At 43.2% G+C, this 288,358-nt stretch overlaps 1 protein-coding gene across 1 annotated transcript; it reads left to right on the top strand.

Annotated features, from left to right (window-relative positions):
• The first annotated feature begins 44,923 nt into the window (after nt 1-44,923).
• On the top strand, nt 44,924-261,507 carry LRRC8C (leucine rich repeat containing 8 VRAC subunit C). The gene is made up of 3 exons (XM_086953963.1): nt 44,924-45,160; nt 183,290-183,431; nt 258,002-261,507. The coding sequence occupies exons 2-3, from the start codon at nt 183,294-183,296 to the stop codon at nt 260,270-260,272; spliced, it is 2,409 nt and encodes an 802-aa protein (XP_086810089.1). The 5' UTR covers nt 44,924-45,160; nt 183,290-183,293; the 3' UTR covers nt 260,273-261,507.
• Nucleotides 261,508-288,358: the final 26,851 nt, after the last annotated feature.

The raw sequence follows: 288,358 nt of genomic DNA, 5'->3' as shown, positions 1-288,358 counted from the left end.
ACAGTATCGCCTGGAGTGGAGCAAACACAATCTTATTACAAGTATCGTAAATGTATGCCCACTCATGAGTGTCGACGTTTCGATCCCTATTGCTCAGTTAATTCAATGGGATCATCATAAGGACTTAGAATAATTGTGCCTGAAAGTAAAAGCCTGTTGGGAGAAACAAAGAAAATAAACGTTTTTTAAGAAAAGTACACCTCAGGATTAATTATCGCATGTCTGTCGTCTTTGTACCACATCCGGAATCGCAGTGTGTGATTTGTGCAAAGTGAGTGTGCCGAGTATCAATACAAAGAGAAATAAAATAATGCTTTTACCACATTCGGAATCGCAGTGCCATGCTTGGTTTCTTGCAGTATGGACTGTGTGACTTGGCTCATGGTAGAGCGTGAGGTTTAGCGGGGTTTAGAAAATAACCATGCCTGTGGTTCATGGTGACCGTAATGGTGAGTGATGTTTAGGTGACTAGTTCCTATTACTAGGTAGACCTGGATTGCTTAGGACATAATCGGTAAGTGATAAGGCTAGACTGCTTAGGACATACTCGGTGAGTGATAAGGCGGTACACAGTTACTCCTACCTCTAGTGGCTAGGTTTTATACGTGTAGGAAATCTCAGTGGTGCCCCTCAATGGAGAGGTTTGTTGCACGTCTTAATTAAGCAGCCCTTCAAGTATCCTATTCGGAACTCGCTTCCGGCGTGAAGATACGCTAGGATATAATCAGGCACAACATCAGTTAAGAGCCCGGTGGTATAAAATGCATTCTGGTGTGTGAAGAAACTGAAAAAGAAACAACATACCCAGGGGTAATAAACCAAAAGTGGTCCTCATAAGGTTCAGATAAACAATGAGGGGTTTAGTTTATTGAAAAAACCGATAACCCGTTGTTTCTGGTATCGCGCACTGAAAATAATTGACAAGAGAAACCATGGTAAACAAATTGCACAATTTGGTATGGTCCGCCGTGATAGTTACAGCGCAGGAAGGGACCTACCTTACTACCTCAATCGGGTAAAAAGTGCTCGGGACTGCTACAATAGGGCTTCAATGGCCGTGCATGCGACGCTCCATCGATGTGGGGTTGGGGCGCTGAAAATGGTTAATAAACACGGGTCAGTGTGCGGCTCAGGGTCAGGCCGTGCACATGCGGGGTTTCTAGAGTGAGCTTACCGAATCGGTGATACGGCTCGCGTCTGCAGGGGATCCTCGGTAAAGATGCCGGTTCCCTCTTGCGAGTTCGGGGGAAATGTTTGTAGACAAGTTTTTGGTCACGTGGTTTCCACTCCGGGCGCCATCTTTGAAAGGTGATACAAAGAGCTGGAGTTGATTCTGCGGCGATGGCCACCATCTTAGAGTGGATATTTATAATATTTCCAGCCTATCTATCCCTATGCTAGTGTGTCTATAGGGAAGGACGGGGATTCAGATGTGGGGGTGATGATGGCATGCTTAGACATGTGATAAGTGATTAGTGACACATTAAACATAAACATTATACATTATAATTAATTTGGCCCCATTTGTCGATTACAGCATCTTCTCATACAACTGTATCAGTCTGTTTAGATGTTATTCATTCATTCGGGGAAATCGTCTCTTGAGAGTCTATAAAAACATTGTTCACAAAGGTATCTCGCTCTCCTGGAAGCAGGGTTTCAGTTCTGTGATGATGTAGTTCATTCATAATAGCGTGGTCCAATCCTCACTCCGATTGAGACCTGTATGAATTGTATTGAATTGTATGATGGATTTCAGTTCTTCCCGGTTCAGGAGTTGCTGCAGATTACCACCTCTCTGCTGCAGTTTGAAGGATTTCAGAATAGTCCATTTCAGGTCATCTGCCGTGTGGTTCATACTGGCATAGTGTTCTACCAGGGGGGCATTTAGGGTCCCACATCTGATGCGGCTCCGATGCTGGCTTATTCTTGTCTTTATTTTTTGTGTTGTTTGGCCCACATACATCCGAGGACAGGGGCAAAGAACCGCATAAATTACATTGCAGCTATTGCAATTATTGAAATCTTTCATGTGGATTGTGACATTATTGTGGCTAAAAGTGCGCCCCTCAAGTTTCAGGTCACATACAATACATTGTCCACATTTAACATGCCCTCTCAATGGTGGTAGACCCCAACTGGACTCAATTGTGTTATTTGGAGGTGGTGCTGGAAGAGCAGCACGGACAAGGTGGTCCTTTAAGTTCTTACTTTTTTTGAATGCAAATAGGGGTTTTTCAAATGTTAGCTGTCCTGAACTTAAAGTTGGCCAATGTCGCAAAATTGTTTTGCGTATTTTATTGGAAATTGGGGAGAAAGTAGTAACACAGGCGATCCTCTCTGATCTCACCCTAGTTTTTGGTTCCAAGAGAGCCTCACAGGGACAATAACACGCTCTTTTTGAGGCGTTTCTGACTAGTCTACTCGGGTAGCCTCGAGCTTTAAGCTTTGAACTTAAAGTGCTTGCCTCTCTAAAATAGTCAGGTTTTGATGAGCAGTTCCGCCTGATGCGGAGGAACTGCGAGTAAGGGAGTGAATCCTTAAGAGCTTTGGGATGATTACTATCATATCTGAGTAAGGTGTTACTTTCTGTTGGTTTCCTATAGAGGTGAGTAAGTAATTCGCCTGCCTCATGGTAGATTGTTAGGTCCAAAAATGGTATTTCTGTTTTATGATTGGAAAGGGTAAATTGTAGATTGTCACAGTTATTATTCAACCAATGCAGGAAGGAATTTAAAATACTTTCATCTGCATTCCAGATCAGGAAAATGTCATCTATATAACGTCGCCAGTTACCAATACTGGCTCTAAAGGGGTTTGTATCTGCCAAAATAGTACCCGTCTTTAGTGCGTCCATATATACAAAATGGCCAGATGGGGAGCAAAAATAGCTCCCATCGATGTACCTTTGATCTGCTGAAAAAATATACCGTCAAAGACAAAAAAGTTTCTTGTAAGACATAGTTCAAGGAGTTGTAATATGAACAATGTCGGTACTCTGTGGGGCCGTGGCCTGGAGTCTAAGGTTTTCTCAATGACTCGTAGAGCCGCTCCCTGAGGTATATTGGTGTAGAGCGACTCTACATCAAGTGTACAGAGTGTTTGATGATTGGGGTAAAAAGGGTAATGTTCAACAAGATTGATCATTTCCATGCTGTCACGGACATAACAGCACGTAGAAGGCATGAAGTCCTTAATGAAAAAGTCCACATAGGAACCCAATGGTTCCAAAATTGATCCACAGGCCGATACTATTGGTCGGCCTGGCGGGTTTTCGATGTTCTTGTGAACTTTTGGAAGGGAATAGATGACTGGGAGTCGAGGGCATCTAACATTGAGGAAGTTATATTCCTTTTTGCTAAGAAAACCTTCGTTTATGGCGTCAGAGGTGATTTTTTTTGATCAATGTTTGGATCTCAGTTGTAGGATTGCGACCAAGTCTTAGATAATGTTCCCTGTTATTCAACTGGCGGTTGATTTCGTCTTTGTAAGAATCAATATTTTGCAGAACGATTCCTCCGCCCTTATCCGCACTTTTGATGATTACATCAGTATTGGATTTGAGTGAGCTTATTGCCTCTTTCTCATTTTTAGGAATATTGTAAGGGATGAATAATTTCTTCTTTTCTAGTATGTCGAGATCTTTGAGAATGAGTTTCTCAAAAGTGATAATTTCTGGCGGAATCATGCTCGCCGTTGGTAAGAAAGTAGACGGGGGCAGAAAGGTGTGATACGATTCGGCTCTGGCGAGGGATGCAGTTGGAAGAATGCTTTTAACCGAATGAGTCTAAAGAATCTAAGTAATTCTGTTTGTAAGTCCATGTAGTTTGGGCGCACCGTGGGGACAAAAGAAAGCCCTTTCTTTAGGAGTTCTAATTCAGAATGTTGTAGAAGGTGGTTGGATAAATTGAAGATTGGTAATATTTCAGTCATATTTTGTGTCGTGGGTGTTACCACTGGTAGAAATTGTTGCGGGTCTTCCGCTCTCCTGGAGCGTTGAACCCTCTCCGGGGTTTTTTGGCCCTCCCTCTCTGTGGGGTACCTGACTGGCCTCTGGATAAAAAATTACCCTGAGCTCCTCCACCCCCTCTTCTTGAATTACTGCCTCCCTCTCCTGGGTCAGAGTTATCAGACGAATCCTCTGAAGTATCAGAGAACCCTACTATGTTTTGTCGTTTATTAAAACGACCCCAGGGTCTGTTCTGGGGATTAAAATAGGGTCTGTTGGTATAAAAATCTTTATTGAGATAGGGGTAAGTGGTCTCGGCACTATAATTTTTGATATCCTTTTTGATCTTATTAGATTTTTTATTCTGTTCAATGCGATGAAAATCGGCCACTGTTTTGTCTACTTGTTCCAACAATTTTTTACACTCAGATGTGGGGTCGGAGTCGTTAATTTGCTTAAGGAGGTCAGCAATTTCTGTCTCAAGTGCTTTCAATGTCTCTGTCGCAATATCAATGCCTAGTGCTAGTGCTAACCATTGTCTTGAGCACGTAGTGCCAATATAACTAAAGTTTGTGATATACTTAGGGTTGTCTGTAAATATGCCAAGGATATTGCGCACCTGTAAGCCAAGCGGAATTACTCCTGATTTGAGATAATCCGTTAGCATCAGTATCATCAATTGAAGTCGAACTTGTTTCTTCTTTAATTTTTCCAGTTGTTCTGGTAGACTAGACACTGTAGTTGATGGGGTATCTGGGGTTTCAGATAGTAATGATGGTAAAGTGCATACGTGTTTGATGTGATCTACAGTGTACAAAGGGGCATGGTCTGACATCTCCTGGGGTATAAAGAATTAGGCTTTAAGAAAAAAGGTTTTTAGAAAGTGAGGCTTTAGAAAGTGAGGCTCTCTTGGAACCAAAAACTAGGGTGAGATCAGAGAGGATCGCCTGTGTTACTACTTTCTCCCCAATTTCCAATAAAATACGCAAAACAATTTTGCGACATTGGCCAACTTTAAGTTCAGGACAGCTAACATTTGAAAAACCCCTATTTGCATTCAAAAAATGTAAGAACTTAAAGGACCACCTTGTCCGTGCTGCTCTTCCAGCACCACCTCCAAATAACACAATTGAGTCCAGTTGGGGTCTACCACCATTGAGAGGGCATGTTAAATGTGGACAATGTATTGTATGTGACCTGACACTTGAGGGGCGCACTTTTAGCCACAATAATGTCACAATCCACATGAAAGATTTCACTAATTGCAATAGCTGCAATGTAATTTATGCGGTTCTTTGCCCCTGTCCTCGGATGTATGTGGGCCAAACAACACAAAAAATAAAGACAAGAATAAGCCAGCATCGGAGCCGCATCAGATGTGGGACCCTAAATGCCCCCCTGGTAGAACACTATGCCAGTATGAACCACACGGCAGATGACCTGAAATGGACTATTCTGAAATCCGTCAAACTGCCGCAGAGAGGTGGTAATCTGCAGCAACTCCTGAACCGGGAAGAACTGAAATCCATCATACAATTCAATACAATTCATACAGGTCTCAATCGGAGTGAGGATTGGACCACGCTATTATGAATGAACTACATCATCACAGAACTGAAACCCCGCTTCCAGGAGAGCGAGATACCTTTGTGAACAATGTTTTTATAGACTCTCAAGAGACGATTTCCCCGAATGAATGAATAACATCTAAACAGACTGATACAGTTGTATGAGAAGATGCTGTAATCGACAAATAAGGCCAAATTAATTATAATGTATAATGTTTATGTTTAATGTGTCACTAATCACTTATCACTTGTCTAAGCATGCCATCATCACCCCCACATCTGAATCACCGTCCTTCCCTATAGACACACTAGCATAGGGATAGATAGGCTGGAAATATTATAAATATCCACATCTAAGATGGCGGCCATCGCCGCGGAATCAACTCCAGCTCTTTGTATCACCTTTCAAAGATGGCGCCCGGAGTGGAAACCACGTGACCAAAAACTTGTCTACAAACATTTCCCCCGAACTCGCAAGAGGGAACCGGCTTCTTTACTGAGGATCCCCTGCAGACGCGAGCCGTATCACCGATTCGGTAAGCTCACTCTAGAAACCCCGCATGTGCACGGCCTGACCCTGAGCCGCACACTGACCCGTGTTTATTAACCATTTTCAGCGCCCCGACCCCACATCGATGGAGCGTCGCATGCACGGCCATTGAAGCCCTATTGTAGCAGTCCCGAGCACTTTTTACCCGATTGAGGTAGTAAGGTAGGTCCCTTCCTGCGCTGTAACTATCACGGTGGACCATACCAAATTGTGTAATTTGTTTACCATGGTTTCTCTTGTCAATTATTTTCAGTGCGCGATACCAGAAACAACGGGCTATCGGTTTTTTCAATAAACTAAACCCCTCATTGTTTATCTGAACCTTACGAGGACCACTTTTGGTTTATTACCCCAGGGTATGTTGTTACTTTTTCAGTTTCTTCACACACCAGAATGCATTTTATACCGCCGGGCTCTTAACTGATGTTGTGCCTGATTATATCCTAGCGTATCTTCACGCCGGAAACGAGTTCCGAATAGGATACTTGAAGGGCTGCTTAATTAAGACGTGCAACAAACCTCTCCATTGAGGGGCACCACTGAGATTTCCTACATGTATAAAACCTCACCACTAGAGGTAGGAGTAACTGTGTACCGCCTTATCACTCACCGAGTATGTCCTAAGCAGTCTAGCCTTATCACTTACCGATTATGTCCTAAGCAATCCAGGTCTACCTAGTAATAGGAACTAGTCACCTAAACATCACTCACCATTACGGTCACCATGAACCACAGGCATGGTTATTTTCTAAACCCCGCTAAACCTCACGCTCTACCATGAGCCAAGTCACACAGTCCATACCGCAAGAAACCAAGCATGGCACTGCGATTCCGAATGTGGTAAAAGCATTATTTTATTTCTCTTTGTATTGATACTCGGCACACTCACTTTGCACAAATCACACACTGCGATTCCGGATGTGGTACAAAGACGACAGACATGCGATAATTAATCCTGAGGTGTACTTTTCTTAAAAAATGTTTATTTTCTTTGTTTCTCCCAACAGGCTTTTACTTTCAGGCACAATTATTCTAAGTCCTGATGATGATCCCATTGAATTAACTGAGCAATAGGGATCGAAACGTCGACACTCATGAGTGGGCATACATTTACGATACTTGTAATAAGATTGTGTTTGCTCCACTCCAGGCGATACTGTTATTATTCTTAGAATTTCCTTACAGTGCCCTGTTCTGCTCCTTTCTTTTGCCTGAAAAAACACCCCTTTCACTCTACTCTTATTTCCTTTTTCCTCTCGGTACGGCACAGGCTTGTGTCATGCTATTCTTGTAATATAATGTGCATTTGACATTGTTTCTTTGGAATAAATTCCCTGCCCGGCTGGGCAAGGAGACCAGAACGTATAGTTTTCCATTGTGTTCTATACTGTATTGTGATGATTTTGAATGAGCTAGGAACCTTTGTTCCCTATAACATAGTTATACCCATGGTTCTTAGCTCTCCTTTGGGTTCCCCTTGTTTCTAAAAATTACTTTAGCGCAATCACCAGGATTGCAGGGTTGTAGTTAAACTCGAAATACCTCGCTGCTGAGGGTGACCTCCCTAGTGCGACTGTACGCACATTGCTATACTTTCTAAAAACCTTTTTTCTTAAAGCCTAATTCTTTATACCCCAGGAGATGTCAGACCATGCCCCTTTGTACACTGTAGATCACATCAAACACTTATGCACTTTACCATCATTACTATCTGAAACCCCAGATACCCCATCAACTACAGTGTCTAGTCTACCAGAACAACTGGAAAAATTAAAGAAGAAACAAGTTCGACTTCAATTGATGATATTGATGCTAACGGATTATCTCAAATCAGGAGTAATTCCGCTTGGCTTATAGGTGCGCAATATCCCTGGCATATTTACAGACAACCCTAAGTATATCACAAACTTTAGTTATATTGGCACTACGTGCTCAAGACAATGGTTAGCACTAGGCATTGATATTGCGACAGAGACATTGAAAGCACTTGAGACAGAAATTGCTGACCTCCTTAAGCAAATTAACGACTCCGACCCCACATCTGAGTGTAAAAAATTGTTGGAACAAGTAGACAAAACAGTGGCCGATTTTCATCGCATTGAACAGAATAAAAAATCTAATAAGATCAAAAAGGATATCAAAAATTATAGTGCCGAGACCACTTACCCCTATCTCAATAAAGATTTTTATACCAACAGACCCTATTTTAATCCCCAGAACAGACCCTGGGGTCGTTTTAATAAATGACAAAACATAGTAGGGTTCTTTGATACTTCAGAGGATTCATCTGATAACTCTGACCCAGGAGAGGGAGGCAGTAATTCAAGAAGAGGAGGTGGAGGAGCTCAGGGTAATTTGTTATCCAGAGGCCAGTCAGGTACCCCACAGAGAGGGAGGGCCAAAAAACCCCGGAGATGGTTCAACGCTCCAGGAGAGCGGAAGACCCGCAACAATTTCTACCAGTGGTAACACCCACGACACAAAATATGACTGAAATATTACCAATCTTCAATTTATCCAACCACCTTCTACAACATTCTGAATTAGAACTCCTAAAGAAAGGGCTTTCTTTTGTCCCCACAGTGCGCCCAAACTACATGGACTTACAAACAGAATTACTTAGATTCTTTAGACTCATTCGGTTAAAAGCATTCTTCCAACTGCATCCCTCGCCAGAGCCGAATCGTATCACACCTTTCTGCCCCCCGTCTACTTTCTTACCAACGGCGAGCATGATTCCGCCAGAAATTATCACTTTTGAGAAACTCATTCTCAAAGATCTCGACATACTAGAAAAGAAGAAATTATTCATCCCTTACAATATTCCTAAAAGTGAGAAAGAGGCAATAAGCTCACTCAAATCCAATACTGATGTAATCATCAAAAGTGCGTATAGGGGCGGAGGAATCGTTCTGCAAAATATTGATTCTTACAAAGACGAAATCAACCGCCAGTTGAATAACAGGGAACATTATCTAAGACTTGGTCGCAATCCTACAACTGAGATCCAAACATTGATCAAAAAAATCACCTCTGACGCCATAAACAAAGGTTTTCTTAGCAAAAAGGAATATAACTTCCTCAATGTTAGATGCCCTCGACTCCCAGTCATTTATACCCTTCCAAAAGTTCACAAGAACATCGAAAACCCGCCAGGCCGACCAATAGTATCGGCCTGTGGATCAATTTTGGAACCATTGAGTTCCTATGTGGACTTTTTCATTAAGGACTTCGTGCCTTCTACGTGCTGTTATGTCCGTGACAGCATGGAAATGATCAATCTTGTTGAACATTACCCTTTTGACCCCAATCATCAAACACTCTGTACACTTGATGTAGAGTCGCTCTACACCAATATACCTCAGGGAGCGGCTCTACGAGTCATTGAGAAAACCTTAGACTCCAGGCCACGACCCCACAGAGTACCGACATTGTGCATATTACAACTCCTTGAACTATGTCTTACAAGAAACTTTTTTGTCTTTGACGGTATATTTTTTCAGCAGATCAAAGGTACATCGATGGGAGCTATTTTTGCTCCCCATCTGGCCATTTTGTATATGGACGCACTAGAGACGGGTACTATTTTGGCAGATACAAACCCCTTTAGAGCCAGTATTGGTATCTGGCGACGTTATATAGATGACATTTTCCTGATCTGGAATGCAGATGAAAGTATTTTAAATTCCTTCCTGCATTGGTTGAATAATAACTGTCAAGAAAAATTGAAGGAGGCCCCCTTATCTGTCAACTTTGGGACAGGGGAGATAGCTTTAGAAATCAAAAAAACGTCCCACAGGTTTACCACAAGATGGGTAGGAAATGGAATAGTAATGTTTAGTACGTTTTGCAATGTTTAGCAATACCAATCACACACTTCTACAAATTACCAAGGGGTGAAATACAAATCATGAACCAAGTATTATACTCAGAAGACCACCAACAGTTGTAGATTTTATGCCAATAAAGCACACAATTCGTCAGATGTAAAAAACAAATCAGAAGATAGTTTTTTGGAAAAAATATATATTTTTGTCTATTTATTCAAAAGAAAAACACATTATCAACACAATTGAAACAAATCATTAAAAAACATACATGTGGTATGTCAAAACATTTCATAAAAAGCATTTAAAATCACATAACATAAGCATCAAGTTAAAAAGTTCAAAGGAACAAGGGTCGACGCGGCGTTTCGGTTACAGGTAAACAATAGACAACCTTCTTCAGGACCAAGTTCTAGAAGGAAACACATAATTACTTTTCTTTGCAAACCCGATTTTTCATACAGGGCAATTTTCCAAAACAACATTTTTACTAAGCTATGACATTTGACTATTGGTGCTGATATTACAATTAAAAAAAGGGGGGGAAGTGGTTGGTCATTTCGGTATTGCTAAAGTGCATCGTGCATTAATACTGATACCATTTAGTGGGTCACTATATTATCTATCATAGTGAAAAGGGAATCACTTATGTGGGTATGTTTACTCATTTTTCCCACTTTAAGGTTATCTCACATTATTGATATTACTAGGAGTGCATCAAGTCTTATTGCTAGCACCTCCTAGCAGGTCGCGGTTCGTATATTTGAGAGGGTTTCACTTATATGGGTATGTGGGTAGGTTTTATTACTATTATCTCCACTCTGAAATTACCTTAAAAGTTTTAGTGACCTCCACATAAATCCAGGAAGGCACAGGGCCGGTTCTATGATCCGGTAGTGAGCTGGAATAGATTCTCACTATTGTCACATATGTCGTAGTGGTATCTATAAATGACGATAAAGTTTTGCTTTAGTGATATTTGTGCTCTATGCATATTGAGCCGTAATGAAATGATGTGTCAAATCTCTGAATAGAAAATTAATACCTTGAGATTGTTAGAAATGGAACTCGTTATGGTAGTAGGAGCCACCGATATAAATCTTCTGTATTGCTGTAAATAAATGCCCCTATTAGTTTATTGCAAATAAGGAGTGATAGTCAACTGTCTACTAGTTTTTTAATTAGATGTTTATACTCACCTAGATTTGAATGACTGGCAGTTGTATATAATACACGTGCTTTTCAGTATGCTTGTGTATCAGCTTTTAGCGTTCATTTCGTGGTGGGGATTGTCCTGCCACTGAGTCTTTGGGGATTAAACAATAAAAAATATTTCGTTAGGGTCCCAGACTATCTTACTGGATGCTTAATCTTTATATCAAACAGCCCTGTCAAGTAGATCTTAATAATTGGGCTTGAGGTTTCTACTGCACTAATATAACGTGTTTAATCAGTGTTATCTCGCTTTTTTTATATAGCCCTCGCTTCACTCCCTATGTTTTGTGCACGTGAACAATACAATGCAGGCACCTGCAACAACAGTGTGCTTAAGCACTCAGTTGTAGACCTTGCCATGATGATAAACATTATGCGAGCGCCATCGAAGTCTCGCCATTGTTTCCCTTGCATTTGTCCTTATTGGCATATTTCTACTTATTTAAAAAACCATGCCGAGTGAAATTAAGGTAACGTTTTAGCTAGGGTGAAAATACACATTGTTTCCCTTGCATTTATCCTTATTAGCATATTTCTACTTATTTAAAAAACAGTGCCGAGTAAAATTAAGGTAACGTTTTAGCTAGGGTGAAAATACACCCAACGCAAGATTAGCAAGTCTAGTGAACCGGTAAATGGTTCAGGCGTTGTCTCCTTACCTGGGGCTTTCAATTCGGCCTCCCTGCTCCTACTACCGTCACAGTGCGTCCTCCGGTATCATCTGGGGGAAGGTATCGAAGCAGGCATAGGATTGTCTCTATTTGTAATACGCGGCCGCTGATTGGGCGGTAAGCATCTCGCTTCCCAATTGGTTGACCTGGTGTCACGTGATGTTGCTTAGTTGTTTATCTACATTAACGACTAGCGAGCAGAGTGCTGAGGTTCTACTGCATTTATTAAGTAATTCGAACCGAACTATTTACTTTAAATGTCCCAACCAGGGATATATGCAGCTAATCTTTAACTCGCTGGTATTGTTTCTAATAAATTGAAACGACGTTCAATACGTGGGAGCGTTGCCATGATTCATTGGCCTGATGTCACGTGATATTCTCTGTTTGTTTATGGTCATTCACGAATATCATGTATAGTATTGCCGAGACTTTGCTAAAGGGGTTGAGACTGAACTCAATTGTTATTGGTGTAACACGGATGCGTGTCACAAGAATAAAAAATAGAAAATAAAAAATAAAAATGAAAGCTTACTGATATTGTTTTATCCAGGAAAGGCGGAGATAATTACGCCATGCCGGCAGTCGATGTATCTGTTGAGCGGTAGGGTAATGCATTATAATGTGTACTAGTATACTATTTGAAGATATATGTCCTTAGTATTGTTTACCAAATACATCATATTTGAAATCGAAGGGGAGCTATGAAGAATAGAATTCAACCTCGTGGGGTAAGGTTTATTAACCCCATAAAACGTCTATCAATAGAAGCGAATTTGAGGTGGTACAACATTAGCTGTGTCTCCGAAGGTAGGTTAGTTATCTGAAAAATGGATCACATGGCATTACTTGTTGTTAAATTATTCTCTCCCAGTCTTCTCTGCTGTTCAGACCAGCGCGGACACTATTACATCTAGACATAAAGAATTGCTCTCGTCTTTTCCTCTTTTGTGTTAGGTTACCCCCTCTGGTACCAAGAGTGACATGTTCAAGGCAGCACCAGCGCAGGTCTTTGATATCATGTTTTGCTGTTTTCCAATGTTCGGTTAGAGGGGCACCGATCTTGTGTGTTCGGAGGGCGGATCTATGTTCGTTTAACCTAGTTCGGACTTCTCTTGAGGTTTCTCCTATATAGATTAAATTACAGGGGCAGCTTATTAAATAGATAACACTGCTCGTTCTGCAGTTCATGAAGCTCGTTGGTTTGAGTACAGTTTCTTTGATTGTGATAGTGTTTCCACAAATGATATTTTTACAGTTAATGCAGCCCGAACAGGGAAAGGTGCCTGTCGGCATCGGGGTATTATCAATGCAGGGTTGATTTGCTGTATTGGGTTCCCTATAGGTATGAACCAAGCTGTTTCTAATGGTTCTGTTCCTTCTATAGGAAAACATAGGTTTGGGCAACTTGTTATTCTGTTTATCCGTCACTAGGTGCCAATTCCTATTTATAATATTTTTAAGTTTATTGCTAATGGAGTTGTAATTTGTTACAAAAATAATAGGTTGGTTGGTTTGCTCATTCTTTTCTTTTGGTTGGAATAAATTCTCCCTGTTATAATACTTGGCACGTTTATATGAGTGTCTGATGAGACGCTTGGGGTAACCACGTTCCAGAAATTTTGTCTTAGGGATGCTAGCATGTTTCTCGAAATCTTGGGATGTTGTGCAGTTTCTCTTGAGTCTCAAGAATTGGCCAAACGGTATGTTGTTAACCTGGCTTGGTGGGTGATTACTTTTATGATGGAGCATTGTATTTTTGTCAGTGGGTTTGGTGAATAGTTCTACGTTTAGTGATCCATTGGTGTTCTTAATGATCAGATCGAGGAATTCGCAGCTATCGTTATCTATGTGAGAAGTGAACCTCAAGTTATTATCTCCTAGGTTAAGCCATGTGATGAACTCTCTGAGTGTCTCAATGGGCCCCGTCCAGATGAAAAAGACATCGTCTATGTAACGGGACCACATTGAGACATTTTCATAGAACGGTGATACTATATTGAAAATGTGTTGTTCCTCAAAGTTAGAAACATACAGACATGCCAGACTGGGGGCACATGTGGCCCCCATGCTGGTCCCCTTGGTCTGTCTGTACAGTTGTCTATTGAATAAAAAGAGGTTATTCTTTAATACTACGGAAATACAGTCGATGATGAACTGTTCATGGGTGGTAAGGTCCCTATCCTCTTGATTAAGCATAGCGGTAACAACTTCTATTGTGGCATTTTGAGGAATGTTCGTATATAATGATTCAATATCTAGTGTGACTAGAAATTGAGAATGGGGGTCAAAGGCGATACCTTCTATTTTTTGTATGATGTCTGTGGTGTCCTTTGTGTACGCTTTTTGAGATATGACTAGAGGTTGTAAAAAAACATCTGCGTACTTACTGAGGGGCTCAGTCAAGGACCCGATACTGGAGACGATCGGCCTCATTGGGGGATTCTGGATGTCCTTATGGACTTTCGGGAGTCCATAGAGGGCTGGGATGATAGGATCTTGGTTGAGGAGGAAGGAATATTCCTCTTCACAGATAACGTTGTCATCTCTTGCATGTTTGAGTAAGTTGGAAATGAATAGCTTTAGGGATGTCCATTCATCCATATGCGCTAATTTATAGTGCTCTCTGTTGGCTAGTAGGGTCAACATTTTGGTGTTATAATCGGGGGTGTCCATTACAACAATGCCACCCCCTTTGTCTGCCGGTTTGATGGTCAGATCAATGTTGTTCTGTAGTTCATGTAGTGCCAAATTCTCCTCCTTACTGAGATTATGACAGATCCAGTGTTTCTGTTTGAGTAAGTCATCAACACTCTTATCTATACTGCGCTCGAACGCTTCAATGTCTTTCGGCATCATGGTAATGTTCGGGGTCCATACTGATTTGTTTTTAAGACCTGATGTGTTGTTACTGGGGTGCTTCTCTTTGCCTTCGAAGTACATTGCTAGCCTTACTTTCCTAAAAAAGCTTTGCAGATCTCTCTCTAATGAATACCTATCTATGTTTGCTGAGAATGCGAAACCTAATCCCTTCTCTAGTAGGGTGATTTGGTGGGTGGTTAGTGTGTATTTGGAGAGATTTATTATAGGTGCTTTATTGGGGGTAGTTAGTCCCAATGTTTCTGACTCCGCGTGTTGGGACGTCGTTGGAACTGGGGTTTCGCACTGTAGTTCCCTCGCCCTCGGCCTCTTCCCTTCGGCGGACCGAAGTTCTGTTGGCGCTGTTCCAAAAAAGGAAGGCTACTAGAGCTAGCTGTATTAGGTGCTTCCCTCTCTTTGGTGTTGCCATTGTCATTTTGTTGTTCGCTTTCCGAGTCTGAGCTTGTATATGAAGTATCAAAAAACCTTACTTTCTTCTGGAAGTTGCGAGGTTGGTTCTGCCACGGTCTCCGTTGTGGCTGATTTTCCCTACTTCTCTCGTAAAAATCTTTCTGTAAATACGGGTAGACATGCTCTGGATTATAGTTAGAGATGTCTTTCCGAAGTTTATTACTCTTTTTATTAGATAGATAGTCACTATAACTGGACACGTCTTTTTCTATTTCGTCTAGTTTCTGTTTGGCTTCTTGTAGTGCTGTGGTGTTTAGTTTCGTTTCCATTTCCTCTATTTCTTTGCGTTCTACTATTAGCACTTCCTGGGCCGTCTCTATGATAAGGATGATCCAATCGCGACTGCAGCGATTTGCTATCAATGTCCAATTCTCTATGAACTTTCTGTTGTTAATAAAAATCCCAGGTTCGTTAACTACCTGTAGACCTTTGGGAATCACTCCTTTCTTGCAATACTCAACTAGGAATTCTGCGTGTAGTTCGGCCCTAACTACCTTCTTTTTTAAATTCCAAAGAGTACGCCACTGCTCTTCATCCGATTTGTCTAACCGGACTGTAGAGACATTTTTTATCGAAGGACCATTGAGAATTTTATTAAAGTGATCCTCTGTGTAACTAAGTACTTTAATGCCTTCCATCGGTGTCTGTGTTGCAGTGTAGAGGAAAGTGCAAATGTTACTAGACTGTATGTATAAGTGTGTGTGTCATGAGTAAGTACCTCCTCAGCTAACTAGCTGGGTAGAAATCAAGAAAAATTGAAGGAGGCCCCCTTATCTGTCAAAAATACAATGCTCCATCATAAAAGTAATCACCCACCAAGCCAGGTTAACAACATACCGTTTGGCCAATTCTTGAGACTCAAGAGAAACTGCACAACATCCCAAGATTTCGAGAAACATGCTAGCATCCTTAAGACAAAATTTCTGGAACGTGGTTACCCCAAGCGTCTCATCAGACACTCATATAAACGTGCCAAGTATTATAACAGGGAGAATTTATTCCAACCAAAAGAAAAGAATGAGCAAACCAACCAACCTATTATTTTTGTAACAAATTACAACTCCATTAGCAATAAACTTAAAAATATTATAAATAGGAATTGGCACCTAGTGACGGATAAACAGAATAACAAGTTGCCCAAACCTATGTTTTCCTATAGAAGGAACAGAACCATTAGAAACAGCTTGGTTCATACCTATAGGGAACCCAATACAGCAAATCAACCCTGCATTGATAATGCCCCGATGCCGACAGGCACCTTTCCCTGTTCGGGCTGCATTAACTGTAAAAATATCATTCGTGGAAACACTATCACAATCAAAGAAACTGTACTCAAACCAACGAGCTTCATGAACTGCAGAACGAGCAGTGTTATCTATTTAATAAGCTGCCCCTGTAATTTAATCTATATAGGAGAAACCTCAAGAGAAGTCCGAACTAGGTTAAACGAACATAGTTCCGCCCTCCGAACACACAAGATCGGTGCCCCTCTAACCGAACATTGGAAAACAGCGAAACATGATATCAAAGACCTGCGCTGGTGCTGCCTTGAACATGTCACTCTTGGTACCAGAGGGGGTAACCTAACACAAAAGAGGAAAAGACGAGAGCAATTCTTTATGTCTAGATGTAATAGTGTCCGCGCTGGTCTGAACAGCAGAGAAGACTGGGAGAGAATAATTTAACAACAAGTAATGCCATGTGATCCATTTTTCAGATAACTAACCTACCTTCGGAGACACAGCTAATGTTGTACCACCTCAAATTTGCTTCTATTGATAGACGTTTTATGGGGTTAATAAACCTTACCCCACGAGGTTGAATTCTATTCTTCATAGCTCCCCTTCGATTTCAAATATGATGTATTTGGTAAACAATACTAAGGACATATATCTTCAAATAGTATACTAGTACACATTATAATGCATTACCCTACCGCTCAACAGATACATCGACTGCCGGCATGGCGTAATTATCTCCGCCTTTCCTGGATAAAACAATATCAGTAAGCTTTCATTTTTATTTTTTATTTTCTATTTTTTATTCTTGTGACACGCATCCGTGTTGCACCAATAACAATTGAGTTCAGTCTCAACCCCTTTAGCAAAGTCTCGGCAATACTATACATGATATTCGTGAATGACCATAAACAAACAGAGAATATCACGTGACATCAGGCCAATGAATCATGGCAACGCTCCCACGTATTGAACGTCGTTTCAATTTATTAGAAACAATACCAGCGAGTTAAAGATTAGCTGCATATATCCCTGGTTGGGACATTTAAAGTAAATAGTTTGGTTCGAATTACTTAATAAATGCAGTAGAACCTCAGCACTCTGCTCGCTAGTCGTTAATGTAGATAAACAACTAAGCAACATCACGTGACACCAGGTCAACCAATTGGGAAGCGAGATGCTTACCGCCCAATCAGCGGCCGCGTATTACAAATAGAGACAATCCTATGCCTGCTTCGATACCTTCCCCCAGATGATACCGGAGGACACACTGTGACGGTAGTAGGAGCAGGGAGGCCGAATTGAAAGCCCCAGGTAAGGAGACAACGCCTGAACCATTTACCGGTTCACTAGACTTGCTAATCTTGCGTTGGGTGTATTTTCACCCTAGCTAAAACGTTACCTTAATTTTACTCGGCACTGTTTTTTAAATAAGTAGAAATATGCTAATAAGGATAAATGCAAGGGAAACAATGTGTATTTTCACCCTAGCTAAAACGTTACCTTAATTTCACTCGGCATGGTTTTTTAAATAAGTAGAAATATGCCAATAAGGACAAATGCAAGGGAAACAATGGCGAGACTTCGATGGCGCTCGCATAATGTTTATCATCATGGCAAGGTCTACAACTGAGTGCTTAAGCACACTGTTGTTGCAGGTGCCTGCATTGTATTGTTCACGTGCACAAAACATAGGGAGTGAAGCGAGGGCTATATAAAAAAAGCGAGATAACACTGATTAAACACGTTATATTAGTGCAGTAGAAACCTCAAGCCCAATTATTAAGATCTACTTGACAGGGCTGTTTGATATAAAGATTAAGCATCCAGTAAGATAGTCTGGGACCCTAACGAAATATTTTTTATTGTTTAATCCCCAAAGACTCAGTGGCAGGACAATCCCCACCACGAAATGAACGCTAAAAGCTGATACACAAGCATACTGAAAAGCACGTGTATTATATACAACTGCCAGCCATTCAAATCTAGGTGAGTATAAACATCTAATTAAAAAACTAGTAGACAGTTGACTATCACTCCTTATTTGCAATAAACTAATAGGGGCATTTATTTACAGCAATACAGAAGATTTATATCGGTGGCTCCTACTACCATAACGAGTTCCATTTCTAACAATCTCAAGGTATTAATTTTCTATTCAGAGATTTGACACATCATTTCATTACGGCTCAATATGCATAGAGCACAAATATCACTAAAGCAAAACTTTATCGTCATTTATAGATACCACTACGACATATGTGACAATAGTGAGAATCTATTCCAGCTCACTACCGGATCATAGAACCGGCCCTGTGCCTTCCTGGATTTATGTGGAGGTCACTAAAACTTTTAAGGTAATTTCAGAGTGGAGATAATAGTAATAAAACCTACCCACATACCCATATAAGTGAAACCCTCCCAAATATACGAACCGCGACCTGCTAGGAGGTGCTAGCAATAAGACTTGATGCACTCCTAGTAATATCAATAATGTGAGATAACCTTAAAGTGGGAAAAATGAGTAAACATACCCACATAAGTGATTCCCTTTTCACTATGATAGATAATATAGTGACCCACTAAATGGTATCAGTATTAATGCACGATGCACTTTAGCAATACCGAAATGACCAACCACTTCCCCCCCTTTTTTTAATTGTAATATCAGCACCAATTGTCAAATGTCATAGCTTAGTAAAAATGTTGTTTTGGAAAATTGCCCTGTATGAAAAATCGGGTTTGCAAAGAAAAGTAATTATGTGTTTCCTTCTAGAACTTGGTCCTGAAGAAGGTTGTCTATTGTTTACCTGTAACCGAAACACCGTGTCGACCCTTATTCCTTTGAACTTTTTAACTTGATGCTTATGTGATGTGATTTTGAATGCTTTTTATGAAATGTTTTGACATACCACATGTATGTTTTTTAATGATTTGTTTCAATTGTGTTGATAATGTGTTTTTCTTTGGAATAAATAGACAAAAATATATATTTTTTCCAAAAAACTATCTTCTGATTTGTTTTTTACATCTGACGAATTGTGTGCTTTATTGGCATAAAATCTACAACTGTTGGTGGTCTTCTGAGTATAATACTTGGTTCATGATTTGTATTTCACCCCTTGGTAATTTGTAGAAGTGTGTGATTGGTATTGCTAAACATTGCAAAACGTACTAAACATTACTATTCCATTTCCTACCCATCTTGTGGTAAACCTGTGGGACGTTTTTTGGATTTCTGAATAATAACTGTGACAATCTACAATTTACCCTTTCCAATCATAAAACAGAAATACCATTTTTGGACCTAACAATCTACCATGAGGCAGGCGAATTACTTACTCGCCTCTATAGGAAACCAACAGAACGTAACACCTTACTCAGATATGATAGTAATCATCCCAAAGCTCTTAAGGATTCACTCCCTTACTCGCAGTTCCTCCGCATCAGGCGGAACTGCTCATCAAAACCTGACTTGTTTAGGGAGGCAAGCACTTTAAGTTCAAAGCTTAAAGCTCGAGGCTACCCGAGTAGACTAGTCAGAAACGCCTCAAAAAGAGCGTGGTATTGTCCCCGTGAGGCTCTCTTGGAATCAAAAACTAGGGTGAGATCAGAGAGGATCGCCTGTGTTACTACTTTCTCCCCAATTTCCAATAAAATACGCAAAACAATTTTGCGACATTGGCCAACTTTAAGTTCAGGACAGCTAACATTTGAAAAACCCCTATTTGCATTCAAAAAAAGTAAGAACTTAAAGGACCACCTTGTCCGTGCTGCTCTTCCAGCACCACCTCCAAATAACACAATTGAGTCCAGTTGGGGTCTACCACCATTGAGAGGGCATGTTAAATGTGGACAATGTATTGTATGTGACCTGACACTTGAGGGGCGCACTTTTAGCCACAATAATGTCACAATCCACATGAAAGATTTCACTAATTGCAATAGCTGCAATGTAATTCATGCGGTTATTTGCCCCTGTCCTCGGATGTATGTGGGCCAAACAACACAAAAAATAAAGACAAGAATAAGCCAGCATCGGAGCCGCATCAGATGTGGGACCCTAAATGCCCCCCTGGTAGAACACTATGCCAGTATGAACCACACGGCAGATGACCTGAAATGGACTATTCTGAAATCCGTCAAACTGCCGCAGAGAGGTGGTAATCTGCAGCAACTCCTGAACCGGGAAAAACTGAAATCCATCATACAATTCAATACAATTCATACAGGTCTCAATGGGAGTGAGGATTGGACCACGCTATTATGAATGAACTACATCATCACAGAACTGAAACCCCGCTTCCAGGAGAGCGAGATACCTTTGTGAACAATGTTTTTATAGACTCTCAAGAGACGATTTCCCCGAATGAATGAATAACATCTAAACAGACTGATACAGTTGTATGAGAAGATGCTGTAAGCGACAAATGGGGCCAAATTAATTATAATGTATAATGTTTATGTTTAATGTGTCACTAATCACTTATCACTTGTCTAAGCATGCCATCATCACCCCCACATCTGAATCACCCTCCTTCCCTATAGACACACTAGCATAGGGATAGATAGGCTGGAAATATTATAAATATCCACTCTAAGATGGCGGCCATCGTCGCGGAATCAACTCCAGCTCTTTGTATCACCTTTCAAAGATGGCGCCCGGAGTGAAAACCACGTGACCAAAAACTTGTCTACAAACATTTCCCCCAAACTCGCAAGAGGGAACCGGCGTCTTTACCGAGGATCCCCTGCAGACGCGAGCCGTATCACCGATTCGGTAAGCTCACTCTAGAAACCCCGCATGTGCACGGCCTGACCCTGAGCCGCACACTGACCCGTGTTTATTAACCATTTTCAGCGCCCCGACCCCACATCGATGGAGCGTCGCATGCACAGCCATTGAAGCCCTATTGTAGCAGTCCCGAGCACTTTTTACCCGATTGAGGTAGTAAGGTAGGTCCCTTCCTGCGCTGTAACTATCACGGCGGACCATACCAAATTGTGCAATTTGTTTACCATGGTTTCTCTTGTCAATTATTTTCAGTGCGCGATACCAGAAACAACGGGTTATCGTTTTTTTCAATAAACTAAACCCCTCATTGTTTATCTGAACCTTACGAGGACCACTTTTGGTTTATTACCCCTGGGTATGTTGTTACTTTTTCAGTTTCTTCACACACCAGAATGCATTTTATACCACCGGGCTCTTAACTGATGTTGTGCCTGATTATATCCTAGCGTACCTTCACGCCGGAAACGAGTTCCGAATAGGATACTTGAAGGGCTGCTTAATTAAGACGTGCAACAAACCTCTCCATTGAGGGGCACCACTGAGATTTCCTACACGTATAAAACCTCGCCACTAGAGGTAGGAGTAACTGTGTACCGCCTTATCACTCACCGAGTATGTCGTTATCAGTCTAGCCTTATCACTTACCGATTATGTCCTAAGCAATCCAGGTCTACCTAGTAATAGGAACTAGTCACCTAAACATCACTCACCATTACGGTCACCATGAACCACAGGCATGGTTATTTTCTAAACCCCGCTAAACCTCACGCTCTACAATGAGCCAAGTCACACAGTCCATACCGCAAGAAACCAAGCATGGCACTGCGATTCCGAATGTGGTAAAAGCATAATTTTATTTCTCTTTGTATTGATACTCGGCACACTCACTTTGCACAAATCACACACTGCGATTCCGGATGTGGTACAAAGACGACAGACATGCGATAATTAATCCTGAGGTGTACTTTTCTTAAAAAACGTTTATTTTCTTTGTTTCTCCCAACAGGCTTTTACTTTCAGGCACAATTATTCTAAGTCCTGATGATGATCCCATTGAATTAACTGAGCAATAGGGATCGAAACGTCGACACTCATGAGTGGGCATACATTTACGATACTTGTAATAAGATTGTGTTTGCTCCACTCCAGGCGATACTGTTATTATTCTTAGAATTTCCTTACAGTGCCCTGTTCTGCTCCTTTCTTTTGCCTGAAAAAACACCCCTTTCTCTCTACTCTTATTTTCTTTTTCCTCTCGGTACGGCACAGGCTTGTGTCATGCTATTCTTGTAATATAATGTGCATTTGACATTGTTTCTTTGGAATAAATTCCCTGCCCGGCTGGGCAAGGAGACCAGAACGTATAGTTTTCCATTGTGTTCTATACTGTATTGTGATGATTTTGAATGAGCTAGGAACCTTTGTTCCCTATAACATAGTTATACCCATGGTTCTTAACTATCCTTTGGGTTCCCCTTGTTTCTAAAAATTACTTTAGCGCAATCACCAGGATTGCAGGGTTGTAGTTAAACTCGAAATACCTCGCTGCTGAGGGTGACCTCCCTAGTGCGACTGTACGCACACTGCTATACTTTCTAAAAACCTTTTTTCTTAAAGCCTAATTCTTTATACCCCAGGAGATGTCAGACCATGCCCCTTTGTACACTGTAGATCACATCAAACACTTATGCACTTTACCATCATTACTATCTGAAACCCCAGATACCCCATCAACTACAGTGTCTAGTCTACCAGAACAACTGGAAAAATTAAAGAAGAAACAAGTTCGACTTCAATTGATGATACTGATGCTAACGGATTATCTCAAATCAGGAGTAATTCCGCTTGGCTTACAGGTGCGCAATATCCCTGGCATATTTACAGACAACCCTAAGTATATCACAAACTTTAGTTATATTGGCACTATGTGCTCAAGACAATGGTTAGCACTAGGCATTGATATTGCGACAGAGACATTGAAAGCACTTGAGACAGAAATTGCTGACCTCCTTAAGCAAATTAACGACTCCGACCCCACATCTGAGTGTAAAAAATTGTTGGAACAAGTAGACAAAACAGTGGCCGATTTTCATCGCATTGAACAGAATAAAAAATCTAATAAGATCAAAAAGGATATCAAAAATTATAGTGCCGAGACCACTTACCCCTATCTCAATAAAGATTTTTATACCAACAGACCCTATTTTAATCCCCAGAACAGACCCTGGGGTCGTTTTAATAAACGACAAAACATAGTAGGGTTCTCTGATACTTCAGAGGATTCATCTGATAACTCTGACCCAGGAGAGGGAGGCAGTAATTCAAGAAGAGGAGGTGGAGGAGCTCAGGGTAATTTTTTATCCAGAGGCCAGTCAGGTACCCCACAGAGAGGGAGGGCCAAAAAACCCCGGAGATGGTTCAACGCTCCAGGAGAGCGGAAGACCCGCAACAATTTCTACCAGTGGTAACACCCACGACACAAAATATGACTGAAATATTACCAATCTTCAATTTATCCAACCACCTTCTACAACATTCTGAATTAGAACTCCTAAAGAAAGGGCTTTCTTTTGTCCCCACGGTGCGCCCAAACTACATGGACTTACAAACAGAATTACTTAGATTCTTTAGACTCATTCGGTTAAAAGCATTCTTCCAACTGCATCCCTCGCCAGAGCCGAATCGTATCACACCTTTCTGCCCCCCGTCTACTTTCTTACCAACGGCGAGCATGATTCCGCCAGAAATTATCACTTTTGAGAAACTCATTCTCAAAGATCTCGACATACTAGAAAAGAAGAAATTATTCATCCCTTACAATATTCCTAAAAGTGAGAAAGAGGCAATAAGCTCACTCAAATCCAATACTGATGTAATCATCAAAAGTGCGGATAGGGGCGGAGGAATCGTTCTGCAAAATATTGATTCTTACAAAGACGAAATCAACCGCCAGTTGAATAACAGGGAACATTATCTAAGACTTGGTCGCAATCCTACAACTGAGATCCAAACATTGATCAAAAAAATCACCTCTGACGCCATAAACAAAGGTTTTCTTAGCAAAAAGGAATATAACTTCCTCAATGTTAGATGCCCTCGACTCCCAGTCATCTATACCCTTCCAAAAGTTCACAAGAACATCGAAAACCCGCCAGGCCGACCAATAGTATCGGCCTGTGGATCAATTTTGGAACCATTGAGTTCCTATGTGGACTTTTTCATTAAGGACTTCGTGCCTTCTACGTGCTGTTATGTCCGTGACAGCATGGAAATGATCAATCTTGTTGAACATTACCCTTTTGACCCCAATCATCAAACACTCTGTACACTTGATGTAGAGTCGCTCTACACCAATATACCTCAGGGAGCGGCTCTACGAGTCATTGAGAAAACCTTAGACTCCAGGCCACGGCCCCACAGAGTACCGACATTGTTCATATTACAACTCCTTGAACTATGTCTTACAAGAAACTTTTTTGTCTTTGACGGTATATTTTTTCAGCAGATCAAAGGTACATCGATGGGAGCTATTTTTGCTCCCCATCTGGCCATTTTGTATATGGACGCACTAGAGACGGGTACTAATTTGGCAGATACAAACCCCTTTAGAGCCAGTATTGGTATCTGGCGACGTTATATAGATGACATTTTCCTGATCTGGAATGCAGATGAAAGTATTTTAAATTCCTTCCTGCATTGGTTGAATAATAACTGTGACAATCTACAATTTACCCTTTCCAATCATAAAACAGAAATACCATTTTTGGACCTAACAATCTACCATGAGGCAGGCGAATTACTTACTCGCCTCTATAGGAAACCAACAGAACGTAACACCTTACTCAGATATGATAGTAATCATCCCAAAGCTCTTAAGGATTCACTCCCTTACTCGCAGTTCCTCCGCATCAGGCGGAACTGCTCATCAAAACCTGACTTGTTTAGGGAGGCAAGCACTTTAAGTTCAAATCTTAAAGCTCGAGGCTACCCGAGTAGACTAGTCAGAAACGCCTCAAAAAGAGCGTGGTATTGTTCCCGTGAGGCTCTCTTGGAACCAAAAACTAGGGTGAGATCAGAAAGGATCGCCTGTGTTACTACTTTCTCCCCAATTTCCAATAAAATACGCAAAACAATTTGGCGACATTGGCCAACTTTAAGTTCAGGACAGCTAACATTTGAAAAACCCCTATTTGCATTAAAAAAAAGTAAGAACTTAAAGGACCACCTTGTCCGTGCTGCTCTTCCAGCACCACCTCCAAATAACACAATTGAGTCCAGTTGGGGTCTACCACCATTGAGAGGGCATGTTAAATGTTGACAATGTATTGTATGTGACCTGACACTTGAGGGGCGCACTTTTAGCCACAATAATGTCACAATCCACATGAAAGATTTCACTAATTGCAATAGCTGCAATGTAATTTATGCAGTTCTTTGCCCCTGTCCTCGGATGTATGTGGGCCAAACAACACAAAAAATAAAGACAAGAATAAGCCAGCATCGGAGCCGCATCAGATGTGGGACCCTAAATGCCCCCCTGGTAGAACACTATGCCAGTATGAACCACACGGCAGATGACCTGAAATGGACTATTCTGAAATCCGTCAAACTGCCTCAGAGAGGTGGTAATCTGCAGCAACTCCTGAACCGGGAAGAACTGAAATCCATCATACAATTCAATACAATTCATACAGGTCTCAATCGGAGTGAGGATTGGACCACGCTATTATGAATGAACTACATCATCACAGAACTGAAACCCCGCTTCCAGGAGAGCGAGATACCTTTGTTAACAATGTTTTTATAGACTCTCAAGAGACGATTTCCCCGAATGAATGAATAACATCTAAACAGACTGATACAGTTGTATGAGAAGATGCTGTAATCGACAAATGGGGCCAAATTAATTATAATGTATAATGTTTATGTTTAATGTGTCACTAATCACTTATCACTTGTCTAAGCATGCCATCATCACCCCCACATCTGAATCACCGTCATTCCCTATAGACACAATAGCATAGGGATAGATAGGCTGGAAATATTATAAATATCCACTCTAAGATGGCGGCCATCGCCGCGGAATCAACTCCAGCTCTTTGTATCACCTTTCAAAGATGGCGCCCGGAGTGGAAACCACGTGACCAAAAACTTGTCTACAAACATTTCCCCCAAACTCGCAAGAGGGAACCGGCATCTTTACCGAGGATCCCCTGCAGACGCGAGCCGTATCACCGATTCGGTAAGCTCACTCTAGAAACGCCGCATGTGCACGGCCTGACCCTGAGCCGCACACTGACCCGTGTTTATTAACCATTTTCAGCGCCCCGACCCCACATCGATGGAGCGTCGCATGCACGGCCATTGAAGCCCAATTGTAGCAGTCCCGAGCACTTTTTACCCGATTGAGGTAGTAAGGTAGGTCCCTTCCTGCGCTGTAACTATCACGGCGGACCATACCAAATTGTGCAATTTGTTTACCATGGTTTCTCTTGTCAATTATTTTCAGTGCGCGATACCAGAAACAACGGGTTATCGGTTTTTTCAATAAACTAAACCCCTCATTGTTTATCTGAACCTTACGAGGACCACTTTTGGTTTATTACCCCTGGGTATGTTGTTACTTTTTCAGTTTCTTCACACACCAGAATGCATTTTATACCACCGGGCTCTTAACTGATGTTGTGCCTGATTATATCCTAGCGTATCTTCACGCCGAAAACGAGTTCCGAATAGGATACTTGAAGGGCTGCTTAATTAAGACGTGCAACAAACCTCTCCATTGAGGGGCACCACTGAGATTTCCTACACGTATAAAACCTCGCCACTAGAGGTAGGAGTAACTGTGTACCGCCTTATCACTCACCGAGTATGTCCTTAGCAGTCTAGCCTTATCACTTACCGATTATGTCCTAAGCAATCCAGGTCTACCTAGTAATAGGAACTAGTCACCTAAACATCACTCACCATTACGGTCACCATGAACCACAGGCATGGTTATTTTCTAAACCCCGCTAAACCTCACGCTCTACCATGAGCCAAGTCACACAGTCCATACCGCAAGAAACCAAGCATGGCACTGCGATTCCGAATGTGGTAAAAGCATTATTTTATTTCTCTTTGTATTGATGCTCGGCACACTCACTTTGCACAAATCACACACTGCGATTCCGGATTTGGTACAAAGATGACAGACATGCGATAATTAATCCTGAGGTGTACTTTTCTTAAAAAACGTTTATTTTCTTTGTTTCTCCCAACAGGCTTTTACTTTCAGGCACAATTATTCTAAGTCCTGATGATGATCCCATTGAATTAACTGAGCAATAGGGATCGAAACGTCGACACTCATGAGTGGGCATACATTTACGATACTTGTAATAAGATTGTGTTTGCTCCACTCCAGGCGATACTGTTATTATTCTTAGAATTTCCTTACAGTGCCCTGTTCTGCTCCTTTCTTTTGCCTGAAAAAACACCCCTTTCACTCTACTCTTATTTCCTTTTTCCTCACGGTACGGCACAGGCTTGTGTCATGCTATTCTTGTAATATAATGTGCATTTGACATTGTTTCTTTGGAATAAATTCCCTGCCCGGCTGGGCAAGGAGACCAGAACGTATAGTTTTCCATTGTGTTCTATACTGTATAGTGATGATTTTGAATGAGCTAGGAACCTTTGTTCCCTATAACATAGTTATACCCATGGTTCTTAGCTATCCTTTGGGTTCCCCTTGTTTCTAAAAATTACTTTAGCGCAATCACCAGGATTGCAGGGTTGTAGTTAAACTCGAAATACCTCGCTGCTGAGGGTGACCTCCCTAGTGCGACTGTACGCACACTGCTATACTTTCTAAAAACCTTTTTTCTTAAAGCCTAATTCTTTATACCCCAGGAGATGTCAGACCATGCCCCTTTGTACACTGTAGATCACATCAAACACTTATGCACTTTACCATCATTACTATCTGAAACCCCAGATACCCCATCAACTACAGTGTCTAGTCTACCAGAACAACTGGAAAAATTAAAGAAGAAACAAGTTCGACTTCAATTGATGATACTGATGCTAAGGGATTATCTCAAATCAGGAGTAATTCCGCTTGGCTTACAGGTGCGCAATATCCCTGGCATATTTACAGACAACCCTAAGTATATCACAAACTTTAGTTATATTGGCACTACGTGCTCAAGACAATGGTTAGCACTAGGCATTGATATTGCGACAGAGACATTGAAAGCACTTGAGACAGAAATTGCTGACCTCCTTAAGCAAATTAACGACTCCGACCCCACATCTGAGTGTAAAAAATTGTTGGAACAAGTAGACAAAATAGTGGCCGATTTTCATCGCATTGAACATAATAAAAAATCTAATAAGATCAAAAAGGATATCAAAAATTATAGTGCCGAGACCACTTACCCCTATCTCAATAAAGATTTTTATACCAACAGACCCTATTTTAATCCCCAGAACAGACCCTGGGGTCGTTTTAATAAACGACAAAACATAGTAGGGTTCTCTGATACTTCAGAGGATTCATCTGATAACTCTGACCCAGGAGAGGGAGGCAGTAATTCAAGAAGAGGAGGTGGAGGAGCTCAGGGTAATTTTTTATCCAGAGGCCAGTCAGGTACCCCACAGAGAGGGAGGGCCAAAAAACCCCGGAGATGGTTCAATGCTCCAGGAGAGCGGAAGACCCACAACAATTTCTACCAGTGGTAACACCCACGACACAAAATATGACTGAAATATTACCAATCTTCAATTTATCCAACCACCTTCTACAACATTCTGAATTAGAACTCCTAAAGAAAGGGCTTTCTTTTGTCCCCACGGTGCGCCCAAACTACATGGACTTACAAACAGAATTACTTAGATTCTTTAGACTCATTCGGTTAAAAGCATTCTTCCAACTGCATCCCTCGCCAGAGCCGAATCGTATCACACCTTTCTGCCCCCCGTCTACTTTCTTACCAACGGCGAGCATGATTCCGCCAGAAATTATCACTTTTGAGAAACTCATTCTCAAAGATCTCGACATACTAAAAAAGAAGAAATTATTCATCCCTTACAATATTTCTAAAAGTGAGAAAGAGGCAATAAGCTTGCTCAAATCCAATACTGATGTAATCATCAAAAGTGCGGATAGGGGCGGAGGAATCGTTCTGCAAAATATTGATTCTTACAAAGACGAAATCAACCACCAGTTGAATAACAGGGAACATTATCTAAGACTTGGTCGCAATCCTACAACTGAGATCCAAACATTGATCAAAAAAATCACCTCTGACGCCATAAACAAAGGTTTTCTTAGCAAAAAGGAATATAACTTCCTCAATGTTAGATGCCCTCGACTCCCAGTCATCTATACCCTTCCAAAAGTTCACAAGAACATCGAAAACCCGCCAGGCCGACCAATAGTATCGGCCTGTGGATCAATTTTGGAACCATTGAGTTCCTATGTGGACTTTTTCATTAAGGACTTCGTGCCTTCTACGTGCTGTTATGTCCGTGACAGCATGGAAATGATCAATCTTGTTGAACATTACCCTTTTGACCCCAATCATCAAACACTCTGTACACTTGATGTAGAGTCGCTCTACACCAATATACCTCAGGGAGCGGCTCTACGAGTCATTGAGAAAACCTTAGACTCCAGGCCACGGCCCCACAGAGTACCGACATTGTTCATATTACAACTCCTTGAACTATGTCTTACAAGAAACTTTTTTGTCTTTGACGGTATATTTTTTCAGCAGATCAAAGGTACATCGATGGGAGCTATTTTTGCTCCCCATCTGGCCATTTTGTATATGGACGCACTAGAGACGGGTACTAATTTGGCAGATACAAACCCCTTTAGAGCCAGTATTGGTATCTGGCGACGTTATATAGATGACATTTTCCTGATCTGGAATGCAGATGAAAGTATTTTAAATTCCTTCCTGCATTGGTTGAATAATAACTGTGACAATCTACAATTTACCCTTTCCAATCATAAAACAGAAATACCATTTTTGGACCTAACAATCTACCATGAGGCAGGCGAATTACTTACTCGCCTCTATAGGAAACCAACAGAACGTAACACCTTACTCAGATATGATAGTAATCATCCCAAAGCTCTTAAGGATTCACTCCCTTACTCGCAGTTCCTCCGCATCAGGCGGAACTGCTCATCAAAACCTGACTTGTTTAGGGAGGCAAGCACTTTAAGTTCAAATCTTAAAGCTCGAGGCTACCCGAGTAGACTAGTCAGAAACGCCTCAAAAAGAGCGTGGTATTGTTCCCGTGAGGCTCTCTTGGAACCAAAAACTAGGGTGAGATCAGAAAGGATCGCCTGTGTTACTACTTTCTCCCCAATTTCCAATAAAATACGCAAAACAATTTGGCGACATTGGCCAACTTTAAGTTCAGGACAGCTAACATTTGAAAAACCCCTATTTGCATTAAAAAAAAGTAAGAACTTAAAGGACCACCTTGTCCGTGCTGCTCTTCCAGCACCACCTCCAAATAACACAATTGAGTCCAGTTGGGGTCTACCACCATTGAGAGGGCATGTTAAATGTTGACAATGTATTGTATGTGACCTGACACTTGAGGGGCGCACTTTTAGCCACAATAATGTCACAATCCACATGAAAGATTTCACTAATTGCAATAGCTGCAATGTAATTTATGCAGTTCTTTGCCCCTGTCCTCGGATGTATGTGGGCCAAACAACACAAAAAATAAAGACAAGAATAAGCCAGCATCGGAGCCGCATCAGATGTGGGACCCTAAATGCCCCCCTGGTAGAACACTATGCCAGTATGAACCACACGGCAGATGACCTGAAATGGACTATTCTGAAATCCGTCAAACTGCCTCAGAGAGGTGGTAATCTGCAGCAACTCCTGAACCGGGAAGAACTGAAATCCATCATACAATTCAATACAATTCATACAGGTCTCAATCGGAGTGAGGATTGGACCACGCTATTATGAATGAACTACATCATCACAGAACTGAAACCCCGCTTCCAGGAGAGCGAGATACCTTTGTTAACAATGTTTTTATAGACTCTCAAGAGACGATTTCCCCGAATGAATGAATAACATCTAAACAGACTGATACAGTTGTATGAGAAGATGCTGTAATCGACAAATGGGGCCAAATTAATTATAATGTATAATGTTTATGTTTAATGTGTCACTAATCACTTATCACTTGTCTAAGCATGCCATCATCACCCCCACATCTGAATCACCGTCATTCCCTATAGACACAATAGCATAGGGATAGATAGGCTGGAAATATTATAAATATCCACTCTAAGATGGCGGCCATCGCCGCGGAATCAACTCCAGCTCTTTGTATCACCTTTCAAAGATGGCGCCCGGAGTGGAAACCACGTGACCAAAAACTTGTCTACAAACATTTCCCCCAAACTCGCAAGAGGGAACCGGCATCTTTACCGAGGATCCCCTGCAGACGCGAGCCGTATCACCGATTCGGTAAGCTCACTCTAGAAACGCCGCATGTGCACGGCCTGACCCTGAGCCGCACACTGACCCGTGTTTATTAACCATTTTCAGCGCCCCGACCCCACATCGATGGAGCGTCGCATGCACGGCCATTGAAGCCCAATTGTAGCAGTCCCGAGCACTTTTTACCCGATTGAGGTAGTAAGGTAGGTCCCTTCCTGCGCTGTAACTATCACGGCGGACCATACCAAATTGTGCAATTTGTTTACCATGGTTTCTCTTGTCAATTATTTTCAGTGCGCGATACCAGAAACAACGGGTTATCGGTTTTTTCAATAAACTAAACCCCTCATTGTTTATCTGAACCTTACGAGGACCACTTTTGGTTTATTACCCCTGGGTATGTTGTTACTTTTTCAGTTTCTTCACACACCAGAATGCATTTTATACCACCGGGCTCTTAACTGATGTTGTGCCTGATTATATCCTAGCGTATCTTCACGCCGAAAACGAGTTCCGAATAGGATACTTGAAGGGCTGCTTAATTAAGACGTGCAACAAACCTCTCCATTGAGGGGCACCACTGAGATTTCCTACACGTATAAAACCTCGCCACTAGAGGTAGGAGTAACTGTGTACCGCCTTATCACTCACCGAGTATGTCCTTAGCAGTCTAGCCTTATCACTTACCGATTATGTCCTAAGCAATCCAGGTCTACCTAGTAATAGGAACTAGTCACCTAAACATCACTCACCATTACGGTCACCATGAACCACAGGCATGGTTATTTTCTAAACCCCGCTAAACCTCACGCTCTACCATGAGCCAAGTCACACAGTCCATACCGCAAGAAACCAAGCATGGCACTGCGATTCCGAATGTGGTAAAAGCATTATTTTATTTCTCTTTGTATTGATGCTCGGCACACTCACTTTGCACAAATCACACACTGCGATTCCGGATTTGGTACAAAGATGACAGACATGCGATAATTAATCCTGAGGTGTACTTTTCTTAAAAAACGTTTATTTTCTTTGTTTCTCCCAACAGGCTTTTACTTTCAGGCACAATTATTCTAAGTCCTGATGATGATCCCATTGAATTAACTGAGCAATAGGGATCGAAACGTCGACACTCATGAGTGGGCATACATTTACGATACTTGTAATAAGATTGTGTTTGCTCCACTCCAGGCGATACTGTTATTATTCTTAGAATTTCCTTACAGTGCCCTGTTCTGCTCCTTTCTTTTGCCTGAAAAAACACCCCTTTCACTCTACTCTTATTTCCTTTTTCCTCACGGTACGGCACAGGCTTGTGTCATGCTATTCTTGTAATATAATGTGCATTTGACATTGTTTCTTTGGAATAAATTCCCTGCCCGGCTGGGCAAGGAGACCAGAACGTATAGTTTTCCATTGTGTTCTATACTGTATAGTGATGATTTTGAATGAGCTAGGAACCTTTGTTCCCTATAACATAGTTATACCCATGGTTCTTAGCTATCCTTTGGGTTCCCCTTGTTTCTAAAAATTACTTTAGCGCAATCACCAGGATTGCAGGGTTGTAGTTAAACTCGAAATACCTCGCTGCTGAGGGTGACCTCCCTAGTGCGACTGTACGCACACTGCTATACTTTCTAAAAACCTTTTTTCTTAAAGCCTAATTCTTTATACCCCAGGAGATGTCAGACCATGCCCCTTTGTACACTGTAGATCACATCAAACACTTATGCACTTTACCATCATTACTATCTGAAACCCCAGATACCCCATCAACTACAGTGTCTAGTCTACCAGAACAACTGGAAAAATTAAAGAAGAAACAAGTTCGACTTCAATTGATGATACTGATGCTAAGGGATTATCTCAAATCAGGAGTAATTCCGCTTGGCTTACAGGTGCGCAATATCCCTGGCATATTTACAGACAACCCTAAGTATATCACAAACTTTAGTTATATTGGCACTACGTGCTCAAGACAATGGTTAGCACTAGGCATTGATATTGCGACAGAGACATTGAAAGCACTTGAGACAGAAATTGCTGACCTCCTTAAGCAAATTAACGACTCCGACCCCACATCTGAGTGTAAAAAATTGTTGGAACAAGTAGACAAAATAGTGGCCGATTTTCATCGCATTGAACATAATAAAAAATCTAATAAGATCAAAAAGGATATCAAAAATTATAGTGCCGAGACCACTTACCCCTATCTCAATAAAGATTTTTATACCAACAGACCCTATTTTAATCCCCAGAACAGACCCTGGGGTCGTTTTAATAAACGACAAAACATAGTAGGGTTCTCTGATACTTCAGAGGATTCATCTGATAACTCTGACCCAGGAGAGGGAGGCAGTAATTCAAGAAGAGGAGGTGGAGGAGCTCAGGGTAATTTTTTATCCAGAGGCCAGTCAGGTACCCCACAGAGAGGGAGGGCCAAAAAACCCCGGAGATGGTTCAATGCTCCAGGAGAGCGGAAGACCCACAACAATTTCTACCAGTGGTAACACCCACGACACAAAATATGACTGAAATATTACCAATCTTCAATTTATCCAACCACCTTCTACAACATTCTGAATTAGAACTCCTAAAGAAAGGGCTTTCTTTTGTCCCCACGGTGCGCCCAAACTACATGGACTTACAAACAGAATTACTTAGATTCTTTAGACTCATTCGGTTAAAAGCATTCTTCCAACTGCATCCCTCGCCAGAGCCGAATCGTATCACACCTTTCTGCCCCCCGTCTACTTTCTTACCAACGGCGAGCATGATTCCGCCAGAAATTATCACTTTTGAGAAACTCATTCTCAAAGATCTCGACATACTAAAAAAGAAGAAATTATTCATCCCTTACAATATTTCTAAAAGTGAGAAAGAGGCAATAAGCTTGCTCAAATCCAATACTGATGTAATCATCAAAAGTGCGGATAGGGGCGGAGGAATCGTTCTGCAAAATATTGATTCTTACAAAGACGAAATCAACCACCAGTTGAATAACAGGGAACATTATCTAAGACTTGGTCGCAATCCTACAACTGAGATCCAAACATTGATCAAAAAAATCACCTCTGACGCCATAAACGAAGGTTTTCTTAGCAAAAAGGAATATAACTTCCTCAATGTTAGATGCCCTCGACTCCCAGTCATCTATACCCTTCCAAAAGTTCACAAGAACATCGAAAACCCGCCAGGCCGACCAATAGTATCGGCCTGTGGATCAATTTTGGAACCATTGGGTTCCTATGTGGACTTTTTCATTAAGGACTTCGTGCCTTCTACGTGCTGTAATGTCCGTGACAGCATGGAAATGATCAATCTTGTTGAACATTACCCTTTTAACCCCAATCATCAAACACTCTGTACACTTGATGTAGAGTCGCTCTACACCAATATACCTCAGGGAGCGGCTCTACGAGTCATTGAGAAAACCTTAGACTCCAGGCCACGGCCCCACAGAGTACCGACATTGTTCATATTACAACTCCTTGAACTATGTCTTACAAGAAACTTTTTTGTCTTTGACGGTATATTTTTTCAGCAGATCAAAGGTACATCGATGGGAGCTATTTTTGCTCCCCATCTGGCCATTTTGTATATGGACGCACTAGAGACGGGTACTATTTTGGCAGATACAAACCCCTTTAGAGCCAGTATTGGTATCTGGCGACGTTATATAGATGACATTTTCCTGATCTGGAATGCAGATGAAAGTATTTTAAATTCCTTCCTGCATTGGTTGAATAATAACTGTGACAATCTACAATTTACCCTTTCCAATCATAAAACAGAAATACCATTTTTGGACCTAACAATCTACCATGAGGCAGGCGAATTACTTACTCGCCTCTATAGGAAACCAACAGAAAGTAACACCTTACTCAGATATGATAGTAATCATCCCAAAGCTCTTAAGGATTCACTCCCTTACTCGCAGTTCCTCCGCATCAGGCGGAACTGCTCATCAAAACCTGACTATTTTAGGGAGGCAAGCACTTTAAGTTCAAAGCTTAAAGCTCGAGGCTACCCGAGTAGACTAGTCAGAAACGCCTCAAAAAGAGCGTGGTATTGTCCCCGTGAGGCTCTCTTGGAACCAAAAACTAGGGTGAGATCAGAGAGGATCGCCTGTGTTACTACTTTCTCCCCAATTTCCAATAAAATACGCAAAACAATTTTGCGACATTGGCCAACTTTAAGTTCAGGACAGCTAACATTTGAAAAACCCCTATTTGCATTCAAAAAAAGTAAGAACTTAAAGGACCACCTTGTCCGTGCTGCTCTTCCAGCACCACCTCCAAATAACACAATTGAGTCCAGTTGGGGTCTACCACCATTGAGAGGGCATGTTAAATGTGGACAATGTATTGTATGTGACCTGACACTTGAGGGGCGCACTTTTAGCCACAATAATGTCACAATCCACATGAAAGATTTCACTAATTGCAATAGCTGCAATGTAATTCATGCGGTTCTTTGCCCCTGTCCTCGGATGTATGTGGGCCAAACAACACAAAAAATAAAGACAAGAATAAGCCAGCATCGGAGCCGCATCAGATGTGGGACCCTAAATGCCCCCCTGGTAGAACACTATGCCAGTATGAACCACACGGCAGATGACCTGAAATGGACTATTCTGAAATCCGTCAAACTGCCGCAGAGAGGTGGTAATCTGCAGCAACTCCTGAACCGGGAAGAACTGAAATCCATCATACAATTCAATACAATTCATACAGGTCTCAATCGGAGTGAGGATTGGACCACGCTATTATGAATGAACTACATCATCACAGAACTGAAACCCCGCTTCCAGGAGAGCGAGATACCTTTGTGAACAATGTTTTTATAGACTCTCAAGAGACGATTTCCCCGAATGAATGAATAACATCTAAACAGACTGATACAGTTGTATGAGAAGATGCTGTAATCGACAAATGGGGCCAAATTAATTATAAGGTATAATGTTTATGTTTAATGTGTCACTAATCACTTATCACTTGTCTAAGCATGCCATCATCACCCCCACATCTGAATCACCGTCCTTCCCTATAGACACACTAGCATAGGGATAGATAGGCTGGAAATATTATAAATATCCACTCTAAGATGGCGGCCATCGCCGCGGAATCAACTCCAGCTCTTTGTATCACCTTTCAAAGATGGCGCCCGGAGTGGAAACCACGTGACCAAAAACTTGTCTACAAACATTTCCCCCGAACTCGCAAGAGGGAACCGGCATCTTTACCGAGGATCCCCTGCAGACGCGAGCCGTATCACCGATTCGGTAAGCTCACTCTAGAAACCCCGCATGTGCACGGCCTGACCCTGAGCCGCACACTGACCCGTGTTTATTAACCATTTTCAGCGCCCCGACCCCACATCGATGGAGCGTCGCATGCACGGCCATTGAAGCCCTATTGTAGCAGTCCCGAGCACTTTTTACCCGATTGAGGTAGTAAGGTAGGTCCCTTCCTGCGCTGTAACTATCACGGCGGACCATACCAAATTGTGCAATTTGTTTACCATGGTTTCTCTTGTCAATTATTTTCAGTGCGCGATACCAGAAACAACGGGTTATCGGTTTTTTCAATAAACTAAACCCCTCATTGTTTATCTGAACCTTACGAGGACCACTTTTGGTTTATTACCCCTGGGTATGTTGTTACTTTTTCAGTTTCTTCACACACCAGAATGCATTTTATACCACCGGGCTCTTAACTGATGTTGTGCCTGATTATATCCTAGCGTATCTTCACCCCGGAAACGAGTTCCGAATAGGATACTTGAAGGGCTGCTTAATTAAGACGTGCAACAAACCTCTCCATTGAGGGGCACCACTGAGATTTCCTACACGTATAAAACTTCGCCACTAGAGGTAGGAGTAACTGTGTACCGCCTTATCACTCACCGAGTATGTCCTAAGCAGTCTAGCCTTATCACTTACCGATTATGTCCTAAGCAATCCAGGTCTACCTAGTAATAGGAACTAGTCACCTAAACATCACTCACCATTACGGTCACCATGAACCACAGGCATGGTTATTTTCTAAACCCCGCTAAACCTCACGCTCTACCATGAGCCAAGTCACACAGTCCATACCGCAAGAAACCAAGCATGGCACTGCGATTCCGAATGTGGTAAAAGCATTATTTTATTTCTCTTTGTATTGATACTCGGCACACTCACTTTGCACAAATCACACACTGCGATTCCGGATGTGGTACAAAGACGACAGACATGCGATAATTAATCCTGAGGTGTACTTTTCTTAAAAAACGTTTATTTTCTTTGTTTCTCCCAACAGGCTTTTACTTTCAGGCACAATTATTCTAAGTCCTGATGATGATCCCATTGAATTAACTGAGCAATAGGGATCGAAACGTCGACACTCATGAGTGGGCATACATTTACGATACTTGTAATAAGATTGTGTTTGCTCCACTCCAGGCGATACTGTTATTATTCTTAGAATTTCCTTACAGTGCCCTGTTCTGCTCCTTTCTTTTGCCTGAAAAAACACCCCTTTCACTCTACTCTTATTTCCTTTTTCCTCTCGGTACGGCACAGGCTTGTGTCATGCTATTCTTGTAATATAATGTGCATTTGACATTGTTTCTTTGGAATAAATTCCCTGCCCGGCTGGGCAAGGAGACCAGAACGTATAGTTTTCCATTGTGTTCTATACTGTATTGTGATGATTTTGAATGAGCTAGAAACCTTTGTTCCCTATAACATAGTTATACCCATGGTTCTTAGCTATCCTTTGGGTTCCCCTTGTTTCTAAAAATTGTTACTTCTGCTGCACTGTCCAACATTGTCTGAGCCCATTCTCCATTCTTGAGTTGTGTCCTCAAGATCCTCAGCATGTCTGATTTTTAGACCTGCTACCTTCTTTTTGGTGAATTGACATTTTTCGGAATGTGTTGAATCGTCTTTGGACTTCACGTGTTCTTCCTAATTTTCTGACCGTCCTCTTCTTTCTGATTTCTGTGACGAAGTCTGAAAAGTACGAGAGGAATATGTATCAGTATCTTGATATCTATAAGGTTTTCTAAAATGATCCTTATTCCTGAGGTTCTACCTCTTTTCAGAGGGCTCCTGTTGAGGAGACCTACCTCGGGAATGAGAACACTTCTCTTTTGAAGTTTGTTTGCTATTTTCCCACTTCTTTTTAGAAGAGGTAGGAGTGTTTTTAGAATAGATCTTTTCAGGACTTTCGCACAGTTGTCGTTTTACTGGGTTCCTACCTAAACTGTCTCTGCCTAATTCTTCATAGGATTTTTTAATTATTCTGGCTAGTTCTTGTGGTTGCTCAGTTACATCAAATTCCCTCAACTTCTGGCAGATCGCCACTGATGCTGCTTCTTCTTTAATATTTGATAATATTATTGTAGAGACCTGTTTGAAATATTTCAGTAGTTTGATACCTAAATTTAGAGCAGGCTCTGACCCGTATTAGTTTTGAATCTGTTTCAGGACGTCAGGTATTACCGCCATAGATAGAACACCGTGTGTTTTAATGTAGATTGCAGTGAAGACTTTACCCAAAGTGGTGCAGTCCTCCAGATGTTGTGTGATCCCCATTTGTAAACAGATTGTTAGAATTCTGTGTTTTTCATGAGGGCTAGTATTAGGAAAGACTGCTTCGATCTGAGTAATTTTTTGAGCTATCCAGAATGGAATTTGTTCACGTTTTGTGGGTAATTTACCCATGACTGCTTATAAAGTCTGTGGTGTAATTTTTAGGGTATTCCCCTGGTGAGAGGTTTGTTTTGGAATAACTATTGTTGGTAGGACTGTAAGAGTCCACATGACATATTGGACCAATTGTCTGTAGATTTTGATTAACTCCTTGAGTTGAGCTAGTAACTCTACGTCTGACATATCATTAATGTCAGGATGTGGTGTATAGCCGGCTAAAACTGGCCATTTTGCTCCTGGTCTACCTAGTGGACCGAGCCTGGTAATGTGATTTAAATGTTTTAGGGCGCTGTTAAACCAGAGCTCATGCTCCTGGTATGTGAGTTGAATTTCAATATCCTCGAAAGGGATATTTTCCTCTGGTGGATCCTCTTCTTTGTAGAAGTGAAACATACGTCTTACTGGATTTACTTCAGGGAAGACTATCAACTAATAGAATACCTCTGTCTGGTGATATTCATGTGCCTCTATCACAAAAACTGCCCTACCACCTCTTGATGTTAGGCCATGTTTTATTAGTTTTATAGTGATGGCATTCCTTAAATTTTGAGGAATGACTATAGCATTCGTATCGGTTTCTTGGAAACCTGTAAAGTTAAGAGCTGTTTCGGCGTTGTCGCCTGTGGCTCCACCCTTTGCGGTGGTGTCTTCGTCTGCCATTTTTAAATGAAAAATGCAGAGCAAGTTTCAAGGGAACAAAGATGAGGTGCACAATATTTTGGAACACTGTATCCTTCAACGTTGAACAAACCAAAAAGCTAATACATAGGATTTTTCGTCCTACTCAGCTATTATCCCTTACCCACTCCATATGTCTATTGGAGTATTATGAGTAAGGGGTCTCTGAGAAAAGCACAACTGAGTTACTTCAGTATCTATTGTTAAATTAGTGCCTTGCCAAACGTTGGGCCCCATGTAGTGTAGTTCCTATATTCCTAATAGGCGCTGCGCATTGTAATAATATACACTAAATATTTGACATAGGACTGAGGTCAGTAAACTCAGAGGTCGCTAGAAACTTTCTCGAATGAACAAGAAGGGATTAGTCTCTGACAACCGCATAAACATGACAACTTTGTTTACCTTTGAGTCGGAACAATATCTTCAGAGTCGTGGAAACAATACATAACTATTTCACTCAGTCAATCGTGCATGCTTCGTTTCTACAGAGTTGCACAGAAATAGAGAGACGGAGGTTTAAATAATAAGGATTTATTGAACAGTCTTCTTTCTCATGCAAGAGATATGAACTGCTACAATCGTAAGACAGAATGCGAAGTATAATGCGTACAGCGTAAACAGTAATATAAAATAATACTGTAAAAGCATGGTCTGTTGCTATAACATACATAAAAATACATACATAAATAACACAGGCTAAAATACTTAACTGATGCTTTTAAAATACGCCTACCCCAATGTACCTAACCTAGGTCTAGTACGAGGGAAGAAATAGGTGCTGGTTTAGCATAGGTTTAGTTTTGCCAAGAATTGCCAAAGGTTTCTCTAGGTTCTAATCAGATCCATACCTTAGAATGAGAAAGGTTGGTATCTCTTTCCTGGGACTCAATTTTCCAACACCCAGCAAGGGAGTCAGAAACACTGGAGCTGGTTTCTCTGCAGGAGGATTACAGCTTCTGGTCAGTGCGTCAGCTGGGGAGTTTGCTTCCTTCGGTACTTGCTGTGGCGAGCTGCGTCGTGCAAGTAGGTAGTCGAACTGCACCAAACCACACTGTGCTTTGCCATAGCAAGTGAAGGTATATTTATACCTTGAAGCTGTTTAGGAATGCCAGTATTGACCTAAGAGTCGGGCATATGAACATCATGAATGGACCTCTAAGGAATAGATGTTCATGCATAATAATGAGTTTCTTGGAGAAATCAATATTCAAGCAAGGGGATGTCCCTAACGGCTTATGATTCTGGTTTTCCAAGAAATTGTGGTGACTTAGATGAATGGATGAAAGTAGCCATGCCTGTATTTGGGTAGCATGGGCTATGCCTAAGTAAGGACTTGGTTTCTATGCCTATATAAGGGCAATGTGAATTGTAGCTATATAAGGGCATGAATCTGGAAATTCATACGGAATCTAAATCGATACACAACAATTTGAAACCACTGGAGGTTGACAGTGTATTGGAAAGACTAACAAAAAGTATTACTTCAATAGGGACTTGGTTTTCCGATTTAGGGAAAAGTATTCTAGGTCAAATAATTATTCCAATAATGAGTATAATGATGATAGTTTTAGTAACAATGATTTGGTGCAAGTGTTGCAGAAACAAAGGGAAGGAAAGATATGAAGTGAATGGGAAAGGAAGGAAAAGAAAGAGAGAACATGATGAAATACAGATGGAAGAAATGAAAGGGAGTATCTATAAGACGATGAACGATTTCAAAAATAAAGATGAAGTTGAAAAAGTAAAAGAGGAGAATGAAATTGAGAGATACTGAAAGTTGGCATCTGATTAGGGATAGGTAATTTAGTGATGGCTCAAAATGCCATCAGAGAGGGGGTTGATGAAGCAAGGACTCGTAGAAAAGAGACTTCGTTGGAAGCAATCCACTTGTTTAACTTACTATCATGTTATTAATTACGTATTGTGTGAGACTAACGCGCACCACATAAACACACGAATTAGTGAAGCTTGCATATGTGTTTTCTAACATGAACTACTCGAACGAATTACTAAAACCGCTTTAACAGGGAAATCTTTACTGTGCATGCGTCAACTGCATCTACGCAATATGACATACTAAGGCTTGGAGGGAAATTCTTGTGCATGAGCAGAAGGCACTAAAATGAAGTCTTGAAGACTTGCGTGCATGGCACCTGCTTAGCTGGAGCGAAATCAAGCTATTTAACTAATGCTAATGCGGGGAATAATAATAAAGAAAGGGGGTTAGAGTAGAGATGGGTGATATACAGTGAAACTAGTTATTTTTTTAAATAACATTTGTCTTTCTTACTTTATCACTAGTGCACATTTGGGCCTCTCATGTATGGCTGAAGTGAGCTGAGTCACCTGACAATAGCGCATGACAACTGAAAGTCAATCCGGAAGAATGACACAAGGGTCGGGAAGAGGACAAGGTCGCAGTGTGCCTGAGCCTGAGAACCGGCAGTGAAAAATCTAAATGAATGGGTCTACATGTTCAATTTAAAAACATTTGTTGCAGATGAAATATGAATGCGGGTGGGAAAATAAAACATGAATAAAAGCTAAGGGGATGGGTCTTTTAACAGTGGGCTAACTGAAAAAGCGATATGTAAGCAAAGTGTGATGATCTTCCCCCCTTGCCTGACCAATTAGATTTCGTATTTTTACAATATTGAAACTTTAGTGGGTGGTACATGAAGAACGAAAGGTATAACTGAGGTAGCTTTAGTTAGTTAATTAGCAGAGCTTGGCATGCTGTCTGTGATGCTGAGATGCTGTGAACAGTGGACGCTGTCAGAGTAGCGAGAGATGCTGATGAAGAATCGAATGCAGAACATTTAATCCTAATTTAATTAGTGTTAGACAGAAGATCGCGGAAGAATCTCGAGGAAGAAGAGAGTGTCAGAGAGGGGTGCGACGCAAGTGTCGGTGTTAGAGAGGCCATCTATCCTGTCCTGTCTTTGTCTCCTGAAACTATCCCGGGGGACCCTTACTAGGCCTGTGGCCAGGGGGTTGGTCTTCACACCATTATGGGTAAATATAATCTTGTGCATTTGCAGATGTTCTTTTCTCTCTGTCTTCTCCTTTCTGAGCATAAGTCATTGCAAAGTTGGAAATATGTATTTGATGATCAATTACTTAAATTTTTTTCTCCTATGAGTGACGGTCACGGTACTGTATTTTTTAAGTGGTTCACATGCAATTAATTTAGATAAAGACTTAAAATGTACCTGAGTCTGTGGTTATATACTTCAAAGTATAGAGAAGTTTAGAAATATGTTCATTATCACTATCAATTAGTTCAACTAATGGTCCATCGACCAGAGGAAAGAACTTTTTGATCAGTGAGAGGTTAGTTAGGAATGGTGAATAACTAATCTTGAGATTTTGATCACACAAGAAACTTTGATTCCAGCGGTTTACTCAATTGTGTGTTTTATGGGTCCAGGTGAGTATATGGTAGTGGAGTATCTGTTGTTGATACGCCGCTGGATCAGCTGGATCTAAACTGGGTTGGCATGGTGAGCTAAAGAATGGAAGATTTAAACCATATCCCTTGACTGGGGGTGAATGTTTGATTTGTTTCACATTCCGTCCATCATTTGTATGTCTTTCACTGTGTTTAGCTGCCAACAAATTTTCCTTTTTATACTTTTATTTTTTTAATGTATCTTGCATATGTTTTGGGGTTTATATATGTTTTATTGCGGTTGCGTCAGAAAACGAATGCAAGAACAATTCAATAAATGGGTAACTAGATGCATGAGTGCAAATATGAGTGACAAAGTTCATGAATAATTACTGTTTCAGTGCCTAAACCAGTCAATGACACAAAAGGGCACTTTCAGTCATAAGCAATGCTTTAAATGGGCTGGTACAGTCAGGTACTGAGTTCCGGCACTTTTCTATTTTGAGATGGAGAATACCGGCACTTCTCACGTGAAATGTAATACTTTTAATGGGAGAGTACTGGCACGTCTCAGAAACAAGCAGGTACTCTGGTACAGACTACCTGCACTTCTATTTTCCCATTTCAAGCACTGGTCATAAGCCAGACTTATGGGTATTGCTAATGCTTGTTGTACACGTTAACACAGTCTGGACAAAGGTTTCTTCTGAATAGTTTAAGTTTAATACCTAAATACAGCAATCAGCAACTGAAAGGTGTTCTGTTGACCTTTGCTAAGGTCCTGCCATTGCATGGCGACTTTAGTGGCAGCAGGTTTAGGAACTTTTAATTTGAGTTAGAAACCTTTTTTCTTCAAATCTGCAAGTTACATAGACGAAAATGGCTTGAGTGACAAGTTGGTTTGTTCCGAACTGGATTCCAATTTTCCAGATCACAGTTGAGACCGGATTTTGAACAATCACTGTGTGCTCTCCGTGCTTTATTAAGAATGGAATAGATCGATCTATAAAACCCAGTATTGGATTCAAGTCTCGTGTTATTCGATGTAACACAAGTGTAACAAATCCATAATTGGACGGGAATCGCCCATGTGAGGTTGCTGAATCGCATAATTCCAGTAGCCCTGGTATTCCCTGCACTCTGGTTGTGATCCCCATCTGAAGCGACTGTTCGACCTACAGGCTAGTTTTACTCTGAAAAAAAATTAACTGGAAAATTGCTTTTTTTAACATATTGAGTGAAATCCTGCTGCTCAGACATAAGGCAGACAAAAAGCGAGTGAGATCGGCAGGATACATGTGATAGGGGGGCAGAGCCTCATTAGATCACCTCAAGGTCCCCAGCTGATGGTAGCAGTAGAGGCGTCCCATTTCCTCATATTGTTGTCTATTTTTGTTCCCCGTCGGTCCCCCCGGGCTGGATATCTTCTTCCCAGCAGCGGCGCGTCCAGTGGTTTCTCACGTCCGGCCGGGATGTGCATCCCCGCCCTCGCCTGTTGTTGGTCTGAGAAGTGGCCAGGGCCAGGCAGGCACGGCGGGGGCTCGGAGCCCGGGAGCGGCGAGGGCGGGGGAGCCCGAGCCGGGCGGCGAGGAGGAGCCCCGCGCGTCACCGCTGGCCCCGCGACAGCTCAGCGGCTGCTGGAGTACACGGGCTGCTTAGGGGGCACCGGGGCTGCTGAACGGAAGGAACGGCGGTGGAGCGGCTGCTGATCGGCAGGGGGCGCCAGGGGGGGCCGCACTGGACAGCGGCTGATTGGACCCGAGCCGCCGAGGTAAGGAGGGAGCGGGCTGGGCGCACATGGGTTTCTGGGGTACAGAGAGACCCGCAGTGGACAGCTTTGTGGGGACGGATTTAGCAGCCTGTGTCTTTACCAATAGCCCCCACAAAACGGTATATAGAGAAAAGGACAGTCCGAACTGTCATGTGTATAAAATGGACCTTTCATGGTGAATAGTGTGCTGCACCGTGGAAACCCCACAGCCCTAGGACTTCCTTGCTGGCATCTCTTCTCTGCATAGGACTGAGCACTCCCCCACATCCACCGTTGTTTTGCACATTTTACCGTCTCCTAGCGCTGCTTTCGCCGTGTTGATGGAACTGGGAGATATGCATTCCATCTCCCGCTCCGTTATGTGCCATGCAAATAACTTGCCGCAAGCCCTCATCGTCCTACAGCTCTCCCAGGCGCACTTTCGAAAACATGTAACATATTAGAACGCACAAACTCCCGGGCGTTACATGTCGCGGATGCCGACAGATTCAGACGAAGAGCACGGATCACAAATCTGAGTGGGATGGAAAATAACGCGTAGCGGGAGCAGTGCAGCTGCAGAGACCCGGGTCATTAACAAGGCGCGCTTTAGCGGTTGGAGACGGCGCGTGCTCGCTCGGTTCCGTTGTAACGGTGAGACGCTGGGCTGTAACTGTGAGACGCTGGTGTGATGCTAACGATGGGACCAGCTGTGGGCTGGGGCAGGGGTGCAGCATGCCAGCTGCTTACAGCCGGCCCGGCCAGGTCTGTGCAGGACGTACCAGCACATTGGGAGCACATGCAAAGCTGTTATATTAGCGAGATCAGGCTGCAGCCAGGACACACAACCCGACCCGCTCTCATTATGAGCAAAACACCTGGCTGTATGTGCATGGTTGCCATTATGGATTCAAGGGATATTTGTGGGAGAGGCGGGCTCACGATTTCTGCACAGTGCTTTCACTGACTGAATGGAAGGGAAGTATGGTGGTCTCTTAATGACCAGCGGTTACATTTGCATATTAGGCAGCCTTCCAGAGACCCGACTTTAAAAGAGGCCTAGTGTTCATTGCAAGCTCCTCAGTCGAGAAGCAAATAAACGGATACATAACAAGTTGTTCAGTTGCACTCCCGTGTATGGAGCCAGCATGGTCGGACGAGGACAGAAAACATAAAAGTGGCTCCCATTAGTGAACCGCGATTTTACAAGTGACCCACATCTGCAAATCGGGGCAGTTTTGAACTTGTGGTGGTGTGGTTATTTCAGGGAAATCAACTGCAAAAAACGGCACACAAGCCCATAAAATAGGCCCAGTCACCGTGATCTGTCAGACCAGCCCTTCTGGCACTGCCATATTGCCCTACAGATCAGTTCCGTGTTGTGAGCCAGGGCTTATCCAAAGGGATGGGGGAGAAATAGCAAAGCAATAGCTAGTCACATTCGCAGAATTATTGGCAGAGCACCAGTGCTCTCTGCTCCCTATCTCTTCTGCATACACACTGCCTCATCTTGTCCCTGTCTCCAAGTTCTGTCCACACACTACATCCTTTGCTCACACTTTGCTCTAAGCTGTTTCTGCTCAGACATCTCTGCTGACACACTGTGCACTGTTTATACCATGCCCCATCTCCTCACACACTGCGTCCATCGGCTCCCTGTGCTTTCTGTTCAAAGACAAGTGCCTGTCCTCACACAATATTCCCTCTGCCCCTTCTCACACACTAGCATTTGCTCACAAAGTGCTCAAAGTCACGTGCTACCTGCCTGTTCTACTCACGTGCCAACCCTTCTTCTCCCTTGGCCATCTGCTCATAGTCTGCCCTTTTTACTTACTCACTGCCCCTTCTGCGCCCACACTGCCACTCTGCTCCTTGGCCCTTCTGTTCACACAGTACCCCCTACTCACACTCTGTCAAATCTGCTCCTTGAACCATCTGCATGTACACTGCCCCCTTTGCTCACACACTGTCCCCTCTGCTTACACATTGCACCCCAGCTCCCTGCCCTTTTTCATTACACACTACCCCCTCTGCTCCCTGTCTCTTCCTGCTCACACTCAATTCTTTCTGCTTCCTGCACCTTCTGCTGTTGCTACCCCTCTGTTCCTTACTTACCCCTTCTGCTCTCACATCTTGTTAGTTCACATATTACACAATATGCTCCGCACTCCGTCTGCCCACACACCGTCCTTCTCCCCCTGACCTTTTTTTCGTTTGATTTCTGCGTAGCCCTTTTTGCTGGCACACTGCCCCCTCTGCTCACACGCTAATCTCTCTTACCTGCCTCTTCCCCCACACAGTGTCCCTTTGCTCACACATCACTCCATCTGGTCACATACTGCTCCTACTGCTTCCTGTCACACTGCCCCTTCTCCTCTCTGTCCTTGTAGCTCATCGTAGAGAAGTACGACCCCTTCCCTACTGTCACTAATACACTGATTACTTCTCTTCAGTCTTCCTGAACAAAGGGATTTGGATTACAGTGATTCCTTTCTTGCAAGAGCAGTGAGCAGAACAATGGGATTGCTCAGACCTTGTCCCAACCAGTATGATTCTTCCTAACCTGAAAGCATTGCTGGGGCTCATGCCCCAGAGCCCCATAGAAGTTGATGCCCATGGCTAGAGCATTTATGTACCAAAATATACATGATAGGAAAAACATGTAGTACATTTGAACGATGCATTAGATAGGGCGTTGTTACTTGAGATGTTACATGCAGTAGTGGAGCAGGAGCGGAAAGCAGCCTTGGAAATTGTTAATAACAGCTCGTAGTATACCTATTGAGCGCAGGGAGCATGTTCGATTGTGTAAAGGATGATTGCGAGAGGGGGAACATTTTATTCTTGTCTTCAAGAAAATTATGCATGTTCTCTAAGTGCTTTTGCAAGGCACTATAGCTGATGATCCCTACAATCAAGTCATATCACAGTGATGTTGCTCATTTCGATAAATCATCAATCTTCTGTTTCCTTCTTATCCTGAGCCTAATGCTGTTGGTACTTTTGCCAATTTACTCATCAATGAAACTGGTTCCCAGTTCAGTACCGCCTAACAGACTCTTTCTCTCAAATAGGTACATATTGCACCTGCTTCACAAAGAATCGCACAAACATGCATACAAATCTTAGACTCCATTTTTTGACTCAATTTTCTCAGTCAGCGGATTCAAGTAAAGTTAAAAAAAAGTGGGCCTACAAATGTAAATCAGTGCAAATTGTACATATAAGGCTTAAACTGAATTTTTTTCCACCAGCGAAACATCTTCCTCTTTACCTTTGCATATACCTCAATATTTTCCCCTTTTTTTCCATTGTATGAATATTTTTCCTTGTGCAGAGACCTCTTATACTATACCTCTTGGAACTTGGGGGCATTTTTTTGCTGTTCACACCCAGTTTACCCACACAAGTAAGACGTTGCTGGCAATAGCTTTAGGTTCATCAACTGTGTTTGTAAATCATGAGCAACGTGTGAATGGCCACAAAGTTAAGATTTTGTGGGTATGATTTGCCTCCTAATTCCTCTATAGCTATCCACTTGAACAATGTGTGTTCTACGAATGCGCCTCAGATTCATGGTACCAGCAGGTTATTCACAGTGCTACGCTCCATTTACGTCAGGGTCTGATTCTCTAAATCAGGATTCCCTTTAGTCAGGATCTCAGAATTTGGTCTCACAGATTATTGTGCATCAGACTTCATCTTGAGTATTCAGAAAACTCAGTGAATGCGTCTGTCGCTGGGGGTTTATGCAGAGAACATGCTTACGATTTAAGAGTAAATTGGCTAGTATTCTAAACATATTTGGTACAACAATGCCTGCAGATCACCTGCTTTGCCATGCAGCTGACACAATGCGTTTTATTCTCAAAATGTAAGGCTTGAGTACGATTTTGTCGCACAAAGGCCTGTGGAGTGAAACTTTTGATTGCTAGACTTTGTCATTTACGCAAACCTTTGCATATGGATTTTGGGCTCATATCCTTAGAAGTCTTTGTTTGCATGAATCCACAGCTGGAAGTAGTCTATGCCCATCAGGTAAATGCTGATATAACTCTTGTTTTCTGTCTGACCTTGAACAAACATACAGGCATTAGTGTTTAATTTGAGCCCGTGGTTGCAGGTGGGGCCCATTGGCACTCATGTTTTTTGGGGATTGACACTTACTTTTCCTCATGAAACTTTGACCCAGAGCAAGAGCTAGAAAAACACAAAAGGAGGAAAAGAGGAGGAAAAGAAAGGGGAAACAGCGGCAAAGGGAGAAAGGAAGGGCGGAAAAGGACATGGAATAGTGAAATAAATGGGCAAGAACTGTATGTAGGTGGGAGAAGGAGACATAAGATGGAATCAGTAATAATCAGCCTTGGGATTCACAGTCTCGACTTATGTCAGCACCGGCTGCAGGCTGTTGAGAAAATCTTTCTGAATCGGCACTTATTTTACGAATCAAGCACTGACAGTGAATGTTTGGCTTAAAGCATTGTATTGAGGCGCCAAAGGAAATGTAGATGTTATCAACAGTTTCTTTTCACTAAGGCAAGTATTGCGGTATATTTTTATACATTCTACTTTTTTTGTGGCGTTGCTATGCTGCTCTAGCCGCACATGAAGTTGGTGTCTCCAAGTTTGGTTATGTTTTTGTGAACACTGCATGACAGTAAATAACCTCCGTTTGAGTAAAGCAATTCTAGAATAATTGTCGGCTTACCAAGCAGCCGTTTTGCAGTTTTCCTTACTTCATATGTGCAATTGCAGTTTCAAGATGAGTGTGCTGCATATTTGAAGTGTCTTTGGACTTTGTAAGCCTGGTTCTGCACTGAAGAGCTGTCAGCCATCCCTTAGGTTTTCACACAATTAGGGTGCTCAGAGGCTGACTTGACACAATAAGGCACACAGAGAAGGATAAATGATGTGGGAGACCTAGGCTTATGTATGCAGAGCTCCCCACTTCCCCCATTTCACTAACCCTCTATCACAAGCCTCTGTATCCCAGCACATTCATCTTTTTTCATATTCACTTGTCTCTGCGTTGGAAAGGAGGCATATATTGCCGAATGCCAAAACCCGATTGGCCGGCTCACCACATTGTAAGGTTTAACCTGGAAAGAGACCTAATACGTTGTCTTCGAAGTCAAAGCTCATCGCATTGAACATTTATCAACAGAAATCTAGTGAGGAGGGCTAATTGTAAGAGGAAAAAGAAGAAAAATGCATAAAAAGGAACAATTTCTAGGATTTTATAGGAAAGCTGTTTTCCCAGCTAGGGACCAGTGAGAAAATATGTTGTCACTAATATTTGCTTCAGTGATGAATGCTTTCTAGAATTCAAATTCAAAAACATGTTGGAAGGAAACAAACGTCCGTTTCACAGAAAGACCAGGTGTCTGTTTACCTGTATGTAGTCTCTTTAGGTTTCCCAGGATCTGATTTAGAACTCATACCTCGTTGAAACATAAACGGATGTATACCACTCCCTTGAAAGATTACAAACGACCAAAAAAAAAAACTATAGCAGAACACAGATGTTAGCCCCTCAACCCGATCAACCATAACCATCCAAGCTTCATTGCGGTCCAGTCTGCCTGCTTCCCCACAGCAATCTTCAGATGCGCTCCTTGAGTGAAACCCCTGGCTCCGTTCACAGCTTCTCTTGTGGCCCTCTTTAATGTATCCTTGAGGACTTATCATGGCTTTAGTCTCTCATCACAAAACTCTCCTCCCTCACAGCCCCAGGCTTTATTCACATCTCCCACCCTTTCCGTACTGACATCTCCCACCCTTTCCATGCTGACAGCTCCATCACAATAATTTGTCCATTACATCAATCATTCATATAATTTTTAAAGCGCACTACTCACCCGTGAGTAGTGCGCATTACATCATGAGCCTCAAAACGTATCTGCACATCTCAACGCCATTTTCAGCACAAAACCCCTTTTTGATCACCAGGTCTATAAGAACCAGAGATGCAAGAGAATGTTTCCACTTGTGATGGAATTTTCTATCAAACCTAAGGGATCCTTCCCTGAGCACATGAAATATAACTTGTGCCCTAGTGCCAGCCTGAGAAAAGCATGCATGGTATTTCTCATTGCTTCTATTTGAGCCTCAATCAATCCATTTTATGCTCTTTGAATAGCAGAGAGCTCATGCAATCTACCGTGAATGTGAAGTTAAAAGATGAGGAGAGGCATAGCAGAAATTCTCCGTTGGGATGTGGGTTGCTAATTTGAGAGGATGCCCAAACAGCACGTCTGTTTTTCCTTTTTTCGTTATAAATGGCTTGAGTTTATTTACTTTTTAATTGCAATAATTCAGTGGCTTTGGAACAGATGGAGTACAGATATCGAAGTTGTGGTTGGAGCACAGTGTCAGAAACATAACAAAGATACATTCTGGCATGCGAGCCTATTTATGTATTTGCGATTCTACAGCAATTGACAACACTTTTTTCCAGCTATGAAGATAGTTTTAGAACGTTTTGCTTGCTTAGTTAGTAGACTTTTCTATATCTCAATTTTTCACTAACTTCACCAGTGTTTTTTGACTGCTCGACTTGAATTATGATGTTTTTATATGATCTTTATTATTATTGTATTAATTGCTGAGACGTTTTAAAATGTTGTATTGTATTTATTCTTTTACGTGCTTTTATGGCAGTCCATGCTAAAATAAACTTTTCAAATGATAACAAAGATACATAATGTTACATAGAATAGTTGCAGTTGGTGAAGTTGGGTCTTCAAGAAGCACGCCCTGCATTGAACCCAGCTTTGCCCTTTATTTATTTTTTCATTGCTTGGTCTCCCTTGTGTCTGTCCTAAACACAGTTGCATTTATTTACCCTGTAGGACACCCTTCTAGGAAGCTGGCTCATCTATTCACAGTGCTTTCATTATGCTAATATTTTAAAATTTCAGTCATATACCCCGCCCTCCTTGCCTAGGTTGAGATTTCAATTTCTAATAGTGCTGCTCAGCTGAGAGTGTAGCTGGTAGTACTCTAGGGATTTTAATGGCTTTGCCGTCTTATATAAACCTTTGTGAATTCCAAAAGGATCAAAAGGTTGATGAATTCACCCTAACAAATGCGTATTTCGTCTCAATGGAGTTTCTTGTAATCTTCGGTGAAATTGGGGGTGAGATGGAAGGTAGAGGAAATCCCTAAACATATTTATCTTTTTTTTCTTATCCGTTGTCCCAGTTGTATTGTTTCTTTAATTACTACAACTAACAGTGATGCCAGAAAAGGTGTCCTGTATTGTATTGATTTTAGGAGTTATTCATTGCTCACATGGGATTAACTCTGGTTCCACAAGGTATAAAAAGCTTTAAGTGCCATATCTAAACTTTCTTTTTTAATCCAAACATGACTGAATAGCAATAATAATTTGCAATAACAGAATGGATTGGCGGTCAAATATACTCAAATGAAGCCTTATACAGATTGCTATATTTAGATGAAAATGTGGTTCCCACTGAAGTTTCTTTTTTGGCCCATAATATTTTTTCCTGCAAGCTAAAAATGCATTTGTTAAAACAATTCTCACACACTGTCCTATAGATTGTCATTGTACTGGGGCTGTGCTTCAAGATATTTCTGTAATGCTTGAAGTACTTCTAGATTTGGAATATTGGTGTAAATTCTTTCACATGAAATGTTATGAATATTTTCTTTGTGTAATGAAAGATTTTGCTTCAACAAAGTGTCTTGCAACAATGCAGCTGCTAGTGGAACCAAACGATTTAGGAAACAGTAAGCATATCATGATAATAAATAGAGAATATGGTTATTTTTCGCTATAGATTGGATCTTCTTCAGGCTATTTTTGTGGATTTTTGGGAGAGCATACATTGAATGGAAGAGGTATGTTTAATTTTTACAAAAAAGGTGTTTTTTGAGCTGAGCCACACCCCTGCTTTGCAATCCATTCTTCTATTAAAGAAAAGATTAACCCTAGATTCTCATCAGCCATTCAGCCACGCTAGTGAGAAAGCATTTAAACTATAACAAGGTAAGAATACATTCACGTGAAAGCACGTGACAAATACAATGTCCACACGAGGCAAGATATGACTACGTACTACACCCTGTTATAATGGTCGACCATTTTGAAAGAATTTCTAATAAATCGCAAAATTGCCTGGCTTTGACTTTCAATTTCCACATTCCATTCTTGGTGTCAATAATGACTACCTCCCCTTTATCCAATGGTTTTACAGATATTTCTTAGCACCTAGGTTGTTTAGTAGCTGTACTTCTATTTTATACTAATTATACAATGGGAGAGAAAAGGGGTAAAAGGGTTTTTCGAGAGTTGCACAGTGTTAGATATTGGGTGGCTGGTTTCCTGGGGTGTGAGCCCTGGTCAAGCAGCAACCAAAATCTGAGTCAGGGTAAGGCACAAGCAAGCTCTAACTAAACCTGGACTTGCAGCAGCTCACACTGACTTTCTGTGCGAGTTGCACAGTTCCGGTGTGATTGAGCCCGTTGACAGTCTCAAAGAGTCCAAAAGCTTGAATAAAGAGCCTGCTGAGCCACACCAAGGATCCAAGACCTGAGGGGCACCTCTTGGGGGCCAGGAACTCGCTGAATATGGGTTCAGGAGATGTTGAGGAGCCTGTTATCTCCCTGAGGCTCAGATTAGGAGGCCAAACAACTCACCCTTTGAGTTACTCTGGGTTCCTGAGTTCAAAATGGAGTTGCAGGTCCAGGTCGTCCTCCCTGGCAAGAGGGCAGCAAGCAGCAAGTCAACACAGAAAGGTTGCAGCTCCTTTAGAATGGCACTCCCACAGATTAACAGTCCTTTCAGCAGTACAGCAGTTTTTCTTCCTGGTAGAATAGCCACAGGTCCAGAAGTGTACTGAGGTAGTGGTGTCTTAGGTACTTTTTCTATACACTGGTGCCCTGGTTCTGGAAGGTGTGAAAAGCTTCAAGATAGTGTCTTTGGAGTGCAGGAAATTCTGTACCTTCCCTGCCCTGGCTCCAAGCTGGCTGAAGGGACAATGCAGGGTCGTTAAGCCCTTTGTGTGGATACAGGACACAGCCTATTTGGGTGTAAGTGAGACTGGCCCCTGCTCCTCCCTCCCATCCTACCTGTGATGACCCATCCAGTCACACTTAAGCTTCCATGTGTGTGGCTGTCTAGGAAAAATACACAAAGACCAACTGCCAACTACACCCAGCCATGTGACCATAGACAGCCTGCAGAAACCAAAAGACTAAGGCAAGAGAATCTCAACTTTCTAAAAATGGCATTTTCAGAATCGTTATTGAAGACCCGACTGCACCATAAATTATGATTTTAAATTAGGATATCAGGGAAACCAATTATTTCTTTCCATTTGGAAATAACACTTCTAAAACGTAATAAGGCACCTCCAATGTTATCCTACGGGTGAGATAGGCGTTGCAGTAGTGAAAAAAGGTTTAAAGAGGTTATCCCTACCAGGACATGTAAAACATAAAAGTACATGTCCAACTTTTTTAATGCAGTCAACCCTGCTCTTGTGCTGTCCAGGGCCTACCCTAGGGGTGACTTATATGCATTTAAAAGGAAGATTTGGGCCTGACAAAAAGGTTAATTCTGCCGGATTGAAATAGCAGTTTAAAACTGCTAACCCAGGGGGTGCACCTTCGTGGCGGTTAACCCATAGGCGCAGTCTTAGCCGTTGCTCTCCCTCGAGGCCATGTTGGAAGCCATCACAGTTCTCCTACCCAGAATTCAACTGGAAGGAGTTTTCTAGTAACCAATCAATCATGGTGGCTTTCTCATTCATCATTGAATTACTTTCTAAATCCAAAATGGCAACCTCGTTTTTTTCTGATGTAATTTCCTATCCAGGTTCATGCAAGGAGGAGGGTTTCTCTCTTCATTGTATTGCAACACTTCTTTGTTCCTGTAAGTGTGTTCCACTCTCCTGATAGTCCTCATTCCTGTTGATGTTTTCAGTTTGGCTGCTCCTGTTTTCCTCCTGAGTTATCCCCTTCTCTGTGGGGCCATCTCTCCTGCTGGAGGTCCTGTTCTTGCTAGTGCCTTTGGTTGTTCCTGTGTCCAGTTACCATCTGCTGGGTCCTTTGGTCCTTGCTCTCGCCATTTGGGAGCCCACCATCGCCATCTAAGGTTTTTCCCTTAGGGTTTTTTTACTTCTTGGGGCTCCTTCTGGAAGGCACTATCTGCATAGGTGCTATAAATGTGGGTGGCATCATGGCTACTGGAAGGGATCAGCCTTATCTCTGGCAGACTATGATGGTCAAGACTTGGGCTCAAAGATCTTCTCAATGCCCCAAGCCTTAGGTCACAAGACCTCAACCTGCAAGTCTTGATAGATTTGACAGCAGTAGGGTCCAGGAGTAGCAATGCAACTGCTCCATTTTTGTCTACAGTGATTTTTAGGTCCTTCAAGTCATGATTAGGGGTACTCACTACCATTTCCAGGATGGAAACCTGTTTGGTAGTCTGAGAGTAAGCATTTTTTTCAGTAATTATGAGAGATGGGGTAAAATTGTTTGTTCTATTAGTGTGCCATGGAACGGTCCATTAACTATACGCTTGTAATTGTTACAATCCAGAGGATGCAAATCATTTTTCTAGCGAAATGTGTGAATGCCTGCTTTCTTTAGGTCTTCTGGGAAGATTCTAGTCCCTAAGGAGTTGTTGATTAGGTCTCTAACTGGGATTGCTGCACATGTTGACAGAAGAATCTTTTTGAAGATTTGTGGAGGAAAATGGATAGACTGCCAGCAGGGTCCGACTGGTAACCGAAACCAGCCCTGGCAAGCTGCCCGGCCGGCCCCCCTGGGGTGAGGGGGGTGCAGCCGAGCCATTTCATTGGCCGGTTTTGGACGATTTTGAACCGTCCCCCACCCTGGCAGCCCACCAGGGAAATGCCCAGGTGCCTGCTACCGCTAGTCCGGCCCTGAATGCAAGCTGGGGCAACTTGCTGTCACAGTGTTCTCAACCTCTGCTATTGTAATTTCTGTAAAAAATGACAAGGATGAGGATATATTTGATCTGGTGATAGTATTTGGTTGCGTGCTGCTGCCGCAGTTGACTTTCTTGGCAGCTATGTATGATTCCAACACATCTGCTTTGGAGATGTAGTGTGCTGAAAATTTGTTTTAGAAATTTTCTGTATTGTGAAATTTTTGTAGATTTTTGCAAAGTAATTTCATTGAGCATCAGGCGATGTGGGTCTTGCCTAAGTATTTTTTTTCCGTTCCATTTTTAGTAAGGATTTATGCATTAAGTTGAGTCCAGGTGGACTCAATTTGTCAGGGTTGTTAGGTCGCCTAGGGTCACAGCGCATGTGCTGCTCGCTTGTGAGATCTATTGTCATCGGTTTGCTTTTGGAAGTGGGGTTGGTGACCTCCCTGTCTCCCTTAGGCCCCGCCCACCCGGACTGGACTCATTCTAATACCATTTCAACTCAAAATACTTAGTCTTGCCAGTAAAGCTGTCTTGAATTTTTTTTTACGCTTGTTTGCAGCAGTTTAAACGTTTCCCTATTTTTTCTGAAGTCTTAAACGACGTTTGTTTCTCTCTTAATTGCACAATTTCTTGTCCTATTAAAACTATGAGAATCATTTATTCACAGAGAACATCCATCTTTTCCCGGAGCTTAAAACTCATATTAGTGATAGCAGCTGCAATACTTGGAGCTATATTTAATTTCTAGATTTTTTTTTCTGCAGTTCATACTGTAGTTTGATTATAATCTTGATTTTTTTATAGCGATTGTTCTCTGCTGGATACCTAATTAAGCCTGTTTGCCATGTTGTTTACAACGGGAAGTTGGTATGTGAAATTATTGAAAAACATAAGGCGATTTTTCCAACATTGTAGTTTTTTTTAGGCCCGTTCTTAGACTGATTAGCGAGGTTTAAGACAACCCTTTTGTTGATAAATGTAATGTTGTGACTTGTGACGACACCGTCACGTCGCAATGTAAGGGTCATGTGACCCACAGTTAAAAAAAGTAACGCGATGCGCTCACGTCGGCTAGTCGGCGACGGAGGCGAAGACCCGATGGTTAACCAGCACTTTGGCTCCTGTAATTATTGCCACGCACGTGTGCCCCCACAGAAGTAGCAAAGCGTAGTGTGTTGGGGCAGGTCAACTGCCCGACACAACATTTGGCGATATGATGAGCGTGCCCGCGCACCTTGGAGTGGCGGCCGCGAGCGTGTTGCGCTGCTCGCGATGCTCGTGCCCCGAGGACCCGTGCCGACCTGCCTCTGGCGCCCGGAGCCCGGAAACCACTCGTGTCGAGTGCGGCGCTGGAAATCGTGAGTCCGGCGTGGCCCGTGGAGGTGAGGCTGCCCGCCGTGTGTGCATTGGCCGCGGCTGGTGTGGGGCCCAACGAGGACCATCTTGGTTATTAGCGCTGCCCCTCCCGCCTGCTGGTGTGCGTGCAGTGGAGCGGAGCAGCTGGCATGAGCGGCACTGCGCGCCTGTGAGGAGAGAGTGCGTGGTGCGCTCCCGATCCTGAACGGCGTTGCTGGTGTGTGCGGCGCAGTGCGCCTGTCTGAGGAGAGCGCGTGGTGTGCTCCGGATCCCAGCCGGCATTGCTGTTGCCACGTGGGGAGAGGATTCTGGACACGGCTGGGGAGGGGCAGATACATCCATTTAGCAGTGTGAGGAGCTGCATGTGAGGCCCCGCCCCCTTCACTTGCCTCAACTTGGCACTACACGTGCTCCATGAACAATCTGCAATCGGGCACCACATAGAACACGCTCTCCCAAGCACACAAGTGGGAGAACAAGAAACAGACCACCCCCTAAGCACCTCCAAGCTCACGCAGCCCATGGTGGGCACATCTGGATCAGGATAGCTGGCACCTTGCAAGTGGCTCACAGCGGGGACTTCATTTGACGACCCAGACCGGGGGAGAGAGCCCATCATTGCCGTTCCTGCGCATAGTCACTGGGAGGAAAGTCCCCCAACACAGCCGCATTGGTCTACAAAAGCGCAGTACAAAAAGTGAGACGTAGTCAGGGAGTCCTGAACATGAAGCATGTCGTAGATACCACCCATTGAGCCATTCATAGTAGAAGGATCGCAATCCTCCCTTGCGCCCAAATGGAAAGATTGGGTGGACCGATTACAAATCTTCTTTGAAGCCACCAAATTGCACAAAGATCAGAAAAGAGCAATGTTATTGCACCTGGGGGTAAAGACATACGTAACATTATGAAAACACTTTTGGAAGCAAATTCCCCAGAACCACCACACATTATTCAATGCACTCAACGGGCACTTCGAGCCAATGGCTAACCAGGACTATGAGAGATTCATCTTCAGGCAAGCCCGACAACTTCCAGATGAGTCGCTGGACACGTACCATGCACGGCTGAAGAACCTAGCCTCCACGTGCGGCTTCCAGGATGAGACGGAAGAGATACGGGGTCAGATAATACAGGGGTATGCATCCATCAAACTTCGAGAACGCATCCTAGAGGAGTCTGGTAAACCTCTAGCCGAGATCTTAACCCTGAGACGCACAGAGGAGTTGTCCAAAGCCCGCGCAGCTCATATGGAGGCGGCCTTTCAAGTCCCTGTGAAGACGGAGCCGGTCAACACCATAACCACCAAGCCCGCAACGCGATGGAACAAGAGAGGAGCCCATCCTGCCACGGCGGGGACAGCCGAAACGTGCGTATACTGTGGCGGACCGCCACACCAGCTAGCAGAATTTCCAGCTAAAGGGAAAAGATGCTCGGGGTGTAGACGGTTTAATCATTTTGAGAAGGTATGCAGGGCCAAGAAATACCGCAAGCCACGGCAAATGGTTAAAGCGGTGCCCGAGGGAGACAAAACACCAAGCGACATGGACGATGATGAGGAGGAAGAGTGGATAGTCCACAAGGTGCACATTATTGGCACCCCCACCTCCAAAGTGCGACGCCTGCCCCAGTGCAACATCCGGGTAAGGTCTTAAGAAGTCATGGCGGTAGTCGACACCGGGGCCACCATTACCATCATGGCCACCGCCATTCACCGAACATTGCGTCCCGCACCCCTGCTACAGCCGTCAGCCATCACGGTGTTCGCAAATGGTCAGGACACCCCTCTGAAAGTTCTGGGACGTTTCAAAACATCAGTAACTCACGGAGAGCGGACTGTCAACACTAATATATATGCCACCGAAGACGGCCAAGTCATGCTTCTGGGATGTCATGCTGCAGAAGAACTGGGGGTAGTGACATTTGCCTTCAGTGTGCATCATGAGTCCATACAACATATACTCGAGGAATTCTCCGAAGTATTTGAGGGCATCGGAAGGTTCAAAGGACAAGAGGTTCACCTGCATGTTGACCCCACGGTCCAACCCGTTGCTCTACGACATCGAAGAATAGCTTTCCACTTAAGGCCACAGGTCGAGCAGGAACTGAAGAAACTGGAGGCCGTTGGGATCATTAAGAAAATCACCGGTGCCACGCCGTGCGTATCCCCCATCGTGGTCACGCGGAAACCAAAGCAGACCGGTGCAGTAAGAATATGTGTTGACATGCGCCTACCAAATGCTGCAATCAAACGCAAGCGCCCTATTACTCCCACAATCGATAATCTAATTGGAGAGATGGCAGGAGCCTGCTGGTTCTCCAAACTCGACTTACTGTCAGGATACCACCAACTTGTCCTTGATGAGACATCACAAAACATTACCACATTCTCAACTCATGTGTGGTTACGACGCTACATGCCCCTGAGTTTCGGAGTGTCCAGTGGTCCAGAGGTGTTCCGGAACGTCATACAAGAACTGATCACGGACATCCCGGGGGTAATTAATGTAAGTGACGACATCATGGTTCACGCCAAATCGTGACCTGAACACAATGCTCGCCTCACGCAGGTGCTACGACGGCTGCGAGATGCTGGTCTCACGTTGCATAGAGAGAAATGCGAGTTCCTAAAGAAGAAGCTCCAGTTTTTCTGTTACACTTTCTCCACGGAGGGAGTCAACCCAGATCCCGAAAAGGTGCGGGACATCAAAAATGCCATCGCCCCTGCCAGCGTGACAGAAGTTCACAGCTTCTTAGGCATGATTAACTATTGCAGAAGGTTTATCAAAGACCTTACCACCCCCACACTGCCGCTACGAGAGCTGACCAAGGATTCCGTTCCGTGGAGGTGGGGTCCGCTTCAAGACAAGGCATTCAACGACATGAAAGATGCCCTCTCGGAAGCAACCACTCTGGCTTTCTTTGACCCTGAGAGAATGACTCAAATTGCCGTCGATGCAGGCCCGATGGGCCTAGGAGCTGTACTTTTGCAGAGACAGCGTCAGGAGGAAGATTGGGCTCCGGTAGCATTTGCAAGCAGGTCCCTCACAGAAACTGAGCAGCATCATTCTCAAATAGAGAAGGAGGCTATTGCCATCCATTGGGGGTGTCGTCATTTCCACTTATATGTTTACGGAAAACCATTTGTGGTCACAACCGATCACAAACCTCTTGTGGCCCTATTCGCAGGGACATCCATGAAGCCTCCACCAAGAATCGAAAAATGGATGCTACAACTCCAAGACTATAATTGTAGAGTGGAATATCAACCCGGATCCCGGAATCCGGCGGACTACCTGTCCCGACATCCCAGAGCAGTCAGGACAAAGAGATGGAGGACGCTGCTGACACGGAAGAGTATGTTAAATGCATCACAGCCCAGTCCTGTCCAATTCTCCTGTCCATGCAGGATCTGTCCGAAGCCACCGCCAAAGATGAGTGCCTCCAAAGAGCCAAGTTGATCTTGCAACATGGAAACTGACACAAGGTCATGGAAGAATGGAAAATTCTGACCATTCCAGCTCAACGGATCATGGAAATCTTACACCATGTGAAGGAGGAACTCACCGAAGACCCGACAGGTTGTTTGTTAAGAGGGCATCGCTTGGTCATTCCCACGTCGTTAACGGACCAATGCGTACAATTGGCCCAAGTGGGGCATCAAGGCATGGTAAAAACAAAGTTGTGACTCTGCACCAAGGTGTGGTTCCCCCTCATGGACAAACTGGTGGAGAATGCTGTTTGATCGTGCTGGCATGTCAAGTTACCAGAGATCTGCCTCATCCTGCTCCCATCATTACAGAGCCTCTGCCACAGTCACCGTGGTCATGTGTCAGCCGTCACACATTGGTGGCAATCGATGACTATTCCAAATATCCTGAAGTGGAAATTGTGACATCTCCCAATGCTGCTGAGGTAATACCCAAGATAGAGAAGATTATGGCCACCCATGGTTTGATACAGGAGTTGTGCACTGATAATGGGTCCCTATTTCAGGGACAAGAGGTGGCCGCCTACCTCACAGCCCTTGGGCAACGACATCGCCGAATCACGCCACGCTGGCCTCCAGTCAACGTTGAGACAGAACGATTCATGAGGACTCTCAACAAAGTCATCCGAATCGCCCACGACAAGAAACAATCCATAGAGCTGGCTATCTTCACCTTCCTTCGCAGCTACCGGCAGACACCCCACACCACCATGGGGTAGCTCCAGCTCACCTGCTGATGGGTCGAGTGGTCACTGACTCCATACCTCATCATCCTAGATGGCAGCCAGAGGACCCTGATGACCCTCAGATCGATGCACGTCGGAGAAAGGCCTATGCCCAAGTAAGCCACCAACGGAATGCGCAGGAGAGCCAGATCAAGGAAGGGGACTTAGTGTTGCTTAAAAATCGCTATTATACCGGTAAATTCCAACTGCCGTATGAAAAGATGCCCTGGACTGTGGTGAACATTAAAGGAACCAGAATCATTGTCACTAGAGGACGGGAGACCGTGACCCGCAACGTGTCTAACTTCAAGAAGTTTCACCCGGAACTGTCGGCATCACCCTCCGCCATATCAGGAACTGACGACAGGGCCGTGGGTCCATGGGACATGTCCCTGCAGAAGAATAGTGCGGCACTGGTGACCTGGATGACTCCTGGGTTGGTGACACGTGTGGCGCGGAGAGTCCAAGCTCTTCGGCCCTGTTGGAAGATCGCCTCTGTGAGGTCATTCCGGAGACTGATGCCCCTCCTTCCTCTGGGCGAGGTCAGTCTCAGTACCAGCTGCGGAGAAATCCTGAACCGTCGTCCAGACTGAGGGAGTATATCACGTAAGACTGTTCTATGTATATCATGGTGTTCTGCTGAATAACTGTGCCCCGGGCGGGCTTGAGTTACATTATGAAAAGTTCTAATTTGTTGCCAATCAAGGTTCTTTTGCTGTGTTGTTTTGATCCTTGTTGGGGAGGAATGTAATGTCGTGACTTGTGACGACACCGTCACGTCGCGACGTAAGGGTCATGTGACCCACAGTTAATAAAAGTAACGGAACGCGCTCACGTCAGCCAGTCGGCGACGGAGGCGAAGACCCGATGGTTAACCCGCACTTTGGCTCCTGTAATTATTGCCACGCTTGTGCGTCCCACAGAAGTAGCGAAGCGTACCTTGTGTGTTGGGGCAGGTCAACTGCCTGACACAACAATAACCCACTGGTCTTTGCTCATGTCTTCTGGTCACTGGCCTCTCTTCTGACTTTTGGGTTATTGCCTTGTTCCAGATATTACGTCTGTCAAACCTGAAACATCTAATTGAAAATGACTGCCTAAACGGGACAACATAATGTATACTTGCTTTGGGCCCCCTCTTGTGACACAGTTTTGTCAATGCATCGGATCTAAAATTACCATTTTTTCGAGGTGTGCACTGCATGTGTGTGTGAGCAGGATCTGGATGAGGGTGTTTTGCTAGCAAAGCTGGAATATGGCGCACTGATGCTACCTGTTAACATACATAAGGAAATTGTAAAAGCAACGGTTACCGAAATACAATTATAACTAGCTAGGGACAGCTGGCGCAGAAGGGGGTAGGGACGATGTAGAGAATCCGGTTTGCCAGTAGACTCAAACCTACACCAGACACGGACGGATCCCACAAAACAAATAGCCACCAACTACATGTTTTATGTTATATGTGTCGAATTATTGAGCCAAGAACAACCGCTCTTAATTATATGTTTAGTGTTTAAAAGTCGGATGGGCATAGTAGAGCTGCCACATAGACACCTAACGCACAAGCGGTAACTGATAACCAGATGTCTCGGAAGTGAGTCCTGGCGGGATCGACCGCAATGTCATGCTACTGTGTTTGTTGTCACATATTGTAATGTAAAAATACCAATAAAAATTATTACAAAAAATAGTAAAGTTTTTGCCTCATAATATTTTCGTCATTGCAAATTTTTTCAGTAATCTTTTTTACAGGAGTTTTTTCCTTTCTTTATAATTGCGTTCCGCACATGCCTTTCACACATTCTAAAGGTTAAAACCAAATTTAGCAATATGGTAAATTATTATAGGTTAGATAGAAAGGCACAGCTAATTGTAAGGGGCATGGAAATGCGCGACTTTAGGATGAATCGTTACACGTGACGAAGATATGAAGAGAAGAGATTAGAGAGGGCCTGAGGATTTGTGAAAATATTTGATCCATGCTGGTAGAATCTATTTCGGTAAAACTGCGTGCCAACACTATAAAGCCAAGCTTGGTGTTTGTTTTGTTACCCTAAGGAGAGGGACTGAGAAATAATCGGGGAGTTGAGGGTCACAGTTTTACAGGCCATCAGGGTCATGCATCCGTAGAGATTAGCAGCATGGTCTTGTTACAGCCAATAGAAACGCGGTAATTTTTTTCAAACCATTTGGGAATGTGTTTTTTTTTAATCATCTTGAATTTCAGTTGCTCAACCAGGACCTAAGCGACACTATCTTGTAGCATTCTCTAATGTAATGTCCTCTGTCCTCGGGCACTTATGTGAATATAATGTTCCTTTGGTCTACAACAATAGATCTTCGCATACTGTCAGCCCCACTACTGGTGTCTCCCTTGTGTTTTTTAAAGTGTTTTTGCGTGAGTGATTTGTTATCGAGCTATGGTTACCGCGCTTCTGGGCGCTTCAGTTTTTAATTGTCACATGAATTGTGCCAGGGTGGGTCGGTACACTGTGTTGCCCTTCATATCATTGCCGATGCCCACGCGCTTGCCTCGGAAGAAAGACCTGATGCTTACATCTTCAGTGTGTTTACTGTGATTGATTTTAATCACTGGCGGTTGAGGGTGGACTCCTTTTGAAGATGGATTCTCCTTGGCCTTTTCCTGTTCTCAGTGATGTAAACCGAGTCACCACCATCTGCTTTCAGCAGCTGCCTCTCATTGATGCCTGGCCTAGGCCAGTGCTTGCATTAGTTAGGTCCCTCATTGTTTTTTTGTTTTTAAATTTCTTTCTCAATCTTAACTCTTCATGAAGTCACTCTGTGGACTCCCTCTTCAGAGGTTGCACCCTATTACAAGACCTTTTAACACCTATCAAAAGTAAAATAAATAAAAGGCATTTTCGTTTACAATGGCAATAACTCAAACTCTTGCAAATGCGAGACCGATTGCATTGCAAATGCTTGTTTTTTGATGTATATCAGGTTTGCTCGAGTTAGGTGATTTGTCCTTTTATCTTTTTTAGTTCTTCAGTCATCAAAGGGGCTTTCATTGTTGGCCTTACTTAGTGACCTGCGTAGGGATTAGTAAGTTAAAATCTGATATCAAGCTTCTCTATTGAGTTAATTGTGTCCAGTTGAATGTTAGAAGTTAGTTGAGATTCCAGATTCTCCATGTTTAGTTTGATCGATAGTCTGTAGGAACATGCAGGCAGGGCTTGTTAAGTTTAGCAGTCACTTTTTCTTGAATCCTCTGTAGGAAGGCGACAATGCGGGGATCAGAACGTGTTACTGGGGTGATTCTTGAAATAGTTATTAGTTCTGGATTGCAAAAGATGAAATATAAAGTATGACATGCTGTATGGGTAAGTCTGTGAACAATTTGTTGTAAGTCGTGCAAGCACACACCTGCCCAAATGGAGTTTGCTTTGGTATTAGGTTTGTCAAACCAGATATTTAGATCACCAAGATCTCATACATTAGAACATTTAGTTGACAAGTCTAATACAGCACCTAGGAAGGCATCAGGAAAGACCGTTGTTCAGTGATGGTCTGTAGGGGAGGACGAAATTGCAGCTGAAAAGAGAGCTACGGTTGCACGTAATAAAAGAGCTTCAGAGCCTTGTATTACATCTCTTCCGACTTGGAAGGTAATATAGATTCTTTAAATACAGTCACCAGTCTACCTCCTCTCGTTGCTTGTCAGTTGTGAATGATTGTACATTATTCAGCTGGGATACCATGTCTTGTCTCAACCATATTTCTGTGATGGAAAAGTTGGCCGATTCTGTATCCATCAACCAATCAAAGATGTAGTATGTGTTTTGGTGAAGGAGTGGTTTCGGTCACCATTAGTGTAACTATTACCATTTGAGTTAATGGTTGATTTGTCATTGATTGATGGGTGTTTTTTCTTGTTTAATAGACAGTAAAGTACCTTTAAATGTAAGGGAGCAAGTGATAAAGGCATCCTCGTTTTCCTGGCTGTCACAGACCTGTTCAAACAGGCTTATTTTAAATGTAGCTGGGTCTTTGTAGGAATGTGTTGCCAATCTCGTTTGCTGTAGTGTGTTTTGGGTGCTTTATTGGATGCGTATTAGTAAAATATTTAAATTCATTTGTGTCATGTCGTATTGTAGCGGAGTGTGATTTGTATGGGTGCTGTAGGAGATAGAGAACGATGTTGTGAGTTCTGTGTTGTGGCTATTGCGTGTTTCACAGTGAGAAAGAGCTGTCGAGGAGTTGGCAAATATTTTAGTGATGTGCTTTTGAACTGATGTTCTTGAGGATTTTGATGTGGTTTGGAGGAGCGTCGGGGCTTGAGACATCAAGCCTGCAGTTTTACATTGTTGTAGGAGATGTGTCTATTGGGGAGGCTGAAGAAGCATAAGTAATCAAGTTATAGAGTGAGAGGGAGACACTTGGGTGGTTGTGGAGACTGTGGGACGTTATGGGGATTGGGATAGGATCAGCCATGGGGAAGGGGGTTGAACATTTTGGGACCATTGAGGAGTATGGCTGTTGGGTAGCATAGGGGAAGTGCAGGATAAGGCTTGGGAGGAGGATGTAGACAGGAGGATAAGGAAGGAAGGATGCAGTGGGGAGGAAGAGAGGGAAGGAGGGTAGTATTGTACTAAGGTAGTATCCAGTCAACTTGTGGAAGCGGTTTGTGCAGGGTGGTCATGGTATTGTTGTGGAGAAGCTTAAGTATGGTGAGAACACATGATATTCAGCTTTAAGGAAAGAAAGATTAATAGTAGTGGGTTGTGTGGTGAATGAGTATGGATGTATCAGGGTGGCTTGCGTAGTGAGTAGAAGGAAGAGAGGAGGTGTGTCTTGTGAGTGTGGGAGCATATTTGCTGCAATTGAGAACGATAATAACTCAGTGGAATGGTTGCTGTAGACTGCTGGGGGAGGTGATCTCTGAAGGTTGAATCTGGTAAGAATGGAAGATCATACCCAAAATCGCTTGCATGCCAAAAGGGGAATGACTAAATCAAAATAAATTACGAATCAGCTCTTGTATGGCAAATACAGAGGCTCACCTTTTGAAAGCGGATCTAGGGCAGAGTTCTGGCCCAAGAGCTTTCCAGGTCCTAACACGCCCAAGCAAGGCCTAACTTTGACTTGATGGCCAGACTGAGCTGTTCTGGGATGAATAGCGAGTAGGATGGTAAAGGAGTTCACGTGACCTGCGCCACGTCTCCTGCCTTTGCACAGTAGTTGCCAGGTAACCATCAAAGAGTACACCAGGAATGTTTTGGGTAGAGCCACTAAAACGCCTCAAATACCACAGATAACACCACAAAATTCCTTTTGGGATTACCTAGAGAAACAGGTGGGGGAAGAAGGGAAGGAGAAACCAAGGTATAGGAGATGGGGAGAGAGTAACACTGCAGGGAACAAGAAAGCCTTGCTCCACATGTCGTATTGTGGAATAGGTGTGTCTTCTTACACTATGTAAAGCCCAAACACCAGGTTTAGTAGTCTTATGGGAAATTTCCCTATCAGGCCCTTCACTTTAGAAGTTCAGGAGGATGAGAAGGAAAAACTAGAGTCAAAGGCAGGGAGCGGACATCAACTTGTATCAACTATACTTGAGAGCAATATGGTTCCAAGAATAGAGTGGGGTTGATCCTCAGTTCTGTGGCTTTTGAGCCCTCATTGGTACTTTCTGCTTGTTGATTGTGCCCAGGTCTTCCTGAATTCTAGTTGACTTTGCATGTTTCTTGCCTTTACCAAGAGGTATGTAAGTTAGGAAGTGTGACCTGGTTGAGGCAACAGGTTTCTCTATCCTTACACAACAGAGGCAAAAAGTCAGAGAATGAGCTCTAAAGCGACCCTACTACAGAGTTCTGGTTATATGTATATATTTGTATTTTTCATTGCTTTTGAAGGGGTATACTTTAATAATGTAACATGTGTCTCAAACCGTACAATATGCTTGCACTCACTACAGGTGGTGTAATATATTATGGGTGTGGGATGTGCTTTACATGTGCACTTTTCTGTATATCAGTGCACATCTGTTGGACCACACCATCTCCTTTTTAGCTCAGGGGCTGTATCGTGATAAGGTGCACCAGCTCAGCGCAGATCCGAGCCCCTATTTTTTTAATTAACTTTGGATGCCTCAAACTTTGGAATTTCCCCGAGGTAATGTATGAACTTTAGATAGAAAAAAGTCGGAAACGGCGGCTTCACTCTGTTTCTGACTTGTTCTTTCTAAAGTTTACGCATCAACTCAGGATAATTCCAAGTTATATATTTGAATTTTAGACGCCTCAGACCAGACGCAAATAGCCAGGTGCTTGGCTCTGTGCCAGGCTGACGCAGGTCATCAGGCGTAGATGTCTGCATTTGTCTGAGATCATATCCAGATACATCTGTCCACGTGTGTATTGTGGATGCCCAGAAACTTAGGCTGGGCGTACGTTTTTGTTGACAGCGAAGAGATGTATTTCTGCAACTGTCACCTTGCCCTGCCCCCAATTTACAGCTGTGCTATATTTTAATAAAATTGTGATCCTCGTGAATGTAGAGCACCCTATGCTTGCTCTCTTTTTCTTATGTCCTTTCTTGCTGTGTAATTCTCCATCCTTGCTTTGTGCGCACAATCCTATTGCCGTTAAATTATACTATTTGTATGTCAAAATTCTTGGTTGACTTGCTAACTTTTCCACAGGAGGGTTCAACGAGTTACATGTTGCTTCTGAGACATGTGGTGATCTGTAGGTTATGAGTCGGGCTCACATTTTTATCCTTTCGAGGTGGGTAAATTGAGTACCATTAAATTAGGTAATCATAATACCTGTTATGTACAGAGCTGTTAAATGGCAGAACTGTAAGATAAAACGCTATGAAGGAACAACATATTAATTTATAATACTTTAAAAGGAATATCTTGGATTTTATAAACTAGTTTCTTAGTCTCTTGTTGAGTTATTGACTTTTTCTTGTTTTACCAGTAAAATGTTGATTTCCATTTTCTCAACAACAATGGTATATGTTAGTGCTTTTACAGCAAGAAGTCTGTTTATTTGCTGGCTAATTTATCTAGTCTCTTGTTTAATTAGTTACGACAATACAAGTAGGAGCATCTTTCACACAATTGTGTGGCTTTCAGTTCTGAAGATAATAAAAAGCAACCCACCACTGTGTCTATCTTCCTCTCCCTCTTGGCATTGGTTCAGAGATGTCATCACAGAGATAGTGGTGTTCTGTGGAGCGAAACCAAAGGTGTACTTGTATACATTACAGATGACATTATTTCTTTCCAGCACATGGGTTCATTGCAGCTCAGGGCGTTTTTTTCGGCCTCCTGATCCAGGGAAGGATGCTGCAGACCACTGAGTGTTTCCACCATCATTCAACCAGCTAGCACACAGAGTCAGTCCTACGGGGCAAGCTGAGCTCTAGTTCTATTACTTCAAGGGACAGAGATAACACACATGATTCCACTCTCTTTCCAGCCATTTCTCAATCTCATCTTCGTGTATCGCTGTTATCCACAAGGCAACAGGGGATCCTTTATTACACAGTACTGCTTCTAGGGTGTGATTACAGTGCTGGTTTTAATGCAGGTTTTCAGGCTTGCTTACGGTGCAGCAAAAAATGTCTCAAGCACTGTTAAGTTTGGCAAATACCTTCCACAAACATCCTGTCGGGTCTCTTCCAGCTTTAGAAAACTGCGTCATGCTGGTTGCGCCATCGCCATGGGCCAGTACAGCTGTATGTCAGTTTTCTATTTGTTTCCTCTTATAGTACAGTGTGCGTAATCCGGGGCTGCTGCAAGAATGTCGCTAAAGCAGTAGGCATGTCTCGATCTAGCTTTCCTCTGACGTTCTCTTGCCAAGCAGGAGTCCTGCCTCTGAACCTGTTGGCAAACAGAGATGTTTTAATCAGGACACATTGTTATAGAGTTGACTGTCTAGTAGTTGGGGTGGGAGGAGCTAGGTGGGCTGAGGGGAAGAGGTGGGGTCAGGACAGGAAAGGGCCAATTAGTGTAGGGACGGGGACCGAGCTGGAAGCTGAATAAAGAGCTCGTGAAATAGCAAGTCTGTGTCCACGTGCATGTGTGGGTTGGGACACGACAGCTGGCGACGAGGGTGGGATCAGAAAGAAACCCCACTCACGAATGCCCCGTCCTGCAGCGTGGAGTGAGCTCCGCTGCGACAAAGCCCTGCGGCGCCGGTGACGAGCCCCCAGGAGTGGCCAGACCTCCCCTCGCAAGTCGGAGAGGGTCGAGGAAGGGAACAACAGTCCAGCGAACGAGCGCTGAGTTAGAGCGCCTGAGGCACGGCAAGAAAAGCGCCAGAACGCCGACCGCGCTGAGCGCGCCGAAGAGCCTGCAGCGCGCTGTTCCCGGCGGGAGCCGGAGGCGCCCCGAGACTGCCCAGGTGAGCCTGCACCGCCGTGAGGCCAGAGAGGAGGCGAAGGAAAGCCCCACGCACGCGCGACCCCACAGAAGCCAGCGCTCCATCGGCCAGTGACAGACAAGATCGGACAGGCGGCAGGCAGTGCGCGAAGTCAGCCCATGACACACAACACTCACCTCAACGCAGCGTGCAGATGCCCAGCTCAACTGTGAGTTCTTCACCGCCGAGTGTGTGTGTGCCCAGAGTGAGAGGAGAACCTCGTGGGCTGCAGAGGGGGGCGGCCATCTTAACGTCAGGCGGCCCAAGGGACAAAGCCTACTTGATTGAAGGGCAGCCATCTTTGAGTCAGGCAAAAGTCGAAAATAAGCACTGGTACCTTCAAATTAACGTTTTGTGGCCTGATAACCCAGCACTCACTGCTAGACAAGTGCCAACAAGTGAAACAAACAAGCAGTGGTAGTGGCAGCGAGTAACAGTGAAAGTAAACGTTGGTGACCGCGACCAGTGTCAAGTGTAAGCCAAGACATACCACTACCAGAATGTCCAACCCTCCCGCGCAAGACGCCCAAAACCCTGCCCCGAAGAAGGAGGTCAAAGGCACGCACCTGCGTGCGCCGGAACCCTTGATAATCACCACCGGAAGTAGCATGGGCCTGAAATGGCAGGAGTGGTTGGAGGACTTTGAGGACTACATTGAGGGCTCTAGAATTGAGACAGACAAGGACAAGATAATAACCCTTCGCAATCTCGGAGGGCGCGAGATCAGCAAGATAGTACGAGAGATCCCAACCAACGACGGCGACACCTACATCAAAGTAAAGGACATACTGAACAATCGTTTCCTGCACAAAAGGAACGTTGATTATGAGCGACACAAGTTTCACCAACAGCGCCAGGACAAAGATGAACCGCTAACGTCCTTCATACACCGACTGCGGCGTCAGTCCCAGTACTGCGACTTCACAAATTTCTCGCCGGATGCGGCCATCAAGTCCCAAATAATTTCAGGTTGCCACTCGGACGCACTGAGGCGAAGACTACTAAGGAAGCCACAAGAATTGGCGGAAATTGAAGAAAATTCGCGAATATATGACCAAGCCGAAGAGAATGCGGCGGACATCGAAGTCAAACCCAGTTCTAGCCGTGAGCACGCCAACCGTGTCTCCGACCGACGACAAGGGCGACAAGATTACCGAGGCAACCCGCGTGACCGGTCACGCCGATCCAGATTCTCACCCAGACGCCGGACCGACCACCGGCCGAAAGACTCGGAGAGGAGAGACCGACGACCCGAACGCACCAGACGGTGCTACAGGTGCGGGTACGACTATCCCCACATCGACTCCTGCCCTGCCATGGGCCAACGCTGCCGGAAATGCGGACGATCTAATCATTTTGAGGCCATGTGCAGTGATTACCACCGAGAAAAACGTGGCGGCACTAACCGGCGCGTCAGCCAGCAAAGGTCATCAAGGACAGACACCAAACGGCACCATGCTAGAGCCGTCCAGGATGAACCTGACCGATCCCCAGCGTCGTCTCACTCCAGTCGCGAATCCAGACGCTCCCGATGGGATCGCCGCTCTCCCTCAAGAGAGTCCAGATCCTCCTCATCCAGACGATCAACCTACACCACCGAGTATGTCAACATCGCTGACAATGATCAGCTCAAGCGCTACCCACGACTCGACATCATGGTGGGCAACCATGCAGCGAAGTTTGTCATGGACAGTGGCGCATCCCTTAACTATATCTCCGTTGCTGAACACGAGCGCATGGTTCCTAAACCTCATCTGCGTTTCGCACCTGTCCGAGTATACACATGGATGTCGAGAAAACCACTCCCATGCTTAGGGAAGTTTGACACCACCCTCACCTATGGCGACATCACCATCCCTGCCATCATCCATGTTATCAAAGGACCCGATGCCGACTGCCTACTAAGCCTTCCGACTGCTGAGCGCCTGCCCCTCGTGCACATTCTCTTCAACGTGAACGACTGCTCCAACTACGCTGCGAAATTCCCAGCTCTATTCAAGGGCCTGGGCAAACTAAAAGGCCGACAAGTACATCTGCACATCAACGAGCAAGTCAAACCAATTGCTCAACATCCACGGCGAGTGCCGTTTCATCTGCAGCCTGCAGTGGCCCAAGAGCTGCAAGACCTCCTGGATGCGGACATCATTGAACGCACTGAAGGACCCACTCCCTGGGTGTCCCCGGTAGTCATCGTGCCAAAGAAGGGGACCCCCGACAAGGTCCGTCTCTGTGTAGACATGCGCCTGCCGAATATGGCAATCGAGAGGGAAAGGCACCCTGGCCCTCACCTGAGCGACATGATTACGGCCCTCAATGGAGCTACGGTCTTCTCCAAGCTAGACCTCAACAAGGGCTACCACCAGCTCGAGCTAGATGACAGCTCTCGCCCCATCACCACGTTTGCCACCCATCTCGGCCTCTTCCGATACAAGCGTCTCAGCTTTGGTGTTTCCTCGGCCGCTGAAATTTTCCAAGAGGCAATTCGCCTGATCATCCACCATATCCCAAATTCACTCAACTACAGTGATGACATTCTAGTGTATGGCACAAATCTCCGAGAACACGATATTGCCCTTGATCGCGTCTGCCAGGCGCTGCTGGACGCTAACCTAACTCTCAACAAGGATAAATGCGAATTCCACCAGTCGACACTAAAATTCTTTGGACACATCTTCTCATCCAATGGCATGAAACCCGATCCAGACAAGGTGGCTGTGCTCAACAACACCAAAAGCCCAGCTGACGTGAACGACCTGCGCTCCTTTCTCGGAATGGCGAGTTACTGTGCTCGCTACATTCGCGACTACGCCGCCATAAGCCATCCGCTGCGGCTCCTCACGAAGTCCAACCAGCCCTTCGACTGGACCCCGGAATGTGAGCGCGCCTTCCGAGACATCAAACAGGCGGTTGAATCGTCCGACTGCTTGTCCTACTTCAACCCCAGACGGAAAACAGAGATCACTGTAGACGCCAGTCCGGTGGGGCTGGGAGCGATCCTAGCCCAATATGACGACGACTCGGACCAACGGAGGATCATCGCCTACGCCAGCCGCAGCCTCACCGACCCGGAAAGGAAATACTCCCAGCCTGAGAAGGAGAGCCTGGCGGTCGTATGGGCGTGTGAGCATTTCCACATCTTCATCTATGGGAAACACTTCACGCTCATTACTGACCATCAGGCGCTCGTGACGATATACGGAAACCCGAAGAGCAAGATGCCTCCCAGGATTGAGCGGTGGGGCCTTCGGCTGCAGGAGTACACATTTACAATCATTCATAAACCGGGGAAGGGTGACAACCCTGCTGACTACATGTCCCGCCACCCCCGGGACTCTCCAGTACCAACATCATCCATAGCAGAGGAATACATCCACTTCGTGTCAAGCCATGCTCGCCCTCCAGCCATACCAATGGACACCATCCGTGAAGCAACCAACAAAGACGCTGTTCTGCAGATCGTGATGAAACGCATACTGTCCAACAGGTGGAGACACCATCCGCAAGATGACGAGGAAAATCCAGAAATTAGAAGTGAACTCCAGGCCTTCCGACACGTCTCTGATGAACTCTCGATAACCGAAGATGGCTTCCTTCTAAGGGACCACCGAATAGTCGTCCCGGCCACCCTCAGGCAAGGCGTAGTCGATCTAGCACATGAAGGTCATCGGGGGGTCGTCTCCACCAAGAGAGCGCTTAGAGAGCGTGTCTGGTTCCCAGCTCTAGACCAACTAGTCGAGAACACTCTGAAGGACTGCCATCCCTGTCAGCTAACCGGCCCCAGCACGCCGCCAGCACCGCTCCAGATGACCCCACTACCGGACGGTGTTTGGCAAGAAGTCGCAATGGATTTCTACGGGCCCCTGCAGTCAGGGAAATATGTGATCGTCATCGTAGATGAATACTCCCGGTTCCCAGTGGCTCAGTTCATCCCTTCCACCAATGCCACCTGTACTCTCAAAGTACTTGAGGAGGTTTTCGCAACCTGGGGTGTTCCCCGGATCATCAAAACAGACAATGGACCCCCGTTCAACGGGCATGAATTCAGTGACTTCGCGAAATAGATGGACTTCCAACACCGCAAGGTCACCCCGCTCTGGCCACAAGCCAATGGGACTGTCGAACGTTTCATGTCCACCATCAAGAAAACCTTCCAACAGGCCACCGCCGAGAAAAAGGACCTGCAAGCAGCACTGAATGAAGTCCTCTGTGCCTATCGAACCACTCCCCACTCCACGACGGGTGTCTGCCCTGCCACTCTCATGCTTGGGAGGACACCGAGAACTCGGATCCCAACCTGGGAAGGCGCCCTGAAGAAACCCCTCTCAGACCGCCAGATCAAAGACATGGCTGCGACAGATCGGTACCACAAGGAGAAGATGAAAGAACATGCTGATCTCAAACGGAGGGCCCGATCCCCTTCCCTCAAGGAGGGCGATAGAGTCATTGTTAAACAAGAACAGCGCCAGAAAACTGACTGTCGCTTCAAAGACGAGCCTCTTACAATTGTGCAGCAGAAAGGCACAATGGTGACCGCGGAGTCAGAGAACAGGCGGGTCACCCGAAATGCATCCCACTTTAAGAAGTGCCCTCCAGAAAGACGTGACTGCACACCTACTGTTTCCGTGCTGGAGAACCATGGCAACCCAGAGACTGATGCACCCGACTCTGCACCTTCCATGGAGCCAGAACCCGTGGTCGAGAGCATTGTGTCCACACCGGCTCGACCCCGACGCCAGATACAGCCTCCCAAGAGACTGATTGTAGAAATGGACTAAGTTTCACTTCATTGCTGTTTTATTAAGAAAGGGGGAGATGTTATAGAGTTGACTGTCTAGTAGTTGGGGTGGGAGGAGCTAGGTGGGCTGAGGGGAAGAGGTGGGGTCAGGACAGGAAAGGGCCAGTTAGTGTAGGGACGGGGACCGAGCTGGAAGCTGAATAAAGAGCTCGTGAAATAGCAAGTCTGTGTCCACGTGCATGTGTGGGTTGGGACACGACACACATGTCGGGGATACACGCAGGTACACAGGGTCCACCCACTCCTTTCACATGGCGGATGCCATCCCCACTGCCAAGAACTAGGGCCCCACAGAAATATGCTGAACTTGTCCCTGTGTAATATTCAGACACCACGTTCTGCAGCGCCTGCACAATGTCTGCTTTCGATTCCCAGCAGCAACGTGCAGGCAGGGAGGTTTTTGTTTTCACCTCCAGCTGGGCCGAAGTTTTGGAGCCATCAGGACTCCTTCTGTTTGAATATACTGACTGGAGGCGGCCTGGAACCTCGCACTTAAATGTAAATGCCATGGAGGGAAACCAAGACACATAGCATGGTATTTCTTCACAGGTACTTACGAAAGGCATGCTTTTGCCTTTGTTCAGTCCCTGTATTTAATAAATGCATGCACTGTAAGAATGTCAGGTGTGTTGGCCTGTCTCAGTATTTACACAAATAACATTTTCAATAGCACTATTTTATTTCTTTTATAGCGCTATGCAACCCAATGCAGGGTGTCAGAGCTCTTTGTGTAACATACACATTACACATTGAAAACAAATCATGTACATGTGTAAATCAATGTACGAGATGAGTTACTTATATGAAACAGTGAGGGTTTCAAGGTGTAGGAGTCACATGTCCTTCATACTTCACTGTAGTCTTTTAGACGGATTACAATTTATGAACAGCAGGTAACAGAAGGATCTCTGTGTTCAAAGCAGTAACCCACTTTACTATCTACATTAAAAAATCTCTCATCTACGTATAAGACGATGTGCTTTGCAGGAGACACATTAACCTTATACTACTTTGATTCAAATCTGGGACTTCACAAAACCAGATCTTTCCAGCAAGTGCATGAACTACCAGACTTATCGTACCATTATTACTATTCCCTGAGATGTACTGGGCACCCTCTCAGCAGATGCCTTAACCCAATAAAATATTTCAAAATGTAGACTTTGCAACGAATTAAGCATAACAGATCTACTACCATGGTTCTCCAAGTTGCCAATTTCTTTGTGGCTGGGTTTGAAAAAATAAATGTATTAGTTGATGCCCAGATTTTGCCTCGGGATTGCGCCACTTTTTTGGCACAACTCCAAAGCCAAATCTCATTTGTTAATTCTCAATTAATTTAAATGTGCTCATTATATACCTAACAAACCTATATGTTAGGTCTTAATATCTGAGGTCACTTCTTGTGTTGTCTCTTCCAGTGAGGTCACTCCTTGTGATGTCAAGTGCAATGTCACACGTCGTAACATCATGGGTCATGCTTTCACTTGCATACTGCCCAACCTGGTTAGCCCCCCCCACTTATTTTTTTAGGACTTGTACCCAGGTTTTCATAAAAGACAATGCAAAGCATCGGATATGGTGCAATTGCAATGCGAGGTTTACAGTAAAATAACTCTTCACTTACAGTACTTAAGATCCCAGCTCTTTCATCCTGTTTGTAGTCGGGTGTTTTACACAGTGTTGTAGGCAGCGTGTCTTGGGCCCTCGAGCAAGTAAGGAATGACAATATTGGTATTTCTGTGGAAAGAAAACAATGTGTTTGCCACTGTTTAGCTTAGTATCAATTAGTAATGCCACTCCTGGGGCATGTTGCGCCTCGGATGGGTGGCAAGCTGCTCTGCCGGGAGTTTTTGGTTTGAAGAGTGTTGTGATCCTATGTGGGAGGTGTTTTGGTGTGGTATGTTGTATTTGCTGCAATTCTATGTGGGAAGTGACTCTATTCAGCGTTTACCGGGGTGTTGGAGGGGAAGGAAGTATGAGAGATGGACCACAAAATATGATTGTAGTTATCTTGCAGACTTAATTACTCTGTAAGTTCCGTATTATTATGTTTATAGATTCTTTACACTTTTGAATCCACTTTCTCTGCTGACGGTGGCAGCTAGATCGCCTGCTCTGCAAGTATTGAAAGGCTGGCTGAGTTGGATTGATGTTAGATTTGCTGAGATTATAGCACAGACGTTCTGGTTCGGTATGGGCGCTATATCAGGCCTGATGGGCTATATGCTGGTTATGTGGGCTGCACTGATTACAATCATCTGTGGTAACATTCAGTGGTTACGGGTCCTGAAGCAGGCCCACTAGAGTGTATAATTTGCATGCAGCCGGCACTTATCAGTCGGCTGTGATAACATCCATTAAAAAAAAAAAAATCTTTATTTCTGATTTTGCTTAGTAACATACATGCATGTACACCAAACAATAAAGCATCTGCAACATTTATTTTCAATCCCTACAGCCTGCTTGCTTTATCTTGGTTAGTCCTTCCAGCATGTGCCTCCATTCCATCTAATCCCTGCCATTGCTCACCCCACCACATCATCGCCGTAGTTCAGTTCAAGTCACATGCCCCTTAGTCGGTAGATCTACTATTTGTCCCCCATTTCTCCCCTACAGTTCCTGCTTTCCAATTTAAATCCCCACTGAGGTGCTTCCTGGTGCTCCTGGAGGAGGTGTCTGGACCACCTCTTGTGTCCCCCTCCCCTGAAATGTTGTTAATATTGCGCCCCAGGCCTTTAAGTCTTCAGTGACCTTCGTCATTTTTACGTGAGAGCCTAATATGGGTCTCCTCCACCAACTCCCATTCTGCTGTATACAATGCTGGCCCCTTAATCCCATCCCTCTCATTGTGATTTGTAGCATCGCGAGAAAAAGCGCTAACTGGGGGAACTCATACTGCATCATTCCTCTTTTGGGGCGAGCCACTATGCCCAATAGGCACTGCTTAGGGAGGGGTTTAGCTGTAGTCCGGTGGCTTTACGGATCCTGTCCACCACCAACACCTGCAAATAAAGCAATATAATAGCACACTGCCATATATAGAAACGTGCTGTGGTACGAAATGATGGACAGAATGCTGAATGAATCAAACATTCACTCCATTCTAGAGATCTGGGTTAAATCTATTGTTCTTTTGCTTTATACGCCACCCCAGTTTGGACCCAGCCATATGTAAATCAGTCTTGACTGTGCTATTTAAGAGAACATTCCAGCCCGAACTGCCAAACCGGGCGTAGGAAGCTGGCTCTGTATATACTATACCAAAGTGAGTTACAATGTGCACAGAGTCCAGTGGAACTCCAAAGGTAGGCAGAGGTAAAATTAGATAGCACCTCACTCTCTATTTGTGGTAGTGTGGTCGAGCAGTAAGGCAGTAACAGAGGACTGTGTTAAGCATTTGTAGTACACACTCAGTCAGCAAATGAATTCACACACTCAAAGACTGAACTCCAGACCAATTGTTTTTGTATAAAAATATTCTTTTAGTTATTTTATTTTCTAGAACCAAGCAAGCCAGGCACTGGTAAGCAATACATAATTTACAGTAGTAATGCAGTTTGTAAACAGTTTGAATTGTAATTGTATATGCACTTTGTTTTGACTTACAGGATGGTTGCAGAGAAATGCAATACTATGTAAATAAAGTTTAGACTTGAATGGGCTTTTCAGTAAAATACCAGGTAAGTTATTTTTTAGACTACTTTTCTTACTCAGAGTAGTATACCTGGATACTACTCTGTGACATTTCCTGTAAACAGGTAAGAAAAATCGTTTTGATTAAATGGTACAATTTTAAAGACTTTCTTCAGGTTTTCAAACTCCACACTTCAAAACTTTTGCAAGAAAAACAGTCAATGTTATCCTATGGAGGAAAATAGTGTTATCGGTTTTGAGGTAAGTATTTGGTAGTGGGAGTTGAGGTTCTGGGGTAGACTCAGGGGTCCCCCAAGGTCAAGGATGCTTTCTAGTTACACCCTCAGCTGCACTGGGGCGGCTGGATGCAGAGTGCTGAGGCCCAATGTTATCTAACTGAAGATAGGGGGCCTCCGGTTGGTGGCTGCTAATGAGCAGGCCACTTGGTTGTGGGAGCCAAGCTCCTGGACTTTAGCTCAGCGCAAATGGGGAAACAAAGTAGTGCCAAAGGTGCACCCTCAGCAGCACTAGGACGGCCGGGTGCTAGACTGGTGATCTCTTGACTGGGGGTGAATATTTGGGTTTGTTCTGCATTCCGTCCATCAATTGTGTGTCTTTTGCTTTCTTGCCCAAAGTGCGCCAGGTATGCCCAGACGTGGGTGCTGGGATCACTGTGCCACTGGAATCAAGCTATCCTGGCTGAAGAAAGGTGAAACCCCGAAACCGGTCCTAGGATGCTTGTTTCTGGTCTAGGGAGGACCTGGTTTGGGAGTTCGGGCGGACTGTTCCCATGAGGCAGAGGGTCATGACTGATTTACATATGGCCAGGTCTAAACTGGGGTGACATGGTGAGCAAAAGAATGATGGATTTAAACCAGATCTCTTGACTGGGGGTGAATGTTTCGATTTGTTCTGCATTCCGTCCATCAATTGTGTGTCTTATGGATCCAGTGGCGATTTGTAGATCGTATCAACTTTAGAGATGAAGAAGTCAGCGATTTCATTGCATTGGGTTTCCCCCAAGGCTGGCGGGGTAGGGGAGGTATTTGAACCAGCTGTTGCGTGTTTATCTAGGTTCCTGATCGATACTGTGACCTTATGCCCCTATTCGGCTATAAATCCATTTATTCCCTATATTGGCATAACCGTTCAAGTGCGATTTTCTGAAAAGTCATCTCTGGCCTCACACGAACAGAGCCACATTCCAGCATGACTCTCTGCTACTTCCTTTGCGACCAATTAGTGCAATGACAGTGCAGCAGTCCCTATCTGATATTCCTAGATAACACTCCGAGTTCTTCAACAAGATAAAAACTTAGCAAACCTGGAAATCCCCGCTTGCTATGTTTTGATTAGTAATGGAACTCTAATGAGCAACTGATAACTATCACTTCCTAGTGACATCTTTAATTGACGTCTTATGTCCAGCAAACTTGCGTCAAACCCGGCACCTGTCAGGTATAAATATTACCAACGTTGCCTTAAGCAATGCGAGCTACTGTTGCTGATGCCAGCTGCCTGCATGACCCTGTGTTGGTAAATCTAGCACTCTGTCGCTGCAGCCTGCTATCCTGTGGTGGTGAAGCTGCTGATTACCATTATCGCCACTACAGCGCGAATTATGGTGCAGTACGCTTAAGGAGCTGAACAGCCGTCCTCTGCGAAGACATCCAGCAGATTCCAGCTGCCCGCGGACGCTGTCACCCCTCCTTCCTCGACGCGCTGAAGAGACCCGCTGCCTTTCTCGTGCAGAGAAATCCAGCCACGGCGTTTCCGGTTTACCCTCGCGGGTGACTGGGATATCGAGAGAGACCCCTGAAGGAGATACCAATCCTCCATCATTCTATTCAGAGGTATGGTGTTGACTAAACCCTTAGACGAGAATTCTTGAAATAAACCTTGGCAAAACCAACTTAACTTAAAGCTACTTACTTACTCCCCTTCTCACGTGTTAGGCTTAGGTCAGGCACACTGGGGTAGGCTTAGTTAGAAGCACCAGTTGAGTATGTTAGCCTAATGTATATATGACTGTATATATGTTTTATTACTTTTAAACCATTGTATGGCTAAGAAACCATATCAATGCTTTTACAGTTCTATTTCGCAATACTTATCTTACTGTACGTACTTTTTATAATAACAATTATTGCAATTGTGGCAATACATTTCTCTTGTACGAGAAGAAAGACTGTTCAATAAATGTTAACCTTTATTGATACACGCCCGTCTCTCTATTCTCTACATACCGTGAAAGTAAACTGCACTAGACTGACTGAGTGAAATCTATGTCTATTGTTTCACACGACCCTAGAGATTGACTCTTGATCTGAGGAGCAAAGTTGTCATGTTGCACGGTTGTTGGAAAGCTGAATCCCTTCTTGTCTGTGCCAAGGAAGCTGATCACTTCCTATGCAGAGAAGAAAGTTTCCAGTGACCTCTGAGCTAGTTGGTAACACAACCCAATTAAGTTTAGCATAGTCAGTGGAGGCCTGGAATATAAGCAGTTCCACGTCGATACTACTGTTTATGTTATTCCAATGCGCAGGGCCTAGTGGGAAACTAGGAACTACACTACATGGCGCCCAAGCGTTTGGTAAGGCGATAAACTAACGCAAGACTTGTAGAGTAACTCAGTCGTGCATATTTCACACCCCTTTCTCCCGTAAATACTCCAATAGACGTCTGGAGTGGGTGAAAGGTTAAAATCCGCCCGACCTTAGTAGGAAGAGATTCCTATGTAAAGCTCTGGTTTATTCAACGTTGAAGGATACAGTGTTCCAAAATATTGTGCACCTAATCTTTGTCTCCTTGGAGACCTACTCTGCAAAAACTGCATTTATAGAATGTCAGTAGAGAACAACGGAACCTCTGGGGCCGCAGCAGATGCGACTCAGCAAGGTCCTGAATACACAGACCCGGATGCTATTATCATCCCGGTCCACTTAAGAAGATCTATAACTTTAAAACTTATAGAGAACGGACTGACACCTCTAGGTGGTACAGTAATTTTCGTGATAGAGGCTCACGAGTATCGGCAGACAGAGGTATTCTATTCATGGATAAACTTTCCAGCGGTAAACGCAATAACAAAAGAGTTTCACTATTACAAAATAGAGGAACCTCCGGGAGAGTACGCTCCTTTCGAGGAGATTGAAATCCCACTTAAATTTCAAGAGCACCTGCTCTGGTTTAATGGCGCCCTAAAACACAATGATCACATAACCAGGCTCGGTCCACTAGGTAGACCAGGAGCAACGTGGCCGGTTCTAGCCAGCTACACACCACATCCTGACATTGCAAAAATGTCTAAGGAAGAGCTGTTAGTACAGCTAAACACATTAATAAAAATACATAGGCAATTAGTCCAATATGTAATGCGGACTGCAACAGTCCAGCCAGCTGTTAATACACCACAGCTGACCCCTCATCAGGGGAACACAAATAAAATTACACCACAGAACATACAGTCATGTCTTGGTAAAACACCCGTAAAACGGGAACAAATTCCTTTCTGGTTAGCCCAGAAAATCACTCAAATAGAGGCATTATTTCCTGATACTACCCCTATTGAGAAACACAGAATCTTGACCATCTGCCTTCCTATGGGAATCGCACCACACGTGGAGGACTGTGACACTTGGGGTACAGTCTTTGCTTCCATTTACACAAAAACACACGGTGTTCCGTCTATGGCGGTAATACCAGAAGTGCTAAAACAGATTCAAAATGAATTCGGTCCAGAGCCCGCTTTAAATCTAGGTATGAAATTACTGAAAGATTTCAAGCAGGTCACGGCTATATTATTAGCCAACATTAAAGGAGAAGCAGCATCTGTGGCGATCCGCCAGAAGTTGAAGGAAACAGATATAAAAGATCCTGTTGAGCTTGCAAAAATCATAGAAAAATGCTATGAAGAATTAGGTAGAGACAGCTTGGGTGGGAAACCAGTAAAGCCCCAACTGCTCGAAAATCCTGAAAAATTATTTATTAAAAATAATTCAAACACTCCTAAAAAGAGCTGGGATGGAAATAAACAATCCACTCCCAAGGAAAAAGTTTTCCAGTCCAGAGGAAGGTCTCCTCGACGGAGGGAAAGAACTCCGACTCGAGAACGCCAGTCTCCCCAGAGGGAGCCCTCTGAGAAAAGATATAACCTTAGAAATAGGGATAATCTGAAAAAACCTGATAGATATCAAAGTATTGATACACGTCCCTCTCGATCTTTTCCACAGAATTCGGAAAGAAGAGGACGGTCAGACCCAGGAGAGCACACCAAGTCCAAAGACAAGGAACCTGCTCAAAATAAGAAATCTCAATTTCAGACAAAGAAGGTAGCCAGTATTAGAGTTATCAACCATGCCGAGAATACTGAGGACACAGTTGAAAAACGGGGAGTGGGCATTGACAATGTTGGACAGTGCAGCAGAAATCAGTATAGCGCGCAAGATCTTGATGAGTCATCTGGAGACAGTGGACACGAATGAATACATTCAGGTTGAAACTGCCGACGCCAGACTTAGCGAGCCCCATAAAATATACGAAATAACATTGCGTATAGAGGGTGATAAGACTAGGAAAATTAAGGGTCTATTTTGGGATAAGCTCTCAAAAGGCTATGATATTCTGTTAGCTGAAAAAGATTGGCCCCCGGAGTTTGTCAGGGAGTGCCCTCGTGGCGAAGAAGTGATTATGCCTGCCTTCTCGAGTCACATTCCGATTCACAAAAAATACACATATGCAAGGAAATGGGCAGTAGCCCAGGCACCTGTATTGTATAAAAATCATGTAGGATGGGATGAGGATTCTACGCCTCACAAAATCCAATTAAAAAGTGAACCAACTGCCCAACGGCAGTATCCCATAAAGCAAGAAGCTAAAAAACAAGTCAGGGAGATCTTAGATCAACTTGAGTACCAGGGGGTGATTGAAACATGCACCTCTCAAATGAACAATCATTTGTTTCCTGTCTCCAAACCAGACAATTCATATCGTCTAGTTTTGGACTACAGACATCTTAATACATGTTGCAAAACTTTTACAGTACAAAACTCGCATAGTGCAGCCCTAATGAATAACATAGTTAGGAAAAAATATAAAACGACATTAGACATTTCTAATGGTATCTTTTGTCAAAACATTGCACCAGAAAGCAGATATTTGACCGCTTTCTCCGCATTTGGGTCGCAGAAAAAATTCTGTCGACTCCCACAGGGGTTCAAGAACAGCCCAGGACTATTCTCAGCTAGGGTAACAGAGTTACTACAAATCTATGATGATGAAGCATTATCTTACGCAGATGATATTTATCTCACAGACGACGACTTGGATACTCACTTGAAAAGAGTGAACACCATTATACTTGGGTTCGCAGCAGAGGGTTACAAATTCAACTTTAAAAAGTCTCGAATTGCCCATCTGACAGTACTGTTTTTAGGGTACGAATTATCAAGTGAAGGGAAAAGCCTAGCGGACAACTTCTTAGAGAAGTGCGCTGTACTCCAAGCTCCAAAAACGCGGAAGAATTTACAATCAATTCTAGGTTTTCTGAATTTCGGAAGAACTTACATACTAAATTACGCAGAGAGGGTTAAACCTCTCTACGAACTAATAAAACCTGATTTAAAACAAATCAATTGGACTCAAAAACACACAGAAATTTTGAGATCACTGCAAACAGACATGTTAGCAAAAACTAAATTAGATACACGTGACAACACACGTGATCTTGTAATCCGAGTCATCCCAGGAAGATACGAATTCACGTACCTAACCTCTAATGAGGGAGAAAAGGTACCAATTTCAATTAAATCTCACTTGTACACACAAGCAGAAAAAACATTCAGTCGCACAGAAAGAACTGTGAACGCAGTGCAAATCGCATTAGCAAATGAAAGAGAACTAGCACACGGCAAACGGATTAATATCCTTACAGCGGAATCCGCCTTCGAAGCGCTATTCAGCCCAGTATACATGCCTACATTGTCACTGGATCCGAAATGGATACAGTGCATAGATTCTCTAGGAGCGGAAGACGTGAAATACTATTTTGCCCCGCAATACAAAGAACTGAATGATTTAGAATATGAAGAAGAATATCCTCTGCCAATCGAAATTCTGCCTCTCCCACTATATGCCTGTATAATATATACAGATAGCTTTGTACAGCATTTCAACGTAGAGAGAAAATCCTACGATGCAGCATGTGCGATCATTAAATGTCGTTGGCTGTGCGGTAAAATCAAACCGAAAATAACAAAAACTGAATCTGTAAGAAACTGTTCGGTTCAGAGAACTGAAATCAGATCTTTAAAGATGGCGCTCGAAAATGCAGAACGCGAATTCCCCACACTTATAGTGTGCGATTCTCATTTTTGCGTCAATTCTTACAACAATAAGCTGCAGAGTTGGATCGAAAACGATTACAAAGTTGACACAGGTGCCACAATAAAGCATAAATTGCTCTGGAACGAGGTAGCTCTTTTAAGTAAAGAACTACAAAAGACTCACGTGATTCACGCACAGAGTCTTCGACGTGATGGCGTTCACGTTGCAGGGAATTCATTGGCTAATACAGCCACCGCGGAAGTAACTAAACCGGCTTCCGTAGCCACAAAAAAGCGTACAGATAAGTACATAGACGGGGAAACCATGCTGGCAGTAAAAACGACCGTAAAAGGCGACTGTGCAGCACTACCCGTAAACTATCCACTCAATTATGCATACATAATCGATGCAAACTCCGTTCCTTTTGCTCGAATCCCTGGAGTGGGGGATAGAGTAATTCCAAACACGAACAGGAGAATATTTTTAATAGCAGACGCACATATGGGTTTGGGTCTAAGGCACAGAGAGATCAAGGAATCACTGACTGAATTACAATCAGTATTCTGGTGGCCGGGAATGAGTGTAGAACACCAAATATATGCAAACAACTGTGAAAACTGTAATAGGGATCGCAGTAGCGAACCTTGCTACCGGCTACCAGTCAGAAAGAGCGTAACGCTGCCTACACCCCATCCTGCGTCCTATTAATAGTTAAGACGAAAAGCACTTAAAAAATGAGGCCCCCAGCGCTCGGCTGACGCTAGAACGGTTATAAAAGATTTGCGAGTCCATATCGGCACATACGCAATTACCACGTTCCATTCTGACCAGGGTCCTGCTTTCAGCTCTCGAGCCTATAAGGAGGCCATGGCCAGCATGGGAATTGGGTTGCGGTATTCTTGTCCGTCATACCCCGGAAGGAAATAGTGTGGTAGAAAGAAAAAAACGGGACATAAAGCAATCTATAACAGCGAAGGTATTAGGTTCAGGCGCTGGGTGGGTCAAACATTTAATAAGTGTCCAGACTAGTCTTAACAACATGCCAAGAAATTCTCTAAAAGGTTTCAGCCCATACGAACTATTGTTCGGAATTAGAATGCGCGTTCAGGACCTCGATAGTCAGGTGTCAGTGGTACAAGAAGAAACAACGCACTTTGATGTAAAAGACCGTTTGGCTGTTTTACAGGAACTGAATGAAACAAGAAAATCATTAAGCAACATAAAGTTAAAGCAACAGCCAAGTACCACTGACGAGGCACCACCCGCAACAGCCCCAGCAAGGCCTGTCTGGATTCCAAAGATTGGGGATCTAGTCAGAGAAAAGATCGCGGTGAAGAAGGAATTTGGGCCTTCTTACAGAAAAGCAGTACCTGTCTTGGCAGTCACCGGAACAAGATCAGTTGTGCTACCGCCCCTTGCTGGTAAAAAGGAGAACAGATTCGTGTCCATCGATCTGGTAAAACCACAAGCATGTGGCCTATAATCAACAGTAGGCCCAGTGGACTCCCAAGAAACAACAGAATACCCAAACTTGCAACAATCCAAGAGGTTCAAACTGAAAGACTAATCACATTCGATCAGCCTGCAGTGCACAATGAAGGACTATGCAATAATGCCATGGAACTCGTGCCTCTTGAAACACAGATTGAAACAGTTCATCAAGAAACAACACCAGTCTACAATGATGTGGCATCAGAAAGTGCTACCGAAAGACAGATTGAAAGAACAATCCCATCAATTGACAGAACTGCCTCTGGTTATTTCATCAACTTCGACAACTTCTCTAAAGATCAAAATGACCCCGAAGTGATGCCAGAAACAAAAAATGTATTCTAAAGAAAGTACAACAGGACTCGTCAACAAATCAAAGAACTATATCTAGTTTCACCGTCGATTGAGCATTGGATTATTTCAGGGGTATTCATACTCCTACTCTGCCTAATTTTAGTTTTAATTTTAGGGAAGTTCATTACAATTGAATGGACACAGCAAGTCAGAACATCAACCTAGTCCTGAAACCACACAGATCATCCCACGTGAAGAAAATAGAACTGTCAACAGTAAACGTCACGGCAATTCCAATACCTGGTGGGGTAGTATGGGAGAAAACAGACTATGAGATATATGGTCCGGTCGAAATCCTGAAGTATCCTCATCAACTAAAGGTTTCCTTAAGTGACTTTATGACACCAAGTACATTCTCTGATGATTGGGACTTTAACAGTATTAATGACATGATGTCTGATTTAGTAATGTCAGCTAGATTCACAGATCATGATTATTTACAAGGTTCATCTAGTTATGAGCAGTTATTCTGTTACACTTATTTTTTATTTATTTTTAGAGTTTTCTATAGCGCGAACTTGAACCGATTAGGTTATCAGAGCGCTTTACATAGCACCAGTTCCGTTACATGTTATCACAGCAGTTTACATAGAATCAGTTACGTTGCACATTTCAGGATCTTGAACCGATTAGGTTATCAGAGCGCTTTACATAAGACAGCATTCGATGTCCAGTGCCCTCCTCCGCCGTGTAGCGGGGGACCACTTCCAGCCCTCCGAAGTCGTCGAGCTGTCGGGACTAGGCTCCTGGAATTTCAGCTGCCCCTTTACAAGGCACTTTACCTAAAATCAGTTACGTTACACATTTCAGGAACACCTTTCTTTTTGCTCTAGTGGATAGGGTTATCTCTTCACACGGTGGAAGGGGTACACCTGGTTATATTCCAACAGTTCCACAGGCGATTAGTCGTAAAAGCTATAATTCTAACACAGGGAGGGGATACACATGGATACAATCTAAAAATCAAATAGTATACTAGTCATTAGAGTTATCTTCTATCTTGACAGGAGGGATGTGACTGGAAACACTCTAGGGGTAATATAGGGGTGGTAGAGAGTACAAAGGACTATCTGTGCATTACAGGAGAGGACAATCTGTGCATTACAGGAGAGAGAAGTGAAATGGGTGCAGGTTGCATAAATGTGCTGAATGCAAGATACAAATGCAAACAACAAGTTACATGGATCAAAAATGACCCTAGGGAACACAAGTGACACTAGTGAGCGACCAAAATATATGAGGTAGCAGTCGGTGCATTACAGGAGAGAAAAGTGAAAAATGGGTGCAGGTTGCAGAATTGTGCAGAATACAATTGGAAGTATAATACTGATAAAATATAGGAACAGCATACAAATGCAAACAATCGGTTACAGGACTCAAAAATCAAAAAAAGTGACATTAGTGAGCAACCAAAATATATGAAGTAGCAATCTGTGCAGTAAAGTGAACTTAGTGTAGGTTACAGGAATGTACAAAATACAAGTAGGAGTATAATACTGCAATAAAAGGCAAACATTCTATCACAAGAAGTAGATACAGAGCTGCGCAAAGTACTCGGTAGTTGAGATTAGTCTAAAATGATAAGTTCTTAGTGTATGTTCAGATAATGAAAATGACTAATCCAGGATGGCCGTCCAAGAGGGAGACTAGTCAAAAATGGCCGCCAAATAGGTGAGATAGAGACAGTAGTCCTCTGTTTGTTACTGTTGCTTTGAGAGCAGGGAGGAGGAGTTTCGCTTTCCATTCATGCAAGCCCCGTTTCTAGCTTGCTGAGAGGGAGTCTTATCTGGAGTTGTTGAGGAGCCTCGTGGGCACCTGGATGTACAGGGGGGATTTATTGCTTCAGCTTAAGACCCCCGCCATTTTGAACAAAGGAGGTTTAAAATGAGGTTTAAAATGAGTGCAAGCGAATAGGGTGCAGTAAATACCTTCATTGTGAATTCAGCTCAGCAGGTGCGCAGAAAATGTTGTTGAAAGCTTTGCAGACATTGAGGCTTTAGTCAGAAGCTTTGCAGACATCGAGGCTTTAGTCAGAATGTACACAGTTACCGTGTGCATCGACTTCTGGCAGGTTTGAGAGCTGGAAGGGCAGTTGAGGCTAGACTTCGTGCTCCTCTGGTGAAACCTCAATCTTTACCAGTGCCAGGGTCGCATCCAGCCTCCGGTGTAGTAAGAACCAGTGTGTGCACACTCAGCTTTTCAACCTTCCTGGGTCGATAAAAGGAGGCTATTTCAGCGACTCCCACTTGTTAGAAGTTGTGAGCCTCGAGCAGCACTTATTATGATTATTATTGTCCTTTACCCGACAGCAAACTAAAGCGGCAGCCTTGTTACATCAGAGAACACACATCGGATGCCCGCTTTTTGATCCCTTTTAACGCCTCTCATCTGCTTGGCTCCCGATCGCAGATCCCCGATACCGCTGGGGTGGGGGGAGGGAGGGGCTGGGGCACCGTGCTCACCCTGGCCGCAGGCGCCAACTTCTTCTGGTGTCGCCGTGGTGCTCACCGGGCAGGATAGGGAGAGCACTCGCAACGTGAGTGGGACATCTGGGTGGTCTCGGCGGTGGTTGCAGGCAGGCAGGAACAACTCCGCCGTGGGGCTCGCGTTGGCCGTCCGGCGCCAGCAGTACTCCCGCGATGGTGATTTCAGGAGTGTCAGAGACCTTCGGTGGGTTTGCAGGCAACACAACATGCAGCAGTTATCCACGTCGGGGTCCAGGCAGCAAGTATCCGTGCCGTGCTCCGCAAATGGTCAGGGAGAGCCTCGGGACCGAAGAAAAGGGTGGGGATGACTCGGTCTTCTCCTGCGAAGCTCAGCCTCCAGGCAGGTCGGTGATCCTCAGCGGGTTTCGTCCTCCGTACCGAATATATTGTTCCCATCCAGTTATTTGTTCAGTTCCAGTTACTTGCTCAATCCCGTTACTTGCGTGTTGCTTTGCTCGAGGCGGGGGAGATGCTGCTGGGTGCTAACAGGGATAAAATCTAGAGAATGGGATCCCCAGCACTTGGAGCTCTTCCCAAGAGCTCCTACCCGGCGGCCATCTTGGTCCAACTATGGGGATCATTACTTACATAAATCTGCACAGCCTAGAAATGTTTTTATGTATAATCAATGAGAACATTGTTCTACACCACCTAAAAGCAGTTCTAAAGCATTTTTTGAGAAATTCAAATACTTCTCAGGGTTTAACACCAGTGATGCAGAAACGTTTTATTATAAACTGTTAGATAAAACAGGAATGAAAACAATGCTGACAAATTCTAAATTGATATATTCAGAAGCATTTTATGACAAAATGATGACATTTGGTTTTGATTATTGCAAAAATAATATTGAAACGAAAACAATTTGGGGTACAAAAGATTGGCAGGTGCAAGGCATAGAAGCACTATTTAGAACCTGCATGATACCTGAACAAATGTTATTTTTAAATGACACAATACACCAAACATCTTGTCTTGGCCTAGCTAAGATCAAAGACCTTAAAACACCGTCTATTCCAAAGCCAATACCTGAGAATACAACCACAGATATTGAATTAGACGTGTCACATATTTTAAATTTCAACAGAACACATCCTGATTGGAAGAAATGGTTAATCTGGCCTACAGACACAAATAGCTGTCAAGATAGATTCCTGAACAAAACACAGGGTTTAAAAATGACCAGATTAGACCCTAGATATTCCCAGAGACAACATCCAGGGATTATAACAACATACAGTGTAGGGAAACTCTGCCTAGAATGGCTAACTACATCCACACTGGCTGAAATTAAGCAACACTTGTCTTTGCTGAAAGATGGTGCTGATTTGCGCGACTTCATTCTTGGACCACGCAAACAGCGTCAAAAGCGTTTCATAGCGACCAGTATCTATGCTGCTTACAACGAGGCTTGGAAAGTAAAGCAAATTGAAACTGCTGAAAAAATACGAGAAATTGATCGTATTAATTTGGAGAAATCACTTTCTGTGGTAGACAATGGGTTAACGACTCTGTCTTCCAGAATATATTCGTTGGACAATATTGTATCCTCTGCCTTTGATGTGATAGACAGAGACTTGCTAATGTTACAACATGGCCAGTCTCAATTACGCTCTATTATAGAATTAGGCTGGACGCTGCAAAATCTTCGTTCAGGCTATGTGCCTTGGCGTTTAATCAACACAACGTCATTATTTTCTAGTTTTAACCTTACTGATAAACAGATCAGTTTGGCACAGAAAGGAGCAGACTATACAATCCTGAGCATCGAAAAACTCGAGAGATTACCATTGACAATGTCAGAGAGTCCTGTCATTGAATGGATAATACACGGAATTATCACAATTCCGATAACAACTTTCCGATTTAAAAAGTGCCTTGAGTACATACCTGCTGGCCAGTATGAACAATTGGGTAAAGGATATGTAAAATCCGAATGGAAATTACCATACACTCATTCTTGCTATAGTGACAGTGACAAAAATGTATTTCTTAGTGGTAACAACTGTAAACATTCACTAAGCGGTATACTTTTGTGTCAGGGTATTAATTTACACGGAGCATGTGATGGAAATTCAAACAACCTTTCATGCCACCAGCTAGTCACACCTGCAACTCAGATAGAGCCCTTCTTTATGCAACTCGCGAACGGGAGTTACATTCTTAGAACGGATCACAGATGTTGTGGCCTCGATCCAGGGAAAAGTTATCTAATAGAAGTTACGTCCATGGTCAAATGCTGTATGCAAGCATTGTTCCCGAGCGGGCCTCCAGACATAGTGACTCCCCTCTGGCCTCATCTGAATCTCTATTCTATACGAATTGATACATTAAGCAAAATGAAATCTGTACTTTTACAGACAACAGTGCCTATAACGTCATCTAAAGAGACGTATGATCTTCTAGTCGCAAGGACGGCTACTGAGGTTCATGACCTTTTATCAACAAATTGCCCCGTGCATTTCGTAGAAATGTTCAGCCAACTCCTTAACATGTCTAGTGCAACAAGCATCCCAGGCATATTTAAGACAGTCTTTACGGGACTGCTAACACCCTTCCAGGCAATTTTGGGAATCTTTCCTAATTTTGTGCACTCCATTTTTGGCGGCATACCACTATTTTTGGGACTCGTTGCAGGGATTCTATTTTTGACCCTCCTGCTACGTTATGGCAAGCCTCGGCTCAGACATAGCTCCCATGGGAATGGAAGAGACAATCCTAGCAATGCGCTACAGGGACAGGATAACTAACGTCCTCGGATTGGCCAGGCTGAGAGATCTAAACATGACCTGGTTCCTTTCATTCAGACCGATATGGCAAAATTGCATTTTACCTGTGCTACGGTGTATGCTTTGCGGCGATGAATGCGTGTTGGACATCTGTCTTTCACTTCCATCAGCAGTACCAATGGACGTCGATACTTTGCTCAGTCCAATAACGGCTCACGCATTGTGTTGTCCCCAGCGGCTACCAATCCTGATGACGGCATTCGTGGAGACTCCTGTACTACAGCCAAGTGGTAACAGTGGAGCGAGTGACAAAAGCAACATCATCCAGGTACAACGTTCTGTGAGCATTGCTGGTCCTGCCTTCGATGACAGCAATCATTCTCACACCTGCCAAGTTACAGCGCTATCTAATTTGGTTGAACTATCACCTGATTTTGTAGACCAATTCTTTGAGAGCCTGTCTGATACGATGTTCTCACCCACAGAGAAACAATAACTTTTTGAGAAGCTTTCCGACACACAGCGTTCCCATGAACTCTGAATTCGGCCTTCAGTTTTGATCAACAAAAACTGCCAGGAGCTTTGGAAATCTATTTTCTTTGAATTGGACAATTTTTTCTAATATTGACCTTTTTTGGCACGAACAATTCTTTGCTTAACGTAAAAACTATTCTTAGAGAACAGAAGCTTCACACTTCTATTTCTAAACACATCTAGAGACATAACAACATAACACCAGCCTCTAGCACACATGTTATTACAATGCATTTTTATGTGATGATTTATCTCGCCTTTCTTCTGTCAGAGATACTTCATGTGTAATTCTTTTGCATAATCGTTCATTGATTTCAAATGCAATAATTTTTTGAATGATTTCTATGCTTTAAAAAAAACGTACAGTACCTAAATTTCATGTATTACAAGTACGCCTATTTCGAATGCATTTATGTATTTTGGGGTGGGCAATGTTACACATGCATCTAATTGCTTAGTTTTAGTAATTTTGATGGACATTAACCCGTGGAGTGGGTGTTGCGTGTTTATCTAGGTTCCTGATCGATACTGTGACCTTATGCCCCTATTCGGCTATAAATCCATTTATTCCCTATATTGGCATAACCGTTCAAGTGCGATTTTCTGAAAAGTCATCTCTGGCCTCACACGAACAGAGCCACATTCCAGCATGACTCTCTGCTACTTCCTTTGCGACCAATTAGTGCAATGACAGTGCAGCAGTCCCTATCTGATATTCCTAGATAACACTCCGAGTTCTTCAACAAGATAAAAACTTAGCAAACCTGGAAATCCCCGCTTGCTATGTTTTGATTAGTAATGGAACTCTAATGAGCAACTGATAACTATCACTTCCTAGTGACATCTTTAATTGACGTCTTATGTCCAGCAAACTTGCGTCAAACCCGGCACCTGTCAGGTATAAATATTACCAACGTTGCCTTAAGCAATGCGAGCTACTGTTGCTGATGCCAGCTGCCTGCATGACCCTGTGTTGGTAAATCTAGCACTCTGTCGCTGCAGCCTGCTATCCTGTGGTGGTGAAGCTGCTGATTACCATTATCGCCGCTACAGCGCGAATTATGGTGCAGTACGCTTAAGGAGCTGAACAGCCGTCCTCTGCGAAGACATCCAGCAGATTCCAGCTGCCCGCGGACGCTGTCACCCCTCCTTCCTCGACGCGCTGAAGAGACCCGCTGCCTTTCTCGTGCAGAGAAATCCAGCCACGGCGTTTCCGGTTTACCCTCGCGGGTGACTGGGATATCGAGAGAGACCCCTGAAGGAGATACCAATCCTCCATCATTCTATTCAGAGGTATGGTGTTGACTAAACCCTTAGACGAGAATTCTTGAAACAAACCTTGGCAAAACCAACTTAACTTAAAGCTACTTACTTACTCCCCTTCTCACGTGTTAGGCTTAGGTCAGGCACAGTGGGGTAGGCTTAGTTAGAAGCACCAGTTGAGTATGTTAGCCTAATGTATATATGACTGTATATATGTTTTATTACTTTTAAACCATTGTATGGCTAAGAAACCATATCAATGCTTTTACAGTTCTATTTCGCAATACTTATCTTACTGTACGTACTTTTTATAATAACAATTATTGCAATTGTGGCAATACATTTCTCTTGTACGAGAAGAAAGACTGTTCAATAAATGTTAACCTTTATTGATACACGCCCGTCTCTCTATTCTCTACATACCGTGAAAGTAAACTGCACTAGACTGACTGAGTGAAATCTATGTCTATTGTTTCACACGACCCTAGAGATTGACTCTTGATCTGAGGAGCAAAGTTGTCATGTTGCACGGTTGTTGGAAAGCTGAATCCCTTCTTGTCTGTGCCAAGGAAGCTGATCACTTCCTATGCAGAGAAGAAAGTTTCCAGTGACCTCTGAGCTAGTTGGTAACACAACCCAATTAAGTTTAGCATAGTCAGTGGAGGCCTGGAATATAAGCAGTTCCACGTCAATACTACTGTATATGTTATTCCAATGCGCAGGGCCTAGTGGGAAACTAGGAACTACACTACACAGCTAGCTTCTTCACCATTGAGAAAAGAGCTTTCGGCCGGCTAGTGGCACTGTTGATGGACTCCGAGACATAAGAGGCTTTCGCCTTTCTGCAGGCACGATGGTATTGCCTAAGTGCGGAACGATAAATTCGTTTATCGTTGAGGGTATATGTCTTTCTCCAAGATCTCTCCTGCTGTTTGCATTTGGACTTCAGGATTTTCAAATCGTACATGAACCATGGGGCTGGGAGGAGGTGAGTGATGGGGCGTCTGCAGCTTAACGGCAGGTGGTGGTTGATGTTGGAGGACAGCCAGTGAGAGACTTCCTGGTTCAATGAAGTGCACCTTAGTTTGGAATTAGGGCGGCTGGCAAGGAGTGTAGCATTGAACGCAGGAATATTTAGTTGGACCAGGCTCTATAACTTCCCATAGTGACAGGGAGGGATGCTTTCTTGATGCTGTTTACGGTCAGGCTGAAGAAGATAGCAAAGTGGTCTGACCATTCAAGGGGAAGAGCAGGGGCATTGCAGTCAAGCAAGATGTTTGAGATAACTGGGTCAAGTAGGTGGCCAGCCTGGTGAGTCGGACCGTGATTGCGAAGTATTAGATTGATGGCCTCACAATCAGATAAAAACCTACTACTTGAACTATTTTGAGTATCTTCTAAGTGGAGGTTTAGGTCCCCCAAGATCGTAAAATTGGCTGACTTCAATACAAGCGGGGCTACTCGTTCGGCAAACGATGATAGCCAACAGGACAGGTAGATTTGTCGGGGGGGGGGGGCGATAAATGAGTATTCCCGAAAGTGTCATTTGGGAGGAGACTGAGTTTAAATAAGGCAGCTTCGCAGTCGGGGAATGGAAGAGCTTCCAATTGACACGAGTGAATAGCCTTAAAAACAATTGCTATCCCACCACCTTTCCCAGAGTCCCTGTCTTGTCTGACAATAACGTAGCCAGGTGGTAGAGCACTAGCCACATCTGGGCCAGAGCTGGCATGGAGCCAGGTTTCAGTCAAGAACAACGCATCTGGCTGGGCGGAGGTCAGAAGGTCAAAAATATGATCTTTATTTTTTGGCAGAGAGCGGCAATTAATGCTCCAGAACTTGTAAGGTAGGGTCAGAGGCACTGAGGGCACATTTACATATGGCCAGGTCTAAACTGGGGTGGCATGGTGAGCAAAAGAATGATGGATTTAACCCAGATCTCTTGACTTGTTGTGAATGTTTTGATTTTTTCTGCATTCCGTCCATCAATTGTGTGTCTTTTGCTTTCTCGCCTTAAGTACAACAGGTATGCCCAGACATGGGTCCTAGGCTCACTGTGCCACTGGAATAAGCTATCCTGGCTGAAGAGGGGTGAAACCCCCAAACTGGTCCTAGGATGCTTGTTTCTGATCCAGGGAGGACCTGGCTTGGCAGTTCGGGCTGGTCTGTTCCCATGAGGCACAGGGTCAAGACTGATTTGCTCATGGCCAGGTCTAAACTGGGGTGGCATGGTGAGCAAAAGAATGATGGATTTAACCCAGATCTCTTGACTGGGGGTTAATGTTTTGATTTGTTCTGTATTCCGTCCATCAATTGTGTGTCTTATGGATCCAGTGGCACAGTGAGCAAGGGACCGACATCTGGGCACATCCATCCCACTTAGGACAACAAGTGCTGCAGCAACAAATGATCGACAGAAACGTAGCACCTCCCGGACCACATCAAGGGCATGCTGCTGTCCCTATTTATTCTGCTCAGTTTAATGGATGTGAGATATGTGTGATGAACATAATTAAAATGAATCAACTTGAATCTAGCATTCCCAGCGATTCCCTTGACCAGTGAACACATCCATTTCCATTTCTTGTCTTTAAGCTGGCTCTCCAGGTCATCCCACAGACTGTCTTTGCAACCAACTGTCATGTGAGCCTATCTTGTTAAGAGTTTTATTCAACCATGATATCAGATGTCCCCATTCTCCTATGGTCAGGAGTAATTTTTTGACTATGGCGACATCTCAGGGACTCCCTCCAAATCTCCCTTGCTGTATTCGCAAATTTAGTATATTTTAGATACAGACCACGGGCCAAGGGGAAAGCCTCCTGTGCATCCTGGTATGAGACAAATCGCTTCCCTGGATATAAATCTCCTAGCACTCTGAAGGCCCCCTCTTGCGATTCTGTAGTGGACATGGAGGAGCTAATAGATCTGAACGGTTTCAGTACCCAGATGTCCAGGTCTTTGGAGAAGGGCGGCCACCTGGACTCTGGAGATTATCCTCTTCCATATTTGAACATTGTGACACACCAGGAAAGGAAATTCTTCCCCCCATTGTTACGCTTATCAATGATTCTATTAGAGGAATATTCCTGTGTGTCCCCCTCAGTAGCCATTTCCCCTGTTATTGTTTAGTGAAACCCATTTAGCCCCGTATTGGACATGGACTGTTTAATAGTATAAGTCTATGTCTGGGAGCCCGAGCCCCCCATCTATCTGATCCAGTTTCAATGTGTCTCGTGCCACTCTGCTTCCCATGCCTGACCAAACCAGTGTTGTCAAGAAGCTGTTCAAGCACCTAAAACCAGTGAGTTTTGGATGACACAGAGACACCCGGAAAGAAGTAGAATTTTTGCAACAGGCACTCTCCTAATTGTGAACAGTTGCAAGCCTACTCAGAACTGGCCTGACAAATGCAAGCCCTCCAACATACTTTCAACATTACAGGCGTACTGCGTCATTGGTGTCGCCTCTACCATGATGCCAAGGTTTCTGAATTTGTCCTTTTCCCAGTGTTTTTCCAAGCCAGGAAGGCGATTCATGTAGGTCTGTGCCAAAGCACTCAGGGGCAACAAAATACTCCTGTGCCTATTAGAACTCAGTCCTGCCACTGCACCAAAAGCTCTTGAGCTGTGCCATTAATACCGGGACTGATTCCCCAGGTCTAACTCAAGTACAAGAGGGCATTGAAATTGTAAATTGAGTTAAGTGTGGCATTACCCAATCAGCTACCCTAAACCCCCAACTTCATCATCAGCCTGATAGCCAGCGTCTACAGGTCCAATGCAAACAGAAGTGGCGACAATAGGAATCCTGCCTAGTGCCACGTTGTATCTCTAATGCCCGGATATTAACCTGCTGGTTCTAACCCAGGCCCGAAGATTCTTATAGAGCAATCCGACCCAGGCACAGAAAGTCCTTCCAAATCAAATCAGGTATAACACATCCATCAAGTGGGGCCCTTCCAGGGTATCAAAGGCCTTTGCAATGTCCACTGATGCCAAGATTAGCTCATCAGTACTGTCTTGCACCGAGTGCCATATGTGCATCAGGAGCCTAAAGCTGAGAGGCGTACTGTGGCCTGGTATAAAGCCCCACTGGTCCTCAAGGACCAAAATGCTGATCACCCGCTGCAGGCGTCGTTCCAAACTTTACACAGGATCTTGGCTTCTGAATGAATCATAGTTAGCGGCCTATAGGATGCTACCTCTGTGTGACTGCCCTCCCCCTACACATGAGCCCCTCACTCATAGGTTGGGGTGCTCCCAGGGAACCTGCGTCTCTACCAACACCTCCAGTAATTTCTCAGACAATACGGGTGGGAAGGATTAATAGAATTCTAATGAGATGCTATTGCTTCCTCGAGCTTTATTATTGGAATGTGTCCCCAGTGCTGCCCTTAATTCATCTAAAGAAATGTCTGCTTCCAGCTCCTCCTGAAAAGTTCAGGAGGCTCATAAGCTCTATTTCAGTTAGGAAGGAAGCTGTATTCTCTGGGGTCGCACTCACAACTCTTCAATATACCTCAATTAAATGCCTTTTACACACAAGAATAATAATATCTGTGTGGAGGCTGTGCTCCTGTCCGGATGCTGCAGCATCTTCACCCAGGTGGGTGCTTTCTCCTTATCAGTGTCCAGGCTAATAACTTACCACCCTCTCTGTGGAGGCACTGCCTATATTTCCTATGTATCAGACCAACTAATCTGTCAGCAGTTGCTCCCAGGGATTGTCTTTATTAGTTTTGTCCCCAAGTCCTCCCCAGTGGCCTGCTTGCAATTTAAGTCTGTTAGTCACATTTCCTGCATAGTGAGCTCCTTCTGCAGGTGTCTTTTTAACCTTGAATACCTTCCCCAGAGATGTGCCTCAGTCCACCGCCTTTAAGACCGCCCCTTCATGTGCCCAGGTGGCAGTGGTTCCCTTATTCGTATCCATGTAGGTTGCTATCTGTAAGCCAAGGTCCACCCAGAATTCTATGTTCTGCAGGACCTCCGACGTCAGTCTCCAATTGTTGATAGCCATCTGTGTGTCACCCCATACAAAGTTAACCCTCATTGGGGGGTGGTTAAATAGGTATCCTACTGCGCCCTTCCTATGCGGGTAAGCATATACCAAAAACGATTGTGGCGCAGGTGAGGCTAACAGTGCCGCCGACTGAACCTCTCCAAGGTCAAGCCTTAATGTTGTGATCAGAGGCAGAGGCCCATCCACTGAGCGAGTCAATCAGTGGATATAGGAATACACCCACTGTGTAAGGCCATACCGCAGCAGGTGTATCAAGTTCAGGATGTCCCGCTGTTATGAATAAAGAAGAAGACAATGTTTGAGAAATTTGTTGCTCCCCTGGACGGGCACTGGGCATCCATGTATGCCGTCCTAGGAAGCCATCTCCCACGGGTTGTATGGCATTACAACGCGGGCTTTTACCCCGCATGCCATTACAACGCAGGGATTACAACGAAAGTCGTTACAGCGACTTTCGCTGGAGGGCGCTGGATAGTGGAATAGTTTAATTTTCTATTCCAACTCCAGCCCACGCTGACAGTAGGGAAGGTGTTGGATAGACAATTAAACTATTCCCTATCCAACAGTGCCCTCCAGAGAAAGTCGTGGTAATGACTTTCGTTGTAATCCCTGCGTTGTAATGGCAGTGCGGGGTAATCCCCGCATTGTCATGGCTGTTCCCCTCTCCCACGAGTGGGCCTGATCCAAAATGGTCACTGCCGATCTCCCTATCTCCCCCAGTTGTGCTGTCTCCCTGAGCTTTTACAGTCAGCTTTCCACAGGCAGAGGAGACCGCGGCCTCCCCTCTTCATATGCATGGAGTGCAGAACACTCAACCATTAAACCGTCCACCAGGCCCCTGAGCAACGTGTCTGGGTTCCTCCCCAATCGGTTACCTCCTCTGTAATCCTGGCACTTCGGGTAGGGGGTGCAGACTGTCTTAACGACCGCACCTCCCAGCAGTTCTTCCCTGTTCCTCGTTCCCTGTTCTCTGTGGGGAGTCTCCAGCAGGTGAATGCCGTCCAGCCACCACTCCTTTCAGCAGGCACGTCTGCAAGTCTCCTCTCCCAGGGCTCTCTTCCTCACAGATTCAGGATATTTCTGCCACAGGTTGGTTCACGTCTCCTGCCTCTCTGCTGGTTACGGTAGTCAGTATTCTGAATTGTTTTAGCACTGCAGGTTTGTTTTTGGGCACTAGATTTGTGTCCTTTTGGCCATCTTGTTTGGCCATGCCCCCAGCAGTCAATTTATTTAAGTAATTTTGGCCTCTCATATTCAGCCTTTCCTGATTACATCTGTCTCAGGAGGATTCTAGTGTTGCTCTCTGGGACTTGTAGTCACTCTCAAGTACAATTTCTACAATAACAATATAAGCTGTTTATGCATGGAGGCATTTATAGGTGATTGTTTATTACTACTGGACAACTTTGGAATATTTTCTGAAGTTAGGTATTCGATTTCATTTTAGTAGTAGCAATAACATGACTTTTTCTGAAGAAGAATGCTTGAGGAGAGTTGGAAGCAAAGGATGTTAAAGGACACATATTTTCTGACCTCTTTGAAGTTTTGTATTTGATTAGGGGACATTTCTGATACGTTTTTCATCATTTGCTTTAAAAACTTCCACTGTTACTTAATGAGGGGTTGGCCTCATTCCTTTTCTGTTATAAAAGGGTGCACTCTTTTTATGGAACGAGAGGATTTAATTCCATAATCCATTTGCTAAATGTGAAGCAGATGCTTTGGCAGTGTAGACCTAGTGAGTAAACACCTACTGACAGTTCAAAGTAAAGGCATGTCTGCTATTTAAATAGCTGCTTAAAATATTTTAATGTCTGCCTCTCCTGTTCCCAGCTAGTAGAAACCCTGTCATATGTCATGGAAAATTGGAAAGGGCTACTTAAATTGGTTTAAAAAAAGCAATGGGGTCCTTGCATGCAGGTCAATTCAATATGTTTATTAAGATTTGGATCTCCAATGAGGTCCACATAAAAATATGAACAATTATTACACAGTAAGATTATTAAAATAGTAGTTCAGTTCTTTGCCACAATAAATGGAATAAAAATATTTAAGCAGTTAATATACTAACATTTCAATACTATCACTTCAATCCATTTAAAAGTTCATTATGAGACAAAAATGATTACTATATAGCAGCAGCAGTTTATATAACATTTAATCCATCAGAGTCAATATCGAGATTCCTTCAAAGTTGGTTCTAGGTTTTCCGTAAAGCAGCGAAAGCGTATGTGCAAAGGCAGATGGAAGGCAGGCAAAGACACAGCATGAACAGAAATAGGTGAGAATAATCGCCATTATAACGAAAAAAAGCAAATTTCAATGCTTTAGTTAAATCCTTTAACGCAACCAGTAACTAAAGTTAGATACATATGACATTTGTTAATGTTATATTACCATGTAATAATGACTTTTTAATTCATCCAATTTTAGATAAAAAGCTTCATGTACAGCAGAGGATTATAGACCAAAATACATTTTAAGGAAAGATCAAACGCATATATATCAGCATTTCATCTTCACAAAATAGTAATGGATTAGAAAGCAAAAATATATCCCAATTTTGTGCAAAAGGAGACTAAGTAGCAGCAATAAAAAGTGTAAGAATTAGACCAAAGAATCAAGAACTCTGTTAGTCTTAAAAAATACAAAAAGCTTGGAACATGAAAACATAGTCATGAGGGGTGTTACGTATCCCTAGAGATCAGAAGCCTAATCATGAAAAATTACCATGAGTGGCATGAGTTACATTCTGATAACTCATGCCACTCATAAAACTAAATAAAGTATGTACTGCTAGTACTTTTGTATAGTATAATGAAAACTAAAATATATTCATAAACTCCTTAAACAAATGTAATCATTTTGTACACACTATTTCATTCTTTGGCTAGAGGAGAAATTTGCGCTTTTAATGTTTTGTATAAACATTGGTCGAAGCCATCGATGACGAAACAGTAACTAAACTGGGCAAACACATAGAATGTGATCAAGATTCTGAATACCCAGGTTACATATATTACAGTGTTTTCCACTTTTCAAAGAAGGGGACACATTTGCTGTTAGATCATTTAATGGTAAAAGATTAATGTGGCATAGAGTTAACCAATGACGAATACCATGGACCAAATTTCAAGATAGGTATTTCTGGTAAACTTTTGGGGTACATGAGATCGCTATTATCTTCAGACTTTCCTTTAAACTCCAATACTTAACATATCTCTGAAAACTAACCATACAACTTGTGTTTTTCAAAAAGGATTTGAGTTTGAAAAGCGAGAGCATGCAGGTCCTTCCCACTTTGTGTGTTTCTGTGTTCCTCCCCTTCTGTTTATTTTGTATTGCCTGCTGGTTGGGACAAGAACTTTTTCTTTCCTTTTATACTGAATGTGAGTTTCTAATCATGTCATCTAGGATTTTTCTTTTCTCCGGCTCTAGATATGAAGGAAAAAAGCTTTTTCTCTGTTTTCTAGCATAATGTAGTTTAATTAGGAGCTGCATGCAAATTCATGTGCCAATGTATGCAATGGGTCCACTGTTTTTAGGTCGAGCATAGGCAGCACGAGGGCTGTTCTGCGAGGCATATTGTATTGAGGTATGGCATAGAAGCTCCGCCCATCTTTTCAATTGGCTCCTGCTACTGGCCTTACGAAATCATTGTTTTTCATTTTTGAATAGGCTTTGTAGTTCCTCCTTGGTACCCCCTTGTCTGCATTTATAGCCTCCCCTAACAACTGGACTTTTTACTTGTGTTGTTACAAGGTCTGCTTTATAAGTCGATGAGTTCTATTTTCTGTAATAATCTTACCCTATTCCACCCACCACATAGCAGCAGGCCGCCTGCTTTTATATTATTTGTATTACATTATAGCACGGTCCACTTCAACTATAGCGGCTGCGCTTATTTATTTAATTTATAGCGCGGGCCATTTTCAGTTTAGCGGCCAAACTTATTTAATTATTTAATATACAGTGCGGCCCGCTTTCACATTAGCGGATGAGCTACAGAACCTTTTAAATTCCTTTTTTTTTCTAGCTTTGGATGAAAGCACACCATACTCACTTTTACTTTAATGTTGGCCACCCCCTCTTTTTTTAATACACTTCTCGCTGTAACCTGCATTTGGCGAGAAGCATCTAAAGAAAGGGGCACAGCCATTTTTAGAGTGGTCTCGCATTTGTGCCAGTTTGAGATATTGGCATTAAAAATGATAATGCCTTTTATATATTTGTTGCTTTAAAGAACACACAAATAAAAGGCATTGTCATTTACAATGCCAATAGCTTAAACGTTCGCAAATGTGAGACCTATTGCATTGAAAATGCTTGTTATTAATTATCATTCTTGACTTACACATACCATTGCAAACCCAGCGTCCCCTGGGCAACTCTCACATACCCTTTAAGACCCACTGTTCACGCTTTGTTTTCAGTCTTTCAGCAGTAGCAGAGAAACAGAATTTCTAGACAGCCCAGCACCGTTTTTTCTTTCCCTCATCTCAGTATTGTATATTGTGTAGTGGGTGAGACAGATGTGCAAAGATTTTTGGACTGGGATGTTTCATTATGTGGCTAGATTGCCTGTGTCCTATCTTAGTGAGGCTGGATGATTTGAATCAGAGATGTCCTATCAATGATGCAATGGTGGTGAAAGTTGAGGGTTGGTGGGAGTAGTAGAGGTAGGACTGAGAAGGAGAATGGTATTGTGATTTTTTTTGTTTAACTTTGTTTATTGAGATTTTACATGTCCTGTTATAGATTGTTATTGCACCATTAACATATTATATCACACATTTGCAAGTGTTTGATTATTATTTATACTAATGAATTCCACAATCTCATCGTACATCAGAACAACTTGGATAGGATATCTTACAATTATCTTCTAGTTTATCTTCTAGTTTAACTCTGCATACATTAGTATGTTATGTGATGTCTGGTTGAGTGAGTGTCTTGGGGGAGTGGGTTGGTATTGTGAAATATAAACAAACGTTTTGGTAACATTAATTCATAGAATCATATGCTTTTACGTAGGTACATACAGGGCACCACTTTGCAACGCATGTTATTTCAGGATTTAATGTGCTGAGAAGATGTGAGCATAGATTTCCTTTTGGAGCGACCCAACTTAACTGAAAGAAGTAAAACAAATAAATGAGAATAAATAAATGATTGATGAATGTAAATAAAATATGATTTTGGGGTGTCAATCATTCCTAACTGCAGTGCAAAAGCAGACACTAGAAGATGGTAGACAAAACGAGAAATATAGCAAGGACTAGTAGAAATCAGATAGGGGAGCCTCCTGTTCCATCCCCTCTCCATACACAGTCTAATGGGGTAACAAAAAGGTGACTCCGCCATTGGTATGTTGTCACAGTTTAGGCGAAATCAATTTTTTGTGCTTTATTTCCACATCTAACATGAAGGATCCGTTAGGTGTTTGTGGCATTGTGGGTTTCACATTTTTAAAATTAACTTAAATCACTTGTTGAAAGCAATTTCTGTTGCTCTCTATTTTCATAGCACATATTTTTAGGTTTCACCTGAACAGTCTTGCAAAATCCTTTGTATTATAAAAAAATAATCTTAGAAGGGGCTTCGACCCAACCATTATTTACCTTTACTTACTTGGCTGGCTTCAACGTGGCTCCCACGTCACTTTACTTACTATTGGCTGGCTCCGTCTTCAATTTACTTACCATAGACTGGCTCCCAGAGTAGTGCCTCCTCCTCGCCTCCATCTTCGTGCTTTGGAGCCTGGACCAAGTACTGCTTCCAGGGGCCAGTGTTCTTCCACTGGCTACATGCTTCTAGAGGTACTTAAAAAAATTAATTACAGACAGCAGGAGTTTTTCCAAGCAGACAACAGGGTTGCTTTATTATTATTATTATTATTATTATATTCTTATATAGCGCCAGAATCGACCCCCATAGGGGTATCTCCGCGCTTGCCTTGGGAACCCGTCCTGGTTTTTCCCTGTGAGATAGCCCCTACAGGGCATCCCCAAGGTGAAAGCCAGGCATCCCGCCGCGGGGGGCCGTTGTGGAGATTAAGCAAGCTTAATGCCCAGAGTTGCAGAGTGTGAACCCATGATTAGGTCAGGCACCGAAGCGAGAATTATCGAGTCCATGGACATTTGAGCTCAAGACCCTGCCGCGTCGGGAATTGAACCCTGGTCCCGGGTCTGACCTCTGCTTCAGGGTCTGCCTGCTCTAACCAGTGAGCCACACTTCTCCACTTCACCCCCCTTCCTTTCTCATCCTCAGATCACCAATAATGTTTTGCGCTCTCTCCTCTCCCTGTCTGTAGAGGACACAGTATCAGACAAAAGACTGCAGTGAACCCCTCCCACACGATTGTGTCTAGCTGCAGGGCAACTGTTGCATTGGAAACCTTAATGCTTGAACCACCCATAATTGAAAACTGTGTTCAATGCATACACTAAATATGTCTCACCCCTCCACCCTGCGTGACAGGCAGTTTTCCGTTATATAGTAGCTGAGCACCAGAACAAAAGGAACCTGCTATAAAGGAAAAAAACAGATTTATATTCTGTATGTGCCATCATGGAAGAAAAAGGAGATTAAGTGATTTGCCCAGAATCACAGGATGTTGAGCTGACGCAGAGACCTAACCCTGTTTCACAATTGGCATTTCTGGCCATCAGGCTACATCCTCTCCGGAGATAAGGGTTGCTTGTAAACAACAAGCATTGGCAAAGCCATTAGGTTGTGCCTATGTAAAATCTATTGGCTTTGCCACTGTTTTGGTCTAGCATTCGAGACCTCTTGTATATAGTTTAGTCTATACTTATATGTGTATGTACTTTGTCTGCTTCTACTTAGGGACCTTTTTCTGTTCAACTGCCTCCATTTAACTGTCCTTATAGAAAACAACCAGTAGAGGTCAGTAAAAACCAAAATTGCTTTCTGCTTGTTCAGCTGCCTCTATTTAACTGTCCTGATAGAAAATGAACAGTAGAGGTCAGTAAAATACCAGAATTGCTTTCTTCTGAAATTTCGTTGAAATGCATATCCGTAAATTTACAACAAGCTGCTCACCAGTTAAAGCTGATATTAACATGCTTCTCAACACAGACTGATCCACTTGAAGATACATACAATCCATTACATTGAATTTACATCACGGCTTGTAACATCTCGTGTTTCCCCCTGAAATTGTTCCACTTTCCCCACACCCGCTTTCATTTCTTTGGGCACCCCCTGTGTATATATACTGCCTTCTCTGTATCCATTGCTCTGTCCATATCGTTACACCATTCATGATGTGTGGGAGGCCCCTGCGTTCCCCAGTGTTTTGCGATATTGCGATTTGCAAACAGCAAACCTCGTGTCGCCCAGTCTTGTGCTGTGTGGTTAAGATCTGTAGGCTCCCAGATATTAAGGATACACCTCTTGGGCTCTGGCATTACCGTGACCCTGCTAACTTGGGAGATGGTATGCATAAGTGATCCCCAATATGTCACGATCTTCGGGCATTACCACAGCGTATGAAGGAAAGTTTTGAATCCCCCGCACTGTCTGAGGCAAAGTAGGTCATTAGTGTGCCCCATCTTATGCATTGTTAGCCTCGTGTAGTAGATTGGGTGAAGTATTTTTAACTGCACCTACTTCAATTTGGAGGGTATCACCACCTCCTGCGGGGATGCGAGGGCTTTCTGCCAATCTGTCTCCTCCAGCTCACCTATAACAGCTTGCCATTTTTATTTAAGAGTTTGTGTAGGCTATGGTTGGTTATTAATTTTTTTTGATAGGTTAGGGAAATGGCTTTCTTGTCCATGTATTCTATAAGGAGCCTGTCCTCCAACGGGGAGGCCTCTGGGAGTACAGTACCCGAGGGGACGGCCACCTTAAGAGCATGTTGCGGAAAATATCAATAGGTGCCAACTCATACTTATCTTGGAGATGGGTAAATGTGATGACCTCTTCCTTACACCAGAGATCTCCTACTTTTGAGATTCCTATTAAGTCCCATTGTTTGAAGCCCTTACTACCACTAAGCCTACCCAGACTTTGGGTTTCCCAGAGCGGAGTCAGTTGTGTTATGATACCTTCCCAGCCTAGCTTTTTGTGGGCCATATACCATATTTGCACTGTGTGTGCAGTGGGCCACATAAAAGTGTTTTTCTGAGACTTATTATAGTTCACCCTCAGGACTCCTCCCACTCCCAGAACATGTCTATCCATACAGAACCAGGCTCCGTTTGAGATGTGTGCAGCCATTGGTTAATCACGATCAGTTGGGAGGCCCAATCGTATGCTTGTATATTTGGGAGGCCGATCCCACCATCATACCACTCCTGACCAATTTGTGCTTAGCTGTACGGGCTGGTTTTCTGTCCCATAGGAGGTTACTTACTTCTGCGTCAATTGCCTTAAAGTAGGAGAGGGGAACCGGGAACAGGGTTTTCTGCAGGGCATAGAGGAATCCAGGGAGTGCTATGATCTTAAAGAGTGCCGCTCTTCCCAATAGCGTCAGAGGTAGGGATTGCGAATGTTTGGTATCACGGTGGAGCCTTTTTAAGGGTTCCATAAGGTTTTTTTTCCATAAAGTCCATGGGACGCGGTGTGATATGGAGTCCCAGGTATTTAAACTCCTCTCTGCGACCCGTATCTACAGCCCACCGGGAGCCGCGGTGAGGCGCCGCTCAGCACATATAGAATAGATTTGGCACAATTAATAGTATAGCCGGAGACTCTACCTTACACCTTACATATATCCAGAAGTTGGGAGAGTGAGCGCCTGGGAGATGCCATGTATAGCAGGATATCATCTGCATAGAGGGTGATGCGGTCCTCCCAGCCCGCCGCCCATGGAAGCCCACGTATGACCCGGTCTTCCCGATGCAGGCCGCCAGCGGCTCCAATACCAGGGTAAATACTATTTAACTTTCTTGATAGAAAACGACTAGCAGAGGTCAGTAAAATACCAGAATCACTTTAGCATTCTCTAGATCCCAGTCCATAGAAATTGTCTCCCACGAGCACCCATAGACAATAATATTTTTTTCAAATCTTGTATTTTCAGCGATATGCCACTGAAGGCCCTGATTTTATATTAAAAACAGAGCTTCGGATTATACCAGTTCCTGCTAAAAGGCACTATTTCTCTTCATGTGTTCCTATACCTAGTGTGTCACACAGTTTGGTGCTTACTTTCCCTCCATGTTAAAGAACAGTAGATGTTTCAGCACCCAGGTTAATGTGCTGCATAGCTAAATACATGTAAGGTCCCAAAGGTGAGACGGATTGCATTGCAAATGCTTGTTTTATACATGTTGCAACATGGTTTAAAGTAAAAAAGAACAACATGCTATGATGTGGCCAGCATCATTGCGCTTATTTGTTTTGTTTAAGTCATATTGTACAGCAGCTCAACTGTGCAACATGTATATTGACAAAGCCAATAGTTATTGCATATGTGAAATCTATTGGCTTTGCCAATGCTTGTTTCACGTTGTGTCTTAAATATTTTTGTTAAGTCATGATGATAAAGAGCAACATTTCTTTTTCTAATGGACAATATTGCAATCGAGAGTAAAAACTTTCAGTAGTGTCAATCTAATTACGAAATATGGCTTTTTTCTGCTCTACTTAAAAATAAATTAGTTATACTGCACTCTGCTTAACTGAAGATCCTCAGCGTGCCATGCACAACCTATAAAACTGATTTACTCGATTCACATAGTCCAGATGGTCTCTTTATTAAGGAAATATGGTGACAAGGTAATTTATCTCACAGCTTTGACGCAGTAATCCCCAGGGCTGACAACTCATCTTAGGCATCGTGCCGAAAGATAAACAGGATTTCCTTTCAATGGTTTTGTTATCGTTGAGTCGGGTTACCACATTTCCAAGTGAAAAATACCGGCCATTTTGTTCAATTTTTAAGCTTTTTTCAAAGGCCCAAACATAGTACTTAAATAGAACTTTACATAAAACCGTCTGCTTTTATTTTTAGCATGGCCTTTCTGCCAGAGGAAACTATAAATATCAGTCAGAGAGGTCAATAAGGCAGCACAAGAACACAATTTAAAGTGCTTTCTTCCTATAATTACAGTTTTTCTTTTTTTGTTACTAACCAAATTTTATTGCCATTTTTAACAACAGTATAACGCTACAGTGAGAACTGCTGGGAAACGCAATTCCTTTCTGAAACTATGATAGCAATATCAAATAACTTTGAACAAATCAATGAATGATTATCAATCATTCATTGATTTGTTCAAAGTTATTTGCCATTAATATCATAGTTTCACAAAGGAATTGCGCTTCCCAAGAGATGTCTCCTAAATGTGTGGGGACCCAAAAATCTTAACAGTAAAGAAAAAAACTATGGGCAACCCTGGGTCATATGGTGGCGAAGAGAAACATCGCACAACTATTGGGGGCAGCGACACCACCAAAGCTTAACGCCTGGAAAGTAGATATGGACTGGTGCATGAACAGGGAAAAAACTGTCTACGTTGCCCGCGACTGCCCAAAAAAGTAGACCGATGTTTAGGGAAAATGGAATGTGTATCGCGGGTATATTAGTGAGCCTCCTGTTCTTCCTTCACAAGATCCATATCAGTTATCCAGTGCTGGAACACCTCTTAAGTCATAATAGTCCCACTATTTTCCTCATTCCTGGGCATGTTTCCATGGACATCCCTGTGCTCAGTGCACAGTCTCCACCAATTAGGAACACCAACACATCGCCCTCTGCCATACATAGGCGGGGCTGGGGGGGGTGGGGGGGGGGGGGGGGGCTCCATTTCCACGCTATGTTGTACTTGACCAGGGCTAAGGCAACACCAACCAACATCCGTTCACCTACTTCCACCTATATGGCTATAACTGCCAGGATCCGCAGGAGTCCCACCCTGGCGTGAGGTCAGTGTGTCTCAACAAAACCTGTGTACGTATTCTGGCAATGCACTCCCAGAATGCCACAATGCCTGGCCACTGCTTGACCACATGAAAAAAATCCACATCATGCTGGGTGCTGTGAAAGTACTGGGCCATGAAGAGTCCTCCCGCCCGACAGAGGCAGCGAGGGGTCAGATAGGTTATTTGTAAGAAGTTCATTTGGATAAGACGCAGCCTGACCGGAATGACAGTTTTCCATGGGGTCATAAGTGCATTGCACAGGTCTGCCTTCTCGAGACCACTGACCCAGCCCTCCCATTTCAACTTGAGGGGTCCAATCGTATCAGTGTCATTATGCATTAATGATCGATATAACTTAGAAACATCACCGCTGCTGCCCATCAGCAGGCGAGCCTCGAGAGATGCAGGAAGGTCTGTAAGGTCAGAGGAGTGAGCGGCGAGTGAGTGGCGGATCTGTGGGAATTTGTGAAACTGTGTAGGGCAAAGCTGTAAGAGGGTTTGCACCTCAGCAAAGGGCCCCATGTGGGCACCGCTCCACATATTGCCTAGGGATGTAATACCAATCCTATTCCATTGATTAAACACCTAAAGTTTGGCTGTATGATGTAGCCAGCGGCTACTCAACAGAGGAGTCTGCTGCAGGAGTGTACGATCTCAATCCAGGAAGTGGAGCTCCACACAACAGCATAAGATTACCAACCTGGTGGGTTCCAGCATTGTAGTGAGAATGGGGCAGTAGCCATACAAGTATGCTAGGATCCTGTCCAGCCAGTTCTGCTTTATAGATGGGGTCACTCCTTCCACTCATCATCCAGTTGTTAATGGCCAAAAGGTAGAGCTGAATAGAGATGAATATCAGTCAGCCCCAAACTCCCATCAAATGGTGAGCGAAAGCATTTAGCTCATGCGATACATAGAGGTCGCCCCTGCCATATGAAGGATCGAACAAGAGCATTACGCTGCTTAAACCAGGAGGTGGGGCTGGGTAATAGGAAATTCTGTTGGGGGTAGATATATTTGGGGAGTAACAACATTTTGAGCATGGCCACCCTTCCCAGCGTGTTTTTTGAGAGACCATACCAGGATAGCATCACCCGCTTTGTATTGGCGGGCAGGGGAGCCAGGTTAAAGGAATGAGCCAGGCCAGTTAAGAGCGATATATGGACCCCTAAGGTACTTGAAACGTAGATGCTGGACCATTATAGTACTCGGCCAACTCACTATCGCCGCATCACCTTTCAGCGGGTCAGCGGGACAAACAGGGACTTTTGCCAATTCACATGGAGGCCAGAGGCCTCCTAAAATGTACCTAAATTGTGGAGGAGTCAAGGACAGGACAGCTGTGGTTGGGTCAAGAAGAGGAGCATATTGGCAGCATATATGGCTATCTTATCTTCTCTGCCCTCCCCCCATCAATACCCCTACACCTGAGCATCATGCCAAATGATTGCGGCCAAGGTTCAATAGATAGGGTGAACACAAGGTGGGGATAGAGGGCACCCCTTTCGAGTACCTTTGCAGACAGGAAAGGATGCAGAGAGTGCTCCATTGGCAAGGACTTGGTTAGAGGGTACCTTATAGAGAAGACGGACACGTCCACGGTCCTTTGGGCTTAAACCCATGTGATGAAAAACCTGGCCTAGGTACACCCAGTCCACTGTGTCAAATGCCATCTCGAAGTCAGCCAGCAACAGCTTAGTGGGGTCAGTAAGTTCATGATGGGGGACAAGGGCGATGTTGACTCAACAAATGCAATGATGATTACTGCGGGTGGGCATAAAGCCTCCCTGATCGGCATGAATGAGGTGAGTAAGCACCCACAGCAATCTATTCGCCAAAACTTTAGCAAAAATATTAAGCTTTGCATTAATCAGTGAAATGGGCCAATAGAAGGCACAGGTATTGGCTGCTTGCCTTTTTTTGGGGAGACTCACTATGGTGGCTGCATCCAGCTTCAGAGGAAAGGAGGCTCGCTGCTCAGATTCAGAGTATAGATTCTCTAAATGAGGCGTGAGTATGGAACAAAAGCACCAACAGTACTCTTCAGGGAACCTATCCGTCCCTGGGGTCCAGTCAGTGTTCAGCTCCCGTACAGCCACCTCCATCTTGTCCATTGAGATGGCAGACTCAAGGTCTGCAATGTGAATCATTGTGAGCCTGGTCAGGGCCACATAGTGGAGCAGTGGACTAGCCCACACCTGCATGGGTCGAGAGTGATAGGCGTACAGGGTCTGGTAGTAGGAAGCAAATGCTTCTGCTAGCACCTCTGCACAGGTGAAGCTCTGACCTGCTGCTTTCCTGATGCCAGTGATTATATGCACGTTCATCCCACCCGTAGCCAGCCAATAGAGGAGTTTACCATTCTTATCACTGTGTTCCTACAACCTGAGGGAACACCCACCAGCTCTTTTGGACCTCCCCAAGTACCAATTGGTGCAGGGAAACCCGGTTAACCTCAAGTTGTCTATGAATCACTTAGGGGCCAGACAGAGGAGTGCTTTTAAAGAGTGAGGATGCGGGATGCCAGACGGGCAAGCTCCTCCACCTTGAGCCCCTCCATGCTGTGGAGGTAAGATTTAGCCATCCTCTGATTCTTGGCTTTACTGGCCATCCATAGGGAGACGGAAGAGGCCACTGAGCCCTCACTGGTCTCAAGCAGAAGTCGAGTTGCATCCAGAGGTGTTCTCGGAACCACTCATCTGCGAGACACCAGGCATTAAGAATCACCTCGGATCCTCAAAGATTGGAAGAAACCTTCACAGATCAACAGCAACAATACCTAAAACGCGGATATCCAAAAGATGTCCTTGAGGAATCTATCAAAAAAGTAACGAATTTAACAAGAGATCAATTACTAACATCTAAACCTCAATCCAAAGAAAACAAGACAGTATGTGTCTTAAAATATTCGACAGCTTCTGCATAAATTAAGAGAATCATTAAGCAACATTGGAACCTGATCAGAACAGAACCAGACTTAACCAACCTCTACAGTGATCATTTGACTTTTGCCTTTAAAAGATCTAAAAACCTCAAAGAGATACTCAGTGCCAAAAAAGTCACTAAAACCTTACCTAAAGGTATGCTCAAATGCCTCAATTGCATACATTGCAATAATATAATACCTGGAAATACTTTCATGCATCCCACCAAAGGCCACAAAATTGATTTACAATACACAGGAACTTGTGATACTAAAAACGTGATTTACGCAATCAAATGCCCATGCGGCAAAATATATGTCGGACAGACAGAAAGAAAGATCAAGACGAGAATATCAGAGCACAAAAGCAATATTCGGACAAAAAACATGAAATCAGCAATAGCCACTCACTGGCTTGAAAACAATCATCAAATCACTCAACTCAAATTCACCATACTGGAGATACTCCCGCAACGCCAAGACATTGATCCCACAAAACTACGACTACAAGCAGAATTTTACTGGATCAAGAAACTGAATTCCCTCCAACCAGCAGGGATCAATGATAGAATCGAATATTCATGTTTTCTGTAATCTGCGACACCCCATTCGGCTATATGAGCGACCTCTCGCTCCTCCATGGATGATCTAATTGACTACAATGAATTATTACTCCTATTTTTCTAATGCAGTCTTTATTTCCCTAATGTAGTCCTGACGCACCCTAGCTGTTGAGCTAGTATATTACTATTCATATCCATTGAGTTTGCATGTTGGTACTCTGACAATCATTGATTTGCACGCCATGTGTTAAACCCATATACTTTCATTATGCCATAGCCTATGACTCTACTTAGATTCTTTATTACCACACGTTTCATTTATCGTTTTTTCACTTTTTATTTTCCACTTCACTCGAGTCATCCTACATGAGCCTTTGTTTACCTGCAGTCGTCGCACCACGTGACCCTGAGTGCACCAATGAGAATACACATAACAGCCACGCTATTCCGCGCGTTTAAGTTCGTGAAATGCTCACTACTTTCATAATCCTTCACTATCACTTTATGTTATTTCATTTTATCTCATCCCGATTCCCAACCTCATTATATTCCGGTTTCGTTTCGTTATATTTTTCCTGATCCCACACCACGTGACTCACCAGCATACCTATAACCAACCTTCCCATTGGTCCTTCGCTTATCGGACCGGTTCCGCGTTCGGAACACTAAGACGACTACACGTTACTACTGCGGTAAGCTTCACGATTTTTGGCTCTGTTCGCCATACGCTTAGGCTTCCATCCCATTCCTCCCCGCCTTTATACTTTTCTCTTACACCACACGCTCAGAGTACACCACTTGTTCCCACTACGCACCTTACTAGCGCACACAGAAAGGACCACGATATTAGTTTCTTTTCCTTTTTCTTTTTATGTATTACGCTGTATTGCTGCTTGAAAATGTTGTATAGGTTACATGTACAGCCAGAGCATTGATATTAATGTCATACATTATTTTGGTCATCATGACCTCATGGCTCTCGTTTCTGAAAGTTAAGGTCATGTATGTTTTCATTTTAGGCCCCTGACGAAGGGTTATACCCATTAACCTGAAATGCATTGGGCAAGCATCAAGTAATGTGAAGATTGATTTATGTTGGATACATTTCAAGAATAATTTGATGAATGATCTTCCTACTGGAATGAAATAAATTCGCAATCAACAATTGAAGCAAGTTTTGTTTGCATTCTTTTGTATAAACTTTCAAAGAAACCCACCAGTTTCATGTGAAAATGCGCGCCTTGCAGTGATTTCTTCATCACATCTTGTTTGCATGATTCAAGGCACTACCTGGCATAGTGCGACAAGGAAACGCGCACAAACCAATTGAATTGGAATAACTTAGTGAGTGCACGGAGATACTATAACCAAATTCACCAGGCATTAAGTCGCCACACTGGGTTTCTAGATTGGGTTGGAGCTCCAAAACAAACAAGCGCCGGGGAGTGGTCAGAGATGCTCCTAAGGAGTATACGTACCATTGTCGCATTGAGCATATCGTTAGCCAAGAGAAGAAGGAGATCAATCCTCGAGTCGAAGCCACCATATGTGTGTGTACTCCAGTTAGTAGCATGACAAGTCAACTAAGCATCGCAGAGATTCAGGCATTCAATCTGGGAACCCAGCTGTCATGATCAACATTGTCTATGACCCACTGGAGGGCTCGAGGCATCTGGTACAGGACAAGTCATTACGTTGAAGTCCCCTCCCAGAATAGTACTCCCCACATGAAAAACCACACGAAAAACCATAAAATGCCCCATTCCTCCCAACCTCTCCCTTCCCCACCCCAGAAGCACCTGTCTCCTCAAAATAGCCCTACAAACATAACGCCATCAGAGAAACATCCATAATAAGTGGACCTCCCTCTACAGAAGATGAATCAAAAGTAAGTCCAAGCGAATGCCCTCGGATTAACTCTCACAAATAAAACAGCTGCCCTCCAGCAACTGAGAAATTAAAAAACGGGGGATTAAGGGGGAAACTACCACTCAGTCCCCAATGGGGGCAGTCTATTGTAAGACATCCGAGGGGCACCGCTCGTGGATGTATATCCTTCTCAAGACCAACTTCCTGTTCCAGATGATCCAGGTGAGTTTCTGCGTCCTCGTCGACCCGACCTCTCCGCAATACTTCAGGGCCCTCCTGGCTGCAGATAGTCTGAATCGGCTGGAGCAGCGGAAGTTCATGGTTTTCCTGGCAAAAGGGCAGTGAATCAAGCTGAGGGACTTGGTGGTACTCAGGGGCTCACACAACCGAAGATTGTTGCTGCGAGATCGCCATGCTTCAGTTTGAAACCAGTGAAGATTAGTGATAGCACCAGAGTCTGACAAAAACGTCATAATCCCACACCTAGGTGGAGTCTCACTTTTTGCTTGACTTAAAAAAATACATTTGTTTTATTTGCCTACATATGATGCCTTGTCTTTGGCCAGTCTTGAGCTAACTACAGCCCAAATTAAAACGACATAGATCTTTAAGGAACCCATAGATTCTTTTTGTTGTCTCTCGTCAAGTAAAAGGAAACATTTTACCTGACACAATCCACCTGTGGACCTATGGAAGGGTTTTATCCAAGAAGCAACTTAGGGTTTGTTTTTTTGCTAAGGGCATGACAATGATCATTTGATTGACTTGAAAACAGACAGACAAAGCCAAAGCAGGGTTACAACACCTTAGTATAGTTACAACGATAATGAACTCATTCTTTTCTGCACTGAACTGCAACCAGTTTAGGTGCATTCAGCTAATGATTTCATTTAAACGTCACAGTAAATTGTCATAGCAGGAAGATCCATTTAAAATTAAGATATTGTGATTGTTGCTAGTGTAGACCTGAGAACTGAATTAGTGCCCACCATGCTCTTAACAAGGTACTAAGGATAAACTCTGCATAAAAGAGCCTCTACAATCTGACATACCTCTATAACACTGGCATGTGTAGTGGAAGAGACATGTTTGCCGTGACACATCTATACTATGTGTAAGGGATTCCAGCATCAGATACAACTCTTGCCAGATAAAACATATTACAGCAGACATCCTCCCAACAATACGGCTCTGCCTGCAATTCCTCCAAAAAGCGTAAGCGCTTCTATGGCACTCTAGTGCCCTTTATAAGTTATACAAATGCTAATCACATGAAGAAGGGGCTTAATTTTAACGATAAACAAACAACGGGATGACATGGCATTCATCACTTACCTTTCCTCTAGGTCTAGCACCAGGGTAGTATTTTTGGAGCAGATTCTGGCACCAGTCTGTAGCTATTGCTATCATATGTTGATACTTGACATGCCTTTGACCATCATTTGGTTAAAAAGCCTTGCAATATCACTTCCTGTGATGTCACTAGATTAAAGGATTAGTGATTTTACTGCCAGTAGTGCTGTTATATTTTGTGATAATACCGTGGAGGTTTACAACGAAAGTAACGCCTATTTTTGTTTTCTAAGCTACCCTATTTCTACAAAGGTTCATTGATTAAATGCCTCAGACATTTCTAAGGACAGACTGTCCCCTCTTCGAAGTGCAGGATATGTGTGCTTCGGAAGCCTGAGGTTTACTTATGTAAATAGTGAATAAGGCCCCGTTTGTCCCTTTCTTGCTCTGTATCCACAACACCCACCCCCACCCCGACATGTTGAAGGAGGAAGTCTCCAAAGCAAGATATTTACTTTCAAAATTTAAACACAGCACAGTTGTCAATTAAGGTCAACAAGTTAAGTAGAAACAGGGTTGGTTAAATGTAAACTGACAACTGCTATTACTCTCACATATTTTAGCTAAGCATGTGTATGAGTATAAACAGTATAAAATAAACCTGTGCATACGTTAAAATATTTCATTTTTACATGGAAACCTTAACCAAGCTCTTACATACTTGAGTAAAAGTTACAAACATATCTCGATGGCATACCAAGCTTACGTTCTTTCACCTTTGCTTTCACTTGCCTTGTGGAAGACAATTTGAGTTGTCTTCTTAAGAAGAGCTTAAACCTTTCCGAGATGTATTGAGTGTTTATGGTGTATTTGGTGTGTAGGGCCCTCCTTAAGAGTGTTCTTCTGAAGGGGCCGGTAACTGCTGTTATCGGCCTTTTCGGAATTAAAAGGACACTCGTAACAGCATCGGAATTATGAGATCTGCAGGAACACCGTGGATGTGTTAAGAAAAAAGCCAAAATCTCTGTGTGAAAATGTGTCCCAAAATGAGGATCTATCGTAGGAATCTGGCCCGGAACTGCAGATTCTCAAAGTAATTTCTCAGTTCTTAGTGGACCTTTAGGGTCCAACTCATAATCGTCAGATTTTCCCCACAGCCAGTGTTGATGGTACTCCTGATATTTGTAACTCCAGGATTGAAGAAAATCTACACCATTTATCAGACCACTCATAATGAGGACCTGACTATTTTGGCAAATCATTTGGTATTGGCAGTTTTTGATGGGAAACAACTGTTACAATGCATGCTTTACAACGCATGCTTTTACCCCACATGCCATTATAATGAAATGGTTTAGTGTAGGGGGTATACGGTGTTGGATTTAACTCCAACACCTTCCCTACTGCTGCACAGACTGGAGTTGGAATAGTAAATTATATTATTCCAAACTTTAGTGCACCCCCAACAGCAAGTCTTTGTTAAAACTTGTGTTGTAACGGCATGCGGGGTAAAAGCATGCGTTGAAACGTCATACAATCGTTTTTGCTAAGGAATGAATTACTGCTGCCCATGTGATTATAGAGCCACTCTTGCAGTGGTCAGAAACATTCGGAAAGCAGGAAATAACATCATCATGTGTATTCATTTATGTATTAATTTTTGAGTTTTGTAAAGGGGCCACCGATTACTTAAATAACAGCGCAGTGTAGAAATCACAGTGTTTTACCTTGCAACGCTACAGGAAGCAGAGTCACTATTATTAAATATTTGCTGAAAAGTGGGATGGACATTTTAAAGCCCTTTGTCATTAGCTGCATAAATGATCCTTTTGGCCACAATGGTTTGCTCAGGTGAGAATATTTACAACTTCATTTAATTACAAAGCTTATTGCTTTTGCAAAGAATCTCGTTCTGGTGAAGTTTCCTCACATAAACAATATTGAAGCATTCTTGAAAGGAAATGTAGATTTTGCTTGTTGTTTTCTTAAAACATGTAATTATTTTACAGGATTTTTTACCTGCTATTTTTTAAGTAAACAACTTATTGATTTGGTGAACCTACCAAAATAAAAATAAAAATCACCAAATTGTTAAACACCAGTATAGCAAACTTCAAACTCCTTTAATATCATCCATCATTCTTAGTAGCAACATTAATTGTTTGCTTTTTATTGCAAACGTTTACCTAATGCTCAGAAAAGTATGATTCAGTCAATTAATGTGCGACAACGTAGCAAAAAAATATTTGCAAATAGAATCTCTTTTTAGAAATAACGAAGTTTTGTTGTGTGCTATTAATACTCATTGCGCTTTTGGAAACAGATATGTACTGGATCTATAACTTGTTCTTAGCTTTTAGATGGCAGTGGCAAATAGAGAGATTTTGTTGTAGTGTGCTGTACACGGATAAACAAAAGGGTGCTACCCATTGCAGATAAAGCAGTCCCTGTGCGGTTAATTAGGGTAATATTTATTTAGCAATCAAACCACTGAAGGGAGATATTTGGCACTGACTGCTATAAATTTAACCAGATATTCTCTTGTGATCTGCATTCAGACATGTTCTTCTGATATTAATATCGCCTTAGAGCGTGATATAGCCGGCTCGACCGACCATTAAAGGCCCACTCTAGTGTGCGAGGGCCTTTAACAAGGGAGCGGGTCTTTAATGGCTGGTAGAGCCCACTAGGAGGTCTCTAAGGCTATTACAACATTTCGCCCCTGAAGGGTAGAATGTTCTAAATACTAAAAACAAAAGCCTCTCGGAGCCCGAGGGGGTTTAAATCCCCTAGGGCTCCGAGAGGCCTTTGTTCACAGAAACAGCTGTGAAAGGAAAACAACTTTGGAATGCTGCTTTCTGGGCTTCTACCAGCCAGTAGAAGCCCAGAGCACTCCGTTGTCTACAATGGACCACTCAAGATTCCAATGTTCTAAGTGTAGAGAGACGATAAAGAAAGATATTAGCGTACCTCACTTTTACAACTTTGGGAGAGTGATGACTAGAGGTGCAAAAGAAAAGATACAATACTTTTCTTACATGAAGTGATCAGGGTTGTAGATGGGCACATATCCACAGTGTAAATAATGAATAATTACTGCTAGGTTTTAGAACAACAAGGAGTCTATTGTGGAGCACAGGGAAATGACATGCCTAAAAGTTTAGCCAACAGTCACAGACTACTATCAACAACACCTATGTGTATGCTCTGCAACACTCGATCTACAAAAGACTCAGCCTGCAGAGATCTAAATTACTGATCCATATTACCCTAAAAGGCATTAAGCCCTTTGTAAAGTTGTACTCATCCTGAAATGTCTTCCTATCTGCTATGGCTTTTCTTTATGCAGGAATGGAGTATACACCAATACTTCAAAATTTTGCGGAGAGTTACGTTAACAATGAAGAGCAGGAGACAATTTTCCTTCTTCCACAAATATTAAACAATTTTGCTTGCATCATCATACACAATAATTGATTGCTCTTCCCTACATTTCGAAAGTTCTTTATAATAATGTTCGAATCTCTCTGAGTGTAATTATTAGAATTTGGATGACAGTTTTAAATATTAAACAATAAAGCACTTAACAGATGAGTAAAAACGTCTCATTAAATCACTTCAGAAAAGGTTTAAAACATTGGAAATATCAATTTTGGAAATGAAAATACAGACCCAGGAAATGTTTAGTATTTGCACTGTATTGCAAGAATCAATAAGATGTAAGTTGAGTGGAGTGTGAATGGTTAAACGATTATCCAAAGGAATGCTTATGTAAAGACGACCCCTAATACCACATCAATTGAAGTGTTCTGTATTCATCTTGTTCTGCACAGTCCTGCGGTCATACCTGTAATGATCTATTTTATCGCACAACTGATTATTTGTTCTTTCAATGGTGCATAATTATGCTTAATTTTCTGTGGCAATGTTGTAATGTAAAATTAACATGTTCTCAGATACATTTATTGTGACTTCTACTGTAACTTTGTATTCACCATCCAAATTCTTAACACAGTTGATCAAATTAACCTTTTCACATAACCTATATAAATTCCAGGTATTATCTGACTTGCTCTGCCTATTCTGGTACTTTTGCTTTTCAATAAGGCTGTTGTAATTTAAGTTATTTTTCTTAATGACATTAGTTGTATCCATAAATAGGGAACTGTATAAATTCAACCAAGCCTTTTTTGTCTATTTTCAGCACATTATTTTAATGCATTCTTTGTTCTCTCTATTAATCTTCCTAATGTTATGTAAAGTCCAACCCCTCTCTAGCAATGTCTGTTCAGTGTACTTTTTAAATCAATAGTGATCACTATTTTGTATGTCAAAAAACCTCCTTTTCTTTTATATAACAACACATTATGTGCAACCTTTTTCTAAATTAATACTAAGTATTGGGTCTTTTCTACCCACCTTAGACTTCTATGGCTATTACTCAAATTACAAGCCAACATAATGTCCTATGCCTTGCGTTACTCTAAGCCCCTGGGGAAACCTGCAGATATGTGTCTGCAAATTCTTGGGGAAATCAAGAAATACCTGTTATTGAGTACTTGTATCTATAAATACCAATTACTTTATGCTGTCAAATGTTTCAGTGGAATTCCTGATTACCCAATCCTTAACACCAGTTATGTCCGAGTTAAATTATTTAATTTTTTTTAACCCTTAGCAGTTACTACCTCATTTATGGGTTCATAAACAAACCATGGTTGTCCAAGGTTTATTCACAGTCAATAATGGATAACTAGGGGCCCTTATTTTTGACCGTGGATTTGAGCAGGATAATGACATATTCCTGGTGAGCCATAATCACCTTAACCCCTTCGCTGCTCATGACGAGCTGAGCTCGTCATGCAGTACACTGGTCGTGTGCTTATGACGAGCTGAGCTCGTCATGAAATAATGTATTTCAAGGATTTCCAGCACAGGAGGGGAATTGCCTTAGCAGTCATGTGGTTAAAGAGACTTTGGTCTGTTCGTGTATCGTGGGGATAGGTGGGGTGGGGGGCGCTTCAGCATAGCACATTCGACCTTTGCTCTTATCCTACCTATGCCCAGTAATCGATTACATCACATCGAGGACAATGGTACAAGGTTTTGAAAATGTACATATTTAAACATGTAGTATGTATCTTCTAGACAATTAGGCAGGTACATGAATGTTTAGGTGTTTAGGCAGCAGAATTATTAAGGAACGATATGTCTCAAATATTTTGATAATATATGGTATTTCAGTAGTATTATAATATTGGTCTGCATTTGCTTACTGTTACTTTTTTAAGGTATTCATTTGCCAACATGCATTCTGTAATTTACATTTAGGCAGAGTGAGTTGCATCAGCTCATGTTTGGTTTCTAAAATGTGCCTTATAGTTTTCTACAGGCTCCACATATTTAGAAATTATGGATTACCTTATGTGAGCCATCTTTCTAAAAGCAGGAACTAGATTTTACACATTCAAGTGTTGTAATTTTTATAAGCAAAGTTAATTAAAGTTATTTAATTAGGTAACAATAATTTAACATTACCTAATGAAATACTGGTTCCAGAGTTATCATGGAAGAACCGACCATTTAAAAGCTACTGCTACCTCAAAAGAGAGGGTAACTCATTAGCAAAACATCCCCCTTGTGAATGTTAAAGCACTACCAACTTTAAAATAAACTTTTTTTCAAAAAAAGTAAGTTTTTTTTAAATGCAGCCTCATTTCTAGTAAGAATAACGGGCCATATTAAAAAAAACACATTTACTTTATTTAAAGGCCACGTCCAATGCTGTGATGACCTCTAATCAAGGGTGAGTCTCAATTTGCGACCTCTGTCTTTAATATTCAGAAGGTTCATCATATTGTGACCCACTCTGAATGGCACTTTTGTAACCGACCTATTAGTGCATAGGTCTGTCTGCAAAATCTAAGTTGATTAGCAAAAATTAGGTGCACCATTTACAACCGCTGTTTGCAATCAATTCTTAGTACATCTGACCTACAGTGTCTTATTTGGTTATATAGTTCTGAAACAGGTGAGTCTTGTATAAGTGTTAACCAGAATTCTACTGATGAGAAGTCCCACATTAAGGTTGCCCTTTGAAAGAAGGATTACTGCTATGCCTGGGTATTTAATCTTTTCATTTCCAGCTCTCGATGGCTCCTAATGTGCAGAAACCGAGTTTTGAGCAATAGAGCGACATCTGTTTCTGCTCTGGTTGAGAGAGGGGAAAGTGAAATGAAATGAAAAAGGGTTTTATAGAGCGCATGGCTACCCGGAAGTGTGCCAGCACTAATCAATCATAAGAAGAACAGGATAAAAGGATTTAAGGGAAAAGCCAAGTCTTTAAGTGCTTCCGAAAAGCGAGGTGGTTAGGTTCTCTACGAAGGTGCAGTGGGAAAGTGGTGTATAGTCTTGTGCATTAACCAGTGTTTATTTATAAAGGATTGGAAAGACACTTGAGTTGAGCGTGGTATGGCATTGAGACCTATGACAGCAGGAGGGCTGCATGCAACATTATTTTTAGCTCTATGAGCATGAATCTGGGACTCCAATAAGTGGAGTTAGACTGTAGCCAGTTCTAAACAACCTTATTGCATGGACTACTGTGCTGTGCTCTGTAACATATTCTCTGAGTTAAATTTGACCCTTTCATAAAATAAAATAAAAAATAGTAATACTTCACATGTTTATTGAAAACTGTTCCTTTTCTATTAATTAATTTGGTGCTTTGTAGAGCGCCTACATCTCACCTTGTAGCCTTTTTTGCAGTGCTCAGTCAGTGAAAATGATGGCCAGGTACTGGGAGTGAAAACGATCATGTAGGACTTAACCCCTTTGTTGGACATAAATGTCTCAAACTTCCTGATTGATTGTCGAGCTAGATGAAACAGTCTTGGTGTGACGTGGCCCTGTCCCACTGGGGCATAATCTTTTGTTTCCCTCAAGGATTCAGGAAATCTCTCTGTGACAAGGGAAGTTTACACATTTCATAGTGACTGGGAGGCTGGACAGTGCCCTTTGTACTATAATATGTCATACAGAAAGAGGACCTAATGGTTATCCCTCCATGCTGTGTCTCATTAAGCCAAAGTGCCAAAATAGTCCAGAGGTGTTTGATATTAGGTGGCACGGTTCAATGGCGTAACGAAGTTTGAGGGGGCCCCCTGCAAGATACATGAAGGGCCCCCCGCTCCGGATTTAATCCGGAGCTTTCAGGCTGTGCTGAGGGGGCCCCTTGCAGCTTGGGGGTCTCCCGCACTGTGGGGGTTGTGTGGGCCTGTGTTACGCCACTGGCAGGGTGGTTTATGGTGTGGCGGGTTACTGCACGTACTGCGAGCCAACACCCATTAGAGCTTTGTGTAAAGTGCAGAGGACTTTAAACTTAAATGTCTTATCCACTGGACCTACTACAGTGACTTTAGAAAAAGGTGATGTGATCCAGCACATTCCCATATCTTGTTTATAGATCCTTTGCAGTTCTCTCTAATTTTAGCAACACTTACAGATACATTGTTTCAATACTCCGTGCAGTATAACACAATGTTCTTGAGAGCTCAACCAAAGGCTCAATTGCAGGAGCTGGAAGGTTTTTTTCAGACTCGTGAGCAGAACGTTAGATAGTACTGGTGTCCTCTCAGTATTTGCTTCTGCATACACACGACGATATTCCAAATAGTGTCACCTATTATCAAGTATTTTGCTCCAATTCATAAATCTTTCTGAATCCTTCTCCGGATTTTTTACGGTCTTCACTGATATTGTGCTCTCTTTATGATGCTTTTCATAACATAATTTGTAATTGTAAAGTGCACATTCTCCCCTCATGACATCTTTGCACTGAATTACAGATGTTTATTGTTACCAGCCTACAGGATGAAGTGAGAATGTTACTTTCTAGTTTAGTCCGCCAAGTCTTGATAGGAAATTGTTGGGGCCAGGTCCTTTGAAGCAGAAACTTTGTTTTGGGTGGGTGATCTTCAGTTTGTGTTGTAAAATCAGTACTTTCGTGTTTTTTACGTATTTTCAGGTGTCTGATAACATGATTTCGACACTTTAACCCTTTCCTTGCTGCCGTCGGCCATTGGCCGACGGCAGCACTACTTCCCCAGTGCTGCCGTCGGCCAATGGCCGACGCGGCCCCGCCAGCGCACGAAAACGCCTGCACCGTGGCGGAATTACTGCTGCGGTTAACGGGTTAAGCTGCTTGTGTGTTGTATTCATTTTCTTGCATTCACAAAGCGTCTGTGCACATTATTACAACCACAATCTGACCAATCAATGGCAAGGCACTTTAAGTTGTAAGTCAGGACTATGGGTTTTGTCAGTCTTTGTTTTTAAGACTTTATTATATAGCCCTGCCAGCATGCTTGAATATGACCAGACCTTTTTATCTTCTACAATATATATATTCTTCCACCTTTCTAGCTTCAGTCCAGTGCTTACGTCTGGGTGTTTGCCTGGACCAGCACTTAACTCATCTTTAGTGATTTTATTATACGGGTTACTTTCTCACAGTGGTTGATTATAGGAGATCATGATCACATTCGTATTGCTTTGCTATCTGGATTTTTAATGTAATGTGTTTGCTGCCGTTACTAGGTATCGTTTACAATTCTATTTATGAGATTTATGGTCTGTGAACATGGGACTCCAGCACAAAGTAGTTAATGACGTTGTGGTGCGCTTTATGAACGCAATAAACATAAACACTAATGGACACCCTAATATTAATTGCATAATACAAAAGGGTGAATAGCACTAGATACCATTTATCAGCATTGTCCTTTGCATGTAGAGCATCGACTACGTGTGCTCTGTTCCTATGCTCTTAGTTGAGGGAAAGCCTGATTGAGGAGTCCCCCGTGATTTATTGTCAGATATGAACTACATTAGCTGGGCGGAGTTCGACAAGCATTCAATGATTCATAATTTTTGTAAACGATTGAAATAATAGATAATCAATGTATGGAATAATGATCGATTATGAGTTAAATAGTAGCGGTTTCTAAAAGCTAAACAACATTAGCTTTACTGACTTGATAGCAACACACATCCATAATGGAATAAAGAAGGATGCACATTGTATCCCTCATTACAAGCTTGCCAGAATAGAGAGGGGAGTCCTGATCCCCAAGAGGTGCCCCCCCCCCTTCCAGGTCCTGCACCTTTGGCTGGTATCAGAGTGTTCTCATCCTGATTCAAACCGAACTTCAAGTGAAACTCCAGAAGTCTGGGCCTTTTAGCAACCATGAGCGGGTTCCTCAAGTCAGCAATGATTTATGCATCTCCTACCAACACGAATCTCTGATGGCCACCTGCACTTCGCCCCAAACAGTGACCATCATCATCCCCAGCCAAGGCAAAGATACAGTGATAACCGGCTCCTCACATCAACAATCTCCTCACCATCCCAGCCAATGCAATGCTCCACCTGACGCTCCTCACTTGTACTTGGGATTGGAGAAGGTAAACTCTTTACCCGGATGAAGCTGGTCCCTGTGTCTAGCCCGCCCTCTATTGTGGTCGGTCTGAACTTGTGAAAATGCTGTAGTGGAGTATCTGTCTGATCTATATCAGTAGTATCTATCTCTCTTTTATTCCTCCTTATAAACACACTTCGTTTATCTAAGCGCTGATCCTTGTGATAATTAGAAGGGGCAATATAGACTGGTGGGTACAGGAAGGACAGGTAGCAATCTCCAGCCCAACCTTGTGGCAGCCAAGTATAGGCATTTTCTCCACAAACAAAATATACATTAGGAGGGGTTAATAATGGAGGGCCGCTAAAAGTATGCAACTGATAAGTGTAATTACATCGGCTTTCTCCTACTGATATGTACCCTACTCTCTGAACACAGAACGCACAGGTACTATTTTGTATAGGCAATGGAATAGCCCTATATTCAGTAACATTTCGGTCTTGAAAATGTCGAAAATACTGAGTGAAATTAAACTCAACAAAATCCAAAATCTCATTTTTCAACCAAGTGGTATTTTCATGCGTTGTATACATATTCATACATGCATTTGGATCTAAGGTTCCCTCTCCATTATTCCCCTCGGGGTCGAATCCTTGATGAACCTCAATATATGCTAAAATCATTTCATAATCCTTTTTCGAAATCTTTTGAGTGTCCACAGTATAATGCATATACATCATTGAAAGTAATTTAAACCAAGCCTCACAACTCCCCAGATCAGGCAAGGGTAGGGATATGAATAAGTCGTGCTTGTGCATAACAGATGGTAAAAGACCACAAACCCAACAATTTGTAGTATTGGTGGCACTGTGTGTTTGGTGAAGCATTTCAACAAATACATTTTTCACATAAGTCTGACGATGCCTTTCCTTATGTGGGGCTAAAGTATGAAACACATGTTCCGGAGGTGGGGCAGTTGTTGCTAAAATAGTATGCATAGGGTGGCGAAATTCTAAATAGATAAATACTCCCATCAATGTGATTAGTAATATTGCTATAATAACTATAAATGCAATTTTAACTCGTTGGGTCCAACTAGAAAAGACAGGCATATATGCAGAGAAATAACGCGGTACAAAAGGACGTTCCTCTTCAGGAATGAAATGAGCAAAGGGATACATACTAACTAAAAGTCCAAAAATAAACTCGGGCGATGCAGTCCAACCTGCCAGAGGGTGCTTCTTTCCTGTGTCCGTTTAGAGCCTCACAGGCAGGCTCCTATCGTTCATCACAAATAATAGCAAAGCAAGCTTCTCACTTTGGAGTTATGTTCTCACACAACCCTTGAAGATAACACAACCTGGGCCTCTTTAAACAGGAAATCCAGTTTTTCTTTCTGAACAGAGAAAACAAATGTTCCAGGCTCTCAGCACGTTCAGTCCAGTGTCTCGCTCAGTACCACAGAAGCACATCTAACAGACATTCGTGGAACGGGTCTGTACCCTATCACTCAAGTCTCTCCCTACCTCCTACCATATTCACCTGGCGTACTACGTTGTTTTCTGGGCCACAGGTTGTATCGAGCATGGCCAGGCACTTCTTGATCAGAGAACAAAACAGAGGATGATGTATCCGGTGAAACAGGGGTACTGCGAGTCTCTCGTTTGACTGTAGGGGCAACAGAATCTGGGACAATCACTTGTGCTGATGACAGAGCCCCTTCCGAGCCTCGAACACCTTCTCCTTGCCCTTCTCCAATTACCTGGGCATCAGAAAAAGGGACAAAACGAGGAACTCGCTCACTTTCCTGGGTCAGAACCCCTTCCTGGATTCGCTGATCATATGGCAGTGGGAGGGGTAGTTTTTTCAGATGTGACACATGGATCCAGTGTCACTTGCCGTTCACCTTTATCGCCGTCTGCGCGGCCAACAATACTTGAAATGGTTCAGACCAACTGGGATCCAAGTGGTAGAGCATCTGGCCACTTCAATCCGGTACTTTCTTGAATTTTTGCCAATTTGAGCTTCAGTATCCCATTATACTTCTCGACCAATCCAGCTGACTGGGGGTGTCGAGCCACATTGAATTTCTGTTTAATCTGTAGTCCATTTCAAATGTGACTGATAAGTTCTGCAGTAAAGTGTCCCCCGTTATCACTCCAGATCACCCGAGGCAATCCATAGCGTCGGAAGTATTCCTTTACCAGCACCTTTGCTGTGGCTAAAGCAGTATTTTCTTTGGTCGGGTAGGCTTCCACCCATTTACTGAAAAAGCACACCACGACCAGGACATACTTTAAATTATTTACGCGCTCCAACTGGATATAATCCATTTGGAGCACCTCAAAAGGCAAAGATGGTGGTGCAAAGTTTCCACTCAAAACAGGCTACCTGCCCCCAGGATTATTTTGTAAGCAAACCATGCAATATTGCACCAAATGAGCAGTGGTCCTTGGAATATTGGGATTGTACCATACAGGATCTAATAATGCACAAATACCCTTTGCCCCAATATGAGCTGAACCTTTGCGCCTGGACCCCAATCACTACTGAAGACACCATCAGCCTGATGAACTCCATCCACTCAGGCTCACCAACCGACCCATGTCCCCACCACATCTTCAACAAAGCAGACTCCATCATCGCACCCCATCTCCGCGATGTCATCAACTGTTCCTTCAACTCCGCAACCTTCCCGGAAAGCTGGAAACATGCCAAACTCAGCGCCCTTCTGAAGAAACCCACAGCAGACCCCTCTGAACTTAAGAACTACCGCCCCATCTCACTCCTCCCATTCCCTGCTAAAGTAATTGAGAAAGCCGTCAATAGTCAGCTCGCCGCCTTCCTTGAACCCAACAACTCCCTCGACCCCTCACAGTCCGGCTTCCGAGCCAAACACAGCACCGAAACCGCCCTCATCACTGCTGCAGACGACATCAGAACGCTACTGAACAACGGAGAAACAGTTTCCCTAATCCTACTTGACCTCTCCGCCACCTTCGACACAGTCTGTCATAGCACCCTCATACAACGCCACAGCAACGTCGGAATACAAGGAAAAGCTTTGGACTGGATCATCTCGTTCCTCGCCGGAAGAACCCAGAAAGTCCGCCTCCCCCTTTTAGATCAGAGGCCACCGAAGTCATCTGCGGCGTACCACAAGGATCATCTCTCAGTCCCACCCTCTTCAACGTTTACATGAGTCCCCTCGCATCCATCGCGCGACAACACAACCTCAACATCATCTCCTATGCAGACGACACCCAGCTGATCCTCTCCCTCACCAAAGATCCAAACACCGCCAAAACCAACCTACACGAAGGAATGAAAGAAGTAGCCGAATGGATGAAGAACAGCCTTTTAAAACTAAACTCGGACAAAACAGAAGTCCTCATCTTAGGATCATCCCCCTCTGCCTGGGACGACTCATGGTGGCCACCGGCCCTGGGTACAGCACCCATACCTACAGATCACGCATGTAACCTGGGCTTCATCCTAGACTCCTCCCTCTCAATGACCAGACAAGTCAACGCCGTCTCATCTTCATGCTTCAACATCCTACGCATGCTCAAAAAAATCTTCTGTTGGATCCCCACCGAAACAAGAAAGACAGTCACCCACGCACTGGTTACTAGCCGACTGGATTATGGAAATACCCTTTACACCGGAACCACAGCCAAACTACAGAAAAAACTCCAACGCATCCAAAACGCCTCAGCCAGACTCATACTGGACATCCCCCGTCAAGCTCACATTTCCAGTCACCTGAAAGACCTCCACTGGCTCCCCGTCAACAAGAGAAAAACGTTCCGTCTCCTCACCCACGCACACAAGGCCCTCTACGACCTAGGACCCGAATGCCTCAACACACGACTGTCCTTCTACACACCCACCCGCCAACTACGATCATCCAATCAAGCCCTCGCCGCAATTCCGCGCATCCATAGATCCACCATGGGAGGAAGATCCTTCTCCTACTTAGCGGCCAAAACCTGGAATTCTCTCCCCACTCACCTCCGCCTTACACAGGACCACCTCTCCTTCAGAAAGCAGCTAAAAACCTGGCTTTTCGATAAGTAATGCACCCACCCTCCCTCAAGCGCCTTGAGACCCTCTGGGTGAGTAGTGCACCATACAAATTCCTGAACTTGAACTTGAACCATGTGCCATTGTCACCACCGCATTCACTAATGCATTATGCAACTACCATCGCTGTTTTTCTGTCAAATCAATCCAACAATCCTCTGCATCTAATTTCCCCACTTTCTCTTTCCAGGGAGCCAGCTCAATAGGGGTAGCTTCTTTCTGTATTTCTCGGACACTCTCCATGGTGTTATTAAACATCTCTGTTTCAGCCACCCACCTAGCAGAGCTAGTCACAAACATTGAGGTCAATTTGGATTTTGCAGTTTCTTTAGCTACTTGATCAGCAAAGGCATTACCTTCACCCACTGCATCAACAACTGCCTTGTGTGCACTGCATTTAACTACAGCCACCATCTCTGGTAATGTTAATGCTGTCAGTAATCGCAAAATCAAGGGGCCATGCTGTTTTCGCTGACCATGGGAATTGAGAAAACCTCTTTCGGCCCAAAGCCGGCCAAAAATATGAGCCACGCCGAATGCGTACTGGCTATCGGTATAAATATTTACTCTCAATCCTTCACTTAGCTCACAGGCCCGAAGCAGTGCCAATAACTCAGCTGCCTGTGCTGATTGATAGGGTACTAGAGAAGATTCAACTACCGTGTGAAGTGTAGTTAACGCATATGCAGCAGTTGTCGTGCCATCTGCAAATTTGAAACAAGAGCCATCGACTTACAACTCCCTTTGAGGGTAACATAGAGTATTGTCTGTCAGGTCTACCCGCCCCTTTGTCTCTTCCTCTGTCCGAAATATACAATGATGAACATCATTGTTTCTTTCGTTCGAAGGGAGGGGTAGTAACGTAGCAATGTTCAGAGTGGCACATTGTTTAATCGTAATGTGGGGAGCAAACAAAGTCAATTCCTACCCTGTAAGACGCGCACTCGTAAGGTGCTGGGTCTTCGTTTTGTTCAATAATGTATCCACAGCGTGCGGTACCATCACTGTGAGATCAGTGTTCAGAACGAGCCCTTCCAACTGTTGAATAGCCACCGCAGCAGTAGCTCTTAAACAGCTAGGGAGTGCTCTGGAGACGTTATCCAACACCGCCGAGAAATAGGCACAAGGTCTCTACTTACCACCAAATCCTTGTGTTAACACAGAAAGCGAGCAACCGTCCACCTCGTGTACATAAAGCACAAAAGGTTTTCGGTAGTCAGGGGTACCAAGAACGGGTGCAGAGCAAAGCGCAAATTTCAAAGAGTCAAAAGCATTGTGGCAAGCATCAGTCCAGGGGTAAAGGTTCATGCACATATTTATTTGTTAAATACAGGAGAGGTTTAATGAGAAGGGAAAAATTAGGGATCCATTGGCGACAGTAAGAACTTATGCCAAGAAATGCATGAACATCACGCCGAGTACGAGGTATAGCCATATAATGAAAATGGTAGTCACACCCAGGGGTTAGTCTCCTCCCCTCTTTCGTCAGCAGATGACCTAGGTAGGTCACCTCCTGTCGACAATATTGGAATTTAGAAAGAGATACTTTATTGCCATTAGCCGCTAAATGAGACAATAATTGTACAGTGGCATCCCTACAACCCTCCTCAGTATCGGAGGCCCCTAACAGATCATCAACATATTGCAAAAGCACATTACCAGGGGGCAGGACCAAATCATCTAACAGTGTCTTCAAAGCTTGACTATAAATACTAGGATTCTCCGTGTACCCCTGGGGAGCGTGACAAAAACGGAAGCTGCGACCAGATAATGAGAAGCCAAAAATATGGCGGCTATCAGGATGTATCGGACTGCTAAAGAAAGCATTCTTTAAATCGATCACAGAGAAATATTTAGCAGTGGGAGGAATCATAGTGAGAATAGTAGTGATATCGGAAACCACAATGTATTGGGGCACCACTATTTTATTAATTTCACGCAAATCAATCACAAAACGATAAGTATCAACATAGTCAGGATCACTTTCAACAGGGCCTTTTTTAAGATCGGTGAAATGGGGCTGTTGCATATATTATCAGCTGCCTCTTCCACCACACCCTTTTTGATCAAATCTTGTATGATGGAGAGCAAAGCTTTCTCGCCCGCCGGAGAAATTTTGTACTGAGGTATACGTGGAAGCCGAGCATTTTGCTTCAAAGTAATAGAAACAGGTGGAATCCTTAATAATCCTACATCTGTGTCTCCAGTGGCCCACAGCATCACTGGGATAGCAGCAAGCTCGGGAGGGAGGGGTTTATTTTTGGTGAAACACTGCACAGTATGCTTGCCAATGGGATTGATAGTCAAATAAACACCATCAGGTGAACAATTAATTTTTGCATGTAATTTCTTCAACAAATCCAAGCCCAATAAATTTTCCACACAATGGGAAGTCAAAAGAAACAGGGAGTCTACTGTAACTGGACCAATTGTGAATGGAATAGGTTTGGAAATGGGGCTCACCACCGGAATTCCCGAGAATCCCACCAAAACATTATTTTGCCCCGACAGAGCAGCCCCTGGGACCAGAGAACGAGAAATAGAACTATTCATCGCACCCGTATCAACTAAAAACTTTTCAAATGTCCCCATCAAATGCGCCTTTATATAAGGACCTTGCTGATCAACGGGTACTGACACCTGGCCCCCACTCTGTCCTTGGCTGTCCTATGCATAGGCATACCCTTCGGTTGCATCCATCGCACTGTCATTATAATATTGCCTACCTCTCGGATTATCGAAATAATTATTTTCTGATCCGACGTGCGTCGCCTCCTCTCGTCGCATATCACTGCGATCCACACCACCTCGACATCTTCCTCCTCCTCTCATAGCCCAATTCTGAGCCAGCAACAATGGACACTGAAATCACCAATGCCCTTCCTCCTTACAGTAAGCACACTGGTTTATTCCCAGAGCAACAACAGGCCTTCCGCCTCATCCGGTTCCCGCCCCCCGCGGGACGAACCCTCTACCACCTCTCTCTCTGCCTCGTCCTCAAACAACCTGTTGTAATAATACCTGTGCTTTAAGATCTTTCGTTTTCTTTTCCGTCTTATCCTTACTCTCATTTTCTCTATGATCGTAATATTGGGCCATACTCAATATTACAGAGGGCGTAGACGTGGTCCAGGTACTTTCAGTGGCTTGTAGCCGCGCCGAAACTTCCGGTAACAAATTGGTCACAAAACGATTAACAAATAATCGTATACCACCTTCCAATGATAAATCCTGTCCACTAAAATCGATAAATACGCCTTCAAATCTAGTGAAGAAATCAGAAACACTTTCGTCTTTCTTCTGCTTACATGCTGTCAATTTATCCCAATCCAACTTACGAGGCGGAATTAAGGAATGCATGTAAGTAATAATGTGGCCAGGTAGCGCCAATAGTTCTGGTTTTGGTTTATTACCAGGCTTACGTTCCTTATCCCAATCTTTTATCTGTTCCCATGTTCCGCCCAACTCCGGAACATGGTCCTGATCATGCACCTGACGCCATACACCAGTAGGGACTAACAACGCAAAAAATAGCTCTATGTCAGCTAGGGTCATAACGGCTGAGGAAGCTGCTTCTGTGAGTTCTTTATAATAAGCCATGGGATTCTTACGGGGGTCTGGTAGTTGTGATTTTAGCGAGAGGACTTCACTCCTCTTCCAGGGGGTGTAAACCCATTGTTCCTGCACTCGTGCCTCTATACGAGGTCTAGTCTCCTCATCCTGATCATTCTTTAATTACGGTATTTCAGGATGAAAGATAGGATGGACTTCTCGCATAGGGTGCTGAGAATCCCATGAGGAACATTTTTGGTGCATCCGCCCTCGATAACTTAATAAAACCTCAACATTTTTGTACACTTCCTCTGGTCTAAGTTCAGACTTATGAGCCCTGTCCGAATATCATACATCACTTGGGGGGCCATCCCTCCTGCAAAACACTGTTCCCATAAAGTAAGAAGACATGTGGCCATGTGTTTCAGGGCATGTTGCTGCATAACAGGCTCAAAGTCTCGAAGCGTGCTCCATATATCAGTTATAGTATAAATAGGCTGTCGCATCCACTGGGATGACTGATTTTCAATCATCTGTTTCTCGTTTAATCCTACAGTCGAACGAGTAAACAACTTTCATGAATTTGAAACAGCTAAGGATGGGGTCGTGCTCGCGGAATGGGAAGCCCACGCAAGGGTAGGGGGAGACAAAGCAGCTGTGGACATAACCGAAGATGGCAATGTAACAGACCATAAGGTAGCTGTCTCAGACACAGAGGAAGATAAAACAGAGGACATTCCCGGAGGGACAGGGGAAGAGAAAACAACAGGGGCAGAGGCTGAAGTTACCTGTACTGGAGCTGGGGGAACAACAGGATATATACGTTATGGAGCATAAGGTGGAGGGGGACGAGTATCCAATAAATCCCCCAACTCATCCTCCGCTTCAGTCCTAGCCACATAGGTCTTATCCACTTGCAATCTAAATTGCCTATCTACTCAATCGATTCCCTATTCGGTTTGAGCTTTATCATAAGCAATGGCTTTCTGCGTAATTGTCTGACCTCCCTTCATTCTGCATACTTTCTCCTCCCGTATACGTCTTCACTTTGCCTCCTTCTGCCAGAGGTTTAGGGAATCAAACATTGACTGTCGACTACATTTAGAAAACAATCGATCCTGCAGAAAATATATATTTTTCTCATCAAAAGACCCGGTTAAAGGCCATTGCAACTCTACATTATCGTTAGTATATTTATGCCATAGTGTATTAAACAAGAGAGGTGTATACCATGCTTTACATACATATCATAAATCGGGCTGGCCTCAGGCGAGGCAGGTTGACTTTCAGCCAAGCTCCTATTATTAGGGCAGCAACAACATCCAAAACAACTCAATTTGCTAACACACGGCATAGTGATGGTTGTCACGTATTTCTCATTCAATCATAAAAAACATACTTCCAAACATGCCCATGTTCAAACATTCACAACATATTCAACCTCACTTCTTATTCAAACATACACAGAACAATAATATAAGTATATACAAAAATATTCAAAACTACATGTCTCTTTTCTGTCTTTCCAAACAAAGAACAGAGCCGGTCGACTACTGTTCATGGAGAATCAATCAATTCAGATTCCAGACCAACAGACGCCAAAATCAAGCAGCCCAAAGAATACCAAGAGACCGCCGGACAGGTAAAACCACAGACTGTCCTACAGACCATCCTGCAGTCTTCCTGGTTCACCCTTGGGACTATTCTGACTAAGCCGACTTCCTTAGCATCGCTTCAGATATGTCCCCAAGGCTGCCCAGGTACAACCACAGGCCTTTCCGAGACCAGTCCGGCCGGGTGCGCACCACACGAGCCTCTCCAGGGCATCCGATCGGCGTCTCTATTGTTAACAAAACAAGTCAGAGGAGCATATACCCGTGCAGCCACAATGCTGCCCCGTCAGATCCCCAAGATTCTCCGTGGTACACCGACCACCAAATCCTACACAGTTAACTGCTTCAAAAGCACTGCTCAACAGCGCATTCCAAAAGACATCAAAAACAATCCACTCACCTGGTGCACGCAGGTACAATTGCGGATTCTCCATTGCCAACTCCTGAAGACCAACACGGTCAGTTCCTGGGTTATGCCCATAGGACTCCGGCGAAGGGTCACTAGCAGCTAGGTCACTCTGATCGCGAGAGCGGAGTAAGTACAAAAGTAAAAAAATCCGGTCTGTCCACCCGCTCGACCAGAGCTCCCCTTCTTTGTCCTTCCTACCCGGTTAGGGGGAGGACGACCCTATCATGGAGTCCCACCAGAGTCGCCAACTGAAGTACCATGAAAATAACATAAAGGGCTATACCTACCAATAGCCCCAATCCCATTACCAAATAATCAGTCAGTTGGCAGTGAAGAAAGTTCAATCATTTATTAAGCAAAAAATACTCTATAGAGGAGCCCCTCCAACCCTCACCCATCAGGTGCGCGGAGAAGACTGTTGGCTCGCATTCAAACATGAGGTTATATACTTTTCAGTTCAACACATATAATCACTATAAAAGTAAAAACACCAGTTGGCCCTCGAGCTCCAGGAAAGGACCATATATGGCACACATGATTAATTCAAAGCCTAACTATTTATTACTTGGAAGGTCAGGAGGGGTGACTCCCTTTCGTCTTGGTGCCCAGGAGTGTAGGCACAGTGCCTCCAGGAATGCGCTTATCGCGCCCAAAGCCAGATGCAACCTTGAGTTTCCGGACAGTCGAGTAGACAGCCTACGTTCAGCTGCTCCCAGTAATTCAGATGAACTGGGGCTTGACAACTGCCGGAGACTAAAACGTGATCAGAGCCCGTGTTCGAGCATAGATCCGAATATGGCATCTGTATGGTTCTCGGCCTACTCTGTTAGCAATAGATACACAAGGAGCGAATAAACGTTTCCCCCCTTGCAAGCACATATAGATATATATATATATATATATATATATATTTTAAGCAAAAGAGGGTACGTATAGATGCTTCATGCTACCATAATATAGGTCAGATACTCCTTATGCATGGGAAATCTATTTTGTATCCCTCAAAGGACAAGTTTATTTAGTAACCTTTGTGGTACACACTGACGAGGATTGTGTGTATTACTTGAGTGGGGCTCTCACCTTCCTCAACTAATAACCCAATTATTTTATAATCGGTTTTAATCCTTAGAATTCCATATGTTTTGAAATCTTTCAGGGCTTTTTCCTGATAAATTACAGCAGGTTTGACCTGTGTCTTCAGGGTTTGTCAGAGTCTGTAAATTATCGCTCATCTAGCAATTCCAGCAGATCAGAATTTAGTTCTTAACTCATTATGAGGGCTAAAGTGTAAAATGCATTGTGTTTGTGGGATGTACAAATAATTTTGAAGGTTGTTCCTTTAAAAAAATGGTTTATATACTGATTTTTGGAATGTGCGATGAACATACAGATGTGAGTGATGAAGAGAAACTGAATTAATTAAAAAACAATAAAGATTTGATAAGGTACTTAGAATCTGAGCTCTTCTTTGCTGTTTGTGCAATAACCACTCTGAAACACTTTCAGAAGGCTGTGCACAGCAGGGTGTTGGCCTCAGAGAGAGCATGGCCTCCGCTGGGACAAACTGATACAGAATCCTTAGAAGGACACTGAAGTTAATTGGTTTAGTTGCGGATGAGAAGAAAAGGCTAATCTACTTTGTGGCCTTGATTGCAAGTGCACTCAATGACTCAACAGCCTGAACGTGTTTGAGGGGAGGTTCAAGCAACACGAGGGCATATGGCGTGGGTAAACAAATAAGAAAGTTGGAGGAGGGTGATTGCAGAGAGGGAGAAGGGCAAGGGGTAAATACATCGGAAAGTGGGAGGAGGGGAGTGCCTGAACACATGGGAGAGTGGGAGAAGGGTGGGGGGGTTGACAAGCAAAAGCAGGCAGGAGGTAGCAGAAAAAACAATCAAAGGCAGGGCGGAGGGCGGTGGTGGGGGAAACCTGGGTGGGGGTGAAGGATGGGACTGCCGAGACATGCTCTCAATAAGAGTGCATGTCCAAAAGTTACAAAAGAGTACCTTAAGGAAAAACCATCTCTCGAATGGCTTAGTTAAGTCACCTTCCAATTGGCTTATCAAAGACATCGCCCAAATGTGTTTGACCAAGATACCCCTGGAATATGCTTGGCCAAGGCACATCCTAAATATGGTTGGCCAAGGCACCATCCAGGTGTGGTTAAACAAGTCACCTTCTGAATACAACTGGACAAGTCACCTTCTGGATGTGCGTGAACAAGGTTACTCATTCATCTTCGATAAACACCAACAGGTTCGTGGAATGTGGTATGGGTGGCACCTAATCTGAAATAAAACATCTTCTGCAATCATTGAAACTAAGGCAACACACATTCAAAAGTCTGAAAAAACTGAAGGGTATATTTAGAAATGTAAAAGTGCCAAGATGACATCACTGAATTAGGCAACCCATCATTCTCTCCTTGCTGCAAATAAGTCGAAGAGGTGGAGCCGAGGAGAATAAACACCCAGCAGCAGGAAAGATTTGGGGGAAGTTCGAGGCACATAGGGTCTCCTACTTTTATATATTTACTGTTACTTATCATGAAAGATTCAGAGTTCTGCTCTGTGAATGCTAGACCTCAAATTTTATTTATTATTATTTATTTATTAATTAATCTTATAGAGCGCGACAGCTACCCATAAGGGTTTCCCGGCGCTGATTAACAGTAAGCACATAGTTGATCCTGAAGAGAAGAATTATTGGGCAAATAGCCAGGTCTTTAAGGCTCTTCGAAAACGGAGATGGCACTGCTCCATTCGTAAGTCCATGGGAAGAGAGTTCCACAATTTGGGTCCCAGTACAGCAAAGGAATGGCCTCCCATTCTAGAAAGTCTGAATCTAGGTACACAGAACAAATGTTGGGAAGAAGAACGGAGTGAGCGGATGGGTAAATAAGGCTTGACGAGTGCTCGAAGATAAGTGGGAGCAACATCAATTTTAATCTTATGCATAAAGCATAGTGCCTTAAATTTTACACGATTTTCGATATTAAGCCAATGAAGTTGCTTAATACGTTTCGTGATAGGATCATATTTCTGACATCCACACAGGAGTCGGGCAGCAGCATTCTGGACCAATTGGAGACGACGCAAGACCGCCTTGGTAACCCCCAGATAGAGCACATTACTGTAATCCAATCTAGAGGTCACCAAGGCCGTCACAACAGATCTCCGGGTGTCAGATGGCAGAATCCAGAAGATCTTTCTCAGCCATCTAAGAATAGTAAAACAGGTGACTGAGACTTTATTAACTTGGTCTTTCATCGACAGATCCCTGTCAATGAGAACCCAGAGGTTCCTAGCACGTTCAGAAGGAGTAGGTAGAACGCCCATGGTTGATGGCCAGTGTCTCGGACTCCAAAGGTCAGGCTTGTTACCGAAGACAAGCACCTCCGTCTTTTCACTGTTAAGTTTTAGAAAATTACGGCTCATCCAGCGGGAAATGTCGCTGAGACCGGATTGCAGAGAAGAAGGTGAAGAAGGATCAGCTTGAGATAAAGAAAAGACAATCTGAGAATCATCGGCATAAGTGAAAAGATTAAGACCAGAAAGCTGTGCAACATGGGCTAACGGAACGACATACAGATTAAAGAGGAGAGGGCTAAGAATAGAACCCTGGGGGACACCGTGAGGGGAATAGTGGATGTTCGAAGTGGAAGTATTAGAAAAGATTTGAAAAGTCCTATCAGAAAGAAAGGACGAAAACCAGAGTAAGGCTTTGTCACAAATGCCAAAGGAGGCAAGGCTATCGAGAAGGATACTGTGGGAGACAGTATCGAAAGCTGCACTGAGATCAAGCAAAATCAGTGCAGCTGTTTGACCCTGATCCAATAATTGGCGAATGTTCTCAGTAACACCTAATAGGGTGGTTTCTGTAGAGAAGCCTTGGCGAAAGCCAGATTGGGATGAGTGAAGAAGATTGTTAGAAGTGACAAAACGTGAGAGATGTAGATGAATGTGTTTTTCCAAAATTTTTGAAAAAGCTGGCAACAATGAAATAGGCCGGAAATTGGCAGCGACATTAGGATCTGCAGTGGGTTTCTTGAGGAGCGGAGTAACCATTGCATGCTTCCAGCAATGGGGGACCGTGGCAGAAGCAAGGGAAGCATTAAGCAAAGAGCAGATCACTTCAAGTTGGGAGGATTCGAGCTGGCGTAGAACCGAAATAGGTACGGGATCCATGGGTGAGCCAGATTTGATATTGTTTAAAATTTCTAAGAGAGTGGCAGGTACAAGATCAGGCCAGGTCTGCAGAGAGGCCAAGGGAGGAACAGTGGTAATAGGGGATGGCCCAGGGCAGTCAGTAGATTCCTCAAGAGATTTAATATCTCTATAGATTATGTCGATTTTAGATGTAAAATACTGAGCAAGTTCGTCGCATTTCTTACTCGAAAGAGGAGGGGGTATAGCGACTGTCTGAGAGCCAGCAAGGTCTTTTACCACTTTAAACAAAACATTCGATTTATTCATGGCTTCTGTAATCAAATTTGTGGCATAGGTGGCTCTGGTGTGAGCACAGGCCTTGTGGTATAGCTTCAGTTCGGCTTTATACGTAAGCCCGGCAGCAGTAGAGTAATCTTTCCTCCAAGCCCGTTCTAGTCTCTTACATTGGGCTTTGTGAAGGCGAAGAATTTCATTAAACCATGGGGCGGGAGAATTATGGACAACATTTTTCTTGTCTGTGAGAGGAAGACAAATATTTATAGCATCAGAGAGCCATGAGTTCACTGAATTAGCAGCTAAGTTCATGTTATCTAAGTTGAGTTGATATCTAGGCAAAAGATCAAGCAGTTTTAAGTTGAGCGCTGTAATATCCAAATTCTTCCAGATTCTCCTTTTAAGATTGAAAGAGGAATTGGATGTGGCCTGAATCTTATTGGAAACTACCGTGAATTTAACTAGATAATGATCTGACCAAGGGACAGGTAAGGCAGGAAAACTTGTTATAAATGAGGAGTTTGAAAAAATAGGATCCAAGAGATGACCATCCCTGTGGGTGGGGCCCGTGTTATGTAGAGTTAAATTCATAGCAGCAAGATCGGTAATGCAGCTATCAGCAGCCTTATCATTGGGGTTGTCCAAATGCAAGTTTAAATCCCCAATGACAAAAAAGTTACTGGAAGATACGAGCACAGAAGCCATATAATCCAGGAATTGAGTGTACCAGGAATTAGTAGTGCCAGGGGGACAATACATTAAAAGTCCGGTAATAGTAAAATTGGGGTTGGGGTCAAAGACTACCAATACATGGCCAGTATGTGTGTTGTCAAAATTATTGCATCTGGAACTTAGAACTCATAGGCAGCTGAAGGTTTCCTCTTTATGCTTGATGAGTCCCAAAGAAGACATCAAAGCTTCCCACACTTGACCCTGTCACCAAGTTCAAGTCAGGAAGCTGAAGGAGCTGGACCCCATCGACAGCCACCACAAACCATCTAAGTCATTCATAGAAGTCACAGAGGGCTAGCCAACTCAGTGAATTAAGCTCTTCCATCTGACACCTGCTGTCATCTCAAAGCCGCAAGTCTGAATCCAACTCAGCATTTTATCTTTAGAAGTTGATAATATGGTGCAATTAAACTTGGCGACAGTAAGAAACGCTCAAGAAAAATATTTTTTTTACAAGTGCAGCTAACAGTGTTCAGTGTATGATTAATTTAAGACTACAATCTTGACAAGACTCCAACAAAGTACATTTTACTTTGCATAGCTGTCACTTGGCCCTGCGTAAAATGTTACACATTTAGCAAGTCCTGGTTTTTAAGTCAAAGCATGCTGCATTCTGGGCCTATTAGTTTGGGTTTATCAATGATAGTAAGGGCTTGTAAATCCAAGAATACAAGTGATTTTGATATAAAAAAAAGTCCCAGAGGTGTCATACCTGATATGAGGCATTTGGCTTCAAAGAATAGACCAGATAGACATCATCATAATAAAATAACACTTTTGGGTAATAGAAGCGAGATGACAACCACAATTAGGATTAATCTGTTCTCATTACCTTTATGAAGGCAAACAGCCTTATTATGAGTACAGTGGTCCTGGGGCTCCTGTACTTGTAGTGGCAGTCCGACCACCACCACCCGTCTGCCCTAGTACGAGTGTGGTCGTGGGACCACCACAAGACCACCGCCTCCGCCAGTGTAAAGGATCCCGCTGCAGGAGCAGTATGACAATGGCCTGAATATGCAGGTGGTGCAGGCACTGCAGAGCATATTCCGACCTGCATGTCCACCATTTTTTTCATGTCAGGAACCCTGCCATAAAAGTGTGGTATACATGCAGGAAAGAGGGTCTAACAGGGCCCCTGGCCGATAATGGGCCTAGGGGTGAATGCAGGGGTTGTGCCCCCTTGGAATTGCACCCTTGTTTATGTACTGTGTGGCATGAACAACATGGTGCATGCCGCACTGTGCAGGAACGGTTGCAGGCACTCACATGGTGGTGGCATGCTGGTCAGGCACTCCTAGGAGCCTAACACAACTGCTTCCGTGAGACCGCAGCACCAGCGCCCACCTCCCTGGATTACACTCATAATTCGGCAGGCAGCCTTGTCACAACATTGATGCTCCTCCTTGGACTGCTGCCTTGGCAGTACGATTGGAAGACCACTAAAGTCATAATAAAGCCCAAAGTCTTGAAGGTAAAGACCTGAATGTAGTCCCTGTACTGTTCGCTTGTTCTATGTCCAGAGCAGCACCAGAGTTCACTTATTTTTAACAAAATGAACTACCTGTTAACATAGCACACTGAATGAAAATGTATTGAAAATCTTAGCTCTGTGATGTAATACTCTCTTGCTTGCCTGGATTCACAGAAAAAAGCAGAAAATGTCCCTCAAAGGCTGTCAAGACTTTGATGCAGTAGCCAGTGAACAGGGGCGGAAGAGCCTGAAACGCGTATGGCAAGCGGCTGACTGGAGTGTACACTTTTCCCCTGCTACCCGCTAATAAAGAAGAGAAACTCGAAAGTGTGTTGGCATTTTGATGCAGGGTAATCTCTGGTTTTGTGTATTAGAATGCGCCGTGCCCCGCTGCCAGAATGCCCCACTGCCAAGAAACGGACCTGCAGCGCCCTACTTGTGGCGCAGTGTGTGGACCTTCGAGCCTGAATTTGCGGGGATTTCATATCAGCTGGGGCATAGTTGTCTCCCCTTTAGCGCATCCACTTGGAGAAACAAATATTTTGCACTAAACGAAAGACAGCACCTAGTTAGGTGCAAGAAGGGACTACAACTACCATGAGGCAATGGGGCTGCTCAAGCCTACAGAGGCGGGTCTTTGAACAATTTAAATGTCACTCAATTGCTGTCAAGACTTTGATGCATTAGCCAGTGAACAAGGGCGGAAGAGCCTGAAACGCGTATGGCAAGCGTCTGACTGGAGTGTACACTTTCCCCCGGCTGCCCGCTAATAAAGAAGAGAAACTCAAAAGTGTGTTGGCGTTTTGAGGCAGGATAATCTCTGGTTTTGAATATATATATATATAGGACGAATGGTTATACCAGAATGCGTTTTCTATTTCCATTGCTAGGTCCAGTGGGATGGGCTATATAACGTTCTTAATTAGCGGCGCCAAACTAGATTGAGAAAGGCCTCTGTGTAGGCTGAAACGTTTCTTGTACCTGGGATTGGGGGTGACATGATTGAATAAAGTGATGCCGTTTCCTGAAGCCACCTGTCCCTGTGCCTTCTTCCGCGGAGTTCTTCTTTGTGGGAGCTGGATGTTCTGTACATATATATACATGGGCGTCCGCAGAAATGTTTCCAGGGGGGGGCAAAATTTTTCAGTTTAATAACATTTTTTATTTTGTTGAAAATAAAGTTCAAATACAAAAAACGATAGATAAGTACATGAGAACCAAGTGAAGCACATGTGAGGCAATAACAAACTATAAAGTAATGGTTCAATAATAAAAGGGGATATGAAAAGATAGTGAGAGGAAAAGAAAAAAGAATAGGAAAGGGGGAAAGAAGCGAGAAAAGAAGAGAGGAAAAAGGAAAGAAGGAAGAAAGAGAATACGAAAGGAAGGAAAACCTCCCTCTCTCTGTCTCCTCCCTCTCTCTGTCTCCTCCCTCTCTCTGTCTCCCTCGGTCTCCCTCCCTCGGTCTCCCTCCCTCTGTTTCCCTCCCTCTGTCTGTCTCGCTACCTCTGTCTACCTCACTCTCTCTCTCTCTCTGTGTCCCTCCCTCTCTCTCCCTCTGTCTCCCTCCCTCTCTCTCCCTCCCTCTGTCTCCCTCCCTCTGTTGGTCTACCTCCCTCTGTCGCCCTCCTTCCTCTGTCTCCCTCTGTCTGTCTCCCTCCCTCTGTCTCCCTCCCTCTGTCTCCCTCCCTCTGTCTGTCCCCCTCTGTCTGTCCCCCTCTGTCTGTCTCTCTACCTCTGTCTGTCTGCCTCACTCTGTTTCTCTCTCTCTGCCTCTCTCTCGGTCTCCCTCTCTCCATCTCTCTCTCTGTCTCCCTCCCTCTCTCTCCCTCCCGCTGTCTCCCTCCCGCTGTCTCCCTCCCGCTGTTGGTCTACCTCCCTCTGTTGGTCTACCTCCCTCTGTTGGTCTACCTCCCTCTGTCGCCCTCCTTCCTCTGTCTGTCTCCCGCTGTCTGTCTCCCTCTGTCTCTCTACCTCCGTCTGTCTCCCTCACTCTGTTTCTCTCTCTCTGCCTCTCTCTCGGACTCCCTCCCTCTGTCTCTCTCTCTGTCTCCCTCCCTCTGTCTCCCTCCCTCTGTCTCCCTTCCTCCCTCTGTCTTCCTCTCTCTGTCTTCCTCTCTCTGTCTCGCTCTCTCTGTCTCCCTCTCTCTGTCTCCCTCTCTCTCTGTCTCCCTCTCTCTCTGTCTCCCTCTCTCTCCGTCTCCCTCTCTCTCCGTCTCCCTCTCTCTCTGTCTCCCTCTCTCTCTGTCTCCCTCTCTCTCTTTGTCTCCCTCTCTCTCTGTCTCCCTCTCTCTCTGTCTCCCTCTTTCCCTCTCTCTCTGTCTCCCTTCCTCTATCTGTCTCTGTCTCCCTCCATCTGTCTCCCTGTCTGTCTGTGTCCCTCCCTCTGTCGCCCCCCTCCCTCTGTCTCTCATCCTCTCTCTCTCTCCTGCCCTATCTGTCTCCCTCTCTCTCTGTCTCCCTGCCTCGGTCTCCCTCCCCCTGTCTCCCTCCCTGTCTCCCTCCCTGTCTCCCTCCCTATCTCCCTCCCTATCTCTGTCTCCCTCCCTCTGTCTCCCTCCCTCTGTCTCCCTCTCTCTCAGTCTCCCTCTGTCTCAGTCTCCCTCTGTCTCCGTCTCCCTCTCTTTCCCTCCCTCTCGGTCTCCATCCTTCTGTCTGTTTCCCTCCCTCTTTCTGTCTCCCTGTCTGTCTGTCTGTCTCCCTCCCTCTGCCACCCTCTTCCCTCTGGCTGTCTCCCTCTGTCTGGCGCCTTCTGTCTCCCTCCCTCTGTCTCCCTCCCTCTCTCCCTCCCTCTCTACCTCTGTCTCCCGCCCTACCTGTCTCGCTCTCTCTGTCTCCTTCTGTCTCCCGCCCTATCTGTCTCCCTCTCTCTCTGTCTCCCTCGGTCTGTCTCTATCACCCTCCCTGGGGCTTCTTGCAGGGGATCAGCACAGCCTGCTGTAATTGTGAAACTTAAGGAGACAAAAGACATCCGTAAAAGGAATGTTGACGGCCTCCCTGCTCAGAAATCTCATCCATGCTCTACTGAATAGCAACCAGTGACTACCAAGTCTGCAAAGCACGTTGGGATTTTGATAAGAGGTGTACAAAGCGCTATAGTATCAGTGTAATAAAATACCTCATTACTACCAGCTAAATGCCTGACACAGCAATTAGTAATTCAGGATAACCAGGGCAAAGAGTGTGCACTCTGTGCTGCACCAAAAATGGCACTTTATTGTAATTTTTTACCAATTTGGGCTAGAAACAAGTTTTATTTCATTGAAATATGCCAATTTATGTTGCAGATCGTGGATTGGGTTGCAAGAGCAGCAGATTCATAGATATGCAGAGAATGCCTGGCTGCAGAATTGTATAATTCCAGTAGCTGTATATAAGCATAGTAATAAAACACATACACACCCAAAAGCTGCTACCACCACTGTAAATAATTGAGTACAAAGCTCTCTGAAGTGGCTTAAGGCAGCATGTTTGCTCTTTCTACAACACACTAAGACATAAATGGTGTCTCATAGCCTACAAATGAAACCTTAATAGGGAAACCGGCCAGCAATTTACACTCATTTATTAACCAAAAATGTCAATTTTCTTGTTCCTGTCTAATACGTCGTTCGTAGTAAAACTTCATGCTGGACCAAATGTTTACTGGCAGAAGACCCTTGTTAAGATTCAGACACTCCCAAAAGTGAACGCACAGTCCTATACACTCTCACACAGACATGATATGTGATGTTGGTTACTTTTAACTATTCAAGCTGAATCGTCGATAGGAGAGGTTCTCGCAAGGTGATCAGGAGAGCAGTGTGTTGAGTACGTTTGATTCCGAAGCGCCAAGAGGCAGTTCTTGTGGAGTGTGCTGCTAACTTTCAAAACTCTGAGAGCAGTGTGGTGGTTGTCAGGGATGACTAAGTGGACTGCAGCTTTGGCGCACATCCTGTTCATTGGAATTCGTATTTCCACATTGTGTCTGCGCCTGTAAGCCTTTTTCTCTTTTTAAAGTAGTTTACACTTCTAGTAGGGCTATTTTATGCAATTCAATGTTTTAAACAGAATCAAAGACTTTAGGAGACCACTTCCGCATGGGCGTCCCTTACAGCAACGTGCGCTGCCTGAGTGATAATTACACATTGTCACTGGGCCAGCACCCGACGGACCAGCGATCCAGGGGGGGGCAAGTGCCCCCCCTTGCCCCTCCCTGCGGACGCCCATGTATATATACATATATATATATATATATCTCTCAATGTGATCCTCTGACCTGTGATGCGCTCAACTACCGGTGCTCTGCGTAGGGGCCGGATCATGGCCCAAAACAACACATTTTACTCCAAGGACGCGGCACTCCAGACTGGGGTTTGTAAATCGTAATTTATTCACACTTCTGCTCGACCAACGCGTTTCAGCCTACATCGGCTTTGTTCACAATAAGTGAGCCATCGTTTGTTTTAACCTTGTATCTTATTTCTGCCATAAGGTGGCATAATGGGACATGTAGTTTTCATGCATTAATGTAATATATTTACAGTTTCTCAGACAGTCATTGCTTATTATGCTTATTTACATGAAGGGATTTTGGCAGCAATTATATATAGCGCTATTCTAGGGTGTAGTACCCATTCCTTTATATTATCGGCAGTCTCATTTGGAAAGTCACATTACCTCAGCTCTTGTGTTGCATGCTGGGATATGTAGTACAGCGTTTAACACCCAATTCCCAAGTTTGTTGGTCTTTGCCATATCCTGGCTCAGTTGTTTCTCTTTTATCGCAGCGATGATATTTGTACGAGAGTTCGATATATCTCTTAGATCTCATATTTTTATTGTGGTTTATTTTGTAGTTTCTCTCCCTTTTGCTGGTGATATTCGCTGTTGCTGTTGACTACTTTCCATTTGTGAGATTCATTCCATTAGATCATAGTGTTATTATGATATAGTATCTTTTATGTTATTGCAGATTCGTTGGCGATTCATTATCTAAGCACCAGTTCAATCTTTGTTGGGGGTATAGTACCCTGAAATTTGGGGTAGAGACGGATTGATATGTTTTCTTGGCTGAATGGATACTTTATAACTTATTGCTGTTTGATCATCACGCGAGATGCACATAGAGCTCTTCGTCGTTGTTCATCCCTTTAGTTTTTAGTTTGATGATTAGATGTGATTCAGTTTGTCTCCGTTTTTTCCGTCTATCACCACCTCTTTCATCCGGTGTTACCATGAAGATTCCGTTGTATGACATAGCCTTCCAGTTGTTTTTTTGGTATGATGCCATGTGCTTGGCTGTGGCGTATGACATGTCTTTATTTTTCACTGCCCTTATATGTTCCAATATTCTCTTTTTCAGCATGCATGAGGTGCTCCCGATGTATGGCATTTTACACTCACATTCAATGATGTACACCAATTGTGTGGACGTGCTTGTTATTCTTTCTTGTATTATCATCATTTTGCCATTTGGTTCCATAATGCTGTATTTGTTTTGCCCGATCTTACAGGCCTTGCAATGTATTGCATTTTTTAAAGCCCTTTTGTTGATACGTCAGCCAATTGCATCTTTCTTTTGTGTTTTTTCCTTTGAAATGGCTTCTCACTAGTTGATTTTGTAGTGAATCCGTTTTTCTGTAGCTGATCATTGAGCCATCTCCTAGCATTTTCCCAATGTCTGGATCCCCAGATATGAGATGCCAGTATTTTCTGATTTTTGTAGCGATGATGCCACTCTTTTTGCTGTAGGTTGTTATGAACCGAGGGGGGTCTTGTGCCTCTTTGTGTTTTTTGTCTTAGGATTTAGCAGTTCTTGTCTTTTGTGCGGCACGTCTTTTGCATTTTTCTGGACTTCTTTCATTGTAGCCTCTTGTCTTTAGTTTGGTCATGGTTTCCTCTATTTTCCCTTCAGCATCTCTTTCCTTGGAGCAATTTTGTTTCATGCGAATAAATTCGCCGTAAGGTATGCTGGCGATCAGTGGTTGAGGATGGAAACTCATGCCGTGCAGTATGCTGTTGGTGGATGTTTTCTTTCGAAATAGAGATGAGTGAATTCTTTTATCTTCAATATAGATTTTCAAATCTAAAAAGTCTATTTCTCTTCACTGATGTTTCGTTGTTTGAGGAAATAGTTGCAGGCTTTCAGGCCGATCTCGTGTCTTATTGGAGTGTACAGCGACACCACACAAAAAATAAATAAATATATATATATATATATATATATATATATATATTACCTACTGGCGGTCGCCAGTAGATAGTTATAGTTAGGACCTATTATCCATAGGAAATCCGCAACATTCTATTTGGAATAAATTGGCACCGGTTGACGAATCTTCGCAAAATTTCCAAACCTGGTGGGGCGCTCCAGTCCGCTCCTATCCTGCAAGTCTCGGGGTGATTCGTGAAGCAAAGGCCGAGAAAAAAGGAGGGTCCCAAAACATGTTTTCCAGATGCAATTTTCCATAGGGACCTTTAATCGCAGCTACAGCCCGAACTGCTGAACGGAATGACACCAAATTTGGTAGAAAGGTAGACCTTAACTCAGAGCCGTGCCCTTTGGTTAAATGGTGTAAATCCGTTCAGTAGTTCCTGAGAAAATCAAAATTGAAATCACATATATATCTATGGCCGCGGTGGATCCGCGCACCCTAAGCTCACCCTGCTGAACACAAGCTGTATGTTAATTGGCTGTCAACACTCCAAACCAGGAAGTGTTGGCAGCCATCTTGTGCCTTGGTAGAACCGAGGCACATGAAAACAGAATAAAAAACACGCATAACGCAAAAAGGGGGATTGGTAGAAACACCCTGACCCCTAGGCCTGATCAGGGGGTCCCACAAGGACCCCCAAGGCCAAAATAATCTGCAAAATCCACACAGGTTGAGTGGATCTGCACTTCTTTAATAATTCCCCCAGCCCCACTGACCGCCACCCCCGGGGCTTTGTCATAAAATTTGCGGGGGCTCTTAGCCCCCCAGCCCCAGGGACCGCCACCCCCTGGGGCTTTGAACAGTTATGGGTGGGGGCCTCAAGGGCCCCCAAGTCCTGGGGACCGCCACCCCTGGGGCTTTTTCACAATACAGGTGGGGGGCTCATGGCCCCCCGCAGCTCTGGGGACCGCCACCCCCAGGTCTTGCTTTGAAAATAAATACAAAATAACCTGTGTGGGGGGGGGGGCTCGAGCGCCCCCACACATCCCGGGGACCACCACCTCCCTGGGGCTCTAATATTCAAAATAGGGGGTCCGTGACAGACCCCCCAACCCCTGGGACCACCACCTCCCCGGGGCTTTGGAAATGGTTGGAGGGGGGCGCGTGGCCCCCTCCTGGAGCCTTGTGATGGCCCTAGGGACCACCACCCCCAGGGCCGGCTCCTGCAGTGTCCCGGGGCGCCCACCCCTGGGACACTGAAGTTTGCTATGGCAGGGCGGGAGCCACGCTTTCTCTTCCAAGTACCAAAGACAATTGCTTTTCCACATGGGAACAGCATTCAGGAGAGACCTCAGTGTTGCATCTTTGAGCCCAGTACTGATCCTGAAAAGTAATTCTAACCGTACTTACCAGTAACTTGAATTTCCTCCCATAGGCTAACATTGACTGGTTTCACTTGGAAATTCTTCTAAGTGTGGAGTTTTGGAACTTTAAAATATTCCTCTAAAATCAGTCATACTACGAATTCCGATTTACTCACCTGTTATCAGGAGAGACTTCAGTGCTGCATCTTTGAGCCCAGTACTGATCCTGAAAAGTAATTCTAACCGTACTTACCAGTAACTTGAATTTCCTTCCATAGGCTAACATTGACTGGTTTCACTTGGAAATTCTTCTAAGTGTGGAGTTTTGGAACTTTAAAATATTCCTCTAAAATCAGTCATACTACGAATTCCGATTTACTCACCTGTTATCAGGAGAGACTTCAGTGCTGCAACTTTGAGCCCAGTACTGATCCTGAAAAGTAATTCTAACTGTACTTACCAGTAACTTGAATTTCATTCTATAGGATATCATTGCCTGCTTTTTGATGAAAATTTTTTTGTCGATTTTTGAAATTTACAAATATTCCTCTAAAATCAGCCGAACTATGAATTCTGATTTACTCACCTGTTATCAGGAGAGACCTCAATGCTGCATCTTTGAGCAAAGTACTGATCCTGAAAAGTAATTCTAACACTTATAAATTCACACAGGCACTCTCTTTGCAGTACTCTAATCATTCAGTCAGTATCCAAGTACTCATGCAGCGAGCCAGGCATGCAGCGAGCCAGGCATTAGCACATGGACTGCCTCAAACACCTATCCACTACTCATGTAGTCCTCTAACCACCTACAGATGTGTCTTTTACACCTTCAATTCCCCAGTCAGTATCTATACATTTCCAGCAAACATCCTGTCACTCTCCTTGCACTCCTCTAGTGACCCATTCAGCACCATTTACTAATCCATTCACTGCGCCAAAACCCAACCACTTATAAATTCACCCAGGCACTCGCCTTGCAGTACTCTAATCATTCAGTCAGTACCCAAGTACCCATGCACTGAGCCAGGCCTTAGCACATGGACATGGACTGCTTCAAACCCCTATCCCTAACTAACCAACACACTTATAGTTCTGCACTTATACATTCAACAACAAAAAACAATATTTCAGTTTCAATATTTAAAAAAAACATTTTTATTCCCATATATATTACAAATATATAATGTAATTTAAAAAATAAAATATGTTAAAATAAACAGTTAGAAAACTGTAGATAATCAGTATAAAAATACATATAATTATTATCACATTTAAAAATTATCATTTAAAAACCTTCAAAATTCACTGAAAAAAACATAGGTTTCAGACATGTTATAGTTAGGAATTTGTATTTAAAAAAACTTTAAAAATTCACCCGAAAAACCATAGGTTTCAGGGCTGTTATAGTTAGCTGGATATTTCACTCGTACAAAACCATTGAAATTCCTCCATTATATAACTCGCGAACCCGTAATCCACTGATGATGATGTCACATATTACATCATTCATGACATGGTCAGTGACATCACTGATGACATCACTGATGACATCTCAAATGACATACACCTCATCATACACTAGTATAACTTTTTTCACTCACTGTAAAATACAGAGTACCATATTTGAATGCATTGACACACCAATACAAATTTCTAAAAACCCACTCAGTGATTCCTAGATCTACACACATATCTAATCACTTACCTATAGATTCACTCATACATGCTGTGAATAATCAATTCAACACTATCAAATATACTGAGACACCTATATCAACATTACACACCAGCACACATCCTATTCACTTATGCAGTCATCCTACTCACTTATGCAAACAATGGATCACACTTACATTTACTCAGCTACACACTTATACAAACACCACTTATTTATTCATATAGATAGTAACTCATACTTAGTGTGTTATAAAATCACTATTTCAAGTATACAGTTATCCATACAGTCATTCATACAATCACTGAGTTTTATGTATATTTATTTATATACAACAACTGTCACATACACTGCCTTTTATTTTTCCAGTTTGTTGGACATGTACCATTGAGAGATATATTTGCTCATCCCCACACCCATAAAGATATTCACTCACCCAAACAACTGTTATAACATGTAGTCTTAACCTCATATACCTACTGAATCAACTATTCACACATCTTTGGGCAGTCACACCACCCCGAACCACACACACATTTACTCTCCCATACAAATACCCAGTTAACTAATCAATAACTTATATAGACTTTCACATAGCTAGTAACCAACTGGTGCAGCAGTTTACACAACAACTTACAAAGTGATACAGATATTCACACAGTTTAGTCACTATCCAATATATTTAGTGAGACACTATAAATTAGTCAAGTAAACAACCAATCACACTGCTACTAAATCCTCCATCCATATATTTATATTTATATATTCATTCATTCTTCAATGCAGATTGCTATGTATACAATACATAATCAAATAATGAACCAAACCACATTCACTGGACGATGTCATCAGTGATGTCATCAGGGATGTCATTTGAGATGTCATCAGTGATGTAATCATTGATGTCACTGACCATGTCATGACTTGTGTAATATGTGACATCATCAGCAGTGGATTGTGGGCATGCGAGTTATAGTTTGCAGAACTAACTATAACGGAGGAATTTCAATGGTTTTGTACGAGTGAAATGTCCAGCTAACTATAACAGCCCTGAAACCTATGTTTTTTGCAGTGAATTTCTAAGGTTTTTTTAAATGCTAATTCCTAACTATAATATGTCTGAAACCTATGTTTTTTTCAGTGAATATATGTATATATATATATATATATATATATATATATATATATATATATATATATATATATATATATATATATCCGCACTTGCGCTTTTTCTGCGACAGACTTGGATTCTTGACCATCAAACAGGAAAAAACACGGAAGACCCAGAGTGCAGGTGAGTTTCTTTATTCCTCAGCACACCACGACAGCATAACGTTTCGGCCTACACAGAGGCCTTGGTCACATGACGCACTGAGAGAATTGCCAGAAATTTAAAGTGCTCATGCAACAGCGACGGACACATTTGATTGGTTACATTTGAAGCAGTGGGAGTGTTTAACTGCGTTGGAAACTGATTTGTTTGCAATTGCAAGGGCGGGGAACCAAGTATGTTAACGCAATTGCCCTTCACATTAATAACTGTATGAATACATTTGTAATATCCGACAATTCAAGTGGGTTATTTAAGTTAATTCATGGGCACGCAAGGTATGTACACAATTCATACGAAATTTCATATACTTACAAGATGTGCAAAGAGAAACCCTCAATCTAATTACGTTGGGATTAAATTTCTTAAAGCTAACCGCATAAATGCTTTAGATGCAACAAAAATCAATGCACAATATACCAAAAGGTCCCACATATATAAAATATATACACCAAATTTCATATATTTACATCTATATACATCATAAAACCCTCCAACTACTACCATCTGACTACTTAAATGCGGTGTAGTAGTATCATAGTCGGATATACAAGGCACAATTATGCGTACATTTTGACACCTCCCCATACCTTTTCCAATGTTAGATGTTTATACATAATCAAACCAAAAAACCATCGCTGTTGAATGTGCTAAATAAACAAGTGCAGTTAAAAAACAATATGTATATTTTTTTCTCAAATAATGAGCTTAAAATTGGTTACATGAAGCTTCTGAGGTATGCAGCAACCATTTAAATCGACATTGTTCTTATGACCTAGTGTTTTTTTTTTCAAAACCAAGTTTATTGAGCATAGAAGTATCAAGAATGTGGTATCTCCACACACCAAGATCACCACAACAGTATCAATGTAACGATGACATAGACAGTAAAGGATGAAGCAAAAGCCAAATAAGCTCAGTTTTAGAAATGCCCCAGCAGCCTACTCTAGCCCCCAACTACACCCCCCCGTACCCAACCCTCCCCCCCACCACACGTGTACAAGAGGGCAGCAAAAAAGGAAATGCACAAAGAATAAGCAGGTAGAACGCAACCAGGGCTTTGCCTCATCAGGCCAGAAATGTCACTGTGATCAAATGTCCTCCTCCTGCTCCGCCGGGGGGTCCAAGGACAGGCCACGGTAGTCGGCCCACCGCTTCCAAATCTTGAAATGTTTGCGCGGGCAGCCCCGCGCCTCGAAGACCGGCTTTTCTAGGCCCATGAAATAATCTAGCCCAGCCTTCCATGCAGACAGGGGGGGGGCCCTCACAGATTTCCATGCCCGAGCCAGGTCGCGTTTGGCCACAACCAGCCCCAAGAGCAACAGGTGACGCTTATATATGTTGCCCCCTACCCCTTACATAATATGCAGCAGGCCCAGCCGGTGGGTACGAGGAAGATCCCAGCCCAGGACCTCAGCCAGGCAACTCCACACGCCCCTCCAAAATCCAGTCAGGCGACCACACGACCACACCGTATGTATCAGGGAGCCAGGCACTTCCCCAGAGCGCAGGCATTCCGGTGACGCAATCAAGCCAGCCTTCCACAGACGCTCACGCGTATAATAAGCACGGTGCAAGTATTTGAATTGGATCAGGCGGAGCCGCACCGCATCGGCGGTGCCGCACGGGGATTCCAGCGCCTCCCTCCAATCGTCCTCATCAAGGGCACCCACGTCCATCTCCCACGCCTCCCGAAGGGAACGGAGAGTGGAGGAGCAGTGGATGACAAGTGTCTGATAAATCCTAGAGACTTTCTTGTCTCCCAAGTCTCCCATAAACACTTTTGCCTCAATCGGGCTGAACTCTGGCAGGGAGTCGAGGCCGGCAATGCTCGGGGCGAGGGCATGCCGCAGCTGGAGGTAGCGGAGGAACTGGGACTGAGGCATCTGGAACTCCGCACGGAGTTCCTCGAAGGACTTGAGGGTGGCGCCGGACATGACCTGGCCCAGTTGTGTAACTCCAATAGCCTCCCAGCCCTCAAACCCAGCCAAGGCCGCCAGTTCCGGAAGCAGGCCATTGTGCCACAGTGGCGTTTCAGCTGTTAATTTGCCCCACCAACCCATGCGGCGCAGGGATTGCCGCCACACCGTAAAGACCACTTTAGTGACCGACGGCAATCCACGGCGTATGCGAGCCGAATAAAGAATAGTGTGAAGCGTGCGATCTCCCATGAGCAGTCGTTCCAGGGCATAGGCCGGGTCCCCCCTGTCTCCATACCACCATTCTGACCTAGTGTTTTTTATCTTGTATAGGCATATTCGATTACCAACAGACCAACACTAATTGCTAAGGCAGGTAACATTACTTCAGATTGCCAACACCATGAGTGCGGGGAAGTGGTAAGGATACAACAAGAGGCTTTCAGATGTTGTGTTTCTTACAAACAAGTGTAAAAATCCTCCGTGGAATTGAGACCATTCGGGCTCTTGCTGTCCATCTCCAGGATATATCTGGTCTCAAGTGCCCTTAAGATCCCATCCCGGTTACCACCTCTCCTCAAAGGGCCTACTGAGTCAATAGCATAATATTTAAGGAGACTACTGTTGTTACCATGGAACTCCTTAAAATGTCGTGCGACAGGGTAGGTGGCGTCATTGGTATTGATTGCCCTAATATATTGGAGTACCCTTTTGTGGACCTGCAATTTGGTGCTACCAATGTATTGCAGGCCACAGGGGCACTCCAGCACATACACCACATACTCCGACTTGCACGTGAGTTGCTTATTGATCTTACGGGGCACTACAGAGAATGCTGTAAGGAACTCAGTCTTATTGAGCCCCTGAGAGCAAGCTTTACAGCTGGAACACTTCCTGAACCCCGACTGGCAGCTAGCCAATTTTTTGGGGGTATTACCTCAGGACTAGATTTAACTAGTGCATCCTGTAGAGAGAAAGCCTTCCTGTAAGTAATAGCTGGTTTATTGGCATGTGTTCACCAATGACTGGATCTAATTTGATCAGATTCCAGTATTGGTTGATGATCTTTCTAAGTGCCCCGTGCTGGCTACTGTAGGTCCAAATGAGCCTGATAGGCTGCTCAGTGCTAGCATCAGTGTTTTTCTGTACTTTCTTGTGGGTCAGTGCTTGAGTGCGTGACAAGGCATTAGCTTTTCTAATAGCTGTGTCAATTAACTGCTCACTGTATCCGCGGGCAAGAAACCTTTGTTTGCTGGCTGCCTGCGCACTTTTGCAGTGGGAGTCCGTACTACACACCCTACGGATTCTAAGCATCTCCCCATAGGGGATGCTTCTAATCAAATGTGGGGGGTGATGACTTCCCGCATGCAAAATGGTATTGCCCGCTGTGGGCTTCCTATAAAGCTTGGTTTCAAGCCTACCCTGACTGACCTCCAATGTAACGTCAAGAAAGTGTGCTACCTGCTGACTGATGTGAGACGTGAAAGACAGGTTGAATGAGTTAGAATTCAAAACCTCAATGAAATTAACTGCTTCTTCATATGTTCCATGCCAAACCATCAGAATATCATCGATATACCTGTACCATCTGATGATATGACGGGTACAGATATCGTGGTGAATGCCTCTGAGGACCTGTCTCTCCCAGTACCCCATATGAAGACAGGCTTAACTGGGAGAGAAACAGGCCCCCATGGCAACACCCCTGACTTGTTGGTAGTATCGATTTAGGAACATGAAATAATTATGGTGCAGACAGAAACTGATCATAGCCAACAACATTTTGTTATGCTCCACTAATTCTATGGGTCGCCTACCCAAAAAGAACTCAACAGCCCTTAACCCATCTGCATGCACTATACTTGTGTATAACGATGACACATCTAGCGTAATCAACCAAAAGTCATCATTCCACTCAAACTCATCCACTTTCCTCATCAAGTCACTTGAATCTTGAATATATGATTCAAGTGACAAAACATGCTCTTGGAGGAACAAATCAATGTACATGGTGGCTTTTTCCAACAACCCACCGCACGCCGATATGATGGGTCTACCTGGCGGCTTGGTCGCGTCCTTGTGCACCTTCGGAATCAGGTACAACACGGGGGTTACAGGATGGTCATTCTTTAAACACTTCAACTCATCCATGCTGATAAGTCCGCTGGATCGCCATCCCATTAGGAGAGAGTGGAAGTCCGATTGTGCCTTCCTCAGTGCATTAAGGTCACAGTGTCTGTAGCAGTTCGGGTCATTGAGCTGGAGGTAAGCTTCCTCCATATATAATGATGATCTGGGCCAGAGCACAATGTTGCCGCCCTTGTCCGATTGTCTGACAATTATATTTCCATCTGACTTCATTTTGCTGATCAATTTCTGGTACTCACTGTTACCATAATGTTTGCGATAGTTTGCTTTCAACGTTGTCACATGCAGGGCCTTTATTTGTTTAACAGCAGCATCCTGAAAGATATCAATGTTGTCATAAGGAGTTACAGGGGTGAAGGTAGACCGTGGCTTTAAATTACTTAGGCCACCAGTTTGAATATTCACTTCCCCCTGCGTATTCTGTGTATTTGGAGCTTCAGCTCGCAAGCCCGCCAAGTCCTGCATCAGCGGGATATCATGAACTGCCAGGCCTTGAGCAGTGGACTCCATACCAGGCCTTTTGGCAGTCCCCCGTGATTTGCTGTTGGCAAAATGTTTTTTAAGTTTCAATTTGCGTGTGAATTTAAAAAGGTCTATTCTCGTATCTGCATAATTGAAACTGCTCGGTGGGCAATATGACAAACCTTTAGACAGGATGCTGATTTCTGCGTCTGAAAAAATGGTGTTGGTCAGGTTGATGACAGATTATATATACATATATATATATATTCCGCTCAGTGGGGTTGTCCAACTAGCGGGTAGCACCCGAGCCTGCGTGCGCCTTCCCCAAGGCGTTAGTTGGAATGGGCAGTTGCGTGCTTGTAATAGGCCCGACGCGTTTCGGAATTTTTTTTTTCCTCATCAGGGGCCAGCAGTAAAGTGCACGACGTCTACCATCTCCCTGTATAAAAACACGTATAGTGCTTATGGGAGATGTAGTCCTTATATCCTGGATGGATGCACTTACAAGTTACTGCTCGTTCCAAAGGCTCTAACATGAGCCCCCAAACATCACTCCTGTCCTCATCCGTCACGCAGCTCCACTTACGAGACTCCTTGGATAGCGGGTCTCGTGGCCCCCGTTTCTTCGGGGTGGTGTTTCCCAGCGGCAGGACCGCCGCTAATGTATTCCGCTCAGTGGGGTTGTCCAACTAGCGGGTAGCACCCGAGCCTGCGTGCGCCTTCCCCAAGGCGTTAGTTGGAATGGGCAGTTGCGTGCTTGTAATAGGCCCGACGCGTTTCGGAATTTTTTTTCCTCATCAGGGGCCAGCAGTAAAGTGCACGACGTCTACCATCTCCCTGTATAAAAACACGTATAGTGCTTATGGGAGATGTAGTCCTTATATCCTGGATGGATGCACTTACAAGTTACTGCTCGTTCCAAAGGCTCTAACATGAGCCCCCAAACATCACTCCTGTCCTCATCCGTCACGCAGCTCCACTTACGAGACTCCTTGGATAGCGGGTCTCGTGGCCCCCGTTTCTTCGGGGTGGTGCTACCCAGCGGCAGGACCGCCGCTAATGTATTCCGCTCAGTGGGGTTGTCCAACTAGCGGGTAGCACCCGAGCCTGCGTGCGCCTTCCCCAAGGCGTTAGTTGGAATGGGCAGTTGCGTGCTTGTAATAGGCCCGACGCGTTTCGGAATTTTTTTTCCTCATCAGGGGCCAGCAGTAAAGTGCACGACGTCTACCATCTCCCTGTATAAAAACACGTATAGTGCTTATGGGAGATGTAGTCCTTATATAGTGAAGCAGCAGCCGTACATGGGATCGAGGACGGGCCCACTTGTGGAGTCCATACAGGACTTGATTGTGTGCTTTCCGCACTACACTTCCCAGAAGCCTCATTGGAGCCTCCCATCGGCGGGTGAGTTATATGAAATTGGAGAAGTGTAGCGGGTGCGCACACCGCTTCCGTTAAAGCCCCTGAAGAGAAGCAGATGGAGCTTCGAAACGCGTCGGGCAGATCCATTACGGAGCGGCGTCTACAAGCGGATCCCCGTCCTCACCTACACATAAATAAAGCTGCTGCTCGCGTGCTACTCAAGAGGTGGACAACCTGGAGCGACAATTTATACGCGGCAGTCCAGCCGCGGAGTATGCACCACCCCGTTAACGTGGGGGTCACGGCAGTGAAGCAGCAGCCGTACATGGGATCGAGGACGGGCCCACTTGTGGAGTCCATACAGGACTTGATTGTGTGCTTTCCGCACTACACTTCCCAGAAGCCTCATTGGAGCCTCCCATCGGCGGGTGAGTTATATGAAATTGGAGAAGTGTAGCGGGTGCGCACACCGCTTCCGTTAAAGCCCCTGAAGAGAAGCAGATGGAGCTTCGAAACGCGTCGGGCAGATCCATTACGGAGCGGCGTCTACAAGCGGATCCCCGTCCTCACCTACACATAAATAAAGCTGCTGCTCGCGTGCTACTCAAGAGGTGGACAACCTGGAGCGACAATATATATATATATATATATATATTTATATATATTTCAATAAGTATTCCATTTGTTAAACAGACGTACTCGACACACTAGAGTTGCTGGTGCACGAAAAATTTTATTAGGCAGGAAACAACGCGTTTCACCTTTCGGCTTGATCACGTTTCAGCCGCGAAAAACCAAAAGTTGCCTTTTATTCATTGTTCAACATAGAAATAGGACTAATCCCCCTGTGAATACAAACAGTGAACATTCATGGCGGCCATTAGTAGCAGAGTCAAGAGAAATGAGAAACTGTAGTTATCTTGCTTAGAATTGCCAGATAAACAATATTTGCAAATGTACAAAGTGCTTATGGTGCCCGTTAACGTTGTCACATACATTTAGATAATTATTCTTCAGACACTGAATTGGCAAAAATGAAGGTAAAATATTAAAGCAAATAGCAGACACATAAATATAAATAGCGCAAAAATTATCAAGGTGCTACAATACATGTCAAGTTCCATATTTCATAAAGAACAGGTTAAATATCGGTCAATGTATAACGACCATATCAATAAAGTTTTGAAAATTCAAACACGTCTCGTTAAAACAAAGTAAAGCGTTTAAAATAAAACGAGATTTAAATATGATCACACCTGCGCTAAATAAAAGTCCTTGCCCCAGTGGGCAGACTCATTAGATGGTTCCACGCCCAAGTGGGCCAATGTAAAAGTCAATTCATTACATGCTGATATAGCCTGGCAAGGTCCGCTTCTATGCCCTAGTGGGCCTGTATTAGACTTGAAACCAACAATACTTGGCAACCGGCACTCAATTTTTCAATACAATTTGTAAATAGTCGGAAATTGGATCTGCTACACTGCCATGGTCCAACCCAATCCTTCAAAGTACCTATAAAAAGATTAAAAAATATAAAATCAGACACCTGAGAGGCAACTGCAGATAATTCCTATAAATTTCATATTTTGTGATTTCATTCAGCAAGGTGTACAGCTAATTCTTCGTTGGAGTTTAACCCATTCGGAGTCATGCATTCAAAGTCAATTATATATCTTGACTCTAATTTGCGTAGAGTCAATTTCCTATTGCCTCCGCGAATTCCCAAATCCACCATATCTATGACCACCATCCTCACCAAATTTTCATTTTGGAAGTGATGGTCATAGAAATGGTGTGCCACAGGATACTGTTGGTTGCTATTTTTGATAGCCCTAAGATGCTCCATCACACTTTTTTTTCGCTCTGTGTATTGTACTGCCTATGTACCACCTGTCACGGGGCAAATAAGTACATAGACGCATTACATGTTAGTGACTTACGGATTGTAAATTCTCTGCTGGATGTGGGGACAGTGAGAGTATCACAGTCCACACTGTTCCGGCAGACCTTACAGCTTCTACACATCTGAAGCCAGTCTTTCCTTTTGTTGGATTTTTGCTGATTACAGATTTGTGGCTCAAATCATCTTTTAGAGATTTACATTTGCAAAATGTGATCTGAGGATTGGGATTCAGATAAGGTTTGAGATGATGGTCGGTTAAAAGAACATGCCAGTGTTTATTAAAGATCTTTTTAATCACATGAGCCTATCCTGAGTAAGTGGTGATGAATCTAACTTTGTCATCCTCATCAATGGTCCGGTTAGGGTTCAACAGTTCATTCCTAACAGTGGCATCCGCCCTGTTGCATGCCTGCTTGATCGTTTTACTTTTGTAACCTCGTTCCTTAAAGCGATTGCACATTATTTCTTTCTCAAGTTCATAAGCAGAGTTGGTGTTACAGTTTATCTTTGCCCGTAGTAGTTCCCCATAGGGAAAAGGTCTACTAGGCTCCGAGGATGGGCACTCCTGACCCTTAAGAGACAATTCCCAGCAGTTTTTGTACGGAAAAGGCTGGTATTTATAGTCTCTCCATGAACTTCCACTAGTACATCAAGAAACTCAATGCAGGTCTTGTGAATGTGTTCAGTGAAAACTAGATTCAGTTTGTTGTTGTTTAGAAGTCGCCCAAACTTCCTAGCAGTCTCAATGCTCCCATTCCAAATCATAAAAATATTGTTGATGTACCTAAGCCACAGGACAACTTCGTTGTTGAATTCAGTGAGTTGTGTAGACACCTGCTCCTCCCTTCAGCCCATAAATAAGTTGGCATAACTGGGGGCGAAGCAGGTGCCCATCGCTGGCCCTGTGACTGTCGGTACATCTTGTCATCAAAAATAAAAAAAATGTTAGTTAGACAGAAATGAATCAATTCTGTCAGCATTTTGGAATGGCTAAAAAATTAGATCGATTTTGTTTTTAGAAAATGTTCAACCGCTACCAGTCATAGATCATGCCGTGTACATGTGTATAAGCTGCTCACATCAAGAGTAACTAACGTGTACGAGGATTCCCAGTAGCTTCCTTCAATGATTTTTAGAAAGTGGGTTGTGTCTTTAAGGTAAGCAGGGAGGGCAATCACAAAAGGTCTTAAATAGTGATCGATATATTGCGAGGTATTTTCCAACAGGGAGCCCATTGACGAACCAATGGGTCTCCCTGGAGGATCTGTGGCATTTTTGTGGAGTTTAGGTAAGAGGTAAAGAATGGGAGTTTTAGGATGTTCACATCTCAGATATTTGTACTCCTCCCATTCCAATAGCCCTTTGTCTCTGTATTCATCAAGCAGATTTTCAAAAGCTATTTAGATGCTTTTATACCAGAGGGGGTGCAGGTTTGGTAGCATGTGGTGTCTCCTAGCTGTCTTCGACCTTCTGACAGATATTTCTCTTTATCGAGCACCACTACATTTCCCCCCTTATCCGCATTGCGGATAACAATCTGAGTATCATTTTTAAAATCTTCTATAGCCTGTCTCTGTTCAGGTAAGAGATTCTTCCTATTATTCTGTATTTTTTTTGTTCTTAGTTTTTTGATGTCTCTTAGCACTCCTTTTTCAAACACCTCCACAGCCTCACAAATAATATTTGGAAGAAATTTAGATTTAGATTTGAAATTACTCCCTGGATTTACATCCACATTAGTGTACTCACTATTCAAAACATCATCTCTTTCAATGACTCCTGAGGAAATTAATTCAAGTAACTCAACATCATGCATGTCTAAATCACTTAAAACCACAGCATTCGTACAAGGCAAAGATTTTTTGGGGTGTATTTCAAACCATTTCTTGAGTTTCAGCTTTGGCAAAATAAAACAAGTCTATTCTGGTTTGTGCATAATTGAGGTTTGCTGAAGGGCAAAATGAAAGTCCTAACGACAAAACTTCTGTTTCATGAGCCGATAGCAGTCTTTGTGAGAGATTGATTACCGTCATACTCTGGCTTTGCTGCCCCTCGTTAATACTCCCACGGGCAAATTTTCTGCGTTTTTGTCTGACTTTGGCTTGTTTGTTCCTATGGCCCTTCTGCGTCCTCCTCGGCCCCTTCCCCTTTGATTCCCCAGATCTTGTTGGGATTCTGTCCGCCCTTGATTTAGGACTTGAAATTGTAATAAAAAATTCTTCTTTTTCTGTCGGTCCTCATTGCTTGCTTGATTGAGGCGAACAGTCGAAATATCTGGAAGGCTACCATCAGATGCATCACTCTCGCTTATTTCCACTTGTGCCATATATATATATATATATATATATTAAACAACGCCGAAATCCCCCAATCCTCGGGTTTTTCCAAAAATGAGAGCACTCCAAGCCAATATAGCGTAGGTTCGCCAGATCTTTAATTCACAAAACCTTTCAGCAAAATCAGTCTACAAACGCGTTTCGGCGTTGCCGCCTTCGTCAGTGTAAACTGACATTGGTTTTTACCATTATTTTAAACGAAACCTTGATTGTCATAAGTCACGTGTTTACAACGAAAATAAACATCAACATAAAGAAAGGCACGTCATTGTAATTATTTCATCACTTTCACGGCGGCCATCTTATAACGACTAATGTGCTAATTGTAGTTTATCAATCGCAATTCATTAGGAGCACTCATATATATCAGAATGTTGGCTTAGTATAAATCTCAACATAATCACATCTGAAATTACGTTTTCATCAGTTGGCAGCATCCTATGCTTCCTATTTGTATTTTAATGGCGCCTGTGCCGAGGGTGCCTTTGAGACGAGGTGTTCACTGCGATTCCTCAATGAACATCACAAAAGGTTCACAGTACCATGGCCCATTAAGAGACAAACCATAATTATTGAAATTAAGTACAATCAAGCCCTGAATGGGCATAACAATATACATTTAACCATTCAAACAAACACTGTTTGGAATTGTCACAGTGATTCACCATGAACAAAATAAATTCTTTTTTTGAAAAATATATATGGTAACGGGACAAACATCTCTGTCTAAAAGAAGGCAGTATAAATGTCTATTTTTCCAGGTTTACAAGAAAACAGAGTAAGAGACTTGAAGGGATTATTTAGATGTGAGTCCACATCTCTTCCTCATTATTCATCCCTCCCGGGGTCTTGGTCTGTAACTGGATGATAATCTTGATTCTAGAGTTCTTAGTTTTTTCACCCAGTTGCCCCCTCTTTCTGTTCTGACTAATTGGTCCAAAATAAAATAGGTCAAGAGATTGCTATTGCTGTTGTGTGCCTGCTCGAAATGACGAGCTACTGGGTAGCTTGGATCCTTTGAGGTGATAGCCCTCATATGTTCAAGGACCCTGAGTTTAGTTGGTTTTACTGTGCTCCCTACATATCTCTTCCCACAGGGACATATCAGACAATAGACCGTATAGTCAGAGTTACAGTTTACCAATTTCGTTATTTTACCCTTCTTTTTCCTGCCTGGAATTTGGTATTCCTTGACCTTTTGAGAGTTTTTACAGGCCTTGCACTTCATACAAGGAAAGAAGCCTGAAACAGTTACTTTTCTCTTTCTTTTCTTTTCATAGTGACTGTTCACTAGGTGATCTTTAAAAGAATTTCCCTTTCTATATGTGATTAGAGGATAATCAGATATTGACGTCCCGATTACAGAATCTGATTTCAAAATCTTCCAGTTTTTCCGCATTATATTGAAAACTTCTGGGGATTTTTCCGAAAAATCCGTAATTAGTCTGATCTTAGTATCTGGGGACCTGGATTTATCAGTTAACAGGTCTTTTCTCTCCATTAGATTGCTTCTCACTTCTGCTTGATCCAAAATTCCTCTCCCATAACCTCTCTGTGAGAATCTTCTTTTGGACTGTTCCTTGGCTCTCTCAAACTCCTGTGTGGTTGAGCAGTTGCGTTTCATTCGCAAAAACTCTCCCAAAGGGATGTTATTTATGACACTGCGGGGATGGTAGCTGCGTGAAAGCAATATAGTATTGCCCGCCGTTGGTTTTCTATAGACGGCGGTTTGTATTCTGTCATTTTCCACATAGACCCGGAGGTCCAAGTAGAATACCTCACTCTTGCTAACATTGCTTGTGAAACTGAGATTCAGATTGTTTTTGTTCAATTCAGAAATGTATTTCTCAGCCTCATTCTGTGGTCCCCGCCACACCAAGAACAAGTCGTCGATGTAGCGGGTCCACAGGACAATGTTGTCCATCCACCTGTCATTTTCCCCCGCCCAGGCCACGTGCTTCTCCCACCAGCCCACGAATAGGTTTGCGTAGCTGGGGGCGAAGCACGTGCCCATCGCGGTCCCCTGCAGTTGTAAGTACAGTTTGCCTGCAAATAAAAAGATGTTATTTCTTAAGCAGAAGTCTGTGAGCTCCAACAACATAGCGTTGTGGCTTCGATACTTAATTGGTCTGTATTCTAGGAAGCTTTTCATTGCCATGAGACCGTCTGCGTGTCTAATAGACGTATATAGGCTGGCAATGTCCAAAGTTATTAGGATCATGTCCTCTTCCCATTTTACATCCTGTATAATTCTCAAAAAGTCCTTCGTATCCTTAAGATACGAACTGAGATCTTTCACAAATGGGGCAATGAAGCTATCGATATAGCTCGAAGTTTTCTCCAATAAGCTGTCTTTAGCAGACACGATTGGTCTACCAGGAGGCCATATTTTACTCTTATGCACCTTTGGTAGGTGATAGAACGTTGCAATTTGAGGGAAATCACACTTCAGGTTCTTCCAATCTTTAAAGTCCAATATTCCTTTGTCCTTCCATTTCTCAATCAAATCATTGAAGGCTTTGATACTCTCTGTGTATTTTGTCCTCTTTATCTCAACATAATGTTCTCTATTATTCAATTGGGAAAGGGCGGTTGGTGGAACCTGCGTGCCAAAAAAATAAATAAATAAATAAATATATATATATATATATATATATATATATATATATATATGCAGCTCACAGCATCCACAGGTTCTCTTCCCTGTTAAAGGATCGCAGCACTCATGGGGGTGGTTTACAACAAGATTTTATTAGTAAACCTCACAGCATAGCAAAGACGCGTTTTGGCATCGGCCTTCGTCAATTTGTCATCGGTGGGCGGCAGGCTGGTGTTGTGGGAGCTGCGATATATATATATATATATATATATATATATATATATATATATATATATATATATATATTTATTCTTGATCTTTTTTGCTGGAAATATATAAATAATTTTAAAAGTGGAAAGAGATTTGATGGTATAACTGTCTATGAAACTAATCTTTTTCTTTTGCAGGATTAGCAATTTATAACTCGTTTTTTTATTGCTGGACTGCACTAATTTCTCTTTAAAGTCAGCGGCGGGGTTTCATGGGTGTATTACAACCTGTATTATTGAACTGGCTTCACTTTTTAGCGTCTTCTGTATGGTGCAATACTTGTTTATCCTTTCCCAGGTTTATCCCGTCCTCAAGAAAACATGCACATGGATTCTACTCCAAACTGTTGTTTTTATCATTTGTAAAATTTAGTGAACACTCATCGTGGGTGTTCTTGAAAATTCTGCTACTAATCTGACTTTAGATATTCAAAATTATTTCTGATGGGTGCCCTTATGCTATTTCAATATAAGTGTTAAAAAGAAATCAGGAGCTATTTCTGGAATCATGAAATTTAAATAATCGCCTTTATGAATTGGTTGGTATTTCTTCAATATGGAAAGTACTGTATCAAGATGAAGTTGACAGGGGTTTAAACACTGGCTACATCACCAAACCTTAAAAGCTGGAAACTTCAAAAGTTACATTACCATCATAGCCTTAATTCCAACCCCACTACGTGCTGTTTACAAGGTCACACATTAATTCTCATCTACAATTTTGAATTTGCATAATTTATAACATCCCTCATTAATTGCACTATGATTACACAAGAATAAAAGCCAACTTTTAAATGGTTAAATGTGGAAAGCCACCATACAAAACTCAAAGTTCAATCATACACTAGCATAGGAGTACACAGTAATCTAGGATTAGATGTGAGGAACATTACAACAAACCTACAAATAATGTTGTCAGTGTCAGACTCTTTCACAAAGTACCAATGTATGCTGAAAGATACTAAGAGGAGCACAGTTACATTTTAAATTCGGGTCTCTCGCCACCAATTTAGTAAGGGAATCATTTACACCCATCCAATAGACTTTTCAATCATTCATTAACATCTAATTTCCCCCCATCACACATGATGGCTGGTGTGTGAGTTAAGGTTATAGTAGCATATTATAGTTGGAATTCCAAAGCTATTGGGATGTTATGTTGTCACCAGTGTTGGCTTGAAGAGGAAACCACACCAGGAGAATGGAAGCAAGGGTCCTTGTGAATGAGCTGATGGAAGGATAAATCTCAAACATTTCTAGCACAGTTATCAATATAATTAATGGGCATATGGTTGCCTTGAGAGAGATTGATGAAATATTTAGATTAACTGCAAGCCACAAATTAAGACAAGATGCCCCTTACCAGGGTAAGATGTCCATAGTTTTGAGCCTGAGATTAAAAATCATACATAGGGTCTTGGATTATAGGGCTAAACTGTTCAAAATGAGCCTGGCTTTCAATCTTACATGAATTAGATGTCTGCAAGGTAAGGGCACCTTTCGTTCTATATGATAGTGTTAAGTTGTCCAGGCATAAGCCTAAGTCCACGTCAGGCCATTTTGGGGAAGCGGGAAGGAAGGCCTGCCCAGACATAAAAAAAGTTTATGCCTAGAGCTTTTGGTACTGGTGTCACTGCACCTGCTGCACCATTGAAATCATGACCCTTTTTTCTGCAAGGTAACTGCCGTTGTGACTGCCTGTTTAGTTTTTATAATTTGAGCAAAAACCTGTGTATAGTGGGGTCCCTAGATATTTTGGCCCTGGTGCCACTGCACCTGCTGCACCATTCAAATCAAGTCCCTTGTAATTGAAAAGTATATGCAATTGTGACTGCCTGTTTAGTAGTCAGATATAGCAATATTATGTGTTTAGAGGAGTTCTGACAACTTCTGGGCCCAATGCTATTACACCTGTGGCACCATTCAAATCATGAACCTGTTGTCTGCAAGGTAAAGTGTCTGCCTGTTTGGTAGTAAAATATAGCATAGCTCTGGTATTCTAACTTTATTTTTAACGTGCAATGTTCATTACAACATTTAGAATTTTATCATAATGACCAAATAGATAACATTAAAGAAATCAAGCTGATAATGCCTACAAAGTGCAAAAAAAGGTAAGGATGCATGAATAGGAACTGCTCAAAAACTTGCTGCTTCCTTCCCTCCAGCAATTTTCATAAACAATAAAAATGTCATGATAACTTCGGTGATTAATGTTCTTCCTAGAAACAGATCGGAGTTTTGTCTAGTGGAAGGGTTGACTCCTGGAAAGGTAGCACAGAGAGTTAATGTGCCTGCTGCAAAGAACATGTACCATACAAATCACAAAGTGCACATAATTTTAACTAGGTTAGTAGGTTACTGCTTTTGTCAGAGAGATCCTTTTGTTACTTGCAGTCTGTACGTTAAAATCCTAACATAGAACAGTGAGCTATTAAACTATACTGCCTACTAGTATGGTTGTCATGTGGCTTCTACACCTTGTAGTCCTTTGTCTTATGTAACATTTCCCATACAATGATTTACATACATATAAATGATTGTCTCTGTGTAGTGTGTGTGATGTAAAGTGCTCTGACACTGTACACAGGTATGAGTGGCGCTGTAAATCAAATTAAATGCATCTGAGAAAGAGTTTGGTTATGAAGACTTGAGGGGGACGGTTAAAGGGTTTTAGTGAGGGAGTCCGAGGTGTACATGGTCATTGGGGGCACCAAAAATCATTGTTGCACAGGGCACCACCAGCACTAAAGCCGGCCCTGCTATCGAGGTCAGTCCGCCTCACCCATTGGTACCTCCATTGGCCTTGTTTCAGCAGTAGTAGCTGCAACTCACCAAGGATCGGCAATGCAGGATTTGCACACACACCAAACTAAGTTTGCAAACTTCACAGTCTCTCTGCTTCATGCACAAGCACTTTTAAAATTTTCTACCTGCTCTGGAGCCACTGGAATTATGCAGCAAACGGGGACAAAATGATGCAGCAGTGTTGACTAAATTATGCAACAAAAAAAGGCTGCAGCGTAATGCAATATATTTTCTTAAACTTTATTATTTAGACATTTTTACATGTTAAGTCTCTGCAAAGATTCTGCCTCATCAGTATCAGTATAACATACAAATGCAGCAGTGAGGAAGGTGATCAGTCAACCTTTGCAAAGGGCCGTCCACTTTGCAGCAACTCAAGTCACGTTTTTTAGTAACTTTTTATCCGTTTGAGCTACAAAAATGATTAGTTAAAGCTGTAAGATTATGCAGTGGATGATGTATTATGTGGTAAATATGGCAGATCCATAATTATATAGCAAACATTTGCAAGCTAGGATATTTTGCCATTCATGTTTGAACTAGTCTTGTGGAAGAAGGGAGGAGAAGTGAAACTGCATGGCTTGGAGACAAATGGCTTGTGATTCCACTTTTAAGCGTATTTGGGACATTGGGTGATTGGAAATATATCCCACTTTGTGAATGTATTTAAATGCCAATAACTCCTATTAAACCTTAAATAATCAAGTGTATCCATTGGTTGAATTAAATAACACAATAAGCTGTAACTGGTCGGTGAAATGCCAAACAAATACTAGAAATTGGGATGTTTGGCACATTTTCTGGCCACACCTCTGACTCTGCCTACTGAGCCAATCCTTGGGTTATCCCTGCCCTCGGAGTCTCCGCCCACAGTTCCCCTTCTCCCCCCTTTGACCACTGCATACATGTAGTGACCCGCATCAGCACTAGAACTCCCCATGTCCTTCCGCAGGACCAGGGTGGAACACAAACCCCATTCTTTGGACGGCTTCACCCCGCGATGTAACGGTGCCCATCATGAGTGGTAACAAAGTGCGATTTGCTTTCTTCGAACAGACACAAGGTCCCTATACAAGGTGGTATTTACTTTGCTTTTTTTACACACACAATAGTGCCATCTTCTGTAGCATTTGCTGCTCTGCCCAACCTCCTCCCTCCGCTCCCGGGGGTCTCCCCACTCCACCATGCAATAAATGTACCGCCTGCACTTGGTAAGCAAAACAGAGCAAAGTGGCTAGTCAGGTTCGTTTTGTAATGAGTTAGGACACACTCAGCCAGTTTGTGCTGCGTGAACCACCAGTTTTGTATTACAAAAGATTTATTTTCATTTTTAATTAAGTTTCATAAATTTGTCGATATGTCTTCAAAGGAATATCCTGTCAAAACAGTCGAATCAACAACAGACAACAACAGTGCGAAATATATATATGTGTAAAGAACAACAACAGTGCGCAATATATATATGTGTAAAGAATGTTCACAATAGATACTCAAAATTCACAACACCAACATACAACTTATTACATAATTGTTACATACAAAACAAATTGAAACATGAGAAACATTACACAAAAAGGGAGCATTACACAAAAAGAACCAGTCCTTAAACTTATATACCAATGGACAGGCGGAACTCAGAATACAATGAAACTGCCTGCCTGCCTCACAAGACCTGTGATAAAGTGTTTAAGGATTAACAGCTAGGGCCCACAGCAGTGGTATTAATTATTCCCTGGCTGCACCCTTCTTTCTTGTCACAGGCTGGGGGTCAACACGTTTCGAACTGTAGATAATTAAAAGGTTCTCCTCAGGACGGGGACTGGGTGAGTTCTTCACTGAAAAGAAATTAAAGAGTGGTGTCAAACTAATGGTGCGAATACATAAGTGCCCTCTCTGACTGGAAAAGGAAAGATTGTTGCGATTTACCTGCAATAAACGCGCAGGGGCTGCAAGAGTGGAGATTGACTTCACATCGTGTGAATTTTCTGAAAGACAAGGGTTGGTGGCGGTCAGGACTGCTCGGTTCAAAGGGTCCCCATGAATACACAGACACTGATGTTACAATGCCAGCAAAAGGGTCCCGTGTCCTACCTGCACTTGGATGTGGAAGCAGGGGGGAAGAGGACTCATGGGTCAGGACGCCCGGGAATTGGTCAGGAGTTGATGGGTGGAGCTGCTCACCTTCTCTAAAATACTAAATGGAAAGGAGCGGTCAGGGCTATAGTGCCAGTACCCCAGCGGTTGGAAGCAATCAATAACAGAAATTGGGAAAAAAAAATATATTATCATGTCCTACCTGCGCTTGGTTCTGACTGCGGGTAGACGGAGACGCCCGGGGAAAAGTCCGGAGGTAGCAGGGGTCGAGACTCTCCTGCGCTAGACCGCTAGATATAAAGCGGAAAGTATTAACAGGCATTCGCGGGCCATAGCTGGTGTGTGTCAAAGTCAGGGCTTTTTAACTTACTCAAACGGGAGCTGCATTCAATCCATTCCGCTGCTGGCATCGTCTGGCGTGTAAGTGCGCGGGCCGGCTGCGGTGTGTATAACAGGGGAATGGGCTGGAACGGCTCAGGTCATGGAAAACGGGGGCGGACAAAGAGCGGGCCCAGCAGTTGCTGGTACTTGTAGTTCCGCGGTGTGAAGACGAAAAAGAGTATCCATGTTGAGAGTAATAATGATTGAAATTCACCCACTGCATCAAGAGAGTTCTCTTTAGTGATGAAAATCACTGCCCGGGGTGCAGGGATGTTACTGAAGACAGGGGATAAGGTTGTAATAGAATGACTGGAAACTCGCCTGACACCACCAGTTAATACGAGAAATGAAGGGAATATTTTGAAAACAGTGGGATAAAAAGATTTGACAAGCAATTAGACAGCACGGCTCAAATCAGCTCAACGGAGAAGGGAGCATATCAGGTGCAGGTAGAAAGGGGGAAAAGGGGGAAAAAGCGGTAGACAAAACCGGGAATTGTATTACAGATTCCCAAGTTCAGACAGTTCATTTAGACCAGAGTTGGATGTATCGAACTTGAGGATGAGGTAAGCCTCTTTCTGTGAAAGGCGTGTGTCTGGGTCCCCACTGCCGCCCCTGATAACAGCAAGCACAGTCCATCTGATGTCATTCGCAGAGTGCTTGTGTTGTAGGAAGTGGGACACCAGCGGTGCTGTTAGGTTCTTGTTGTTGATCCTTGAACGGTGTTGGATGATTCTTTGTCGGACCTCCTGCGTGGTCTTCCCAATGTACACCGTATTGCAGGGACATTGAATGGCGTAGACAGTGTATTTCGTTTTGCAGTTCGTATGTTCGTCATGACGTCAAAATTTAGTGCCGTCTGTGAAGAGGGAACCCTCCATTGTGAGGTCACAGATGGTGCAGGTACCGCATTTGCGGTGTCCCTTCACAGGGCTGGCCCCAAAGATAGTACTTTGAGTGTCTCTTTTAGCAGAGGGCCGTGTGGATGTTATCATCTGGCCAATACTTCGGTTTTTTTCAAGGCAACGAGGGGTACACCCACATCTGGTAAGATTTCCTCAACCAGATGACAACACTTCCTGATGGTTTTTTGGAGCTGATTGGTGTGAGGGCCAAAGGTTGATACACATACAATCCGTTGGGTCGCAGGTCTTGATCTTTTTTCTAGAAGATGCTCCCTAGGAGTCCATCTGGCTCTTTTCATAGAGTGCTTCAACAGCTTTCGGGGGTATCCTCTTTCCTGTAGTTTGGCAGTCAACGCCTGCCCATGTAAGTCAAACTGCTACACTGACGAGCCGTTCCGCCTCACACGGAGGAATTGTCCGTAAGGGAGGTTGTCCCTGAGACTCCTGGGGTGATAGCTCCTGTAATGTAATGCATTATTTTTGTCAGTCTTCTTTTGACATAAGGAACAGGACAATCCATCGGTTGTTGCAGAGACCTCCACATCCAAGAATGGTAAAGATTTCGAATCGTAGCTCAAGCTGAATTTGATGTCAGGGCTTCTGTTGTTGAGCCATACATGGAATTCCTCTAGCAAGAGTGGTGGCCCATTCCAGACGCACCACACGTCGTCTATATATCTGAGCCATTGCTCAATATGGTCTCTGTATGGGTTGTTGTTAAACACGTACTTCTCTTCATATTGGCCCATGTAGAGAATGGCCATTTCAGGCGCGAAAGGGCAGCCCATCGCTGAGCCTTTCACTTGTAGGAACATTTCATCCTCGAAGGTGAAGAAGTTTTTTCTGAGGGCCAGGGATGCAAATGAGACGATGAGATCAGTAGGAACCCTATGCAAACACTTTATCACAGGTCTTGTGAGGCAGGCAGGCAGTTTCATTGTATTCTGAGTATCGCCTGTCCATTGGTATATAAGTTTAAGGACTGGTTCTTTTTGTGTAATGCTCCCTTTTTGTGTAATGTTTCTCATGTTTCAATTTGTTTTGTGTGTAACAATTATGTAATAAGTTGTATGTTGGTGTTGTGAATTTTGAGTATCTATTGTGAACATTCTTTACACATGTATATACTGCGCACATAATTGTCTATTGTTGATTCGACTGTTTTGACAGGATATTCCTTTGAAGACATATGGACAAATTTATGAAACTTAATTAAAAATGAAAATAAATCTTTTGTAATACAAAACTTGTAGTTCACGCAGCACAAACTGCCTGAGTGTATCCTAACTCATTACAAAACGAACCTGACTAGCCACTTTGCTCTGTTTTGCGATTGTTGAGGTCCAGGCTGGTCAGTTTTAGGACCCAATACCTTCTTTTGTTCACTGCACTTGGTAAGCGGCACGCTTTATTATGCCCATTTGAAGGTGTTTGCGACTGTGTAATTCGTAAGCTATTGTGGCACACAATTACGCAGTAGTAAATGCATTTATGCCTGCTACGTAGTCTTTTGTTGAAAACTGAATGCCAAAAACACAGTAATTGTGGGCTGTAAAAGTATGCTTACCAACGAAAATGCCTTTGTAAATTGGTCCCCAAGTTGTTTTAGACCCCCGTACCCAGAAAGTGAACATTCAGCATTAGCACCACTTAGGACTTTATTACGCCCATTTGAAGGTGTTTGCGACTGTGTAATTTGTAAGCTATTGTGGCACACAATTACGCAGTAATAAAAGCATGTATGCCTGCTACGCAGTCTTTTGTTGAAAACCGAATGCCAAAATCACAGTAATTGTGGGCTGTAAAAGTATGCTTACCAATGAAAATGCCTTTGTAAATTGGTCCCCAAGTTGTTTTAGACCCCCGTACCCCAGAAAGTAAACATTCAGCCTTTAGGATCTTTGCCAGAGTGCAAAGACAGGGCTGGAATCGGGGCAGGTTGGCGCTGGGGCGCAGATCCCAGGAATGTGTGCAGTCTGTGTGGGCCAGACTGTTTCAGGCTACCTCTTGTCCATGTATCTGAGCACAGATCTCTTCTTTTGCTTTCATGCTCTGTGAAAACGAAGATTCTTAGACTACCTCCGCATTATTAAAGCTTTGGTGCTCAATTGTTACCACTCTCACATTTTTTATTAAACGGTTTATGACTCAAAGTAAAGTCACAATATTATTTATTCGTCCTGGCTTAACCTGGGCAGCCTGCCACCCTGTGCATCCTTATTTTGCTGACCTACATCCGGTTCGAACTTTAGTTTGGAAGAGGGCAGGGGATGGGGGGCTGAGAGGTCATGCACTTCCTGCTGTAATTTGTATATTATCTACAAGTCACTCGCTCCAATCAAAGTGTCTGATTAGTCATTTATTGCCTTTCATTTTATAGCACTTAACCCCTTTACTGCTAAGGCTATTTTACTTCTTTTATGTAATTTCCATTGAAATCAATGGAAAGTCCATGACGAGTTACCCTTGTCATTAGCGGCGAAGAGGTTAATACCGTGGCGTGGGCTTCAAAGAACTTTGAATAGTAAGATTAGTTATTACCTATCGACACCAGTACCCTTTTTAATGGCCTTGGTAAGATGAGAGGTGGTGATGTGAGTACAGCTTGGTTTTTTGAAGGGCTGGTCTCCCCCCACCCCCATCCTCGGTCGGTACATCCAAGGGAGCTTCCCCCGCTTTAATGTGATAGATTAGTGAGCTGTTGTATCTGTGTGTCACAAGTTGCAGTTCAAGCTGGACAGCCTTTCAACTTATAGCTGTTGAGACATTGCGTACCATTCATTCGGTTATAGTGTTTTTCATCAAACGTTTTCTGAGACAAGTCATCATGTGATAACTGATATGAATGTTCAATAATATCAAGGTCCTTGTGAACATAGCAGAGAGGCAGCCCCTCTTTTTAGGTCGAGCCTGGGCAGTGCATGCGCTGCTCTGGGAGGCATGCTGTATTCAAGTATGGACCTGAAGCTCCGCCCACTCTCCGTCCATATTTTTCATTGACTTGTGTCATTGACCACTGTGAACAGTGGCTTTTCATTGGTCAATAGACTTAGAAGTCCCTCCTTAGTACCTCTTTGTCTTATTTTGTAACCTCCCATAAGGACACCCCTGTTACGCTTGTTGTTAGATGGTAGGCTTTAATTAAAGCCTCCAAGCACTATTTTCTTAAATTGCTTTTGTCCACGCTCTGTCATATCTCTCCTACCGCTTTAAAAAAAATCTTTATAGCACGGGCGCCGAATGCATTTGCAATGCTAAAGGTCTTGAATTTGCGAGAGATTGAGCTATTGGCATTGTAAAGGAGAATGCATTTTATTTGTCTGTTTTAAAAATAACACATAAATAAAAGGCTTTGTCATCTGTTATTTACACTGCCAATAGCTCAAACTCTCGTAAATGTGAGACCTATTACTTTGCAAATGCTTGTCTATCCTTCTTTTCCTCCTTTTTCCCCAATTTCGTGTTTTTCTCTCTTTTGCTCTCGGTAAATATCCAATGAGGACAAATAAGTGCCGTTCCCTAAAAATTGAGTGCCGGTGGCCCCACCAACAACCACCAGCTCAAATTGAGCACTGATCACACTGATTCTAGAGAGATTGTTGGAGTTACGGTTTTACAGATTTTTACAAGAAGCCTTCTGTATTTGTGCTGGAAACAGGAATTGGGCAATTCATACCCAAGGCAGTCTGTGCAGTGTCTAATTTGTAAAGAAAAAAAAAGAAAAAAATGAAGGTTGACTGTCAGGATTCCACATCGTGCCTCTTTATTCCACAGCCCTTCTTCTCCCGTCTTTTTACCTCATTTTAGGTTTGCTTCCATTCCTACTTTCTCCGTTTCCTTTCTTTCACTTACTTTTTCTTCATCACTTTTCTGCCTTTCTCTCACTTGCTGTGGATCAAAGTCTGATCAAAAAGTATGTCCCAGTCTCCAGAAATAAATGCTGGTGCACTCTACCTGCAAACGCTGGCAAGAATTAAGTTATCCATATATTATGTTGGATTAGGTTATCCATATATTAGGTTGATTAACTTGTGAAATGCTGGAGCAAGGCCCCATTGATACAACTTGTTAAAGTGGATGTGTTTTTAGTCTGTACTGTCAAGTGCTCGATTAGTCGATAGAGCTTTGTGTGACAGGTTGATTTTTGTTTGCGGCTTTATGTTGGTACTAATCTTAAGAATTTACTATTTCACTATTTCATATTTTGGGCATAAAATGCATGAGCTTTCTGTGCAACAAAAGTAGTAGTTTGCTTGCATTTCGGAATTAAGCGCTCGGGTAGTTGTAGGAAACAAGCATCTATTAACGGGTAAACGGCTGCCCAACCTGTGTGGTCTTGGTGGTCAAATGCAATCATCTGTTGTAGACATGACGTTTGTCATGCACTCTCCCTTGACAAATGCCAGGGATATCTCAGTCCTTCCCTTGTCGGTCTCTGGTTGTAAAACAACAAGTCAAGTCAAGTCAAAACCACTTTATTCGATTTAGTTAAAAATCATAAAAGCATTCTACAATCACATCACAGGAAGGGCAATACAAATTCATAAGCAAATACAAAAAGCATCAATCAGTAGTAATTTCATATACATAAAAATACATGATATGAGGAAACGACGGTAATAATTAATTAATATACATTATAAAAATACATCATAAAAAGAGTAAGTACTCGATAAAATAGACATTTAAAATGTGAACAACATCCATTTCAATCTTCTTCACAAAGCACTAATATTTGCATTTTTAAGTCTTTTCCTCCTGATCCTAACCGCAGCAACAAGGTAATTGGCCACGCTAAACATGGCCAACGCAGAATCCAATAATTGGAGGTACAGGAGAGCAGGTTTTGCCTGATGAAAAGCTTTATCCTTCAATAATGGTACCAGGTATTTCTGTCTGGGCTCAGTAAAGAAATTACAAAACAACATAAAGTGCATATTATTTTGTGTAGAAAAACTATCACAATTGCAGACAGGGGCATCCTCCTCCTTAAACCAACCTTGACTATCACACAAAACTGTGTAAATCTGGTTAAACCGAAGTTTAACCAGAAGCCACCTATGAAAGGGGATAGTGACGATAGTAAGGTACGGTTGAATGGTAAGACGCGTAATGGTCAGGTAGTGGGCTCTGACCGTGGGCTTGAGTAGTTGGCGTTCCTCCCTCTCCACATTTTTCATTGTTATACTGTCAAGTGCTCGATTAGTCGATAGAGCTTTGTGTGACAGGTTGATTTTTGTTTGCGGCTTTATGTTGGTACTAATCTTAAGAATTTACTATTTCACTATTTCGTATTTTGGGCATAAAATGCATGAGCTTTCTGTGCAACAAAAGTAGTAGTTTGCTTGCATTTCGGAATTAAGCGCTCAGGTAGTTGTAGGAAACAAGCATCTATTAACGGGTAAACGGCTGCCCAACCTGTGTGGTCTTGGTGGTCAAATGCAATCATCTGTTGTAGACATGACGTTTGTCATGCACTCTCCCTTGACAAATGCCAGGGATATCTCAGTCCTTCCCTTGTCGGTCTCTGGTTGTAAAACAACAAGGCTTCATAGTCTCATCTCGGTGCTTCCTTTTTGTCTTTCAATGTTCTCCAGCACTGGTGGCCTTTGCTCACTTCATTGATATCGCTCCTGACTGCAGACTTTGTGAATTATTTAGTGACTTGAACTTGTCACCGCGTGCGCTGGCATCCAGAATAGCACCCGGGAAGCGTTCCATTTCATAGGCCCCATTGCTTCAGCTAATTGTTTGTGTGCTGCAAGGCACATTATTTCTAATTGCTTATCACTGAAAATGGAGACACGTGGGAGTTGCTCTTACAGCTGCATTCGAGGAAATCGTTGTACTTCTGTGCCTTGCTCATATTATACCAAAATGTGCATGGGCCAGGTGTACATGTATACCAGCGTCTGACTTGAATTTCCTTGCAACTTTTGTCAACATTTTAATCATAAAGCAAGTTAACACATTAACCTGCTAAACAACCTGATGAGTGATGTCCAAAGCAATTTTCGGAGGTGTATAAAACAACATATTTAGCATGATTGGTATCTGGAACCGTCCGGTGGAAACCACACCACTCTGGTGCATTTTGTTCTTTGACAACCAGCAAGCTGAAAGCAACTGAGTTGCTGTCTTCTATATTCGTCTACAGCATTGGCAATAATGCTATTGTTAGTTCTGCCACTCTTTGGGTGAGGACTCTTGTACGTTTTATGATCTGGCTTGACAACACAGCTGCCGCCAGACAAGTATGCGTGTATCACCAGCAGCGGGGCTTTGGCTTCACCCACATGTTGCGAGACAGGGGAACATACTTTGATTAGACAAAAAAATGCCTGCCCTCCAGCCAGCTGTGATCGTTTTGTTTATTTATCCAGCTGCCTGAGGTTGAACTTTCACTGTCACACACATGACACTGCAAAGCTATTAAAGTGTCTTAAATAACTAGATAATTTATTGTGTTTTTCCGTGGCAGAAGCACAGATGAGGGGATAGCAGACATTAACCTACACGGATTTTTACGCATGCATAAAAGTGCTTCTGCCACCTGACCTAACACGAATGTTAATCTACATTTCTTTGCTTCCACACAAATAAAAATCCGTATTCATGCTACTAAATTGTAATGCTTCACATTATAATACAACATTCCGTTATAGAAGGACCTATTGTCATGGCCAATAGTTGTTGTATCTGTCTGTCAATGTTGACTTTTTTGCCTTTTAAAAGTACTGACAACTTAGAATTCCAACTTTGTAACCCATGGTTTACCATTTCCAGGTTAAGATGGTTTAATAGATGGTGGCAACACACCTGGCTCCATCTTTAGCTGTATGCTACCACTGCTGTGATGGTCTCATGTTTGATGCAGAAGGGCTCCAGAGCAACCGCTTCTGATGTTGGCCTAGGACTCTTATCGACTTCCTGTTAATTTTTCTTGGTTCTGAAAGGGATCTTCTATTCCATAGTTTTAAATAAACGACTTCCTGCTACTTGCTCTTGATTCTGAAAGGCATTTTCTTTTCCATAGTTTTAAATGAACGTTGATTTCAATGTAATTTTCTCTGGAACCAGGTGACAATCATTCCAAGTTTCGAAGAGACTATTTTATAGTGTTATTAATTACATACCTCCAGTTCTCATGTTACCCTTACTCTCCATTCCGATTTATTGAAATGATTTAAAGTTGGCTATTCCAGAAATACTGTTTTTACATAATCTCTCTTGCACTACACTAATCGCAACACAGAAAATAAGACACAAATGTATTTACAGTTGTCTCTTCAACTGAAAAACAAGCAAAGAGATTATTGAGACTTGTTTTAAGCACATAATCTCCTGCTTGTTCTGTAAACTTGGTTCTATCTTATTTCTCTGTCTGACACAATGTAATAACTTGTTGATGTAGGAAAGTGGAATATTATGTGGTATGGCTGGGTAAGTAATATTATCACAATACCTCAAAGATAATCCTTCAATTCGCACTAATAAATCTTTAGCTCAGTCCTGGTAGAGCGGCAAAGATCAGTCAGGCTTTGCTAGATGCACGTGTTAAACATTTCAGAGTACCAACATGGCCGTTAAGTAATTGCCATGACTCAAAAGAAATATTACACCTATTTATTAAAATAGGGTGTATTTGTATCATAATTTAGCTACCTTAAGTAACAGAATAGCATACATATAACTGGATTTAAAGATTTTTAAAGCAATATTAAGTAAACTATTAGTGACAATCGGTTGCTTAGGTGCCGAATTGCCTTGTACCCTTGCAGGGTATAAGTGGTGCAGGACCCAGGACCGGACCCCACAGCCAGTTCAATTTTACCTAGCCCATTGAGTCCAGGTGCAGAGTTGTCCTGGTTGTACGTTGTGCTGAACAGGGCCGACAGTAAAGCTGCTTTTCCACCTAGTCGGTGCTGCTAAAAAGAAGATGCAAAAACAAAAGAGCTGTGTCGTTGCTGTTATGGTCATAGGGGTTGTGTGCTGCTCTCTTAATGTAGCGTTGAGTTAGGGGTCAATTACAGGACTGATGACAAACCAGCTTTGGTAGCTGTAAAAGTAGCGAAAAGTAAGTTTAAGCGCCGGAGGTCCAGTGGGGTGCAGTAGCAGCTTGACACTTCGGGGAAGGCCGGACTAAGACCCCCCACAATGCGCAACACCATCTTTGGTTTCTGAGCGTTGCTTTACCTGAAGTTTACAGGGGACTAGTCCCACTACTCAAGGAGAGTCTGAGGGTGCTTCTGGCCTCTACAGGGGTCCTTTTGCCAGGGAGTGCTGAGTTTTAGCCAAGGATGAAGGTCATTCATCCAGTTTGTTGCCTCAGGCATGAAGTATTCCCCTGTTGCTTTGTGCAGTGGGCAAAGTCTTGTTGTCGGTGACATGGGTCTCCACTTGGTCCTACTCTGAAGTAAGTTGTTCAGAAGTGAGGTTCTGATGTCAGGGGGGTCCCTTAAATCCTATATTTTAGGGGAGTTAGGGGTAGGGGAGCTAGTAGCCAATGAGCAGCCATACTTTGCAGCTATTTCACCCTTAAGGTGACCACATCCAGTGGTGTAGGTCAAATTTTCTACCCAAAACAACTAATGATGCCCTCCTAAAGATGGTACAATTCTATTTTAGGTGGTGAGTGAGGGTCCTTCTTCAAAAGAAAAATTTCATCTGCCTTCTTTCTTTCGTCTTTTTGCTCCCCCCCTTTTCTCTTAAGAATTCTTGAATTTGAGTTTTCTAATTAATTTTTAATCTTTCACACATAGTATGTGCTTCACATTAATTATCACTCTTTAGTTGTTGTAATTTAATTCACATGCAGAATAAATCAGGAACACAGCATCATAGAGGGATGAGAAACAGGAGGGAACAGACACGGTTTAGGATTGTAGGAAGCTCTGAAGAGGTGGGTTTTGAGACCTTTGACTTGAACCAGCAAATGAGCAAGTCTGAAGTGCAAATTCAGAGATTAATCTCATTTACTGAGAAAGGTTATTTGCATGAGTATTCCTTGAGAGTGCTTTGGACTTCCAGCCTAATCAAGCACCAACAGATATCTTGCCAGGAACTTGACGTGAAGGCTTGTGAGAAGAAAGGGAGTCAAGAAGGGGGAGGGCTATCAGAAAGCGAAGGGACGGCGAAGAGAAGTATTGAGAGAATGGTGGTGACCACGCCTGTGGATACTAGGGAGGTAGAACAGGAGGAGGGTCTGTCTGTTTGGAAACAGGTGGAAGACCAGTGGGAGCACAGGAGAAGCTAAGTCAGTAACTTTGGGTTAACTTAAGTAAAGTCTGTAAAGTAGAAGTTGCCTTGTGACGTCTTTCAGTGCATGGCTTCCCACAGCCGGTAATTCATCATTTGGTGTTTGACCTGTTCTTCTTTCCATCCTCCCTCTTTGTTACTTGCCACCTGGAAGATTGAGCAAATAAGCATATTCAGTGCCGTTGAGTTGCCAACATGCTGAAAAGTATTTGAGCAATACTATTAATATATTTTAAAATGTTATTTCTTAAGAGTTATGTGTGTGAGAAGCCTGTACCCAATAGAAGCTTCGGAAGGATCTACTGAATGACTGATGAGTACGGAACTAAGATAGAGCTATTGGTGTAATCTCCAGTGTTTCTCTCTGTCTATCTCCCCCACACACACACAAACAAACACACACACACACAACCACACACACAGACACACACACACACACACACACACACAGACACACACACACACACATATTTTCTGAATCCATCTCTCTCACCCTACCATTCTTTATCCCTTAGGGTAGATACAGAATTACCCTCTCTTCTGCATTGGCTCTCCCTTAGATAGGAGTGTGGTGGGTTAATGTCGGTAGGGTGTGCCACAACATTGTTCCTCAAGCCCGCTTTGTGACATGTGTTGATTTTAGAAGGAAGGTAGTCAGATTATCTCAGCTGGCGTGCCTCAACATGTAGCAGACTCTGAAGTCGGTTTTGCAGGAGGGTGAAGCCAATGCAGTTCTTTGAAAGTAGGAGAGATACACCTGGGCTCTCCTTTATTGGTGATTTGCCGAGTCTCATTGTGTTGAGCTAAGGAAAATACATTATATTTACCAATGAGGTATTGCCCTGAAATCCTATAACCGTCACAAACAATTACCCATTAGTTGAATATTAAACACTTAATTTAAGAGGAGGGGCATAATTTGTTTTCAAAAAGCGTATAATACATTAAAAATACAAATGTGCCTACTTACTTGGATCTTAATGGTGTTCCAGCTTTATTTTCTATTTAGTATTAATTGTATTCTCTCTGTAGTATATATAATTTTCCATACTCTTGTCACAATAGGTTATTACACTACTAGTTTTCTGTACATCTGCTTGAGTGCAAACAGATTGACATCAAACACTTTTTGACATATTCTTCCATTTAGTAAAATTTGATCCCAAGTATTACACATGAATTTCTGTTCTAAAACTAAATAGGCGTGTGATGCATCCCATTTTATCACTGCAGTTGTGAAAATACAACAATTAGTTTCTGAGACTATAACTTTGTAATTATCTTTGGGATTCACCTGGATGGCTATCCGTTTGCATTTTGCCTCCCCATGCGGTCCAGCGTAGGTAGTGACCCACCATTTTGCATTATGGATGTCAACTTGAAATGATCTGCGGGACAAAATTACATAACTGTTCCTAGTCTCTTGGGCTCATATATCGAAAATCAGGTAAAAGAGAATAATCAACTCCTGGTTTGCCATGCAAAGTTACAATATTGGATGAGTAATGCTTCCTTTATCTTTTTATCTCTCATTTAGTATTTTGTTAGGGCCTGATGTACGTACCTATATACTAATCTCATGTTAGGAGTCAGTAAACCTTTACTGACTCCTAAAATAGAATTGCAAATGTATATTCATTCGCAATTTGGAAAGGTGTTGTAGCTGTCTCTTCCAAATTGCAATTCAGTGTGAGAGGTAGCAATATTTTGCAACCGTTATTCAATAGCAAAACATGGAAAAAATACTGACTCTAGAGTTGGGGTGGTAATGCATTCGCTTCCTTTAGTGAATCTTAAAAAAAGTTTGTTTAGAAGAAAACTTTCAAAAACAAAAACTTGTTTAAAATGCAACTTTAAGAAAAATAGCCTAGCAGGACAGGAACCCGGTGATGAATATTACTTCATGAATATTAATGAGGTAGGTCGGAATTTGACCCACTCCGAACCTTTTTTGGGCAAACCAACCTATTTGTTCCTAGTTTGGTTCACAGGAAACGTTCAGGTCACAATTTGCGACCAGTTGCAACCCGAAAGTATGTACATCAGACCCTTCTGTTCTATGTGTTTGCAACATGGAAATAATGTCAATTAGAGCTGGTGAGGAATTTGACAAAGTATCCTGTAGAAAGGATCTAGACAGAAGACCTGAATTTAATCTGCCTGCGGACTAGTGGTTAATTAATATGTACATTGTACCTAATGTTGGTAGCTTCAAAGTGGCAAGACTAATATTCAATTGAATCAAGAGTGATTTCTCATGGGTAATGATTGTTGTTCCCCATAGCGCAGTGAAATACAAAATCCAGCAGTGGTTTGCGTTTGTCATTGGAACTGTGAACTCCTCTAGAATCTGCACCCTTTATCTAAAATGTATTTTAATTTTTTTCAGAACCATGATTCCAGTAACTGAATTTCGTCAGTTTTCAGAACAGCAGCCTGCTTTCCGTGTACTGAAACCATGGTGGGACGTGTTTACAGATTACCTGTCTGTAGCTATGTTGATGATTGGTGTCTTTGGATGCACATTACAGGTATGTGTTTATTGTGGCTCCAACACTTTCACAGTGCGGGCTGTCTCTTTTGAAAACTTACCATTCAGTTCTGCTCCTTACTCATTTGAAGCGTATTTGTCCAAATATGTTACATACCTGCCAACTCACACAGTGCCACCGTGTGCCACAATATCAGCTCCCATCACACGGTCTCCCGGCGAGGAGCCGATATCACACGGTCGCAGGGAAAAAAAGCTAAAATTCACTGTTAAGAGTGGTTTTCCAGCTTGTTTTCTGAGGCTTTGAACTGACGACATACATTACGGGGTGTGAAAACATCCCAGTACAAGGCACAAGCTTCAGCAAGCTTTTTTTTGGGGGGGCGGGGGGGGGGGGCAAGGGGGCTTGGGGGCAGGGTGGGGTTTTAAAGTGCCTCATAGGTACTTCTCAACATGAAGCCCCACCTCCTCCAAAGCCCCACCCCTCCTCACACTGTAAGATTGTCCTTCAAGTTGGCAGGTGTGATGATACCTCCTTTATGTTTGTGGATTAGTAGTCTCTAGCTGTTCAGCCACTATTCCTTCACTTAGTCTGTTTATGTTTTTTTTCTGTCACACCATAGAAAATCTCTTAGCCTCTAGTCATTGCTCAGCAGATGGAACACATTCTGTTTATAAACAGCTAGGATATGAAAGCAGGCACATTTCCAAAGATTTATTATAGGCCTACAAGGAAGAAGCATTGCATATTTACAGTGTAAACCACATTTTCTAGAGGAGTCTATGAAAATGCTGGTCAGCTCTTCTCACAAGCCAAGTTTTGTGGCTCACCAAAGGTTGTGCTATTTTAAGACTGGATTTTACTTTTCAAATATACTGCTGCAAGCCCAAGAATATCTTTAAAGATTAAACATCAGCTCTTAAGGAACCCAGTCAGGGAGAAACAGGTCAGTTTTTAAGTCATTCAAAGATTAGTAATCTGGTAGCACGTTGATCTGCCTGTCAGTAAGTGGTTTTGGCAGAACTAATTACAGCATCGAAGATATCAGCATAACCAAGATGAAAATGTCCAAATGCTACACTGCAACCATTTGTTTTTCATTGAGGATAAAAGCCAGAGGCTTAGCTGGTAGAAAGATGTCTTAATAAACTAACATACCGGGGTATACATGCTGAAATGAGAGTTCTAATAGAAGCCACTAATGTGCTGAGGATATTGTGGAGGGAGGTGGGTATTAAGTTAGCCAAATAACTTATTATAATTTGTACTCATACCTCAAAGTTTATGCAGCAACAGAGGCTTGTTGTACTTTGCATGTCATGACACACATCTAGAAACACTATCACTACATCTCTGTATACTAAACAGCCTCAATATTATGAGGACATTAGCAGTAAAAAACAATTTTTATTCGAACATTTTTATATGCCGCGGTGTAAAAGTCATGATCCATTAGAGACCCTTCTTTCAAAAGTCGAATGAGTTAAGACTGGGGCCTTGAAAGTAAATGACTCTTTTTAGAAATATAAATATTTTAAGAATATGAATTTTAACTATTTTTAAACTAGACCGTTATTTGTATATGTATACTTTATGGTTGTGATATACCAAATAAAGTTAAATTTGACTGACCGCAAAAAATTAAAGCAAAAGCACTGAGGAGAGCCAATATTTTTGCTTCAGTTATTGAAAGTAAAAGCTCAAAATGGTGTCATAATCTTAAACTGTGGCTTTAAATTGGACATAGACGACTTGCTGGGCCTGGAGTGGACTCCAGCTGCTTCACACATTGCATGGAATGTGTGACGCATGGGTTTCCAGGAAAGCAGTGGGTGACAGTTGGGATTGGAGTGGGGGTGCTAGCGTTCGCTTACCTGATGTGCGCCTTCTCCAGTAAAGCAATGTACTGCTTCTTTTGGTTTCTGAACTTCCTTTCAGTGGTGGTGCTATATTGGCTGCCTTCCTCTGCTGTTTTCTGCTAGGCGACCGTTGACCTGCCACTTATATTTGTTGAGCCGAGTGCTGTTGCAGGGTTTCTGCTACTAGAACAGAACTATGCTTAGAAATAGAACATCGGTTTGTAGTGACTGAGCCACCAAACCACCTCAGTACCTATGAGTCTGACTACCTATAGTGCCTCACTTGCCCTCCTAACCTTACCAAAGAAACAATTGAATTGGCACCCCAGAACAAAACACTCTCGTCCCTCTCAGGGATTATGGAAACAGGACACTCCCTTCCGTTCTCTCACTCATACTCGTCCACAGTAAGATAAACAGGAGACACAAAGACAGTTAAGAATATTTATTTAAACTATTGTGCTCTGAAATGCAGTATACGTACCACATTTAGAAAACAAATGCATACTAAAAATACAGTTAGCATGGTTGATAATCCGTATATAATGAAAAGCCGTCATTTTAAAGAACAGAGTAACCTAAAACCCCTCTCCCTTGCTAATGAAGCTAAATGGTTATATATCAAAGATCTCAGGGATTACTGGCAGACCCCATACCTCAGCATTCACAGATGGACGTTCTACATCTCAGCAGACGCCATGCTCTTGTCTCAGAATTTTTATCCATGTGTATGTTTTCTGCTGATGTGCACATCTATATGATAGGACATGTGTGCACATAAACAACAGCTGCATTCTTGTGTTATATCTAGATGCTAGTTACTGGCCAGTAAGAATAACAAGGGACATTATTGTTTGACCTTGTCTATGGTGTTCAGACTAAATCCCAGTAAAAGAACAGAACCCCAAAACATATACATGTTCCATGTGAAAGTACAATATGGCACAAAAGCAGAATGTGTTTATATAGTAACATGTGCAAAGGAACATAAGGCCTAAAATGTGCACAGGTAGGCTAACATAGGGAAAACAAAATAGGCTATATAAGAAACAGACAACAGTACTCCAGTGTGGTTTCTCCTCGACATGACCTGCAGAAGTTAGCACATTGTATCCTGTGCTCTACAAGTTGCCCACTCCACATTGTGTTTCTTGTTCTGCCTTTTTTGGGAATTGATGTAGCATCATTCACCAGTTCAGGTTATGCAGAGCAGGGTATATGTATAATGTGTGTTCACGTCGTGTCACACTGTGGCTGCCATTTTTGAGTTAGGCGGATGTCGAGCCATTGCTCCTGCACCGTAGTAGCTGCCATTTTGGAGTCAGGTGGACAGCGATTTGTACCATTTTGATGTTCAAGATACCCCTACCTTGAATTTTGCTTTAACTGGCCAAATTTTGTAGTGACATTGCTTGTGTCACACCAACATTTACCACTTGATTGCTGTATTTGGTATTAACCCCTTGCCCGCGGCTGGCTTTCCGATCGCGGGCGTGGTCGTGACGGCTCCCGGCCGTCATCAGCACACGAGCACTGTGTGCCATGACGGACGGGAGCCGTCACCAGCAGGCAAGGGGTTAAAGTGTAGCTGTGCCCTTTGACCTAATAGTGCAACACTGAACCAGTGAATAGTGGATTGTGTTACTTGCACTACTGAATGGTTTGGTATATTTTTTTACCTATGGGAGGAGTATCTCCTCCTCAACTATTTTTGTCATTGCCGGATAAACAACTGTAGAAGTTGTCAAGGTGGAAGGATGCTTTTGAAGCATACCTGGATGCCATTGATGGTCACAAACATTCCATCAAGAAGAAAGAAGCGTTGCTTATGCACAATTTTACGTGAGCTATCACAAGAAGATGCAGAAGAACCCGTACATGTGGTGAATGAGTGTGCCACACTAATTCAATCATTTGACAAAGCTGGAATTTGGTATTAGAGCGTACATTTTTTTTTACAAAGAGCTCAACAACCAGGAGAGTCAATTGTAGAATTTGTCTCAGCTTTATGGACATTGGCCATCACCTTCAATTATCGCGCCATGCACAAAGAAAAGACTTGTGACCAATTGATTGAAAGAACATACAATAAGGAGATTCAGGAGAAATTGTTATGCACTGATGATCCTTACCTTGAATCTTCAATCACTATCACCAAACCAATAGAGAATTCTAATACCTACTTTAAAGAATTGTCTTCCCCAGGTGATACTGCTCAGTGTTGGTAAATTACTAGCGAGCAATGCAAGAGTTCTACTAAAGAACACAAGAAATGAGTTGCAGAATCTAAACAACATAGTGAGAGGAGTGATGGCATACACGTGTTTTAGGTGTGGTAGTGGAAATCACACTTCTACAGTAAAGAGTTGTCTTGCTGCATCGCAAGTTTGTTTTAAGTTTAACAAAAATAGTAACTTTGCCAGAGTTTGTCATTTCTTCGATCAAAGCATGGTATCAAACATTGAGGAGTAGAATGGGGATGACAAGGATGTAGTTTTGTGTATCACTACTCGTAATGAGGTCAACTTGTTGAAAGCACTTTTGACTTGAATTTGGTATGCAACATCAGAAGGAAACCTCCAAATTGTGACATACAAGTGAATTGTATTTTAGTTCAAATAAGGGTGGATTCTTGTTCTCCATTTACAATTATTGGGGCTGATTTGTTCGAGAAACTTCTTCATCTTAAATTGAGGCCATCTACTGTTAAGAGTTTTGCTTATGGAGGAGCAAGAATTGAGGTTGTCGGTGAATTTGATGGTCAACTTTAATTTGAAAAATGTAAAACTACAGTTGTAGTATACATAATCATGGACGGATCAAATTTGTTAGGCTAGAATGGCCATGTGGAACTGGATATAATTTTGAACCCCAATCATCTCAATAGGGTTGTGTCTAAATCATAATTGACCAGAAATAGGTGTGAGTTTTGCGTGGATGTATCAATGGGTGAGTATTGGATTCAAATGTTTCCTGAGATGGTCAGTAAAAAACTAGAAAGACTATGTGTTTTCCAGCACAAGATTGTATTAAAGGACAGTGCCAAACCTGTAGTTCACAAAGTTCGGAAGGTACCACTCTGTTAAACTGTTTGTGTGATCTCGGAATCATAGAGCCAACTGAAGGCTTTGAATTGTTGTCACCTGTGATTTTGGCCCACAGGAGTTAGCAGACCTTCAGGCCATGTGTGGATTTGTGTGACTTAAATCATAATATTTGGGTAAACCATGAACCGGTGCAAAATATTGACAAAATGTTATGCCCTTTGGAGGGTGGCACCGTGTTTACCACACTAGACATGTCTGTAGCTTATCATTAGATAATGCTAACTGGTGATTCCAAACACCTAATTTTATTTATCACTCCAGCACGAGTTTTCGCTACAAACACATAATGTTTAGTCAGGCATCTGCATTGTCTGTTTACCAAAGATTTATGAGGCTGATGTAACAGGACCATAAAGGTATTCTGTATTTTCAGGATGACATCTTGGTGTTTGGAAGTAGGGTGAGGGAACATGATGAGAGACTGGCTAGTATCATCTATAATTAAGGATTAGGGTTTAACCCTGTACCCAGACAAGTTTGCATCAAGTGGGGTGGAATACTTGGAACCTCATATTAGTGCTAAAGGCCATAGAAGATGCCCCATATTCCAAGAACATGGACGAGATTAAATAATATTTAGGTTTGGTTGACTATTATTCGAAATGTGTTCCTCGCTTTGCCTAAAAAACAGCACCATTAAGGAACTTGTTAAAGAAAGGTAGACTGTATGCCTGGAGTTAAGTATGCCAGCATGCTCTGGATAAGATCAAATCTGGGATTTTTGGTGCCCTTCCCTTGAAACTATTTGACCCGTTTGATTCCAACATTATCGTTACTGAAGCGAGTAACAATGGTCTTTGGGCTGTATTGTGCAAAAGTGGAAGGATGGCAGCGAAGATGTATTTGCGTTTGCCTCCAGGGAACTATGGGGTTGTGAGTTAATTTATTCAAGCATTAAGAAAAAGCTATGGTATTGTAGTGGGGCACTCAGCATTTAAGAACATTCTTTTGATGTTTTCCGGCAGTGTTATGCACTGATCAGAAGCCTTTGGTTGATTTTTTTAGCACAAGAAGTGGGGGGCCGAAAAACACCCAGAATTGCCAATTGGCAGTACCATTAGTAAGAGTACCAAGATATGATATAGTATGTTCCTGGTAAGGGGAATGTGGGTGCTGACTTTTTGTCCAGATTATCATTAGTGGCTGAGGAGGATGCTGTTGATGAAGAAGAGATGGTGATGTGTACTGGCCATCAAGTATTGGCTATGTCAAAGAATGCTTTTACTGAACAAGAGTGAACAGAATCCCTTGATTGCTATTGTGTTTTGTTGCAAGTAAGAATTTGGATGATTGATGTGTGGGAGTGAGCCTTTTCAGGGGCCCACTGGTGCAGGGGTTCACCCTTCTTTCCCCTTAAGTCCTTAGATTAACAAAATAGAGATTGGCACAGAAGCTGTAATATCAAAGAAAATAGATTTATTAACCTCTCATGAGGGAGACTGTGTTAATAGAGTACCCTCAGGCCACTGTAGGAGGTAGTTCAAGGAATACAGAAACCATGGGCCTTTCATGGCCAATTTATAGCTGAGTAAGCATGAAGACTCAAAAAGAGGTGGTACAAGTATACACAAGAATAGCTATTCACATATATGGACAACTGGAAACTACTTAGTCAACAGAGTGGGAGGAGTAACAAAAACCCTTACATCAGTTGGAATAGCCTGACAGTTATACACTAAGACAGATGCATTCTGGCAGCTACAGGCCTTTCTGATCAGACATTGCTATTGCTCAGTGCTGAAGGAGTTAATTATAGTTGATAACTCAAGTGAAATACAAGGGCAGGCAACAGTGAAGACGGTAGAAGCACATGGAGAGCACATGGCTAACTAAAATGGCTGCCATAACCAAAATGGTACCAAAGGTGATGATGAAAGGAGCGTTTGAGCAAATCAAACACTCACCCCCAGTCAACTGATCTGGGTTTAATCCATCACCATTCTTTAGTTCACTCTACCACCCCAGTTCAGACATAACCAAATGGCTTCAGCTCATGAGTCCCGTGCTCTCCATGCCACTGGAATCAAGTAATCCTGGCTGATAACGGCTGATAGCCAGAAACCGGTCCTAGGATGCTTGATTCCAGTCCAGGAAAAAGACATGGCTTGGCAGTTCGGTCTGGACTGTTCCCATGAGGCACAGGGTCAAGACTGATTTGCATATGGCCATGTCTGAACTGGGGTGGTGTGGTGAGCAAAATAACAATGGATTAAACCCAGATCTGTGACTGGGGGTGAATGTTTTTCCATTGTGCAACATTCCGTCCATCAATTGTTGTTTTTGCAAAGGCAAAGGGTAATGCAGAATGCATATGAAGGCTATGTGGGTATAAGGGCAATGAAACGCAGGGTAATAGTGGATTTTTGGTGGCCGGAGGCTGACAAGTCTGTTGAATATTTTGTGTTTGATGGTGAGAATTGTGTTTTGAGTGATAAGAGCCAAGTTTCGAAGCTGTCTCCGGTAATTCCGTTGGAAACTGATATGTCGCCATGGTCCAAGTTGGAATTTGACCTTGCTGGCTCCCTCAAGATCTGGGGTGAAATTCCTGAGTATGCTTTGATGTTAATTGACTATATGGCAAAATGGCATGAAGTTGCTTTTGTCACAATATTGAAAATGTGCAGTGATTTAGTTTTTGCAATGTGTTTTGTGCAGAGAGTGTTATCCCAATGAGCTAGTGATGGACAATGGAATGCTGTTGGTTTCTGATGAAATGGAGAAATTCTTATCTGAATTTGACATTGCCCACACTTCGTTATATCATCCTAGGAGTAAGGGTTTAGTTGAACATTTCAATCGACATTAAAGGTGCAATTACAGTTAACTATTGTTAATGAGCTTTATTGAAAGTGTGTTACCAATGACATTATGGAAAGTGCGATTCATGCCCAAAATATCAACAGGGGTTACGCCCTTCATTCTATTGAGATCAAGGGTTCCTGAATATAAAATTAATAGGGATTTGATGGGTCATCAAGCCATTTATGCTACGAATCTGGGAAAGGTGGTGGATGTCACGAGCAAGGGGCAAGCCAGATATTGTGGGAAAAATTATGGAAACAATGTAGGTGTGAAAATAGGGAGTTGGGTCAGTGCAAAAAAAAGTTGTACATGTTGTGAAGGGGGAATCCAAATACTTTTCTCCAGTGCATGTAGTGCAATTAGTGTCTCCAGAGGTGCGAACCAGTGATGTTCATATAGAGAACAAGGACAACATTGTGTTGGTGCCATATGACAAATTTGATGTGGTGGGTGGGCGTTTGGTAACTTCTAAAAATGAGAAGTGAGGTGAAGTTACGGGGAATATGCTCGCCCCACAGGTTCGTTGATTGGCAGATATTTTCCTAAGCGGTTGAGTGATTGTGTGATTGGGTGAATTTTTCATTTTTCATTTTTCATCCTTGACTTTTATTGGTCAGTATCAGCAAGTATCGTGTTTTGTTTACTGTTGACATTTTTCTTCCTTGGATGTATTTCTCTATATTTTAGAACGTTCTCTTTCATTTCGATGCTTTATATGGGTATCTTGTTGTTTATGTTTCGCTCTACTATTAGGGTTTTATTTTTCTTTTGTATTTTGCTGTTTACGTTTTGTTTATTAAAGGGGTGAGTTATGTTGGGCCTGGAGTTGACTGGATCTGCGTCACACATTTCATCGAATGTGCGATGCATTGGCTTCCAAGAACAAGGTGGGTGACAGTTCGGATTGGAGCAAGGGTGCCAGCAGTCACTTACCTGATGCACACCTTCTCCAATAAAGCGATGTACTCCTTTGTCTGGCTCCTGAACTTCCTTTCAGCAACAGAACGGAAAGAATACATTCATCAATATCAAGTTGAAATAATTCATATGATACCAAATAAATGTAACCTGCTTTTCCATGTATACATCAAACTGTGAGCTTCAATGTTTCTATGCCAGCTGTAGCTAATAGGGGCGTCAGACTGGTACCAACCTGAAGAAGAACTGCTCTGACTAATAACCACAAATAGGCAAAAGTCAACAGTAGACACTCAGGTCAAAGGATCAAGTGATCATTCTACAGTCTCTTCAGATTACAAAAAAATAGTAGAGATATTTAGAGGTAAAAGAAATTATTTTAGGAAGAAGAAAACGTGTATTCTAAAAAATACAGGGATTCAGGGAATATTTGATTTTCAGACTAAATAGGAAAATACCATTAACTTTAAATAATTAAAGCTAGTGTCTCTTATTACATAAAGTTGTATTTGCATAGCCACCAAAGTTGGACTGAGAGCTTTAAGACAGCTTAGAGCCAAGCAGTAAATCCTCGCACCCTCGCTCTGCACCAGAGAGTCCCTAGGCCCGAATGTTGAGTGTCAAAACATGACTGGGTGCAGGGAAGGCATGATTGCGCCCTATAGAGACCATCAGGTGCCTGGCAAGGGGATGGAGCAATTAGGGACTGCCATCATAGGGACCATTAAGAAACCTTAAAGTTCAGGATGACTTGCACCTTGGTCCAGCGAGTGTGTCCAGTATAACTGCTGTACTGTGAAGTTGCACAGAGTTTTGAGCTGTACCCCAAAATCATTGTTACAAAGGGCGCATCTGCATCAGCAATTCCCCATACTGATTTTTTGCAATCTCACCTCTAAAATACATCATGTCGGTGCATGTTCTGTACTGCCACAATATTTTTGATAATTGAAGAAAGTGTTGGGGTTTAGTTGACTGACCTAAGGGATAAGAGAAATTCTAATTACAATTTACATTTTCATAAAAGAGAATAATGCTGTGTATCTATAGGTGAATAACACATGTAGTAGTGTAAGGGAGTTCTTGGAATAAAGTAACCTGGATATGAATAAAACATGTTGTGAATATCAATCAATCAATCATCAATATATTATAATAAGAATGCTTAAATACTTAAAAGCCTGGTTACCTGATCTATTAAGGATAGTGTATATCAGTGTATTTGTCTACAGGAAATTTGGTTGATAAATCTTTTATAAATAAATGGGTATGCAGTATTTGAGCATTTAGCTATTCCCAGGCTGTGCAGGCGCCCCAAACGGAATCCGATTGCTGCATTTACTACTAACCTGATAGCTACACCTCTATTCTATAAAATCACCTGCAGACACTCCTGAGATGATGGGTAACTATATGTTAATCTGTTTGCAATGTTTATTTCCCGCTCAGCAAATGTAATGATAGGGAATTATATCAGAATTTATTACAGATTTACTTTGTTCTGAAATACCATTATCAATGCTATATTTAATGTGACCGGAGACTTTAATTATAAGATGTTTGAGGATGAATAACATTCTTCATATAATATTTTGGAGCATGGGTAGCTATCTCATATTTCTCTTGTCAATTTTCAATTCTTTAAACTATGCGAGAGAAGTAGGAAATTGGTAAATGCTTTGTATTCGCTTTTATGCCTGAGTCTCAACCTGAGCTAAGCTTAAACTGTAGCTCACTATTCACAATTTTCTAGAATTAGGCAGAATTGCATTCTTGACTATACTTTCGGTTTACAGTTTCTGAAAATGTTTGTTTGATTAAAGATTTCTATATTATTGTAAATTTCAAAAGGGATCAATAAGTTAGTCAGGAGGATTGGATGTTTTAGTTGAGATTAGACATTGTAGATACATTTATTGGAGTACATGTCTTAGAAAAGTATTGCAACCATGATGCAATATGGTAATAAAACTAGCCAAAACTACGCATCCTCCCATAACTCTCTGTATTACTGATCCACATTTAAGTTGGGATGTCTTATTTCATCTCCTATTGGTATTTTTGGAAAGAAATTTGTTAGCAAGTGGGCATTAAAAATCAGAATTGTGCCATGGTTTGACTTGTTACATTTAAAGCAGACTGACTGACATACTTAGAGTAAGAATATTAAGGATTCTTAACTTTCCTATTCGCAGCTAAAGAAAAAGTATTGATGAGGTGGAATTAGAGAAAAGATTACCAATAGGGACTGACTATGGAGCTATATCCCTATGGCTATTACAGTGAAAAATTACTGTGAGTTTTTTCTCTGTTGGTGTGAAAGGCAAAACATTGTCTCAGATTGTAATGTAATGAATCAACAATAAAATGGCCAAATTTAGAACCTCTATAGCAAATATCCCGGTTACCTATCTTTTCATATCTTAAGCTCATGGAACTTGTTTTTTTTTTTGGATCTCTGAAAAGGAAATCTGTGAGGCAATAAAATCTGTAAAAGGCTCAATAGCTCTTGGTCCTAGTAGAGTAACTATTGCACTGTTTAAAATGAATTCAGATTTCTGGGACTGTCAGTTTTACCTGTTAAATAAATCTATTCTGTAGCAGAGGGGTTTTAACATCATCCTCATCTAGAAGCAATTCACAACACAGAATTTAAATCAAATCCAGCTAATTTCTGCAGAATGTCTCTCTCCTATACTTTGAGGGTAAACTATTTGTGAAATTAATTTTAAAACACCTGTTAGCTTGGCTTGATGATAAGGGTATTTTGCACATGAGACAGGCAGGATTACAATCTCAGTCTTGCATGACCGCCAACATCGTGAAACTATGTTGTTTGCTGTCTAGGAGTGTTCATCCTGCCAAGAATCTGTATTGCTGCCTAGTGAATTACTCTAATGCTTTGTATAAAGTAAGTAGAATTTGTCTTTTGGCAAATCGGTCAACTATGGAGAAAATGGGGGTGTGGTCTCTTTTATCCAAAGGATCCATGATGTCACTTGGATAACTGTAAATGTAGGAAATTCTGCAGTAAGAATGGGCGTATAACAACAGCCTGTCAACTCAAGCAAGGATCGTTGCTGGCTGCAACCTTATTTTAATTTATATTTGGCAGACTTGCCATCTTATCCAAATCTTGCTGCATCACAGCCAGCTAATGGAGGCGTTTTGAGCTGTCATTATTAGTGCATACTACTGGACCTACTGTTAATTATCAAAGCCTATTAGGACTTCAGAAACTGACGGATAGTTTGGCAATCTATAACGAAGCCAATTTTCTCAAACTCAATCCAGCGAAGCCCAGTATCTAAAATGCGGTAGGAGAAGGTGGAACATTTATTGGCACTTGCCAGTTGTTAATACTAGACAGGTTAAAGCTTATTCACATCTAGGGATGACCCTTACATTTACCCTAAACTTGGATCTTATACAGTTGTCCCTATTTCATAAGTGCGAACTATTGTTAGAGGTGTACAATTACTGACAGACAACTTGAGGGATAAAATATTACACTAGCTCTCCAAGCTGTTGACTTTAAAACCAATGCCACCATTAATTTTGTATGGTGAACCAGTGTATCTAGATTCTTTGGATGGTAAATGAAATTTTCGGTAACTAGTCAAAATATCGAGTTTTTAATTTCGACTAGTTATAATATCGAGTCAAAAACTATAGAATAGACATAATATCGACTAGACATCGATTAGACAGAATATAGACAACAAAAATATCGAATTTAAGGTAAGTAAATATTAATATTTAATTTTTGTGTAATATAATTCTGTAGCGGGTTGTGGGTTTATAGGGGAATAGGGTGGGAAGTAATTTAATTATAATTAATTAAATATGTTATTTTATTTATTATAATTAATTAAATATGCTATTTTATTTATTGGTATCACCTTCCGTCTCCTCACCCACGCACACAAAGCCCTACACAACCAAGGCCCAGGATACCTCAACAGCCGCCTCAACTTCTACGCTCCCACGCGCCAGCTTCGATCGACCGGCCACGCCCTCGCCGCCGTCCCCCGATTCCGAAGAGCCACCAGAGGGGGAAGGTCCTTCTCCTACCTGGCCGCCAAGACTTGGAACTCCATCCCGACCCACCTCCGCCTGACCCAGGATCACCTCGCCTTCAGGAAGCAGCTCAAGACCTGGCTGTTCGAGCAGTAGCGGACCCCCCCTCCCCTAGCGCCTTGAGACCCTCCGGGTGAGTAGTGCGCTATATAAATGCTTTGTTTGATTGATTGATATTTATTTAGAATTAATTGTTAAATTATTATTAATTGGTAATTAATTAAAATATAATTTCTAATTAATTTTAATGGATTAATTGATAAATATTTTATTTTTAGTAATTTATTTTATGTAGAGGATTGTGGGTTTATAGGGGAATAGGGTGGGAAGTAATTTAATTATAATTAATTAAATATGTTATTTTATTTATTGGTATTTATTTACAATTAATTGCTAAATTATTATTAATTGGTAATTGATTAAAATATAATTGGTAATTTATTTTATTGATTAATTGATAAATATGTTGATGTTATTAATTTTTTTTCTGTAGCGGGTTGTGGGTTTATAGGGGAATAGGGTGGGAAGTAATTTTATTATAATTAACTAAATATATAATTTAATTTGTGGGTATTTATTTAGACTTAATTGATAATTAATAATTGATTGGCAATTAATAAAAACATAATTAGTAATTACATTTAATTGAATAATTGATAAATATGTTAATTTGAGTAATTTATTTTCTGCAGCGGGTTGTGGGTTCATAGGGGAATAGGGTGGGAAGTAATTTCATTATAATTAATTAAATATGTTATTTTAATTATTGGTATTTATTTAGAATGAATTGTAAATTAATTATTAATTTGTAATTAATTAAAATATATTTTGTACTTTATTGTAATTGATTCATTGATAATTATATTACTTTTATTAAATTAATTTCTGTAGTGGGTTGTGTGTTTTTTTAGGAATAGCTTGTGAAGTAATTTAATTGTAAGTAATTACATTTTTGAATAAAACATTTATTGAGTTATTTTTTCAAAATACTTTTGAATTATTAAATATTTTATTATTAATAGGTAAATAATTAGTATTAGTAGGTAATTATTATTAATAAATAATTTTTATTTGTATTTTAAATTGATTATTTAATATATTTAACACAATTGTAAAATATTTTAATTAATTTGTAATTGGTGTTACTATTTATATTATTTATATTTAAATAAGAAGTATTTAGTTGCACTTCTATTTCACTCACTGTAGTTGGAATAGTAATTTTACCCCTGCGCTATCCAACGCTTTCCCTACTGTTGCACTCACTGGAGTTGGAATAGTAATTTTTACCCCTACACTATCCAACGCTTTCCCTACTGTTGCACTCACTGGAGTGGGAATAGTAATTGTTACCCCTACGCTATCCAACGCTTTCCCTACTGTTGCACTCACTGGAGTTGGAATAGTAATTTAAACCCCTACACTATCCAACGCTTTCCTTACTGTTGCACTCACTGGAGTGGGAATAGTAATTTTTACCCATACGCTATCCAACGCTTTCCCTACAGTTGCAGTCTCTGGAGTGGGAATAGTAATTTTTACCCCTACGCTATCCAACGCTTTCCCTACTGTTGCACTCGCTGGAGTGGGAATAGTAAATTTTTACCCCTACGCTATCCAATGCTTTCCCTACTGTTGCACTCACTGGAGTCGTTACAGTAAATTTAACCCTTTCGCTATCCTACAGTAAAAATATTGTATATGTTTTGTAAATAATATGTGTGTATATATATATATATATATATATATATATATATATATATATATATATATTTAAAATATATATTTTTTTTAGTTACATTAATTATTTCTCAATTTTACGTTTATTTAAGTATTTTAAATATGTTTAAATTAATTTAATTTAATATTATATTACTTTTAATGTACTTTTAAGACATTTAAAAAAATCGATATTTTGACAGTCTATATTTTTTACACTCGATATTTTGGAGTCAATATTTTTGTACTTACCTGTTTGGAGATAGGAAGTCGATATTTTTGCAGTCGATATTTTTGCTTCGATATTTTGTCCTCTCGATATTTTGAGAGTCGATGTTGTGTCAGTGATCCGAAATTTTCTGAGAGGGCTACTAAATCTGCACAAAGGTTCAGCACAGTTTTTTCATTGAGACTAAGGTTGAGGCAGCAATCATAAATATGATGGCTACTATTTCAGGTGCACTTTATTAGTCTTGAGTAAAAGATGTGACCCCTCATTCAATTGCAAGGTTATGTTGGCTGGAGTTTACCATATCCCTGAACCCCTCTAAAAGTATTGTGTTACCATATCTATTAAGTTTGCAAGATAAAATACAAAATGTAGTTACTTATTAGCGCTTTAGAGCTTTGAAAGATATGACAGGAACGTAAGCCTTGTTAATGGGATACAACTTGGAGCAAAGTTGAAATCCTCTGTGGAGTTACACTGTCAATAATTTGATCTTGCCCTCACAGATGTACATTGGGGACCTTCTATTATCTTGTACCTGGGAATCCCTTATGAAGTTTTGCTTTCAATAGTTTCACTGTGCATCTTTTTCACCATGACTCTTTGCCCAAAGGTATACTTTAAGTGTTGTAGATTCTGTTCAATTGCGGTAGAGTCTTTAATTCATATTTTACCTTTTTATCCTCATATATATAGTATTTGTATGAAATACTTGTAAGTTCTGTTTCAAGTAGCAACATTTGTTCTGTTAAACACACAGTTCAATTTTTAGAAGGTAATAAGACAATGAAATATGGTCATCTGTTGTAAAACATTTAGACTGTACTTACGAAAAGACTTGAACCGGTTGTTTAAGATACAGTGGGATTTTGACTGCTTCTTTCTTTTTCATTTTTGTAGAAATTACATGTGGTGATTGACTATTTTTAATTTCTGTCTTGAGGGCTTGCTGCTTTGTCTACTTCCAGGACATTTATTTAAGGAAACAGGATAGGATCTTGTCTGCGTCTTTCTTTTTTATGTTTGCAGAGTTTGCTTGTGGTGATAACTGTTAATTAGGTCTAGTTGTGCATTGAAAGTGCTGGGGTGATCTGTCAAGTGAAGGTTGAGAAAAAAAGGGGGGGGGGGGTAGAAAAGTGCATTTGCCATGTTAATTTCTTGAGAGATTTTAGACACAACTACAGGCTGAATCGCTGAACAGAATTGCACCAGATTTGCAGAAAGCTAGATTTTGGTCAGCAAAGTGTGGTTTTTGTGATTTGCTGTAAATCTGTTCAGTAGTTTTCGAGATATTGAAAGAAAACCAAATTTTATGTCTAGGGATGCAGACGCTCTGTGAATCCAACCAATCTCGTGCAGAGATCTGATTTGCCGCCAACACTTTAACAAGAACATTTTGTCAGCACTCAGAGTCAGCGGAGTCCCAAGTAAACAATAAAAAAAAATTAAGGAGCAGGGTAGGAATGCCCAGACATCAAATGCCTAGTACAGGGTCTCCTAGGGCACCGCCAGCACCAAAAATCTTTTTGGGAAAATGCTTGTGGTAAAAATCGCAACAATTTGTGAATCCCTGCAAAAATTATAAAAAAGAAAAAAAGCACGGTCTCCTGCGCTTGTTTGAATTAGAGCGCCTGGGAAGGCCAGGTCCTGGGGGCAAATTTAAATAAATATTTTGAGAAGGAGGGCGCACGCCGCACCCCACCCCATGGCTGATATTTGGCCCTGGGACTCCCACCTCCCTGGGGCAAGGCCAATAAATACATTAGCAATGGAGGGGGGGCAGAGTTCCCCACTCCAGGCTCCTTAACGGCCCCAGTGACCACCACCTCCTCAGAGCCAGCCCTATTTAATAAAAGGGGGCTGAACGGTCCCCCTCCCGGGCCATTAACTGCCTTAGGACCACCACCTCCCTGGGGCAGGCCCTAGAATAACAAAGAAGTGTGGCCTCATGGCACCCCTCCTGGAGCCATTAATGGGCCTGAGGACGACTAATCCATTCAGTGTTGATTTGCAAGAGGGAAAGGCTTTTCTCTGAAAGAATTGTAGGAGGGTCTTCCTTTTGTCTACAACAGGTTTTTAGGAGACTCTTCCTCTTGGCTACACTGTGAACCTGGGGAATAAAGGGGAAAGTCCACTTTGAATAATTTGTCTACGTTCCAGCCTTTTTGAAAATGGTATGGGCTGCTCTCCGTCCAAAATTAGATAAAGGGTGGGGAGCACTTCTGCCCATTCCCCATCACCTAAACATCTTTTTAGCGTGACTATGGCAAAGGTACCCATCCTTCATCCAACTGTACAAGTGAACCCGGTTTATTTTTTATTGATCTGAGCACCTGGGGTGCTTTAATAATATAGGATGAGTTGGGTGTTGTCTGCATGAATTTGGAATACAACATAACCTAATCAATGTAGGTGAACTCAGGTTTCCTAAAGTTATTTATCAATCAATCAATCAATCAATCAATCAATCATTTGTAAAGCATATTACATACCCGCGAGGGTCTCAAGGCGCTGGGGGTGATGGGGCGTTACTGATCAAACAGCCAGGTCTTGAGCATCCTCCTGAAGGTCAGCACGTCGTGGGTCTGTCGTAGGCTCAGTGGGAGGGTGTTCCATGTCTTGGCTGCGAGGTGAGAGAAGGATCTCCCACCGGTGGTTGTTCTTCGGATGCGCAGTACGGTGGCGAGTGAGAGGTCGGCAGAGCCGAGCTGGCGGTTGGGGATGTAGAAGGAAAGCCGTCTGTTGGGTAGGCTGGGTCAGTCTTGTGGAGTGCCTTGTGTGCGTGGGTGAGGAGCTTGAACGATATCCTCTTGTTGACGGGGAGCTAGTGCAGGTTTCTCAGGTGGGGGTGATGTGGCCGTGGCTTTGGATGCTTTCTAGTCGTTTGACGAGCTTGGTCGGGGCTCCCGTGTAGAGTGCATTTCAGTTGTCTAGTCTGCTGCTGACGAGGGCCTGGGTGACTGTCTTTCTTGTATCTGTTGGGATCCATCTGTAGATCTTGCGGAGCATGCGTAGGGTGTTGAAGCAGGAGGAGGAGACGGCGTTGACTTGCTTGGTCATTGAGAGCGTTGAGTCGGGGATGATTCCCAGGTTGCGTGCGTGGTGGGTGGGTGTCGGGGCTGCCCCCAGTGCCATCGGCCACCAGGAGTCGTCCCAGGCTGAAGGGTTGGAGCCGAGGATGAGGACCTCCGTCTTGTCCGAGTTCAGCTTCAGAGGGCTGGTCTTCATCCAGTCGGCGACGGCCTTCAATCCTTCGTGGAGGTTGGCTTTGGCTGTGATGGGGTCCTTGGTAAGGGAGAGGATCAGCTAAGTGTCGTTGGCGTAGGAGATTATGTTGAGGTTGTGCTGTCAGGCTACGTGTTCAAGCGGGACCATGTAAATGTTGAACAGCGTCGGGCTGAGAGAGGATCCCTGGGGTACACCGCAGATGATCTCCGAGGCTTTGGAATGGAATGGGGGGAGGCAAATGCTCTGGGTTCTGCCGGAGAGGAAGGAGGTGGTCCAATCCAGAGCCTTGTCTCGGATCCCTGCGGCGTGGAGGCGTGCGCGGTAGTGTGCAGTGGCAGACGGTGTCAAAGGTGGCAGAGAGGTCTAGGAGAATGAGTGCTGTGGTCTCGCCGTTGTCCAGCAGGGTCCTGATGTCGTCAGTGGCGAACTTCGCTTCGTTCACAGAGTTTGCGGAGTTGTCTGCACTCTGCACTCCGTGGAGCTTGCGGAGTGCAGAAAAGTCCACTTCGCGATGTGCAGCTGAGTTTTCTTCCCCCCTTGCGATCGTGAACGGTAAGTTCTCGAATGCGAGCTGCCGCTCGGGTAGAATTTGTCCCCGAGCGGCAGGAATACCAGCACAAACTGCAGTTCACACTGCACTCCGCCACTCGTGGAACTTCGCTGAGTTTTTCTGTAACTTTGCAGAGTTCCGCATAGCAAAACTCTGCGAACTATGCCAAGGCCTGGTAATGTCCACTCTCACCGCATGCTTAAAGAAAAGACTGTTTGAACGTTCGCATAAAAAAAAATATACAATGGATCGGTCAGTGTGTTTCATTCATATTTTGGGAACCTCCTCAAGGCTGCAGATTTACACAAACAATTTGTTGATGCCATCCAAAATTGCCAAATGTTGTATGATACCATATTTTGACATCCTATCAGAATATTGTAAAATCCTGGGTAGACTACTAACCAAGTAGTCAAAAATTACACCACAAGGGTTAATCCCCACAAATGAATGTGCACTTATCTATTTAGAGCACAGTATTCTATAATCCTATTTTTTAACTGTCAATATCTCAAACTATTGCAGAGGATGACTTAGTGAAAATGAAATAACCTTGTGTGTTAAGTGTAAAATATTTTCCACAAATCCCAAATATGATTAAATATCATTTGTATCTCATATAATTTACTTAAATTTAAAATAGCATTGGATTGAAGAAACCATATCGAAGACCATTACATGAGTAGGTGTCAACAATGGGAATCCCTGGAGTAAACCATCTGTACATTGAGTGGGCATTGTATTCAGTCTGATGAGATCTTATTGAGTCAACCATACGAAGAGCATGGACTGTGTTCAGTCATCAAGGTTCCCTAGTAGCGTGTCCTCAAACTCCATATTCAAGGCCTAAGAATATGCAAATGTTCATGTGACATCAAGTATAGCTCTGGGCATCAACTTCAATGTTAAATATGCTTGATCAAAGTTAGCACCATCTGAACTTGATAATAGGGTAAATCCATGTTCAAAGGTTGGTAGTTATTTGTATAAAAAGATTAATGACCACTAACTCCAAGAAGGGTAAGAAGGTAGACAGTCGCTAAGTGTTTCATGGGCCCTTGGCCTAATTGGGCAGGACGCTTGTGAAAATTGCATGCATTTGGGTCTAAATATAAGAAGTAGTGTGTTATATTGGTGTCACTTTATAATTCAATGCGCAACTTGAGCATGCAACAGACACACCAATAGAATATTGCACATATGCTCACAGACAATATTGAAAGGAGTAATTGACGTATGTCAAGGTTACTGTGCAAGCACGTAGAATTACATGCATTAGGTCCAAATCGTTAGCTAATGAATCATAACAATGTCACATTATAGTTTTTTGCTGAACATGAGCACTGTACAGATGTAGAAATAGGATCTCGCTAAACTTACAACATTGCATAAAGAAAGTTTTGCATTGTGTAATTAACATAGATCAGGGCTACTCAAGTCCATGTCCAGTAAATTGAAATGGACTATTTATTCAACATAATTGGCAGACAATAGATATAGGTCTTCAATGTTCTGAGAGTATTTTATTATTAATAGATTTATATCCTATCCTTCAACTCAATAGCACACAGTATTTTACATGTGGTAATATATTTGCACCAGAAGTGAATATATTGTGGTCACTCTTTTGCACCATGGGACCAGGTGCAATTCCTCTCATATCAACCCATAAACAGGTTGGAAGAGGTGTGGAGCCGCGGCTAGGGCGACTGACTCCGGAACCTGGGGATCACGGTTCGATCACCGGCACCGGCGGCAGATTAGCCCAGCACCATGTGACTCTGGGCAATAGCTTGTTTAATCTTCCCGACAGCCCCCAGCGCCTAGAGACCCTTACGGGTGATTGTGCGTTTTACAAATGTGGATTATTATTATTAATATGAGAGGGCAAACCTGGATCCCATGACAGCACCTTGTAATTTATGATACCATTCCTGTAAAAACATGGGGTAGTTGTGTCTGACTAGGCAATTAGCATATTAGTATGCTCATAGTAGTTTTCTCCTGTTTCTCAAAAGTATACAGTTCATGGCCAAGAGTCCTTACTCCTTCTTGATGCATATGTATAAGCTTTCAACAACAAGAGCGACAAATATTTTGTTGTCAATGTCCCTGGAAACAGCTTCAAATTTACTCAGAATATCATTTGTGTCTCGGATATACGAGGGTAAGTTCAACACAAATAACTGTCCACAAAGTAGGACAAATATTTAGTGGGTAAACCTATGCCAGGTGTAATCCACAGAGGGAAGGCTGTCTGCTTTTGGCTCATAGACACAATGTACATGCAAGGGAATTGTGAACACTGCACCATAAGGTAGGTAAGCTCGATATCACTGATGAGTTCTGTCTCCTTCCAATGGAAGAGCTTAGTTTTGCTAAGCAATGTTATCTGTTTTATGGGTTATTTGAAAATGTCATATTCATAAAGCACTATTTATCTCTCAATTGTCTCAAGACCTCATTATCATAGTCAAATCTGTTTATAAGTTCTATGGTTACCGCATTGTATGCTTCCCGTATAATTAGTTCAGTGTTTTCAATTGAAATGTCTTTTACAGTGTCCTTTGCCTGTTAGGCAGTGTAGGAAGCTGGGTTTTTTATGTGATAAATCAGTAAACTGATATACTATGTAAAGATTCTAGGGTTCCCTTATTAGTGGACAGGAGATTGCTATGCAATCCCAAAGTGCTGTATTAGGGGTAGTGTGGTCGAGCAGCCCTAGGCTTAAAACAGAGAAGTGCAAGACATTGATACACACCGATTTATAAAAATAGTAAGTATCTTTATATATGTTTAGGCATCAGAGAAACATCGTTCAGGTAAGTATGTTTTCAAATATAAAACATTTTCACTTTAAAAAGTAGACACAGTACAATTTCTGAGTTCTTCAATGTTATTATCCTATGGAAGGAAGAAGGAAGAACAAGTTCTGTCAAAAGGTACAGTACATTGACTTAGAGGACCAATCTCCAGTAGTTAAGATAGGTGGTTGGCAAGGTCCATGGTAGCACCAACAGTACACCACCAGCGGCAGGGTGTAGGGTTCAAATGAGCGCCGGGAGCCCAATGAATTTCAATGAGGATTGCTCTCTGTGAAAAGAGGTTGTAGGTTCTGACTAGGAATCCAGTCGGGCTTAACCAGCAGGTTAAAAGCAGCCAGTCAGCCCACCAGCAATTGGTACTGTTTCAGGGGCACCTCTGAGGTGCCCTCTGGGTACATGTATTAACAAAATCAACAATGGAATCAGTGTGGGTTCATCAATACGAGATGTTTCATATCAAACATCCCTATTTTCAGTGAAGCCATCATGTCGATGGGAAACTCGTTTTCACCTGTGCCTAGACGTTTTAAAATGGCTTCCCTGTTCACTTGCACTGGCAGTAATTAAACTGACCAGCACAAGGGCATATCTACTCATGCATTTATACCCTGACATGTAATATTAAGCTCTCTGCCTTAGGGCTGTCAGGCCTGCTGAATCTGTGACTTACAAGTATCATATGCAGTGGTAGGGGACATGGCACACAGGAATGTGTGACATTTTGAGTTTTCACTTTTATCTGCACCTAGACATGCAGCCTGCAATGGCAGGTGTCCATGTGCTTGGTGGGTGGTCCCTTAGGGTGGCACAATTCATGTTGCAGTCCTTAGGGACCCTCTTTAGCACCTCATTTATCTTGTACTCAAGACCCAACATAGTTAAAGTTAATTTTCGGAACCAGATTTGGCTTTTAAAATACTTCTCTGGATTCTCAATGCACTTCAAACCAACTCCAAAGGAACACAACCGTTCTTGCAAAGGAAATCTCTGATCCCCATACCAAGGCCACTGATGCAACAACATATCATCACGATTTCAGCCCACCAGGTAATTTAAACTCAGGAATCCAAGATGGCTTCTGCATCTCCAAAGAACATGGATGTCATGGCCTACAGGGAAATGTAGTCCACCATAGGGAAGCTGCTGCATAGTGTGTTGCCCCCGCGTGGAGTAGAGTCTTGCCGGTGGTAGAGGCAGGCTCAATCCACTTAGCGCTCTGGGTGTGATCAGCTGCACGGACAGCGCTGCTCGTTTAGCGCGCTACTTTTATTGGTTGTGATTGAAGTCTTCTTTAAAACTTTTATGGTGTATGTTGATACTGTTTTTTAAAAATACTTGAATTCGAATTTTAAAACTGCATTGCACTATACCTGCTCCCCTCGTAAGTCTCCAGGCTGAGTCAGAGCTTAGGGAATTTACATAGTCCGCCCACTCCCGCCCTGGTCCGCCGCGTCCAATCCTGGGCGTTTGAGCGGAGGGTGAGGAGGAGCCCAGCATTTCCGGGTTCAGGGCTCACAGCGCAGCGCTCTGGCGACACTGTGAGTGGCTACTACTTAAAGCCCAGGTAAAACGCACTCGCGCTGTGGAGTAGAGTCTTGCCGGTGGTAGAGGCAGGCTCAATCCACTTAGCGCTCTGGGTGTGATCAGCTGCACGGACAGCGCTGCTCGTTTAGCGCGCTACTTTTATTGGTTGTGATTGAAGTCTTCTTTAAAACTTTTATGGTGTATGTTGATACTGTTTTTTAAAAATACTTGAATTCGAATTTTAAAACTGCATTGCACTATACCTGCTCCCCTCGTAAGTCTCCAGGCTGAGTCAGAGCTTAGGGAATTTACATAGTCCGCCCACTCCCGCCCTGGTCCGCCGCGTCCAATCCTGGGCGTTTGAGCGGAGGGTGAGGAGGAGCCCAGCATTTCCGGGTTCAGGGCTCACAGCGCAGCGCTCTGGCGACACTGTGAGTGGCTACTACTTAAAGCCCAGGTAAAACGCACTCGCGCTGTGGAGTAGAGTCTTGCCGGTGGTAGAGGCAGGCTCAATCCACTTAGCGCTCTGGGTGTGATCAGCTGCACGGACAGCGCTGCTCGTTTAGCGCGCTACTTTTATTGGTTGTGATTGAAGTCTTCTTTAAAACTTTTATGGTGTATGTTGATACTGTTTTTTAAAAATACTTGAATTCGAATTTTAAAACTGCATTGCACTATACCTGCTCCCCTCGTAAGTCTCCAGGCTGAGTCAGAGCTTAGGGAATTTACATAGTCCGCCCACTCCCGCCCTGGTCCGCCGCGTCCAATCCTGGGCGTTTGAGCGGAGGGTGAGGAGGAGCCCAGCATTTCCGGGTTCAGGGCTCACAGCGCAGCGCTCTGGCGACCCCTTCCCCCCTCTATAAATGTGCTTGGGTCAGCGTCCGCGCAGCGGACGCGTGCAGCGGGCGCGCCGGAAGCGAGCCGAAGTCGAGCCTAAGTCCTGCCCGTCTGCGCCCGTCCGCGACAGGACGGGGCATGGGGCACAAACCCTTGGCTCGCTTACACCTGACACTATAAGGTATGGCAGACAGGAACTGTTAGACTTACAGCACCATACTCCCTTGTGTTGCAACCATGCCATGAGCGCTCTATCACTGAAGAAATGTGAATTATGTATGTTTACGCCCCTTATTAGCATCACTTCTGGCAAAACCTTAAACGCAGTAAAAGCAGCATTACTGAATTGTAGATCCATGCGAAAACATTGTGTAGAGATATTTCATCTACTTGAGGATGACAATATTGATATCTTGTTCCTCACAGAAACCTGGCTGGATAGTCATTCAGACCCAGATATTATTCAGGCCCTACCACCTGGGTACTCCCTATCACGACTGGATAGACAGAATGGTAGAGGAGGCGGAATCGCTGTCGCTACTAAAACACCTTTTGAATGCACCCTTACTACCATATCTGTTGACCACTGCGAAGCTGGAGCCTTCACAATTACTACTGGGCCTAATCATTCTCTCTCGGGTATCCTTATGTATCGCCCCCCTGGTAGGATTTACGACTTTATCCCCACTCTCATGGAGTCCCTAACTCATCTCGCTCTCAGGAGAAATCGCCTACTGGTACTTGGCGACCTCAATGTCCATTTTGAGGATTCCACAGACAAGGAGGCAGCTGATATTATAGCGGAGCTACTCTCCATACAATTAGAGTTAAAAAACTCCGAACCCTCACACCAACAAGGACATCTATTAGATCCTGTGTTTGGGAACTGGAAGGGAGTACAAGTCCTTCCTCACCAGCCAATACCTTGGTCTGACCATTTTGTCATCCCGATAAGACTCCAAATGGACGGCAATGAACGTCACAAACAAAGTGTACAACAATACACCTGCAGGAAATGGAAACAATTTTCTATTGATTCCTTTAGTAAAATCCTTCAAGAGGCTGGACCGCCTAAAGGTCGGGATTGTGACACAGCATATAATTACTTTCAAACCTGCATCACTAAGGCCCTTGACAGCACGGCCCCCAAACGCGTCATGACTAGTGCCACGAGGAAAACTAAATCGGCCCCTTGGTTTAGTCAGGAGCTACAAAAAGCCAAAACTGCTTGCAAAAAGATTGAAAGGGAATGGCGCCTAAACTTTTGTCCTGATAAAAAAATCCATTATAAAGCCGCACAAAAAGAATATAATAAATTGATACGTGCGTCTAAAGCCTCTCACTATAACGACCGGATTCAGGAAGCTGAGAACTCCTCTAAGGAGCTCTTCCAGATATTTAAGGAAATATCAATAATTGACTCCAGCCCTGTCTCCCACACTGATTCTGTGGAAACCTGCAACAAAATCGCAAATTACTTCTCGGGTAAAATCGAGAAGATATATGCGAGCTTTTCTGGTAGTAAAATGTCTGGCTCTGACTTTGTAGAATTTAATGATCGTACTAGCACTCAATATTGCTTAGACGCCTTCTCTGTTCCCTCTGCCGACATTCTAATATCTACTTGCAAAAGCATTAAATCCGGCTCTCCTAGTGACCCAGCCCCTCCTAAAATCTTAGCAGCTAGTCTGTCAGTTCTGGAGCCCCACTTTAGGCACATCCTGCAACTTTCCTTCTCCACTGCCTGCCTACCCGCAGCCTGGAAGAAAGCCATAGTCCTCCCCATCAAAAAAAAACCCAACGTTAGTCAGGATCTGTTAGAGAATCTACGTCCCATCTCCCTGCTACCTTACTTGGCCAAGCTGGCAGAGAAAATTGCCAATGTCCAACTTATGGCACACCTGGAAGCCCATAATGCCCTTCATACATCTCAGTCCGGTTTCAGACCCAGATTCTCTACTGAAACAGCTCTCCTGAGAGCCACCGAAACTATGAGGGAAGGAGCCGATGATGGCAAAACTATGGCCCTCATTATGCTAGACCTCAGTGCCGCGTTTGACACTGTAGCTCATCACATCTTGCTACAGTGTCTAAACCGAGCAGGTGTCATCAGAGAGGCTCTGGGTTGGTTGAAAGCTTTTCTTACCAACAGAAGCTTTCAGGTCCAAAGAGGGACTTTCCTCTCTGATGACATGACACTTGCACAGGGGGTTCCTCAGGGCTCTGCCCTGAGCCCTACCCTGTTCAACCTGTACATGGCTCCGCTGGCAGAGGTGGTACAATCGTTCGGCGTAGAGCTGGTCTCTTACGCCGACGATACCCAACTACTGATTTCCCTCTCACAATCCCCATCTGCAGAGGCTGAAAACTTCAAATCCTGTATGAGTAAACTGGCTGTCTGGATGAATGAAAATTGCCTCAAATTAAATGGCACTAAAACGGAGGTTCTGGTAATAGGTGGAAAAAACTCTCTGTGGACAAAAGATTGGTGGCCCACCAGTTTGGGACCTGTACCTACTCCTAGTCAAGAAGCTAAAAACTTGGGTGTCTGGATAGACAACAAGCTGTCATATGACAGCCATATCAAAAAAACGGTGGGCAAATGTTTTGGAGTTATGAAAACTCTTAACCGCACCTTAGATCTGCTTCCCTTGAATTCCAGACGCACAATGACTCAGGCACTTATCACTTCCCGTATAGACTACGGCAATGTACTTCTGCTGGGAACATCGGATAAAAACATTGGAAAGCTGCAGGTCCTGCAGAACTCAGCGGCTCGCCTTGTGCTGAGACTTCCTCGCAGGGCTCCGTCTAAACCTTCCCTTGCCTCCCTTCATTGGCTACCCATCCGACATAGGATACTATTCAAAGCCCTCCTATGGTGTCACAGGATCATCCATCTAAAAGCCCCGTCTTATTTGTCTGACTTAGCCATACCTTATGAGCCGAACAGGACCCTACGCTCTATGGGAACGGGGCTGCTTAAAACCTCGCGCACAAAAAAAGCTAGGATGGGTGGAAAGTCCTTCCGCACCCTTGCGGCTAGGAAATGGAATGCCCTCCCTGCAGCCATCAGATTAGAACAAAATGAGGCTTCCTTCAGGAAGCTGCTGAAAACTCATTTATTTACTTTATAATGTACAGTCTCTCTGATCTCTGGCCAAGACTCTCTCTCCACTCAGCGCGGGGACACGCCGGGAGGCGTCACCAGGCGCTTTATAAGCCCCTTTAATAATAATAATAAAATAATAAAATGCAAAGCCTCTCTCCAAACAATGCAGATCTTCTGTAAGGACTGCCAGGCTTTCCTCTCCTAAGATGGGCTCATGATGAGCAGATTTGGAGCTCGCCGATTCCTCTTTGATAACCCATGTCTCCAGTCTCCAGCCCTGCTAACTGACACAGATTCCTGCATTCCATAGATTAGTCTTTTGAGCAATCAGCCCCAATATGCAAGAAAATGTGGGTGAGTATATATCTGTGAGTGGCATTGTGCTCTCTGTCCCACCTAAATGTTAGTAGTGCCAGAAGATGTAATTGTGCACAAAATAAGTAGAGAATCTCGACTGGTGGACCACAACCTGATTGGCCCATCGAACATTATGCAGTTAAGTTGACCGGCAGGGTGGGGGTTGATTTGTTGCTGGGGACTAGCAGGCCACGTTTATATTTCCAATGCTCATAAATAAACAATGCAAACACTAATGGTGCTAAAGTACGCTGTGAGCATGCTTTAAAATGAAATGAATTGATACTTGGTACTTATAGAGCGCACAGCTACTCAATAGAGTATCCTGGCGCTGTAAGACCTTAAGGCAGGCGCTAACTGTATAACTTGACCATAGGCTTAGCTCAAATGTTATTGCTGGAATTACCATGTTTTCAGTTGGTTCCTAAAGATGAGCAGATCGTGAACCTGTCTCAGTGCTAATGGCAGGTTGTTCCAAAGCTGTGCGGCTTGCACCTGAAAGGAGCAGCCGAAAATACGGCGCAGGAAAACATGTGGGTGAGCGCCTGCTGCTGTGATGAGGACCTCAAAGTTAGGTGCAGAATGCAGTACTGGACTCTTTTCCTGATGTAAAAGGCACCGGTCCCGTGCAGAGCTTTAAAGGCCAGAACCAATGCTAAAAAGCAGATCCTCTTACGGATTGGTAGCCAACCATTTGTTTTTGCATTGTTTATTTAGGAGTGCTGCAAGCAGGAACGTGGTCAGCAGGTCCCAAGCAACAAAACCGACCCACACGGCAGTGAAACCGGCCCCCACCCTGCCAGCCCTCGAAACCGTGGTAGCCAGCCCGGCACTGGGCGGAACCTACCTTCTGGGCATGGAGTAGTAGGAATGGGTGTGTATCTGGGCATTATTGTGATGTATATCTTGTTTGAGTGTGCTACACTGCTTTTGGCTGAGTATGAACTGTGGCCAGTACACATCATGGGTGAGTGTGTCTGCGTTTGTATGTGTATTTGTATACGGCAAAAGAGTACATTGACACACTTGAGGTTGTATCTGAGGGTGTTGATTTGGTCCTGATTTGCCAGAGCACACTTAGAGGGGACTTTTGTGTTTGATTGTATTTGAGAGCGCAGTGTGTGTGACTGTTTTACTGTACTGAATGGGGTATATAGTGTTTGATTATGTCTGAGGTTGCAGAGAGTGGTAGATTCTGGTTGAGTGTTTAGAGAACAGAAAAGAGCAGGCTGTTTTGGGTATGCCAGTTTGGTTTGTGGGATAAAGCATGATGTATCTTAGTGTGAAGAGAATGTTGCAGTACGGGATTGTCAGTGTGCTCAATGGGGTGTAGTATGTCTGAGTGTTACATCAGTTTTCTTAAACTGAGTGACATGAAGCATGCTTGCGTGTGTCTCAGCATGCCCAATAAGATGCAGCATGTTTGGGTATCTCATTAGCCAGGTGCAGTATGCTATGGCATGCTAAATGAGGTGATGAGTGTTTTAGTGTGTCTGATTGTGCTCCTTGAGTTGCTTCTAATCTGTTGAGTCTAAGTTTATTGTGTAGCGTGCTTTTGTGGTTGTGAATGGTGATAATACGGGCACGACTGTGTGTGTTCAAGAGCTGCTCTGACACTGTAATCTGGATGAAGAACCAAAGAGCAGCAAAGATCATGAGAGCGTATAAAAAGGCACATCTGTAAACAGCTGTTGTAACTGCTCTCAGAAAGTTTAGCACCTTTTATATTCATCAATTGAATACTAATATGGGCTGACAGCAACACACATTACTGCTAATAGCATACTTCATCTCCTGGGATCTCTATCCATTATTCAGTTTACTTTTTTCTCTAGCTCACTCACCGAATCACAGTATGATTCCCATGTGTGCCCAACCTAATAATTGATTTATGCAAACAGGCACAATGGATTCAAGAAGTCTCATTATATTTTCATTAAATGTTCAGTTGTGTATTAAAATAACTTTTTCATGCCTGCCACCAACCGCACATTCAAATGTGATTCTTTCAAAGAAAATTGCAAGTCACTGTTTAAGTCGGTTACAGAAGAATGTATTAAAATCCAATTATGATACAGTCTTCACAACAAACAAATGTTCTTGATATATCTGTCCAATAATGTCCTACCCTTAAATTAATTTAGTAATAGCATCTGTGTTTGCTTACTTCGAGAATCCACCAGATGTTGGTGTCCCTGAGAATCCCCTCACTTTTTCCTGTGTTGGCTGATCTTCCTTCAGATAGGCCATCTCACAAGCAATGGTTTTCACCAGTGTCCAAATCGAGGTAACTGACCAAACCATTTACAACGGGAAAGCGTAGCATTAGTCTCCTTCATTTATACTTGCTTTTTGTATGCCTGATGTAGGAAATGGGGGTTACCCAAATCTCAACCGGGGTAGCATGGCATCAAGCGGGCAGGCCAAACTTCGAGGACATGTGAAGCATTCACGCAGTACCCACAGTCAACACAACAGGCACACCACAAAAGAGGCAAGACACCAGTTTGCGTTGGAAAAAGTTACGTAGTTTAGTAGGGTTTCCAACCTGCAAGGCAAGAGAATGCAAAACAGTAGGGTCACACAAGACGCCCAATGGCGCCAGAGCCAAGTGAATAAAGGGGGGAAATTATGTACATAGGAAGTAGTCCATGCTGAAAGAGAAAAAAGGATGGAATCAAAATGTCATTAGATCTGGAGCCCAATCTGGCAGGGCCAACTCAGACTCTCATCCTACAGGGAAGGCTGTAAATGCAGAAGTTCTACATTAGCATAGTTAACCATCATGCACATTAACACCAACCCAACCCCTGTTAGGGAAAGAAAACTTTAGGGCATCACGGCATAACATGGGCAGGAACACCTGCAATAAATCAGCCTATCTGGCCCATCAATCTGGTACATAAACAAGGGCCTGGAATAACATCAGGCCAACCCATTGACCAACCTAGGCGGAACATACATCGCCCAGCATAGATATCAGGTAGGAGCCCTCCTCATATATCAGGAACACCTGTAAGGAAATAGCTAGGCTCCCTCTACCAACAACCTTGGGGTATCAACATCAGGCAGAACGTTGGCATCACTATAAGCATAAGACATCCGGGTGTACACAACAGCCAACTCTCTTCATGAACATTAGGCATACACATTATAGAGCATTGGCAGGTATTAAACCATACGCATGAGCCTAAACCTCCCCACTGGTGCCTCATCTAATGAAGGCTCCCTAGGCATCTGTTCCCTCCCGGCTCACTCAAGCCAACCTATATGGGGGTGTGCCCTTAAACCATAACCACACTGACACACTGGGTGCGAAATTCAGCAAAAGCACTGCCTTGCCACACTAACACCAATCCCAGGGCCTACACTAGCTAGCATTCACCTGGACACCCCAGGCAGGGATTAACTAATGTCGTAGCCCAGTTCAGAGGCCTGGCAATCCTGTTGGTACTTCTCCCGGGGGCTCTGGCGTAATTAGGGCCCACGAGTTCAATTACCATGTCTCATGTCTCCCGGGGGGGGGGGGGTAGGGGGGGGCGAGCACCGACCCTGTGCCCCGTTGCCCTCTCCACCCCCACACTGTATATGGTTGCCCACACTCACCGGGCTGTTCAGGACCTCCTTTGCGGTGGGGGCAGGCACCGGCAATGTGCCTTGATGCCCCTGCTGTACAGTGCTGTCAATTGCAGGGCTTCCCTGACCAACCGGGAGCCCTGCGGGACCTGCAGCACCTTCCCGTGTCTTCCGCCTCTCCCAGGCCCCTCTGATCTTGTGGGGACCCGGGCTGCAAGGCAGAAGGGGCAGGCACCGACAATGTGCCTCGAGGCCCTCTGACGTGGCACACGCGAAGGGAACTTTTCCCCACTCTGGGGGAGTCACCCGACTCCTCCTCCCCACCGGAGGTCTGGGCGGCTCAATCGGGGCTCCTCAGGTCCTCACGGGAGCCTCACAGCTGCTCTCCTCCGGGCGCTTCAGGTCGGGAGGTGGGGCTGGCACCGACAGTGTGCCCCGGCCCCGCCTACCTCACCGGACCTTCTCCCTCGGGGCACAGACCGGCGGGGTGGCCTCCATCTCCGGTCGCTTCACTGCTTCACTCAGGGCTCCCTCGTTGGCACGGGGGCCCTGCAACCAAACTTCACCCGGGTCCCCCTCCTACCTCACGGGGACCCGGGGCTTCGAATCCCCTTCTCCTGGCCTTCCCGGCCGTCAGCCAATCCCTGCGCGGCCTTCAAAGGTCACGGCTGCGCAGGCCAATCCGTGCGCGGCGGGCCGATGACGCGGCCGGGCCCCCGTCACGTGATAGGGGATCTGCCGGCCTCTGGGCCTAGCGCGGCCCTTTCTTCACTTCGGCGGCCCTCTCCTCACACCGGGGGCCGCCGCAACGCTATTCACAACGGTGGGGGTCCCTGAAAGGCGGTGCCGGGCCGCGGTGGTGATTTTCACCAATTTACGACGGGCGCAAGGCAGCGCCAACACTCCTCGGGCTGCGGCGGTGAAATCAGCGGGGTAGGCTCCCTTTTAATTAATTATCTTTCTGTCGCTATTCTCCACAGAGACAGGGGCGCTTTTCTCAGAGGACAGCTCCTCCCTCAGCCCACACAGTCCTCAGAGCCAACAGCACTTCGGGGGCCACACCAATCACAGGGCACAGTCCCTTGGGGGCACAATCCTCCCCAGGCAGCTCCACAGGCAGCAACAGCCTTTAGTCATCCAGCGCTTATGGGGCGATACTGCAGTTTACGCCAGTCAGCTGTCCACAGCCTTTCACCATAGGCATCTCACAGCCCAGCGCTTCCAAAGGGGCCACCGCTTCCTTGGGGGCATCAACCTCCCCAAAACAGCACCATTGCAGCACACCTCACAGGGGGGTGAACAGTCCCACAGTCCACCTCAGGGGCACACTCCTCACCTCCTGGGCGCTTCTTCACGCAGAGCTAGCGTAGTACCCGGTCCAACAGCGTCAGTGACCTGGGTAGGGGCCCTCCCTTGTCAGGGGCCCATGGGGACAGTAGAGGGGGGGTTTATAGGGGTGCAGGGCCCAGCTCACAGACTCATGTGGCGGTGCACCTCACAGCAGGTCCCCTCCCTTCCTTGTCCCAGCGCTGACTGACTATCTGGTGACACTTCTCCCTATTTATACCCTCCTCCCAGGCAGTGCCAGGACCTTCTAGAATGTTGGCACATCTAGCCTAAACTGGTTCTAGGGGAGGGGGTGAGCACCCTGGGTGCCAGGCTTTCCCTCCAAAAGCTAGGGGTAGCTGGGTAATATTATCTAGACCGCTGACCTATGGCAGTCCAGCGGCAAAACCCATGGCCATGGCATCCATTTTAAATACAATACATTTCAGTCAGGTGCAGTTTTAAAATGGGGGATTTTACAAGTGCTCACATTATTACAGGTAATTACATTTTCAACAAGGTGTCTCACACCACTCATGGCCTATACAGGTTTAATCCCATGGGGGAGACAATCTAAATAAGGGGGTCAAAAGCGAAAATATTTTGGGGAAAAAGGCCAAGTCCAACACCTGACTATCATTAACAAATAAATAAATCGCAAATTATACGTTCTTATATAAGCGCCTTTCACTGTAAGGTCTCAAGGCGCTTGCTTTGGGAACCTGTCCTGGCTTTTTCCCTGCGAGAAAACCCCTACTTGGCATCTCCAAGGTGAAAGCCAGGCATCCCATCACGGTGGGGCCGTAGTGGAGATTAAGCAAGCTATTGCCCAGAGTTGCAGAGTGTGAACCCATGATTCGAGTAGGCAACGAGGCGAGAATTATCGAGTCCGTGGACATTTTGAGCTCAAGACCCTGCCGCGTCGGGGATTGAACCCTAGTCCCGGGTCTGACCTCTGCGTCCGGGTCTGCCTCCTCTAACCAGTGAGCCACATTTCTCTATTCTCTATTCACTATTTTGGCTTAAATATAATTTAGTGAAACATTTATTTATTTCTTATAGCCAGTGAAAATAAGGATGTCTATTGACAATACAGTCCAGGAATATATAGAAATCAACATCAGACATACATTTTGATCAAAGAACAACATTTCTAATAGAGGTGGGTAATATATAGAGTCCATCAAGGTAAGAGGTCACGGAGAGGGAAGAGACAGTCAGCAAAAAGATTATTGCTGGGGAGCAGGAGACAGAGGTTTGGGGACAAAGGGAAGAACCTGGAGTGGGGTGATTGTTTGCCTCAAGTGCATTTCTCCCACAGTAAAGCACGTCTTTTGAAAATGTGTCAAGACATAGAGAGCTTGTGGTCCCTCAGACTTGATGCACTGCATAATGAGTTAGGCCCCACATCATAGCACAGAACAATTCAGTAATGGGCTAATGCTTAAAGAACTCTAAAACATTTTTAGCTACATCAATAGCTAATAACAATAACTAAGCACAGTCCCCAGGTTCACTCAGACATTGATGTCTGGTCATATAGTCTGAGATATGTTGCTGTGACACTACCTTGAAAAGCTATGTGAACTATTCTTCATGTGTAGGCACTGTGAACTGTTTCATTGTCTCAGGATACAGCAACTAGCCACAGACAATATTTTGGCTTCTGTCTGCGCCAGTGTGTAGGGAAGCTATCATGTAGTAATGCTAGTTTGGCCAGTGGGTGAAACTTACAGTTAATAGTATCGGTGTGAGAATGTTTATATCTCATCTTCATGTGTAGGCATTGAATAACCTAGATCTGGTGGAAATCCCACTAGTATTCCAAACGCACAACGTGCTTTAAAGTATATCAATGATGAAGTTGTTTAACTCAAATCAGACAAAAATTGCATTCAACGAAAGAATCTTTGATTCTATTTAAGAAATCATTTGCATTTACAATATTCACACATTAATATTTATACACACAATAGTTGTCAAAACCGAAAGCAAAATCGTTGTTTTAAGGCTGTTGTATCAGTTGATTAAACATAAGAATAAATCAATTATAAACTCATCATAACTTCGTCACAACTTAAAATAGGCCCAATGCATTTCGGGAAACTCCCTTCTTCAGGGGAACTGTGAAAGAAATTAAAACACTTGATCAACACTGTTGTTTAAATAGCTAAATTCATGACAACATGTAATTTCTCAATGCAGCCCAGTAAATCAATGCTTACATGCACTCAGTAATAATTCTTCAAACATGCTGGTAAAGATGTCAAATACAGCAACATTTTGATTACCTAATGAACTTATTTCCCGGTCAAGAAAACTAAAGTATAAGAAATGCAGGAAGAGGAGAAACGAAAGAGAGAGCATCTAAAGTAAACCACCACCTTACTAGAGTAATTTAAAATACATTCTTATTGCTGAACCTAATATTGTTAACAATGAAATCTTATTACCCCCACTGTGGAGGATGAAACACCAAGAAGGCCTGAAAATATTCTCATTCTAATGCAAAACGTACTCACATTTGGATAAAGTTGTGATGGAATTGATGGATGTGTGATCAGATTAAAATTTTTTTGAAACTGCTCCTCTGTGATTGAACTGAAAAACAAATACCAAGATTGGTATTAGTACAATGATAGACTTTGTTTTGCGAAATGACACTTTTTTTGGCGCATGTGGTAAGTCACTTTAGTCAAAAGGCACTCTATTGAGCAGCTAGATGGACGCAAACGATCACCCACAATTGCGTGTTGCTATTCACTCTCATGTGTGCCTAAAAATGTCAAACAGAGGTTCCTAAATGACTGGTTTGAAAACGAGTTGACCAACTTTAATAGCATTCATTTAAACAGAATATTGAGTGAAAACCTGATTCCCCAGGTGAAACTATTCACGACTCTCTCAAATCGGTAAAATTACGGTCCTGCTTGGGAAAGTGACATTCGTCTTCTGTAATGAAAACGGTGAAGTTCAAGTGAACATGGAGGCGTTTAAACTATGAACTATTGACTCTTACTTCATTGTAACTGCTACTCTGTTTCTAAAAGAGCCACTCACCTAATAGTGAAAAGCTGGATCCACTACAACGCGGTATGAACTTGATGGATGGCGCACTCTGGAAAAAACCATAGGCGCTAATATTACCAAAACACTCTTACATGAGAGACTTTCTAAAACTTCCTGTTACTACTGATAAGTTAATACATAGAGGCAAAGTCGCTCTCGATTATGAGTCAGTACTCATACCATTCCAATATGGCGGATAAGTTTAGTCCTCTTTCAGTGAATGCCAAACACGCCACTCGTCTATTCAACATAGACGCCCGCAGTCACTGGTGTTTGCGATTCGTGTCTCAGGTGGATGAAGGCTCGTCTTCATGTTCTGGTGAGTGCAGTACAAAACATATAACTTGGCACACATGAGAGTGAATAGCAACACGCAATTGTGGGGGATCGTTTGCGTCCATCTAGCTGCTCAATAGAGTGCCTTTTGACTAAAGTGAGTTACCACATGTGACAAAAAAAACGTGTCATTTCGCAAAACAAAGTCTATCATTGTACTAATACCTATCTTGGTATTTGTTTTTCTGTTCAATCACAGAGGAGCAGTTTCAAAAATGTTTTAATCTGATCACACATCCATCAATTCCATCACAACTTTATCCAAATGTGAGTAAGTTTTGCATTAGAATGAGAATATTTTCAGGCCTTCTTGGTGTTTCATCCCCCACAGTGGGGGTAGTAAGATTTCAGTGTTAACAATATTAGGTCCAGCAATAAGAATGTATTTTAAATTACTCTAGTAAGGTGGTGGTTTACTTTAGACGCTCTCTATTTTGTTTCTCCTCTTCCTGCATTTCTTATACTTTAGTTTTCTTGACCTGGAAATAAGTTCATTAGGTAATCAAAATGTTGCTGTATATGATATCTTTACCAGCATGTTTGAAGAATTATTACTGAGTGCATGTAAGCATTGATTTACTGGGCTGCATTAAGCAATATGTTGTCATGAATTTAACTATTTAAACAACAGTGTTGATCAAGTGTTTTAATTTCTTTCACAGTGCCCCTGAAGAAGGGAGTTTCCCGAAATGCATTGGGCCTATTTTAAGTTGTGACCAAGTTATGATGAGTTTATAATTGATTTATTCTTATGTTTAATCAACTGATACAACAGCCTTAAAACAATGATTTTGCTTTCGGTTTTGACAACTATTGTGTGTATAAATATTAATGTGTGATTATTGTAAATGCAAATGATTTCTTAAATAGAATCAAAGATTCTTTCGTTGAATGCAATTTTTGTCTGATTATTTGGGTGTTTAACTGGTTTGAGTTAAACAACTTCATCATTGATATACTTTAAAGCACGTTGTGCGTTTGGAATACTAGTGGGATTTCCACCAGATGTTGTTCTACTATTAGGTTGGCTGCCTTCCAACCAAACAGCACACACACTATACCTAAACAGTTTTTCATAGGAGTACTTCAACATTCAGAGAGGGTGTGCGCAGGCAATCGTTTCATAATAATGCCATTGAATAACCACCACAACTGGCCATATGGACCTTTGTTCGTTGATGTAGAGAGTTTAAAAGAAGCAATCATTTACATCAGCCCTTCAGTATCAGCAATTCTTTTCACATTTGTAAAGTTAATAAAGATAAGTTGTGTGAGTTAAAGGGTTTTATTAATAATTCTAGTTTATTTTATTCAGAAGGTAATAGCCTTCAGTCATTGTTTTTACAAATTCAAATTATTCATTAATAGATATTTCAATGCAAGATAAAACACAGTATTAGTGGAAATTATGGTAAAAATTTGAGATTCAGAAATTTATATTCCTAATCTAAATTGGATTAAGAATGGTATAAAGAGTTCTGATGAGAGAATAATGAATAAACATGAAGCCTTTGCACTTCAAATAAAAGACAATTGTTTAAGCTGGAATGTATTTTCAGCTATAAATCAGCAGACATCTAGTAAAAGGGAATAGGCCCAAAAACTAATTATCTAATGAAAAGAAATATGGTCTCAGGAAACACAAGGAAGGATCTCTAGTATGTGATGACCTACTTTAGGACCTCAGGCTGATATAAACTTAGTGAATTACGAATTGAAACTAGTATCATACTCTCTGTTCACAGCATCTAGTAGGTTTTCGGTAAACTCCTGGGAGTAGGTAACTCTTTAGTCTCTCTTGTCTTCACAATAGGCCACATGTATAAGTCCCTGAAAAGATACTTAATTCATCCTCCAAGTGAGAACCTAATTATCAGTTGTCTAATACATAACAAAGGCCTATTCACTAACTAACAGGTTGCTTCTGAAAAGTTACAGTATCTGCAGTAAGAAGAAGAATATCTCATGCAAAACAACAATTAAACATATAGAACAGACCTTTCAGTGTTAGCATATAAATCTCTGTTTATATGGCATCGACAGTTAGGTTAATTTAAAGTGGCACATTATTATTTCTTTTGTATGCTAATAATGCCTAAGTATGATTACTTGCTGCAAACATTTTATACATAATACACGTATTGTTTGTCATAGACCTTTGCACTTTTTATTTTAATCCGTTTTTGTTTGCACTATGAAACAATTAGCTCCATCACTACTGGACGCCAATGTACTCCAAATCACCTGCTAGCAGCAAGCCAAGTTGGAGCTGGACCAGTGGACGTGTAAGAGGGCACTGTCATCAGTCTTGCATCTGCAGCAGAAGTAATCTATGCACAGTTTTCCCTTGCATAGTCTAGAGGGGGTCTAGTACATTTGTGGAGGATTTTAAATTATATGTATGTAATTTTAGCCTCTCTTAGTTCCCATCATGTATATGTAGCAGGAATGCCCACTCTTGCACTGTGCAGTCTACCCTCAGTTGCATTTGCCAGTATTTTCTAGCTTTTAAATATCATCTCCAAAAGTATAATTCCTTTAACTCCAGTGGGTTGAAAGTTATTTAAACGATGTTTAGGATCCCATATTTCTGTTAGACGGTATTTAGACCAGGATAGTCTTTTATCATAGTTTCCTGGCAAGATCGATCTTGTGATTTTTTTCATATGGCATCAGTGTTGGAGGTGGAATATACCAACAGTTTGTTGCGGTAGTGTTTGGGGACCGCCGTACCAGTGGTCCAACCACCATATTACGAGTACTGCGGTCGGACCGTGAGCAGGCCAATGCAGCCGCCAGGGATCCATGTTCCCTGACACAGCAGTCTTGAGGCCGCAATATGCTTGGCAGTGCCGCTGTGGCACCGTCAAGCATATTAGAAGTTTCCTCACTGTGACCCTAATCAGGGCGGTGAGACCTCATCAGAAAGGGTGGTGGTGGTAAGGACCATGGGATGCATGCAGCCCCCCACACCCTCCTGTGTGCATGCACCCCCCTTGCCTGCACGGATAGAGTTCACAGACCATACTGGGCAGGAACGGGCTTTGATGTTCCCATTGTGGTGCCTTTTAAAAAGGCACCACCATGTAAATGCCAAAGGACAGCCCACCAGACTATGATGGAACTCATAATCTGGTGGGTGACCAGCTGTTGAGTTTGATGGGAGCAGGTCCTGGCATGCTGTCCCGCACTGGAAAACTTGTAATCAGGCCCTAAGTTTGTGAGCTATTGGATTTTTTATACAAAGGAAAAGGAAACCTATAGTGCTCAGCCTGTGCTGAAAGGTGTTTGGTTTTAGAGAAACATGATTGCCATGTTCATGTTCAGGTCTGTCTTATGTCACATTAACAAAACTAAGAAAATCAGTATTACCATATGAGTGGATGTAAAAGTGGATCAGTGCACTGAAATAAAATCAACATTGCATGCTAAATAATGCAAAGGACCACTATGCGATCAAAATGCCACTGTTGGCCAAGTTGTTTAACCTTTCCATACTTAAAGGATCAATTACAGATACATTTGATTTTCAGTGTCTGGTAATCTAGTTCCCACCCACACTGAGAAATAAAGCTAGCTCTCCAGAGATCTATAAAGATCTGATTCGAAACTTAGATGAATAACACTTGTTTCAAGACCTTTTTTACACACACTAGCATTTTAGCATCTGAAGACTCTGATAATACTTGAAAGATTCACTAAGCACTGCAAATTGGTCCTGCCTCTCAGATTGTAAATTTCAAGGTATTTTAGAAGTTAAAGCACTAGTCACTGTCAGTTGAAGTGCACTCCAAGGGTCAGGCATATCCCTGCTGCTTTAAAGTATTTATGTGCATCTTTTGGACAATCGATGCTGCACACCTATGGCATTGGTCAAGTTTGAATTCAATCAACTATGATAGGTCACCCGACAGGTGGGTAGGGAGACATACAACACACTTATTTCGGTTTTATGAAAATAGGATTCGATGTGTATCTGATAATATTTAATACACACAAATGGTTGTGACCTTTTGCATTAGTCACCAAGTATCCTCAAGAAGATACATGTACAGATACAAGTCCCTCGCTGCTACAACACCTCTTATTTATAGTTGATCTCCAGCTGTCCCTTATACATCCCTGTGCACAATGACCTTTGGCTTTCTATGAAGGGTTTCAACTCCAAGAATAAGGGCTGTCTGTGTGGCCAGCATCTCTAAATCCTTCATTGGAACTGCGGGTACAGCAGTTGAAGAGAAGACTGTGAACTTTGTTGAGTTACTGCATGTCTGTTCTATTCAGTCGGTAAATAATTCTGTTTTCCAACAACAAACTCCTCAAAATAAACATATTTTTATTGGTGACATTATATAGTGTACAGAACAAAATTAATTACCTACGGGTGCTTCAATATCCAAAGCCAATAGTGATTTTATTATGACTCTCAGAAGAGGGAAAAGGTGAACTGGTGTTATCATCATCCAAACTCTTCATCTGTAAGTAGCACACACATAGCTGCAGCAGGTGTTTTAGGTCACTAACTATATCAATAGTATTCAAACATTTAACCTTAAGATTAAACACAGACTTCCTTTATAGACCCATGTAACATCCTGTGTGTCCAGATTCTCTATATTTCTGATGTCTGGAATGCTGAGAATGAAAGATGCAATATAATGTTGGTGTATGGTGTGAAATGGAGGGTAGGAGATAGGGACAATTGGAGGGAGGATAGAGCTGTGAAAGGATCTATCTTCTTCTGGTACTGTATGTAACCTAACATGAAATAAACAAACTTACCTCCTTCCTGATTCTTCTTCCATCTCGCCGCCAAGACATGGAACACCCTCCCACTGAGCCTACAACAGACCTGCAGACCTGCAGACCTTCAGGAGGATGCATAAGACCTGGCTGTTTGCTCAGTAGTGCCCCTCCCCCTCCCCAGCTTCTTGAGACCCTCGCAGGTATGTAGGGCGCTTTACAAATGATTGATTGATTGATTGATTGTTTGAGTGGTTCCAGACTCTTGGATAAATTTCCTGGTCTCAAACTTCAACAGCTCATCAATTCAATCAACAATCCTATTGGGATTTGAACCTGTGGTATGCGCATTATGCAGGGATCCCCTTCTGCAATGGCATTGATTCAATATCTTGCCAGCAACAAAAATTGAAAATGGTTGTGTGAGGGGATAGTGAGATTTTCCCCAATATGCCAGTTCATGCAAAATGCCAGCAGAGTTGGGGTCAAATTAATCTAACCAGAAAGCACTGTGGGCCTGGTTCACAAAGGTAACGTACACTTTTGAGTAAGCTTATACTTTTGAGTAAGTTTACTACTTTTTAGTAGTCACAAACTGCACTTTTTTGCTAACTTTATACTTTTGAAGTAAATTACACTTTTGTAGTAAATCCAAGACAACACACAGCCAACCACTGATACTGCAAGACCCTCCCTTTTTTAATTTTTTAATTTTTATTATTGCAAGAAGAATATCTTACTCAAGATTACATACAGAAATAAAGAAAATTCAGTTTCTCCTTTGACAGCTAGAGCAGAGAATATTTATTTATTTATTTATTTATTATGCAATTTATACTGCGCAACCTAAACTAAACCCGAAGGTGTCATAGACTTATATAAATCCACAAGAACGTTATAGCAAAGCATAGTTGAAACAACAAATTTGACATTGGTCTCTAGACATATTTACAGTTCAAAAAAGTTCCCCACATTTTTTCCTTCTTGTTCAAGGCTTTAGGACCTCTAAGTCTTGCTAAAGAGAGTTCCATAACATTAATTTCATTTATCAAGCGCCACCATTCCATCTCGCTAGGAGGGTCTTTTAGAATCCAGGATCTAGCTATAACTAACCTAGCACAAGCATATACTATAGTTAGTAGATCCCTATGCTGACTAAAATTATCTATAAAGTCAAGTAATATCAACTGTGGCGATATCGGCGGAGTGTTAATTTGTTTCCTCGTAAGAACTGCAAGACCCTTCCATAGAAAATAATGTAGGTACTTAAAATAAAACCCTAGGAAATAATGTTACATGAAATTAGATTATTTAAAATATTTACAGTTATGGATAGATATAAATGAATGTTAAAATATATAAATCTAGTATATTTTATTATTAAAAAATAGGATAATAAATATTTGATAAATTAAACTAATTTCCATACATAAAGCTTGTTAATTAATGGTAAGTACTTTCTGTCAGACCATGATTAATTCTAACCGGGAGGACAATAGGTGTTTTTATGGGCTAAGAAGTTGAAACAGTGAAATAACAGTAGAAGCACAGATGCAGAACAAGTAAGTAATTCAATCTCGTGCCATCCATTTATTATTTAATTAGCTAAGGAGAGGGCAGTTGTGCGAATGTACCTACATGAAAACTCAATAAAATACTTTGAAATCAGTATATTAGATTAATTTGATGTATTTCTGAACGATAAGAAGTGTAATTTCATACTGTTCTCAATTCACAAAAAATGTTGTTGTGTATTTTGAAACCACAAAAAACGTATTTAGGGTCAATAATTCTCAAACCAGATGAACAGATCGAGAATGTGTGAACTTTCTAGACTCTAAATTTAATTTATGCTGTACTTCAAGGGTTAAGGATGAGCACAAGATTATTCCAAGGTAAAGAAAAGGTGTAGAATTCATGAGCAATCCCAATTGTTTTTCACACTCAAATTGTGCTATTAAATGTCATAACTAATTTGAAATGGAGCATGTTTAATTTGGGTGTAAAAAAGCCCCAAATACCCTAAATTTCATGAGGAACTGGGGAAGACTATTTGGCACGTGAAAATATTTATCACGGTAATAAATAGAGAAGAATATGTAAATGCATCATTCTACTTGACTCTTGTAAGTCATATGACCGCACCTAGGAGTACAAGACGAACTGCATGGGATTGTGTGAATCCTAATAAAAGAGGAAATGCATGCAAATTTGACATGGAAATGTGTAATGTTACATTTTTGTGAATCACTCAGTGCAAGCACAATCCGACAGGACTGTACAACAGATTCAAGTATGCATCCAAAAAAACATTTAGATTGTTGTATCACGATAGAGACACAAGGACCAAATTGGATTCTGTAAACGGTCTTGCAATATTAATAAGGCTAACATTTTTATTTATAATCGCTACCGCAGTCAAATTTCTTTAATTAGCATTGCATTTGCTGCATTGGTCTTTTCAGTCCAGATCACAAGCCCACATCTCATGGGTTGGCACAACTCCATGACCCAAGATCTCATGACTTAAGATCCTCTTTAAATCGAAAAACAAGGTCAACCCTTTCCCATGGCTCGTCCTGCTTTTCCCCACGGTTTAAATATTTTATTTTTACATGCTGTAATAGAGTGTCCAAGCTATATCCGTTTCTATTGCCATGTATTGCAATCAGTGTACTGAGCTTTATTACAAATAAGGCAAATATTAACAGTTTGATGTTTTGTGTCGTCGCTGGCCAAACAATCTTGCTAAAAAGATTCTTAAAACGCTGATTAGATAACACATATAAGGCATTTAAATAAACCGGTAAACTCTTAGCGATTAAAATCAACCTCAAAATGTCAACAAATGCATAAATAAAAGTAATAGGCATTTAAATATGGCGCTCCATTTCCACTTGTGATCCGAAGAAACGTGCTCTCAGCGAACCAGTGAAGCACATAAACAGCAACAGAGGGGTTCAACTTTTGAAAATTATGAAATAGTGAGGTATTCTAAAGATCTGTAAAAGAATAAACACTGGAGGGCTAAGGGGGAGAGAGGTCTTAGGAGAAGTAGAGGGCTACCAGCCACTTATCTCCTTAAGGACACCTCATTGCAGTGTATACTTTAGTGCGGGACATGGTGCCCCCACGCTGGGTGCCAAGCCAGCGTGCGGTCTTGTCGGGGCAGGGGGAGAGCTACAGGGTAACCTGTTGCCATTTGGGCTCTGACGAAACTGAAAAACATCAGACAGGTTAGGCGAGACAAGAGCAGCCTGTAGAGATTGCAATGTTCTGTGTATAATTTAAGCAAGATAATGCTGGTGGTTAGCTTAATGTAATTGTGTAAGAAATTGGATTGTTAGTTGAAAGGGGTGAGAGTCCCACTCTAGTATTAAACACCGTACTTCTCAGTGTGAACCGATAAAGGTACTAAATAAACCTGCCTTTAACCCTGTGGCAGCTTTGCACAAAAGCAGTCCGGCTCACCTTAGAGGCAATGTGAAAATAATGTATGCAGCCTTCAAACTGTAATAAAGTGAAAACACAACACAAGACCAATCCACAACCAAGTGAGAAAAATAGAGTGAAATTTAATTTTAAAAGCTGACGCCAAAACGCCAATAATTCAATAAGTAGAACCCAGACTTATTAATTTTTTCAGTTTCAGATGAAAATAGTGCCAAAAAGCTCAAATCGCTACTCGTGATTATCTAGTTGTACTAGTCCGGGTCAAAGTCAGAAGTTCAGGCCAACAGTGATGGAGTGCAGGTCCAATACGAAGACCAGATTTTTCCTGGTGAAGAGTTTGCTTTATCAAAGTCCAAGTACATGCACAGAATCTCAGCTAGAGCTTTGTGTTGGCGGGGTCTACGAGGAGATCGTTGTGGGTGTAAGAAGCAGGGAGATACGGGTGGCCGATGTATACCAAGTACAGTTTGTCATTTGAACGTTGCTTTGGTGGGAGACACACTGATGACTGCTGACGCAAGGAGCATTCTCCCAGTTGCGAAGAGCACCAAACCTCTGGCTTTTCACTTGTAGCTCAGTTTTGATGCAGGAGGAGTACACTCTAATGCCAGCCAAGGGTCCAGGACCTGGGGGCATCTCTTGTGATCATGACTCCAGCAGAGGCCATCTCATCTGCACGGCTTACGCAGATCCAGGCGGTTCTGGTTACCTGAGCAGTTGCAGGGAGGCATCTGGGAGTTTGTTGTGTCTTTGTAGCTCAAACAGGAGATCAGTCAACTGACCCTTGGAGTCACTTCTGGGGATCCTGAGCTCAAGGCAAGTAGGCCTGGTCATCCTTCTTTAGACAGCATGGCAGTCCTTCTTCTGAAACTTCCACAGGTCCAGGAGTGTTCTGATGAGAGGTTCTGAGGGTGCCATCTTCATACCAGGTGCCAGCCTGTGTGTGCGGGTCCCTCTCTTTGTCTGTCCCTAAACTGGTCCCGGTCAATTCTGGCCCTTCATCTGAGCTTGGCATCAACTGCCTAGGGTGGCAAACATAGGCAGGCCTAGGTGTGAGCTGCATTTGTCAGTGGCAGGTCAGACAGCCTTAGAAGTCAGAAAGGGGGTGGGCATAGTCCTCAGGCTACCCACTCTTTGAATCTTACTGTCAGGCCATCCTGTTCAGGAGAGAAACATCCTGTATCACTTTGCCAAGTGAGTCATATTCATGTCACTCAAACAGTCTTGTGCCAGGGAAATCATGGGTCTGTGTATCAGCTTAACTACATTAGAAAGAACATTGGCAAATCCGGTAGATCCAGTTACCTTTAGAGACTGGCAGCAGTGTAGGCAGATATGCATGCACGAAGAACCCCCACAGAGGCCACATATGGGTATCTAAAATAAACAAACTAAGAGCATAATAGGGGCATCGCTTTCCTGTGTGTGCATATGGGACCATTCGTGTTGTCTGTTTCCTGCTTTAACGCACCCTTGTCACTGAGAAAATGCTGTTGTCCAGGTGGGCTAGTGTAGAACTAGCTCATGCCTTTGCTCTCTCTCTGACTTCCATTGCTAAATTACACTGATATAAGTTGTACCTTGCAAGATGTAAGATTATTTAATGACCTTGATTTACTTATTTATTTGTGTAGTAACTGTCTTTTTATTTTTTATTATTAATTGTGAATTATTAAATATGGGATACAGATGCTTAGACCCTTCAGATGCAACTAGAAATATTTTGAAAAATGGGAACTCCTTTACTTTGGGAAGAGGACCCAAACGTCCAAATCCCAGTTAATAAAACGTACAAATAGGGTACAGTCCTTTTTATTTGTACAAATTGTACCCGATTATTCCCTGAATAGTCACATTGTATACGTATTTTAGATATTTTGGTGTTAATTCTCTAATGTATGTAAGAATAAGTCAAAGAGTAGTAGAGAAGTACTCTTTTACATACTCAGAAATGGTTTTGGCAGTCGGGCCTGAAAAGTGTGAAATTAATAAAAAGTAAAAATGCTGCTGTCTAAAAATGACATACATATGTTTACAAAAGTATAGATAAAATATAAACTGTCATAACAATACATTTAATACAAGTAAAGTTGAGGTTGACATACCTCCCCCGGCACTGATGTGGACTACATTTTAGGTGTTTGTGCATATGTGCACAAGGAAAATGCTGTCGCTCACTGTGAATAGAGTCAGTGGGTGAAGTGGGCTGACTTATTGCACCATGCTGTACGTGCTTGTAGAGAAAGCAAAATGTGAATGACACTTTAAGATACCAGTGAGTAAAGAGGACTCGCGTAAAACCCATATTAATGTGCAATAAACCTTGCATATTATATGTGTTTTGTGTATAAATTTTTTATAATTACTTGTGTTATATTATTTGTTTCAGTCAATATGTTACATACCTTTCAATAGATATGCTGCCAAGTGAGATGTAAACAAATCAATACCAATAATGAAAAATCTCTGGAATAATAAATGTCAACTTAAGGTGATGAGGCAGCAGTTCATAGACTAAATTTTTTGTTTGTGCGATCTTGATGTTGACCTTATTTTTTAATTTTACATTTTATTCTTGGTATGTATATTGTACAATCCTAGTCGAAAGAGCATGGGAGCACTTAGCAGAGACGGTGTTAGAGACGCAATTAACACAAAGTTAACAATAGATTAGAAAATGAAAGAGGAACATTGGAATAAAACAGATCGAGGATGGGGGAGGCAGTTGATCTTAAGAGGTGATAGGTTAGACCAGAAAATGCTTTTTGAAGACTTTGTGTTAAGTCTGATGGCATCAGTACTGGAGTTCCAAAGCCTATGGGCCAGATAGGAGGAGGCATCGTTGGGGATTTTACTTTTCCATCATTTAGGGATTTTGAGAGCTAAGCTGATTTTTCCTCTTGCGCATCTTTTGTTGCCAGTTATGTGATGTTTGTCAGTGAGGTAAGATGGAAGAATGGCGTAGATGAGTGTGTAGGTAATGTAAGCAATTTTCAAGTTCATTCAGGCTTCTTGAGGCAGCCACTGTACATGTTTGAGGATAGGGGTAATACAGTGTGACTTATTTACAGTAGAGTTTAGACAGGCTGCTATATGTGGATATGCTTTGAGATGTACAGTTGATGGGTTCAGTTTTCCGGAACAAGAGCGTTGCCTCCATCAATGTGTGAACGGACAAGAGATTGAAAGACATTTCAGAAATATGCTGCAGGACTACAAGATTTAATTTTCTATTGGAGGTATAGTTGGTATTTTGCTGATTTGGTTACCTTATTGATGTGTTTGGTTGGGATAAGGTTGAAATCTATGATGAAACCAAGAGATTTTTCTGATGGTACTAGATGTGGTGCGATGCCCACTGGGGAGAAGCAGTCAAGTTCCTTAAGGATCCTCCCCTCTTCATCGTATACATGATCCCTCTAGCCAGCATCATCCACTCTCAGAGCATCAATGTCCTCTCTAATGCCACAACATGCAACTCCTTCTCTTTCTCTCGGACAAGACGCCTAATATCTGGATCGAGTTTAATGCATGATTGACTGAAATTGTCCACTGGGTGAAAACCAACTGTCTAATGCTGAACTCCAACATGACTGAAATCATGATCTTTGGGAACAGCACATCATCAAGGAACTCAACCTGGTGGTCTATAGAGCTAGAACCAACACCCACCACCAGTGTTCTCTATAGGGTGCGCGCAAGCTTGCGCACGCACATGATCTTTCCCCAGTGCGCACGTCACTCTTATGCCACTGCCTGTATCGGCCACAGTATAAAACCGATCATCAGAGCTGCATTTAAAAACGTAAGGAAAGTGAAAAAAAACTGTCATTCTCAGCAGCAGAGCAGCTCATGCATTGGCATCCCGTGCAGAGGAGCAGATTACCAAAGAGAGCGCCTGGACATTGCAGGAGAGAAGTGTTATTCCAGGCCTCTGAGTTTCAGAAGGGTCACGGATTTCAGTACAGGTGGTTCCTATATATGTTGCTTCCTCTGTTATTATCCAGGTTGCCGGGCAGCAGTCAAAGGGAGTCTATTATACAGAGACAATCAAAAATTGCCAATCACCTCTTATCTTTCCAGCACTAGCTTTGTTTCGTTTACTGGGGGTCTTTGATTTTGTAACAAAGGTGTCATCTTTTTTGCCATTACTTTTGTGTCTTTGTTTACTTTAGTCATTAGTCGGAGTTCATTTACGCAGTTCTAGAATATATTTAAATGAATTTTCTATTAATATTTCTTAATATGTATTTTCTAAGGCTGCGTTAGTGATCCCTGGCTGAATGTTCATGTTACAAAGGCTTGCAGAGATGTTACGGGCCTTTGCATACCAATGACTGGTATTGTTCTCTTGGATAGGAGGCAAATGTAACATATGTTTTAATATGAATTTTCTGCCATTGTTTTCTTCAAATATTACTCAGGGGTCTTTAAAACAGCTCTGTAACACATTTATTCAATGTGCTTTTCCCTTATATTTCTTCATATTGTTGTAGGGCCACGTTAAGAATAATTGATTTATAATTGAAGTAAACAAAGACATCAAACTAATGTTCTAAATGGTTTGAGACAATTTTATATGCAGTCCTATGGAACTATTGTCTGGGTCTTTGCAAACAAAAGGCATGTATGTTTACCCCAGAAGATGAGAAACCGATGTGTTAACTGTCCCCTTCCATTGTAACTGGTATTTTTTATTATTTTATCCTTTCCTACTGAAAGGTTGGATTGTCACCCTTTCAAGATAAAAAATACCAGTCATTTGATTATGTTTTAGTAGTTCGCAAAGGCCTTAAAGTAATACCTAAACAGGACATTATATTTTAAAAAAACTGTAATTATTTGTAACATGACTTTTCTGTCTGTATGTACTTAAGTTATTCAGGCAATGTCACGGCACATGCCACTGATTTTCGTAGTTTTGTGTTGCAATCGCATGAATGGTTAGTTTCGTGGTGCATGTACCCTGGCTGCAGCACACATAGACCTTATACTGCAGCACACAGTGGGAAAAAATTAGAGGGAACATTGCCCACCACCACTACCCACGCTTAGAACCTTGGGATCATCTTCAACAGAAAACTCAACTTGTCTGCCAAGTGAGTGCCTTCACCGCCTCGTACTTCCATACCCTGAAGATGCTGAGAATGATTTCAAAATGGCTCCCAATCAACCCCCTGAAAACCATCACACACGCCCTGGTTACAAACAATACCCTATATGCCAGGACCAACAAAAAACTCACCAGAGAGCTGCAGACCATTCTGAACTCAGCTCCAGATTCACTCTCAACTTCTCACACCACATTCAGATCACACCATACCTGAAGGGGCTCCACTAGCTCTCCACTCACAAACAAGCACAATTCAAATTCCTCAACTACACTACGTAAGACGGGCTCAGCAATCGCATCTACTTTCACAAACCTTTTAGGCACTTCCGCTCGTCTGAACCCCTGCTTGCCAAATCACACTCATATGCAAAACCAAATCTGGCAGTCAGGCCTTATCCTACATTGCTCCTAAAGCTAGGAACGGCCTGTGCTACACCTAAGGGCCTCCTTCTCACTTCTTGAATTCTTCGACAAGCTGAATACCTCTATTTTCCAAACGTCCCACTAGGTCCTAGGTGTCACACACCTGCTCAGTGCCAGGATACCCTCCCAGTGTGCTCTACAAATCTGCATAACATAACATACAGAGACAGGCTTTACATCTCACAGGAAATGAAGTGGAATTAGGACATCCATCTAACTTGAGTGTAAGCACAATGATTTATAGTGAACTTGAGGTGCCTTTGTAATTCTTTTTTATGCTGTTGTGTTTTGCTTGTAGCCGTGGGCTGTTGTCTGTCGTCGACACTGCCCATAACTTGTTCTTGAAGACCTGATCTGTGGGCCTCTAACTGCATCCCATAAGAAATTGTAAAACTGTGCAGTACCTCTGTGAAAAACACTGAACTAAAGAAAATGGCTGAAGGGGACTGATATAAACCCCCTTTCTGCCTATTGTACTGACATGAGATTTGGGAAACAGCAACCTGTTCTTAGCTAGTCCTCAAAAGGGAAAAGTCCAGTATGAAGGAAAATGGAAATACGATGTATACTGCAATGTCTTGCACATCAACTCTCAAATGACGCCAAATAAACATTTTACAGGAGCTTTGACAGAGCTTCCAGATGTTTCTGGTAAAGCCTGACTAACCAATCCACACCTATAGAGTCTGAGCAGGTTGCTGGTCATGTCCACATAACCCTATGGAACATTCCTGTAAAGTGTATACAAAGACAAACCCATTCCATAGCTCCATCTTACTTACCACATGAACTAGACTACTTTATTTTTCTATTACAAAAATCTAATATTCGGAACAAAACTCAGATGTTTCCCAGTGGGAGTTTGCAACCTAAAATATCCACCGGTATCTTGATTTATAGGAGAAGTCCTATGGTCGCAGTATTCGAGATCCAGACTTTAAAGAGAAATACATCCTTTCGAGTGTAATGTTGGTTGATTGTCAGGGCACTTCACATAGAGGACTGTTAAAGCATGGGGCTGTGACACTTTTAGCCAATCACTCTTAAATCAAACTGCCCATATCTTTGGTCGCCGTTAATCCCCTGACAAGCCCTGGGACTGGTACCTTCATCTCTCAACTCTCTCTGGAAATGCTGTAGACTATTATTGTAAATATCCATCTAGTATATTTACACGGGAGCTAACAGTAGCTTCTACATTAGTGTATCTGTCACACAATAAGCACTGTTTCGAGCTACAAATTTAGATGAAGGTTTACTTTCCTTCTTAATTTGTGTGATGCATGTTAAAAAAAAGATTGAGAGCATTGTACATCATCCTGTAAGATATCCAACTGCTGCATTCTCCAAAACAGCTCCACAGCTGAGCATTTCATCAGAATGGAAGATGCTTGAGATGAAGAACAACTCAAGCAGTTATCTCCAACTTGTGTTTTAAACGTATGTAACTACTGTGGTGTTGTAAAGGCTTGAAGTAAAATGTTAAATCAGCATGTTTAATTAAATCTGTCATTACCAGACACAGTTTTAATTGTTACACAACCTTTGAACTGTTCCAAATCTGCCAAAGGAGTATTGATCCGTCATTTCAACATCTCTTGGGTTCTGACTACCACTCAGGGTACCTGAAAAGAGCAATTTTGGTATACTTCAGTTAAACATCTACCACCATTTACCAGCTCCATCAGCATGCTGTTTATAGTATGTGCTTCTGGCTCCTTGGGAAATCCAAAGCTAAGCCTCCATACAACTACCGCACACCCCACATATGCTAAAACAAAACTCCACCCCTACTTACTATACTGGGCAATGCCCATAAATCTACCATGACTGCAGAGATACCTCGATGTGCATCCCTCCTTATGTTGAATACGCACATAATTTTTTTTAGAATGGGCCACATCAAAAAGACACAATTCAACCTTACCATAAACTTTGACATGTACATTCTTTTTCTGTAGTCTAACCTGAGACGGGAATAACTAGTGAAATAATCAATCTCGTTATCTGATAAAATCAGTGTTTTCTCAAGTAAAACTGCGTTTGTTGGACAACATAAATATTGGACTGGTGCACGTCTGATTCTGAGTACCCCTCAGGATATGTTGCTAGCTCACAGGGCACCTTCTGCACCCCTAAGCTGACAGGGTACCAAATGTAAGGGCAACCTCAGAACATGACAACTCTGACTCCCCAAGGAAATTGTGGTAACAGATCTAGAACCCATACGCTTAGCCACTTATGCCTACCCAAAGAGATACACAAGAAATACACAGCATGCAGACTCAATATTAAAGCATTGTGGATCTTGAATAAAATATGTGTGCTGCAATGATTAATAGAAGGAAACCGAATATTGTGAATAGAATTACGAAAATGTTCACAAGGATGTACAATTCAACCATTTTGATAATTACAGAAAACTCTGTGCTTGCATACAAGTACTGTAATATAGTGTACTCTTGCTTAGCACATTCTGCCCTAATGTGTCTAAGGTGAATGTATCTGCAAAATCTCTATCGGGTGGTCTAACTCCCATTACCTGTGGATAAAAGTCAGCTTACTGCCTGTCTTGGTGTAGAGTTGGGCAGCATTGCTAACATGAGGTAACAGGAATCAGCTGAGTTGGAATTCCGGCATGGACTGACCTCTCAATGTCAGCGAAATGCTCCTCTGAATAAACAAAGGCTTGATGTCATATATAGAATAACATCCTCCATGTTGCCATGCTGAAGCCCAATCAGGCCGCTATTTCTTATTCTATTATGATAGTTCTGTTGTGGAACAGTCGAAAACAAATAACACATCTTGCATGCTGAACTTAGCCCTTGTACAGATTGTTCGAGGTGTCTTGATAGATTGCCTACAAAATGGTGTTGTAAGCAAACTGAGTTTGAAGAAGGTCATCCTATATGTGCACGCAAATTGATGTGCGTCAGATGTTGTGCTTAGGTAGAGAAGGCTACTTAAGGTTGTGGGAATCAAAAATGGCGATTTCTTAACTGGGCCTAATACCTCCACATGACATCAGACTAAACCAAGAAACATCCTATTGTAATTCTGAAGTTACATAATATAATTCAAAGTCGAAAACTCCATGCACACCAATTGTTGGGGAAGGTTTAACATGAAGACACCAGTCTGTACTGATTTTTCCTTCCTAAAACAGCTTCAGAAGCAGAACATAAATTCTATGAAAGAAAGAATTCAGCAGTTTCTTGGGCATGCGTTGAAAGATGTATAAAGCTCATGGCGCCAAAGTCATTTTAGCTTTTGCTATAGAAATTTCTGTCCATCAGTTTCAAGAGGAACCTCAGCAAACAGTCCATTGTCTTCCACATTATGCTCAAATGCTTAAAAGTTATCTATATTAATCTGTATGCCCAATATATCAGATAGGCCTGACCACCACGGTTATCTGCAGATCTCCAGTATGCCAATACACTGTCCTTCAAGCTACTATTGGAACAAATTCTTCTTTCTTATTACTCCATAAGTTCTGGAAATGTAATCCTGTGATCAGAAATATATAGAAAAATATTGCCCACATACTGAGAGACTAAATGGGACAGATTCTCTGCTGTAATTCCTTTCCTTCAAGCCTATTACTGAGAAGATAAGCAATAGGACATACTGCAAGGGGAATGATAATAGGTGATTCTCAACCACACCTGCCTTCTACCAAAATTCAAACTTATTAGTGTTAATTTTGACCGGATGACTCGTATAAAGCAAGAAAACTCACCTTTAAATAATGCCTCTAAGCCAAACTGCCTGAAGGTTTCAATCATATAATGTCAAGCTGTAGTACTGAACAACTTATGAGCATCTAAACTGGCCATTTACTTTGTTGAACATTTTATTTGCTCCTACCACATAAACAATCTATAAATATTATGTGTTGTGTATCTTCCCAAGATGACATTGGTTTAATCTGCTTGCACTACCAAACTCCCCACTCCTGCCAGTCCACTTGCCAGTACTTTACCAAGAATCTTATTAATCTTATTGTCTACATTGATCTTAGCAAGCATCCTGCATGACCCACAGTTCTTCTAATCCATTACTGTTTTAAGTATCAGCAATAATATTTTCTCTGAATCATCAAGGTACGCCCCATTAAGACAGTTGCTCACATACATTGCCAACAGTCTAGTAGCTAATAAAACTGTAAAAGCTCTATAGCTTTCGGGTGTTAATCCATATCCTTCTGGTGTATTAACCATGCTGATAATAGCAAAATCCCACAGCAATCGATCTATCTAGTGAGATTTGTAAAGTGCAGCTAATCACTTGTTAGGGTATGCAGGCACTGGGATTCAAAGTGCTTGGGTGGCTTCAATTTAATTGCCAGGTCTTGAGTCCCCTTCTGGCCTCTTGAAGAGAGGGTGAGGTTCATAGATGGTGGGGTAGGCTGTTCCAGGATTTTGAAGCGAAGTAGCAGAATGAGTGTCCTCCACATGTCTCAGACAATGCAAGGGGGCTCCAAGAGCTTCTAAATATGTTTCCATAATGCATTGAGTCCCTGACTCATCATGAAATCCTGCATTTGTTCTGGGGTGACACCAGCGTGCTGACTAAAGATTTTCTGTAAAATCCTTTTAACACATATTTTGATATCCTGGTGTGTATGCAATACTTAAGTGCTGCATTTTTACTGTTGGGGTAAATTTGGGCTGCTACTCCCTGTTCACGAATCAGACTAGATTGCAACTGGCCTTAACACCTTCAACATGTTACTTCATGCCATATGTGCTAAAGTTATATTTCCTAACTGCATACTTAATGCCAAATTACCTTGATGTCTACCACTGTATTAGTCAGCTTTGTATGTGACACTGTGGTCTTACCTAGTTTACCCATCTCCAGCTCTAGATCCTCATCTTTTTCGTTCAACATGATGTTTATAAACACTTCCTCTTATGACAAGCTGTACTGCTTACTACAGTATGGCATTGCTAGTCACTGACCCTTCATTTTGTATTAAAAAGAAGATGAGCGCCTTCCAGATAGCATTTTCAAATGCATACTCTTCGAGTGCCAGATTCATTCTCAAGTTGTCATGCCAGTATTCGAGTAGTATCATCTCTCCGCTTCTTCACTACCAGCAAATGGAAATGATCAGACAAGGACTTAACAAGAAATTTTGAATTTATAATTGCACAAAAACAGTCCATCCTCATAATTACAAAATCTGTCCTACCAAAGGAGTCATGTTGAGTGGAATCACATAAGTATCCTCTTTCCTAGCTGTGGTTGTCCAGCATGATACCATCAAAGACAGCTGGTGCACAAGTTCTATAATTTTTTGGAGATACTCCCCCTAACACTCTTTCTAATAGTCCGCGAACCATCTATGGTGTTATGTTGGATAAAGCTGAAGTGACCTGTATTACGAATCCTGAGGTGTGTAAATGTATCAATTTTAGGTACAAAGCTTTGTCATTCTATGGACCTACATGGTATTGTACCAGCCACTGCAGTGTATCTCCGATTGGTACATGTAAAACATTTAACTGTGTGCATTAGGAAACCAAACACTGCTACAATTGAATCCCTCTCGTCTAAGAAGAGAAGGATACATAGTTTAAGTTCCTGAGCAACTTACCATGTTCCTCCATAGTTCAATTTTTTTCTGCAACATTGCTTGCCTACCCCATCTCAAATATACAGTCACGTTTTTTGCTTTGTGGCCACCCTGTTGTTGTCCTGGATGATCCAAGTAAATATTATGCATTCAGCCACAGCCCCATACCATTAGAATCTTATAAATCTATGCCATTAGGAGCCTGACAACCAACACCCACACTCCATTAGAGGCCCGTCATGTCAACCTGTTTGTCAACCTAACAAGCACTGCCTCTCCAGTTCAGCACTCTAGGGCCCAACCGTTGTTTTAGCAATATAAGGACTCCAGGTTTGTAGAACACTTCTTCTTTGCCCTATAAACTCTCAGTGCCATCTGAAGCTCATAGAGGGCCAGATTCATAAACCCATTATGGATGTAAACATATGTGTATGGCCCTAAATAACTCAATTTCTGCCATCTGACTGCTATCCAGATAATGATACCTGGCACACACAAATGGTTTTATTACTGTGTAACTTTCTGCTGTAAAAGGGTACTAGACAACCAGTGACCAAAAACCCTTTTGTGTTGCCCGGCGGTGTCGCCTCTATTACCCACGAAATATTAATCAATTCGGACAGCAAGTATCGTCACGAGGTGCTCCAACCGCATCTCTGAGGCCTGGCCTCTTATACTCAGGTTTATTGCTTTATTACATGAAACATATACTTGTCAGTACTTTGATGTACGGAAAGGCATCCTAGGAATCCCCGCTTCAAGCCCGTTCCCACACATTCACAGTTGAAGTCCCCGCCCCAGTCACAACAGGTGATGATTATCGCGCAGCTGGGCATTCCGCCAATCCACGGAATGCGTGGAGTTTGATCGGATCTCATAGGGTGGGGGCTTTGATCAAATCGAGGGTCCTTTAATTGGGGGTAGCTTCCTACTGTTCGGGGGTGTGATAAACAGTATCCGCAGGGCCAGGTGGCGGCCTGGGAACAAGGGAGACAAACGGGCACACAGGAAAAGGGGGTTTGTATCAAAGGACTTGGGACCATGAAAGGGATGAAGGGAGGTGTCGCGCTGGGAACAGGATGGGATTCCGAGGCAGAGCTGCGCTGAAGAGGGGTTTATGACCCAAAGCATGTGAGAGCGGGAGGGGGTTGTCAGCGTGCGGGGGATGCCTGCGAGGTTTGGAGAGAGAGAGACGCGCTGGCTATCAGCGAGGGCAGGGAGGCCATGGTGCTTAAAATGGCTGCCGCTTACGCGCACGAATGGGCTCGAAAAAGAGCAAGATGGCATCGATAATGTTGACGTTTGCAGCCTAACTTTTAACAGTCCTCCCTTTTCAACATATCTAGCCAACTTGCCTACTCAATGTCAATTTTCATCAAATTTCTAACCTCAGCATCATATAATGCTCTCATGCGTTCGTTTCCAAAGTCCACAGTCTTAGGGCAAATACAATTTGTACATAATGAACACAGAGGTGGTAGACATTGAATTCCTAAGCATAGACCGCATATTACAATTACAGGAATCAGGATGATGGTGAACAGTCTCCAGCCCCAGTTCTTAACGGTGTTCCAGAACCAACCACCAAGCGACCATTCTTCTTGTTCCTGGTGAACTTCTGAAGAGAGTCTGTGAAGATGTTCGATGGCTTTGTACACTGAGGGTGAGTTGTCCGGTATGTATGTACAGCAGCTAGACCCAATGATGCGGCATGCTCCACCACGGTCCGCAAGAACCACATCTAGGACAAGACGGTTCTGGAGGGCCACCAGGCGGACCGCTTGGAGTTCGGCGGTGTTGTTGGCAAGGATACCAGCTGTGATGTTCATTGTGGTTTCAACTGCCTGAGTCAGATGTCGGATGGCACGGCTGTTTGCCATCGGACCCCAGAGGGGAACAAGTCCCTTCATAGCATCGAGGAACTGTGCTCCTGTTGAGTCGGCTTGTTCAATGTCCTTGGCTCGTTTTTGTCTATGATGATTTGCTGGAGCCACATAAGTTGGTGGAAGGACGAAGGAAATAAAACAAGTGCCCCCCCAGCCTTTGGGGAGCCAGGTGTAAGCCTTCGTGCCGCAGACGAAATACATGTTTGGGGATGACACAAAGGAAGGTGGATCGGTGGAGTCCAAAGTTCTGGTAAAACGGCAAGCACTGTAGCCTACCAGCTGTGTCCCAAGCCCTTCTATGCACATGTGGCCTGTGACGTTGATGACTGATAGGGCCACAGTCAGGGTGGCAGCCGTTCGTTTCCGTAGGTAGGAGAAGGTGGGTCTGGTTGGATTGTTGAACACCTGCATTTCAATTCGCTCTTTAGCAGGAATGTCCATGTGGATTGAGTCGTTGGAGGTCTGCGGGCAGAAGTGTGTCTTTGTTTTGTTTCGCCAGACCCCGTGGTAGAAATGCGTTACGGTTTTGCTGGAGGTGGCATTGTCCTTAAAGCTTTCTTGCAGAAGGATCAACCAAGCAAGGCAGGAGCCGTGAACTGAGAAAGGTGAAGGGATGAATGGTATCGAGTTTCCAGTGGCGTGGGGTAGCAACCCACAGATCCAACAGTTAGTGGCATTGGTGGCGAGGTTGTGCTGATGAAGTAGCTGTACGAAAGAGTTATTCCAAAACTCCTTTCGCCTCTCTCTGAGTTGAGGAGAGAGCGAAATCAGATAATGTTCCTTCATGGTGGTAGGCTGAGCAGTGGTCAGGAATGTTTCGTGAGCAGGTGCATTTTCTTCCACAATCCAGAGTGTGGTCATGAGGAGAAAGCAGAAAAGGATTGTGATGAAGAGCGCAATCGTCTTTGAGCTGTGGAGTCTGTCTGCTCTTGGGTTTCTGTAGTGGGTATTTCCTGTTGCTTCCATCATCTTCTTATTTGGCGCTTCCATCATCTTCTTATCTGGCGCTTCCATCATCTTCAAGGTGCTCGGTGATGGGCAGAACCACAGACTTCGTTTAGCTTCTCTCCCGGTAACCTTTGGTTGTGTTTAGGTCACCATTCTGAGATTTAACTTAGTCCGTGGCCTACTTAGCCGAAGCTCCCTCCTTTCGGCGCAGGAAATACCCTTCTCTGGATGGCACAGTGGGATCAGAGAATTTTGAAAGTTCAAGGGCTTCGGTATCAGGATAGCAGGTTAGTGACGGTCGGTCCTTGTTCAGGAGCTCTTCTTGGTTGTCGATGTTTTCTGTCGTGGCCAGGGTCGAGGAGATCTTCTTACAGTGGTGCGCATGCACCCAGTTGCGTTTTCCCTCCACTCGAAGTGCTGTTCGGGTGGTGATGAGTACTTGCCAGGGGCCCGTCCACCGGGGTTCCAGACTCTTGGCACGCTGGAAGTTCCGGATCAGAACGAACTCCCCAGGTTGAATGGTGTGTCCGGGACCCCTGGAAGTGTCAGGGATGGCATGCAGCACCTGTTGATGGATAACAGACAGTGTTTTAGTCAACTGGCATAAGTAATCAGACATTAGGACGTCCGGGACGTCATGAATGGAAGTTGGTTTCGGTGCAGACCAGACATTCATGGGCCGGCCGAATACAACCTCGTATGGTGTCAAGTGGTGTTTGGTAGGGGTGGAACACATTGAGAGCAATGCCAGTGGGAGTGCGTCTGGCCATTTCAATCCTGTGGTAGCCACTATTTTTGCCAATTTAAGTTTCAGTGTGGCATTATGTCGTTCAACTAGTCCAGCAGATTGGGGGTGGAAGACTGCGTGGAACTTTTGTTTTACCCCCAACCCCTTCAAGATTAGTTGGATAACTTCAGCTACGAAGTGGGGGCCATTGTCGCTCCACAAAATTCCACAAAGGCCGTAACGGGGGAAAAATTCTTTTAACAGTACTTTTGCAGTGGCCATAGCAGTGTTGTCACGGGTTGGGTATGCTTCCACCCATTTGCTAAACGCGCATACCACAACAAGTATGTATTTCAGGCCTTGACATCTGTCTAGTTGGATGTAGTCCATCTGCAGGACTTCAAACGGGTGATTTGGGACCCCAAACCCTCCCCGGGGTACTACAGTTCCTTTCCCGGGGTTGTGTTGCAGGCATATCAAGCATTGCTGGACCAGACGTTTGGCAGAGTCTGTGATTTTATCATTGTGCCAAACTCTGGAGACAAGTTCAATCATGGGGGCTGACCCTATGTGGGCAGGGGAGTGTGCCATAGTCAGTATGGGAATCAGGTACGAGTCAGGCAGCAACCATTTGTTTGTGTCTTTTGTCCGCCAGCAGCCTTCGTCATCTTTTAATCCCACCTGTGTCCATTCAGTGAGTTCGTGTTGTGTGCTAGCCATTTGAATGTCTCTAATAGTGTCCCTAGCGTCAGTCCATTTTTCTGCTTGTGACCTGGTCACGTACATATGTGTGGTCGTCCTACTTTCAGCTGTCGTTCGGGCAGTGATGTCAGCTAGTGCATTTCCCTGTCCTATAATGTCTGTCACCTTTTTGTGTGCCTGGCATTTGATGACTGCAAGCCTTTTGGGGAGAAGGACGGCTTCGATCAAGGCGGAGACTAGATCCCCGTGCAAAATGGGGGTGCCGTGTGAGGTCAAGAATCCCCTCTCCCTCCAAAGGAGTCCAAAATAGTGAACCACCCCGAAGGCATACTGGCTGTCGGTGTAAATGTTCGCTGTGGTTCCTGCTGCTAGAATGCAGGCTCGTGTCAGGGCAATCAGTTCCGCTGCCTGGGCAGATCGTTGCGTGATGCGGGCTGTCTCGACTACAGTTCGAGCCGTGGTGACTGCATAGGCAGCTGAAGTGGTGCCATCGGGGAGTTTGATGCAAGAACCGTCCACCCACAGCTCTCCGTCAGGGTCAGGAAAAGCCGTGTCTCTGAGGTCAACCCTACTTCTAGTCTGTTCGTCCGTAAGGGTCACGCAGTCGTGTACAGGGTGCACATTGGGATCGTTTTCTGGTAAGGGTAGCAGAGTTGCCGGGTTCAGTGTGGTGCATCTTTTCAGGGTGATATGGGGTGCGAGCAAAGTCAGTTCGTATGCAGTCAGTCGTGCACTCGTCAGGTGTTGCGTCTTGGTTTGGTTTAGGAGGGTGTCAACTGCATGGGGTACCAGTACCGTGAGGGAATTCGAGAGCACGATCCCCTCACTCTGTCGGATAGAGATCGCAGCAGCAGCTACAGCTCGAAGGCAGGCAGGCAAGGCTCTGGCTACAGGGTCAAGAGTGGCAGAGAAGTAAGCGCACGGTCGTTGCTTTGGGCCGATGGACTGGGTCAGGACAGATAAAGCGCACCCCTCCCTTTCGTGAGTGTAAAGGGAGAAGGGCTTCGTGTAATCGGGGGTACCTAACACAGGGGCCGAACAAAGGGCATCTCGTAGTTGCGTGAAGGAGGTCTGACACTCAGGGGTCCAAGGGAGTGGGAAAGGGACGTCTTTAGCTTGCAGTGAAAGCAGTGGTTTTACTATGAGGCTAAAGTTGGGTAACCACTGTCGGCAGAAGGAAGTGAGGCCTAGTAGGGAGCAAACCTGTTTATGAGTCTTAGGGATAAGAGTCTCGAGAATGGTTTGGATCCGGTCGGGAGTGAGTTTCCTTCCGTCTTTGGACAAAAGGTGGCCTAGGTAAGTGACCTGGGGTTGGCAGAATTGCAACTTCTTCTTGGAGACCTTGTGGCCATTTTCTGCAAGGAAGTGCAGGAGTTGAATGGTGGCTGTGACAGCTAATGGAGTGGTGTCGGCTGCCAAAAGGATGTCATCAACATATTGCACTAACACCACTCCATCGGGTAACTGGACTTGATCCAGTTGTCTCTTGAGGGCCTGGCTGTAGATGCTAGGGCTTTCTCTGTAGCCCTGGGGTGCTCGGCAGAACCTATATGAGCGGGCTTTTAGGGTGAAGCCGAAGAGATACCGGCTGTCTAGGTGGATGGGGATGGAAAAGAATGCGTTTTTGAGGTCAATGACAGTGAAGGTGGTGGCAGTAGAGGGAATCAAAGTCAGTCAGTCAGTCAAACAAAACTTTATTTGATTTGTTAAAACCTTAAAAGTACATTCCACATTCCGTGATAAGAGAAAGGACAACAGCAAAACATGGTAATATTCAGCAGGAAAAAGAGCAGCAGCATAACAAGATAATATTAAAACCACAATTACACCTCAAGATACTTGAAAATTAACTTCTCTTGTTCCTTTTAAAACGGAGTATTATAACATTTATTTGTTAAAATCGCTAAAATTTCCTATATATACCTTCGTCAGAATGCAGTTTTTACTACTATTGTCCCTTAGTGTCTCTACCTTTATTCAGGGATAAGGGCTACACTATACATGTTCTTCTGCGCATTTGAGGAACCACCTAACTTTGTTCATATATTTCCCCAACGCGCAGGCTATATCTAAAGTCTCCATTTCCACCAAAAGAGTGGCAGCTTGCATTCTGTGCGTAATCTTATATTTTTTTAAAATCGGACATAAAAACTCCTTTCGAAAGTCTAAAAATCTCGTACAATCTAATAAAATATGTAACATATCACAGGAGGTTCCTAAAGTGCAAGTGCATTTCCCATTACTTCCTATCATTAAATTTCGAACCCCGTTATTTGCATAGCATGGGTTTATGCCAATTCGCATTTTCAGGACTTCTCGCCTCAGACTATGACTAGGTAACCGGTCCACGTAAGGGAAGTGTTGACTGCTCTCCCAAGCCACTTTCATGTGTGCTACCGAGGTCTTTTGAGCAAGGTATTCCCGGTCATAACTACGGGACATATTGACCCCCTGAGTCTTTAATTCTTTTTTCCCAAATATTATGGGGTCTTGCGGCAAACATACCTTCAAATCTAGCACCCCATAAGCCTTGCTTATTGAGGCTCTTACCTCTCTTGCCCAGGGGAGCTCACTATTGATAATTTCCTCCTTAGCCCATTGGGAGATTTTAGCAATTTCCCCTACTCCCAACCGCTGCCAGAAGCGTACAAGGCTCATACAAACTGTAATAGCCCAGGAGGTTATTCCCAGCTCCAGTCGTGCTGCCTGCACCATAGAGGATTTTGGCAGAGCGAATAAGCTTTTTAATATATTTCCCTCTTCACTATCCCAGGAGGTCTTACCACTGAGATAAATAACCTCGGCTCCATACAGAAATTGTGGGGGAACCATTGCTTGATAAGCTTTTAAGACCGGTCTATCTGACCTTTCACCATAGGTGTTATTAAAGCTTTTTAGGCCTTTGACCGATGCCAGTGCCCTTATTTTTAATGCTTGCAGGTGTGTATGCCATTTCAGGTTACCTGAGAACCACATTCCCAAATATCTATAGTTGGTCACCCTCTCAAGCAAGGTTGTGCCAAGATACCACGAGAACTTCACTTTCCTTCTCCCAAAACATACTATTTTGGTTTTATCCATATTTACCACTAGTTTTTTACTCGTACAGTAATCTTTAAACCTATTGAGTTTTCTCTGGAGGCCTATCTCCGTTTGATCCATTATTACTAGGTCATCGGCATAAAGGAGGCACGATATGTGCCTTCCTCCCAACTTCGGGTTCGCCCCTCTGACATCTCTTAGTACTTGGGGTAAGTCAGCTAAAAACAGGGCGAACAGCAGGGGGGCTAGAACGCACCCCTGTCTTAGGCCATTTCCAATAGGGATTCTCCTGGTCAGTCCTCCATCCGTGTCCAATATTATCTGTGCCCAATTTTCTGTATGTAATGCTTGGACAAGGGCCAGCAGGTCATCCTGTAATTCATACCCTATTAGTGTTGACCACAGCTGATCCCTGTCCACAAGATCAAAGGCTGCACGGAAGTCAACGAAACAGCAGAATAGATTACTCCTCTGATCAATTGACTTCCGTGCGATGGACCACAGAGCAAAGCAATGGTCAATCGTTGAGTGGCCTTCTTTGAACCCCCCCTGCTCTGGGGGTATTATCTGTTTGTCTTCCACCCACTCCTTTAGAATCCCTAGGATTACCTTAGAAAAGACCTTTTCGCCTATATCCAAGAGGTTTATTAAGCGGTAATTTTTAGGGGTGTTTACATCACCTTTTTTATGGATTGGCCTAACAATAGCCCCTTTCCAGTTTGCAGGGAATTCACCTGAATTTAGGATCCATAAAAACATATTTGAAAGGAACTCTGCCCACCATTCTATGTTTGTTTTTATTATGACAGCTGGCAGGTTGTCAGGGCCGGCTGCCCGTGTTAGGTTTAGTCTAGATATTATGGTTCTAATTTGATCTGGGAGAAAATGAGTTTTTAATTCTTCACTTATTCCTGGCCAGGCATTTACCATTATTCCCTCCCTCATTGGCCATTTCCCGTAAATTTCCTCTAGATAGGCCAGCCACTTGTCCTCTGGTACTGCGCACTGCATGGTCCCTTGTGCTTTCCCCATACAGTCCTGTATTAGCCTCCAAAAGCCTTTCACATTTTTGTCTTCAATTGTCACGAGTAAATTATCCCAACATTTGTCCTTAAAACACCTTTTTTTATCTCTAATAACTGACTTATATTTTAGCTTCATTTTTTTAAGTTCTGATACCACTTCCTCACTATAGTTACCTCTGAGTCGTCTTTCTTGTTTCCTAATTCCGGCCCTTAATTTCCGGCATTCGGCATCAAACCAGTGTTTGTTATTATTAGGGTATAATGTCGCATTATTTACTGGTTTTTGGTTATTGCACTTTAACTTAATCCGGAGGCATTCCACCAATTGCCTTATTATGCCCTCGTACCAGGCTATACTTCCTTCTGGTACAAGGTTACCCAAATTCACAGTTAGCTGATATGCACTTAGTTTCTGTATATATTCCTCGGTGATTCGTGTTGTTAACCGCTTGGGATATTCTACATCTACTGATAACACTTTTTGTCTTTGCGGGCGGCTATTTACCTGAAGTTCAACCTGCAGTGGATAGTGGTCACTACCCTCCACCCCCAAAATTTCGAACTGTTTGATAAGGTGGAAATGCCAGGCCTGTATGAATACATAGTCTATGGGGCACATTTGTTGCCCTACCTTAAAGGTACGCTTCGCAGACCTGTCTGCTTCCTTTCTACCGTTGGTACATACAAATCCCATAACCCCCAATAGTTGCTTATCATCTTTACTTGAGGTTTCACAGCTGGGGAATTGTGCCTGCTCTATTTTATATGCATCCAACAAGTCCTTCAACCAAGAATCCATTGATTTAGGATTCAATTTATGGTTGAAGTCTCCCAATATTACGAGCACATCCTTTGGAAACCGGTTACACACCCCATCTAGGTCAGTTTTTAAGTGTTCCAAGTCTGCCTTATATTCATTTACTTTCCCTTTCTGAATATATACATTTATAATGCATAGGCTTTCACCCCCCAACATGTTGTTTGTTGTTCGCACTCTATTTCCCTGTGCCCAGTTACACTGTAGTTCCAGGGGTTCAATGTCCTTGGCAATCCTTGTAGAAATCAGCGTCATCAAACCCCCTGAAGGTCTACCCACCGTGTTCTTTTTAGCGGCTTTTACATAATGAGTGAAACCTACCGTAGCTGGGATTTCGCCACACAGCCAAGTTTCCTGGAGACAAACGATATCGTTTTTCTTCAAGATATTTTTAAAATCTTCCTGTATCGCTATTCTATTGTACCCATTTATGTTCCAGGTCATTATTGATAGGCTGTGCGGCGCTCCTGCTACCTAGTCGATCTCACTCATAAAACCATCTTCCTCACTACTCATATATGCCAGCTCTCTGTATCTGTTCCCAGCAAGTACTTCTTCCATATCCCACCTTTGGTCATTGGATCTTATCGTGATTTCTAGGGCGTCGTTGGTACCTCTCCCCAGATTGATCATTTTTATTTGTCTGTCCCCTAGAGCTGCGTGATTTCTAAGGAAAGGAGTCCCTAACTTATCCGAGAATACATCCTTCCTTTTTAGTATTCTAATGCCTTCCCTTAGCATCTCCGACTCTGCCTTTTCTATAGCATCCTTTATTAGGGCTGAGTGGAGTAAACCCTTAGTTATTTCCTCCCCCTTACTGTTTACTGTGAACCCCACTTCTTTTAGATCTTCAGTGCTAACATATCTTAGACTGGGGCACTTTCCAAATGAGGATAGTAGCTGGGAGCGATTCAAGGGGTTTAATTTCTTAGTTCTTTTTCCCCCTTTCGCCTGTCCTATTGACTCTACAAATATCCAAGTGTCAGTGGGTAATACTGTCTGTTGATGTTGGCGATTCCCTCCTATTGTTACTCCCCTTAGGTGCCTACTAGCTTCTTCTCCTCCCCCTTTTTTGACCCCTTTCCAGTTACTTGGGTGGGGTCCCTCCGCACTTGGGGACATCTCCCTCTCCCGCTCTACTCTTACACTCTTTTTCACCCCTGGGGGATTTCTCCTATTAACCTTTTTGTTCTCTCCCATATCCCTCCTCATTATCCCCTTACTTTGTACCTCATGTCGGCTGCTATTTGCCCCTTTCTCTACGAAATCTAACTTTTTAGGTCCTTGCCTTGCAATCTTATTTATTGACTTATATATTGGAGTTTCCCCCCCCTGTGATCCTGGTACTTTTTTGGGTAGCAGCTGGGTCGGGCCTTAATCCCTTTCCTTCTCCTTGGTATATTAGACCTTCTATATCTCTCATCCCCATACCTCTTTATAAGCATGGGGCGGTAGGATACATATTCTGTTGGTTCATTCTCTGGGGGGCTAGTCACCTCTTCCACTTCTTCCCCCCTATCCGCTTTATTATCCTCCTTTGTTTCTACAGGTCTTACAATTGAGGGCATCAAGTTTTTAATCTGTGCTAATTCCCCATTTATGCCCTTAAATTGATCACCATGTCTTTTCAGAATATCATTATTTAGTACTGTAACCTCCGGAATGCCCTGCAGAGTCTTCTGGAGCATTAGCATTACTTCGAGCATGGATTGGCCGTTAGAACCCGTCACCTCCAGGCTACATAAGGATATGCCGGATACATCTAATCCAACTGTTTTTGGGGGTCCTAGACTCTCATGATCCTTTTGACAGGGAGCCTCCCCAGTAATGTTCCCTTCTCCCAAGGAGTCACTACCGACTACTCGTTCTTCATTCACCATATCTGCACCTAAGTCCTGGGTGCAAATCGACTGAAACATCCTTGGGGAAGATGATAGACGCGGTTCCATTGGTATCTCAGCTATATTAAAGTCAGTCTGATTCAAGGCCTCTGTACTTGATGCGGCCGGATCCTCGATAGATTGCGTGGTCTCAATTTCAATTGTATCCTTTTCTGCTCTCTCTTTCCCCATGAAATGTTTACCAATAAAATCCTTGATGGTTTTTGATACCACCGACCCACCTTTTGCGCCTGTTGACCTGGCAGATGCCGGCGCTGGCTGCGGGGTTGTGCTTGAGGAAGGGGTTGCTCTGATGGATATTGTTCTGCCAGCAATTGGTGTTACCATCTCATTATTTACCATCTCATTATTTACGTCAGCCAAACCTTTGGGTGAGCCGGTCGCGTCCACTGTTCCCGATTTATTTGCAGTTTTTTTACTATTTCTTACCACTCTGCGTGGTTTAGTTTTCCCTAGGGCCATTGTTTTTCCTGTGTTCTTACTTTGTGTTCTTCTTCTCAGTTTCCCGCAGGTTACGGAGGGGTTTCCTTCACCTTAGGGCTTTCACCACTTATTTGGTGTACAGCAATCCCCCACTCCGCATAAGCTTCCCCTGGATAATTATTATTTATATATCTGTATATTTATAAGGGGAAGTACAATGTTAACTTCACTTACCTCTGTTTCTATGAGCCAGCACTCTTTCCTCCTCCTCCCCACTTAGGCTCCTATTGGTTGTTCCATAATATTGCCAATTTACAGCAGCCGCAGCTTTATATTAAATCATATGCTCCTCCCTGCTCCACTCTCAGTTCTGGTCCAGACGTTGACCCTTCTTGATGGAGGCACCCAATTACTTTCCTGGATACTGTTCTGGGCACTCTCCTGGGGTCACCACATCTTATACGCGGCTCCTCACGCTGACCTGGGCCCCACACAGCCTCTAGATGGCCGCTGGAGGTGCAGCGCTGCGCTCCCTCGGCCCCTCGGCCCCTCGGCAATCACCTTTCACAACTCCAAAACTTGCCGCCTCCCGAGGGATCCGACAGTCTGCCAGGGCTCCAGCTGTGCCCCAAATGAAACCAGCACTACTCCTGCACCGACTGCGGCGACGATGGCGGTCACAGCAGCGGCCGAAAATCGGCCGGTAAGCGCGCCCGCAGCAACCCGGAATCGGAAGTCCTGGAGCGCCACCTGGTGGTGATCGAAAGTGATCGAAAGTGAGGACGGGAGGCTCTGCAGCGCGAGTGCGTAGGATCGGCTCAGAAACAGAGGCAACCGTCACCCATTTTCGAGTCCCTCCAATTGGATGGTGGTGATGTCTGAGACCACGGGGTACTGGGGTACCACCACTTTGTTGATCTCTCGAAGGTCTATGATAAAGCGGTATGCTTTCTCATCTCCCTCTCCCTGCTTCTTGATGATGGGCAAGATTGGGCTGTTGCAAACGTTGCTAACCACTTCCTCTACCACTCCTGCGTCTATCAGTGACTGAATAATCTTTACCAATGCCTTCTCGCCCTCGGGCGATATCCGATATTGTGGAAGTTTTGGGAGTGTTGCATCTGGTCGGACAGTAATGTGCACTGGGTCAATCATCATGCGCCCTACATCCGAATCCGTTTTGGCCCACAGATACGGAGGCAGAGTGTCAAGCAGGCATGTGTCAGCGTCAGTGATGGAAAACATGTGTCTGGGAGGGCAATGCCTAAGCAGAACGGGGTTGTCGTAAAGAAAAACTCGAACTCCGTCTTGAGAACATCTAATTGTCGCTCGGGTGTGTTTCAATAAGTCAAGTCCCATAATTGCGTCAGGGCTATTGGAGGAAAGCAAAAACGTGGTGTCAGTGGTGTTGTTTTCCAAATCGAAGAGGATCGGGGCGGACAAAGGGTTAGTGGAGGGCGTTCCATCGAAACCTGTCGACATTATTAGTGAGCCAGACAAGGGTGCCCTTGGAATCAGTCGTTTAGATAACGCACTACGTGTTGTGCCAGTGTCTACCAGGAATGGAGACTTCGTACCCAGGACCTTAGCAGTGACGTAAGGGCCTTGCTGGTCAACATAGAGCTCGACTGGATCCCTCCCTTGCCCTAGGCAGTCCTATGCAAAGTCGTGAACGTCATCGTAGTCAGATTGTTGGCATTGGTTCTGTCTGGGTCGGTCAAATGTGTTTGGTCTGCCTGATCTATCGTTAGTCGTGTCATTTGGGGGCCCTCGCTGCTGTCCCCTATTTCTCGGTCCACTGGCTAAGTCCTTGGAGTCTTTATTTCTGATTATTTCCAAAAGAACTGGGCACTGAGATTTCCAATGGCCCGTTCCTTTACAGAAAGCACACTGGTCCTCTCTAATGTCTGTACGTCCACTGTGGGGAGTCAAAGTGCGGTCCCTGGGAGGTGCAGTCTTAGGGACGTTCGTCTGATAGTTTCCCCGGTATTGGTCTCGTCCTATAGTCACCCCTTGCAGTTGAGCAATCATCACCCTCTCTTTTAAGTCCTTCTTCTTTCTCTCTGTTGCTCTATCGTTTTCATTTTTCTGATGTTCATAATATTGGGCCATCTGGAGGATAGCCGTAGGTTTGGAAGCTGCCCAAATACTCTCACTGGCCTGCAGTTTCTGGGAGACCTCTGGTGACAGACCCTTAACGTAATTCTGGACAAAAAGATGGTGTCCGGTTGCAGTGGTCAAGTCCTGGCCGCTGTAATCGGAGAACACCGTTTCAAACCGGGAGAAGTAGTCCGATAAATCCTCCTGAGGTTTCTGGCGACAGGCCGTTACTATCGACCAGTCCACTTTCTTTTCTGGGATCAGGGTTTTTAATTTCTGTACGATTTTATCCGGGAGGTCTAAAATGGCTTTCAAAGGCTTTGGTCCGGGTTCTCGTTGTTTATCTATGCCATCGAGTTGTGACCAGTTATGTCCAAACAGCTCAAAGTGGTCGACTTTCCGGATTTGCTTCCACACATCAGCTGGCAGACATAACCCGAAAAACAAGTCGATGTCAGCCAGGGTCATAATCGTTGATCCTAGGGCTGTACCCAACTCAGTATAGAAGGCAGTGGGATTTTTACGTAGGTCAGGCAGAGATTTCCGGAATGTCAGAATCTCCTGCCGGTCCCATGGTTGGTAGACCCAATTGTACACTACCCTTCCTTTTGCATCTTTGTGGTTTGCGTCATCGTGAGTCCCTTCACCTCGTGGAGGAACCCAGTAAGGGGCAGCCTCTCGTATCGGCATCATGGCATTAGATTGTTCAGTTTGTGGTTCGGTCACTACGGATGTCGTGGGTTCAGTTGCCGGTTTTCGTTCAGTGAGGTGGCGGAAAACCTCGAGCGTACGCGTAAGGAGGTCCGTCACATCACACTCACCCTCATCCCCGATATCGACCTTCCGGTACAGAGTCGTTAGGCTCTGGGGACCTTTGTCTCGATATCGGTCCTCATATGCGTTCAAGACATGGTAAGACAGTTGTACAGTAAAGTGTCGTCTGTGACTCCCTGTATAAGAGTTAAACACATCCGTGATGTATTCTTCATCTTCCCTCCTTTCTACCAGTGTCCTTGCTATCTTGTCAACCCCTGCTCGCTCATCTTTGCTTAGTCTGCTTGTCCTTGCAGAACCAACCCTTCGGGCCTCGGGGTCGCCTAACGTTGTCGTTTGCGTAGTATCTAATGCAAGGGGTTCGGTCGGCACAGAGGCCATGGGGGCCGAAGCTGTGGCGCTACTCTCGCTTGTACCTGGGGGTGGTGGGTGCTCTGCTAAGGGTTGGGAAGGGGCATATGGAGGGGGCATGTAGATGATCGGAGGACCTAGCAGCAGGTCATCGTTGGCTCGTTGTTTCGAGGGTAATTCAGGGTAGAGCGTGGAGGACGTTCTAACCGGACACTGGCTTGACGTTTCGATTTCTAGTTTCTGTTTGGCTTCCTCTCTTTCTTTTATCTCTTCTTCTAGTTTCTGAGCCGCTAGGTGGGCTGCTTTCCGCAGCTCCTTTCCCAACCTACTCTCAGTTCTCTTTTTACGTTGTTCAGTTTCTTTGCGCCACATGCCGAAACTATCATGCATAGTGGGCGTCGTCTTGTTTTTACCAAGGGCTGTTTCTAGTACGTTTATTTTATCCTCATCGAAGGATCCTATCAGTGGCCACTGACTTTCTCGATCCTTTTTCGTATATTTATGCCACAGCTTGCTATAGGCTATAGCGATCAATCCATGCTTCATGAACATGTCCTTATTAGGGGTGCCTTCCAGTGGAGCCGGATGGTTCATCTCTAATAAGCGGTCCGGGCTAAACAGGCTACCAATCAGTGGGGAGAAGACAGGCATGACGGATCACAATGGGGATAATAGTCAGCACTACCTATCTTATCACTGCGTGCAAAGACTAGACAGAATATTTCTATTCTACGTTGTTTGCAGGCAATGAATACCTCATGAACCAATATCGGGCAGTCAATGTTTGGTCAATAAAATGGTCAATGGGGAGAATAAGTAGGCCCGCAAAGGTCTGCGTTACCTACCCTTTCACTATCTGCAAAGAGGGAACCTATTCTTTCCTGTTTGTAGACAGAGAATCTCCAGAAAAATGATCCGTAACAGTTAATTAATGGGGAGGGGCAATTGATCAGTGGGGGAGAAAGATAGGCACGACGGATGCGTTACTTATCCTTCACTGTTTGTAAAGGGAGAGCCTGTGTTTCTCCGTTTGCAGACAGCGAATCTCCAAATAAATTAACAAAGAGTAATACTAGTATTTTTTCAATCAATCAAACAATTTCTTAATTCGTCGTGTCTACACGACCTTACCCGGACCGCATGGACAGTTTCTTGTCTTCCGAATCCAGCGCCCGATCGTCCTCTTTTCTTCGTAATCCTCGCGGCACTCCTGATGGTTCCCAGTCAGGACCGTAGATCAATCGAGAGAGGTCTGTTCGGAACCAGTGAAGTTCGGATGATCGGCTGTCAGACGAGGGTCTATCGGACAGGGTACCTCCCGACCGTTGCAGTCGTTCACTCTGTTGTCAGGACCTCTCCCACTGGATCCACGAGTCGCTGATGGGCCCCACGTTTGGGACGCCAATTTGTAAAAGGGTACTAGACAACCAGTGACCAAAAACCCTTTTGTGTTGCCCGGCGGTGTCGCCTCTATTACCCACGAAATATTAATCAATGAAGAAGCAGGAGCTGGAGACTGAAAGGCAGGAAACGAGGTTTTATTCTCTCCGGAGGAGAACACATCAATTCGGACAGCAAGTATCGTCACGAGGTGCTCTAACCGCATCTCTGAGGCCTGGCCTCTTATACACAGGTTTATTGCTTTATTACATGAAACATATACTTGTCAGTACTTTGATGTACGGAAAGGCATCCTAGGAATCCCCGCTTCAAGCCCGTTCCCACACATTTACAGTTGAAGTCCCCGCCCCAGTCACAACAGGTGATGATTATCGCGCAACTGGGCATTCCGCCGATTCACGGAATCCGTGGAGTTTGATCGGATCTCATAGGGTGGGGGCTTTGATCAAATCGAGGGTCCTTTAATTGGGGGGAGCTTCCTACTGTATGGGGGTGTGATAAACTATCCGCAGGGCCAGGTGGCGGCCTGGGAACAAGGGAGACAAACGGGCACACAGGAAAAGGGGGTTTGTATCAAAGGACTTGGGACCATGAAAGGGATGAACGGAGGTGTCGCGCTGGGAACAGGATGGGATTCCGAGGCAGAGCTGCGCTGAAGAGGGGTTTATGACCCAAGGCATGTGAGAGCGGGAGGGGGTTGTCAGCGTGCGGGGGATGCCTGCGAGGTTTGGAGAGAGAGAGAGACGCGCTGGCTATCAGCGAGGGCAGGGAGGCCATGGTGCTTAAAATGGCTGCCGCTTACGCGCACGAATGGGCTCGAAAAAGAGCAAGATGGCGCCGATAATGTTGACGTTTGCAGCCTAACTTTTAACACTGCCACAAGTCTGTAGAATTGGACAACAGTGAGGCATGTCACACCACAAGGGCACAGCAGTTGCACGAGCAGATGGAAATGTATAAGGGCAGACATGGTTGTGGTGCTGAAAACCCCCCACCACTGATTTCCTGGATTGCAGCTCCACCGTGCATGCTGTGCTCCACTCATGAAGACATGTCCCTACTCCAGAACAGCTGCATTTGTTTATTGATTGCTATGATATCATTCTTGTTTCATCACTGAACTCCAGGGACCAGAGGCTCATCTAGCTCAAATGAGTCAGGTTTGGTCTCCACCTGTAGCTCCAGGACCTGGTACAAATGAACCTCACAAGGCTGTTACAGTCTATGGTGTAACGAACGTAGAGGGGGCTCCACTGCAAGGTACATGGAGCCCCCCCCCCCCCTCAGGATTTAATTCAGAGCTCTGAGGCCTGAATTATGTGCTGAGGTGGCCCCAGCAGAGTGGGGGCCTGTGTTCCGCCACTGATTACAGTTCCTCTGTGGCGTAGCTCAATTCATAACATAGGATAATGGACCTGTTATTAGGAGGTATTCATCAGTGGTTCCCAAACTGTGCGCCGTGGCACCCCGGTGCGCCGTTAGGAGTAGCCAGGGGCGCCACGCACGATGTGGAAAGATAGCGGTGGCCGTGTGCTGAGCAAGCTTATAATCATGTTGTGAGAATGTGGGCCAATGAAATATTATGCGTCTTTTGATACCTAACAGAATGCAGCAAGTGAACCTTATTCCAGCTGCAGCCAAACTCACGGGGGAGTTACAAATGCCACCTCACCTGCATAATCCGGAGTTTGGCCCAGGAGCGCAATGCCGTGCTTTCACAGACGTAGCCTCCGCATGCACAGCATGACTGTGAACGTTATTGCTGCCCGCCGTATTCTGCCATCGAACGACCCTCTTCGCAAGTTACAAGTAGGTAAGAGGGCTGAATCACTGCACGCTCATTAACGGGTTTAATTTGCCAAGTGGAGTTTGAAAGGGACAAGTTAAATAAATGTTTTGTGGCCCACAGTCACGTCGGAAAACAGTAGTGCCTCTTAATGAACACGTAGGCTCCTCGCAGAACAACTTAAGCAAACGGGAGCATATGAATGAAATTTATGGCGCAGTAAAGCTTCCCGGGGAACCAGAGTTATGCAGGGGGTAAAACACAGACTTGTGACATTTTCACTCGAGTCAAGATGAAGATTTCAAATATTGCTACAACTTCACACAGCCCGTGTATTTAAATGCTGGCTGCTGTTCCGCACGTTGTTTGTGTGAACTTGAAGGAACGCTGTACCAGAATTTATAAACCAGAAATTCCAGTGGGCAAATTCGCTTTGGAAATAGGCCGTATTGCAGCCAGGATGTATTTCCTGACCCCAGTCTGTCCTTCAGCCAAGGCCAGGCAGCAAGCATGTAATAACTGAAATAACCTGTTTCCCTTTCAGCCTCAGTGAAAGCAGTTCATCATTGTTCCCTCCATATATTTCTCCATGTTATTGACAACATAAGAGGCCTCCCAAATTAAATAAGTATAAAATATTTTCTGGAACTGGTACTACCCGCCCCTGTTTCTTACACTACTGGCCTAGTGCTGACCTTGGACGAGATATCGCAGGGCTGATATGCAAGTTCAGCTCAAACTGCTGCAACCTGGGCATCGTAGAGGCTGTTAATTCAACTCAGACTGGGCAACATATGTGTTTATTTCTGTGAAGAGGAGTGCAGCAGAGGGATGGGAAATATAGGAAACTAAAAGTGACACCAAGACTTTCAGTCTGAGAAAACAAGGGCAAGCAGCAGGTGGAAGTAGGAATGCACGGGGGTAAAACAAAGTGCGAAAGAATCAAAGGGGGAGAGAAGGAAAGCAGGACATAAAGACAGGGAGAGGGGTGAAAAAAATGTTGAACAGCAAAAGACGCTTTAGCATGCTTTTTCATAATTTAAAGTGTCATTAACTGACCAAAAACAGATGCAGCAGAAGCTGCAACTATGCAAGCTTCCTTAAAGCACCGAATAAGCACACATATAGCTGCTCTTTTTTTTGGGCTTGGGCTTGTAGTTTGCCTTTTTTACATTATGATGCTGAGTATTTCTCACAACTCATGGCTAGCTAGAGCTTTTAGCTAAAATGCCTGTACTGCTCGGATGGTGTCGTACTCAGAGAAGTTGATGGCAGGAATGCTTTGATCTGTCTAATCATGGTCCACTTGATAAAGCATATTTAGCTGAATCCATTATTAAAGCTTTTATTAAACAACTGCTATATTTTTATTTTGTTACAAATATGATTATAATACTTTCATCGCACCGGTAAAAAAATGGTGGGGAGCCGCGGCCAACTGCCAATTTGGTCGAGGTGGCCACAGGTCAAAAAAGTTTGGGAACACTGCCTTATGCAATCATTGCCAAAATCAGCAAATACGTGCATTGTTTTACTTTGAAGGCAGTACATGGCTTATCCAACAGTAAAGGACCAGGGAATGCCATAAGTATATTACTGTCAGCAATATTTCTTAGACTTATTTAACAACTATCCCAAAGATAAGTTTTAGAGGTAACAAAGCTAGCCATTATTTGAAATGATTTGCAATGCCTTGTAAAGGAGAGAACACACACTGTCTACAATTTGTCTCATAACCCATTAATAATTAGTTATTTTTTTAATGTTTATGAGTTTCAGCTTGCTAAAAATAAAGATCCACAGGAAATGTGTTAATTTTTTAATATTGTAAATAAAGCTAATGTTTACTATACTTCTCATTTCCTACTTTTATTGATTCTGTTTCACTGGTAATAATTAAATCTGGCACAATTAAAAATCGGAACATTTATCTGTATTTTGCATTTGTTTCAGGTTATGCAGGACAAGATAATTTGTCTTCCAAAAAGAGTACACCCTGCACAGAACCATACGCCTATTGTCAATTCATCAAGTGCCATTTCCAGTGCTGCACAGCTTCCACAAATCAAGCCATCCACCACACCTGCCACTGTGGAAATGAGGGGGCTGAAGACCGACCTCGATCTGCAGCAATACAGCTTTATAAATCAAATGTGCTATGAGCGTGCCCTGCATTGGTATGCAAAATATTTCCCCTATCTTGTCCTTATCCATACACTGGTTTTCATGCTTTGCAGTAATTTCTGGTTCAAATTCCCAGGATCGAGCTCAAAAATTGAGCACTTCATTTCAATACTGGGGAAATGTTTTGACTCTCCATGGACAACAAGAGCTTTATCTGAGGTATCTGGTGAGGACCCAGAAGAAAAAGACAACAGGAAGAACAATCTGAGCAAAGCCACTGCAAACTTATCTATGGTTGAAGGCACATTGGTGAAAACCCAGTCCTTAAAGTCAATACCTGAGAAGTTTGTGGTTGATAAGGCAACAGCTGGTGCTCTTGATAAGAAGGAGGGCGAGCAAGCAAAGGCTTTGTTTGAGAAGGTGAAAAAATTCAGACTGCACGTTGAAGAAGGGGATTTACTATATGCCATGTATGTTCGCCAAACTATACTTAAAGTTATAAAATTTCTCATCATTATTGGATACAACAGTGCACTGGTGTCAGAGGTTCAGTTTACTGTGGACTGTAATGTTGATATACAAGATATGACCGGATATAAGAATTTTTCCTGCAATCATACCATGGCGCATTTGTTTTCAAAACTTTCCTTCTGCTATTTATGCTTTGTTAGTGTCTATGGCTTAACATGCCTTTATACCCTATACTGGCTCTTCTATCGATCTCTCAAAGAATATTCTTTTGAATATGTTCGCCAAGAGTCAGGAATTGATGATATTCCAGATGTCAAAAATGACTTTGCATTCATGTTTCACATGATTGATCAGTATGATCCCTTATATTCCAAACGGTTTGCAGTATTCCTGTCCGAAGTAAGTGAAAACAAGTTGAAGCAATTGAATCTAAACAATGAATGGACCCCTGAAAAGCTGAGGCAGAGACTACAGACAAATTCCAACAATCGCCTGGAGATGCAGCTGTTCATGCTGTCTGGACTTCCAGACACTGTGTTTGAAATTACAGAACTTCAATCTTTAAAGCTTGAAATCATTAATAATGTAATGATACCAGCCACAATCGCTCAACTTGACAATCTGCAGGAGCTCTCTTTGTACCAGTGCTCTGTAAAAATCCACACTGCAGCTTTGGCATTCCTGAAAGAAAACCTGAAGATCTTAAGAGTTAAGTTTGATGACATCAGAGAACTTCCCCTCTGGATGTATGGGCTTAGAAATGTGGAAGAGTTGTACCTTATTGGCTCATTAAGTCACGATATTTCAAAAAACATTACACTTGAGTCTTTTCGTGAGCTGAAAAGCCTAAAGATTCTGTATATCAAAAGCAACGTATCAAAAGTCCCTCAACACATTGTCGATGTTTCCAGTCACCTACAAAAGCTTTCTATACATAATGATGGCACCAAATTAGTGATGCTGAACAACTTGAAGAAAATGGTAAACTTAACTGAGCTAGATCTGGTTCACTGTGATTTGGAGCGCATACCTCATGCTGTCTTCAGCCTTCTTACTCTCCAGGAATTGGATTTGAAAGAAAATAATCTCAAATCAATTGAAGAAATATTGAGTTTTCAACATTTGCGAAAACTAACCATTCTTAAGTTGTGGTACAATAGCATAACCTACATCCCTGAGCATATTAAAAAACTGAGCAGTTTGGAACGATTATATTTTAGTCACAATAAAATAGAAGTTCTTCCTTCTCACCTCTTCCTATGCAACAAACTAAGATACCTGGATTTGTCTTATAATGACATTCGATTCATTCCACCAGAAATAGGTGTACTCCAAAGTTTGCAGTATTTTTCCATAGCGTGTAACAAAGTGGAAAGTGTGCCAGATGAACTCTATTTTTGTAAGAAACTAAAAACTTTGAAACTAGGAAAAAATAACTTGTGCTCACTGTCACCCAAAATCAGTAACTTGGTGTTCCTTTCCTACTTGGACATAAAAGGTAATCATTTTGAAAGTCTTCCACCTGAACTTGGAGTATGTAAGGCTCTAAAGCGAAATGGACTGATAGTGGAGGACACTTTGTTTGAAACCTTGCCTTGTGAAGTCCGCGAGCACATGAAATCAGAGTAGTGATGGACTCTTCAATGGCAGATTACTAACTTTGTGTTTGCTAAATAAAAATAACGTACTGTAATCAGAATTTGAAACAAAGTAAACTGAAAATACAATAGGAATGTCCCACCGAGTGTTTATATTTCCAAAGGTTAATTGCTTGCTGGCAAGTCACTATCTTAAATGTTTTAAAAAGGTGTAACACTTTGGGGCCAAAGGCACTGAACCAACAAACAGGTCCTGATTTCCATTTGAGGAGTACGGAAAATTGACATTGTCTGGACTAGTAGCAAAAGGTAAAGTATTGAGCTGTGACTGGTGGGAAGGCTGAGGTAGGACTAAAGAGGGTGTTGAGAGTGAAAGGCTAGGTAAGTCAAAAGAAATTACACTTTAGATGCCTTCAAACTCATCAGTGATAGATATGAAGCTATTTGCTTCAGAGAGTAGTTAGATGAGATGTGAACTAAAGATTGTGAAGATTGTTGCAAAAGTATTGAGATACATACATGGACTAGAACATGGTTTCTGTTACTATCCCCTGATTTCAATCTATGGCTGGGAAAATTCTATACCTTGTTCATTCTGTATTACTTCCGTGAACCAGCTTTTCACAAATCAGGTGGGAACACAATTTTATCTGAGACTTTATGTCTCGATTTTTTATAAAGAGTATCAGTTACAGTTGCTACTATAAGACATTACTACTTTCATTTAATTGAAACACCGGGGTAACAGACATATTTTCTAAAACGCATCACTGTTTATATTTTTTAGTTTTGACACCACACTGTGTCGGTAATAGCAAAATAGATGAAGGATTACATTTATTTATAAGACATTTTTACTTCTATTTTTTTACAATAAACATTTATCTATTTCTTATTCTGACACTGATCTAAACGTAGGTTGCTTAGCACTGATAAAATTAGAACATGATATACTTCATCCCTATTTTGTTTATGTTTCTCTGTGAAATTTTAATGCCATGGTATCTTTTATATTTTGTGGACATTATTTGTGTAAAGGTGCAGGTTTTTCAATTACAGTGAACATTTTCTATAGGCATATGTGAAGATGTGAAGGCTGTGCAAGATAGACATAGGATGCTGTGATTAATATGAAGGTTCCAAGTAGAAGAAGATTGATTAGTCAAAGTTGCAATGTCAGCATTTGTGGTAAAATAAGCAAAGAATACATTAAGAAAGTTATATTTTTTTATTGGTATGTATTTGAAATAAACATTATGATAAAATCACTCCCCCTCCAAGACTGCAAAAGTTGTAATACAAGTTTCAATGTTGAGTGGATATTCCATTGGGTGCTTGATAATGTTGATATTATTAGTTTCACCATGCTAAATTCAATTGGTAGTGCCCTTTTCAGTGAAAACAAGCTGCCTAACTCTCATATTGTGTCACACCCTCTAGTCTGACTTAATCGGCGTGCTCAAAGTTTTAGGGAAACTATCTCCTTATATTATAAGGAGCTTCAGGTTGCTGTGAATTTATGAAATATGTTGTATTGGTTACCGGTGGCATTGTCTGAAGGCGCCATTGCAGATTTTCTCCAGCCCATATTTTATATTGTTGCTGCCATTAGGATGTAGGTCATTGAAATCATGTCCTTTTTAGATCTGTTTTGAATCCTCAGATTCCTTGTGCCCAGCAATATATACTGAGGATCCTAACCTATCCTACTACAAGCACCTGGGCTCTGCCTACTGTTAGCTTTCAGTGTTTTGATGCCATCGTTGCCTCATCTTGATTGAACTGGAGTTATAGCCAGTCTTAGGATTTCTTGTTTTCAAGTACTCCTTTTGGTCAGGTATTTTACACATCCTCACACATTACAGTATTTGTTAGAACCTTGGTAATTTCCTTCTCTAACCTCCCTTTTGCCTTACCAGCTTGGCGTTCTTATTGTTTAACATTTTAATGTATTGTAAAATTGAACTAGACAATATTTTATTTGCCTTATTAGACGTCTCATTATGTTTCTATTCAATCTGAATATTTCCATTTTGCAATGTCCTTATAGATTTGTGTCTGACTTCAGCTTTCAGATGTTTATTACAGATCTTTATATTGAATGGCGTACCTGTTAATTCACTGTCCTGCCGGTTTTCCTCTCTGCAGTGCCTTGAAGGTACTATAGATTGTCCCCCATGTATCTGCTTAGAGCCTTTGGTCAAATAAAATCATTCATTTGATCTAATAGCTCTTTCTTGTATGACACACTTATTCGTCATCATATCTCCTGAAGCCTTGGGATTTCAAATCCACTTGAGCTTCCAAAATTACTAGTTCCTAAACTTATATTTATGCTCCCTATGTGCTTTTTTGTAAAATGCCACCAGCTCGCAATAGACAGCAGAACGTTTGTTCCGCTCTTTTCTGAGAACTTGTTTAATGAGATGTCCAATAGTAACTTAAAATTACCAGCAAAACGTTATCCTTTTTTAAATGATGCTCTTTTGAGTAAAGTGTACAAAGTGATATTTCTGGGTGTTCAGGTTCATGTACGTCTGAGCCTTAGAGGTATACCACCAACTTTACCCTTGTTAGTTTGTCCTCAAATCTGGGTGAAGAAATTAGAAGTCTTTATGTAGTATGTGATGTATGTTGCCATTTCTTTTCAAACCTTAAAGTGAAAGTGCCACCAACATTTTGTGAGAGTATTGAATGGCCAACAATTAAAAATGCAGTCTCATTTTATTTTTTCCACTGTAACTTCTGTTATCTAACTTTAACATCTGAAAGTTGATGCTTGGTAGACAGTTTCTCCCTTCTTTCTATTCATGTATATTTCAAGTGGAAGAGAGGCACATGTTACTCTGTTACATTGTGGTGGATTCATTCCTTTACATCCACATAAGGTGGCAAAGTAGCATTGCCTTCAATCCACTTGAAATGAGTATCCCTCCTCCAGCAGTTCAATCATGCTCCTGCTTAGTTCATTCTGTTTATTTCAACTTTTCTGTGCTAGCAACCAAAACTAGGGTTTTATAGCGATCACAATGCCATTTAGTAGTTGCAACAGACTTCCACCCTTAATAAGCACCAGCTAGCTTCTCTGCTTTGTGTATTTTCACGGTTCTACATCCCATTGAGTTCAGAGGTTTTACAGATTTATATTTCTTAACCAAAATATTTTCTTTGGGCCTTGGACTGCAGTCTTTTTTAAGACAGTGGATTCTCATATTCTCGTATGGGTTTCCAAGATCCAGTGGTTAACTGACGTTTAGGTTCTTTAAGCCTTTTGCAAAGATATCAGAATACAGACCAATAGCATTTTCTATAATTTCTTCTTGGGAATTGCCTTTAATCTGGTATGCCTTACTGAAATTCCCTTTTAATAGTCTAGAGAAGATTTTAATGTATTGTCTGCTGCAGGTTATTTTTTGGTCTCTTTTTTATTTCAACCAGGATGGCACTTCTTAAAGTTTCATGCAGTAGTGGGGTTATGTGACCAAAGCCCATATCGTTACTAAGGTCGCTACTATTTTTCACCAAGAGCTGGACATTGTTTTTAATGATAATTGCTAGTCTCTAAATTCTCTTATTGTTACCATTAATATTTCACTCAGATGCGGGAAACAAATAGAAGCTACCATTAATCATTGCATACACTTTTTTTCATCTCTAGTTCTCATGACTTGGAAGGGCTGTCCATTGAATACCGGTGCAGGGTAGGTGTACTGGTGTATTGGTGACCATAAGTCTAAAATCTAAGGGACACCCTTAGGGGGGAATTTGCAATGCTGCCATATGTAATGCCTTACAACTTGTTACAACATTTTATTTTATTAGTGTGGGGGTACAAAAACCTGCAACATTGTACCAACTGTTTTGGATCCAATGGCTCATTGACTACTCTTGCAAGTGGAGCTGCACACAGGTAGACCAGCACAGTGACTGTTTTCATTTTTTGAAATATCTTCTTGCAGTAAGCATTGTTAAAATGATGGTGATAATTTCCTGGTTACTTAGCAGAGATTTGTGGTATTAGCAATCTAACTCTTCCTTTCTCCACCCAGGTGGCCCCTTCTCTTGGGTTCCATTTGCAGATTTCGACTTTGACCAGAACTGAATAAAGTTGGTATAATTAATCTCTGTCATTCTTTGCAAATATTCACTCAGGAAAGGAAGTGGTCAATGACAAGATGGTGTTTCCTTAAAAATGAAAACAAAATTTTGGAACAATTGGCGGTGCTACAGTGAAGCCTCACCACAATTAGTAAAGATTGTGAGGAGGAAGAATAGTCCTTAAGTAATCAAATCACTGCAAAATTTGTTAGGCCACTAAATAAAGCAAACTATAGCAGAATAGACGATCAGTGTATAATTTTGCAGTTGTGAAAATACAGAAATGAGGAGTAAAGGAACCCTATTGAACAGAATAGTTTAAAAGAACAGTGGATGAAGCTCTCAAGATCCAGAGCTTAGTCCTTGTGTTAATATTGTCTCTTGTGTTGAAAATCGTTTTCAGCTTAGTATCTCTTTATATTACTATTTTTCAGAAAATGGAAACATATGAAAATACTTTACAAAGTGCTACTTTCTATTGAGAAATCCTTCCTGTAGCTTTAATGTCTTTTGTATAACATCTGCCTCTAGTTTACAAAATAAATGAAAACAAGATGTGTGGCATTCATTCATGTAGGGCGATTCATTTTCCGTCATAAACCTACTGTGAAGACCAGCTTCACTGTAAACAGTAAATCAGTGTAATGATGTTATGTGTTGGGCTCAGGTACACAGCTGTCCTAAAATGCCACAAACCTGTGCTTCACCCAGACCTCGTTGAATGCATCATGCATTGGCCTGTGTGTAAGGCAAACCTTGCATGCCTCTCCTGTTTCCATAGTACAGTCTATCATTTGTTTTAATATTGGGAGCAATTTCGAACAAACATTATGAAACAAAGATTGATGTAAGGGAAGAAGCACACCAACACTTTTGTAAAAATAATGATTAGAAAGGTCATCATTTTGATTTTTAAGGTCAGTTTCAACCAAAGATAACATATAAAACTGATTCAATACTGATCATAAAGAGAATGAAACGATTCAACAACAAACGAGCTGTTGAAAAAAATGCTACTCATATGAATGTTATAATATTGGTATGGAAGTAATCTTTCTGTTTGAAGGATTGATAAATGCAAATGACAGTGCTTATAAAAAGTGTTTAGAAATAGCGTATCAGAGTATTCATAAGAAGCTGATTTTAGACAGGTTCATTTCGCACATCAGTATTTATTTTGGAAAGGTTGCATATATGGCATTTAAAGCCTTGTATTTATTCCTTATGTATTTACCATAGATTGATACATACGTATATAAATGTCCACGTGTATATCATTATATCTGCTTGCAATCCGCAGTATGAGAACTTTCAGTGACCTGTTTAGCAGAATTTGGGATCAACTGATTGTGTACTGGAATATGCTAATGACTGGTTTACAACATAGTTCAAGGTATAGAGTATTACACTATAATTGTATTAAATAATATGCATTTGCACTAACTAATTGATATTGCCTTAAGTCACAGAACATTGTATTCGCTGGAATATAAATATCTAATCAAGATTAAACACATCCAAGCAAATTGTTTTCCTCTCGCGACATGTTTATGATTTTATTGATGTGTTTATTGTGGCAGCTGGTGGCATCTGCAACTTTGTCTGGAAATATCCCAATTTTCACCAAGTTGCTTTTGCATGAAAGGGTTTACATCCATTCTGAAGTCATTTATACTGTGACGTGTGATGTTGTCTGATGGAAAATACCAGATGTCGTGTACTACAACTGTAAGTCAAATACCAGCGTTAAAAATAGTTCTCTTTTTTGTGTAAATGTCTTTGGTAAATGTAGCCGTTGAGGTGTGATTTATTTAGAAGATGCCATATAGTATTACCACTGTATAAAAAAGTACTCATATCTGTACAAGACCAAAAGTAGCCTTCCAGAGTGAATTTCACCAGTGTTACTGTATTGTCCCACAGCGTTGCACCTCCAATCAGTGGGAGCAGTTTAGTGAGGTAAAAAATCGCTTACCTGTAGTTATTAACATGGAAAAATACTTTCCTGTATTTATTTATTTATTTATTTCTCTAATACCTTTGTTCGTCTGTCTTTTTTGTATGAAAAAAAGCATATACATTCGGTCTTTTTAGTTTTATTTCTTTGGGAAACAATAAGTTAAATATGCTTTCTGTATTAAAATCCTGCTGTATGTTCGTATTTAAAAAAATAAAGTTTTGTTATTTGTCCCCGAAAAACTATTTTAATTTCACGTTATAAAATATAATAACCCAGTCCGTGATTATAATCATAATGGTAATGCTTTGCACTTAGTATTCACAGTTGGGATTTAGCAGCTTTCTGTTGTCTGTTGGTATGCCAGGTGACTCTGCAAATATTTTTAGCCTCTACAGTGGACATCTTGAGGAAAGGTTTGGCGAACCTTCCAGCAACAGAAGTATCATGATAATTAGTTTTGTGGTTGTTATTCCAAGGGGCATCACACCTAATGCAATTCACATCAGTATTCCAGTGCATAATTTGTAAAACATGAATTGCCTGGGCCCTTCCTGGAAGGCCAGTGCAGCAAGGACCACCCATACCCTGCCAGCGCTGCCAATGGCAGTACCAACATAATTACTTACCATTGCACTCCTACAAGTGTGACAGTTCAGACTATTTCAGGCCCCACACAGCTACAATAATGGCATAAGAGGCTAGTATTATTAATTTCCAATGTATATTGACATAATAAACATGGTTGTTGTGCTCATTTCAAAACCAAAAAAGACAGTGCCACCATGTAGTGGACTGTCACTAGAGCCGGTGCTGACAAGTAAGTTCTGGTACCGAGCACCTGAAACCACTGGCACAAATTAAGCACTGCTTTCGACATGCAATGATCTTTCTTGCAGATACACTCTGTGCTAAAGAATTCCTACTCAACATAAATAGAGGTGGGGGTAAGCAAAGCAGTACATGAAAACTACTCTGCTGAGACAACGATATATTCTACCACAGCAGTCATAAGTGTTGATGAAGCAGGTAATAGGAAATAGTCTTGCTGTCTCAGTGGGAAAGAGGGACCATGTGACTGATTTTTAGCATCTTGTTACAGGCACCTTTACCTGTCTGTAGCAAGGGCTCTTGTGATCAACACTGGGCCACATCATTTTGCTGATGGTTACACTGCACCACTAACTTCACAATATGTCTTTGGTGATGTGGTAAGATAGATCTTACTGCACACAAATCTGGAAAAGACCTGTCAGCAGCAAGAACAGCTTTTCTTGTCCTGGCAGTGGGTTCACAATGAAGGCTCACCGCCTCAAAATTGCACTCACCCATACTCTTCCCACTGAAGACAGTTGTATCTGGATAATTCTGCACAGAGCTCAGCACACAGTGCAAGGCAGACATGTTGGTTTTACCAGTGTTTCCAAGTGGCTATAGCTCACTCTCCAAAGTCCACCAGGATTAGCCACCTTTACTGTTGTTGGGTTTGTGCAGCAACAAGCTGCCTACAGAGGTGAGCATATCCTTTTGCTATTTTGTGATAAGGACCCTATTGTATCATATAATTTCTCCTAGTGAAGGTCCCGTCCCTTCTGGACTGCTTACTAGCATATAGAACTACAGATTGAACACAGTAAGGAATACTACTTAAGCTATAGATTGTTTTACTGCTGACAATAAAAGCATGGTCCATTAGGGCATATTGGCAGTACTAGCCAAGGACAGGCATATTACTAATTTGTTAAGGGCATGCCCCATGCACGTTAGGCATGCAGCAGTCTCAACTGCGGCATTGAATACCACAGCAAAACTGCGATTTAACTCCACTGTATGTATCAGATCGTACTCTTATCGCATGCTGTAACATACCCACTATAGCCTAATGTTCATGATGCAGCCACACACCCTATTGCCCAAAATGGGCAGAGAAGCTGGGACAGGTGCAAATTTATAGCTACAAGTGGCACGCAAATTGGAGCCTAATTACAATGTCGGTCGGAGTTGCCTCCGACCTACATCTCTGCAGTTTCTGAACTGATCAACCTCGGATCGGTGGTCCAAAACCGAAATTAGGCTGAGACCGCACATGGTGCTCTCGCAAACTCCCATTTTCTTATGGGAGCTTGTGTGGCAGTCCGAAACTGGACGCAATACAAGCTCTCATAGAGAATTATGAGTTACTGGAGGGTCCAGAGGGAAGGGGGTCCTGCTAGTCGGTCCCAAAGTCGCTTTCCGACAGGCTTTCCATGTTGGAATGCCCAACATGGAAAGGCTGTCGGAAATCAACATCATCATCCTGATGGCAGAAACGCCGTCCATAAGGGATTATGTGCGCCTTACAACTGGCAGTCAGGCTCTTTGAGCCCGTCGTAAGCCAGTCCGTTTGACTGGCCAGTTAAAACTCTGACGGCCCTCATTGTATTAGGACAGTCGCAGTTTAAACCTTGGGTGTCAGTCGGAAACCCTTCGACCACAGGTCGGAGACTTTCCGACCGACATCCAAATGAATCCCTTAGAATTAAAAGAAGATAAGGTAAAGAAATCTCCAAGGGCAAACCTCGGTAAGACCTTCTCTGCCATAAAATATTTAATAAAATGACCTGCTATGCTGCCTTTTCCCTTTTTCATTATTATATTATTTTTTCTTAGTTTTTATGACGCACTTTTAGAGAATGGTTCTGTACCATGCTGATAGACAATAGTGCTCCACTGCCTCCTGAGGCTTCTGTAACTTATTTATGTCTTCTGTCAGTACAATTAGAGATGTCATATCTTTAACATACTAAATGTGACTGGATCTTCAGTATTATGGTTGTCACACATTTCTACAGTATGGTATTATTTTACTTTCTTTATCTTTTAAACTACTACTATTCTTTCACATGACATGTTATTTTATGTACCCCAGTCTTTAATATTGCCTATTCTCCTTTGAAATTTAGGTAAACTTGTTTTTTGCAGGGGTACTCTGATCTTTTATTTCTTCTTCCTATAATATTCTCCTGTGTATGTCTTACTTTCCCTATATTCTTTATCCCATTTTATAATTTCTTCTAACTTATATTGCTCCATATTCTCGGCTTAACTCCGACATATTTCCTTCAGTGTAGCTGACCTTCCTGATCATCCTCAAGTGAGTTTAAGGACAGTTTATTTAAGAAAAAAAAATGTTGTTCCATATTTCAGTATCACTCGAGTCAACAACATTGGACTCCCTGTGAAGTCTACCCTGACCAAGCACAAAAACGTCAGAATTGTAATCACTAGACTCTAAAATCACCTCATTCGAACCCTGAAACTCATGTCAGACTGCACAGGAAGGCAGGGAGGCCAGTGGTAGGGCCATGGTACACAATACTGCTCACACTAAGAAGATAAGGCACAGTGACAGCAGCTGTGGTGGCGATGCTAGTTGCCAATGCCATCAGCACACTGTGCAGACAAATTGTTAGAGAAGCCCACTGCAGGAGTTGGGCCGACTGAGCATTCTGCCACTTTTTCACTTTCCCAGCCAAGATTTCTTTACGAGCAGGAAGGAGTGTCATAACCAAAGCACCCTACCATTAGCCCCATTCTAGTTGGAGTCTTCTGTAGTGTGGGGCAGTTGTGAACAATTTTGGCCACTACTTGTAGAATCAGGAGGCATGCCGAGCAGTCAACCCTGTACTCATTCCTAGCCCTTTTATTCAATATTCATTTATTTTACCTCTGTTAAACTTTTACATTACACTGTTACAATTGTGTGCATTATTTTCTTATAGTCCTTCACTGCTGTGTATCTTGTTGCTTTTCTTTTCTATCATGTTCTAATATTCCTGCAGTGCTTCAGACTCCTTCCACACCTGCCTGCATTGCTGACTCTTTTTGACCTTGTTGAATTCACCACATATGGGTCTGTGGTTTAAATCTGTTACCCACCCCTTGCCCCTTATAGCATTCGCAGCTTCTCAGCCACCTGAGGTCCAGAGAAATGTTTTTAAAAAAAAGTTTACCAGGGCCTCGAAGATGCCGCATGAAGTGTGAAGCTGCAGGCTAGTAGGGTCTCTAACCTGGGCCTGGTAGTACTTGTGCTCCTGGCTGCTGCTCCTTCTCTCTTCAACTCCAAAATGTCAATCACCTGTCTTAGAGTTTGTAACTGCCTTTTAAGAGGACTCTGCAGCTAATCCTCTTCAGGTTTTCAGGCTCTTTTATTTTCCCTTTCATCGTAGCTGTTCCTACCTTGGTTTCATCCTCACTTTCCCAATCCAGTATGCTTCTTGTCATGTGGTGTTTGCTGTAATTTACTTTTCCTATTCTTTTTACAAAAGGCCTCAGTCTTATTGAAAGATGTGTCAGAACAAGGCCATGTTGCATTGCTTGTTTCCTCAATCCCTTCACTTGCTGATTCAAACTCTTCCCTCTTGGGACTTCCTCACCTGGATCCTGACTCCTGATTTTATCCAATCCTGTGAAGACTTCATCCCTAACAAGGTTTTTCATCCCTATGGCTTTTTCCTTCTGAGAAGTGGCAGCTTATCGAGGGCCCTTTCCAATCACATATCTCAGCATGTGGTGACATTGTGGCTTGGGCAAACAGTTGCCCTTACCTTGGCCTATAGAAGACGCGAATCTAGATTACGGGTATGTGACATCCCTGAACACCCAACATGTCTGCCCTCTCATTGACTCCATTAACGTTGCTCAACTTGGGAATGTTGTCTTGTTCACCCTAACCAGCTGCCATCTTCCTCATGCTTGGACCTAGCATTAGCATTGAATGAATCCACAGCACTCTGTTTTTCCTTACACTGGCATTGTTGTGGCTGGTGGTTTAGTAGACCATGTTGAAAAATGTATTGTGCTTCACTGTTGGCACCCGCTGTGCGAGACACTTCCTGAGTAGGAAGAGAGAAATGTCTCATATTCTCTGGTATTATGTAAAGAGAAGTGCTTAGAAGTGCAAGTGAATAAATAAAAAATATGCTAACGTATTGTGAACAAGATAGAAGGGCGGTGGTAAAGATGATGAAAATTAATTGGAAGGATGAAATTGAAACAACTATTGTTGGCTAATTGAGACTCAGGAAAGTTAGAGAGACAGAATCAGCATGTTTACAGTGAGGTTTATGTGATAGAATCAAGCCCACATCACTCTTATTTTGTAGTGCTTCTCCAAGGATACAATAACCATTAGGCACTACGAGATCAAGAAAGAGAGATACAGAACGACTGCAGTGTGATTCAGAAGTTAAAGGAAAGTACAAATTATGTGATTAAATCTAGGGGTGCCAGCACCTTCTTAGCTGGTGAACCACAAATAATTGGATTAAATAGAAGCAAAAACTTTAAAAAAGGAATTAAAACCAGAGTTTTATGCTAAGATGCTTGGGGAGTTTTAGAATGCATTATGCCGTAGAACCACTAAAATGTGATATCCAACACTATTTGTGTTTTATGGTCATTTACTTATAGCCTCTATATAATCCATAAATTCTCCTGTACTGGCCAGACTGTAACAAGGCTGTTGATCCTATTACTTTTGCAAGCACATAAGAGTAGACCACTTATAATAACTAAAGGTCCAACAAATGATAAACCCTCTATGTATATTCTTTGAAAATGTGTATGTATGACACTTAGGAGGTCATTAGGATGTCGGGTGGTGACACCACCGTACTGGCGGTGCGGAAAAAATGCATTTTTCCGCCTGCGAGCAGCTGAACTTACATCCGCCACATTAGTATTGCCAAATATAGGCCAATTCTCATCCACCGCGGAGCGATGAGCACCGCCATCAAAGTGCACCCGCCACCACGGTGTTGTGAGCCAAATTAGGATGTCCCAAACACGCAGAAGCACCGCAGCGGAGACACCGCCCAACCAGAGATGGCAGAAGTTCGAGAGCCGAGCGCAAAACCCTGGTCAACACCACCCGGTCACGACCGTCATGGACCCTGCCCTACACGTGTTCCCGGTGCTGTACCTGCTACATCACCAGCAACTCATGGCCCGCCACGGACGCCGCCGCAGGTACGCAACTACACAAATACAACACACAATACACGGGCTGACACAGGGTCCAAATCCACATCAGACACCATGCCGGGGACAGCAACACATCCACAAGGGCACCCACACATGACCCACCTGCCACCAAGCCACCCCTCTGCATCCGGGACACACGTCTTCTGCGATCATGCAGCAATGTCCCGGTCATGTCACTGCAGAGGTGAACTCAAGGGAATACATGCGCACAACGAAGGAGGCAGGGCCAGTCTAAGTAATGGGTGAGGCACAAACACCCCAGGGCCACACCTCCTCCCACCACACATAAGCACACTCCATGAAGGCACATGTCATGAGCCGCTCCTGTGTACCCCATGCCCAACCACAAGCCAGGTCAATCCACACCCTGCACCATACAACAAACAACCAGGGAGAGAGCCACTGCAGGAATTGTTGCACAGGAACACACAACACACAGCACTGTAGCACAGGGCCCAGGGAAACACACAGACCACAACACCACCACACTCATGGAAAAAACGTGAGTACAAGCACCAAATGAACACATACAAGGAACAAACATACAAATGGACACACAGCCAGCATAGTCACATATACATACCACAGACTGACACACAGACACACACACCAAATGCCAAAAGCAAAGGAGCACAACAAATAGGAAAGACAAAATGGGATGTACACAAAGGAATGGCCATGAAGACACACAACAAGCATGTGCACATCACATGCAAGACAAGGGACACACAACACCCACCTCAGACCATCAAATCACACATGTCTGGTACAGTCAGTGAAGTCAAACCACAGACACCACAGTGCAACAACACAGGGAGACAGTAAGGCAAACCATGTATAGGCACAAGGATGAACGGAAGGCCTTGGAGTCAAACTGTGAACAGCCACACATGCATACAACGACTTCACAGGAGTACACCAGCAGCACAACACACATCGCCCATTGACACACTCCATGACTGCCAAACACCAGGAGGAATGTACATACATACTCCTCCTCACACCAGCAGCACACAACACCAGTGCCAAACACACTGAAGGCTGGCAATACTTGCCAGTCTGTGACACACACAAACACCCTCAGTGAAGCCACAAACAGCACACACACACAGGGATGCCAGAACAAATGTCTGCATAACATCAACAGACAAACACATAACCCAACAGAAACACACACAGAACCACATCAAAAACAGACATGCCCTGTGCAGCCAAACTGTGGAAAGGCAATGGGAGCACAGACACAACAGGAGTGCGCAACCTCATCACTCAGGAACAATGCACAGACAACATACCACAAATCACACAAGAAGTAGAAGTGCACCATCAGAGAACAACACAGCCACATCAAACCAACTACAGATGCACAGGCAACAAAACACTGCAGGACATCAGAGGATGCACATCAGGCAATGACAAGGTCACATACACACAGCACTGTACGCACAACAAGCTGTGTGTGCACATCAAGCATACCAGTCACACATAGACATGAGTGAAACAACATCAACCCACACAACACAAATCAGCACAGCACAAATACAACAGCACACCCAGGAAGTGAGGCAACGCCACAGCCAACACACATACATGCAAAACAACATCAACAGATGCACAAATCTGGGATACAAAGGCAGAACCATCTTGACCAGAGCACTGGGCAGCACACATAGCTGAAGTGCACATGAGCAACCATGACTGATACACAGCACAAGAACATAACATATAAGCTTTTGGGGAAATGTCCTGAATGGCACATTACACCTGTCCAAAGAACTGCACCACAAAGCACAGTGTCACAAATGAAGTGATGGAAAAGCACACACATATGTATACCAAGGGGACAGCAGACATCAAAGTGAAGTGTTTGGCATGTCAGTAGTGGACATGGCAGGTGTGTACCATACACAAAAAGAGGGAGTGCAGACTCACAATAGGTAGGCATAAGACGCACACATATGGTATGGCATTACACCACACACACCAGGCCATACAGGAGGATAAAAGGCACAACCACAAAGACAGTGTGGAGCTGCAGGTCTGCACAGTCTACACAAACAAACTCAAGACACATGGATGATCAAACAAACACAACATTGATGTGCTACTCACACACTCTCCACACTCACAAGTGACTAAAACAACAAGTAGGAGTCAGACAGAACAGCATGGACACACCAACACACTATGAGGTGCCGGGTTTTTAGGAACCCGGTGGTGCCAGGGGAAAACACCCGAAGACCTCTTGAGTTCTTCCTGTTCCGGACCACAGAAACACAGAGTCTTCTAGGTGAAGTCAAAGATCGAGTTTTATTGGCTGCAACCAAGTAACAAGCGTCCTAGAAGTACAACAGTACGGGTTGTAGATTCTCAGGAGACTGTTCGTTTTTACAGAACCAGCCTTCTCCTTTTATACAAAAATAACGGCTGCAGGCAAGAATTCTTTAGTTTACAATACGGTCATATACATATTTTCAAAACACTAAAAAAGCAAAGTCATGATGGCAAACCCACATTTTTGATGTCCAGTTTGTGATAGATGACCCAGCTTGGCCCAGAACTACCATCAGATATCGATGAAACCCCAATAAAATCGGGCACCTCCTCATCGTAAAACAGGCCATAAACAAGAAACATGGACAGGTGTATGTGTGTGGATAACATGGTTTGTATGTAGTGAATGGTTTATGGCATGTTGTGCCTTGATGCTATCTTACTCGGCCACTGGGCGAGGAACTGCCCGAACAGGTTTGGCTGGAGGCAGTGGAGTCAGCTCGGCCAGGTCATGGGGAAGTCAGCTAAGGTGGACGTGTCCTTTCAGATCAAACTCAGCCTTAATCAATTGACTATATGAGGGCAAGCCACAAGATGGAAGCCGTTCACAAAATGGAACCCGAGAGTTCAAGACGGAAACCATGATTTAAGGGTGATAGCATCACTCAATCACGACGCAAATGAATAGGGATAATGTCCTAATCATTACCAGTCTGCCGACACCAAATTCGTCAGGGTACGATGATATTTTGTGACACGAGTGTTGGGCCTCGGTACCATATTATAGCAGGGCCCAGAATTTTCAGAACCACAGACCCTCCTTTTGCCCTTATATAGGCAATACCTCATGCTAATCTGAGTCCAAATCTGTATTCATGAAGTTATGGAGATGCTGCTGTAGCATCATCCTGTTGCTCAATTCGTCTCTTGACACAGGCTTCCTTACACATGATGTAGCACAGAGGCCACATATTGCAGGAGCGCACTGTACACATAGGCAGAACAGGAACAGAATGGCTAAGATCATCCCAATGAATATCAGAATTTTCCATCCCCAGGCAGATATCAGTTCCCTGAACCACCCTAGCAAGGACCAGTCCCCTTTATCCATGTGAATGGAATCAGAGATCTTGTGCAGTTTGGAGATGGCCTGGTACACTGTCGGAGCATTATCAGGAATGAAAATGCAGCAACTGAATTGGATCACTCTACATACCCCACCACGGTCTGCAAGTATGACATCTAGGGCAACCCTATTTTGAAGAGTCATAAGTCGGTCCGACTGGAGCTCAGCAGTCAAGTTACTAAGGGCACCGGCTGTTTCGGTCACGGTGGATTCAACTACCCTCGTCAATTGGCGAATGTTCCTGCTGTTCACCATAGGCCCCCAAAACGGCAGAAAACCTTTTGCGAAATCTCCAAACTCCTGTTCCGCAGTGTTGTCTTTACTCACGACACCCCTAACTGTCCTTGTCCGGTGGTAATCTGCCTCGGCCGTGTAGGTGGGTGGCAGCAGAAATGAGATAAAACGTGTGCCCGAGAAGTCAGGGGGCAACCATGTATACTCTCTGTCGTGGCAGACGAAGTAGGTACCCTTAGCCGCTAAGAATGAGGGGGAGGTCTGAGACGATAAAACGTAAGTCTCAGTGCAGACACTCTTCCCCAACTGAGCTCTAGGGTTTTTGCCATTTCCCTGCAGACACAGGTGACCTTGATGGGGTACTATCCAGATGGGGGAGGATTTCTTTGATTTCTGACTCTCAGCTAAGGAAATCCCATACTGAGTTACATTCCATCGACTATAAGGCGTCAACTCATCTCTGGGAATCGTTCTGTATGTGTCGACATCCCTACTCATATTTCTATTTCCCGCCACTAGTGCCTTGTTGCTTGGGTTTTTCCCCGGAACATATGGTTCGAGGGCAAACGGGAACATTGCTCGAAATGCCCACAGAGAACCATGGTAGCCAAATGGCAGGGCAAAATACGGAATACCCTTATCTGTTGTGTGTGGCATAAGTCCACATACCCAACAGTTCGTGGTGTTCATTACAGATTGGTGCTGGTGTAGGAGTTGGACGAATGAATTATTTACAAATTCTAATCTTCTGGCAGACTCGTGTTCAGGTAGAGGGTGGAAAGAATGCGGGGAAATAGTAGGAGGAGGTGAGGGCTGAGTGTTGTGTATGAATGGAACTCGAAAAATGAACAGAGCATAGCCCACCAAAAACATCATTATGCTACACAACATTAAAAGGCATATTACTAAAAATAGTTTTCTTGCCATTACAGTGCATATTTTCCTTTCAAAGTTCGTAGATCTAGCAGGTCTCTCTACCCTTGAAAACTCCATCCTCTAGTTGCTGCCCGCGGTGGGAGATTGATTCTGCTAAGGAGTGCTTCTGTTCAGTCCCTTAGACCAACCAGAACCGTCGACCTAAACGTCTACAGCTGCACTCCCTAGACTCCCTAGACTGTGGCAACGGCGACCCTAGCAGCAGAACCGGATGGCGGTTCGAAAATCAAAAATGAGCAAGTTCCCTGAGCGAGAGAGCTGCACAATCAAAAATAGTTCTTGGGGGAAAGAAAATCTCATTAGTTTACTTTTATTAGTTTGTTTTTCTTGGCCTCAGATTATATCGTTGTTTCCCAGGTATGGTGTGGTCTTCAAACAATATTTCAGGTTCTGTAGTGTCCAACTGCATTGACGGTGGAACAAATCCTTGCAGAACACGATCGCTCTCCTTTTCCGTACCAGTTCCTTTCAAACGTTCATCACTGAAGGGCATGAAACGAGGTACGGATTCAGTTTCTGAGTCTGCAATTCCCTTCTGGACCCATCGGTCATATGGAAGGGGCAGCGGGACCCGTTTGCAATGGGCGCCGTGCACCCAATTTTTCTTGCCGTGGACACGTACTGCAGAGCGGGTAGCAAGTAGGACTTGGAAGGGTCCGGACCAACGAGGCTCCTCGTTCTTGGTTCGCTGGAAGTTCCGCACTAGCACCCAGGAGCCAGGTTCGATCGTGTGGCCTGGATCATCAGACGCTGGCGGAGAGGAACTGTGGACCTGTTGGTGTAAAACACTCAATTTAGTTGTCAATTCGTGCAAATAGTCAAGCAGTACAGGGTGCTCTATCTCGCTGAGTTTCTTGGGCCTTGGTACTCCCCATATATTAGCTGGGCGACCGAACACGATTTCGTGCGGGCTAAGTCCCAGTCTGGAATGGACAGTCATTCTGGTAGATAGGAGTGCCAAAGGCAGGGCGTCAGGCCATTTAAGACCTGTGCTGGCTTGGATCTTGGCCAACTTCAATTTTAATGTGCCGTTGTAGCATTCTACTAATCCAGCTTATTGGGGGTGATTTGCAGCGTGGAACTTCTGGTGTATGCCTAGACACTCACACACTCTCTTCATCACCCGTCCCACGAATTCACTTCCATTATCACTCCAGACAATTCTAGGCATACCGAATCTAGGGAAGAACTCTTTGACAAGGGCTTTGGCTGTGGACAAGGCAGTATTGTCCTTAAGGGGATACGCTTCCACCCACCTGGAGAAGGCGCAAACAACAACAAGCACGTACTTCAGATTGTTGCACCTTTCCATGTGGATGAAATCGAGCTGCAAAACCTCGAAGGGATACGTTGGAGGCGCAAAATGACCAGCTGGAGTTGGAGTTCCCCTACCGGGATTGTACTTGAAACACACCATACAGTTCTTGACCAAGTTCTCTGCACATTTTGGGATGCCACTATTCTGCCATACTGGGGCCAACAACTTACAGATTCCTTTCGCACTGATGTGAGCCATCCCATGAGCCATTGTCACCACTGCAAGTACATACGCGTCGGGTAACAGCCATCTTTGATGCTCTGACAATTCGACCCAACAACCATTCGCATCCAATCTACCCTTACTTTCTCTCCATTCATTCACCTCTTTCTCAGTGGCCTCGGACTGTATAGACTTCACACTTTCAATAGTGTCCTCACACATACCCACATCAGCAATCTATCTCGCAGGACCTACAACATACATTCGACTCATTGTGTTCCTTGCAGTCTCTTTCGCAACTTCATCTGCAAATGCATTCCCACGACCAACATCATCTTGAATCTTTCTGTGTGCACTGCATTTCACAATCGCAACTTGTAGTGGCAAGGTCAGTGACTCGAGAAGCTCGTTAACTAGCTGACCATGTTGTATTTTTGCACCATGCGACGTCAGGAACCCACGTTCACGCCACAATCGTCCAAAACTGTGAGCCACGCCAAAAGCGTACTGGCTGTCTGTATACACATTCACTCGTTTTCCTTTTGCCAACACACACGCTCTTGTAAGTGCAATTAACTCTGCTGCTTGCGCAGTTTCTACAATCGTGTGCAATGTTGTCACAACATATGCTGCAGTCGTATCACTATTTGGCAACTTGAAGCATGAACCATCAACCCATAAAGCATCATTACATTCAGGAAGGGGAGTGTCCTGTAAGTCTACTCTCCCTTTTGTCTCTTCTTCTGTCCTAAAACAGCAATCATGTTTTTCGACCTCATCTGTCTCTGTTGTAATGGGCAATAACGTGGCTGGGTTGAGTGTATCGCACCTCTTTATGTGTATGTGACTCGCTAGCAGTGTCAGCTCATAACTTGACAGTCGAGCACTAGTAAAGTGCTGTGTCCTCGTTCTGTTTAGCCAAATGTCTACTGTATGTGGGACCCTAACGATCAGTGTATTATTCATTACTAATCCAGCAGACTGTCGAATACATACAGGTGCTGCAGCAGTGGCCCTCAAACAACTTGGTAATGCCTTAGCTACAGAGTCTAGAGTTGCGGAAAAGTACACGCATGGATGCTGTTTGTCCCCAAAGGATTGTGTCAGGACTGATAATGCGCAACCTTCCTTCTCATGGACGTATAATGTGAAAGGCTTACTGTAGTCGGGGTTGCCCAACACAGGAGCCGAACACAATGCATCACGCAACTCGTGAAAACTTTTCTGACAATCTTCAGACCAAGGCACAGGATTGGGTGTATCTTTACAGATTAGTGCCAGCAAAGGTTTGGCCAACAATGAGAAGTTCGGTATCCATTGTCTGCAATATGATGTAATGCCCAAGAAAGCACGCACTTCTCTCTGTGTCCTTTGGACACTCAATCTTGCAATTGCCTGTATTCTCTCTGGGGTCAGTTTCCTTCCCTCCTTTGATAAGATGTGACCTAAGTAGGTCACTTCTTGTCGACAAAATTGCAATTTCGAAAGAGAGACTTTGTGCTTCATGTCACATAAATGACGCAACAACGACAATGTGGCTTCCTTGCAAATCTCTTCAGTATCCGCAGCGACCAGCAAATCGTCTACGTACTGAATGAGAGTCGCACCATCAGGTAGAACAATCGTGTCAAGTTGTGCTTTCAGAGCCTGACTGAATATAGATGGACTTTCACAGTAGCCCTGAGGAGCGCGTTTGAAGCGAAAGCTTCGACCTCCTAAATTGAAGCCAAAAATATCTCTGCTCTCCTCAGCAATCGGGATGCTGAAGAAAGCGTTCTTCAAATCAATCACCGAGAACCAAGTGGCTGAAGCTGGAACCATAGTCAATAGGGCAGTAATGTCAGGAACAACTGGAAATTGTGGTACAACAATCTTGTTCACTTCTCTGAGATCAATCACAAATCTGTACACAGGTGGCTGTGAAGGATCAGTATGCTTTAAAACAGGCAAAATAGGACTGTTACAAATGTTGCCTGTTGTCTCTTCAATGACATCCTTCTCAATCAGATCGTAAGTGATCGCTAACAAAGCCTTTTCACATTTGCTAGAGATCTTGTATTGGGGAATACGTGGCAACCTAACATTGGCTCGCAATGTTATGACATATGGCGCTATCTCCAAAAGGCCTACATCGTTAGAACCAGTAGCCCAAAGTATATCTGGAAGAGATGACAATTCAGTTGGAATATTCTCCTTTGACAAATACATTGGGGAAATCACTTTTTTACCTAGGGTAAGTTGTACTCCCGAAGGAGAACAGTACAAAGTTGCATATAATCTCTTTAACAAATCCAAACCTAACAAATTTTCGCCACAACCTGCTTCTAATTCATATGGGCCAACATAAAGGGGCATAGGACTAGAAATCGGGTTTCTAACCGGGGCGCCAGAAAAACCTACTGAAACATTCATTTCGCCAGACAAAGGTGCGCCAGGAAGTTTTGAGTGCATAATTGAACTTTTTGTAGCACCAGTATCCATCAGAAAAGGTTCTGACACTCCTGATGTAATCACCTCAACATAAGGTCCATTCTGATCTACTGGAACTGAAACAACTCCCTCTCTTTGTCCATGGCTGTCCTAGCAATTATTACCCTCATTCTCGTTTTCTGCATACTAATCATCAGCATAGTACTGAGCTGACCTAGAAGACGCGTTATTCTGTTGATCAAAGCTGTTCATGGAATTCTGAGGCGGAAAAGAAGTAGCATTCTGGGAGAAATTTCCACGGCCCCTACCCCTAGGAGCCTGTTGAACACCTCTACCTCTTGCACCAGAAATACCATTTAAACGTCGCAATAAAGCTGGACAACTATTCTTGAAATGACCCTCTTCCTTGCAATACGCACACTGATTGGGACCATACGGTAAACGCTGTTGAGAAGACCCATTTAGTTGTGAGTTTCTCGAATACTGCTGTGGTTGCTGATAATCAGGCTGACTAGTAGCGCGAGGCGGATAGGCTTGCTGGAGAAGGACTTTAGTTTTCAAATCTTTAGTCTTTTTATCTGCCTTATCTAGCTCGTCTTTGCGCCTATTTTCGTAGTACTGGGCTGTGGCTAAAATCTGCGCTGACGTGGAAACAGCCCAAGCACTCTCTGAATCTTTCAATTTATTACATAGTTCAGGGAGCAGATTATGCACGAACTTGTCTACAAACAATCTTTGGCCACCTTCGGTAGCCATATCCTGACCACTATGGTCGACGAAAGTCTCTTCAAATCTCGTGAAAAACTCAGACACATTCTCATCTTTCTTCTGCTTGCACGCAGACAACTTGTCCCAATTCACACGTAATTCAGGCAGTAAAGTTTTCATATATGTGATAATTCTACCAGGAGGTTCAGCTACTAAAGGCTCAGGCTTAGCGCCACCAACTTGTCTAGCATCAGCAGCAGTAATATTAGCCCACGTGTCACCTAATTCTGGTTCATGATCTGCATGACGAATCTTACTCCATAAGGGCTGTGGGACAACATTCCCAAACAACATGTCTACATCCGCTAAATTCATTATACACGAGCTGGCAGTCTGTGATAGCTCCTTATAATACCCTGCAGGATTTTTGCGAGGATCAGGCAATGTCTGCTTGAGTGCTAAAACTTCATATCTTTTCCAGGGGACATGTACCCATACACGCTGGAAATGCGGCGGAATTGCTGGATTCGCATTCGCATCACCTTCCCTCCAAACGGGAGGAACTTCTCTCATGGGGTACTGTCGCGCCTTTTTCCTACCTGACATGTCATCCTCATACAGTGATCTAGAGACGTTTCCCTTACTCCTATAAGATAACAACAAATCTATTGCTCGTTCAACATCGGCACCTACAATCATGCCTTCATAAAACTTGAATCACATACGGAACAATTCCTGCATTTTGCGTTTTGGATCATTCGTCTCCAAATCTTCGCAAAGATATACAAACATCTCTTCGAATACATATCTCTGAGTGTGTGCGTCCCACTGACGGAAGACTTCCATAACAGACTGAACATCATACCCAACAGTATCAGTAACCCATTTGCGTGTTAACTCATTCAGCACTTCTCTTTGCTGATAATCAGGCAGTTGACTACGCAACTGTCTACGTCTTGTGTTAGGGGTCGTCTTAGGCGACTCAAAGAAAGGTGAGAACAGACCAGTGACAGTACTTGCCACTCTCTGTCGAACAGAAGGAGAAGCTTGTGGAGGGGCAGATGTGCCAGAAAAGACAGGCTGATGTAAAGAGGAAGTCGAGGCAGTGGCAGAGGAAGTCGAGGCAGTGGCAGAAGTAGTATCATGATGAACAGTTGGAGCAGTAGGCAAAGCCGCAGAAAAAGCAGACGGAGTATGTACCAAAGGCAGCGGCCCTTGAGAGGGCTGCGCCGGAGAAGTAGGAACCAGCTGAAGAGGAGCTGGTGCTTGTGTAAGAACTGGAGTTCGTGCGCCGGGGCGCGGTATAACAAAGCGCTTCGGGGTTGCAGTAGCATTTAGTGCATATGGGGGTGGTGAACTCAGTAATTGGGACATTAATGGATCCTTCTCTGATGTCCCTTTTGAACCTTGTCCTTCATGTGGCAACATTGGGTAGCATTTATCTACTGCTAACTTCTTGCTTCTGAGCATTTGTTCACTCTCCTGCTCTTCCTCATTATCCCTGTATGCAATGGCAGCTTGCACCATTGACATACCTTTTTTATTTTTCTTTGCTAATTTCATTTCTTTCTGTTTGGCTTCTTTGCGCCATAGGCGAAAGGAGTCAAACATCGCCGGCCGGGCTTTCTTCTTGAAAAGTTTGACCTCGAGATTATCTAAAATTTCTGCGTCAAAGCTACCATATTGGGACCATTTTAAAACACCATCTTTTCTGGTGTACTTTATCCACACTTCATTATATGTGATAGGGCCTGCGCCATGCTTTATATAGAGCTCATATGTTGGAGTTCCAATCGGAGGAACCAGACACGAATCCTCTAATCGGGAGTCCTTACTACAACCAAGACAAAACAAGTTTCCAAGTCTGCTAAGACCAGGCATCTTTGCTCACTAGTCTAGCTTCAAACTTCAAAGGATTATCGAATACGATATTTTCGTGAATACACGAATCCCTTGGTTTTGGCGCTTGCAAGTTCCAAACAAGGTGTATCTCAAGGATACCAAAACTAAGAATCAAACTAAGGACTGGGAGACGCTCCACTTATACTTAACTGAAGTATTGATGATCGATGATGTCACTAGAAGACTCGTCTATCGTTTTGCTCTACCAAGGATCACTGGGTCCAAAACAGGGCGATAGTCAGGGCAGCAGTCCTTCGTAGCCGTCGGGACGCGGGGAACCTCGCAGCAAAGACCTTCGGAACCACGTCGACATACAGGGGTCGCTGAAGTGGCTGGCCGTCCTCTGGAATTTTCACACGAAGCTCCTCACGAACATCTGGCTTGGACCATCACCGCTTGATACCGCCCCGAGTTGGGCGCCAACTGAGGTGCCGGGTTTTCAGGAACCCGGTGGTGCCAGGGGAAAACACCCGAAGACCTCTTGAGTTCTTCCTGTTCCGGACCACAGAAACACAGAGTCTTCTAGGTGAAGTCAAAGATCGAGTTTTATTGGCTGCAACCAAGTAACAAGCGTCCTAGAAGTACAACAGCACGGCTTGTAGATTCTCAGGAGACTGTTCGTTTTTACAGAACCAGCCTTCTCCTTTTATACAAAAATAACGGCTGCAGGCAAGAATTCTTTAGTTTACAATACGGTCATATACATATTTTCAAAACACTAAAAAAGCAAAGTCATGATGGCAAACCCACATTTTTGATGTCCAGTTTGTGATAGATGACCCAGCTCGGCCCAGAACTACCATCAGATATCGATGAAACCCCAATAAAATCGGGCACCTCCTCATCGTAAAACCGGCTATAAACAAGAAACATGGACAGGTGTATGTGTGTGGATAACATGGTTTGTATGTAGTGAATGGTTTATGGCATGTTGTGCCTTGATGCTATCTTACTCGGCCACTGGGCGAGGAACTGCCCGAACAGGTTTGGCTGAAGGCAGTGGAGTCAGCTCGGCCAGGTCATGGGGAAGTCAGCTAAGGTGGACGTGTCCTTTCAGATCAAACTCGGCCTTAATCAATTGACTATATGAGGGCAAGCCACAAGATGGAAGCCGTTCACAAAATGGAACCCGAGGGTTCGAGACGGAAACCATGATTTAAGGGTGATAGCATCACTCAATCCCGACGCAAATGAATAGGGATAATGTCCCTATCATTACCGGTCTGCCGACACCAAATTCGTCAGGGTACGATGATATTTTGTGACACGAGTGTTGGGCATCGGTACCATATTATAGCAGGGCCCAGAATTTTCAGAACCACAACTACACAGTGCACAACAGACAGCAGACAACCACATCCACAGGGCTGAACAATCAAAACAACAGGCATGCAACTCCTGGGTGACACGTGTGGATTTGACAATCCTGGGGCACACACACATGAACACTTCCTACAAAGTCACATCCTTCACATTGCACACCTCTCGACTACCCGAGAGCACACATCTCATGTAGGCCATGGTACCAGGATTACGGGCCATCACAAGATGACCATGCACATACACTGCTGGGCACACATAAAGGAATAACACACATACATGATGACATTGCCCAGCCAGCATGCAACCCTGTGCACATAATCACAACCTGTGCTGGCAGTGTTCCCCAACCTGACATGTGAACAATGTAGTCAACAATGGAAAATCATGAAATTGATAACTGAATGAGAGGTAGAATTGACACCACAGATACACAAGTATCAGTGTCTGAAAGAACTGAAGTCCCTGTCCCCCCTGTGAAAAAGGGTTTAGGTGAGCAAAGACCTTGCCAACGTTAACGTGCCACAAAGAGCATGGGGCACAGTCAACCATATGCGCACACCAAAATAACTTTATTCAGTAAGGACACTGACAAAACAGACAACAGGAGTCACTGTCTTTATTCACATATTGCACAGATGTGACAGTAGATCAACACTAGAGAAGAGCAAGGCACAAAATGCAGAGCATATGCATGAGAATCAGCACAGGCAAGCTCAAAACAGGAAGGTCAGTGTCCAGGGCAAAGTGCACAGCAAGTGCATGAGAGGCTGCACAGGGAAGAGCCCAACACAACAGAGCAACAGGGCCAGTGTCCAGGGCAAAGTGCACCGCAAGTACATGAGAGGCTGCACATGGAAGTGTCCAACACAGCAGAGCTACAGGGCCAGTGTCCAGGGCAAAGTGCACAGCAAGTACAGGAGAGGCTGCACAGGTAAGTGTCCAACACAACAGAGCAACAGGGCCAGTGTCCTGGGCAAAGTGCACAGCAAGTACATGAGAGGCTGCACACGGAAGTGTCCAACACAGCAGAGCTACAGGGCAAATGTCAAGGGCAAAGTGCACAGCAAGTACATGAGAGGCTGCACAGGCAAGGGCTGGACAGGAAGGCCAGTTGGCATGGCAAAGTGCAGAGCGAGTACATGAGAATCTGCACAGGGAGTGTGTGCGACTGTACCCTTCCATGGGCAGCAACACAGTCAGGGGGAACAATGGTCAGAAGAGGCCCACCTGTGAGAGAGACAGGTGTGTGAGGGGGACTACCACTCTCATACATGGCTGTCAGGCGGACTGGTAGCTGGCTGTGTGTTGTGGACAGCAGGAGCACCTGACTGGGGAGAAAGTGGCCCAGGTGAGGTAGTACTATCAGTGGCTTGGCAAGCCGGAGGGCTGCCTAGACCAGGTGGTGTAGTGGCACGTGGAGGTGGAGTCATGCAGACCTGAGGCACAGCGTGGGTAGGAGATGTGTGAGGGGTGCCTTTCCACTTCTTGGGGCTTTGAAATGGCTTCCCTGTACTGGGATTAATGGGAACTGGTGTGGACACGACAGGCACACACCAACCAAGCAGCATCAGCTGCAGACACTGGACCCCTCTCTGGGGATGTGCAGGAACCAGTGGAATGCTTCGTCTGGCTTCGCCTCTGACCCTCCTTACCCTGTTTGCCAGGTGTACCCCGTACAGTGCCCTCTTTCCCCTGTTTGCCAGGTGTACCCCCTACAGTGCCCTCCTTCCCCTGTTTGCCAGGTGTACCCCCTATTGTGCCCTCCTTCCCCTGTTTGCCAAGTGTAACCCCTACAGTGCCCTCCTCCCCTGCTTCACTGTGCTTGGAATGGGAGTCGAGGTGGTTGGGGAATGTGCCTCTGAGCCCTACCTAGGTGTACCCTTGCCATGCACCACCTCCTCAGTGGGCACAGAAACTGCATGACTTGCTTTGCGCGAAGCTTTAGGGACAGGAGAATACTTAGCTGGGGAAACCTCTGAGGCATGTGAGCCTGAGGTCCTCTTCTTTGCTTTTTGGATCTTGCTTTCCCCTGACGGGCTTTTGTCTTTGCTTTCTTGGCTCTGCTCTTCTGTGGGGACGGTGTCTGCGGGTGGGCCCGCTTCGGTTGTTTCTGCTGGGTGCTTCATGTGCTGTATCGTGACTGTGATGCGTGTGAACCGTGGTCACTATCATCAGATGTGGCCAATAACTGGGGGGTGGACAAAGGCCCTGGAGCAGGAATGGGGGTATGTACCTGTTGAAGGGCAGATGTCACTGTGGATATCTAGGCCTGGACAGTACGGTGCAGCCCACCCACGGGGGAGTGTATGCCCTCCATGTAGGCAACCACCTGGGCTAATTTTTTGTCATATTCACTGAAGGCATTGAGTAGAGCTGTCTGCCCCACACAAAGCTGGCGCAGGAGCTCAACAGACTCAGCACTAAGGGCAGCAGGGGGACAGGGGCAGCGGTGCCAGGTGTGAAGGAAACTCGTCCTCTCTTACTGACACAGACACGGGCAGCACCAGAGGAAATGGATGGGAGGGTGGGCACTGGCCACTGTGTGGTAGAAGATGATGCAGAGTCTCCATTCCCTGTGCCTGCCAACATGCATGCATCCTCGCTGGCATCAGATGATGTGGTACTTTGTGTCTCAGGCATGGATTCATCCTGTATACTTCGGTCCCCCTCTGAGGCGCTGGTGACATCTGTGTCACTGGGCTCCAGTGCAGCTGTAGTGCTAGTCTCACCCCCACTGGTGTCCAGCTCCTGTCCCTCCATGACCACGAGAGAGAGATGCAGGGTCAGGTTAGTGGCAGCAACAGGACAAAGCAATGCAATCAATGCAGTACAAAAAAGGTCCAAACCTACCTGTGGCACACCACACTCTGCAATCACATTGCGGCAACTCAGTGCATGTAACCCTGATTATCTGTCATGACTGAGCCATGTTAAGGCCACACAGCACAACACCCTGTGGCTGAAGTCTACCAGACATACAACCTGCTCTGCCCACAGCTACGGACATGATGGTGGAACACCACTTGTTGCCACTGACAGACCTGGATGGAACAGGAGGGGACAACCCAGATACCGATTACAACATGACAGTCAACAATGGCAAAGAGCTCATGCCAACCACCATGTTGCACTCTGGGCACAAAGACTAGTGCACATTCGTTGTCAGATATCTAGCCATCAATATTCATGGTACATGGTGCATGCAATGGACACATCAATGAGGTTACACTCAGATTGGGAACACTGAAGTTTACTCCCAATTTGGTTTCCCCAACTACCCGAATGCAGAAGAAAGTTGAAGAGCACACCTCAGACTGCAATGGGAATACACAGCATGGAGGCTTACTTTCGTAAGAACAGTTTGGGTAAATGCATGACACTGGCACCCAGAACAGCAGCCACTTAAACAACACTGCACCACTCCACCAAAATTACATAGGCCAGCGCTGGCACAGGCCCTGTCCCCATGCAGCCGCACCCAGCCAAAGTCACCCTCACCAAATACTCACCCCTGCCTTGCTGCTGATGCTCCTTCAGACGTCCATCCAGCTCAGGATGAGTCACCGCCAAGATGCAGCCCATCAGTGGTGTCATGCTGCGCCGTGCCAACCACCCAGTGCAAGGA

Source organism: Lissotriton vulgaris, chromosome 1_1 (genome assembly GCF_964263255.1).
Source record: "Lissotriton vulgaris chromosome 1_1, aLisVul1.2, whole genome shotgun sequence".
Lineage (NCBI taxonomy): Eukaryota > Metazoa > Chordata > Amphibia > Caudata > Salamandridae > Lissotriton > Lissotriton vulgaris.
The sequence above is the reverse complement of the archived record's forward strand: the minus strand, read 5'-3'. Positions and strand labels throughout refer to the sequence as shown.

Bases quoted from the DNA above. Each gene is read 5' to 3' on its own strand.
- LRRC8C (XM_086953963.1), top strand. From the start codon at position 183,294: ATGATTCCAGTAACTGAATTTCGTCAGTTTTCAGAACAGCAGCCTGCT. The intron at 183,432-258,001 runs GTATGTGTTTAT...CATTTGTTTCAG, and splicing joins TCTTTGGATGCACATTACAG to GTTATGCAGGACAAGATAAT.